Genomic DNA, 288,358 nt, shown 5'->3' with positions numbered 1-288,358 from the left:
GATCTATTTACTTCCTTTCTTTTCCTCTTTTTAGCATATAAATGAGATTATAGGGTGAGTCCAGAAGTGCCTTGAATAGGTACAATCTAAATAAATAAAATCAGGAGCAACTAGGTTACTCATGGGGGTCTAGGACATGTTCTTTCATGGCAAATTGCCTTTCTGGTGAAACTCCTTGGAAACACCACCTTTTTAGGAAATGTATATTATGTGTCGTTGTCGTTTGAGAATTTCATGCATTGACATAATATGTTTTAATCAAGTCCACCCTTATTCCCCTCCATACCAGCTCCTCCCCACCCCGCCCCCCACACTGCTATTTTCTCTCAATTTATAGTGTCCCTTTGAAAAGCTCACTGAGTCCACTTAAAGCTTCCTGCACCTGCATGGGATGTATAGGAAAAATGAGATGATTAACTACACATGGGTGTAGGACCATCTACGGGAGCCTGGATAGTCTCTCAGGGGCAAGTATGACCAAGGAAATCTGGCTGTCTCTCTTCTCAGCAGCTATCAGCCACCAAAAGCTTCTTCACTAAGGGTGGGACTTTATCTGAGTTCATCTGGTCCTGGTTTTATGCATGCAGCCACAAAGTTCATCCATGCAACTTTCCTACAGAATCTGGAAAACACATTTTTATTCTTGCCTGGTAAAAGGTTTCGACCAGACTTCAAGGTGAGGAGTTCCTTCTCTTCCCATGCCCTAATTTTCCCTGTCTTTCTATCCTGCCTCACTTTCTACAGAAACACTTACCTTTCACGTTGCATTTATTTAACTTGTTCAGTTATCACGAGTGTATCTGCGGTCAACCATTAAGGAACCTGTACAACTGTTGTGAGTTTATACTCCAACGAATGGGGACTGAAGTGAGCGGGATAGCATCCAGTAGTCTGGCTGCTGCCCTGCATGAGCAGTGGTCAGCATGCTCAGAAAGTTAACGGGGAGTGGTGGCTGGACCACAAGACATAGGTAGTCAAGATACTTTTTAATACATTGCACAAGCTACCGTGTATGACTTGAAATTTCAGTAGTGAATGCAGTGTCTATTCAACTCACGAGAGACCAGAGTTCAGGGAGAAGAAAGGACAGAGGCTGGAATAACCTGTGAATGTGTGTCCTTTTGGCCCTACATCCTCCAGTTAGGACCTACTGGTTAAAGTTTCCAAAACTTCTCAAAATAGCACCACCAGCTAGAGGACAGAGAACTAATGTATGAGCCTTGTGGGGATATTTCATACTCAAATCATAACAAGACAAAGCAGTTTTGGAAACAAAGAACAAAGTTAGGCAAAATTAGAACCATCTAATTTTGAAGCTTTTTGTTCTCTCTCTCTCTCTCTCTCTCTCTCTCTCTCTCTCTCTCTCTCTTTCTCTTCCTCTCCCTCTGTGTGTGTGTGTGTGTGCACATGTATACTTTCATGCATGTATATGTGTCTGTGTATGTGTGTGTGTGTGCTTGCATGGGTATGTGCATATGTGCACATGTATACTTTCATGCATGTATATGTGTCTGTGTATGTGTGTGTGTGTGCTTGCATGGGTATGTGCATATGTGCACATGTATACTTTCATGCATGTATATGTGTCTGTGTATGTGTGTGTGTGTGCATGTGTGTGTGTATGTGTTTGCATGGGTATGTGCATATGTGCACATGTATACTTTCATGCATGTATATGTGTCTGTGTATGTGTGTGTGCTTGCATGGGTATGTGCATATGTGCACATGTATACTTTCATGCATGTATATGTGGCTGTGTGTGTGTGTGTGTGTGTGTGTGTGTGTGTGCACTAGGCTCATTTATATAGGGTTTTGCTAAGTACTTCAGACTAGCCTTGAAATCTCTCCATAATTGAAGTTGGCACTAAAGTCCAGACCCTCAGACCTCAATTCCTGAATGTGCTGGATAACGGGCTATGTGCACCATGCTTATAAGGCTACAATATCAATAGAGTTTTAGTGGCATAAGAACAGACATATAAACCAAACGAAAATTGTACATAGAAGTAAGCACTTATATCTAAGGTCACCAACTTTCCACAGACAGGAAGATTCGATGAGATAAAGTCTGACATTGTTTTCAATAAGGGCCATGGCTACAATCGTATAAGTATGGGGGGAAATGGAGAAACATGAGTCGATTCTTATCTGAATGCCAAGACTAGACTATAACAGCTAAAGAAAAAGAAACTTCCTGAAACAAGAAAAGTCCTTGTTATCTTAGGTTAGACCAAGCATGTCTCAGATAGGACACTGGCAGAGTGATCATTCAGTGAAGTGTCCAGGCAAGTCACTCCATATTTCAAGGTTCATGAATTACACATTTAATGACAAAAGAAGTTCTCAAGGCTAGCTATTCACTTCTGTTTTAAATTAGTTACATATTTATTATTGTATGTGTGTGTGTGCTTGCGTGTTTCTGTGTGTATGCGCACATGCGTGTTTGTGCTTGGTATACATGGGTTCATGATGTAGTGAGAAGTTCTTCCTAAAAATTAAAAGCAAAGGTGGTAGACATCCATATTTCTCATCTACATGTGCACACAAGGGTGTGTTCAACTGCATGCATTTACATACATATACATAGATTAGAGAGGTATTGACCACAATGTGAAGAAATTGATGTTTCACCATGCTGGTGAGGTTGCAAATACAGAGAAGATATCATTGACATGAATCCATCCATCCCACCACTGAGTGTTTACCTCAAAGACTTAGCACTGGGTCTCAGAAACATAGTAACCTTTCTGCCCTCATCCCTGTACTATTCACAGTAGCCAAGGTAAGGAAACATTAAGTGTTCAGCCACAGATTAAGGGAAAAAGAAAACCCAGCAGGTATACGCAATAGTATAGAATCCAAACTTAACAAATGATAGATAGCGGATGGCCTGTGAGGTCATGCCAAGAGAAATAAGCTTAGCACAGAATAAAATGTGTGAGTCTATCTGCAGAGAGACATAAAATAATGACACTCGGGGAAGCCATGAATAGGTGGTCTCCAGAGATGTAGAGGAGAGGGAGCTGGCAGGCTTCTAATAGAGCTTCATGTACAGAAGAGAAATAAATTCTAGGTAATTAGTGTACAACATGGTACTTCAAGATAACAACATTGTAATTTATACTTAACAGTACTTGTATAAAATACATGAAACATTCTGAAAAGAAATTAGTATTCTCTTCGTCAAAAACAATTTGAAGCTGAATGATCTGAGTGAACGAAGTGTTTTGTTGAGTTGGGGAGAAGTCTGAAAGTACTTGCTGCACAGGTATGAAGACAGAATTGGCATCACCAGTACAAACCTAAGAGGCAGGTGTGGATGCCCACGCTTGTAAACTCAGCCCTGGATTGGTGTGGGGGAGGAGCCAGGAGCATCACAGGAGCAGCCAGCCTAACCCTGAACAGCTAGCTGCAGGTTCCCAGGGCCTCCGTCTAAAGGGTAAGAAAAAGTGATAGTTCAGGATGATGTCTGATTCCTCTTCTCTCTCTCTCTCTCTCTCTCTCTCTCTCTCTCTCTCTCTCTCTCTCTCTCTCTCTCTGCATTGGTTCATTAAAAAAAATAGTGAATGGAGATTAGCTGAGTACTAGTCAGCAGCTAGTAAGATTTTTAGAGATGAGTAAGACATGAATTTGTCTTCTGAAATTTTAAATTTTCATAATTAAAAATGTCAAAGGAAAATTTCATATTGTTTGCTTACAAGTATGGTATGATGCAATGAGTGTAATGTTAGAACGTATATATAGGGTGTATATGTAGGATGTATATATAGGATACAGACACTTGTGTAGCTAAGGCTAATCTCTCATAGGGCGAGGAAGACATGGGGAAATTTTCCGAGAGTTATCAATAAAAGGCTTTCTAAAAGTCCCCACCTTGTATATAAAGGGGTAGGAAACACATTGCTGGCTGGGTTGGGGCCATAAAGTTCTGTGTTGTGTGATAATCATATTCAGAGCAAACAATGACAGAGGCTACAACTATCACCAGAAGGCAGGGTCTCAGATAAAGATGTCTGGAAATCTCCTCTGAGATTTTAAGAAGGAGATTCACACAGCCAGTCTGATCTAGTCTATGCACTGAGGAGTTTATCGGCAAGAAAATGTTCTGGCTAAGTTCTCTCCTTTAGACTGAGTGAGAGGAGAGAAAAAAATGGCCAGAACTGGTCTTCCTAAAAGGACTCTTTCCTTCAACACAATAATGAAGTCATTTACCATTCTGTGTCTACACTTAAACTTGCACACGGATGTCAGTGGCAAGACCTGTTCACTCTACCTTTTGATTATTGCTCTCAGAGGCTATTTTTGTGGTGATTTTCCTTTGCAGTGGCCCACATTTAGAACGCCCACATAGTGTTTGTACTCAGGAAAGAGTCCAGTCGTGTGGAATCTCAATAGGTTCCGATGTCAAATCCCGGTGCTGAGTTCTAATCTCCTGCATGGAAACCTGGGGCCTCGACAGCAAGGGGGGAAGTCAGGTTTCCTTCATCATTGTATCTCCACACAGTAGGTATTCATTATAGTTAAAACTAAAACCTGTCTTCCTAAAGACTTACGGAGGGTTTCCAGAGTATTAGAAGCTGGCGTCTGGGGTACAACGGTCCATAGACACAGTCCATGCCAGTGTTCCCGTCATTATCAGACACAAGCATTACTCTAACACTCAGGTGATAAATGAAATAGTTACTATGGCCACCTACCCCTAACCTGGAAGACAGAAACATTTCCCAGAGAAGATGACATATTGAGTTTTAAAAGAATGGGGTACAGTCAAAATACAAGCAAACATGATGACGACCTCGTCAAAAACAAAGCAGGGTGCTGAGAGTTACTGAGTGGGGCTGTGGTTTTATGTGTAATTATGATATAATTACAGAATGAAACGGTCACTTGGAACATGGTCCCTGCTTTACTGGTCCATCTCTGGAAATTTCCAACTGATTCTCTCTCTCTCTCTCTCTCTCTCTCTCTCTCTCTCTCTCTCTCTCTCTCTCTCTCTCTCTTTCTCTGTTTCTGTCTCTCACCCTAATGTTATGGGACTCTTAACTGACCATAAAGAAATTACTGTTGTTGATAAGATTTATTAGGAAAGTTAAACTCATATAAAACAAGTGAGGGAACCGGCCTGCACAGGGCCTCTCTTCGGTGCCCTCCTCCTCCATGGCTTCACAGAAGACAGAGTTGCTCTGGATCAAAGAATCAAAGAATCCTGGAGCAACCAAGGAAAAAGTTCCTTTTGTTTTTGTTCAAAACAGTTCTGGTAAAGCAGCCCCAGGCTGCAAATCTCCCAGTCATTAATAATTACTGTTGTGTGCAGGGAGATGCTAGTGCCTGGGGCAGTCACTAAAGTCAGAGCAGAAGACCAGACTCGTGCAAAAAGTGGGAAGATAAACTTTACAGATCCGAAAAGTTTGTTGGGGATACCTCATGGAGAGAGGAGGTCTGATCCCAGGGAAGGGGGGAGGGGGAACTGTGAGGTCAAGCTGAGCTGATCCTGCCTTCCTCACAAAAAACTGTGCAGGATAGGACGGTGAAAACCACTCAACCTTGAACATCGTGGTCTACATATGCAAAGTAGGAAGGAATAATAGAACTGTGCTTCTGTGGACATTCTGAAACTTAGTGATTTCCCAGCCTCTAATACAGTACCTCATAAAGGAGTTCTTTAACCCTTGGTTCTGTATTGTCCTTAACTACCATTCAGTCTAATTGACTCCATGGTTTTCTCTACAGAATTAAATTCAATGCACTTAGATTTGAGGAGGAAGGTAGCAATCCCAGAATCTCCTTCTTGGGCTCACCATTATATACCATCTTGTTATATAGAGATTAACAAAACATCCACATAGATAGATGATAGATAGATAGATAGATAGATAGATAGATAGATAGATAGATAGATAGATAGATAGATAGATGATAGAGAGAAAGAAAGAAAGAGAGAAAGAGAGAGAAGGATGGATAGATAGATAGATAGATAGATAGATAGATAGATAGATAGATAGATAGATAGATAGATAAAGAGAGAAGGATGGATGGATGGATGGATGGATGGATGGATGGATGGATGGATGGATCGATGGATCGATGGATTGATAGATAGACAGACAGATTGTGTGTGTGTGTGTGTGTGTGTGTGTGTGTGTGTGTGTGTGTGTTTTGTGCTAGGACTTAACTCAGGGCCCAGAAAGGGCTAGGTATCTATCATCAAGTTCCAGACAGACACCTTACACTAACACACTCTGCTCCCACTCCATTTGTTTTCCTAAGTGTGGTATGGGTCTTCCTTGGACTTTTCTCTTTGATCAGGCTTACTGCTTTAGCCATCAGAGTATTCATAGTAACGACAGCAAGTCAATCTATCAGAAGAAAGAAAGTTTGGTGATAATAAATAAACTAAGAAAGGGCACTTTAAATAAAAAGCTCATTTTCAATGGTTGCCCTGGCCCTGTGTGTGCTTTTATTTCACAGAATATAGAATTAATAGAGCTAGGGCATCTTCATGGTGCTGTGCTAGAAGAAGACTAAACACATTTAAGGTTACAAGTCCTTTTTTGGAAAAGTAGCTCCAATATTTACGTCAGCCCATCTCTTGCCCATTAAACACTTGCACATTTCTAACATACCGTGTGCTAAGGAATATATGTTTATCTTTGAGCAATATTTTCTGTAACTTGATATATCACCTAGACTCTCTTTCTACACCATAGTCTATTTCCATGAACCGAACCCCACACCATTAAATAAATGCCCAGGTAAATCTCCTGAGCTATTAAGATTTTTTTTTTGCATCGAAAATATAAATTAACTAAAACTTTGTTTCTTCCCATCACTTAGAAACAAGGTGGGGGGGATGAAAGAAAGTGGGGGAAGGGGCGCGTTCTTATTGTACTTATGAAATATAAACAAAGTAGGAGTTTGCTTTTCCTTTTCTATTTTAGATTAAGTTAAATAATTTAGTCTATGTTGGGTCTGTGTGGTCTCCACCACACCATGTAGGTAATTGTGAGACCTCACCATCACTTTGTATACTGGAAGCAATCTAAACACTGTGCTTCCCAAGTCAAACTCTCACCGCTCCTGTAAGATACGTACCCTGTTCCTGAGAACAAAACCTGGCATCAAAAGTTTACTTTTCAAAGCAACGGATTTTTGATGATTACATTAACATTTCTTTTGTCCCTTGGAAACATTTCACAATGCTGCGGGTTGTGACAGAGAGGGCTTAGCTGTTCTCCAAAGTTCTTCGTTCTCCTTCCCTCCTGTGGAGTTACTGCTGAGAAGTGGCTGCCCTGCCAGAGACTGTGCTTCTTAATCCTCTCCTTTCATCTGCATATGGGCATGGAACTGACTTGCCCTGGTTGAAACTGAGGAAGAAAAATAACCGTCCCTTCTTTGAGGATAGTGAAGAAGTTGGTGAGCTTCCCTATCCACATGAAATCTCCCTCCCTTTTGCAGTGATAAACACTGACCAAAAGCAGCCTCGGAGGGAGGGAAAGGGGTCAGTTGGAACATCTGAGGAAAGTCAGAGCAGAAACTCAAAAGCAAGAGCTTGAAGCAAAACCCATGAAGGAACATGGCTACCTTCCCTTCCTTGGCTCATACAGCACAGGCCCACCTGCCTAGGGATGGGACCGCCCACAGTGGGCTGGGCCCTACCACATCAATCCACAATCAAGAAAATGCCCCCATTGACAAGCCCATGGGTGAAGATGATGGGGGCAAAGCCTCAGCTGACATTCTCTCTTCCCAGAGATGTTTAGGCTTGAGTTATGATGACAAGGATTACCCAAAACAAATCTCAAAGATAGCAATGAGCCATTCCCCCCGGGAGTTTGGACACCACTTTGCAAAGCATCCGCTACTCCTACTCCATGGAAAGAATCTGCATTTGTTGATTTGTTCTCTGTTCTATTTACTGACTGAAGTTTGAGGGTTGATTCTTACAGTGGTTAGTGTTATCAAGACTGATGCACAGTGGTCTCCCAGGTAAATTAAGTACAGAATCTATTGATAGGAGACTGAGGAAATGCTAACAAAAATAAATAATAAGGTCAGAGAAGCTGCCTGGAGCCCCAGGTGGAGAGGGCTTGTGTTTGCTTGATTATTTTGTTGCTTTTGTTTTGAGGGACATTTTTGAGACAGCATTTTGATATAAATCTCATATAAATAAACTATACAGCCTGGGCTTAGCTCAAAATTACAGCTGTCCTGCTTCGGCCTCCAGGTGTGCTACATCTGTGGGCATCAACTGCATTTGCTGCTTAGAGCACCCAGGGCAATTACTCTTTAAAGAGATGTCTATTAACCTTTGCTGTGGAGAGTGTCTTTCTCCCACTAGATACTAAGTATCTACCATTCTGCTTACATGATTATTTAAATAGTCAAGTTAAAGCACAAATGAGTACATAAACCTTATAGCCCTTTTGGTGCGTGTGTGTGTGCATTTGTGTGTCAGTGTGTGTGTGTGTGCATACATGCGCTTGTGTGTGTATATGTGTGTGTATTGTGTGGTGTGTGTACATGTGAGTATGGGTGTATGTGTGTATGTGTGTGGTGTGTGTGTATGTGTGTGGTGTATGTATATATATGTGTATGTGTGTGTATTGTGTGTATGCATATGTGTATATGTGGTGTGTGTATATGTGTAGTGTATATATGTGTGTGTATATCTGTGTGTGGTGTGTGTATGTGTGTGTGGTATGTGTGTATATGTGTGTATATATGTGTATGTATGTGTGTATGTATGTGTATATGTGTGTATGGTGTGTGTATGTGTGTGGATGTATGTATGTATGTGTATGTGTGTGTATGTATGTGTGTGTGGTATGTGTGTGTATGTGTATGTGTGTGTATGTATGTGTGTGTGGTGTGTATATGTGTGTGTGTATGTGTATATGTATGTGTGTGTATAGACAAGTGAAATATTATATTCAGTGTTTATTATATATCTGTGAGACAGAGCCTCTCACTGAGGTCAGAGGCTGACTCTAGTGATCCTCCTGTGTCTACCTCCTGAGGTTAGTATTACACACACACACACACACACACACCACACTGACTCAGTCTTTACACGAGAGTTGGAGCTGTGAACTCCAGTCCTAATGCTTGCTTGGGAATAATTTGACTAAGCCATCGCTCCAGTCCTGTTATGCCTCGTCACTCTTAAGAATATACCTAGAAACTTTCGATAATTCCACAAACAACTGCCCAGCCTGACTGTCTGCCGATATCTGTTGGATTTACTGTGGATTCGTGATCTTTCCCACTCTTCTGGAGCTACTTGAGTTTGCTGAAAATCAGTACCAATGAGCCAATGTCTTAGAAAGAACGAAGTGAGAATAAAGCGATGGATAGTTAGGGGGTGAGAGTCCTGAGGGGAGGATGTCTCCTGGATGTTAGTGTCCATGTTGCTAGCCAAGAGCCTGGGGTGGTTGAATTATTTACAGGATACTGTGCTTCTGTTCGTGAGCTATAAACACACTGTTGGTCATCCTGCAAGGCTGAAGTAAAAAGCTTGGAATGTGTTTCCGAAACATCTACTTCCTACACTTTACTCAGAGAAGGCCCCATAAAAATGTCTCCTGGAAAAGTAAAATGCACTACAGTGGGTGGTTACAAGTCCAGGAGCAAGTGAATGTGTTTTGCAGGATAGAAAAACCCTCTAATCCCTTAGCTTCTTGTTAGGCTATCCCTGGAGAATATAACTCCTGTATAACTGAGAAATTAAGGTCTGCATGGTGGTCACTCAGCGAATACCTATTGACATAATGAACATGGGATTATCAACTATAAAGATGATTAGTTCAAGTGATTCCTGTATGTTGGGGATTATCATAGGCATACTACAATAACGTATGTGCTAGAATACCCAAAAAGCAAGCACGCATCTCTGTAAACTGTCATGAGTGGCAAAAATAACTTTTCCATATATTCTAACAACTAACCTAACACACATCTGAGGAGTGCTAGATGCATATAATTAAACAGACATAGTCATATCAAGCATCTAACATAGGATTACCCCTGAGTTTAATATATGTGTGAAGGAGATCATGACTGACAAAGTACAAACATAAGGGACCCATATGTTTTGAAATAGCATGAGGTACAAAAGAAATATCTGGCACATGTTTAGATTCTTTTTCCCCCACCTTTAAGAACATTCACATGGTGTAGTTACTCACATGACCAGACATCTGGTTGGATACATCATGATGTTGTAATGGATGTTGTGTCTCTCAAAGCAGTGTTTCTCCCAAATTCAATCCCCATTTAAACAAAGATGACCTCTCTCCGTATTAAAATTAAAAGCCAAAGAGAGAGAGGCTGGGATGTTATAAATCGTTACCATCATTGCCAGTGTCAGCAAGAAAGAAGCTTTTGCAAGAACTGAGCCACAAGACAGATGATTGCTAAACAGGGTCCATTTCTCTAGAGAGTACAACGAGAAAGCATGTGGTTGATTTGATTAACTTGGAAGGCAAAGAAGCAGCAATCTACTAAGCAAAGTCTATTCCACCCACACCAGACACCAACAAGACTCTTGCCTTTCTTGGCTGATAAAACCTGCCGGAAATGGTTCCTGCTGAGAGGGATGAGCGGAGGGGGACATTTAAATGCGTCTTCCTGTCCTCTGGCATATTAAGTGTAAGAACAACCACCAATAAACTCTCCATGACCCCAGGAGATTCTCTTTAGGATCCTATTTTATTTAGATTTCTGCATCAATAACTAAATGCATCATGATAGAATCTATATAAAGTAATTAAGAGTCAATCCATTAATTTAAAGGCATGCATTAGTTTTAAAAAAAAACCCTCAGTTTTCAAAAGTGTAAGCGTACCATATCAATATATCCCAATGAATTCTATGTGGGAAAATATAAAACAATATAGTGTGTGACTGATGGACATAAAGTTGTCCGGAAGACGCTTCAGTTTATTTTGTCTTAGACTCCCAGTCACAAGTAAGCACAAACCTCTAGTAATCTGGCAACATAGTCTTGAAGAAAGAAAAAAAATGGAAGCCAGCCAGCTCAGAAGCTGATTAACTATTCAGCACAGAATTTTTTGTGGCTGTGTCAAAAAAGCCCTGTCAGTGCATTTAACTCCCAGGACAAAAGGTTGTTGAAATCACACAAAGGATTTTCCCAATTCAAATGCTACAGATGTAATGATATTCACCGAGAAGTGCGCCAGGTCTTCAAAGTGGGACAAAGGCACTACCTATGCATCGGGCAAGAAACTACCTTGCAAGCTGGGCAAGAAACGGATACAAAGCAATACAAAGCAAGCATCGAGAAATCACTTTAGGAATGAAACTACTACTCTTTTACTTCGCATGCTTATTTCAAGGCACACATTCAGGAGGAGGGCAAACGTTAGGTCAGACAGAAAAGACACAAGCTGATTATTTCAGCCCACTGTAAGAATGGCACCATTTTTATGTGGCGTAAAAAGCCTCACTCTGTGAACAGGAGGCAAACACTTTTGTGTCAGATTGTTTATAAAGAGAGATTGGCAGTTTTGGAGAACATCTGAAAGCTTGCATTCAGTGATGCCAGATATTCAAATTTCTGCAAAGCCAAAGAAGTTGACTTTATGTATTTAATGAACTTTTTTTTTAATTTTCATGGACCAATGAGTACAATGTCTTCTCCGGTCAGTATTTCGTGGGTAACAGAGGTGGGTGAGGGGAAGTAACAGGCCAGTTCTTCCTCATGGATATGAAGTCTATGACCTATCATCTTCCTGCTCACATTCTGTGTACTGCCTATAGTGAGACTACCTAAAGTTCTCATTAGAAATAACTTGACTACATTTAAAAGGGATGTTTCCAAGCCATATTCCACAGAACCACAATTCCATGGGAACTGGTAGAAGAGGGTTAAAGAGGAAGCCACAGCCAGACTCATCCTGGCCTCTGCAGGAGCAGACACATCATGTACAGTCCTAAACCCTGGGTTCTGCAAAATTTAAGCCACTAACACAAGGAGGAGGAGAAGAAGAAGGGAGTATTTTCATTAATTTTTCTTAAAACACAAATTTGCTCTCATGTTTTAGAGGAATAAATAGAACTTGAGGAAGCTATTTTCTCAAAGTCACAAAGGCAGGTGGAGAAGCTAAAGCCTGATCCTGGGACCTTTGTCAAAGGTTCATCTGACATAGAGAAAACATCTATTAAAGGCATCATGCCTTACAAAAATCACCACCGGTACACTGTGGGGGAGGTCAGCTGATCCAACTGCCAAGTAATAGACCTGTCCTCTACGGCATCCATGATGAATGCTTTCACTTAGGTGTCCAGAAAGATTGCACCTCACACAAGGCTATACTCCTCAGAATTCATGTGAATGTCTAATCTAAAGGCCTTTCTGCATGCTGGAAACAACTCTACTACTTGAAACTTGTCTCTTTTCTGCCAAAAAATAAATAAACAGACAAATAAATAAATAAACAAACAATGTAAATCCATCACAATGTGGCTCTTAGAAACATTTTCGGCAAAGCCTTTTAAGCTTCCAGATACTATTGGGAATGCTTCTAGTTACTAGGTATAGAAATTTTAAATATAATTGCATAAACCATTTATAATATTCTGTTCTCTTACTGAGTATTTAGGAGATTAAACCGTGTCACAGCACATGGCTCATTGGCTCGACATTATGCTTTCTAAGTACCCTCTCAGCGCCTTTGCTCTGCCATTTTCAGAGTGTAATCAATAGTTATTTTCATCTAGCTCTATGTCCTGTTTAAAGGACAACAAACTTATGAAATGGGGGAGGCCAAAAGGGAAGCAGTTTTTCAAGGATACTAAATATTACACAAGGGAAAGGCTATTCTAACTTACTCAGTTAAAAACTCAATTCCCTTGGTAGATCTGGGCCTCTGATAGGGAGGAAAAATTAATCCAGATGAACTGCTCAATTACAGTAGCTTGGTGACAAAGCGTTCAGCTCACTTCTCTCTGATTTGAAGATTCTACTTAAAAATACAACTTTCAGTGGTGATTTTCCTGTAGGGAAACAAGGCAGTTAGTGGCCCAGAAGCCTGTAATCCAATGCAGTAAGGATAAATGAATCAACCGGCAGTAGTTTTGAAGCGACAGAGAACTCAATTCATAGGTAGGCTCTTCCACACATGAGCTGTGTGAACCTTCATGATTTATTCAACACTCGCTAATGTCTGTCCTTCATTCATAAAATGGAAACGTTCATGAGGAAGAGAAATTACGTGACAGATTGATTAAAGTAGGTTTAGAAAGTAACAAAGGAGGAAGGACATGTATGTTTCTACTACGATATTCTGACTAGTATATTGTTTATGAGCTTGGTTACAGTAAATCCATTACAACGCCATCTGATATTGTGCACGTTTTTCTTGTCTCCCATATGACTGTCAAATCAAGAGTATCTGCTCAAGCAGTCATGAGCATTTCAAATTGTAGCTGAAATTTCAAGATAATATATAGAATATATAGAATATATGTTTAATAGTTAAAAGTACATTGATAAGTGCTTCCTTCATTGTTTCTGGGTATTCAAAGAATAACACCTCACAGGTTCTTGGTTTCTAGCAAATATACTTTGAGATACACACTATAGGCACCTTCAGGAAACATGGAGATAATAAAATAAAACTAAGACTCAAGCCAGGCTGCACACTGGGTAAAGTCAGATGGGAAATTTTCTGACACTCCCTCCTCAATGAATTTTATTTTTCCTTCTGAAGTTAAATACAGACTGAGAGGCTACCTCCGTGCATTCAACGACTGACCATGGTCACAAAGAAACAAAGTTTGGAAGTTCTTGCATGGGATGAAAGTGACTGAGGCATGTAAGGGTAGTTATCAAGCGTAACAGAGCACACAACATTTCTTTCTTGTGCTAACGGGCTTCGACAGATGTCATTCACAGAGAACGGCAATACATATCTGTTCTAGAATGAAAAGGGGACTTAAAAGTGGCAATAGAAATTCACAAATAAAATTAGGGAGTTTGGGGTAGTTTACATGAACATCTTATTTGACTTGTATATCAGAAGCCATTGCTCTACATTTCTAAGACAAATAGCATGTCTGTTTAGGCATACTTAGTAAAAATATTCAGTATATTGGAGTAGAGTTAGAGCCAGATGCCTCTCTGACTTGGAAGACTGCCTCTTATTTATGCACGTTTACTTGCTTCTCCTCTCCTGCCTCATTTAAGCATTTGATGCATCTCTACTCCAAGGTGCTATGCCAACTTAGTAGGGTGGTTTCTTCTTCAATCTCACCCAAAAGAGAAAGGGTTTGCTACACACATCTTCGTGTTTTCGCTCCGAAGACATACGACCTCCATAGAGCAGAGGCGCTGGGAGATCCAACTAGTCCAGACTGCATGACAGTTTGATCAGGTCTAAACTACACCGGGATGTGCGAAAGGTGGATGAAGGGTGAACGATTTGGGGCGAGTGCTTTGGGGATGCCACCTGCTAAACACTGGAACTTACGGAAACATCGCTCATGTGGAGAATGAGGAAGGGTAGCCGGGGAGAAGAATTAAGAAATGTAGATGAGCCCACTGGATAGAGGCGGATAACACAGGGAATACACCAGAGTTCCCAAACTGAGGACAACTGTCTTGTTAGTACTTAATTAGGATGATAGGTCTATCCCTGGTACCCTATCAGGCCTCTTTCTTACTTTTAAATTGTAAGAGTTGGGTTATTAGGCCTGGTCTCTTTAATTACCTTTATAGTCGCTTGTCCAATAAAACTGATAACAGTCATAGTGTCCTTCAGACTCCAAACATTAACTCTAGCAGCGGTGCAAATGAGTAAGAGGAGGAAGACCTCATTCACCTCTAATAGGGCTTCACCACCAGCCCTCTCATCAGCTCTGCATCCTGCCTATTGCTGTGAGCCTTGAAGATTGGTAACAATTACATGAATACGAGGGAGGAGGACTTTACTTTTCGCCTCTTGTGCCTATTAGAAAGCCCAGCCTCACCCAGTCCTTGTGTAATCCACTCAAGATACTTCTGGGGAAAGAAAGCTTGTCTAGACCAGGATTCAGATTTCAACATGAGGTCTACTTTATGCAGAGAGCTTAAATCAAAGTCATTAGTTCATTTGGCAATTGGCGTTGTAGAGCCAATCTCAGAAATTGCCTCTTAGATCTAGAATACGAGGGCCACAAAAGATCTTATTGAACAATCTAAACTTCATCTCAAGGCAAATGTAGTTCTTTTAGGATCACATAAAATGCAAGGTGTTGCACGTTCGACAAGAAAGGGATTTCATGTGTCTAGTTCCGCATTAGTGACTGTGGCTTAATCTTGACTTGACTGCAAGTCAATTACAAATGACCTAACCACTAAGCTTCCCATAGGGAGTTGTGAGGAATTAAATGAGTCATATCTCTGCCCTCAGTCTACCGTGGGATGACAGACAGGGTAAACACAGAAAGCCAGGCATGGCTACTGGCGAAAAAAACTTGTGACTCTTTGTGCTGAACTTCTTGCTCTGATGTGGTAGGCCATCCTCTCCTGTGGCTAGGTTGCTAGATTCAAGTTTCTTTGCCCGGCTGCTGTTGATTGATAGTTTCTATGGGCTCATCTCTCAGGCTGTCACGCAGGGCACTTCCTGCCCCACCTCGTAACATCCTGGCCCAGAGGAGTTGTTGAGACAAATAATTCTAATGGATTTATTAAAGGTGCTTTAGGCAGGAAACATCGCCGTCAAAGGGTCAGAAAGTAACTGAGATGAGCAAATGTTTCCAATCTCATCTTTTTCCTTAGAAATGAGTAAATATCACCTGTCCCTTCATGATGTTTGTGTTAACCTGAGTCTCCCCATTCACTTACTGCTGTCCCAAATTCACAAAGGAAAAATAAAAAAAAAGATTCCAGAAAGTTCTTCCCAATATTCTAGCATTGTTATATATCTCTATGCATCTTCCTCACAACTCTAAAGAAGGAACAAGACGCTTACAGCACAGAAACAAAGCCCCAGCTCTTGAGTGCCAAAGACTCACTGAGTGGAATCACTTATGTAAACGGTAGCACACCCATCGGCCACTCCACTTCCTGTAGTTCTATAATTGGTTGGGAGACTATTATCTTCTTGGACAAGATACACACTTCATATCCAGCCACCATAATGGAAAAACACTAAGTTGATGCTTAGTTAGAAACATAAAACTTCAGTTCAAGCCTGTTAGAGCATCATTAAGAGTAAGGGTGTTAACCATTTCCCATGTTAACTCACTATAAAGAATGTCAGGGGAGAGGAATTTCAGATACTTCACCATCCTCTGTGGTGATGAGTATGAAGTGGCTTTCTTTGTCAATTAAGCCTCCTTCTGTTATAAATAACCTAGGCAATGGTCTTGGAACACAGAGGATACTCAGAGGTCTCCTTACTCCCCAAGTAAGAAATATAACAGTAGGATATCTGGACACGGTGCATGACCTGAGGACCAAACCCAGGGCCTTGTGCTTGCTAGTCCCTGGTTTGATCTCACAATCTTATAACAGGTTAAAAGTCTTTACTTGGGGTAAGGGATGCTAAGACTAGTATACATTCTCAAGACAGCTCTAAGAATCAGGGTCCCTAAAAGGAATCAAAGTCATCACTGTGGAAATGAAGAGACTTTGATACTGGGAATAATTACAGAGCCACGAGCAGGACTAAAGGAGCGGGAGAGGCACTGATTAGCAACCAAAGGAAGTCATTACTGTTACTATGGTTAAGAAAGCAAAGGAAGGGGATAATGTTATCAGAACCCAGGGAAAACCAGAGCCACTAATGAACGTCTTTCAGGCCAGGGTCATATTTTAGCTACACCAAGTTGAACCAAAGCAGGGATGGAACGGAGTCGAAGCCCTTGATTGTATCTTCCCCTACCCTTTGATCTCTTGCCAGAGTCTCTCATTAACCAAACCAAATCTGGAGGCCATTTCAGGCTAAAATCATCCCTCTGGGCCCAAAACAGGAAAAAGAATACAACAGAGCCCAGAGAAAGACAGAATGACCAGGCAAACCCCCAGAGACAGCAGAAGTTACTGAGGCTCCCAGGCTGACTTCTCCAATCTCCCAGAAATCTGATAGTAAATTATCAAGAGAATTTTCTATTCCTTTAATTCTCTCTAAGTACTTATGTTGCTATTCTGAATTGTTCGGGTCTATATTGTTTGGGAGAAAACAGCCCCACACTATCCCAAGAAATAACTCAAAGGATTCGGTCAGGACCAACAGAAACAGACACAGCCCACCAGTCTAGTCTATTGGTGACCAAATAAAGAGCGCAGAATCCTAGAGAACACTGACCAAGCACAGACCCAGACGAAGGTGTGACACAGGGACGACTGAAACCAGAGCAACAACTTTGTGCCTGTCTCTAGCTTCTGAGTACCAACCCAGACTGAGCTGTCAGCATTTAAAATAACATGCACCAAAAAGCAAATTTAATCTTTCTCTCTTTGCCTAGACTCTTCCACCCTGAAACTTAGATATCCACCACCAGCTAAAACCATATTGCTCTTTCTGTCTTCCTTATTTCTACTATGGACACAATAACTCTAAGATCTAACGTTAAAGCGGTGTCTTTTGTTTTATTTTTATTTTTTGTTTCCTGAAGCAAGGTCCCACTATGTAGCCTAGGCTAGCCCAGAAATGAAGATCATCCTGCTGAAGCCTCCTAAATGCTGGGATTGAAGGTCTGAGCCACATGGCCAGCTCCTACCTTACCATGGACTTTATTGCTACCTCAAGACTGATAATTTCCAAAGCCAGGTTTGCTTTGTTTTGTTTTTATAATTCCCCACCAGTACCTGTCATGTGTCACTGTGCTTCACTAGACTCATTGTCCTGAAAAATTTTAGCTCCCTCTTTCTACAAAGTTGCCCATGCAATTTCTGGGTCTCCTGACCCACGCTGCATATTTTTAATGTACTACTTTGGAGTCGAGCGCATCGTTCTCACTGCTACCTGGAGCGGTCTTTGTTTAAGCATCTCCATGGTAACGCCCACCCTGCTTGCTTATTCTTAAATCCTGGTATGGTGACCAAAACTGAAGACGGGAGTTCTTCATTTTAGTTTTCTCTTCCATAGTTTCCACAAGCACACACTCCAATTTAATGTAATTTTAAAAGAAAGACTTTTCTTAATATTTTAATTGGTTCTCTGGGACTTTCCCATAATGCAACCGGACCACACTCATTTCACAATCTTTCCATGACCGTTCCACCACCCTTGTGACCCTGCATCCCCCCCACCCCCGGCAAAATATAGTAAAACTGAAAATAAAAATACTAATAAAAAAAGTAAAAGCAAGTCCAAGTTGTGTTGTCTATATATTCGCTGCATCATGGTCAAACTTTGTGGCCTACCCAGTAAATAGGTCTGAGTTCCTCCCCTCCTGTACCCCTTCTAGAAGTCGTCAATTGTGGAGAACTACACTTCAGCACTCGCATCACACTTAAGAGTTTTCTTGGGTGGCTTCCTGTCTAGGCTGTTATTTTTTGGTGGCGGCAGTTTGTGGTAGGGGTTGTCCCAGAAGCCTTCCATGACGTTCCCTCACACCAGTGCAACTGTAGTCATCTGTATCACAGCAAAAGTAGCCATCTTCCTCTTTGCAAGCAGAGACCATGGGCCTCTCTCTACTCGGTTTCTGTTGACAGCGCAGACCACAACCTACCCCCTGGCTGCAGTGGGACCGAGGATTCAGACAAAGCCCTCAGAGGCATCTCGAACTATCACGGTGGCAGAGCAGACCATTCGGATGAGAACGGCTCCAGCAGCCAAACTCATGGGCATCAAACGGCCTCAGGCAGCAGCACACACCGCAGACATCCACATGGCCTTTGGTGCTAAAACAGATCAAGGATATCAACCTAGACCCTGGCTGCAATAAGATCCAAAGATGATCCTCAGGAGCAGAATGAACGCAAACATCACCATGGCCTCAGACGGCAGTGTAGTCCACCCACATCAATATGGCTCCCAGGGGCAGCTCAGCCTGGTGACATCGAAATAGGTCCAGGCTGCAGCACAGACCACAGAGATCTACATGGCCTTTGGTGGTAACATGGACCATGCTCATCAACGCAGACCCCAGCTGCAGTAGGACCAGGTACCCAGACATGGCTCTCAGCGCCAGTCAACATGGGCCCCTGCACAACCCATGGATGTCAACGTGGCCTCGGGCTGTAACACAGGCCAGCGACTTCCTGCATGGCATTTGGTGGTAACAGGGGCCATGGACATCAACACTGATCCCAGCTGACGTAGGATCACAGACCCAGCATGGCCTGCAGACATCAATGTAGCTTCAGGATGCAGCAGACTCCAGACGTCTCCATGGCTATTGTTGGTAACATGGGCTACAGACATCAATGAGACCTTCCCCGGCTGGTGACTTCTTCACCACCAGCCCAGCTAGCCAAGAGGAAGTTTTATGCACTTCTTTTTTCTGGTCTTAGTGTGTCAAAAGAATAGTCCAGGGCTGGAGAGATGGCTCAGCGGTTAAGAGCACCCGACTGCTCTTCCAGAGGTCATGAGTTCAATTCCCAGCAACCACATGGTGGCTCACAACCATCTGTAAAGAGATCCGATGCCCTCTTCTGGTGTATCTGAAGACAGCTACAGTGTACTTATATATAATAAATAAATAAATAAATCTTTAAGAAAAAAATTAAAAAAAAAGAATAGTCCATACACTTACCTTTTAATTGAAACTGACTTTGCTTTTAGAATTGTTTCCAAACTTCCCTCTGTGAAGTAGGTGTATGGGGACCTCAGGCATTCCCCCAGGGCGGAGTTTTTAACTTAGCTTGATCACTGGCACCACCTGAGAAGAATTATTTAAAAAAAAAAATCTGTGAGTTTTATTTACATAATCCCCTAGATTCTAATTGCATGACACTGTTTGTGTTCTAGGCAGAGGTTTTTAGAAGCTCCATGCTCCTTTCCCTCCAGGGTATTGTAATCTACATTCAAGGTTGATAACTACTGTTCCCTTAGTTCCCTTAAAAAGAATCTCTACCGTTCTGAAATGGGCATGGGACATTGTAAGAATACAGGAACTTTTGAAGGCCAGTGACTTGCACAGTCCTGGGATGTGATAGGTGTGTTCGTAGAGGTTTTCTTGGGTTCTGCATTCTTGAGATCTTTCTCTGAATGCCCCTGAGGATTTGCAAGGTGGAGAACACTCTTTTTAGGTTTTACCTACATTAATAAATAATACCAAGGGGGGCACAACAAAGGCAAATTCTTTCAAAATAATCCTGGTTTTTTTTTTCTTTCCTCTCTCTCTTTCTCTCTACCCCTCCCTCTTCTCTCTCTCTTTCTCTCTCTCTCCCCCCTCTTTCTTTTTCTTCCTGCCTGCACACTTACCCATCTAGATCTTCCAAGAAATCGTCTTAGATCTTGTAGTGTAGAACTGCATTCTTCCCTCCTAACTCCTTAACTTAGGAGAGCAGTATGAGTTGTGTTATTTTCGAAGTTCTATAAAACCACTGTAGAGTTTAGAGACTACATTTCACACCTGTAATTGATGGGTGCGTTCTTATCCAGTAGGTGCACAATGCCACACAAACTATGAGCCACGGGACACATGGGAAATATTCGTTACTCATGAAAACAAGAAAGGAACGAACATAGTGAAAACATCCGTGGAGTCATGTCCGCCATACGTAGTTAAATAAATACTGCAGCAAACAAAGCGTGTTACTGGAAAACGTGCTGACATTTGCCCACAGAAGTGAGTGTCTGAGAGTCATTGTGAAGGTTTTCTTCCTGGGAGAGAAAGTTGCCTTAACAGATGTGGAGTATTACTGGTCTCGCAACACAGCCAATGACGTAAGAGCTGGTAGACATGTGAGGTATGTGGGGTGATCTTTGTGTATTCCTGCGCTGCCAGAGCCAGCTGGGTGTGGTTGGCCATGTTTACCTCGGGTTTCTAACATGAAGTTTCGTGTAAACAAATGTGCACTTCACGTCAGGCTTGGACTGTTTATCAGCTATGCTGGAACACACTCCTCCTATCCTCATCATCGTGAGTGCTGGAGCAGAGGTGACTGACCGGGCTGTGTGTGCAGAGTGAAGTAGTCTTGGTCTATATCTTAAAATATTGAATTTTCATCAAAGTACACTCTTGGTTTTTAATGCCTGTAAAAAGGGCTATGGGAAAAGTCACAGCACGGGGTTGCAAGCCAAGAACGGGGACTTTTGTCCGCTTTCAGAGTGTAATTACCATGAGCAAATTACTTAGGCTTCCTCCATCATCCGTTATATTCTCTAAATGAGGATGCACGTGCTCTCCTCATGAGGCTAGAACAGGAGAAAGAACAGATAACGTTCCTCAGACCCCTGAGATGAGGTCACTGTAGTTAGCTTTAAGGAACGACTCTATAAATTTATAGCAAAGTTGTGTTCTTACATATCAAAGACAGGGCTAGGTCAACATATCTATGTGTAATATCTTGAAAATCATAATTTTTCATGAAAGTCGACATTCCTATATAAAACACCCAGCCCAGTGGTTTACATCAGCCATTCCTAGTGAATGTGCTAATGACCAACTGTTCATTCAGTGTAGTCCCCAGCTTTCTCCTAATGGAGAAAATAAGAAAGAAAATGATGTTACATATTGCTGGTAATTGTTTATGGGATAGCCTGTTGCTGACAAAATGTTCCCGAAACAGCTTCTGCTGTCCTGAGCTTCTAGTACTTATAGCTTCAATTTTAAAGGATATTTTAAAAACCAACATGCTTGACAGAAGAGCAAACATAAAGATGTTGTAAAGGGGACACATGGAAGCATGCTTTCAGGAGACACCTGAAATCTAATAGCAAATGCATCCATCTCCGGGAACACTAATCAACAAACACTAAGAAGTTTTACCTGCTTTGAGATGAAACCTAGCTCCCTCTCTCTCTCCAAGTTCACTTTTCTTGAGACAGATTTTCTCCTGGTGCTCCATACTGCGGGACCTGGATGTCAGAATTCAGCAGCTTCACTCCCATCTGACTGGAGTTCCTACTTCCTGCAATGCCTTCCTGTTCTTTTCCAAGTAATGAGACTTAGAGGTAACAGCCCCTTCCACACCTCATCCCTGTTTCCATTCACTAATTCCACTTTAAATCCAGGTGTTCTCCTATGCCAGGCACAATCTCACAGGCTTTAACCCTAGGAGGCAGAGGTAAGTGGATTACCAGGGCTACACAGCAAGACCTGTCTCAATGCAAACAAATATTCTCCATTTTCAGCTTCTCTACTGTGCAAAGTAATTTGCACACACAGGTAGAGGCAGTCCATTCGAACCACTGTCTTAAAACCCCAAATGGGGGGTTGGGATTTAGCTCAGTGGTAGAGCGCTTGCCTAGCAAGTGCAAGGCCCTGGGTTCGGTCCCCAGCTCCAAACAAAAAAACAAAACAAAAAAACAAAAAAACAAAAAAGCAAAAAACAAATGGATCTAGATTTCAGTACAACTCGAGTGAATGGCTAACCCCAGTAGTTATGAAACCCCTAACTTCACCATTCAACTCCTTACTCGTTGCACGTGGCTGACAATATGTTCCTGGAACATAAAGGGTTTCCTGAACAGATCCAGGTTCAAAATCAGCTTCATTTGCTCTTTTCAGTACTTCTTGGCATTTGTAAACAGAGACCCAACACTGAATAAGATCCTGGAAAGCCTGTACTCCTTAATTTAGGGCTGAGTACTCACCCACCTTCAACTCTCGCAGGGTACCATGTTCAAATCCCAGTCTGTTGGCCTCCCTGTCAAATCTCCCCCTGCCTTTCTCTTATAAGAACGTTTGTGGCTGCATTAAGCCGTCCGTCCGAGTAACCCAGGGTTAATGCCCCATATAAAGATTCTGCAAAGGCTTTGTTTCTGCCTGGGCACCATCCGCAGGCTCCAGGAACAGGATGCAGGCGTCGTTTAGGGACCACTTCCAGCTGACCACAGATTCTGTCCCAGATTCTGGCTGCATCTTTCACCCTTTAAGCTTTCCCAAGACTGTGTCACCAAGACATTCTGTTTCCCCCTTCTTCGTCATCCCTGTCCTGAACCCTTCATACTAACCCAGGAGCAACCAGACTCCCACTCTTTATAACTAATAGAATTGTTCCTTCTTTAGTTTTGTCTGTTTATGAAACCCAAAGCCCCAGTCTTAGGTATAATCCTTTTCATTTCACCTTCTAGACAAATCCCATGCAACTTTGCGAGTCCACATATCAAGTGTCACTATCAACTGAAGTCTAAATATTGTTCAATATTGTGTTCTATGTGTGGTCAACACTCTTTCTAAGTCTCCTGATTTGGAGACGTAGCTCAGTGGCAGAGCATTTGTCTACCCTAAGCAATGCTCTGACCTCAGTACCCAGCACTGCAAACAAGCGAATGACATAACATTTCTTGCTCTCACCAAGCACTCAGGAATGTTTTCCTGTCTGCACTAGAGTTTCCTCCTTCTCATCTATGTTCTGCAAACAAAAAGTAAGCAATAGGGCACACCCTTTTCTGACGCCTCAGAAAATCCTCCATCCATTCATTGACTGTATTCATTCTCACAGCTCCAGCTGATCCTTCTCCCTTATCTATGAATATATATAATCTCTCACTCTTTCTCTCTCTCTCTCCCTCCCCCTCTCCTTCCCCCTCCCCTCCCCCTCCCTGCTTTCTTATTCTTTAATCTTTTTTTACAGTCCAGTCATTACATTATCCCCCTCCCAATCTGCCCTCTGACTGTTCCACATCCCATACCTTCCCCCACCCCTTTCTCCAAGAGGTTGTCCCCACCCCACCAGACTTCCCTACTCCCTGGGGTGTCAAATCTCTTGAGGGTTAGATATATCTTTTCTCACTGAGGCCAGGCCAAGCAGTCCTCTGATAGATAGATAGACAGACAGACAGACAGACAGATAATAGGTAGATGATAGATAGATAGATAGATAGATAGATAGATAGATAGATAGATCTTCATCTTCTTTATCCCCCATGATGCTGTCTCCTGCTTCATATAACTACATCCTGCTCGCACTTAGAATCCAAGATCTTTAAGACATATTCTGTATTCCTTGCTTTGACTTTAGAATTCAAGTTCCCTTCTAACTTTGCCAGAATCTGATTTCCACTCTCATCACTGCTGTGCCAAGTTCACCAAGCTCTCTCACATTTTTAAATGTGGTTTAAGCTCTTTCTGCACCACTGTATTTGTGACGTGTGATGCTACTGGCCATCCAGGTTGGAACTCCTCCTTCATTCCATGTCAGTACTCTCCCACCCTGGCTCTGCGACCCGTTCTCTCCAGGAATCCGCCGATGTTTTCTCTTCTTTCTTTCCTTAAATGTGTGTGTGGTCCCAATTTTGGAATTCAGCATGCTAGTCACTTTTCTCGTTCCTGTTCCCCAAAATACAAAAGCAGCTTAAGACAGAAGGGCTTGTTGTGTCTCACAGTTTGAGGCCATTGTCCACCGTGATTAGAAAAGCCAGACAGCAGGAATGCCAGTCTTGAGACAACTGGCTATATTGCACCCACAGTGAGGAAGGTGAGTGATGAATGCCCCGTCCCTCTGCCTTTCTCTGTGTCTGTCTTCCCATCTCCATTAAAGTCTCTGGACCAGTTTTGATAGTCGTGGCCAGAGGTTTGTTTCCTAGGTGACTCTAAAACCAATCCAACTGGCACAAAGAGTAGCCATCATGTGTACCTTCCTTGGATTGGGAGACCTTAGCTAGTCAGTTCGATGACCGCCAGGTCCAAACATCCCTGTTTGATCTTCAGTCTTCAGGAGTCTGCCTTTGAGTACGCTACTGAGGACTTCCACTAGCCTTTTGAATTCATCTTGTTCCCAAATCATCTTTCCTTCCTCCGTAGACACAGGGCTTCGCATGCACTTCTGCGAGGTACACACAGATCTTATCCTGCCTCCTCATTTTCTGTTACAATGACTGGTACAACCAACCACTCACTCCACAATCCAGTCTGGAATCCAGACTTCCCATGATCCTCCACTCATCCGTCTACACACTCAGTGGTTATTCGTATGTCACCGTTACACCTCAAATCATTTCATCTCTCTTCCTGTTGCAGTGTGAGCAAAGAGGTTCCACCACTTTTACTTCCCAATAAGAATTTTCGACTTGCTATCCCTACAAATAAGCAACAGTTCAGCCAGACTGAGGCCCCTAAGGATTAATAAAGTCATCATATGCTTTTGCAGCCCCTACTCCTTTACCCATTTTGACCACTTAATCTGGAATATTCTATGTATGACCTATTCATCAAATTGGCTCTTTTATCTATCATACAGATCGTCTTCTCTATAAAATAACCTGTAACATAAACACACACACACACACACACACACACACACACACACACTTTATTCTTTTCTTGATCCCATGTAGAACCAAACACAAGTTTATCTCAGCTCTAATCACACAGATAATTTTTAAATACTCAAATACTAAACATGATTATATTTGAGAGCAAACAAAAAGAAAAAGAGGAAATTGTAAAATCATCCAGAAGCCTGCAAATAAAAATTATCCCAATCTCCTGCATCACAGAGGATGCATGCAGCAACATTCGTGGACTGCATTGAACTTTTCCAAGTAATTTCTGAAGCCCTCCCTATTGATAAAATATTTCTGATTTTCAAAGAAATATCACATGTTAGCCTACTTAGTGAGTTACAGTCTAATGTTTTGTAAAATTACAAAACAAATATTGTTTTGGCCCGAAAACAAATATTCAGGCCAAGTACTCAAGCCATGGTATCTCTTCCATGAACTTTTTTTCACAACATGTAGAGAAAAGTATTTTTCATGTGTACTGTATCAATGGAATGCCATCCAGTTTATCCTTTTATCTTGTTTAAGATGTGCTGAAGTGATGAAAACCTACTCTGAACTCTTAGTTAATGCATAGCACAATGTAAATCAACCTCTGACTTGAGGATCCTTACATTTCTAAAACATGTTATGCTATCTGTTATTCCCATCCTGGTGACAGAATGCCCCGCATTTGGCCCTAGGCTTCAGCTGCTTCAGCCCATCCTAGCAGGAGGCGTGTTGGGAAGAAGGTGGCTGTAGAGAGACAGAGAGAGAGAGAGAGAGAGAGAGAGAGAGAGAGAGAGAGAGAGAGAGAGCTGGCCTGTGCCTGGGGGTTCTTTGAATTTGTCCCATCAGAGCCTCAGACACCAAGACCCTCCCATATCCATGGAGGCTCTCCCACTCCCAGCTAATCCTCTTCCTAAATGCTTCCCCAGAAACACCCCAGTAGTGGACTTGACAGATTTCTTATGTGCTTCTCAAACCAGTCAAGTTAACAATCAATATTAATCATTATACATGGTTTCCATAGTCACCACAAAACAAAACAGTAACAAGAATGTGAGTTATTATGCAGGAAGGATTATGGGCCACACATAGTCACCATGTGACGGTAACACGTACAACAAAGGCTCAGAAATATAGACTTCCCGAGGATCTAGGAAAAGTAAATGATCAAGAACTGGGGACCATCTAGCCTTCTGGTATGCACATCCTCAGTTCAACCACCCCCCCCTACATTATAGATTCATCACAACCACTTCCTGGGTTCTCATGTTACAGAGATTATTATATACAATTTGTGGGACCACCAAAGCTGCAGTGACCAAGAGCTCCACCTTAGCAAACATCAGTTATGCACTGGTTCCCTCTCTACTTGATAAGATTGCATGACAATTGACAATAAGGACCAAAAGTACTGTGGTGCCTTTCATATGAAGCATCTACAAGTCTTAAGATATAATTATTCTGCATTACTGGTTATCAATTATTCACACTAATTGTTTGCACTAAGGACCATCCTCAATTTATTTGTAAATAACAAAACAGAAAACATTTTCTGAGGTGATGATTTGTATCTATAGCTATGTATCTACTTCCATAGAGATATATAGATGTATTTTTAGGAAGAGTAGTATAAATTTCTTCTTCGTTTAGCTTTACCAATTACCTCATGACAATAGCTGGTCACGTGGTGGGCAGTGTTGCGGAATAACCGAAGGGCCCTGAAGCAATTTGCTCTCCACTAATTAAGAGAATGTTTCTGTTACTGAACTATAATTTAACACTGAATTATGGTTTTAACAGAAGTGTCAGGCAGGCAACGTCATTTTCTTTTACTATGCTGAGGAAATGATCCAATGTCCCTCAAAAAGGACTAGAGGCGAGAGTCATGAATGGCCTTCTATTCTCAGGGGGAAGGAAGTAGAGACACGTGAATACCACGTGAGACCAAGAACTCATGCCCTGAGTCTCCAGTTGGAATTCACAGTACTAAAGTAGGGGATTTCTGCTTTCTTTATTAGCTACGATAAAGGTATTTGCATGATACAATAATTTGAATGAGTCTACCATCTACCAACTAGTCACCTCTTGCCGTGACTTATGGAGGACCAAGTGTTTAACCAGTTATGTAGTCATTTCCTCTTCCCAAAGGAAGTTCTGAGTTCTATATTAACTCCTTCAATCTCCTCCTTTTCAGAAGCCATTGAATTACACTTGAATCCCTAAATCCAGAAGTACACTTTAATTACTACCTACTCTATTTTTCATACGACCACCTGATTTACAGAGAACTACGGTATCACAGCGTCTAGTTGTGTTATTACTAGCACTTTCTGATCGTCACACCTATTTTCTATAGTCTGTTCTTGCTGATGGGTTATGCAGTTGTTTCTGAGGAAGCTAAATAAAAGTCGTTCAGTAATTTGTCCAGAGCCAATGAATTAGAACCCTAAGAAATGGCATTGGGAGCTAGTCGATCTCACAGCCTATACTTTAAATCACTGAAACACTGCCTATTCTGATACTGTATAATATTGTATTCAAATATTCAAGGAAACACAAGGCTGTTTGTTGACAACTAGGTCCTGGTTCCAAACCTGCTCGAGTCACTGCTTTCCTCAAAACCTACCTCTCCTCACCCCTTCTCGAAAATGCCCTAATTTCCCAGTTATTGTGTTCCCTGCACTTGAGTTGATTTTGGTGATTAAAGCGAACTGCTCATCTACAACAAAAGCAAACCGTTTCTGCCGATAGCGAGAAAATGACAGCTGAAACAGCATTTAGACTACGTCTCGAATAAATGTTCAAAAGCATGGCCCAAGGACAATTTCCTGTTTTACTGGAAAACCTACTTTGCTAGTGTCTGATAAAATTGTATGAACAGTGGAAGCTTAATTCTCCAAGGCATGTTCTATGAAGCATTTGACAGCTTATCTGATGAAATCCACTTTACTCTACCAGTTCAGAGAGACCGTGCGCCCCTCATGAAGGAAGCCTCTTCTGAACGGCTCTGGTAGCCTTGGGGCTGACGTTATTAGTTCCTAAATGAACTGATTGGTGTTCTGTTGACTTATTTCCCAGGAACTGAGCTCACGGTTGACGTGCTAAGGGTTTTCCATCTTGTATAATCAATCTACTGTTGAGAACGGCTCGCTAGACCAAGAAGATATTATTAGAGCTATTCAGTACTTGGACCCATCCAGGTGATTCAATAAAATCAGACAATATTAATTGATTATCCAAATGAAATTGGATGAAGTGTCAGTTTAGGCTCACAATAAAATGCTCTACTGTGTGTAAACTAGAGGAGGAATAAGCCTTCATGTATGTAAATTTAGTCAGGCAGCCCACATGTTCATGTTGTAAAGCAGAAGAAAAGACTATGGTTTTCAGTGGGATATTAAAACTCCCCACTGTACAGGTTAAGGACTACTGAAGTTCAGCTATAACCAGCAGACTTCCTACTCAACATCTAACAATTCATGCCAGACCTCCTAGACTGTTTGAAGCTTTACTGAACTCAAGGCTCTGGGCACACAGGTAGACATTATCACACTCAACATTTCCAACAGGTACCCGAGATTGCAAGCGAGTGCCTGGAGGCGTGGGAAGGAATGTGTGTACCAATCTCTATGCATCCTGGTGACAAATCTCGTATTTTTTCGAAAAGCACAATTTTTATAAGGCGCTATAAATACAAGCCTCCCAAAATAAATTTAAAACACCCCTCTTTTGGTTGAGAAGCAACAATCAGAAAACTTAATGGCATCATGTTGGGGTCTCCACACAAGTCTTGGGGATTGCCTCAGAATGGGTTTTTGATGCTGCCCTTGATTTAGGCTCTTGTTCATCCATGCCTTGGAAGGCTTGCCGGATCTTTTCCCATACCATTCATGCTAATGTGTTACAGCATTTAAAGCAAAGATCATAAAATAGAGACTGTCCTGCTGTGTCTACCACTCTCAGAAGGAGAAAGGGTTAGAAATCCCTCTTACTTCTGCCATGAGACAAAAACATATGACAGACAGGAAGAAAATGGGATTTACTGAAGAGGCAGCCAGGTTTTGTTCTCTGTACAAGGGTGGGAAGCAAGGCATTGATTGACGCCCGTCCCAGTGGGTGACATCACACTACAAAGCCCCTCCCTCACAAGCAACCAGAGTCCTGAGCTGAAGTGGTTTCCTCAGTCTCACTCCTCCAGCAGGATCACCTGCGGACCAAGCTTTGTTCCTCATCCTGAGAAGGTAAAGACAGAGAACTATTGTTTAGCCTCTCTTCTGGTACAGGTAACTTCCAGGCAGACATGGTATGTGCACCGAAAAGACTAATGAGTTTTCACCGTGCAGTGGACATAACCACCACACACCACGCACTGCATTAGCCATGGTCCATGAGGTGACCCTATCAGCCTGATCTGGATGTGTACAGAAAAACAATCTGAAAGTCACTGTGTAGAACAGTTGTTTAAGAAGACAGTGACAATTTTTTATTTTAACCAACCAACTGTAAAGAAATGTCGAAACATATAGGCTTGTAAACATTTTTAGTCAGTTAAGTAATGCTGTCCTAAACAACTTCACGCACTCAAGTAATGTTGATTTAATGAGAAAAGCCTGATGGTCAAACCCCTTGGCTGAACTGTCAGAAACACCTGAAAGAATGAGGTTATCATCCGTGGGGTAACCTGGTCTCATGTCTTAGCTGGGGTTTGGGTGTTGTGAACAGACACCATGACCAAGGCAACTCTTATAAGGACAACATTTAATTGGGGCTGGCTTACAGGTTCAGAGGTTCAGTCCATTATCATCAAGGCAGGAACATGGCAGCCTCCAGACAGACACAGTGCAGGAGGAGCTGAGAGCTTTACATCTTCATCTGAAGAGTGTTAGAAGACTGGCTTCCAGGCAGCTAGGATAAGAGAGTCTTAAGCCCATGCCCACAGTGACACACCCATCCCAACAGGACCACACCTCCTAATAGTACCACTCCCTGGGCCAAGCATATACAAACCATCACACATGTACATAAATGCTCTGTGTTAAAAGTGATCTCACCACAGAGGGGGAAAAAACAGAGATTCTAATCATTCTGTTTTAATTGGCACATAATCATGTACCTATGGGCATGATTTTCTCAGGGTTTGAGAATTTGCATGCATTAGGTAATAATCAAATCAGGGTATTCCATACATCCACCAACTCAGACATTTGTCTTTCATTTGTAGTGATAGTGTCCTAAAGCTCCTCTCCGAGGAAGCCTGGGGTTTACTCTGTAACTTTGTCCTTCATGAGTGATGTCTCTGTACCGCCTTCCCCTTTAGCCTCACGCGTTTCTGATAACCAGCTTTCTACTCTTTACTTTCAGAAGATCAACTCCTCTCAGTTATGCCTGCGAGTGAGAGCGACTGCCCCTTGTCTTTCTGTGCTGGGCGTATTACATTCAATCGAGAGTCCTCTAGAGTCATTCAGGTTGGGACCAACGGCAGGGCTTCATTCTTCCCATGGACTGAACGGCACACCATCTCTTGCATTTTCTCTATTCATCTATGGCTGCATGCTTAGGTCATGCCTTGGTTACTTTGCTGTGAAGAGATAGCATGCCCAAGGCAACTTATGATAAAGCATTTAATTTGGGGCTCATAGTTGCAGGGAGTTAGAGTCCCTGACAGTCACAGCAGGGAGCATGCGGGCAGGCAGGGCACCGGAGCAGTGTCTGTAGACTACTGTCTGAATCACAAGCAGACGCTGTGAGACTAGCTGGGAACGGCCTGGGCTTTGGAAACCTCAAATCCTGCCCACAGTTACATACCCTCCTCCAACAAGGTCACATCCCCTCATACTTCCCAAACAATTCCCCAAACTGGGGACTGAGTGCTTATTGAAATACATGGGTCTATGCGGTTCATTCTTATTCAAACCACCACAGGTTGGCTCTATAGCTTTGCTCTGGGGAGCAGACAAATTAGTCTGTGGCGTGTATGCCTCAGGCTACAAAATCTCACACATCCCTGAATTTCTCAGGAATTTCATAGTAGAGCAGGGATCTAATGTAGTTCCTCTTATGTCATTACAGGGACCTCAAAAGCATTTGCCAAGTGTTTGAGTAGACAGACTTCAGTGCTCTACAACCAGTTTCTTGTCAGCAGCCACCACAGCCCACCATCTCACTAGAGAAGGGGACAGCTTTACCCACAAGGCCTAGAACAGATAGACGTGTGGAAGGAAGGGGCTTATACATTTCCCATTCTGGGGATAACCACAGTGTAGATAATAAGTGTCAGAGACAGGACATAGGTCTCTGTGTGACTTCTTCATTTTTGTGTGGGATTTCCAGGTAAGAACCACTGGCATGGGAGCCATTCCTCTGGGATACGGGGCTTGTTTCTCTGTGGTCAATGTCGCTTTTTCACATCCTCTAAAACCTTAACGTTTTAAGAGGATATAACACTGATTTATTAAGGATTCAGCAAACAAAACCCTTATTGATTAGCAGTCTGCAGTGAATAAATTGGACTGAGCTTGCTTTATTTGCTTTGATTGTTAAAAATTATTAATACTACCAAAAACCACATTTCTCACACATTCATCATGTAGGACAAGGTATATATGTGGTTCATTATGCCAATGGCTAAAACCTTATACTCAAACTATGTCGTTATTTTTAACTATGGCACAGAGTTTTGTAAATATCCTATGCTTTATAATGATGAGTTGTTCAGTTTTTTGTTTGTTTTTGTTTGTTTTTTGAGACAGGGATCATGTATCTATCTCTAACTGGCTTTAACTCACAGTAGAGTTTATGCTGGCTCTGAACTCTTGACTCTCCTGCCTCTGCCCCCCAGTGCAGGGATGACAAGTGTGAGCATGCCCAGACAGATGAGCATCTAATTGGACTGCACTGAGATCTAGTTCCAACAACTGCCACTTGGATTTCCCCTGCAACTCAACCGGGTGAGTTTCAGGATTCACACAGAAGGGATCCCGTGGTATTTACTATAACTCCTACTTTTCAAGGGACAGATCTCAGAGTTCTGAGTTCCTCACATCCACTCTGCGCCTTATCCAAGAACATGAGTGTAGCCTCTGAGTGTGTATGTGTTTCTCAGGCCTCAAACTTCCTTCACTGAGCTCAACTCAAAATATTTGTACTTCACTTTACACCACTCCGTTTCCCAGAAGTCTTCTGTGATTAAATTCAAAGTATCCCTTTTAGACCAAACCAAAACTTTGCTGCACAAACTTTGGACACATTCAAATTATAAATCACAGGTGCTTGGGAGATCACACAAGCACATGAAGACTACCCAGAGAACTCATGCACAGAAAATCTGTCTGGTTCCAGTTATGAAACAATAGCTAAATAGCGGTCTGTGTGCAAGTCATGCTTCTTTCTGTGCCATGTAGACCTGCTCCTTCCTTTCCACAGAGCAGCAGCAGAGTGTGGCAAAAACAACTGAAGTGAAAATAGAGGCTGTAACATTGTGCAAAGGACACCTCAAACCGAGTGTGCATGCCTTTAACCACAGGCACCTGAATTCAAGGCTAGCCTAGGCTGCAAAGTGAGTTCAAAGCTAACCAGGGCTACACAACACAACTCTGTTTCAGAGAGAGAGAGAGAGAGAGAGAGAGAGAGAGAGAGAGAGAGAGAGAGAGGAAGAAAGGGAGGGAGGGGGAAAGGGAGATAGACACAGAGAGAGAGATAGAGAGAGAGATAGAGAAAGACAGAGAGAGACAGAGAGAGAGACAGAGTGACAGAGACAGAGAGACAGAGAGAGAACAGGGACACACAGAGAAAGACCAAACAGGCCTATTGGGTTTAGTAGCAAACACCTTTAATGCCAGCATTTGGAAGGCAAAGAAAGCAGGCATCAGTGAGGTCAAGAGCAGCCTGGTCTACACAGCGAGTCCCAGGCCACCAGCCAGAGCTATAGAGATCTGTCTTGGGAGGGGCTGGGAGTGGGGAAGAAGAATGCCTTGGAGCGTGGGTTCTCTCTAGGCAGCCTCACCCACAATGCTCCCTTCTGGGAGCCTGCTTTCCCAAATACCCAGAATACAGTCATTTGTCACTGTGTACAGCCATCCTCACCAGGTCTGTGCAAAAGGGACAACTGCAGCAAAGCATCTCAGAGCTGGGCATGAAGAATTATCAGGGTTCAGTCACATCTGGAGAGGGGCGGCAGGTGTCTTAAGTTCAAACGTTCCAGGTAAAAAGATTTTAATGCAGATGAAGTGAGGAATTTGAGAGAGATTACAAAGTTAAATTTCTACAACATTTTTGTTTGTTTGTCATTTGTTTTACATTTATTCTGTCTGCAGGAGGTTCCTGCAGTCAACAGGAAGGCAGACAACTCAGGTGAGACAAGAAGTTGCCTGATAGAAAATTCCTATCAAATCATCTGTCGTGGCTATCATTGGTTTTAGCTTTCTCCTAAGAGCTAAAAATATCTAACTCCTCCATTGGGGACCCTGTTCTCACTCAGTCCAATGGTTGGCTGTGAGCATCCACCTCTGTATTTGTCAGGCTCCTATCAGCATGCACTTCTTGGCATCCACAATAGTGTCTGGGATTGGGGGCTGAATATGGGATGGATCCCCAGGTGGGATAGTCTCTGGATGGCCTTTCAGTCTCTGCTCCACACTTTGTCTCCATATTTCCTCCTGTGAATATTTTTGTTAACCCTTCTAAGAAGGACTGAAGCATCCACACTTTGGTCTTCCTTCTTCTTGAGCTTCATGTGGTCTGTGAGTTGTATCTTGGTCTCAAAATTGTATTCTGAGCTTTTGGGCTAATATCCATTTATGCATACCATGTGTATTCTTTTGTGATTGGGTTACCTCACTCAGGATGTTATTTCAAGTTCCATCCATTTGCCTAAGAATTTCATAAAATCATTGTTTTTAATGGCTGAGTAATCTCCACATTTGCAACCCCATAGAAAGAACATCAATATCAACCAACCAGAACCCCCAGAGCTCCCAGTGACAAAACGACCATCCCAAGAGTGCACAGGGATGGATTCATGATTCCATCTGCATGTGTAGCAGAGGATGGCCTTGTTGCACATCAATAAGAAGAGAAGCCCCTGGTCCTGTGAAGGCTTCATGCCCCAGTGTAGGGAAATATCAGGGCGGTGAGGTGGGAGGGAGTAGATGGGTGGGAAAGGGAGCACCTCATTGAAGCAGGGGGTAGGGTGGGATAGAGGGTTTCTGGAGGGGAAACCAGAAAATGGGATAACATTTAAAATGTAAATAAAAAGACACAACTAAAAGCATCACGTCAATAAAAAAAAAAAAACTAAAATGTCTCCTTCCCCCTTAAAACAAGCAAGTGTGATTTGTAAAATTTAAGGAGAAAAAAGGTTAATAACGATGAGAAGGAAGAATGGAAAAGGGGATTCAGAAAGTATTGGAGGATATAAATAGGAAAACAGAATAGCCGTCTGCAGGAATGGAGCCGAAACACATAGACAATGAGGTAAAACCATGTTTGGAGGAAGCAGCTGAAGCTGTTGTGTGGTTCTGCACCAGCTCCCTGAGGCCTATCTGTGAAAGGCTTTTTCTCCGGGGCAGCCTAGGGATGACTAGGTTATCACCATAGTAGGGTCCAGTAGAGGTTTCAGACGGGATATGGCTCCAAAGGGATCCTGGGATCCTGTTTGTTCTTCTTCTATCCCCTGTGCACTCAGGCCTTGAGGCAAACAGCTTTCTGTCATGGTGTAACCAACCCAGATCCTCCCGGGCAGTCAGCGGAAGGCTCACAACCAGTGAGCTGAAATGAAGCTGTGTCCTTCACGGGCTTCACACACCCAGCATTTGTTACAGAAGCACACAGCTCCCTGTGGTCAGTGGCATTCTAAGGCTGAACTACTTTTATAAATAAGACAAGGAAATAGAGTTTCCCTCTCTAGGCTGAGAGTGTTCAGGGACATAGATGGGGTCTGTTTACCTTCTCAGTAACAACTTAGGGGGCGAAGTGGTTGAGCTACTAACCAGTTAAGCAATTCAACTGTGTACTGGTCGGTTTCCACAGATCATTTCGGAATCAAAATCTTGACACAGTCATTAATATCTGTTCACTATACATAAACAAGCCTAACTCGAGAGATTTAGACAATGTAGGGTAAAGGGGAACAAAGCTGAACTGGGGACACATTGCCCTGCAGACTGTGTGCTGCGTCTGTACTTCATGCTCTGTAGGCCTGGGCACTTCTAAAATTCCTCACAAGTGCCTAAGTGAGCTCTCTTGCTCACATCATCTCGCACCCTTCCCCCCACTCCCTCTCTTGTTCCTTTCTAGCAAAACAATCTCTTCTTGTTGTCTCTCAGATTCATGAAGTCGTTTCTCCTTCAAGGTCTTTTCCCTGTCTAATTCTGACTGTATAGACTGCTTTCCCACTGCTCTCCAGTTCTGACTGTGTAGACTACTCTCCCACTGCTCTGTAATTCTGACTGTGTAGACTGCTCTCCCACTGCTCTGTAATTCTGACTGTGTAGACTGCTTTCCCACTGCTCTGTAATTCTGACTGTGTAGACTGCTCTCCCATCACTCTCATTACCCTGTCCTCTCCCTTACTTGAGCCTTGCGAGGATGGTTCATCCATCTTTGCTTTTGCTGTACCTCACACTTGGTTTCACTGGTTTTAGGGTTAAAGTATTATATAGGAATTTATTCTTCCCTTAGCCACGCCCGGGATATAAGATATTTGTAGACAGGATCTTGGCTGACTTTCATCTCAGTGATATTGAAAATTAAGTGGATGTTTACTGAGTTCTCCCAAAATACTTGTCTACTGAGTAGACAACTAGGTAAGATACATGTAGGAAAAGGACATCAGCGCGGGCTAACACTGACGTGGGGCAAGGTGAGCAACACTGGGCCTTCCATGTTAGCGCGAGTGGTTTGCCTTCTATTCCAAATGTAACAGGATTTGTTTTAGGAATCTTAGGCACTCGATAGGTGCCTGATTAGGAGATGGAGGTATGTGAGGTCAGGGGGGTATGGAGTGGTGGGGAGCAGCCTGGAGTAAGAGTGGGACTGAGGCATGTCCAAGCCCCAGCAATCTAGAGCCCTGTGCCCCCAACTTTACCTAACTGGAGTTATATTCCTCTCCCCTATAAAGTCATGCCCTTAAGTATCTGGGATTCCTCCTTATGCAAATGAGGCAGCCCCAGCACCTTGGCCCCATTAATGATGTACAGTCACCTGCATAGCTGCTAACAACCGTCTGTAACTCCAGTTCTGATACCCACTTTTGCCCTGCACAGGCACTGCACACACATGGTAGGCATGTATACCTACAGGCAAAACATCCAAACATAATTTTTTTAATTCGTTTTTAATTTTTTTTAAAAGCTATATTTTTGGCTATGTGTATGAGCTCAATTGATTTCTTGCAAACCAGTATAGAAATCAAATTTTGGAGTCTTGGGGTTGGGGATTTAGCTCATTGGTAGAGTGCTTGCCTAGGGAGGGCAAGGTCTGGAGTTCGATCCTCAGCTCTGGGGTGGGGGGGTAAGGGGGGCCCCAGAGACCAAAATGTTGGTGTCTCGAATAATAATTTTGAGGCATGGCAGTGACCCTTAACTTTACAAAGATATGAATACATAAGCCACTGAATTTCCATTTATTTTATTGGAACAGATTTTTCTTCTTAAGTGTGATAATAGCCAAAATAATTCTATAAGCTAAGTAAACTTAAAACAGTTATTTGTTCATGTGTTCATTTGTTTGTTTGTGGATAACTACATAGCTCAGGCTGGCCTCAATCTTATAGAGATTTATCTGCCTGTGCCTCCCCTGTCCTGGGACTAAAGGCATATATCACCACACCACAGAAATTCTTTACATAAAAGAAAAACCTGTAAAATTAAGGATTTGGCTGTTTTTATGCATGCTATAAATAGAAAAAAAAAGAAAAAACTTAACTCATTTTCAGATATTTTTAAAAAAAGTTATTGCCACTTTAAGCAGGAAGAAACAATGTGTCTGTGGGAGACTTCACACAACCAGGCCAAGAGAAGGAGTTATAGGCCAAAAGATGTCCTCCTTCAAGCTGGAGTCATTTAAACTTTTTCTGCCTGGTCAGACAATGCGATGTCCCTCTTTCCAATGTAACAGTGAAAATATGTCACTGATTAGTTAATCTAAAACAGACACCAAGCCACACTGCAGAAACACAAACGTTATAAGTCTTGCCTTCGACTGAGCATAGGCAACCGCATTTTGCAACATTTTAATGTGTAATTAAAACATTTAAAGCAATGATGGAGAGGTCGTTTCTTACTAACAGCATCTAGGAAATCTGTAGGGCCAATAGAGGTAACAACAGGGGAAACTGAGGCAAAGGTATGCTTGAACGTCATGGGGCATTTAAAAATCAATAAAATAGAGTCCTCAGAGACTCCCGATCCTCGTCTGGGCTGGTGCAGTTGACATTTCTTTTGGGAATGTTTACATGTAGAGGAAGGATTTAATTAAGATCTGGAAGAATGCAACTCCAGCCTCCTTAGTCCCCCACACCCCACGTGGAAATGTGAAACAGATGAGTTCATTTGTTGCCAGTTGCATTTCAGGAGAAAGGATGGGTGGGTTTGAGGCTGACTTCCTAATTAAGGCTGATTAGCCCGTTGCGAGGAAGATGACACATCCCTGTGTGAGGAAGAACAGAGAAAGAGAATTGAGCAAATGTGGGTGGCATATGAGTTGAAAAAAAAAATGATGAATTTGATGATGACGGTGTTTCTTCTCAGAAACAAATGAAGGCCTAGCAGAGGAAAATCTGATTGTCATATATATTGTGTATGTTTTCCTCTTTAACTGAGTGATAATCTCAATATCAACAGTCCCTGCAATGACAATAATCAGCCACTTAAAAAGAAAAAAAAAAAACTGCTGGCAAGCTCAGCAGTAAAGGCTTTTGCTTATCGAGCCTGAGGGCTCCTGGTGGAGACAGAGAAGCCACTCTGAAAAGTCATTGTCCTGTGACCATCACAGGAGTGTGTGTGTACTCATGGACACACACCACTGCACTTACTGTATTTTGATTTCTTTACTTTAAAATGTTAAAGTTTCTAGTTGCAAGAATCCGTTGCATGTTCAATGGCAGTAATTGAGAGGGAAGTAGCAGGAGAGATGGGGACCAACCCACGGAAGGCAGACGGTGAGAGCTGTCATCAGAGGCCTTCTCTCTGTCAACAGTCACAGACAGATTCACAGAATTTGGGAACTTTCTTCACTCACGAATTTGGCCGTGAGTCCCAAGTCCACACCACTCTCCTTCTAACTAAGACAGCTGCCCCAATCGAAGCGCAAGTTGTGAGCCACCATATGCAGCTGGGAATTGAACTCAGGACCTCTAGAAGAACAGTCAGGGTGCTTAAACCACTGAGCCATCTCGCCCCAGCCCCACAAGTTGTAAAGTACACAATTAGAAGTGCTGGCTTGCAAGTTGGGTCACAGAGCCCGTGGGAGCACGACGTAGAATGCAGGTGGGTGCGGGTAAAGGTAGGAACTGGGGTTCTATGAAATTTCCCATCTTCCAGTGCCTGTCTCTCCCCTTCCTGCCCCCCTTAGGCTGTGTCCACCCTCACTGGAAGTTTTCACACCTCTAAGTATGAGTTACGTAGCACTGGAAAAGCAACCAGACAGAATCGCTGATCCTTGTAGGGAAAGCAAACCCCTCGCACTGGACCAGCCAGTGACCTTAGCTACAGGGTTGGGCTCTGTGGAGTTAGGACAGCTTTCAAAAACAGGCTAAGTGCAATGTCCTACTGGATGCCCCACGGTGTTAATGGTAATAGGCACGAATGATCCTTCCAGTTAAGCCAAATTAACAATGCTACCCATTGGAGCATTACCCAAGTCAGGGGAGATCACAAAACTATACAAGTGCATGTCTGTCTCTGTATAGGGCCTCACAGATACTACAAGTCCAGGCAGGCATGGCCCAAGACAAACAGAGGACAAAAGGGAGGGTGGGGGAAGGGAGCACATCTGAAGTGAGAGCTGAGGGGGCGGGGGGGGGGAGCAGGCTGCCGCCAACCTGAGCTGACTTCCTCAAGCAAGGACTTCCAGCTAGTGGTTTAGATCATACAAACCCATACCTCTCCCACACTTTCACACTCCCAAATTCAAAACGAATACTCAAAATGATAGCCCTTTAATAGGAACAGAAGAAATCATGGCTGAGATGACAGGAGACAACATGTCAACATCATTTTAGAAATCGGGAATTCTAAGAACTATTTATCACGGCCTGGTAAAGCCCTGGAATACATCTGTTCAATCACGCAATGTAATTGTTTCTCAAAAAAAAAAAAAAAAGTGTCTTCTGAAGAACCGGCAAGACCAATTGTACCGAAATCAACTCATGTATGGTTGAGACGTGTGCGTGTGTAATATGGATTTACATCATGCAAACTTTTCATTAGCCTGCTTGATGAATGAAAATGAGGGCACAAGCCTTCCAAGGTATGGTTGAAGAGAAGGTTTTTATTGTAGATACGAGGGCAAACACAGCCAGAAGCATCTGGAGGAGCCCAGAGCAGAGAGAAAGAAGTACTGTACACATAATCTGCAGGTCATGAGAGGAGACAGGAAGAACAAGAGAGGAAGGGAGGGACAAGAGACGGGATCAAGAGCCAAGAGACCAAGAGGCCAAGAGAGCAAAGAGAACCAAGAAAAGATCAGAGAGAGGGGAGTGTTGTGAGTGTCTGTGTATGTGTGGGGGGGGTGATGAGGAGAGGGGAACAAGATAGCACAAGGCCTAAATGGCTGGGTTATGTGAGTCAGAAGCTGAGGAGAAGGAAATGGAGCCCCTGTAGGAGAGATTTAGGGTAGGGTGCTCTGCTTGGAAAAAATGCTTCTGAACTCCATGAACTGCATTTCACACTGCCCTGCATGAACAGAATGAAACCCAACGGAACTGCATGACCTCAACTGAACTCAACAATAACCCCATCTCTCTTGCTACACTGCCTTTAAGGAGCCTCTCTTTCCTGTCTGCTCTCCTGAGAGTTGGTGTATCCTATCTCCGACTCACTCTGTCAAATCTTTCTCTGATTGGCCACTTTATCTGCCACTCAATAAATGTCATTTTGGGGGATTGATGGTGTGTCATTCCAGTCAGATCACACAGACCTAGAAGGAAGGTCTCCTTTAGATGTGATCCCTTGCCTATCGCTATAGTAAAATATCCCAAACTAGTAACTTCTAAGAGAAAAGGTTCGCATTGTTTCCTGTCTTGGAAGTTCCCATCCCTGACGCAGTGGCGCCACTGCTGTGAGCTTCTGACGAGATAGCACGTCAAGGGGGTAGCATGTGGTGGAACAAAACCATTCACCTTGTCAGTCAGGAGCAAAGGAGCTGAGACCAGTGCCCCACAGTCCCAGTTGAGGCCACGCCCCCACAGACCTGGCAACCTCCCCCTTGTCTTTGCCTCTGATGGTTCCAAGCACCCGCAACGATTACCATTCATTCTAGGGAACAAACTACCAACACATCCAATTCAAGCAATAGCACTTTGTTTACAAGACCTTTTACCGGGGGAGTAATATAAAACAACCAACGTCAGTCTGGCATGAGAGCTGAGGAGAATGTTTAAGACCAGGTTTAAAAAAAAAAATCAGCCATTTTCTCGAAAGCATCCACCTAATACATTGACTCCTTTACAAGAAGTAGGAAGCACTAAGTCTCTGGGAGTTTCTCGTATTCATGGTTGGTTTTTCTCTTGGGATTTTTCCAAGCAGAAATGAAGCAACATTCTGCAGACTGTGACTAAGCAGGGCTGCGAGTTCAGCCCCAGCTTCACGTAACACTGGACAGTGAGAGGTCCGTGCTCTTTCAGCAAACTGACTGGGAAGTGAAAATCCCTTGCTTGGTGACTAAGAATCCTGATGAGAACTTGTGCTTGGCAGGTGAGCTCACTGTAAGAACAAGGTCTCCGGTGGGCTGTGAAATCACAGGGTGAAGAGAGCCAGACTCTCCACACAGGAGAATCCAACTCCTCTGTTCCCAGGGAGGCTGGGCGCTGTCAAGAGCTCACGTGAGTGTGGGTCAACAGGGAAGATGTTCGTTCCCCACAGATATATACCTCAGGTATGACTGGTTCATCTCACGAAGGCTAATTCTATTATCTGTTGGCTTCAAGTATCTGAAGCTCACATTTAACAACTCTGACACTACACGCAAAAGACGAAGCTCTGTGGTCGCAGAGCGTGCTGGACCTTCAAAACTGGGCTCTGGAGGAAAAGACTGAATCTTCAGAAAATAGGCTAAGGAGGCTATGCTGTACGTACAGTATCGTTGGAATGACCAATGGCCTTAATCACAGTGTTTGAAGGCAAGAAATGCTTTTGATTCAGGCTGCTGGAGCTGACCAAAGGGCAGAGCATGGGTTTTTGCCTGAGAGCAACCAGGGACATAGTGATCTAGGTTTTAATAAAAGCTAAGAAGAGGTCTGAACCACTCAGCTTCTGTCATGGCAGAATCCTGACAGGAGTTCTAGGGAAGAGGAAAAACATACAGGGATCATGGTTTTAGAAGGCATTAAAGACGGGTCAAGATCAAAGGGAGTTACAGCTCTAGTCCTAGGGATTTGGTTGAGGTATTATTCCCCAAAGGACAAAGGGAAACAAACCTGGCTCAGAAGCATATCAAATCCTAGAGTTGCTTCAGAAACCAACTGGCTGTGAGGTGTGGATAGGGCGGATTTGCTCAAGGTTGTCTACAGACCCAGACATGGTAGACCTGACCACTAAACTCCATAGTCCTTCACCTCGTATAAGCTTAGAAGTAGTATCCTGAAGGGCCACACTTCAGAACGGTAGGTTAAGACTGGCTTTTGTAGAAAGTACCCTTATGAGTCCATTCTTACATTTCCCTTTCTACTTTTGGTTAACCCTTTTGCCAAACCATCAAGTGGATACAGAAAATGTTGGTAAGTGACGTAAGATTTTAGGCAACGCCATACGGAACACTAATTTAGAAGCTGACTTAGCAATCAGGGGGATGAGATGTTGGCCTCTGTGTCTCGCTGCTATCGGTGATAAACACCACCTTGTGCTTCAGTCTTTATATTGTCTACTTCAGCTTCATGGTTCCAGTGAAGAGGCAGCTAACTTTTTGTTGAAAAGTGCCACATGCAAATATTGAAGTTTAAAACATATTTTTATTTTTTAATTATAGTATAATTGCAGGTTTGGGCCCTTGCCTTTCCTCCCATGAACACCCTCCTTGATCTCGTCCGAACTCCTTTTCTTTAACTGTGGTCATGTGTACACATTCCCAGTAAACAATGCATCAGTCAGGGCCTTGTTACCTGTATGTATATTTTCAGGGCTGACCATTAGTGTTGGATAACCCTTTGGTGGGCTCCTCCCTGAAGAAGGCTGTTTCTCCCTCTCTCAGCGTTCCTCGGTTGCTTGGAGTTCTTTGTGTACGGTCGAGCCTCCTGAGCTTTCCGTCTTCCACATAAGCATAGATATTTTAGGTTATAGACGTGCATTGTTCTTCTCAGCCGTAGAATGTACGTGAACAAGCAAATGAGAGCATTGCCACTTTATTTTCAAAATCAGATCTGGTTCATCGGTTACCGTTTGCCGGTAGCTCCCACGTCACAATTTTCTGTCTATAATCAACGACAGCAACCAAGAGTACCCGATGGGCTTTTAACATCGCTACATTCTTTACACTTTTCATGATGAGATTTGATTTCCAAGCTCACAATAGAACCCTCGACTACCTAACCATCACTCACTGTCCCAAGAAGCTCTGATGTCTGCATTAGAATGTGCAGGGAGTTTTCCGAACCATTTGGAAGCAAGCAATATGTATCAGAAATTAAGATGTTAATGAGAAAGGGGCCTCTGAAAAGTAAGGGAAATGTTCCATGAGCGTCGTGCCCCTGCCTCCCCGCTGAACCAGCTAACTGGCTGTCAATCATCAACCGTGGTGGGACAACACGAAGCGCGCATGCTCGCCTCCTTTTACCTACAGAAGATGACAACATCGATTCTGTGACTTCAGACGGAAGAGAATGTGAGACCAATTTCCAGTTCTCTGTATCATACTGGCATAATTCTCACTGCTCAGAAAATAGCAAGACTCTGATTTATGCATAGAAGCAATGAAACCTTCAGAAATGTGCAGGGGTATCCGGAGAAAATACGCAAACGCTTCCTCAGTTCAAAGTAGTAAATCCAAACTCCCCTCAGTGACAATCATAGTGTTCCCAAGCTCCGTGTTTGCCAATCAGTAATGAGCCCGATGCAGTCCTCCCCCAACCCCCACCCCAAGCCAGATGCAACCCTCCCCCAACCCCTCCCCCAAACCAGATCCAACCTGACCAAACCTATCTACACAGGACTCCTCAGGTCACATCTCCTAGAACAAAGCCCTTCCAGTTCCATACTGAAAGGGACAAGACTTTAGCAGTGGCACAAGTAATGTGACCTGAGTGGGAATCCCGGGACCCCGCGTGCAGCTTCACCGGGGTCCTGGGAATGTACTTTTGAGTCATTCAGACGAACAAGTGAAGGTCTTGTTACTGCTGTCTCTTGTCTGCCTTTCTGTTTCTGGCACTGGGCTGGAGGCACTAGACTAGAACACAAAGACCACAGGCTCTTTTTCCCTTTGAGAGCCCCCAGTGTGTAACAAAATAGAAAGCTCTTGGTATCCAAATGCACGTGTTTCCTCTTCCTGCAGCCTCTCCCTCCAGTGATGTCATGGAAGGGCTACATTTAAAAGGCCCACAACAGGTGAGTCCAGACCACAGCTATTCTTATTTGAGGCATAATGTTTATCTTTGCTTCAAGAAAAAAAAAAAAAAGACAACAATGCAATCATCTGTCTGTGGTAAAAATATAATGTGTTTAACATTTTACTATGTGAGCTTCAGAATTTTACCTTTTAAAAAAATGCTGTTTTAATTAATTACTAAAATCTTTCCCACTGCCTTGTGCATTAACCTTCCTCTTGCCTGGATGATCCTTCTCCTGATTTTAGCTTTATGCTTCTTGGAGGTGTTTGTAAGTTTTAGCATAGTTTCATATGATTGTATGTAATTTATAATCTTGTTTCCATAGTAAAATTTAACCAATGCCTGTCACCTGGAGAAGACATTTTGTCGTGAGCTTTCCTCATTTAGCACCATGCTTTCAAGGTTTCGTCATTTTGTCCTTTATAACTTTACCACAGGATGGTTTCTCTAGTCCTATTTTTATTTGTGGCTCAATCATATTACTTTGTATTTTTTATGATAATAAAGGAAGAGATCCTAGAGACTCTCTCACTATATATATATATTAAATAATATATACGTTAAATAATACGTAAACATACATATATACATTATATAATATATAATATATACATATGTATGTAACATATATGTATATACATATACATGTATATACATATATAACATATGTATATATTATAAGTATATAAAATACATATAAATATATATTATATAATTATATAATAAGCATATAATTTATAATAACTATACTCATATATAATACTTATTATTTATATAATGCTCATTATATAATAAATATACTTATAATATACTTAAATATACTTGTACCAAATGCACATATATAAAACAGTTGGGAATGATGATGTGTCCTTTTTGTCTCAGCATTTGACAGCACGAGGCAGGAGGATTACAAATTCAAGGCCATCTTAGACTACCTAGCAAGTTTCTGTCTCAAAAGATTAAAAATAACACAAACAAAAATCTTCTTCTCATCAAGTATTCCTGTACTTTCTTCTCAGACATTAATAATATACTTGGTTTTTAGACATTTATCACTGTCTTCCTTTTAGAAATGGTAGAGCTGGCCATGCCTCTGACCTGGGCACCCCAAGGACCTTGCCCTACCTCTCACCTGGGCACCCTGGGAGAGCTGGCCTACTACTTGTGGCCCATTCCCATGTAGTAGTGTGGATGAGGGAGAGATACCCTTCTCTTCACTTCCCTCTTCATTACCTGGGGTAGGAAAGAGACCTGGCCCTGGAGTCTTGGGAGCAAGAGAGCTGGCTCTGCCTCTCACCTGCTCTAGCTCTCAGGAGAGCATCACCTGACAGCACAGAATAGGTGACTCAGGATGCGGGGGTTACACATGAGCCAGCCCTAAGGCTGTGAGAGTGGGAGAGTCCGTGGGCTGACCAGCTCCGATACCTCTCAGGTCCAGATCCAGGAGTTTGAATTGGCCTAACTCAACATCTACTCCAACAATAAACATGAAGAAGGCTGGCTGTTCTTACAGATCCAAAGCTGCAGGATCTCCATGACACAGGACAACAACAGGATATCAGAGTGGAGTCCCAGTGAGGGTCCAGTATTGATAGAGTTGCAGAAGCCAGAGGCTTCAAACCAGACCAACAAGCCATTGTGATCAACACTTGCAAGCAAAGAGGTGTGGGCAAAGGGTGTGCTGTGGGAAACGTTGACACACTACATTTCCTCGAGGAGATGTTTTACCTGCTGTGGGAGGTTGCAAGGGTGGAGGGCAGGTATGAGCAGAGGGGAACAGGAAAGAGGTACATGAGGTGAAATTCACAAAGAACCAATAGTTTTTTTTTTTTTTGTTGTTTTTTTTTTTAAGAAATGGTAACGAAAACAAAATTAAAAAGTAGAATCAAGAGATGTTCAAGTCACTTCTCTTTCTAATGTTGGTGTGTCAGCAGTGAACACCACCTGTGTTTTCCTAAGCTGGAGAAGCCATAGGGTGCATCTGTCAACTACAGTGTCTGCTTGGACACCAGTGAAAGCCAGTGTTCATGGGCTTACTTTCCAAGAATTCTGATTTTCTAAGGATCCCATGATGCACAGTAAAAACATGTGTACCGTATCAAACCAATCAGTCAAATTCTATAATATGGGTTGTTCCCGAACCTTAGAAATGGCACTTTGGCCCATGTGATCTTTATACTGTGGTTTCAAACAGTTTCGGCTGTAACCTTCCATGCTGAACCCTGTGTCACACTCTCTGGTCCTCGCCTGGGAGCTGCTTCCTCTAAATATACAACCATGTCCTGTACAAGCACTGAAATAACAGTGTGGTCCCTGGGGATGGTCAGACACTGCGCCGTGGCAACCCCTGTGGCCCTGGTCACTTCTGGGAAAGGCGATGACAGTGGATCCTGTCTCTGAGCATCTGTGAGTCGTCTCTGCCTGGGGTGGGACCTGGGAGCCTGTGCATTAGAAGAGGGATAAATAATCTTCCAAAACAAGATATTTAATTTTTACAATTTTAGGGGGGAGAGAAGCCGCCTGTATTTTGACATAAAATCAAGACATGTGGCTCTGAGATGTCCTTCTGGGTTCCTCCATCGGAGGATGTTGTTTTCTCTCTCCTCCAGAGCTTGAGGCTAATCCCTTTCACGCACCCCTCAGGAACCTGGCCCTACCATGACCCAAAGCAGAGCCCCCTGCCACCCTTGTGAGTTTACACTTTCTTCTACAAAGCAGCCTGCAGGCAAACTGGACCTGTCTGCAAGTCCTGGCATCCAGCAAGAAAAGATTCCAGGCCGAAAGTCTGTCACCGACCCTTCCCTCAGGCAGAGTATTCCGCCGTGCCCCCAGAGCTCTCCTAACTCTGAAAGTGCCCGTCATCACCTGAGAACTCCTTTTGTATGTTTCTTGACCCCACCTTGCCCTCAGTGAGGGTCAGGAACGTAGGCACACTTCAATCCAAGCTCATCTAACCACCCTTGCTTTGTCCCTAAGACTCTAGCTCCAACAGCAGGAATCGCATCTGTCAGCTCAAAATCATTAACTGCACCAGCCGCTACCGCGGTTTGGCTCATTCAGAAAGCGTGGCTGTGTGTCTCCCGCAGAGAGGCAGCATGACAGGGCTTAGGAGAACACAGTCCTGATCTTAGCACAGTCCTCCACACATGGAGGCAACGTGTATAATGCTTAGAACAGTGCAGATGGGCCAAGCTTCCTAAGCAGGTCTCAGTGATGACCAGCGCACAGAAGGGAGGTTCAGAGAGAGTGGTGGGAGCTGCTGATCAGAGCAAGATATACATACAGAGGAGCAAGGACAAGAGAGGGCAGGGAAACGCTGTGTAGCATACAGATCAGAAGAAATAACAGAATATTCTCATACGTAATAGACCAAATACACCTTGGATCTTCAAAATTATAGGGACATTATTAAGCTGACATCACCCAAGAGAGAATTCCTTGTAACAAATAGACTCTCAGGGCCAGAGCTCCAACCTGTGACAGTAGACACCCAAATAAAACAAAGGGCAGGAAATTTGTTCCAAATCCGACAAGACTGAGTGGACCCATTTCCTATTTCCTGCGGAGTGAGTCACAGGGCAATGTTAACTCAGCCTCTGATTTTAAGGTTGAGACAGTGCTGTGTCTACAATAATGGGAAAGAAAGGAATTCAAAATAGTATTTTTCATTCCTACAGTCATCTCGGTTTAAGCTGAAATGGCTGCCGGCTTAGGAAGAGTCTCTCCAAGCACCTGGAAGGCAAAGTCTTCAGATTCCAGCTCCTCCACAAGGCAGCATTTCCTCATCAACACCGGTCACAAGATTCATCGCTGTGCACAGAGGCAGCACAGCGCAAAGCAGGCATGGCGATGGGGCCGGTGGCGCGGGCCCCATGGTTGCAATGTCTCTTGGGACTCACAGTTATTAGGGCCTGCCTGGGTTCCCTAAACAGGACCAGGCAGAGAGGACGAACACAAAAGGGAAGAAAGAAGCTAGGAACAAAGGGCGTGCTTGACTACATATTTTGGATTAAACAAAAGTATCATACTTCTTTGGTTTTGAAAAGATTAGTTCTTGACTGCCAAGCCGAAGGCACCTTTTGCTTTTCTGAAGACACTATAGAGTAATGAATTCACTTACCAGAATTTCGGCTCAGAAAAGAATGGCTTAAGCCTCACTATACCTTGGGTAGATGCTGCCCTCCTGTGGACGGTACTGGAAATACACTTCTGCATATCGTGCTACTCTTTAACCGTGTGTACTTAGAATTAAATCCCTACTAAACCATCCAGAAGCAATCATTTTCACACAAACATAACTTACGATTGCTTAGGAATAAATGTATCCAGATTACTCATTAATAAAGTAATTGTCCCCTAAAACTAATTTTCAAATCATGGGTCATGAAATCTATGTACAGTGGTGATCTGCTTTTAACAGAAATGATACAAAATAGAAAATATTAGGCAAAAAAATAATTAAACTGGATTACTAGGACCCTTTGAAGGCCCCAGCAAATAAGAAATGGTCATTGTAAACTACGGATGGTGTGAGATGGGATACAATGAATCCTTTAGTGGGGAAAAGTCAGTTGATCTTTCTGTTAATTTGACCATTAGCAAATGAGGTACCGTAGGGGAGCAGCACAATCATTGCCTTCCGTGAGCACTTCCTGTAATCCCTCAAGTACACGACAAATGCACATCTGACAGAATTCATGACTCCTGGGTTCAGGCTACTTACCTGATTTAATTTTTTTATTGGATATTTTATGCATTTACATTCCAAATGTTATCCCCTTTCCTATCTCATTCCCCTACCCCTGCTTCTGTGAGGGTGTTTCCCCCTCCCACCCACCCACTCCCACCTTCCGGCCCTGGCATTCCCCTCCATTGGAGCATTCAGCCTTCACAGGACCAAGGGCCTCTCCTCCCATTGATGGCAGACAATGCCATCCTCTGTTTCATATGCAACTGGAGCCATGGGTCCCTCCATGTGGATTCTTAGGTTGGTGGTTTAGTCCCTGGGAGCACTGGGGTGGGGGGTCTGGTTGGTTGATATTGTTGTTCTTCTTATGGGGTTGCAAACCCCTTCAGCTCCTTCAGTCCTTTCTCTAACTCCTCCATTGGGGATCATGTTCTCAGTCCAATGGTTGGCTTCAAGCATCTACCTCTGTATTGATCAGGCTCTGGCAGAGCCTCTCAGGGGTCAGCCATGCCAGGTTAGGGTCAGCAAGCGCTTCTTGGAATCCACAATAGTGACTGGGTTTGGTTTCTGTATATGGGATGGATCCCTAAGTGGGGCAGTCTCTGGATGGCTTTTCCTTCAGTCTCTGCTCTACTCTTTGTCTTCATATTTCCTTTAGACGGGAGCCATTCTGGATTAAAAATTTGGAGATGAGTAGGTGACCCCATTCCCCAACTGGCAGCCTTGCCTAACCTATGGATATGGTCTCTACAAGTTCTCCCTCCCCTTTGTTGGGCATTTCAACAAATCTCATTCCCCTTGGGTACTGGGAGCCTCCCTCTTGCTTTCCTGGCATCTGAGACTTGCTGGTGGCTACCCCCCAGCTCCCCATCCCCCATTGATACACACATCTGTTCAAATTTCTGACCCTGAATGTCATCCCCATCTCCTCCCATACCTGATCCTGCCCCCCAACCCCTTTTCCCACCAACACTGAAACTAATAGAGAAAAAGTGGGAAAGGGCCTCAAACACATTTGCACTGGGGAAAATTTCCTGAACAGAACACCAATGGCTTATACTCTAAGATCAACAGTCAACAGATGGGACCTCATAAAATTACAAAGTTTCTGAAAGGCAAGGGACACTGTCATTAGAACAAAATGGCAACCAACAGATTGGGAAAAGATCTTTACCAATCCTATATCTGAGAGAGGGAACCCAAGAAGTTAGACTCCCAGAGAACCAAATAACCCTATTTAAAAATGGGATACAGAGCTGAACAAAGAATTCTCAGCTGAGGAATACAGAATGGCTGAGAAGCACCTAAAGAAACATTCAACATCCTTAGTCATCAGGGAAATGCAAATCAAAACAACCCTGAGATTCCACCTCACACCAGTCACAATGGCTAAGATCAAAAACTCAGATGACAGTAAATGCTGGAGAGGATGTGGAGAAAGAGGAACACTCCTCCATTGTTGGTGGGATTGCCGACTGGTACAACCACTCTGGAAATCAGTCTGGAGGTTCCTCAGAAAATTGGACATTGCACTACCTGAGGACCCAGCTATACCACTCCTGGGCATATACCCAAAGATGCTCCAACATAAAACAAAGACACGTGCTCCACTATGTTCATAGCAGCCTTATTTATAATAGCCAGAAACTGGAAAGAATGCAAATGCTCTTCAACAGAGGAATGGGAAGAGAAAATGTGGTACATCTACACAATGGAATACTACTTGACTATTAAAGACAATGACTTCATGAAATTCTTAGGCAAATGGTTGGAACTAGAAAATATCATCCTGAGTGAAGTAACAGAATCAAAAAAGAACATGGTATGTACTCACTTATTAGCCCAAAAGCTCAAATTACCAAGGATACAATTCACAGACTACATGAAGCTCAAGAAGAAGGAAGGCCAAAGAGCAGTTGCTTAAGGAAGGCCAAAGAGCGGTTGCTTCAGTCCTTCTTAGAAGGGGGAACAAAACATTCAAGGGAGGTAAGAGGTGGGAGGGACTTGAGTTAGTTCTTTAAGAGAACCTGGATCTCTTCAGAAAGATGCTTGAAGCCAAGGCAATAAGGAAAGGGCAGCAGAACAAGATACCACTACATCCCCACCTCCACCTCCCCTCCTCCACCCCCAACCCCCTCCCAGATAAACAGAACTAGCACAACAAGTGTCTGGTTCCCACAGCTCTGTGCTTGGATCTTAAAAGACGTTGGTTATTAAAAGGGAAAGGAAAGCAGTCACCCAGACACCCTAGAGCTGGCTTTGTAGCAGGCTAATTCAGCTCAGCCTGGTGTGGACTAAGGTGTCACGAGCCATTCCACATATATGCTGGGACCTAACTCCAATCCTAGCAAAATCAGTGCTCATCTGTAACCCCAGAACCATCTTTCCCAAATGGTCTAATTAGTCTGGGTATCATTAAAAAATTAAACTACTGTAATTATTTCTTGGCTGTCACACAACTTTACGAAATGTTCATTAAAAAGAGATTAAGAAATTGCCTTATTTTTGACTTGGGGAGCTAGGAGGGTGTCTTTTACAGAACCAGGTACAATGATAAATAAATGATGGTCTTGAAGAAGTGTTTCAATTAACTTACATGCTATATGTTCTAGTGTAGGAAAGTAAGTTTCATTAATGAATGTTTGGATCAAATGCCAATTATACTAGGAAGATGGAGGGAGAATATGAAGCCTTATATGGGACGTGAACGTCAGGATCCCAGCTTTCTTCCCTCCCTGGACATAGAATGCTGTCACCTGCTCCTTTTGCTGGGGAGGGAGGCCCTGTAACAGGCAGGTGGCATGTATCTTTGTCAGGAAAGCACCACGGAGTTAGCGCCCCAAACTTAATTTTCTCTTCTGCCTTGAACTCTGGCGCCCCCTACTGGTTTTATAAAGTGATGCAGGGCCCCACTTCACCATAGATACAAGTCAGAGGACAAGAGATTGTTTTGAACCAGAGACTTTGGGGATGACTGTGATAAAATCATTTAGAGCCCTTTCTGTACAGTCGCATTAGCGACTACTTCAGGCTTTGGATGCCACATAGTTTCCACACCTATTTAAAAAAAACTAACTAAAATCATCCTTTGCCTATAAACTGTAAAAGAAGGCTGGAAGCAGGATTGGATCTGTGAGCCACAGCTGGACAGCCCTGATTGAAAGCAGAGTGGATGGCTTCCCTAGTGGCTGACAACTTCTTCCAAAGCTAGAGCTGTTCTACACTCGAGCATGAACCTGCTGGAGGAACCCGTTAACACTCCTAGAAGGCACGCTTCAACTGACTGCTACCCGTTGAGATGTTGTGCCGTTTGATTTTCCGTTGCTATGATAAACACCAGGGCCATAGCAATTCGAGGAGGACAGGGTTCCATTGGCTTGCGTGTCCCCACCACGGTCCATGGAAGAGCATCACTGAGAGAAGCCAAGGCAAGAACTCAACCTGGAGGCAGTCAGCAGAACTATGATGAAATCCTGCTCTCTGGCTTGCTGGTCAACCTCGCCGTCATTTCTTACCCCTTTCAGAACCAACAGTAGGCTGATGTCGGGAGGGCTGATGTCGGGAGCATGGCATGAAGGTTTGTGAGCCCCCAGATTTCCAGAGTAACCAGGAATGCTGAGTACGCAGGACTATTCTCTAAAAGAATGGACAGAAAACCTGTTCTTCTACCCCCAAAACTGGGGACTAGAATGATTAGTAACCTGGCGATCTGTGTTATCTGTTGGGACAGGCTGGATCTAGCTCCCACAAACAGAACTGGGGATGGTAAGTGATCCAAATGACCCTCAAAGTCACCTGCTCCTCTGAGCTCCCACAACCAGGACCAGAGATACCTAACGTCTAATTGGCCCTTACTTTATCTATATAGCCAGAGGCTCCCCCAAGCTCGACCAATGAGGATTAGAGGTGGATAACCGCCCCAATGGCCTCTGTGCTATCTTATGACAAAAGCCAGGCCTTCCTCAGGCCCTTTCAGTTATCACAGGCATCCAATCTCTAGAACCTATCTTCTTGGAAGAAATGGCACGTACCCGGAGTTGTGATGTTCTTGTGATGAGTCCTGATACTTCCTTGTGCACCAGGGATTCCATTACAGCAGGAGACTTTTCCCCAAATTATACTGTTTAAATTTGTCAGGAACAAACAGGCTGACATCAGACTCCCTGAAGTTTTGATCCAGGTTGATGATGTCAATCTGAACCAGGTTTTCATTCTCACCACTTCACAGTTTGCTCCCCTACCCCCACCTGCCATGACCACCTGCAGGGCAGGTCCCCCCTCAAGCTGGGCCTTCCCACATCAAGAATTATTCAAGAAACAGCCCCCACAGACTCTCTATGGGCCAGGCTTCTGGATGTATTTTCTCAGTTGAGGTTCCCTTTCCCCATGAACGTAGCTTGTGTCAAACAAACAAATAAACAAAACTACCCAACAGATAAGTTATAAAAAACAAAAAACAAAAAACAGCTCAGCTCTTGAGATGACAGACCTGGTACCTTTGTAATATCCTCAAATGTTCTTGAAGGGCTTAACTATTTGCCCACAGTGGCATCCTTAGCTTAACCAGTCCTTTTGCTACTTTGGTTCTTGCACCTCACAAACTAAACTACTTACTGTTTCAGGATCTGCTTTGGATCTGACATGGTATTGGTCTTTAATACAAAGAACTAGTTCCAGAAGTGGGGTGCTTCTGCTTAATGCTTAAGGCATGTTACCAGTCTAGCAGTCAAGCAGTGAGATTGGGAAAATGGCTTGGAGATGATTCAGAGCTGGAAGAAAAGTCGTCCACAGCACGCAGTGCCCAGATACGTGCTAAAGCTGTTGCCTGTGATAACATCTGCAAGATTCTGGGGTGGCAGACCACTGCTCTTACTTGCCTCTAATGCTTGGATGAGAAGAAGCTGTCAAACACAAGTCCCCTTATTGACTTGGCTCTGTTGGAACCAAATCTCCCACCAAATCTACCTTATTCCCTGGCAGATACCCTGGCAGGCTCGGTCTATGCTACTACATGGACAGCCATCCTCAGAGGCATACCTAACCTGGTCCATGGTCTGTCCAGTGATCTGGAGGCACTACATACCTCTTAACAAATTCTTCCCTGTTTTACTTAATGGAATTTCTTTCAAGTTCAACAAGATTGTTACAAATTTTCTTTTGCTAGATCTGAATAGGACCCTATCATGTGTATAAATACACACACACACACACACACACACACACACACACACACACTCTAAGGCTGTCTCTCATTTAGGCTATTTCTTTATCTTGGTCATTGTAAATCATGCTGCAATGATCATGGAGAGCGGGCATCTTTTGGGTGTACTTGTTTCTTAGGCACATGCTGGCATTGAAATTGCTGGTGCAGAGAGACAAATGGTGTACGATCTCATTTACGTCCAGAATAAAAATAATAAACTCATATACGTTGACAGCGAGAATACTGTTCCTAGAGGTAGAGCATGGAAGAAAATGGAGGTGCTGGGACAGAAGCTCGGTGACAGGTAGACAGGAGGGTAAGTTCTGGTGTTAGATTGCATGGTATATTCTAGTGACTGATGATGTACATTTACAGTAGTTAAGAGACTGTCCTAAATGTTTAGCCAGGAATAATAACAAAGAGTTGACCTGATGGGGAGGTTGCCTTAAAGCCCGCTGCTGCCCATCTCACCACCTACTTTGCATGGGCACAGTCCTTCTGAATTTACCTCCTGCCTATCCCTTCAGCTTTTCTTTATGGTACTTTCCCACCCTACAATGTAAGTAGTTCAACTCATCCAGAGTTGAATTTTTATTCTTTGCAGACATTTCTCTTGTATACCCTAATGCCTGGACGGTGAACAGCAATGAATATGTTGTCCCTGCTTCCACCCTGATCTTCCTTCAACCATTATCATAGAAGGGTGAAGTGGGTTGACAAATTCATGTTTGCTCAAACCAGTGCCCCCTCATCAAAAAAAAAAAAGCCTGACTTTGAATTCAGCCCCCATCACTAAACAACTCTGTTACCTGGGACAAGCTGTTTAACCTTTCTTTCCCTGAACTTTCTCATTTTACAAACAGGGTGCTGACATTTCACTCCCCAAGGCTGTGTGTGGATTGCATCAGCGATGTTTCTGAAGAACTAAGCAGCGGCCTGAGCATGTGCTTGTACAATACCAGCTTCCCATCTCACATCGAATAAAACAGGAAGTCCTGAACACGGACCTGAGGTTTGAAGGGACCTTGCCCTGCCCCTTCCTCCAACTCAGTTCTTATCACTTTTCTACCGCTCGGAGCTCACACTATGGACACACACAGGAGACCAGGAGCTCACTCTGAACACACACAGAACAGAAGTTCACTTCACGAACATACAGAAAAGGAACCCATGCCTGGTTTGATGCTCATCTTTTTCCACTTTGAAATTCTGAATGTTTTCAATGATGTGACTGCACTTCCTCCTGAGCCGGTCCCACAAACCAAGCATCTAGTCTGACACAAGCACACACGTCCAGGTGTACCTATCGTCTTTTGGCCCATCCAACACCTCAAATCATTCCTCATCTCTCTGGATAATCAGTCCCCTCTCACAACCCCCACATAGGCTCAGATTCCTCTCTGGGGTCATGTCTGTTATAGCTTTAGTGTCTAACACAAACCTTGCCTCTCAACAAATATTTGTTCAGTGAATGGACTCAGGACCTCATTTACAGTAAAGTAACTGTGCTCTGAGTTGGTGGTGCACATCTCTAGTCCTAGGTACTGGAGAGGCTCAGGCAGGGCAAGGACAATTCACCATAGACTCATATAGAACGACAGAAGTTAGGCCATTACACTGAAGCAGCCTGAGAATCTTGCTGTTTCTTCCCCTGTCCCCATCACAACACTGTGGACCTTCCTCAAATGTCTATCCTAAATATTGAATCCTTTCACTTTTCTCTGAGTTTCCAAGATGCCCCTGATAAACAAATGATTGCTCTCCTATTTGCCACTCAAAACTTGACTTGCATGCACAAAGATTAGATAAGAAAGAAGACTAGAGAGACTCACATTGCCTCAAAGGAAGATAGAGATGAGTGACCTTTAATGGCATTGCTTGGTCATTGTCATGGCTATTCCTGGTTGTCAATTTGATTACATCTGGAAAGAACTACAATCCTGACGTGGAGGCCACACCTGTGATCCAGATCTCGAAGCTGGAAGACAGGTTTCTGACCTGGACCTTGGCATGGAGATCTGGAGGCAATGAGGCAATGAGAATCTTAGGCTCGGGCAAGGCAGTGCACACCTTTAATCCCAGGAGACTGAAGGAAGGAGATCTCTGGGTTCAAGGTCAGTCTGGGACAAAGCACATCTAGGCGAGGTGGTACACAATATAGGAGACTATGTAATGGTCATAAGACATGTTCCTTTAAGACACAGGGACTAACCTTCAAAAACAACATGGCAGGGCTGGGAGACAGATCAATATTTATGTACTCTTACAGAGTACCCAGCATCCATGTCAGCCAACTGCTCATAAAGTACTCTGGTATCTCCAGACTTCACAGGAACCTACTGGAACATTCCCTCCCTTCCTTTCTTTTCCGTTCTCTTCCTAGCCCCCCCATCCCTCCTTCCTTCCCTCTCCCTCCCCCTTCTCTGTCTGTCTGTCTCTGTCTGTCTGTCTGTCTGTCTGTCTGTCTCTCTCTCTCTCTCTCTCTCACACACACACACACACACACACACAAACACACATACACACACACACACAAGAAAACAGACAACTCTTTTTTTAAATTGTAAAAACCCAAGCAAACAAAAATCCCAATTGCACGGCTTACCGGACAATATTAAAAAATAATTATGCTCATCAAAATACCTAGGAGAATTAAAAGAAAACATATATAAATGAAAAGGGCTTTTAGGAAAAAATTAACATTATGGACCAATAAAAGAAACTCTCATAGAAAAGAAATGAATCTGAACAAGGATCTATAAGTATACAAGCATCAAGCATTCAATAAATGAACAAAAATGAAAGGATATTTAATCGCACTAGCACCGCAGAAGGTGGGAATGAAAACCAGAGACACCAGCACGCCTACAATTTAAACATTAAAGACCAGCAATGCCAACACCTTGGGACAACTGGACTTCTCACGTGCTGCTGGAAAAATGCAGGGTTGTACCACCTTTGGACATTAGAATGGGATCGAATCTGGCGGAGGTAACAGAAATGTTTTACATTTTCTACAGGGCCCTTCGCAATTCTTATCTCTACATACTTAGGTTCTTGTGTAACGTCTTCCTCTTGAAGATTGGACCTACCGACAAGCTTTTCATGAACTGGCTGCGTGGTGACAGGCCACTCTGCAGACATGGTCTGAAGGCTCTCTACTTTCGCCTTGCTGGTATCCACGGTTGGCTCTTACTGTCAATTCTCCACCAGGGCCAGTCAGGGTACGTCGAGTGAGAGACTGCTTCTCAAAACCAGGAGACAGCCTTCTTCAGAGTAAAACCCAAGTCCTCGCTGTGGCCTATTGTGTCCTCCCTGGGCTTGCCTGTCACCTCCCTGATTTCATCCCCATGACTTTCATCCCTGTTCTCCAAATCCCCCCAGACACCTCAGCTGCTGGTGTGGGAACCGCTATGCTGAGCACCCACTTATCCACCGCACATTACATTTTAAGTTGTTATCATGTACATCCTACAGTAAACTGTGAAGACAGACATCATGATATTCTGTTCCATAGAATGTCCAGGCTAAAAATATCATGAAGACTCTTTAGAACCGAGTCTCTCCGTTTCCATTCAGTGCAGCTTGTTAATGACATCTGCCCGGTGTCGGTCTGCACAGACAATTTTTATGATGTCCTGTGTTCTCTCAACTCTCCTTACCTGAGCTTTCGACCTGCACAGCTCTCAGCATGGAGCACAGTGTGGTTTACTAACTTGTTTAAGGTTTTACACACTCTCTCTAGAATAAGAATATAAAATCCAAGATGAAGATACCTTTACTTCTAACCCGCAAAGGGAATTACAACTTTTAAAAATGTAAGTTAAATAGCCACGCTGAAAAATCAATTAAATCCTTTAATCTCTTCTGAATAAAAGATATCAACTGATATATATCATGTGATATATGCTAAATTAACTACACGTGTTCCCAGAAAGAACATGGTAGTAAAGAAAAAGGGTTTTGGGGCTGGAGAGATGGCTCAGTGGTTAAGAGAACTGACTGCTCTTCCCGAGGTCCTGAGTTCAATTCCCAGCAACACATGATGGCTCACAACTATCTGTAATGGGATCTGATGCCCTCTTCTGGTGTGTCTGAAGACAGGAACAGTGCACTCATATAAATAAAAATAAATGAATCTTTAAAAAAAAGAAAAAAGAAAAAAGACTTCTGAGTCAGTCGGATGAAAAGCACCTTCACAGATTCCCAGCCAAATGCTTTCCAAGGCTGACGTCGCTGAGACCCAGGGTCTTCGTCTTTAAAGGGGGATTAACAGCATGTGACTGATAGATATAAAAGTCAATTCATGTAGATGAAATGCTTAGCACGGATGTCATCACTAAAGACGTGTTTGGTAACTACTCTTTCCTCGTTCATATCCATTTCCATGTACTTACAACTTCATTTTCAATAAACGTTACTCCTACAAGTCGTTTTAGCTCTGTAGAGAACTATGTACAAGAGAAAGTTAAAAGTTAACGAATATCTACAGACACCCCTTTAAAGCTTTGGTAAAACTATGATGCCTTCAGAGAAGGTCACATACAGAACAGTGGTAGCGTTTTGCTGTTTTGCCAACACAGAATTTTCCAATTCAACATCCAAAGGCTATTCAGGTCCCCAGTGACACTGTGTCCATTCACAACTGTGTCCTGAACAGAATACGTTCTAGTGGCCTTCTTGAGACCAAATCTTGTCACCCAATTGAAACCTCGTATTTCTTATCAAATTTTAGAGAAAGAGAAAACGTAATCGTTATTGTTGTGGCTGCAGCATTCTTGTCCTCGGACATCACAGCAGGAATGAAACACGGGTGTGGGATTCTCACTTCTGGTGCTGCGTGCACATTCACGCGTGACCTGACATTGCCGAAATAGAGTCTTTATTTCCGAACATTCGAAAACAGCAGTGCACACAGTTACAAACAGTAAAGTCACAGACCATAAGAAAGCATCCATTAGTGCAAATGGGTTTTTGTAAAAGGTCTATCAAAAAGATTTATTTGCTTTAAAATGCGTTCGTTTCCAGAAGCATTGTTAATAAAACATTACAGTTTCGTCCTTTGTAATAAAGTATTGAAAATCAATTGTGGTTGAGTAGCAAACATTGCGGGTCTTAAGTGCAACGGGTCTGTGATGCCATCATAAATATGAAACTCATGTAAGACAATAAATTAACAATGAAAAAAGACAAGACCGCTTAACTCTGCCGTCTGGCTGTCTCCTTTGCGACGCTTTAGACTAAATTGTGCTCGTTCAACGTAAAGTTATGTCTCAAATCGTATGGTATGGTTTTTTTTTTTCTTTTTGCTGATATAATCCCTAGAGCTAAAAAAATAGTACCTTACCACAAAAATACTTTTATGGCACAAAATTTAAGTTGTTCCATAGTGGTTCACATAGGCATAAAAAGAAATAGGCACAAAAAAATAAAATTCCTGTAAACTATAAAAAAAAAATTAAAATCCAAACCATGTTATAGAACCTAGTTGTAAATATGCAGTGTATTAAAATGCAGAACACGTAATGGAAAGGTGTTTAGAACACGTAGGTAAAATGAACAAAGGTACTTTAAAAACCCCATATGGCAAAGCATTATTGATACGCCTCAATCTCTCTCAAAAAGTATTCAGGTACAGAGCAGTTCTACAAAAACTTCCTAGATCTAAGGTAACAATACCGTGGCCATGGGTTTGGGGTTGCCACAGTATTTCAGGCAGAGAGTAAGTGCGATCGTTAGTCTCTGGTGATTGGTCCACTGAAAACGATGCCGTGCGCACGTGTTAGGGTGAAGGGGAGAGCATCCCAGCATCCACGGTTACCCAGCCAGCTAGGTAACACACCCTCATTTTCGATTCTTCCCATTCTACAAGGGTCCATAAAACTGCATCAGTAGCAACCGTCTCTCCAATTTCCATCCCTCAGTGTGCTGAGTGAAGATAGAGGCTTGGGGGGCTGCAGGAAACTGTTAAGGAGACGAAGAAGGCAGACGGGCTGTTAGTAATCCCGCCCCTGACATCACTCACTCTGGTCCCCTCCCTCTCCCATCAGGGCTGGTTCATCCCCTAATGACAAGCTGTTGTCACTGTCACAAGTGTGTATCAAGTTACATCCTTCGGGGTTCTCATAGTGTCTGCCCATCTGCCGGAGCGGAGGCCAGAGCACAGAGCCACATACGCATGCGCACAAGGTAATTTTCGCCCGGCCAAAAACAAATTTAAGATAGAAAGTAAAAGGTAAGATCCTCAATGGGGAAAATAGCTAAAAACATAAACCGACTTTATTGAACACATGCATAAATTCTTGGCATTTATTTAAATAAATGTTTCTACCATACTAACGAAGAACTGAAAAGTAATCTTGAAATATTTTCAGTATTTCAAAAATTAATTTCGAAAAAAACCCGAAAAACTTTTCTCAAGTTTGAAGAAAAAAGATCCTCTCATATTCTCTAGGGATACAAATCCAACCCTCCTCCTTCAAGAAATAGAGGGCCCCAATAATGGACACATATATGTCATGTAATTCTGTTCAGCCATGAGATGTCACATCTCTGCATTTAGCAAGGAAAATAAGCCAGGATTACCGCCACTACCTTTGTCTAAAATGTACCCTATACAGAACTTGGCATTTTTAGGCCAAGAAAAAAGCTTGCTTGGGCCATCTGGAACTTACAATACAAACTGGTTCCTGCTGAGTAAAACTAAGATGTTTTCAAACCTTGAGCGGAGGTGTGCAGACCTGAAGGAGGGAGGAAATTTGCTACACAAGTAACCTGGGGCAGGGTGGAGCGCGAGCTCCACAGATGGGCCAAGGAATCAGAGTGAAGGGAGAGAGAGCGGAATCTGACTGCGCAGAGACATCCACCATCTGACCGAGAAAGAGGGGCCCGGAGAGTGTCGTAAGGACAATGACCTGTGGTTAACCTGAGCCAGAGAAGAGTGAGGGTGAGCTGGAGAAATTTCCAAGCAGCGATACAGTCACAGGGATGAAGTTCTCACCTCCTGACAGGCTGTGCAATCTTGCTTCGAGGCAGGTTACTCCCATTTATTGCCAAGGAAGGTCGCGGAAGGGCGCTGCGGCCCATAATCCCGGAAGCCGCAGCTTTGTTTGGGGTAGGGATGCCGGTGTTGGAATATAACTGTGTGCCATTGGACAAAGGCATGCTGCTGCTGCTGCCCTGAACAGTCGGACTGACGTAGGCTGTGGCCTTCAGGGGCTGCCGGATGGGCACTGGGAAATGCCCCACGCTGTGGACTCTGTGCTGAATCTGTCCTGGTGACGGGACTGCCGGGGAAAAATAAAGTCAGTGTGAGGGACTTGCACTGCCTTCAATTAGAAGTGTTACATTCAGAGGCGCCTATGTTTCTGAAAGCAAGAGGTAAGTGATGTACGGGTGCTAAGCACCCTTCAGTGGGAGAGAATCCCCAACAGGGCTCTCCTATTCTGTCTGTCTGCAGTCCTATGCCTGAATACAGTTGATCTATGAACAGCATGAAGGTCAAAAATCAGATTATAATTCACGACTTCCCCAAACTTCAGTCAGTACCCTCCTTGACTCAAAGCCTTATCAATTAACGTTGTCATATTATACTTAAAATAATCAGGGTTTATGCGGTATCTTTGTGTTTATATTTCTCTGGCATATGAGTGGGGACATGGATGGTCTCTAAGTGCAAGCGTAAATTATAACAGATTTGTATATACGTATGGTATTAAATAATAAAAATAGCATACCAAGTATCTTTATTTTATGTATTAATTACATATTCTTTTCTCAACTTCCTTGAGATTTCTAAGTTGCAAGATTTACCTACAAGTTTTTTCAAAATAAAACTTTTCAAATCTCAAGAGAAACCAGTAGAGATATAAGCAGACCTGCTCAGATCATATCTGTGTTGCTCAAAGGCCACTGAATATTCAGAAGACGACTCTAAAATTTAAGAATCTCTGAATTGTTCTGAGGCAAATTATGTCCAAGACAAATTTGTTTTACCTTAAAAGATATTAGAATTTCTTTTAAGATCTATTTTCATTTACTTATTTTACTTACATATGTGTACATGTGTATGTGCATGCAGTGTGTGTGTGTATGTGTGTGTGTGTGTGTGTGTGTGTGTGTGTGTGTGTGTGTGTGTGCATCAGATGGTTGCAAGCCACCTGATGTGGATGCTGGGAACTCAACTGGAGTCCTCTACCAGAGCAGCAAGTACTCTCAAATACTGAGTCATCTCTCCAGCCCCCACGGAATCTCTTGATGGTTTTTCTAACAATGGCCTAATGAAAACAAACCATGGGGATGATCTGACGGTTATAATTACAGACAGGAAGTCAGGAACAGTCTCTGTAGGCACAAACATATTCCTTAGGTAGCATGCACTGTGATATTGTCTCGGGGTTTATTTGAGAAGCTAATTAATCTACTTAAAGCCTTAGCGCTTAAACCGTCAGCAACCACTCAATTAAAAAGCACCACTCTGACCCTTGTAACAGCGACAAAATCTATAAAACGAAGGGAGCGATCTGAGTAAGAATCCTTAAAATTTTACCAATGCTGAACATTATTTTGTAGTCTGCAGTAGTAAACAGGCAGGAGCGTTTAGTTGGTACCCCTTTCCCTGAAGACAAAAACACTAACTTAACAGCAACTATGGCATGCTTTTGCCTTGGTGCCAAAGTTTTTTAGCTCACTGTTTTTAAATTAAAAGAAATCTGTTAATTAAAAGACAGTGCAGTCTGTGAATCTGGCTTAGCTTCTGGTTTAACTGGTGACTTTCTTTAGTGAACACGTCTGTGTATTCCCCATCTCAAGACCACCATGCTCCACCCACCAGGGAGAACATCTCCCAAGAGAACAAGTTTCCTCTCTGTCACCACACACTGGCCATCCCTACACTGGAATCACAAGCCATGTCCTTTTTTTATGTGGAGCTTCATTTTGCCCAATATTTTGTGTATGAGAGCCCTCCGTGCTGTGGTGTAACTGCAGTATTCCAGCATGAATGTCATAACTGATCTGTGACAATGGAAGACTGCACTGTTTCAGTTGCAATTTTAGGAACACTCTTTGACATGCTTTGTTGAGAATGTGAGCCTACTAGGTTGGGTACATAAAGAACCCCCTCAACTGTTAGGATAAGTGGATTCAGCAAAACCCCGTCATAGCAAATGAAAACACAAAGAACAAGTATATTCTAACAAGCACCTGTAACTATTACTCTTCACTGTCACATTTGACCAGACTAGAATCACCAGAGAAACACAGGTCCTGGTCAAGGAAGGTTTTCCAGGAGAAGTTTAGTTGAGGAGGAAAGACCTATCCTGCATGTGGGTAGCACCGTGCTGTGGGCTGGGCTCTAGACTGCATAGAAAGAGAAGAGTCCACTGAGCCCCTATGCAGATGTAACGTGACCAGCCACCTGCTCTAAGCCTTCCTGGCATGACAGACTGCAGTGAAGGATTGCAGTCTCAGGTCCTGAGCCTTCCTCAATGGCTTTTGTTGGCTGTTTTATTATAGAAAGAAGAAAATTAATATATCATAAAACTAGCAGAAGCTAAATTTGAAAAAAAAAACACTATAAAAATACTTTGAAATAAGCTTAATTCTAGAGATATAAAACCTCTCAACAAGAGACTATAAAACACTGCTGAGACACATTAACTAAGACTCAAATCAACAACAACCTACCACATACAGTATAGGACAGTAAGACCTGCTGCTGATCCACCCAAAAGCGACCTGCAGACTCGATGCAAACCCAATTAATTTGAAATACAATGGTGAAGTTTCCGGGAAGAGACCAACTGATGAACCAATATATGTAAGGGACACACATTAGTAAGAAATCATTAGCAGGAGAAACTAGCAAAAACAGACATCATTTGAGTTTTATAAGTAAGAAGTTAAAATAAAAATCAGAATGACTATAATGCCTGAATTACATGACTAAAATCCCAAGGTCCAGTCTGACGACACAGTCCTTGGTCAATGCAGTTTTCTCCCTGGTCTCTGCAGAATCCTAAGCCCTAAACTGGATTTATGACCATCTGAGTCACTGTTCGAATGCTATGAGGAGACACCACGGTCAGAGCACTGTTATAAGAAAAAGCATTTAACTGCTGGCTTGCTTAGTTTCAGAGGCTTAGTCTATTATCATCATGACAGAAGCATGATGACATACAGGCAGGCGCTGGAGCTAAGAACCGCATTCATAAGCTCAGAGAGAGTGGAAGAGATGTGTCTGGCGTGGGCTTTTGAAACCTCAAGGCCCACCCACGGAGATGCACTTTCTCTAATAAGGCCCACCCTCCAGTGACGCACTTCCCCTAAGAAGCCCCCTCAGTGACGCACTTCCCCTAAGAAGGCCCACCCCCAGTGATGCACTTCTTCTAAGAAGGCCCACCCCCAGTGACGCACTTCCCCTAACAAGGCCCAACCCCAGTGATGTACTTCCTCTAACAAGGCCATACCTTCTACTCCTTCTAATCCTATTGAACAGTCCTGCTCCCCGGTGACCAAGCATCCAAATGATTGAGCTGACAGGGGCCATTCTCATCCAAACCACCAGAGTGACTGACCTAATGCGCAGTCACACCTCTTGTTTGTTGCTCTGCTCTTTCCTGTGAGTGACTTTCTTACTTTCTTCAATTCTTTACATATACTAAACAGAATCCCACTATAGAGAATCCACCCCATCACTTCTCAGCCTTTAGGCTAAGATCAAGTGTGAATAATCTACCCATCCATCCCTTGTGTTTTGCTTGGTTAAACATGAACCCAGAGATATTTATACAGCACTATCAATTATAATCTATTATTATTATTATTATTATTATTATTATTATTATTATTATTATTATATTTACTCTGTGGTTCGAATGGTCTGAGCTCTGGCCACAGGCCATTTCCTATTTCCTTCCAACATGTCCACATCAGTGTTTTAGTATTTCAAAGCTAGAAATTCTAAATCATCCTGTTTTGTGTTGTATTAATCTTTATGGCACTTGAAAATGCTGTTGTCTACACTGAGTTCCAACCAACAAATTCCTAATGGGTCCCACATTGGCTAAAGTCAAAACATTTTTTCTATCACTCCACATTTACACTGCTGACCTTCATTAACTCAGACCTAGAATTTATATTTTTCCTCAGCTAAATGTCTTCATGATATAATTAGCCTGCTGTCTAAGAATAAATGACACCAGGAAACTATCTAACAGGCACGTATTCATTCATTATTTCATCCTTATTTTGCTCACCCATTCACAATGCGTTCATTGCGCTCAAGCAACATGTCAGGTACCGGGAACAGAAAAGCGAATGAATGAAGGTTCAGGTCCAGAAGAGCTCCTAACCCGGTAAAACACATTAACAGTGAACCGTGACACAGGGTGAGCACTCTGTACCCAAAATGCTGGGAAACAAACGGGTCTTGGATTAAGATCCGGGATGTCTTCAAACTTGAGAAATTATCAACCTACTTATCATCTATCATCTAGCTAGCTAGCTATCTTCTATCTACCCATCTATATCTTAGTATCTATCTACCTATATTTATCTTGTCCTATCTATATTTACCTTTTACTGTCTACCTTCTATCATCTATCTACCTACCTATCTATATCTTGTATATATTTATCTCGTTCTATCTATCTTGTACTATATTTATCTTGTACTGTCTATCTACCTACTATCATCTATCTACCTATCTATCTACCCATCTATATCTTGTGTATATTTATCTTGTTCTATTTATCTATCTATCTATCTATCTATAACTATATTTACCTTGTACTGTCTACCTACCTACTATCATCTATCTATCTACCTATCTATATCTTGTATATATTTATCTCGTTCTATCTATCTATCTTGTACTATATTTATCTTGTACTGTCTATCTACCTACTATCATCTATCTATCTACCTATCTATCTACCCATCTATATCTTGTATATATTTATCTTGTTCTATCTATCTATCTATCTATCTATCTATCTTGTACTGTCTATCTACCTACCTGCCTGCCTACCTTATCAATCACGTGCGTGTTTTGACTGAATGTATGTCTATGTATACCTAGTGTCTTGAGTCCAAAGAGGGGATCACATCCTCTAGAACTACAGCTGCAGAGGGTTGTGACTTACAGTGTGGCTGCTAGGAATCAAACCGGGGTCCTCTGAAAGAACAGCCAGTTAATCGCTTAGCCATCTCTTGGGCACCTCATGTTCAAGAACATTTACACACACATAGACATATCTCCTGTGTTAGTGGTTTGACCATAAAATGTCACCTACGGGCAGGCTCCTGTATTAAAGCCTTAGCTCCTGGCTGGTGGCCTTTTTCTGAGAGGTACTGGAAACAGTGGAAGATGGGGCCCATCTGGATGAAGCAGGTCATTGGTCATATCCCAGAAAGACATACCTTGTCCCTAAGCCCTTCCTGTTTCCATTTGGGCCACCAGGCAGTCAATACCCCCCTCCTCTACCTGTTCCCACATGATGATATTTGCTGTGCCTCAGACCCAGGACAATCCAGTCAGTCATGGCCTGACACATCCATCACTGAACCAAAATGAACTTTATTTCCCTTCAGATGGCTTCTCTTCATTATGTGTCACAGTGATCGAACACCTAACAAAATACTGAAAGCTGGATGGCTGCTCTGACCCTATGACATTGTGTTTCCCAAGCCTCTGCTATTGGTTTGCAAGGAGGAATTCGTGAATTTGGAAGGTGTTTAGAGAAGGGCAAACAAAACAAAACAACAACAAAAACTTGGCATGTAATGACTCTCACAGTAGCTCAGAAGACCAAAGCTCCAGTTAGACATGACAGCGACAAAGACTGTACTCTTGGTACAGATGGGAACGAGGACTCTTCTGAGACTCAGACCTGTGTAGCCACAGTTCATGAGAACTAAGCTAGAGGACTCTGAAGTCGCTCACATGTTCTGGTTCTGCAGGTATGACAGAGCGACAGGTGCACAGGGCCTCCACCTAAGCACTCCAAGGGCAGTGAAGGAGACAGATTGGCAGCATGGGGAGATCCAGGAGCCTTGCGCTAAGACTTCAGGAATTTCAGATCTGATAAACATGGGGCATTTGCCAAGGAAAAGCTGCAGGGAATGAGAGGGGCTGGCACAGGGAGAGGCCGTATGGTCTGCAGGCGGCAGAACCATAGGTGTAGGGCTAACCAAGAGCCTTTGCACTCGTGCATCACGTGTCAGAATGTGTAACCCCGTGGCCTAACTCTGTCTCTGGAGTTGCTAATTTTGCTGGGATTGGGCTTTGCCTTTCTATCCCCTCTTCTTTCCTCCCTGCTGTGATGGAAATGTTCACTCAGCATCGTTTTACCCTGGAAGCATGTAAGGCTTTCTTGATTTCATAGTTTACTGCCGAGACACAGCTTAGGGCTCAGGGGAACCTTGTGGGTGTTTTGAGCACTTTGGGAAGTATCAAGACCTTGTGAATTCTTGGAGATAGATTAAATATCTTTGGGATCATCAGATGAACAAGAGCTAGGCAGAGGCAAAATGATTTTCATTATGAAAGGTCACCCACAGGTACGGGTATTGAAGCCTTGGTCACTATTCTGAAGGGGGCAGACATTTAAGGACCCAAGGCTGGAGGAGCAGAGCATGTGATCGATCTCTGAAGGAGTTGTCTGATATGCTTTGTCCCTGGCCCCCTCCCTGTTTATCTCCTGTGGCCTTGCCACTGCGTGTCCAGCCTACTCCTCCACACGTTCCAGGAGGTTCCCCTATCTCAGGCCCAAAGCAATAGCACCAGCCTTGGGTCAAAAAGCTCCTCTGAAAATAGGAAGGAGACGCGTCTTTCTGCTTTCTAAGTTCTCCCTTAGGAACAGCAAGAGAGGTTCCCACACACTGTGGTTCAACGAAAGCCCAAATACAAAGTCCACTTACGTGTGCATAACTCAATGGTTAACTCATAGAACACTGTAAATACTTTTAATATGAAAGCAAGTTTCACAGAATAGTGAAACATAAGTGTATTTCCCACTGTAAGTATCACACAGCCTTCGAGTTTCAGATCGGGAAGAGTTTCTTTATTTTTGATTTCTAGGTTGCAGAAGCTCAACCTGTACACTCAGTAGCATGTGCTAGGGTCACCAGGAAAGCAATAAGACTTTCCAAAAGATGAAATATTTAGGTTCGGCTGTGAAGAGAAACAGAAGAAATAAAGAGAAGAGGACGGCAGCCCACGGGAGCACAGGGTTGGAGTCAAGGTAGTTGAAAAGAGAAACTGCAGCAGGAGACAGACCTGGTTTGTCTCTGCACTTGGGACCTGGCCTCCATTGACTAAATTGTTACTTTACCCATTTGAAACTGTTTCTCATCAACAAAATGATAATAGAAACAATGTCACAGAGTTGTTGGTGGACCGCATAAGACAATGCCCACAAACCAGCTAGAACAGCTCCTTATTCAGAATAAATGCAGTCATTTTGTTGTTAGGAACCAGGACATAAAGAAATAAAAGACAACCGCATGTTGGGAAATAAACTGGGATCCAAACCTAGGCTCGAGGAAGGAGAATTTAAAAACTACTAACTAGAGATGCAAGCTCTTAGCCAGCATTCTGCATTTCTGTGGAGCTCTTACGGTATGTGAATATCGGCCTAGGGTCTTTTAAGACTCAACCCCAGCAGACCTCACACGCAGGGATGGGATGAGTAGCCAGAACTACTGTGTCCCTACAGGAGATATGGGTACAAGTGAATGAAGGATAGAAAACTACCTTATACACACTAACATACATCTTCATCTTAAAAATGACCAAACTGGCGTGCCTCTCTTGAATGAAAATGGCAGACTCCCAAAAGGAAAGGAAAGGCTTGGTATGGGAAACGGTATGCATCTGGGCACGCTGATTACTCAGTGTGTGTGTCTGCTATCCTTGAGTTAAAGGCCCCCTATAATTTATAAGTTGTAGCAGTTGGAAACACGGACACTGGAAGAAATACTGCTCGATCATAGTGAAAACTAAGTTACAAGACTACATTACAAGACAGTGAACGTCTCCTCTAGTGTACGGAGGGGAGAAAGAAATGTTGGAAAAATAAGCCCCTTCCCCCTGGGGTTCCGACTAACTAGAATGTCTAGAGCCTTTGCTCTGTCATACTTACTGCAGGACGGTACCCGAGAAACCCCACTTCCAGCTCCGTGCAAGCTTGAGTCAAAACTCTGACTGCTCCTCACTGTCACGGGAGAGCTGAGGTTGCTACTGACTGCAGTGGTGCTTGGCATCCGGGCCAGATTAGGCATACTTCTTCGTAGTTTATCTACAAGGAGAAAGGGTTTCCCTAAATTAAAAACCACAAATAAACTGCATAAAATAAAGAAACATTTACTTTCGAAGTAAATAAACAAAAATGCCATTTTGATCAATGACACAGAAAAAAAACAGCACGTCCATTACAAACAGACTAAGGGAGAACCAATCTCTTAGATGGGCAATGTGCACTCTAGAATATTCTAACTGATGATACATTGTTGAAAAAGACACATATTCTATAAAATAGAAAAAAGCCATCTGGCTTTTTCCTTACTGCTCAGTAAATGAATTAACACTCCCATCAAATACGGTTAGAAAATAACCCTGCAGCTCTTTAGAAATAAAATCACTAAAAAAATAAGAAACTCAAAACCAAAACTTACTTTGGTAACAGGTCAAAATGGAATAAATAAAATTCCAATTCGAACTGTATTAGGATAGCTGCCAGTCACTATCATTAACTTCTTCAAAGCACTAACCCTCCTCATATGCAAGCTTGTTTGCTCATTCAAAAAAGATCAAAAGACCGAATGACCTGATTATTTTTGTTTCTCTCCTGCTAGGTGCTCCTTCTGCCACCAGGAGGCAGCAGAGAGTTACAAACAGCTCAGCTTTGAAAGCAAGGAGAATCAGTTCAAGGTAATTAGTTCTTTCTAGCATGACCCTCTCCTCCTTTATCACACAGGTCATAACACTCAGAAAACAAAGCTTACGTCTGAACTGGAGCAAGCACCAAACTGGACTTCGTTTCTTTTCCCTTTAAGTGTACACCATGTAGGGCCACGCCCTTGCCCAGATTCGCTCCCCACTGCACTCTAGATTCCAAATCTAGTCAGTTCTAATATTCCTTCCAGCATCATAGTTCACAGCTCATTTATGACACCCAGTCCACTAAACCCACTTAGCTGGTTTCCACAAACCCTGCCACACTCTTCAAAAACACAGGGACACATCCGGAAGCCCTAGTTCTGCTCTGTCGGTTCCCAGCCTTCTCACCTCCACCCCAAAGCCCCAACTCTGAACGTGGGTCAGATTAAGCTACAGGCTACAGGCTCAACACACACCACTAGGCGTGTCTCCTGATGCCCCATTCCTGCCATTCACCCGTTCCCAATGACACGGGATACTCCCTTAACTGGATGCAGCAGTTCCCCATTGAACACATCTCTTCATTCCATGGGAGGAATGAACAGAGAAATACCTATGGTGTATATGTTAAAGGCCAAACACTCTATGTTGGGGATGCCCTAGTGTGTGAGACTACCACAGTTTCCAATTCTCTTGAGTTCATATCTTCAGTTCCAACATCCTAGAGGGAAAACTAAGATAAATTCAGTTTCCCCAAAATGAAAAAAATTAAATATTAAATAACATTTTCAAACACAGGGCTGAATTTTTGGGAGATTGCAAACACGGTAATGTCTAAATTTGTTTTTCTTGTTTTTAATGTGTTTTTTTTTTGCTCGAATCTGTTAATAATTATCTTTATTTATACCCCAATACACCAGAGTGTGGATCTGGGCATACAGTCTGACGGTCATAATTTTTTGCAAGCTAAGTCAGAAGCCAGAGATGTATTTGACTCCTCGTGATACAAATCAACCCAGATCCCTCTATCTTCTCTCTTACACACGGCGTCCCCTTCATTGCTCCTGTTCTTGAACTGTACCTCTGTCCAACAGCCTTTTGCTCTCTGGTGTAGTCTAGGGAATACAGAACACCAAACGAGTACAACGGGCATAGTACAGTAAGAAATGTTAGAGCGTGCAATGATGGAAGGCCAGTGTATCTACACCTTGTAGACTCTTGCTGATCCGTTATGAGCATGTACAACTTCTCCTTTAGAGAGGAGCAATTCTATACACGCACTGGCTGCCACTCCCATTTTCCCCGTCAGTGATGCCCCTGCCACAGATTCCTCTATTTCTATTTTCTCCATTACAGTTCTTTCCCCTTGCTCTCAGGGGATTCCTTCCAAAACCTCAAAGGTCTAAAACCATACAGAGTACCAGAACGTACATACGCTGTTTCTCTTGAACATTTAAACCTATGATAAGGGATTAGTAAAAGTTTACAAGCAAGTCAATAATAAAAGCTATTTAAAATCGATTGTTTATATCTTAGGGTTTCTGTTGCTGTGATGAAACGCCATGGCCAAAAGCAAGCTGTGGAGGGAAAGGGTTGATTTTTGGCTCATACTTTCATATCACTATTCATCATGGAAGGAAGCCAGGACAAGAACTCAGACAGAGCAGGAACTTGGAGGCAGGAGCTGATGCAGAAGTCACAGAGGGATGCATGCATCTTACTGGCTTGTTCCCCATGGCTTGCTCAGCCTGCTTTCTTATAGAACCACACAGAACATGCCTAAGGATGGTATGACCCACAATGGGCTGGGCCCTCCCACATCCATCGCCTGCTTGTAGCCCAATCTATCAAGGCTCCCTCTGCACCAGTTACACTACCTTGTATCAAGTTGACACAAAACTAGCAGCATGGTTGATTTCTAATATTTTCCATTTCATATCCTTTGACTTGAGAAAATGGGTAACAAAGCCAGAAAACAGACCATCAGATGAAGGAAAGACTATCTCCTCGAGGCTCCCCTGGACTCCTAATACTGGAGAGTAAGCCCAGCTCCACCAATGATCCAAGCCCTAAGCCAATGTGCTCACTGCATTCCTACCCCCACTTGAGGCTGACTTTCAATAGTACATCTCCCAATACTAAAGTCCACAGCCCCTTACAGCAGGCAATGTAATATACTCCACAGTGTGTGTGCGTGTTTGTGTGTGTGCGCGCGCGCGTGTGTGTGTGTGCGTGCGTGTGTGTGTGTGCGTGTGTGTGTGCCTGTGTGTGCGTGTGCGCGTGGGTGTGTGTGCGTGTGTGTATGCATGCGTGTGTGTGCGTGTGTGTGCGTGTGTGTGTGTGTGTGTGTGTGTGTGTGTGTGTGTGTGTGTGTGTGTCAAGAGAAGGTATAAACTCTCAGAACCCACAGCTAGGTCTCTTGACATCACAAACTTGATGTGGTGACGAAGGACCTGGGTTTATATGACACCGAACCATTCTCACTATTTGTATTTTTAGGTGGCATAGAGACACAGGGAAACAATCACTCTCTGCTAATTAGAAGATTGAGCTTCTACAGTTTGACATTTTAATTCCAGGGGCTGATAGTGTGTGGTTCAATGGTAAAACAGTTTGCCTAACCCAGATTAGTCCCTAGGTAAGTCCCCAGTGCTATAAATTAATTAATTCAAATTCAAAGTAGTTTTTTTTTAAATCTACCATGTTTTTAATGTAGCAAAATTAAAAACCGCCATGAGCCCAGGTGTGTTTTCTTCCTAGAGTGACCCACCGTTTCATCCTGCCAGTTAGCACACAAATGGCTGTGTTAAGATGAACTTCCAACAGTATAACGCCTTCAGATTCTTGATACCTTAACCCCAAATGCGTATGCTCTAAGATGAAGAGACCGGTATAGAATCACAATGCTTTTATCACATCTAAGCACAGTCTCATAGCTCATAAGCAACATTTCCCAAATATCCCAAGAATATCGTTTGTTACAGTTCCCCCCTCAAACCATAATCTAGGTGAACACGTAAATCATGTGTGGTTAATCTCCATTAATCCAGACACACTGGTCTTTAAAAGCAGCCTTAACATGTACTTGGGTACCAAGTCAATTTCCTAACACCATCACCCTGAAATACGCCCTTCCTGATAAGCTGTCCGAGTGTAAATACTCGGACACTTCCAAGTGAGCTGTGGTCTCCGGTTGAATCAGACCATCTGGAAACATGGTTCACTTCCCGGGCAAACCATCTGGAATATATTCATAAGAGCACATACTTTCAGGTCCAAGAACTGAAAAGCTATGTCCTAATTCCATTTTCCTAAGAAATCAGAAATTTCATCTTCAAGGAGCAATATACAACAGAAAGGTGGAAGAAACCGTGAGAAGAGTTGAGATGTTCAGTCAGTGGGGACAGCGAGACTCAGCCTTCTGTGGAACAAAGACAGCTCAGAAACCAAGGTGACACCACAAGGAGGCCCCAGTTTCACCTGCCATCAATACAGCATGAACCCCTGGAAGGGGTCTGTGCATCACACAACCAAACCCTGAGGAATACAGGATGGTAGAAAAGAATGTGCAAAACTTAGTTACTTCTGTTATTCTCTGTCTGACAAATATACTCCCAATTCAAAGATTACCGAAACCTGTCAAGAACTTTCACAGGCAGTCTTCTTTCAAAACTAGACAGTGTAGGAGTCACAAAAAAAAATTAATAAATTAAAAAAATCTATTTCTAGCCTTTTAAGTTGCTGCTGTTTTATTTAGATTGTGGTTTTGGTTGTTTGAGCAGAGTCTCACTATGTAGGCTTGGCTGACCTAGACTCACCATGTAGACCAGGTACATCTCAAACTTAGAGATCCCCGATCCCCCTGCCCCCTGCCCCCTGCCCCCTGCCCCCTGCCCCCTGCCCCCTGCCCCCGCCCCCTGCCCCTGTCTCTGCCTCTCCAGTGCTGGGATTAAAAGTGTGTTCCATATTGCCAGTTTGGTTTATGGTCCCAGCAATTATATAAAATTCAGTATATATTTAAAATAATATTTTATTTATTCTTAAAACGTTTCATACACAAATGCAATGTTTCTTTATCATATCTACTCTTTGCTTCTAGGCCCCGATTTACCCCAGGATTCCTCCAACAACCCCCCTGCAACATTATGTACCGCATTAAATGTCTCATTATCATTTTAAAAAATGATTGAAGAGCTAATAATTAATCTCCTCCCATCTATATTATTTTAGTAGCAGAAAAACGTTGGTTACTCTCAAAGTTACCATTTTCTTCCGTAAGTTGGTTCAAACAACATTGAAAGCTCAGATATCTAAGCCATATGTTCAAAAATGTTCAAAAAGTGTAGGTGGAGTGGGAGAGAAGTTCTATTCAGCACATCTACTCCAGGCACGGCAGTGTTCATTATTTAATTCATTCCTTATAACATATTTAAATTGGGAAAAATACACCAGATGGTTCGATGTAAATCACAGTGATGTTTTCTGAAAGTTAGATGCTATCTTTTCTTCATTTTTACAGTTAAGAAAACCAAAGCTAAAGGACCCCAGGAACTTTCAGCCTGAAAGGGTTGAGTGGGAGGGCGGGACCGGAACTCAGGGCCTGCTGACGTCAGAGCCTGTGCTAACAGCGACGAAGCTGATTACTCAGAGGCACGTCCTGGAAATTACCTGTGTGTTCTATGTCCCTTCATGTCAGGAAAGACTTAGGAAAAATAAAATGGCCGCAGTCAGATCCTGGTCTGCAGTGTGCATCCACTTTCCTATGAGCAGCATCAGAGCGTGAACTTCAGGGAAACCCAGTCCTTTTAAACGGCGTCTCATGAACGCGTTAACACTTTTCCAGGGCAGAAACAGCAGCACAGAGGAGCGCAGTCCACTGACAACGGCAACCAAGATGTAGAGCTTGCAGGACAAACCCCACTGTGGTGCCTGGTGTCATCCTCCAGCTGCCACATGGTGTCACGCCATCCAGTAGCACGGAGAATGCAGCACCATCTGCCTGCAGTGGGAGCTTTAAGGTCTTAGCTGCTGGGACTTTCTTTAGCCAATGCTCTCAAGTTTAAAATCTGAGCGGATTAACAGAAATATTGGACTACAAAGCTTTCAGCACTTCCAAAATGAACTTTTTTAGTTTGCAGTGGTAACTCAAGTACAGAGAAAGGAAAGGAGAAAACTAAGACTGTTTGATCGCTAACCCAATTTGTATTCACCTAATGACACTTGAAAGAGAATTATAACTCACTACACTGACATTACTGGTCAATTTCTCATTAAAACACGGAACGGCTACATCACTCATCCAACTGCTTTATGCCTATTAATTTGAAGTTAGGAATTTGATTCATACTTCCCCAAACCCCCCTAAATCTGAGGGTGCAAGAGCAGCAGGCTCCCAAATCTTCATGGTTGATTCTAGCCCAAATCCACAGTAAATGGCTATTGATACTGTTAATGCAATAGGGGGGCCTTTACCACACAGAGCTCAGCCATGAAGCCTTCAGCCTGCCCAACACTGCACCTCACAGTGGACAGACAGACAGCAACATAAAGATCTCCACTCTCGGGGGCTGGAGAGATGGTTCAGTCAGTACAGTGCATGCAACACCGGCGTGAGGCCTGAGATCAGATGTCCCAGCACCCACATTAAAAAGGAGAAACACCCCTGCAGCTCTGGGAAAGCAGACAGAACAAACCCTGAGGCTTGCTAGCCAGCCCATATAGCCAGATTCCGTGGGAAACGTTTATTCATGGGGAGGGGAGCTGAGAGGGCAGTAGAGACAGAGAAAGGCAGAGAGAAAGAGAGTAGAGAAGTGGAGAAGTAGAGGCCAGCCATGAGCATGTGGGGGGGGGGGTGGAGAGAGATGGGGAGAGAACAAAGAGAGAGAACAGAGCGCAAGAGCAGGAGCAAGAAGGCAAGAGAGCAAGAACAGTGGATATTAAGGCCATTTTGACCTCTAACCTCTGCCTCTGTGTACGTGTGCGTGCGTGCGTGCATGTATACATGTGTGTGAGGTGTGAGTGTGTATGGTGTGAGTGTAATGTTTTTACGTGTGTGCATGTGTGTACATGTGTGTGTGAGGTGAGTCTGTGTGGTATATCTGTGTACACATGTGTGCACACGTGTGGTATGTGTGTGGTATGTATACATGTGTGTACACCTGTGTGGTGTTTGGTGTGTGTACACATGTGTGTGGTGTATGTATATACACGTGTATGTACTGTGTATGTGTGGGGTGTGTGTGTTTGGGGTGTGTGTGTGGTGTATGTGTGTGGTGTGTGTGTGGTACGTATATATGTGTGTGTGTGGTGTGTAAGTGTGTGGTGTGTACATGTGGTTTGTGTGTGGTATGTATGTGTGTGATGTGTGTGGTATGTGTGTGTGGTATATGTGTGTGTACAATGTGTGTGTGTGTGTTTGGTGTGTGTGTGTGGTGTGTATGTGTGTGTGGTGTGTATGTGTGTGTGGTGTGTGAGTGTGTGTGTTTGCGGTACATAAACAAATACACAAAAGATACATGAATATCATTCTGAGACAGGAACATCGTGATGGTTTTCCTGAAGTCAGAAATCTGTGAACTGAGCCATAGCTAGAAGGTAGTCAACTTTAGATGAAGTTGATAAGGTCATGAGCGTAAACTTAGACCTGAGAAGCACCCGCCAAGGATTTACTGGCTGGAGACATAACCTACCTCCATTGGTCCTATTTGGTTGCTGATCTGGAGTTTGGGCTTGAGGTGAATAATACTGTGGCTGCTGGAAATTATTTGAAGGGAAATACTGGGAACTGGGGCTCCTCCTGCAATCCCGAATGCTGGAGAAAGTCTGTGAGTGGGGGATGCCTCTTTGGAAGGGTGAACACCTCGGAAGTCGGGGCTGAGGTGGTGGCAAATGGTCGAATTCTTCCTCGTCCTCCAGGCTATACCGATCGTACTCTTGATCACTGCACGTCCCCTTTTTCCCTGAGCTCAGGGAAATGGTGGAGCTGTTCCTGGACACAGATCCTGAAGTGGAAGCACAGTCTTGCCTGAGGCCTAGGGAGACAGACAGTACTTCATGAGGCAGTTCACAGTGACCAGCATTAAACCGCAATTCCTGTTTTTATTTTAAAATGACAATAAGTTACCCATACAAGGATACATTTTGTTTAAGGTCATTAACGGCCCCCCATACACAAACAAAAATTATTTATCTATCAATCACAAAGCCAATGTTAGGTCAGTCAGTGTTGAAAAAATTATCTCCCCGTGGCTGTGAAGATCAGATCTACCTGCTTCGGCTCCAGAAACCATTACCTGTAAAATCGTCCCAATTATCCCTTTTCAAGTTGGAAGACAGTTAGGAAGGCAGAGTTTAGGATGAAACAATCATCATAACCACAAATTCCTGTGAGCTAGAAGAATTACACCAACCAATTCCCTGACACAGTAAGGTTCCTGCTCCCTCTACCAACGCTCAGGGCTAAGAAGAAAGTTTAAAGCCTGAGGAGCAAATATTTCCTAACAAAGTCATCTCTCACCTTCTTTTATATTACTAGCTATGATTTCTTCAGAGCATGATTGATGTTTCAACACCTCAGTAGTTTTAGGCCATCCTAGAGAGCAACCACCCCAAAGATAGACACGCTGTCTTTGTTTTTCGCTATTATGAGTTATCATAATGCAGCTTTTCATTACTAACATTGCCCGTAGCCAATTTTTAAAGTAGTCTCTTCATGGCTACTTAATGTATAAAAATGACATCAATCTTCCCTCACATTTTAGACTAAGCACTAATCAATTCACCATCAATGATACTAAGTAACCGCCTTACTCTTAGACATGCATCTAATTCTCAGATCTCCTCTAAGTATCACTGAGTGTTTCATAGTACTCTTGACTGATTGTAAAATGAGGAAGCTGGTGTGTTTAACAGTTCCTGCTGTGCTGGTCTGAAAGAGAATCCCCAAACAAGCTGGTTCCTGTTTACTGATGAGTAATGCTTTCTCACGTGACATCACACGCTTCTTTAAGCATTCATTACTGAAGGGCATCTAAACACATTCCAGCTGGAAACTGGTGATCTAAATGAGAACTGCCCTCCTCCAAAGGCTTCCCCATTTGAGCACTTGTTCTCCGGTGGAGAGTGAGCCGTGAGTCCTGCTGAAGAAGTACCACTAGCTACCAGCCTTGAGAGTTCACAGCCTTGCCCTACTTCCAGTTCACTCTCCTGCTTCCAGTTTGCTGTGAAAGGTGTGATCTCTTGGCTTCCTTCTCCTGACACCATGCCCGCTGCTTGCTGCCATACCTGCACCATGCCACGGTGGACTCTCACCCCTCTTTAACCGTAAGGGAAATAAACTCTTTCTTGCTTAAGCAGCCTGTGCTTATGGTGTTTAACCACAACAGCAGAAAAGTAACCGATAGAAGCCATTGCAAATAAAGACGCAGAGAACGTTTGCGTGTTCATTTTTACCTATTGCTATGAGAGGAATGTTCGAGAATGCCTACAGTCTCCACAGATCAATGTGATGCTGAGAGTTCCCCTAACACCTACAACCTTCTTCAGCACTTAAGGAACATTGTAACTCTTCTTCTACAAAGGAAGCTGATACAAAACAAAGAATCCACTTGTCTGCCCACTCCCTGGGAAAAGTGCATGACTCTCCACCACTTTATTGACCATGTGGGGGCCTTGTGTCTCCCAATTAAGAAGAACATACTCTCTTCTTGCAGACGAGCCATGATCTGGACGTCAGTAAGGTCCTGTAACTTGTAGCCCATGGATATAGAATCATCCTCCAACTCTGAGGTACTCAGCTCACTGTCGATAGATGACTGTGGACTAAGTGGGGAGCCCCTGGAGGTATAACCTAAAACATAAAGGGAACATGTTATTGTTTATGGAAATCCTTAAGTGTACGTGTGTTATAACTCATATACAAGTAGCATTTTTCTTGTTCACATGTCACAAGAAGACTGACATATCACCGTTTGACAAGCAAAAAATATATCTTTACATGTTTACAAATTAGAAGCATAAAACTATTTATTTACTTTTTTTAAAATCCAACCTCTAGAATGAAAGCAAAATCATTCTAATATAGTCTACTAGAAAATTAGTGCCATAATCCAAGGGAGTGGTTTTTGAGGATACACACACATATGCTAAGAAAAAAAAGATCATATATAAATATTTATGTATATAAATGCATACATGCATACATAATTAATATGAATATATGTACTTTTAATGAATAATCAGATGACTATCTCTGTCAACAAGTTTAATTTCACAATTAAATCTAACCTACTCCATTTTTAATGGGCAGACACAGTAGTGCCATAAATGGAAAACACCATGCATAAAAGACACTTTGTGCAAAATCATATATACAACTTCATAATTTAGACCAGTGAGCAATCACAGGAGACTTGATACCCAGGGGAAAATAATCAATGAGCTAAAGAAAGGAGCCTGATTAAAGTATTATTGTGATGCGTTCACACCAATGCCGGGATGAAAAAAAGCAATGGTGGGACTCTAATCTGATAAAAATCCAACACCACCATTCCTTCTGCTGAGGCCTGGATTCAAACACCTAACAGAAAACAAACTCTAGAAAATGACATGAAGTCATGCAATCTTGAAATCAGTAAAGAAGTACCTAAACTCATACCGCATCCATGCCAAGCACTTAGAAACGCGAACCTACACGTGTGCTTTCGCTAAAGAGGGCAAGCGATCAACCAAACACGACCTAGCCAAGCGGTAAACAAGCACATGGACGCATGCGCTTTCCGTACTCAGAGGAAGCGTGCGGCATAACCTCCAAGATACTGGGTCACCCTCGGGCTTTCCCGCGGCAGATGGACGCGTGCGTCCTGTTTCACCGCTAAGTAGCAAAGCAAGCAGCTAGTCAGGAACTGAAACATTACCTGTTCTTTCGGGTGTTAGTATTGCTTTGTTGGAGGTTTTAGAGGAGCTGGGAGTACTAATGCCATTGCTATAAGGGCTGAGTCTTGCAACAGGGCTATAAGGGAAAGCCAGGGAGGCAGGTGAAGAGAAGAGACTCCGCCATCGGCTCGCTGTCACGGAAGCAAAAACAGCAGCAGTTAGCACTACACAGACAGACGCTGGTTCATCAGAGGGTAAAAAGGAGGAGAGTTGTTTTGGGGTATTTTTTGTTTTTGTTTTTGTCTTGTTTTCTTTTGTTTTTAAGAAAATTAAACAAAGCAACTTTTCATATGTTAACTGACTTCCATTAAACATGTAAAAACAAGCCATTTATGAGTTAGGCACCATTCATGCAACTACTGAGAAATAGCAAATCTGCCTCGTTCTGATTAAATTCAATATAAAAATGGAAAATTGAAGCTTCTACGTTAGAAGTATTTTCCACTTCTGAATAAAAATGTAGTGTTTTGTGGTCACATAAAACCAACAATATTGAAGGGGATAAAAAAAACTTGACGTTTCTAAAAGTTTGAGGACATGTTCTTATTATTAAACGTCCAGAGCCCTAAAAATTGTTTGGTCTACTTTCAATGCAGTTAATTTCGGAACATACTGATCAAAAACTCTTATACAGATAAATCTAAAGAGACAGAAGCAGTCAGGAGTGCCTGCTGCTCTGGCAGAGGCCCTGTGCTTGCTTCCACATGGTGGCTCACAACCCTTCATAAAGCCGGTTCTTCTGGAAGAGGTTCGGAGCTCCACGAGCATCAGGCATGCGTGTGGAATGCATGCAGACACACAGGGAAAAATATTCACACAAATTAAACAAGTCGGTCCTTAAATTCTGATGTAGAAATTTGGCTTTGGATTGCAAGACAAACTCAGAAGGACTACTGTGTTTCCAGGGGCCCTGGGTCAAAGACAAGCTTTGGGGGAAATGTTTCTGCACCATGGAAAGCTCTCTGCATGAACACGTCAAGACAGCGAATTTAGACCGTATTGGTAGAGACCACTAATGATTGCCTTTCTTTTATAAGAATCTGTAGACTTTCTGCAAAGAACAGATATTGTGCATGTGAGTTTTAAAGGCAGATTATCAGATTAATTTCTTCATAATACTACTTTGATACAGAACTGAAGAGAACACAAAGGAAATGTGCCTACAGTCACCACGTAATCTAATTCTTCAGCTACTGCACATATACTGATCGGCCTACATCCCCCTCCTCCTCCTCCTTGTTAATTTTACATTTTAAATAAAAAAGACGGGGTGAGGATCTTTAGTGGATCACAAACATCATTTCCTCTGTCTTCACAGCAGACAAATCACTTTAGTGGTCAAAGTGTACGTCTGCCAAAGGCAGACCCTAGACAACACCGTAAGCAGAAAGAAGAAAGCAGTTCGTCAGTCAGTTTTAGATTTCGCTTTGAAAAAATAATGTAGTTTACACATTCTAAATGTTCTGATATAACTTAAAGTGAGAAGAAAGAGGAAGAGGAGGAGGAGGAAGAGGAGGAGAGGAGGAGGAGGACAGGAGGAGGAAGAAGAAGAAGAGAAGAAGAAGAAGAAGAAGAAGAAGAAGAAGAAGAAGAAGAAGAAGAAGATGACGACGAAGAGGAAGAGGAAGAGGAAGAGGAAGAAGAAGAGGAAGAGGAAGAAGAAGAAGAAGAAGAAGAAGAAGAAGAAGAAGAAGAAGAAGAAGAAGAAGAAGAAGAAGAAGAAGAAGAAGAAGAAGAAACAGCAGCAGCAGCACCCCTCTCCTAAACCCCAAACTCAAAACAAAAAGACCAACCCTACAAAGCACCCAGGGCCTTTCTTTGGTGCCTGATAAAGAGCATCCACCCAACACTGAGAAGGGCTTGAAGTGGCCCCTGGGATGCCGGGGAGATGGTGGATGGGGACAGTCAAGCAAACAGTAAGCTGGAGGAGTGGGATGCTGCAGCTCCTTGAAAATCCCATTAAGGTCACTTAAAGGAGCAGAGCCTTAAGAGATGAGCACTGCTTCAATTATGTAAATATGACTTTACTCCATATATAAGTGAGGAAAGCCACTCTATTCAGAATCCACAGGTTGCCTGAGAGATGGCGTCATAAGGTCTGGTTCCTAACTGACACAGGCGCTGTGAGTCTCATATTTAACTTGTATGTCTGTGCTTCAGCAGTTCTTACTGAGCCAGAGCAGGCACAGACTCTCAGAACTTGACCCCCCACACCCCAATATACCACAAAATTGCAGCTAGCACACATACCACGTGGCTGTTCTTACCACCTTCAGTCTCAATCACAGGGTCTCTGGCTGCCATTACAAATTCTGTGTATAAACAACAAAGTCAATAGTTCTTTGTGACTGCTAACTTGGTTGACAGACAATGATATTTTATAGGAGTTTGATCGTACGCCAGGCAAATTACAATGGCTCCGTGTTCTCACCCACAGATGCAGGGGGACAACACATCACAAGTGAACAGCACTCATTATTCTGCACAATGAGTACAGTGACCCAGCCTTCTTGCACAATGGCACAGTTATTGTGGCCATGACAGCCAGATCACAGCTAGATACAGAGAACATCTATTGCAAGAAAGAGCATTCTATATTGCCTTTCAGAAAGGAGCTAGGCATTTAGGGAGAGGGAGGAGAATTATTATAGAGGCCATCTCACAAAACAATGTTGCTCTATCAGTGCCCACAGTTACGATGTGGGGGAGAAGGGAAGGGAGCAAGAGGCGGAAGGGTTGTTTCCTCTTTGGTCCTCTTTGTGGAGCTAACAATCCGCAACAGAAACAACTTTCTAAGTAACAAACAACGCAGAACATTTCAAGGGGCAGTTTAATGTGGCCAGTTTGGTTACTTCGGGATTTGCTGTGTTTGTTTTTTCTCAGAACACACACGGGCTTCAAACTCCCTATGTAACTGAGGCTGGCCTTGAACTCCTGGCCCTACTTCTATGGGCAGAGTGCTGGAATTACAAGTCTATGCCATCACACCCAGCTAACAGAGTGGACTTTCTTTTTTTTTTTGGTTCTTTTTTTCGGAGCTGGGGACTGAACCCAGGGCCTTGCGCTTCCTAGGTAAGCGCTCTACCACTGAGCTAAATCCCCAGCCCCCAGAGTGGACTTTCTTAATACAAAGATGTTAAATTGTTAGGTACTCAGAGATGCCCAAAATGACCCTAAGAAGAGGAAGACAATCTTCCCCAAAACAGGCGATTGGCTCCTCCATGATGATTTTCCTTCTCTCCTATTCTATAAACAGGGTTAGCTGTAGGAAACGCTGGACATGACACGAACTGTGCTTCTTCCAACCCCTTCCGGGAGAAAAAGTCGAATGTGCTTATTTTCTGGGCACCTTCAAGTTTTCAAATTTAAAATAAACAGTAACGAAATTATTTTTATACTTCTTGTCCATAACTACAACAAAAAGAAGTCCTACACAAGTCCTCCAGTGATTACACTAAGACAATCATGGGAAGATATCAGACAGTTGTTGCTTTCGGAAAGAACTTACAGGTTCTGCACCCCGCTGCAAACCTTACTGTGTGGATGGAGGACGGAGAAGACCTCAGAAGCACTGACAGACCTACAACCAGTGTTGCCTAGACTCACAAAAAATAGAGGGAATATTCAGATTTCACTGTCTCTGCACATTATCAAGCTCAAACTGAAGAATCAACATGATCTAATTCACACGTAAGAAAAACGTGATCTAATTAAAATCTCAGTGATCATCCTCAGAGATCAGTTCTACATTAAACAGAGTTCAAAAACCAAGAAACATGGGGCTAGGGAGATGGTGCAGGGCCACCCTTCCTGGGACCTGAGCTGCGTTCCCAACCCCTATACCGGGTGGCTCACAACCACCGACTCAGCTCCAGAGGATTTAATGCCCCCTTATGGCTTCCACAGCTTAGTGCACATGGTATACAATCACAGACACCCACACGTCATATAAATAAAGAAAACAACCAGTGCATTCAGTTATTCCATAAGCCACTATTTTCATATTGTGCACTCAGTGGAGAGAAGCTCCCTCCTGGATGCTTTAAGTCATTTGGGATCTGGTTGAAGGTAGTACACACAACTTAAACCAGATAAACTAGTACCTACCTACTTTAAAACCAGCCCACCGTTCCCAACTTGGCAGCTACATTATTTTATCCAATACCTGAAACTTAAAATAGCAGTGTTCAGTATAATGTCTTTGAAGACAAAGTTGAGTATAATTAGACATTTCAAGTCAGTAATACATTCAGTGGAAGAAACACTTCCCCACACTCATAACTAATTCTCTGAGCTTAATCAGTATTAACCTTGTGATCCCCCTCCCCCAGCAATTTTTATATTGGTGAAGATGTGTGACTGGGAAAACCAACCTGTAAAAATTAGCTAAGGGGAGGGGGTCATTGTTTAATGTGTACAGTTAAAATGAAAACACCAGCCAGTTGGCAGTGAACCGCACAAAAAACCCAAGCAGTCGTCCTCAGTCTAGGAAAGCAAACATCTAAAATCTTCAAGAGAGCCTAGACCTTCAGTCCCTATGCGTACGCTGTGTCGGTCACACAGCATCTGTGCTGTTTAATCGGGCGGGGTGTCCTCGGAGGGCAAAGCCTTGATCTTTCTAGGAACATCTATCTATCTCACAGTACTCTTCTCATTTCTAATCTCCACTTTACCCTTCCCCCTTCTTACTACACTCTCATGTACAAGGCAACACTGCAGCACACAGACACTACGTCAAGTCCTAACCCACCAGTTTCCTAACCACCCTCAGAGAAACCGTGTGACCTAGAGTCAGTGTCACCCCAGAAGGGCAGAGTGATCCTGCTCAAACAGGCTTTCTAAAGGAGCCTAGCACTGGCTCCTCCAAGTTTACACACACCCACTTTTAAAATAGGTCATGATTTTGTGACTTTTTGCTCATGGCTTCTCTTCTTGACTAGCTAAAATATATTCTCCATCCTTTCCTATAGTAGCCTTGTGGAGCTGGCCAACTGTCATTTCAATATTTGTGTGCAAAGTCTAGTGCAACTCTGGCCAGAGAGAGAGAGACAGACAGACAGGGGGTGGTGGGGAAGAAGGGAAAGAAAAGAAAGAAAAGCTGCAGAATGATTCAGACCATCACTATTTACAAAAGGCAACCAGAGCCATTCAGTATTTGCCAAGAGATACAGAAAGCACTGAAGGTCAGTCTCTGGTGGCGACTGACTCTTCCTCATAGAAACACACTGGAGATCCTCCTGCTCCCGGGGGCTCACGCTGGGAAGCATGCTGGGCTCTTATGCTCCCACCTGCCTTTGAAAATTCATTTCTCCCTCCACTTGGGCAGGCACCCACTATCACACTGTAAAGTACCAGATGCCACAGACACTGAGATGAATAAAATATGGGGATGTTCACCCTCCTTCCCACTCCAATTTCTAAAGAGCAGCTATTGCAGAAGGGAAGCAGGCAGCAGGGAAACAGGAAGTACAGTGAAGCACAGGGAGAATGGGAGTGAAGCACACGCAGAATGAAGCTCGCACAGTGAGGAGAGTTTCCAACAGAAGACATGACGTTTCAAAGGGCCCTTGGCAGCGGAGGAGGAAGCTTTGTGTGGCAAAATGCCCTCCTGGGATGGAGAGCACCAGCAGAGGTGCAGAGGCATGGAAGGGCAGTATCCAGCCTTGAGTTGCAAGTGTTCATTTAGGCCATGGCTGAGGGCACACGTGAGATGGGCTGGCTCTAGACGCATTGGTAGGACTGGGGAAGTCACGAACTCGGGATACGGACATGGTTGCAGTCTGACTTTGACAGGGAGAGAGGCGAACTAGATCTGTATTTTATGATGATTGGCATGCAGATGAGCTAAAAGCACACAGACTGACGACTGGGAGGCTTCCCCAGCAGATTTAGGGAGACGCTGTCCTCACTAAAGCATGCTCAGAACACCCGGTCAGATGGGCACAATAAGCTATCACCTGAGCTGTGGTGGAGCTGTCTACTACCCAGGGAACATGGGAGTGGAGGAAGGAAGAACACGTCGTCACACCACCCACTGAGACGAAGGCAAGACATACATGTGAAACTGAACTGAGCTCAGCTGAGGTGGCTGCAGGACAGGCCCACATGTTAGGTACCTAGTACAGACTTAGCACTCAGGAGTGGACAGCAGACAGATGCAGAAAAGTCCAATAAGCAGGTGCTGGATGGAGGGGGACACGGCCATGACTAAACACTCGTGAGAAGACAATGGATTTAAGATAAGACTAATTAAGAATGGATATTTGGAGCCAAGATCCTTAACCCAAGAACTCGAGAGACTGAGGCAAAGGAATTCACATGAATTCCATGAAAACTAATGGGAAAAGAAGTTAAAGAAAAGATATATGGAGAATCAGTCAAGGAACCTGAGAAAAGCCACCTTGAAGGACAAAGGGCTCAAAGAAAAGATGAGTATGAGACAAAAACACAATAAAGCAAGACAAAAGAATAGTAGGGAGGGGTCAGTGTGGGAGCCACAGCCACTGTCAGAGGGATGTGGCAGAGGAGAACTAAGGGAGAGGCCAGGGCAACTCAGACCTAGTGAATACAAATCACAAAGCAATTCGGGGACACAAGTGCGAACAGATGGAGCAGATGGGGGACGGAGAAGGTCTTTAAAGAGAGCTTGATTACAAAGAGCGAGGAGAAAGGTGGCTGGAGCTAGGAAGGGCTCATGGATAAGGGGAAAGGGGGTAGTGTGTAGGAGCAAGGGCATGCATGAGTTCACAGAGTGAAGAGAACAGACCGTGGGGGTGAGGGAGCACGTGAAAAGGGAAGGCAAGTCTGCTAATCAGGAATGGCAGAGAGGGAGGGAAGGGGGGCAGCTTTGGAGTGGAGCCTTGGAAAGTAGGAAAGGAGCTCACAGGAAATGGATGTAGGTCATAAGGACCTGTCAGGTATAAACTAGGGAGCAATAAATATTGTGAGGAGCAGAGGCTGGCATAAAGGGTTTCCCATAGCAATGGTGCTAGTTTCAGTGCTGATTCAAGGACTTTACACACTCTAAACAAGCCCTCTACACTGACTCCTCCCCTAACACACTGTAACAACAGTCTGAAATGACTGCCATGGATGACTACACCCCTGACCTGATACACTGTAACAACAGTCTGAAAGGACTGCCATGGATGACTACACCCCTGACCTGATACACTGTAACAACAGTCTGAAAGACTGCCATGGATGACTACACCCCTGACCTGATACACTGTAACAACAGTCTGAAATGACTGCCATGGATGACTACACCCCTGACCTGATACACTGTAACAACAGTCTGAAATGACTGCCATGGATGACTACACCCCTGACCTGATACACTGTAACAACAGTCTGAAATGACTGCCATGGAAAATTTAAAAAAAAAAAAAAAAAACAGCAACAACAACAACAAGAAAAAAAAACAGCTAACCATGGAAAAGCAAAGAGATTTGTTTAGAAAATGTTTTTTAGCATATCTCTAGAAAAATATTTTTATAAGTATCAATAAGACATCTGAAGATGTTATCAAGTATCTGTCTTTTGATTCTCTTCAAGATTTTTATCTGATGGGCTCAGGTTTCTATGGTTGATATTTGGTAGACACCCTGTTAATGGGAGTTGTCAAAATCCATAAGGGAAATAAAGCAAACACAAGGGACCGAAGATAACCCTACTATGATTTCAGATGCCTTGGGTAAAAGTAAAGACAGTCACACAGGAGTCTAGAAGACAACTGTCCATCACAGATGACAACAAACAGCCCGGGAGCCTTTTTTTTTAAAAATAAAGAAAGCACCAACTAATAAACAGCCCAAAAGCCCAGATAACATATAATATATATATATGCACATATACATAATATACATATACACATAATATATACATTATATATACATATACACATAAACAAGGCTATGTGAAAGAGAACCTTCACAAGCACACAATGAAAGTTGAATTTAGTAACATACTCATGGGCTATGAAGTACTCTTGATTTTCTTCAACCACGTAAAAATGTGAAGATGCTCTCTGTTTATGGCCATCTCTGCCAAAGCCAAAGACATCCGGTTTTGCTAACACCACAGTTAGCACACTAACAGCTTTACAATATCTGTTTTCTGAGCCATGCACAGGGAGGGACCACATTTCCTAGGTCAGATCCTCGGAGTAACCGGAGTAACCGTGAGGGCTGACTCCGCCCAGAAAAGCAGGTAGGCTTTTTTTTAACCTGCCTCCACGCCCAGTCCCCCAGTCTCATTCACAGCTCTGCAGCAGAATGCCTGGCATAGCTCCCCCTTCCTCCTTGCCCACTGCTCCCCTTCCTCTTTGCCCACTGATCCAGTGGACTACACAGCTCCCACCCTCCTAACGGCACTCCCGTGGGAACCTACAGGCCTTCTCCCCCTGTGGAAGAGAAGCCTGTAGGCTGAGGACAGATCTCCCCAGTCTCATCCTCAGTGTGCAGCAGACCTTCACTGGGCCCTCTCCTCACCTCCTGACCCCATTCCCAGGGAAGTAACTACACATGTCCTGGTAGAACACCCTGCTTTCCTTAATCTTGTAAAGACCCCCCCCCATAGCTCCCACTCCATTCCTAAGTCTCAGGTTCAGAAACACATTTTACCTAGAACCCACAGGGCCCAGACCTATCGGGACCCCAGAAATTTTTGCTACAGGGTACATACAGCCACCACACTCTCCTAAAAACCAGAGTGGAAACAGAAACCAACAAACAAAACCCCCACCCAACAAGGATAAGACTAGATATCAGCACCTAGAATATCAATCTTTCCGGTCCCAGATGCCTACATGCCATTGTAAAAACATAATCAATAAACAGCCAGGGCAACAGGTCTCTGCTAGAGTCCAGCAACTCTACCACAGCAGGTCCCGACTGTCCAAGGTAAGTGAAGCACAAGTAAAAGACCTTAAAAAACAGCTTCCATAACTATGACACAAGTGTTAGGAGGAAATGAATAAAAGCGCTCACAGCGGGTTGGGGATTTAGCTCAGTGGTAGAGTGCTTGCCTAGCAAATGCAAAGCCCAGGGTTTGGTCCCCAGCTCTGAAAAAAAGAAAAAGAAAAAAAGAAAAAAAAAAAAAAAAAACCGCTCACAGCCTGAAGGGGAAATAGAATCAATAAAGAAATCCCAAGCTGATGGAAATCTGGAAATAAAAGAATTAAGAGCTCAAACAGGATCCACATAAGCCAGCTCCACTGACAGAAAATAAGAGATGAAGGAGAGAATCTCAGCCATTCTAACACAATAGAAGAAATGGGCACAGCGGTTTAAAAACAAAAAGTTAAACCTTAAAAACTCCTGGCACAGAACATCCAGAAAATCTGAGACTATGAGAAGAACAAATCTAAAAAGATTATGGATAGAGAAAGGAGAAGGCGGCTCAATGGTCTGGAAAATATTTAAAAAAAATATGGAAGATTTCATTAACCCAAAGAAGTAGATCCGCCAAACAGACTGGACCGGAAAAGAAAGTTCCTTCAGTACATAATCAAAGCACTAAAAGAATATTAAAAGCTGTGAGAGAAAAAGAAAATCAAGTCCGGACATATTATAAGGGCAGACATATTAGAATTATACCTGACTTCTCAAAGTACCTGAACAAGTGTGTTGAGGACTATGAGAGGCCAACACAAATGGCCCAAACTACTTACTGTAACCAGGAAACTTTTCACTTGCAATAGATGGAGAAAATAAGACATTCCAAAATAAAACCAAAATTGAGCAATGCTTACTTACAAACCCAGCCCTACAGAAGGTGCCAAAATGTAAAGACCAGCCTACAGCAGTCAACTACACCCCAGGAAAAGTTGGGAATAACCCCAGATGAGTAGCGTCACGAGAAGACACACATTCATCAGCAGTAAGATGACAGGAATCAATCATCACTCACAGAAAACTCTCAATATCAAGGATCTCAACTCCCCAACAAAAAGACATAGACTGACAAAAGGGAATCAAAACACAGGACCCTGCTGCTGAATCCAAGAAACACACCACAACAGACATCACCTCAGGGTTAGGGTTGGAAAGGTTATTCCAAGCAAATGGACCTAAGAAGCAGGCTTTTGTAGCCATTTTAATATCTGACACAATAGATTTCTAACCAAAGTTAATCAAAAAAGATAAGGAAGAACATTATATACTTACTCAAAGGAAAAGTCCACCAAGATGGTACTTCAATTCTTAACCATCTAGAGCCCAAACACAGGGCACCCAAGTTTGTAAAAGAAACACTATTACCACATAAATCACAATTGACTGCTGTTCATAGATTGTGGGAGACAGCAAGACTCCATTCTCAGCAACAGACAGGTCATCCAGACGAAAACTAAACAGAGAAATGCTAGAGCTAACAGACATACAAAAGGACTTAGCAGGTATTCACCGAACATTTCACCCAAGTACAAAAGCACAGACCTTCTTTGCACTTCCTCCAAAACTGGAAACACACTTGGACACAAAGCAAAGCCTCAGTAGACCCAAGAAAACTGAAATAACTTCCTGCATCCTATCATGGATTAAAGTTGAAATAAGCAAATATACAAGAGAAGGCTTACAAACCCATGGAATCTGAACTGCTCTCTACTGAATGAAAAATGGGTCAAGACAGAAATTAAGAAATTATAAATTTTCTAGAGTTGAAAAATTATTATTTTCACAAAACAAAATTTAACCATTTTAACAAAATTTAATAATTCTTAAATTAATTAAACTAATTAATTTCATAAAACAATATACCCAAACTTATGAGACACTATGAAAGCACTTCTAAGAGGCAAGTTCATAGCACCAAGTACCTACATGAAAAGCTGGAGAAACCTCACACCAGCAAGTTAACAGCACACCTGAAAGCTCTAGAACAAAAAGAAGAAATACCCAAAAGGAGCAGAGAGCTAGAAATCATCAAACTCAGATGAAATCACTAATATAGAAACAAAAGAAAACATACCAAGAATCAAAAAAACAAAGAGTTAGTTCTTTGAGAAAACCAAGATGGACAAACTCCTATCCAAATTAATTAAAAGGCAGAGAAAGAATTTCCAAATTAACAAAACCAAAAATAAAAAGGGGAACTTACCAACAGACACTGAGGAAATCAAGAGAGTCATAAGGACATACTTTAAAAATCAGTACTCCATAAAATTGGAAAATCAAAAAGAAATGGATCATTTTCTCAATAGATATCTCTTACCAAATTTAAATCAAGATCAGATAAGCAATTTAAACAGAACTATGATCTCTACTGCAATAGAACCAGTCTTTAAAAGTCTCCCATTCAGGGCTGGAGAGATAACTCAGTGGTTAAAAGTACTGACTGCTCTTCCAATTGTCCTGAGTTCAATTCCCAGTGACCACATGTTGGCTCACAACCATCTGTAATGAGATCAGATGCCGTCTTTTGGTCAGTCTGGGGAAAACAAACAAACAAACAAAGAACAAAAACAGCTATAGTGTACTCACATAAAATAAATACATAAATCTCTAAAAAACAAAAAACAAAACAGTCTCCAATCCAAAAGAGCCCAGGACAGGTAGTTTTAGCACAGAATTCTACCAGACTTTCAAAGAAAAGTTAATGCCAATACTACTCAAATTATTCAAAATAGAATCAGAAAGAGTATTTCCTAATGCATTTTAGGAGTTCACAGTTAATTCTGATACTCAAACTACACAAAGACCTAGCAAAGAGTGTTACAGACTAATTTCCCTTATAAGCAAAGATCCAAAAAATACTCAATAAAATACTTGGAAGTCAAATCTAAGAACATATAAAGATCATCCACCATTATCAATCAGGGATGGTTCAACATATGTATATTGATAAATGTAACCCACCATAAAAACAAACGGAAAGATAAAGAACATATGATCATCTCCTTAGGTGCATAAAAGTCCTTGATAAGATTTAATACCCCTACATGATTAATATCTTGGAAATATTAGGAATAGATACGAGGGACATACCTCAATATAACAAAGGCGATTTACAGTAAGCTCATAGCCAACATCAACTTAAATGGAAAGAAACTCAAAGCAATTCCAAGAAAAGGATGTTTGTTCCTCAATAAGCATTCTGTATAACACTTGAAATCTTAGCAAGAGAGATAAGACACCTGAAGGAGATCAAGGAGATACAAATTGGAAAGGAAGAAATCAAAATGTCATAACTTGCATAAGGGATGAGGGTATAAAACCCTAAGAATTCATCAGGAAACACCTACAGCTGACAAACATCTTCAGCAAAGCAGCTGGGTATAAAATTACCCTCACAAAAATTAGTGACTTTCCTATATACAAAAGAATAATGGTCCGAGATAGAAATTAGGGGGGAAACATCCTTCACAACAGCGTCAAAGAACATAAAATATCTTAGTGTAGCCCTATCGAAGCAAGTGACAGATTTGTATGATAAAAATTTCAAGACATTGAAGAAAGAAAGAAAAGAAGATCTCAGAACATGGAAAGATCTCCTGTGCTTATAGATTGGTGGGATTAACATGGTAAAAATGGCCATCTTGCCAAAAAGCAATCCACAGATTCAATGCAACCCCCATAAAAGTTCCAATACAATTCTTTGCAGATCTTGAAAGGAAAATTCTCAGCTTCATATAGGAACACACACACACACACACACACACACACACACACACACACGCACACAAACTCTCACGCACACCTCAAAAACAACAGGATAGCTAAAAAAGACAAGAAATCCTGAAAAACAAACTACAGAAGTATCACCGTCCCCAACTTCAAGTCATAGTACAGAGCTCGCATAACAAACCGGCATGGTGCTGGAGCAAAAAAAGACACAAACATAAATCCACATGCCTAGGGACACCTGATTTTTGATAACAAGGCCAGAAATACACAGTGGAAAAAAGACAGTATCTTCAATACATGGTATTGGTCAAACTGAATGGCTCCATGTAGACCAGTGGTTCTCAACCTTCCTAACACTATGACCTTTAAATACAGTTCCTCGTCTTGTAGTGACCCCAGCCATAAAAGTACTTTTGTTGCTACTCCATAACAAATTTGCTGTTATGAATTGTAATGCAAATACTTTGGGAGACAGAGGTTGGCCAAAGGGGTTGTGACGTATCGGCTGAAAAACACTGATGTCGAAGAACCAAATAGATCCATATTTATCATCTTGTACAAAACACAACTCCGTATGGATCAAAGATATCAACATAAAAACCAGACACACAACAGCCTTGACCTCGTTGGCACAGGGAAGGTTTTCTGAACAGAAGAGTGTTACCACAGGCGCTAAGATCTACAATTAATAAACGGGGCCCTCATGAAACTGAGAAGCTTCTGTAAGGCAAAGGACACCATCATTCAGACAGCAGCCTACGGAATGGAAAAAGATTCTTACCAACTACATTAGTGAGAAAGGGCTAACATCCAAAATATATTAAAACAAAACAAAACAAACTCAGGAAACTAGATATCAAGAAAGCAAACGACCCAATTATGAGCACAGATCTAAAGAGGGACTTTTCAATACGTGAAACTCAAATGGCTGAGAAACACTTAAATGTTCAGCATCCTTAGCCATCAGGGAAATGTAAATTAAAACTCCTTACCCCTAACAGAATAGCTGAGATAAAACAAGTGACATTCATGCTGGAGAGGACGTAGAGTAAGAAGAACACCATCCATTGCTAGCTGTACCACTCTTGGACACGCACCCAAAAGGACACTTGCTCAACCATGTCCACTGCTGCTCTATGAATGACACCCACAAATGAGAAAGGACCTAGAGCCCCAGACAGAAGAATGAATGAATAAAAAAAAATGTGTTGCAACAGAGTATTACTCAGCCATTTAAAAAAAAAAGCACCACAAAAATTGCAGGCAAATGGATGGAAGTAGGAAAAAAAATCATCCCAAGTGAAGTAGCCCAGACCCAGAAAGATAGATATGGTATGTGTTTGCTAATGTGCAGCTATTAGTTGTAAAACCGATGGTAACCAAGCTACAGTCCACAGAAGTACGAGTGTAGGGATAGAGTAAAGGACCAGTGGGAACAGACAGGTCTTGTTAGGAAAGGGAAATAGAATAAACAGATATGGATGGAGGGACAGCATGATCACCTGGGCCATGGGAGGACTGAGAAAGGGAAGATAGGGAAAGACAGCTAATATTAATGGGCCATTGGGGGACAGTATGGAAACCGAATACAGTAGAAACTCCTGTGCTGGCTACAGTTCTATCAACTTCTAAGTAAAGGGAGCCTCCTCCTTGGTAGACTTAGCTGCAGGTCAGCCTATAGGGCATTTTCTTAATTAGCAATTCAAGGCCGAGAGCCCAGTCTATTATGGGTGCCATCTCTTGGCTGGTGGTCCTGGGTTCTATAAGAAAGCAGGCTCAGCACGTCTGAGGAGCAAGCCAATCAGCAGCACCCTCTATAGCCTCTGCATTAGCTCTTGCCTCCAGGTTCCTGCCCTGTTTCGAGTTCCTTTCCTGGTTTCCTTCAATGGTGGACTACAATGTAGAAGTGTAAGCCAAATAAACCCTTTCCTCTCCAACTTGCTTTTGTTTCACCGAAGCAACAGAAATCCAAACTGAGACACTTCCTAAAATATACACATATGCAAACGCAATCTAAGTAAAATCATCAAATAATGGGCAAGACAAAGTCCCAACTGGCCATCTCTTGTCACAAAATGAAGCTCCTTTAAAAAAAAAAAAGATTGATTTTTTATTATTATTATGTTAAGTACACTGTCGCTGTCTTCAGACACACCAGAAGAGGGCATCAGATCCCATTACAGATGGTTGTGAGCTACCATGTAGTGGCTGGGATTTGAACTCAGGACCTCTGGAAGAGCAGTCAGTGCTCTTAACCACTGAGCCATCTCTCCAGTCCCCAAAATGAAGCTTCTAATACCAGGATTGCACGACATTCAATTGAGTTGTTGGTCAAACGGGGCCCCACAGAAACCTTCAAACAACCTGGGCTGTTGACAATACTGTACAGGTTGACCTCTTACCTAACAGAAAGATCCATTGTTGAAGAGAACATCTACATAACTCAATGAACAGGGATATGTGGAACTGATATCTACATAGTGCCTTCACCCCTATATTCCAACATCTTTGGGACAAAACACCAAGCCAGCCACAAACCAACTACAATGGCATTATTACCTGCAAGATATGCTAGGGAAATACAGGCCCAAAGCTTGTGAGAGTAATCAATCCATAGATGATTTGACTCAAGACCTACTCCTCAGGATGGAAGCCATACCCAACTCTGCATGGGTGACCAAAACCCAGAGACTACATAGTCCAGGGACCCAGGGTGAAACCAAGTAATGCTGGTCCAGTACCAAGAAAACTGGCGTGATAAATGACTCCTAATCTCACTGTGCTATACTCACAGATCAGTGCCAGCTCAGCCAGCATCAGACATGCTCACTCCCCTTGCCACAGAGGGGAACAAATACAGAGACCTACAAACAGACATTACACAGAGAGTGAGAGACCTTGGAACACTTGGCCCTAAATGGGATGTGTCCATCAAATCCCTCCCCTTAGCGCTCTGGAACCCCATGAAAGAGGAGGCAGAAAGAATGTGAGAGCCAGGGCATAAAGGAGGCCAGGAGACCGAGGCCCTCTCAATCGACTGAGCAAAGCTCATAGGAACTCCCAGAGACTGACGCAGCACGCACGGGGCCTGCATGCGTCTGCACCAGGTCCTCTTATCATCCGTGTTTATAACATGGTTTCCAGTTTTGTCTTTTTATGGGATTCCTGAATATGCAAATGAATGGATCTCTGATTCTTGGGCCTTTTCTTGAGCTCTTTCTGCAGTTTTTGTCTTGTTCAACTTCAATATGATAGTATTTATTTTATTTTTAAAAATGAGTGGAATGAATGAACGAATTCCTAGCCACTAGGGTAAAGGTTAACAACTGAACTGTTCTTTATAAATCCTGGAAGTGGGAAAAATCAGTTTTCTCCAGTAGAAAGTCGCTGGGTATGCAACCATCCCAGGATAGGCTTCACATTAAGGAGCAGTTGACCAGCATTTAATAGATTCCGCAGTTTTCTGTGGCTTTTATTTGGTTACAGTTTGGTAGGTTTTTATTTCTTTGGGGGGTGGTGTTTTGTTTTCTTGGTTCTGGGAGAATTTGGTTGCTGTACTGGAGGTCTGTCTGTCTTTTTAAAAAAGAACTTAAAGTTGGATGGGTAGAGAGGGAAAGAGGGTCTGGAAGGACTTGGGCAGAGGAAAATAGGACCACAATGTATTTAAATTTAAAATTATTTAAAATAAAAAATACAATAAAAAGAGAAAAGAAAAGAAACAATGAAGGCTGATGAGAAGAAACCAAACAACAACAAAAACCATGTGTTCTGCTTCAGGGGCTCCCTAGACAATCTAGGCTCCTTTCAAACTCAGTGTGTAGCCCAAGCTGGCCTTGCATTCAAAATCCTCCCACTCCAGCCAGTGTGCTAAGATCACAGACAAACAGCACCACACCCAGCGAGAAGACGTCAATTTTCCGTAAGAGGTTGTGATAAAGGTCAACAGACTAAAGGGATGTAGGGATGAGAAGACACCTGGGTTCTAACTCCTCCCTATCACTAGTTTCTCGGCCTGAGCAAATGACACAATACCCTCAAGCTAGTAGGTTCCTGTGTGGAAAAAAGACAAGTCTGTGGGAAGGTGATAAGACCATGGTCTATACAGTATGGAAGTATACCGTGCATATGATTACCTCACTATAGTGCACTTCAGAAATGGAAAATTCCTGAGAGCTGTAACACACGCAGTCTACATCCCGAGGAAAGTGCTCTAAAAACCAGGTAAAGCAAAGGGTATCTCTGGGAATTATCTTCTTTCTCTGCTTTTTAGTGAGTTAAAACTAGAGCCTTCTTACACTGATAGGCATACATTTTACTTTATCCAGGCAATTTCATAGACGCATTGGTTTCCACAGGTGTCCATACCTTGGAAACAAGCACTGGATTGTGTCTGAGCCTCTGGCAGTTTCTACAGGGGACATGCATTGGCTCAACGCCCACTCAGGGAAATTTAGATGGTGTGAGTGAGAATGGCCACTATGGGCTCCTGTATCTGCACGCTTAGTCATCAGGGAATGGCACTACTTGAGAAGAATTGGGAACATGGCCTTGCTGGAGTAGGCATGGCCTTGTTGAAGGAAGTGTGTGACTGGTTATGGGCTTTGAGGTTTCAAAAGACCCAGCCAGTCCTAGTGTCTCTCTCTCCCTGCTGCCTGTGGATCCAGATGCACAGCTCTCAGCTACTTCTCCAATGCCATGTCTGCCTACACGCTGCCATGTTGCCTACCACAATGACAATAAAATAAACCAAACTATAAGCAAGCCCCAATTGAATGCTTTCTTTTATAACAATAGAAAGAGGACAAAGACAGAAACCAATGCTCTAAATGCTGTATTTTAAAAACAAAGATGGTTTCTTCAAAACCATAGGGTCCCCAAAGTGACTCAAACAACATTGTTCATTGTCACAGTCCTGGAAGGGAAAGGGGAAGTACGGCCAGGATTATATACTTTCAGCCCTTTCTGTTTTATTCTTTCTGCAGTGAGAAGTTGGACCTCTACTTATGCCACACAAAGGGGACCAACCACAAGGCCTTTACTAGCAGTGAGAGCCTAGTCTGAGAACAGTGAAGGCCTGAGAGGCCTTACTATTAGCTCTTAATACTTTTAGATATTATAATCTTTTTTAAAACATCTTTTTATTATGCCACAAATTACTAGAACATTTATCTAGATCATAGCATTTTGATCTACACCCATAAACCACTAGGACAGCAAGCCTTTCATCTCTGTAGACAATCCCCTCCAGTACAAAGACCTTTAGTGATCATGTGATTCCTTTACAAGCCTTCACAAATGCTCAGAGTACTCAAATATCTGGAGGACAAAAGAGTTTTAAAACCATGATGAAGGTTGTCTTTTCTTGTTTCACTCTTGTAAATTGACCACACCAAATGAAACACCAGCTCCAATATGTTGGCTCTGTTGAGCTGGTTCCTGCCTAAGGAGCCCCCTGGAGAGGCAGCATCTGGTGTGTGGTTTATCTGATCCACTCTTCTCCCTGGGGAAACCTAAGCAGCCTTTGTCCCTTCTTCACAGCACCCCTAACCTGATAAACAGACAAGGGGGAACCAGGGAGGAACAGAAAGCCCTACAACGACTTTGAGGGAGGTGTCCATGCTGTACTTTCCTTAACATGCACAAAATGAAAGAGGACCCAAGTGTCCGTGCCTGTTGATCCTGTGTAGGGAGGCAACCCAAATAACTAGTAAAGAGGTAGAAGTCATCTCAGCCTTATGTAAACAGGGCTGTCCATCATCCTACCCAGGCTTCTCAAAGTGTCTCTAGAAATACCAAGGGCTAACAAGTTCTAATTCATTTGAAGTATGACACATCTAATTATCTAAAAATCACTATGATAGGTATGCGTGAAGATTTATGAGCCCAAGACATTAAAGGACTCTGTATTCATATTGTGATTTACATGCCACCTTTTAAAAAGTCTAATAAAAGTTCATTTGCCTAGACAACTGATATGTAGAGTTAATCAAAGGAAGTTGCTTGCGATACTGAGATAAACTTTATACATATTTGGGGTGAAATTAACAATGAGCTCATAAAATATTTATTTAACATGAGCTATGAAATTCAATCAAGTTTAATAAACTTAAGGTGTATTACTTAACAGCACGACAGCATTTCACAGAGATCTTAAGATCCCTATAGCTATTCCTTAACATGGAATTTGGCAGATGGATTGTTTCCTAGGGCCTAATGGTTGTCGTAGCTGAGCGGTTGACATTCCCGGTCATACCAGTTAAATGTTAGCTCTTTTCTATTCCTCTGTCCCTGAGCATCCTCAAGGCCACGTTTGATCACTGTGTCCTTCTGGATAACTTCATCACACAGAGCTATAGTTTATAAATAAAGACAGTGGGGAGGGCTGTAGAACTCATGAACGAGGTCTCTGTGAAAGTTACAACTCAACCCCAAACCAACAGGGACGGAGGGTCTAGTGTCCTGCCACAGATCTGATGCTGTCACACAGGTACCAGGCAGCTGCTTCTCCCCTTAGCTACAGCCACAGCATGAGCCATGCAGCCAGCCGGGGAACAGCGATGACTACACACATGCAGACACCACACCACGTACGTCTCAAGGGAGAATGGGCCAGTCATCTCACCACTGAAAAGAATGGAGTCCTTTCCATTCCCAGAGGGACGTTAGCTCACAGCACTTGTAAGGTACCTCACACAAAATGAATGGTTCATGGTGCAGGGAGAAAGCCATAGAAAAGCATGGCAAAGGCCCCCAGCAAAAGAGATCCAAGGTTTTCAGTCCTCCATTCCCAGTCTCCTGGGCCAACGTGCTCGTGCACTCAGGGAGACAATGTACATGCATTCTGTTCCCGTGGCCTGCGGACCACTCGTCCCAAGAGATGACGGGAAGTGAATACACACATTCGGAGTTTCCATCAAGGGAAAGCATCTGACAGGAGTGTCTAAACTAAGCGTATTACCATATCTGCATGCAACATAGTAAGATACGCTCAAAGAGCAGAATGTGAGTCACTCTCTTTCCTCTTCTCACCTACAAGCACTTCCTATGCATTCTGATTGGAGACCGTGATAGAATTGTCCTATAAATATAAGCTGAACGGTGAGCACCGGGAACACCGGACAGAACCACCCAGTGACGGACGCTGCCAGACAGACAGCCACTCAATCGACATCTTGGTTATTTTACCTTAAGAAAGGAAAAAAAAAAAAGGTGTGCCTGACTTCTAACCCAATTCAGACAGCATCTTGTAGCTTTTCCTGGTCAGTTCCGCCCCACCTTTGCTTTGAACCCCTAAGGGCTTCCCAAGGAGGCCTCAACTGCTCTGAAAGCCCTTCCTGAATCACCCATTTATTTAGAGCCACTCAGTTCAGGGTTTCTTACTCCTGTTTCCTACCAGCACTCTAACCACAACCACTGTGCCCGGCCAATTAAGCTCACACTGCACATGTGGGCCCCATTGCTAGGCCTTCCTCTGTGCTGTTCTGACACCTAGGGTAGCCCTCCACCCTGACCTGGGCCCCTAGAATCAGCTACTGAAAGCCCCACTGATTCTCACAACTCTTCTGACAGACAAGTCACAGCCTCAGAAATGTAGTTCCTGGCAATCCCTGGGGTTCAGGTCTTCTGTTAACACCCTAGTGTTTGTTTTGTAACAATAAAACTTAATTACATTCATGTTATTGACCTGGGTGTGTGAGGAGGGCACAGGACACAGTGCACATGTGGGGCTCAGAAGGAAAGACGCAGGACCTGGGTCTCTCTTTCTGCCCCAAATCCAGGGACTGAACTCAATTCATCAGGTGCCTTTAACGCCTGCACCACCTCAGAGGCCCCATTTATGCTTGCACTGAGGAAGAAGAAGACATGGAAAGAGCTGTTGCCTCCATCATCTGTTTCGTGAAGGAGTTTGGCAAATCTGAAGGCCAGGCATAGAGCTCCTCTGGCTAGCAGCACTCAGGACCATGCCTGCAGCTAGCAACAAGTCCTCTCACCATCTCCAGTCAAGCCCTACCACCTCCTAAAAGGGGAGCACCTAGAAATTCTTCAGTGTGACTGTACATTTCAGAAGCCCCAAGAACTGGGCGAGACTATCTACCACAACTAATTTTACTGTTTTATAACCAAAGCTAACCAGCCACCATGGTATGAAAGCAGTAAAAATAATTGAGGGACCTGGAGCTGGAAACCACTACTGCAGCACAAGGTTAACATACACAGGCCTAGGCTCAACTCCCATGGCACGAGCGTGCACACACACACCCACAAACATGCACACCTCCCACACATAAATACAAAAAATGCACATGCACACATACACATGCACACACATATATATGCACAGACACACACATATAAACAGACATGCACACACATACAGACATACCATATACACATACATATACACATGCACACACACACAGATACACACATATGTACATTACACCATGCATACACACATGCACACACATAGATACACACATGTGTACAATAGATCATGCATACACACAAACATGCGTACACACACACTCGTGTATACACACACACACTGCTTTGAGGAAACTTTTTTTCTTTATGAGTAATAATACAGAAGATCAATAATAAACTCACTGCAATAACTACTTTACATTGCCGTGAGTTTCTGATTATTTTAACCTTTATTTCTCTAACCTTGGTAGAAATGCAAAGCAAAATGACTACCATATAAACACACATATAAAAAGAGGAGGATATAGGAGGGGATAGGGAGGAAAAGTTTAGAGCAGAGACTGAAGGAACGCCCATTCAGAGCCTGCCCCACATGTGGCCCATACATATACAGCCACCAAACTAGATAAGATGGATGAAGCAAAGAAGTACAGGCTGACAGGAACCGGATGTAGATCTCTCCTGAGAGACACAGCCAGAATACAGCAAATACAGAGGCGAATGCCAGCAGCAAACCACTGAACTGAGAATAGGACCCCCGTTAAAGGAATCAGAGAAAGAACTGGAAGAGCTTGAAGGGGCTCGAGACCCCTTATGAACAACAATGCCAAGCAACCAGAGCTTCCAGGGACTAAGCCACTACCTAAAGACTATACATGGACTGACCCTGGACTCTGACCTCATAGGTAGCAATGAATAGCCTAGTAAGAGCACCAGTGGAAGGGGAAGCCCTTGGTCCTGCCAAGACTGAACCCCCACTGAACGTGATTGTTGAGGGGAGGGCGGTAATGGGGGGAGGATGAGGAGGGGAACACCCATAAGGAAGGGGAGGGGGAGGGGCTAGGGGGCTAATGGACAGGAAACCGGGAAAGGGAATAACATTTGAAATGTAAACAAGAAATATCTAATTTAATAAAAATGGAAGAAAAAAGAAGAATATATTAACTGTCATAAATAGTAAACCAAAATCTAAGAATCTGGAAAATAGAATAATGAGATTTTCCCCAGATAGTAATATATTTCATTTTGTTGTATACCAATGCAGTACTATTGGTAGATTTTTTTTATAGTTGCATATATTTTATGTAATTTATTTATTAATTCTTTTTCAACTTAGGAAACATAATATACTGAATAAATATTTCATTTTTATTTGAAAAAAGGAGGAGGAAGGAAGGAAGGAAAGGAGGAAGGAAAAGAGGGAGGGATGGAGGGAGGGAGGGAAGGGAGCAGGAAGGGAGGGAGGAAAAGAAGAGCTATCTAAGGTCATTTGGCAAACATACCCAGGTTGCTGGATATAATGGATTGAAATGGCAAACTGAACAGAGACCCAGTCCCTGGGTATTTGCAACCTACTAAATCATCACCCAAAGCGGCACGCAAGCATGGAGGCTATTTTGAACAGAAGAGCAAAGCGAGCATGTGATGGAACCCCACGGCTGCGACAATGTGTCTTCAATTTCCAGCACACAGAAATATGCGCATACCAGGAGACCCTTCTCTGTACACACACACACACACACACACACACACACACACACACACATACACACACACACTTAGCATGATTCTAGATTGTTTTTTCCCAACAAGAAAGAGCATCTTTGGGGGAAGCTTACCTAAAATGACCTCTCCTTCAAAGCTTTAAATCAGTGTTCCAAATGTGGCAGAGCACCTCAGGAGTGGAAACACGATCGGGCAGGGATAGCATCTTGGGCCATGCAAGGAGACACTGGACAGGCTCCACGAGACAGATTCTTGATAAGCTCCTAATGGCTCAGCTCAATCTGTGTCGTATTTTACAAATGAAAAGGCCACCTTTCTGATCACTGGGTCACATCAAATGCTCTTGTCTGACTAAACTAGGCATGAACACAGCGTCCTAACAACTGAGAGAACAGAGGCAAGCATCACTCAAAGACATTAAAAAAAAAAAAATCAACAGAGGCCAGCCAGTGTCTGTTCACACATCTCAGCGTTCGACCCTAGTGGCCACAGCCAAACATGACTCTAAACGGTATCTGAGGGCTGTGCTGTTTGTGTAAATGACATTCGTAACCCCCAAATATGACTGTCCTGATTCAGCTGGACATCTGAGCACCTTAAGTCAGATAAGCTTTTATTAACTGGACCCAAATTAAGCGAGCCACGTATCGGGCACTTCAAATTGCTTAGAGAAGCGTTCTGATCATTATTTGGTCAACATCCCAGCCTTGTGACACGGATTTTCTTCTAGGTTATCATTACCCCAATTCAGGCTATCAAGGAGTTGATCCTAGCAAAGTCCGTTGAGGTTTTGCAATCTGCATTTCAAAAGGGCAGAAGAATTAAGACTCGTCTTTCAGAAATGGGTAGGCTAGACCTTTTCTGAAAGGCTCAGGACCTGGATATTTTTTTTTAACTCATGAAACATCTCAGAGACAGGAAGGACCCAAATCTAAACACAAAATTCATTTGTTCGTATACACTTTGTACAGAACAGACTGAAGGTCATATGCAATAATCTTGAAGGATTTTGAGCATGAAATAAAAGTTATGGCATCAAACTTTCTACTTGTAATATTTTGCTGGCTTTCAAAAGTCTCCCCCAAATTTTAGAGCATTTTATAAAAAGATTTTCAGTTTAGGGATGCCAAGCTTGCGCCTACAGTTCTAATTAAAATCAGAAGAGAAAAAACAGACTAGGGAAAGGTTTTGGATCTTCTATTTTTATACATAACTACCCTTCAAAAATATTTTAGATTATGATCCCTAACTCAAACAAGCATCTTCACCCATGTATAGAATAAACAGATCCCTCCCAAAAAAGAAAATGGCCTGAACCTTCTGTGAGAATAGGTAGCCACACAAAGAGGAATCCTATGTGTTAGGTTCATGTCCTGAAAAAATGAGGACCCGCATGGCAGAAATGTCTGTGTTTATATCACCTCATAGTTTTCAAGTTAATTCATATTCAGTATTCCTTACTCTTTCTGCTAGCCCGGTGACATCTTTCAGCGTGTTCCTTCCTACCGTGTGACGCAGTAGACTCACACAACGGAGTCACTAGTTAAAAGCACTGAGCCTAGTCACTAGTTAAAATCCCTTGCCCCAGACTCATCCATTCAGTAATTAGCATTCAACGCCTACGGTGCCATGGCAACTACTCTCTTAGTGAGGGGGCTACAGCAGTGAACAAAACAGATTTAAGCATCATCCACAGAGCTCACAGTTAATGAGCAGCACCATATGACGTGTGGGCTTTTGTCTTGATTAGTAGGATGTCGCTGACAATAACAACTGTTCAGTGGAAACTCCTCTCTCTCTCTCTCTCTCTCTCTCTCTCTCTCTCTCTCTCTCTCTGTGTGTGTGTGTGTGTGTGTGTGTGTGTGTGTGTGTACATCTAAGAAAACTAAATGCATCAAACCAGTCGACTGTAAAACCAAACGGTCAGTGTTGAAAGCGTGCTAGAAGTTGTATCAGGCATTGGTAATTCAAGATAACACTGGGGCACGGATCCTTCATCTTCTCAGAAAAGTCATAAACTTAAGAACGAACAAAACAGGTTTCCTCCTAATTAGAGAATAAGCATTCTCCATCCAGTCTTCAAACCAGGGAATCGAGTAGAGAATATTCCTTATGGCTGAACAGTGAGGTCAGCCCTCAGAAAAACAGAAATCACTCCAGGTGTTACTAAGTCACTTTATACCTGGAAACATGGGGGCTACAGACACTGGGAAAAGAGCAATTATTTTAATTTCAACATTATCTCAAATGAAATATTTAAGATGGTGACAGTGTGACTGCTATCTACTTAAAAAATATATATATATATATCACAAAACACTCTTCCTCTCTCTCTCTCTCTCTCTCTCTCTCTCTCTCTCTCTCTCATTTTCTTCAAAAAGGCTAGACTGTTAGTTTATTCTCACAGCTACACGCCTTAGCTTGGAAACTCTCTGTAAAGCTCACACCTTTTTCCAGGTTTTGTGACCTTGAGGCACAAAGTCAAGGGTGTGCTGTGGGCAGATGCTTAACCGACCTTTAAGAACTGAGAATCTGAACAGGCCCTGTAAGAGCAAACCTGAAGAGAATCCTGAAGAAAGGCGGCCAAATGTGCCTACAGAAGCCAAGCAGGGAACAGGTGTGCAGCTTAGGCGTCAGTCTCAGCATGGCTGGCTAGCACAGGGGGCCAGGTCAAGGACAGCTTGATTATGTGGGTATGTAGTGAATTCCAGGCCAACCTGGGCCACACAAAAAGAGCCATGTCTCTGAAAGGAAAAAGATGCCAAGTGAGGGGAGATGGAGACAGACCGTGACAAAGCCTTCTGGAGACACCTCCCTGCAGTGGCTTATTCCTTAGCAGGATAGCTACCTGGTCACTAATGCTGATCTGAGCTTAGGGCAAAGGAGGATATGCAGAGGAAAAGAGAAGGGCAAGAGAGGCCTGGGCCTGCACACCTGATACCCTCAGGCGACTCACGGCCATAGCCCCTCACGTAACCAGACAGAAAAGTCTACATTTTAAGCACTTTTCTTTTCAAAACCATCAAGGTCAAGACCTAGAAACCAATTATCTGAAACATCTGCTCTCTGATGAGCAGCCCCTTGTGTCCAGATAACAGGAAATAAAGTAAATACAAGCTTCCGCCTAGTGTTCCATGATGGGCATGTTACAATTGGCTTGGCAAAGCACACTAGGTCTCTATGAAAGTGCTCACTGAAACCTGTCATTCGAAATTGTTGTCTGCCCAAGGGAGAAATGACATCCACACAAAAAAGATGCTGCATTAGAGCTATTGAAACTTCTAACATGCAGAGAGCTCACATGATTCTAGTGTTTGTACTGAGGAACATATCAGCTACAATGTAATTCTCATCTCTAGCTACAATGTAATTCTCATCTCTACTAACCCTCAGGCTCACATGATTCTAGTGTTTGTACTGAGGAACATATCAGCTACAATGTAGTTCTCATCTCTACTAACCATCACTGACCAAAAAAATTTTTTAAAAAGTCCTTTAATTAGAAGTCAGTAAATTTTCAAGAGGGAAGACTAGGAAGAAATCCCTTTGTTCTTACAAAACCACATTAGGGCAAAAGTAAAGCTTTAGACCCACAGGAAGACAGCGGAAGGGTTCTCAACCTGTGGGTAGGGACCCTTTGGGGTTGAAGTCAAATGATTCCTTTACAGGGATTGTTTAAGACCATTGGAAAACAGATGTTGACATTGTGATTCATCAAAGTAGCAAAATTACACATAAGAAGTAGCTTCATATGAAAATGGTTGGAGTCACCACACCACGAGGAACTCTATTAAAGAGCCTCAGAACTAGGAAGGTTGAGAACCACTGGACTAGAGAGGGTCACAGCATCTTAAGAGTGACAGACTTGGATTTCAGCACTCTGTTTAGTGAGCCCACAACGAGGGAAATCAGTAGGAATCTGGAAGGGTCTGGAGTGGCTGGTGCAAGGTCCGTAGTGGGAAGGAAGCTCTGTGTCGAAACATGTAGGAAAACACTCGAATCCTCCAGCTGCCGCTCAGACTTCAACAGAGACAAATTTAATATCTGAATAAATTCAAACAGACTAATTAGACACAAAACACAATGACACCTTACAGAAGAGAACGTGGGAGACCGCTATGGGACCTGACACATGGGAAGTTCTTAAACACGTGGCAACAACTTGGGAGATGAGTTCTTTAAATGCCCAGGAAAAAAATATAAAAAAAGCAAGGAAATCACAGAAATTTTGAACATCATCAGTTTAGGGAAACTGAAAGCTTAGCCATCAGGAGCTCCCAGAAAGAAGAGAGAAAATAGGGGTGGGGGTAAGGAGCTTATAAATAAAGAAGGTGGCAAGAAGTGTTGGTGCGGCTAACGTTCCCAGGTTAGAAGTGACTCTCAATGAGCACCACAAAGGAATTAAAGAATAAATTCATAATGCCCCAAATACAGGACAATACTCTAAAATGCCCATGTTATTTTAAGCAGTAGAAATGTAAGTAAAATGCAAGAAAGAAGACCAACATTGCACTGGCTGCAGGATCGGGTCTAAAGGTCACACACACACTGGATATGCCTTCCACGTCCTCTGGGAAACACTATGAACTCCCTGTGCCCCCAACAACTGGGACAAGATACACAGACAGTGACACTCTCACAGTTCAGCTCCCACGTACTTTCTTGCCTTCTCCCATCCAAAGCGGCAAGTAAAGAAGGCATTTGAATAAAAGAGCAGAGTCTGGAAGAGAGGGCTGGCATCTGAAGAGCCACTGAATAGGGCTGAGGAGACCCTTCCATGACAGCTGTGGAAGGTGACAGACATCTGGTGCTAAAAGAACAGAAGAGGGTGCACAGGAACAGGACAGAACACCACACCCCTTACAAGCAGGGACGACCCAGAGAGTCTGGAGTAAACTAATGTCAGGACTGAGAAGATCACATCTTCATGCAGCAAACTAAAAACTAAGTGAGATGCAGCATATAAGATATTGCAATGCCTGTACACAAGCATTCCTATCCTAAAAATACCTATGCATCCTGTAGTTCAGAAAAGCCAAATTAGAAAGATGTGCTGAAAAAAATGTATAAGGAGTAGGATTCAAAGATTAAACCTCACAATCCAATGTCAAAAGCTTTGTGTGTGTGTGTGTGTGTGTGTGTGTGAGAGAGAGAGAGAGAGAGAGACAGACAGACAGACAGACAGAGACAGACAGACAGAGAGAGACAGAGAGACAGAGAGAGAATAATTTAAAAAGAGGCCATGAATTTGAGGAGACACAGAAAAAGTTGGGGGGGGGGGAGAGGATAACATAAGTACACTATTCATGTATGAAATTCTCAAAAGTTAATTAACTTTAAAAAGGTAATGTAACTCGACAGCCATTTAACAAATGAAAACTTAAAAGACATAAACAGAAAAACAAACAGCACCTGATCTGAGAAATAAACGGGAAAAGCACGAGACAATCAGCTGTTTTGTCCTGAAGTTCCATATGATTAATATTTTTCAAGCTGAAAAGATCATTTAATAAAGTGTATGCTTTTTGTGCAATAAACGACGTCTCTTTAGCAGAGTACAAGGACAGGAACCACGGGGTCTGATGCTTTCCAGGCAGCTACCAAGGAGCTCAAGGCTTCAGCTCCACCCCGCCAAGACCTTTAGCTCAAATCAGCAAGTTATCTTACACTAGAATTACAGATCTTTGAAACAAACGCATTTAGTCTCACGGCAAAAGTTTGCAGATTAATAAACAAATTTAATCAGTCACTGATTTTGGTTCTGAAATGTTAAGTTCTCACCTAAAATATTTTCTATTAAATTCTAATAAACTAAAGCACGAATAAAACTGTCCCGTTTCACTGCATGTCCACATGACTTCCCATCTGCCAATAAAAGCAAAACTAGATAATCAGACATCTGATCAAAACTATTAATCAGATTCATATTACATTTACTAAAAGCTCCTTCTCTGTCTCAAAAGTCAACCCTGTAGTTTACCTGTGTGCAAGTCAATCCCTGAAGCAGGGACTGCTACACTGTGGCCACGGTGGGCAGCATCCAGCCACCTCCAGTCTCCTTGATAATCTATCAGCTAAGAACGGTTGTAGGATGTCATACAGGTGAAGGTAAGTACAAGATAGAACAAGGCCTGTCATTGGACGAGAAGGAAGGAAGGGCGGGAGAAAAGTTTAAGGGAAGAGGAGGAGACTGGAATGGAATGAGGAGGGGGGAGAAGCTGGCGAGAAAACAGGGAGGTGGATGTTAAGATTCCACTCTGTACCTTTATAGGTTATGAATGTTCTTAAGGGATGGATGTGCACAGGGCTTTGCATGTTTAGGTGGGCAATTGTATCTTATGAGTTGGATCAGAGGTTATTGTGTCGCATGATCTTTTATATGGCGATTTAAATTCAAAGAGTATGTAGTGGCTGGAGACACTGGGCCGCCAGGGAATTGAGATGCATATTCCTGGCATGGTGGCAACCTGCCTTGGGAACTGGATGGGTAGAGAGATTGTTGCCAGGCTCAGAGAGAAGCCATCGGTAGTGTGATATGGGATGGAGCAGAGCAGGTGAGACGATTTGTTGACTGAGACAAAGTTATCTACCAGATATCTACAGTGCCAGATTTAGTTGGGGTAAAAGACGGCATTTTACTTTTTATAATTTTACAACAACAAATGGTTTGTATATATGGGGGGAGGGAGGTGTTTCATGACAGAAAAAAACAATCTCTTGAAACTCAAATCCGTGTCCATGAATGAGGTGGCTTTGGAACATAACTCTGTTCACTTGATCTGAAATCTGTAGTTGCCTTTGGGTGACAAGGAAGTTTCACAGTCACAACAAAGGGTGTATCGTGGAAAACCTTAAGGGATCTATTATGTGACCCTTTGCAGAAGAACGTTTATTGACGACTCAGCTAAAGTGTTGGAATCCCTGGATCTCATCCAACTTCGGTTTCGAACCATACTCAGACATCAAAATGTACACAGAGTAAGACCATAAGATCACTTGAGTCAGAAGGCAAGAGGCAGAGGACTTGCTCATTTGCTGAGAGTCACGGTGTTTGCTGAGCAGGACAGGACCGATGCTCGGGCCTCTGGACATCGGGTATCACTCCACAGCACGAGTACTCACAGCCGATGTCCTCCCAGCATATCTTCACTCCTATACCCCTCTTCAACTTGCCATCAATACATCAACTGCTAACAAAACATGTGCCTTAAATTCCACCTTCCCCAAGTACTGAAGCTAGATTTCTGTTACTATAACCTATGGCTATGCCAATCCAACAAGCAGTACAGAACCTATGTATTGCTAAGGATGCGACCCTGATGCCGGGGAGACCCCAACTCTGACCCCATCACCCAAGTATCCTCTTGCTTAGCAAAACTCTCAATCACTTAACTCTACAGGGGAAGGGAAGCCCTGCCTTGGGCCAACGTAAGGTACACGCTATGGTAGAAGTAAGAGGCAAAGAAACTCTACCCACGTCTGTCTTCCGCTCAAGTGTCTCTTAACCATCCGTTCTCCTTGAAGAGCTTGAGAAGCAGAGTCTAACCTTCCATGTGCCTCCGCAGTGCTCCTGACTACCAGTGCAGATGCCCTCTGCCCATCCTCGCACATACACATTCCTTCCCCCGGGAAAGGCGGGGCTTGTGCTCTCAAGTTCAAATGGGATTTGAGAGGCAGTGATGCACAGGCAGAAAGGGCGTTCCCGGAAAGTGAACAGACACTGAGAGGTTAAAGGACAGGGTGGAAGGCCACACGATTACAGCCTTGAAGTGCTGGGCACAGAGGGAAAGGAAGTAGCTAGGGACCACACACTCTTATAGCTGTTTCTCCCACAACTCTCTCTCTTCTCCCTCCCCACCCCGTGTCTATCTGGGTGTGTGTCTGTCTGTCTATCTATCTACCTACCTATCTATCTGTATCACTATCTCTGCCTGCCTATCTCTTTGTCTGTCTGTCTGTCTGTCTGTCTCTCTCTCTCTCTCTCTTTCTCTCTCTCTCTCTCTGTGTGTGTGTGTGTGTGTGTGTGTGTGTGTGTGTGCCTTCTGCTGACCTCTCTCAGTTAACCAATGGGACATACACTATTAGGATTAGTTTCTGGTATATAGAGGTCAGGACTTTCAGTCATACACCCATCTAAACAGGGAAGGAGCACAACAAAGTGGACCCCAGGAGACTCCCCGTTTGACTTAGAATTGAGCCACAGACCCTAATTACCAATTTAGAACAGTGAAGGCAGATCCATTTCACTTACTGACCCATTTCTGAAACAGGAGGAGAAAAAGAGATATTCCATATTGTCAGCTCAAACTCTGGCTAAAGGTGGTTCCACTGAGGCCGGTGAGCACAGCCCTCACTGAGGAACGCTGTATTCCTCAGAACAGTGGGATTGCATGCAACGACAACCTGTACCTCAGTAGAAGAGCTTATCAGCTAAAGTCTATTCCCAACCCAGACACAGAAGCCAAGAGGACAGTCGGAGGTTGAGGAGGGAGAGGACACACACTGTACCTTGCTCCAGTCTGAAGCGCAGGGAGCGTCTGGCTGCCTCCATCTCAGGCGTTGGGTTATCTAGGACATGTCTACACCACTGCAAAGGACTCGGGGACTTCTCTGACAAGGTGAATGTCTTTGAAGAGCCAATGTACAACCTTAAAAAAGAAAGAAATCTACATTTAGGTATGATACAGATTACAGAAAGTGCCTCTTTGGCACTTTGGAAGGAAAGCAGCATGTGCTGAATGTTCCCATAGAAACAGAACCACATTAGAGTCTTCAAAGTACCGAGAGAATCATTTTTAACCGGCAAATATCCCCAAATAGAATAGGTCACTTTCCAAAGCCCGCTGAAAACTACTTCAAAAACACATCTAAAAATCCCCCTCCCCTTAGCTGTTTGAGAGAAGCTTCTGCTAACTGAACTGTCGCTATCTTAAGGTATCACTCGGCATGTCTAGAAACTAATGCCACGGCTCTTGCTTGCAACAGAATCCTTCCAAGTTACTGTGATTCTAATGAGCATCCAGTCCTGAAACATCAGACTTCATTATTTACCCTCCTGCTGTCAGAAAAGACTGCCACCTGTCAGAGTGAGACCAGCAGCCCACAGAGGTGGACAATGTATTCAACTCCCTCAGATACCTTAGAGGCTGGCAACAATTTCTATGAAGGACTAGTTTGTGATCCTTGGCTCTGAAGCACAATTACTGCTATGATTACTCAGCTTACTCTTGCAGCCCACAAGCACTGCTGTCAGAATTTAACTAAAAAGGCATGACTTCATTCCTGCAAACTTTAGTCCCAGCACTGGGGAAGCAGAGGAAAGCAGATATGTGCGTTTAAGGCCAACATGATCTTTACAGATCTCCAGACTGCCGGAGCTACGTCGTGAGATCCTGTCTCAAAAAATTACACATTGTAGTTTTTAAATTATTTTGATTGATGACACTCCATTATTTAAAAGTATAAAACCTATCTTTCCACCCATACCATGCGGCCAGCACAGGTGACTTTCTCTTTTGCTGACTCCTGTTACAGATGAGGAATCTAAAATTTCTCTTTAAGTCATTTCATGGTAGCTGCATTACATCATAGTTTTCTTGGAATGTGGCCCACAGTCGTGTATCCACTAAACATCCATTAATCCAATACTCCCATGCCCAGGTGCTGCCCCTGCCCTCCTGTGACACAGGTGGGTAGTACTCCTGCCCACCTGCCTAGCCTCGAGTCTCCTGCTCTGTGCAGTGCCTGGTACTTAGTGAAGTAAAGTTCAGGCCGTTGTCCTTATCTTCAGTGCTGCAGACAGAGATTCCTTGAGCACACAGCAGCTCCCATTTCCGGATTCAACAGGTTCAGCGTAAGTTCAAAAAACCTAAATGTCTAACAAGTTCCCAAGCAATGACGGCACCTCTGGGGTCAAGAACACACTCAGGATATTCTGAGCTAAACCGATCACGGAAATCCCACTGCCCCACTTTGCTGAGAGCCTGGTTCATACCCAAGCCTTAGATACAATCCATACAAATCTAAACAAACCCAGGAGCACAATAACACAAATGGCATCTGGGTGATGTTTATAGACAAGTAACTTAAATGAACATGTACAAAAGAGTTAAAAAGTAAAATTTAAAAGAAAAGATAAAAAAAACTCCTTCACACAAAGAAAAATGTCTAACAAGTTAGCTAGGAAGGTTGATTATTGAATTTTACCAAACATCTAAACAAAAGACCAACTCTTTACAAACTCTGTCACATAGAAGGGACAACAGTCTAACATATTTCATGAGGGCAGTGTTTTGTTGAATCTATAGCCAGATACAGACATTAGGGGGAGAGGGATCTCTAGTGACCACCATCGCTCACATTAGGGGGAGGGGGATCTCTAGTGACACCATCACTCAACATTAGGGGGCAGGGGATCTCTAGTGACCACCATCACTCACATTATGGGGGAGAGGGATCTCTAGTGACCACCATCACTCACATTAGGGGGGAGAGGGATCTCTAGTGACCACCATCACTCACATTATGGGGGAGAGGGATCTCTAGTGACCACCATCACTCACATTAGGGGGAGGTGGATCTCTAGTGACCACCATCACTCACATTAGGGGGAGGTGGATCTCTAGTGACCACCATCACTCACATTAGGGGGAGGTGGATCTCTAGTGACTACCATCACTCAGGAACAGATGCAGAGTCTAAATAGTTTAGAAGTTGAATCTCACATATAAACTCTTGATGGAGTTTACTCCAAATATGAGAGCTTGCTTTAACATTACGACATCAGTGTAACTTACTACAGTAACTAAAATAGAAAGAAGATCATGTGATGAGTTCAATAGACAAAGAAAAAAGCATCTGACAGCCACACCAAAAAAAAAAAAATCTGGAAGCAGAGGAATTGTCCTCAACCCAACTGAAGACATTGAAGATATTGTAGCATTCTGACTATAACAGACTAACACTTCCCACAGAGCAAAATCAGGACACTGGGCCCATCATTTCTAGTCAACCCTTGATAGAGGTTTTCCCACCAGCAACAGGCTGAACAGACTAAGAACATTTTGACCAAAACATAGTAAATCTGCCTTTATCTATATATGACAGATATGTAGATTTCACAGAGGACATTATTCATTTAAAACTAGGTAAGTATAGTAGCAATGTCTGTAGGATGCTGGGTTTGCGCACTTGTCATGTGTCTATATATACCAGCAACAAAATGCTGACACTTTCATGTCCCCTCTTCCATTTGAAGAGTATCTTCAAAACTGTCAAACCCATGCACAAATCTAACAGGAAGGTCTACAAGATTCACACAAGAGAAAACTACAAGACCATTCTGAGAGAAATCAGAGACATAATTAATGGAGAGATAGACCAGGTTTTTGGTTCAATGACTAAAAACTGTTAAGGTGTAGGTCGTCCTGCAAATTATTTTTATAATTGAAGAAATTCCAGTAAAAATCCTAGCTGTGTGTGAGTGAGTGAGTGTGTGTGTGTGTGTGTGTGTGTGTGTTGGAGGAGTGTGAGTGTGTATGTGTGTGTGTGTTGGGGGAGTGTGAGTGTGTGTGTGTGTGTTGGGGGAGTGTGAGTGTGTGTGTATGTGTGTGTGTGTTGGGGTAGTGTGAGTGTGTGTGTATGTGTATGTGTGTGTTGCAGTAGTGTGAGTGTGTGTGTGTATGTGTATGTGTGTGTGTTGGGGGAGTGTGAGTATGTGTGTGTTGGGGGGGTGTGTGTTGGGGAGTGTGTGTGTGTGTGTTGGAGGAGTGTGTGTGTGTGTTGGGGGAGTGTGTGTGTGTGTGTGTTGGGGAAGTGTGAGTGTGTGTGTTAATGGAGAAACGGACTCTAAAATTCACATGGAAAAGGGAAAATCCTTCAATAGCCAAACAACTGTTAAAAGACAACAAAGCCAGAGTCTCGCTAACTGGTGAGCGAAGACAGCTTAGAGAGGCATGCAGGTAAATACAGCAACGGAAAAATGACAGACCCCAAAGGGAACCAAGCAAAGAACACTGAATATTTTCAGTGCAAAAAACGTCAACGAAGGGCAGTCTTCTGAACAAATGATGCAGGTGTCAAGACTACTCATGCACAAAACTGTGAGCCCTAGAACTGCATACAGTATCCAAAGCTAACTTTAAAAGAAAGAAAACTGAAAATAAAAATGTATCTTTTTTGTTCGAAACCATAGGTGAAAGTCTGTACCCCAAAATCAGCAAACACCCCTTCACCATAATCTCTATGACTGAAATCATACATGATCCAGAAGAATGAGAGGCGTCATTGGGCCTTACCAAAAATAAAACCTTTTCCCCTGGGGAACACTGCCAAGAGATTAAGAGGCAAACAGAGTGTCTGGAGGAGATGTTTGCAAACCACGGGCTGACAAGGCACCTCAATACAGACTGCAATCCTGCTGCAGCTGTTCCTTAATGCGCATAAGAAATGGTGAGGCACACTGTAAACCGTACCGTGCACATTGCATACCGCACACTGCACCATGCACACTGCACCATGCACACTGCACCATGCACACTGCACCATGGGATCCTAAGGAGAGGCCACTACTGTGGCACTCCAGGTGGAGGCACCTGTACTGCCATACAGGTTCTTGGGGTGCTCAGGAAACACTGGCAGGTGGTTTGAAACTTTTAAAGTAAAGCGTGTTGGCTACCTTTTCATCAGAAAGTATTTGAAATGTTTTCATACAAAGATAATATCTAAAATGATTTTTTAAAATCTTTAAATTAGGTGACCTTAAAATCACTCAGTGCATCTGACTAAGATTAACGATCCCCCTGTTTTCCCACCTGGGATCTCCTCCTTGCTTAAAGAAGGGACTCTAGAAACGGTGTGCCATATGTCCACGGGAACAGTTTTAAAGCAATGAGGGGTCGATTCTTATTATTGGCCCGCACATTTGATGAGTAAAGTTAAACTTCCTTCAGTTTAGATTTGCTTAAACCACATTAAAGGCTAATACGCGGATCCCGCTAAATAGCTCCTTTTAAGACTTATTTCAATGCTCCCTTGATGTTTTAAGTTAAAAGCTAGACAACAATACGCGTGGACAGTTGGGTAACTGTGGTAAACTATATTTGGCATATATGTACTATTATTAACCAGAAAAACAGCAATACCAAAACAAATCTGAAAGCCCATCATGGTGGTACACACTTGAAATCCCAGCACTCGGAAAGGTAAGGAGCAAGACATGGACTTCAGGGCCAGCCTGCGCTACAGTGGGAGAACTTCTCTCAGGAAGACAAAATAACAGTAACAACAACAATAATAATAGTGATAATGATAGATTTTTAAAATATGCCATATTGTGAAGGGATTGCTCTTTTGTGTTTCTATCAGGATTATAAACCAATTTCTTCTGTTTATATACGTCATCTAAAAAATCAAAAGCTCAACTGATCTGAAATTAGCATAAGGGCTGACAGGCATTAGTGAAACACAAAAGCCACTGCAAGGCCATTTTTCAATATTGTATACAAGCTGAACTATATTTAGGCCTTACTCTCCCCCCAAATGTGGTTTAGAAAGAATGGCATAAAGTTCTTGGAAGTTGAGCCATTAGAATCGCACAACTTAAGACAGACACCTGCACGGTTCCTAAAATCAAAGTTGGAGGGAGATGATAGACGTGCCCACAGCTAATGATCAATTAATGTTATTAATTCTCAAAATCAAAGCAATTGACAAAGTCCACAGGTAGCTGACGTGTAGGTTGCCAATGAGAAAGGAAGATTGTAGTTCCCAATACCAAACCAGTAAGATTCTCCACCTTCTGTTTCCTTTCTATGCAATCATTAACAAGATTACAAAGTGAAAAAAAAATCTGATTTTCTTAACTAAAAGCACTAAAGACAAAAGGATAAAACTCTTCCGCCTGTACTATTCCTCCATGTGAACCCTGCTCGGCTCCCCTGACACTCCATTTTATCCAACCACTCCTCAGGTATGTCTGTACCACTAGTGTACATCCAGCGACCAAGCAGGCAAACCCTAGCAGAAGGTACACAAAGGCCAAGCCTTCCATGGGCCAGCAGCAGGGAAAACACATCACGCAGGGTCTAGGCACCTGTCTCCTCTAAAAACTCCTCAGTCGCGAGCAGAAACACAGCTAACCAGATTCCCATTGAATAGATGCTTCTGGCCTCCACCAGGCATCCTGCCAATCAACCCTAAAAGTGTCTAAAATTAGATAATAAAGTTTTTCTCTCACATCACTGTTTAGGGTTACAATTGCTGTGAATAAACACCAGGATCCACACACACAGCAACTTGGGGGCGGGGGGAGTCAGGAGAGGATTTATTTGGCTTATACTTCCACATCACAGCTCATCGTTAAAAGAAGTCAGGACAGGAACTCATACAAGACAAGAACTCAAACAAGGCAGGAATCTGGATGCAGGTGCTAAATGCAGAGACCACGAAGAGATGCTAGCTACTGCTTTGCTCCCCATGGCTTGCTCAGCCTTCTACCTTGTTTAATCTCAGGACTTCCAGCCTAGGGGATGGCAACGCCCACAATGGGCTGGGTCTTCCCAAATCAATCATTAAGAAAAGGTTCTACAGGCTTACCTACGGCCTGATTTTACGGAGGCATCGTTGAGGTTCCCACCTCTCTGATGACTCTAGCCTGTGTCAAGTTGGCATAAAATTGCCCGCTTCAATACGGTTTCATTTTTAAAATTAATGAAAATTCCTCCTAAGTTCATTTAAAAATAATAATAGTGCCTCCACTGCTCCCTTCATCCCCTAACAGGCCTTCGGTTTTGACATACTAGGGTAAGCACATCTTTAATAATCAAATCAGTATTTGAAAGGTTATCAATGAAAATACAGAGAGATGACATATATAACTACACAACCCAACTGCAAGAGCAGACGTCTGAGAAGAGACCCATCACTGGGTGGCTTCAGGCGCTACCGAGAGGGGCTGCACACCAATCTTGTGCAATGTTCGTTTGTAAGAAAAGAACAGTAAGCAGTGGAGGTGGAGGGCAGAAGACAAGCATCGTCACCACACACACACACACACACACACACACACACACACACACACACACAGAGAGAGAGAGGGGGGGGGCGTGGGGGAGAGAGAGATCAGGGCTGAGCGACAAGATGACATGAGTTGTGCATTTAAGGCTAACGAGGAGCTTGGGACTCGGTAATGAGCAAAGAGCAGAGCACAAGGCAGATGGCAGGGATCAATTCCTCCCCAGTCCCCAGTCCCCCAGTCCAATAGGCATAATCACAAAACAGGTTTCTGCCTTCATTCAAAGCTTCGGCTGGGGCTTGGCACCTGCTAGGCCTCTGGGTCCCCTACCTCCCACGCCCCGCCCCCGCGTGCTGGGCCTCAGAACCCCGGGGGTAGGGGGGCGGCGGAGCTCGTCCATACCAGGTGTAGTCGTCGTCCTCGCTCCAGGCGGCCAAGCTCTCCAGGTCCAGCGGCTCCACCTCGTCCAGCAGCGTTGGAGGAGGCAACGGTGGCGTGGCGGCTTCCCCCGGCGGGGTCCCCGCGGTCCCTGGTTCCGGGCTGCCACCTCCGGCGAAAAAGCCCGCCGCCGGCTTGGAGTAGACGAAGGGCGCGTCGGCCGGCTGCAGGCTGCAGAGCAGGGACGGCGCCGGGCTGGGCAAGCAGTAGGTGCCCGGGAACGCGGGACCCAGCGCCCCCGGGCCCGGAGAGGTCGTGCTGGCCGGGGCCCTGTGCGTGGTGAGCGGGCTGCAGGCCCCGGCTGGCGGCGGTGCGGAGGGCGGCGGCGGCTGCAGCAGCAGCAGGTGCGGGGCGGCGGCCGCACTGGCCGCCCGGCTGCGCAGCTGCTCGTTCTGCTTCTCCAGCTTGCGCACCAGCTCCTGCAGCTTCTTCACCTCCAGCTCGGCGTTCACCACCGGCCCCGGGCCCGCGCCGGAGCCCGCCACCGGGGAGGCGCATTTCACCTGCTCCGCCATCATCGCGGGAGCCCAGAGCGCCGGGGCGAGGTGGTTACGCGGGCCCAGCTCGCGCAGTCTACCAGCATCAGCACCAGGGCCCAGCCTCCGGCCGAGGAAGCGGCAGCCGAGCAGCTCTGCCCTGTGCTCTTGCTCTAGCGGCTCCGGGTTTTAGCCGCGGCCCCGGGACGGGGCGGGCGCGAGGGGCGGAGCCTCCGATGATGGCTGCGTCGAGGGGGCGGGACCTGCAGCGGGGACCCGCCCTGGGCATCCGCCTGCACCCACGCCACCTAACCCCAGGTGCCTGATTGGACCTGGCCTGAACTTCGCGCCGCTCGCACTTCCTCCGCTTAGGGCGAGAGAGCCACACTTCTAGGACCACAGCCAGAGATGAGATCTAAAGAAGTAGCAGGTGTCTGCGGCAGGGAGAGACGTACCCAGGGCCAACGGCCAACCCTCTTACAGGAGCACTTTTAGACTTCATCGTATTTCCACATGCTAATGAAACCTCTTCAAAATAGAAGGTCTGGGGAGCGTGATACTGAGTCCCCCCACAAAAAGCAGATGCTTTGGGTCTGTTTGAAAAGATGCCGCTAAGGGCAGTGTTAGGTAGCACAGAAACAAAATGGTGGGATAGGGGAGGGTGAGGAAGGAAAGTGAGTGATCCCCGTCTCTATGAGGGAGAATGGCCAGCTTCTAAAAGTCAGGCGTTCACTTCACCCTATCTAATAGCCATATATGAACTGTCCCCACCGGTCTTTCACCATTAAACCAGAGTAGGGTTTTCATGCTCTTTGATATTGGACAAAAGATCTTTGAGCATCCCCTGCATGCTCCACTGTGTTCTAAAAGCTGGCTTCTCAACACTCACTGCAAATACAAGCGAACTTGGGCTCCATCTGTTAAATTATTTACACTATTGAAGTCACACATGCCTGAGCAAAAAGAGGAAAGATCTAATATTCCCCGCTTCAAAAGTTGGTTTGTTTGGGGGTGGGTGGTGGTGGGGGATTTCTTGGAAACCCTGCTTTTCATTAATTTTCAACAAAAGTGCTTTTAAGCAGGCGAACTGATCGTTTTTGTTCATTTAATGTTGGCTCAGCATTTTGTGTGTTTAACACAAAGGAAAGCCTGCCGTTATGCTGCGAGAACAATCCACACCGCTGGTTCTCATCCTCAGATGGTATCCTATCTTGTGAAGGGCCTCGCTCAGGCACTGTCCGCATAGCGCCAATGAAAACACAGCGTACATCTCTGTGGCACAGCTAGGATGTCGCCTCTAATCTTTTTTAATTTGATCCTGTGTCTTACTGCTCAGAAACACTTGTGTCTTCTCACTTGGCAAGCTACACCTCTAAACTTGGGTGTATGTGCAAGGTGGGTGTCCTGAATTTAACTTGGCTGGCAAGAGCTTCTGTAAGTTAGTGTGTGGTAACTTCCCTGAAGTTACCTTCCCCCTCAAAGCCCCGCTGGCCATCCGACCTGACCCGGAACCACCTGTATCTCCCACCACCTTTCCAAGTTTCATTCTATCTTTTTGGGTATGTTGGTTATTACTAAAACCTGGAGAAGTGGAGTGCTACTACTGAAACTCCTAAGTGAAGAATCTAGTGAAAGATTTTTCCCCCGCATGCTCAGTGGCAGATGCGGGCCGCAGTATCCCTGAAACACAAAGAAAGGGAGAGAACAGACACAATGAGAACAAAGAGCTGCCGAGTTCCACATCAGTGAAAGAAATTAGGAATCAGCACATAATAGTTAAAACAACAAGAGTTAACAAGTAAAGAGAAGCAGTTATTTTTACTACAGCATTCATAGACTCTAAAGAAGCAGAGAGGTAAACAGCCTTTCAGGTCTACAGAACACATCCCAGAAACCAGAGGTCAGGCTGTAGAGCTATATTTTAAGTAACAATTATTGTAAAAAAAAAAATTGCCATTGTTTACAAAAATAAAAAAAGCATACCTGAAAATTTAAGCCTGGAAAATGTGGGTAGCATTGTTTCAGGTGGCAGCAGACATGGTCTCTCCTTGCTTTTAAAAGGCAAAATAATTTCTGCTCTAGAGAAATGTTAAATTGTTTTTTTCTACTAAAGCTCTTTTCTTCCCTTCGGAGAACTGTGCATGTGTACCTGCTAATGGCATTCAAAATGCACACTGATTTTAAGTTGGTATCCCCAGGGTGCCGTTCTCCTTAACACCTAATTGAAGAGGTTGGTGGTGTCAAGGTTTTAATTAAGCAGTCTAATTTTTTTTATTTTGATGCAAATCTCAAGCTGTGTTCTTTGAAAGAAATTGCATACGTAGCTACTCAATATTTAAAATTTAGTATTTTAAATGAAACGATTTCGGTGTGTACAAAGAAGATATTGACCTAAAAATGCACGTCTCACTAAAACCCTTATGGGAAACACCCGTACATCACACACTCGAAACTGGATCAAGAAATTCATATTTCCCAGTAGTCCTTACTCCTTACACTTTTAAAATCACACGTCATCACTGAAGTTACTTCTAAAAACAGAAAATCAATTTAGTCACCTGTATATATCTCGAATGGCATATGTAGCTATCACTTGTCAGTTAAATCATTTTATCTGGCAACAAAATTGCACAAGCAGCAGGTGCTGGCTAGTTTATGTCAGTTTAACATAAGCTAGAGTCATTGGGGAAAATGGGAAACTTAATTGAGAAAAAAACGCCAGCATATGACCCGACTGCAGGAAAGCCTGTAGAGCGTCTTCTTAGAAACTGATATGGGAGGGCCCAGCCCATTGTGGGCGGGGTTACCCCTGGGCTGGCCTTCCAGCTTTCAGTAGGAAAGCAGGCTGAACAAACCAGAGGAAGGAAGCCAGTAAGCAGCACTCCTCCATGGCCTCCGCATCAGCTCCTGCCTCTGGGTTCCTGCCCTGTGTGAGTTCCTGTCCTGACTTCCTTTGGTGAAGAACAGTGATGCAGAAGTGCTGAATAAACCCTGGCTCCCCAAGTTGCTTTGGTCATGGTTTCATCACAGCAATAGAAACACTAACTGAAACATACCATAATATCCTCCTGAGCATATACATAGAAAGAAGTCTTTTTATGAAGTCTAGAGGCAGCCTGCCTGTTGCTATCCTAGTTTTACGGATGAGCCGGGCTAGGTCACATGGCCAGGTTTAGTATTAAAACCAACAGCAGTTCTCAACGGTTCCTGCTAGCCCAATGGCTCTCCTCTGTCTACTGCAGAAATGCATGACTGTGGCTCTACTAACCCCGAGAAATGAAAATTCGTCTAGTATGTAAAACTAAGGTCAAGGATCTCCACCTGTATTTTCAACTTCATTCAGAGGCCAGTTCTTCAGTGAGTCTGCTTCTTACTGGAAACGGCTGCTCTCTGCATCGGAGAGAGTAGAACATGCTCCAGGGCTCTCTCACTGCCTCCTGGGGTGGCAAGCACATGGCAGAGAAACATTGAAACACCTTTTATTTTTCTTTTTTTACAGAAAGATGAATAAGTAAATTCCCACGTTGTATCTGGAACTAAGATCAGATCCTAATTAGTTATTTGCATATGCTTCATTTATCTTGTCGGAGCAACATGGGAAGATAAGAAGGCTTTTTGCAGACCCATGATAATCGATTATTTCACATATGACCCAAATAGAACTAGGAAAACTCTTACTACATTGAACGCGCGACGTTTTAATGTAAGGGGGTCATACAGAGAGAAGTAAGCACATCAATGACACACCGTGTTTAGGTTGCATTTCCCAACCTCACTCAGCACCCCTACTTAGACTCATGTCAAACACCCGTGTAATTATTCCCTATAAAGTCATACAGTGGTGCTTACAGTAAGAGTAATAGTGATAATTATGTTTGTGTGGCAAGCTATACTTTTTAAAAAGCCCTTTCAATAAATGCTTATTACATGTCTATTATGTTTAAGTCACAGCACTATAATTTCTAAAAGGTGAGTAAGACACTGTCTCCTCTGAGACTTTATCTAGTGAGGAAAGAAACACATAGACTAACAATAGCTCAAAACAAGTGTGAAGATGAAAATGCACAGGAGGTGGCCAAGCGTAGAGTGACTCTAGCTCTCAGGTCAGGAAGGGCTACAGTGGCAAGAGATGACTTCATCTGATTCCTTTTACCCAACTTGAAAAGCATTCATCAAAATAATGAGGATGAAGCTCTCACATCCTAATTTGAAATCCTTGGTATTGTCACCTTTGTGGTCATTTGCTCTAAAAACAAAACAACAATGAAACCCTCAAATAGCATGACTTGCCATGAGAAAGGAATTTTATATAGTTTTTAAGAGTAGCTATTTATTAGTGCTTACTAATTATATGTGAACTCATCTAATCTCCAACACCTCTTAAAGTGGTTATTATTCCATTCCTAGATGAAGAAACTGAGGCACACCGAGGTGAATCTGCTCAGTGTATGCTTGGGCGGTCAGGGGGAATCAGAGAGAGGCAGTCTTAACCTCCAAGTCTTGTCTTAGGAATCCCCTTAGGAATCAGAGTTTCCTGATTTGGTCTCTGTCTTAGTTTGGGTTATTATTGCTATGATGAAACACCATGGCAAAATGCAAGTTCGGGAGGAAACGGTTTATTTGGCTTATGCTTCTTGGCATCCATAGTCCATCACGGAAGGAAGTTGTTAAGACAAGATCTCAAACCTAAAGATAGAATCTGGTGCAGAGGCCATTGAAGGGTGCTGCTTACTGGCTTGCTCCCCATGGCTTCCCCAGCCCCCTTTCCTTTTTTGCATTAATTAATTACTTTATTTATTCTCTTTACATCCTGATCACAGCCCGCAGCCCACACTCACAAACCCTTCCTCCCATTACCCCCTCCCTTTCTTCCGAGAGAAGGGGAATCTCCCCCTTGGGTGCCATCCTGCTGTTGGACATCAAGTCACAGCAGGGCTAAGTTCATCCTCTCCCACTGAAGCCCCACCAAGCAGTACCACTAGGGGAAGGGGATCCAAAGGCAGGTAACAGAATCAGACACAGCACCTACTCCAACTGTTAGAGACCCACATGCTGCACATCTGCTACAAATGGGTAGGGGGTCTAGGTCCAGACCATGCATGCTCTTTCGTTGGTGGTTCAGTATCTGTAAAGCCCTATGTACCCAAGTTAGTTGACTCTGTAGGTCTTCCTGTAATGTTCTTGACATGTCCAGTTTGTTCAATTCTATCTCCCACTCTTCCACAAGACTCCCTGAGTTCCATCTAACGTTTGGCTGTGGGTCTCTGCATCTGTTTCATTCACCTGTTGGATGGAGCCTCTCAGGAGACAGATATGCTAGGCTTCTGTCTGCAAGCATAGCAGAGTATCATTAACAATGTGAGGTGATGGCTCTCTCTCATGGAATAGGTCTCAAGATGGACCAGTCATTGGTTGGCCATTTCCTCAATCTCTGCTCTATCTTTATCCCTGCCCATCTTGTAAGTAGGGCAAATTTTGGGTTCAGGGCTCTGTTTGTGGGTTGATCTCCTCCTCCCTCCACTGCAAGTCCCCCCTGGCTACAGGAGATGGCCACTTCAGTCTTCATATCCCCAGCTGCTAGGGGGCTCAGCTAGGGATACCCCCATAGACTTCCAGGAGCCTCCTGTGTCCCAGGTCTTCTCCTCCTGGAGATGCCCCCAGCAATTTCAGTTCTCTCTCCCACACCTGCTCACCATCCCTGTTCTTCTCCTCTCCTCTCCTAACCTGTCCCCTCCTTCCATTTGCCTCTGAAGTCTATTTTGTTTCCCCTCCTGGGTGAGATTCTGGCATCCTCTGGTGGGCCCCCCTTGTTACTTCATTTGGCTCTGTAGATTGTAGCATTGTTATCCTGTACTTTGTCAGCCTCCTTTCTTATAAAACCCAGGACCACCAGCTCAAGGCTGGTCCTATCCACACTGGGTGGGGCTCCCCCACCTCAATCGCTAATTAAGAAAATGCTCTACAGGTTTGCCCACAGTCTAGTCTTAACCAGACAGTTTCTCAATTGAGGTTCCCTCCTCTCAGATGACTCTAGCCTGTGTCATGTTGACATCAAATTAGCCAGCGCAGTTCCCGTCAACTGTAAAGAGAAACTATCAACCAATGCAAAACTCAGTAACTGGGATGCCTTGAACAGAAGAACAAAGAAACATTACTGGAACTTTGAAGGTCACCAAGAACAGATAAGAAAACAGTCGGCTTCCAAGATCAACAAAGTTGCCAGTGGAGACACAACACTGACCCAGGACAATGGCTCTTCACTCGCTACTAAGTGCTTCTTTCTGAGCAGATGACAAGCAGAGCATAGCATCTCAGCACTATTTCCCATGTCTGGACGTTAGGATTCATTACAAGCTAATATCACTCTTAAACATGCTCCAAAGAAACAATGTTATAGCGTTTGATAAACCCAAACAGGTACCATGCTGGTTTGGGAAATGTTTTTAAATTTAAAACTATCAAAGCACAGAAGGTTTTCTTTTTTCCCCCAAATTGGAAACGTTAGAATAGCAACATACTTAAAGCATCTTTAAAATATATACATACCCAAATACCGCATGAGTTTTCTCATATGCACAATAGATTAGAATAGATAGGAGTGGAGAGCAGGGGGTCAGGAGGAGGGATCCAGGGATCCAGGGAGATAGAAATGAAAACAGAAAAGGGACCATGAGAACGTAGTAAAATGAGACGTGTTGTATATAAAAAAATGCTACACTGAAAAGCACCACTCTCTAACTCAAAAACCTAATTTAAAATAAATAAAGCGACATTGTTCACAATACTCAGGATACCCAATCAACCACAGTGACTGTCAGCAGGAGAACGGTTAAAGAAAATACGGCCCTTGTACACAATGAGGTGTTGTTCATCCGTAAGAAAATAATATCACACATTGTGAAGGGAATGACAGAAGCGCTCACCTCAGTGTTCAGGAAAGTAAGGAACAAGTCTGTAAGAACGCAATGGCATGGAAGCTAGTAAATAAATAAAAATCACTTCGATTTTTTTTCAAAGTTTAAAAATATCGGACAAGGTGACTGGTATAATTTGAGTCTTGCTGAAGAAAAACGCCATTTATACAACCGCCACAGTGGACAGTTCTAAGGTTCTAAACATGCTACTTTTAAAACGGTCTCTTTTCGTGTCTTCCTCAAGTGCTCCTCTCATCCTAAAAGACAATGCAGTGGGATTTTCATTCATTTGGAGGATTTGTTTTTGTAGCTATGGAAAAAATGATTTGGTAGGGTACTTAACAAGCAAAGTGTCTGCTGGGCACCCAGCCTCACTTGGGTACTGAGAGAGTGATTAAAGATTATTTTGCATCATCAAGGAAAAGGTTTTCTTTGCTAATTTACAGAGTTTCTATAAGAGTCCTCTGCACAACTTACCACAGTTATACACAAGTGTTACAGACTCAGGCCAGGCCCATTTAAAGTTCACTCAGTGTGGGACAAGAAGCACTGTGCGATGTGGGACAGGAATTACTGCTATGATTCTGGTTCCTGCCATTCTTCACTGGGAGATTGGCACAGCTGCCAGGGCGTCGATCTTGGAACCCAGTAAAGTTCAGAGGAGAACAGCAGAGAAACAAGGCAGCCCTGGGCCTGTCCAGTCACTGGATACCAGGAATTAGTTTCCAAACATTACACCGCGCTTGTTCAAAAGAGTGTCCGCACTCTGTGCACATAAATATTGTTCAGAAAACAATAATAAGATTGTGAAAAGATGATCTGCACTGAAGCTGTAATCTAGGAGCCACTCTGGTCTCCACAGAGAGGCTGGTGATAGTCTTGTTATAGAACGTTTGTGTCGTCATCGTGCCTATCGATGTGTCACAGTTTGAATGAGAATGCCCCTCACAGGCTCAGAGGTTTGTATGCTTGGTCCCCAGTTGGTGGTGCTATTTGGATAGGTTTAGAAAGCATGGCCCTGCTGGAGGAAGCTTGTCACTGAGGGTGAGATTTGAGATTCCAAAGCCTCTTTGTGTGCTGCTTATGATTTAGGATGTAAGCCTTGACCTGTTGCCCCAACCATCAAGTCTGGTGCTTTTTGCCATGCCTCTCCACTGCGATGGAATCTTTTCCTTCTGAAGCTCTATCCAGAAAAACCTTGCCTTCCTTCTATAAGCTTCTCTGGTCATAGTGTTTTATCACAGCAATGCAAAGAGAACTAATACACATAGCCAGTTACTACACAATGATGTTTCACATGAATTACTATAGTGGCCCCCATAAGATCATGTCATCAGGTGACATTGCCATCTCCATCAAGTGAATCTGTAGTGTCCTGTTAATGATGAAATCATCTCAGACACATTTATCAAGACAAATCCCTATTATGAAGCAATGTGTGACCGTAGGTTCTTGGTTTTTATCTTCAGAAATAACTTGCTATCAGATGGAATGAAATGTATTGATTGCTATCAGATGCTTTATGAAAAATATAGTTGCCTTTACCAAACCAGAATTCAAGCATGAAGATGATTGGTTCTGGGAAATAGTGAATAGCCAATCAGATGGGACAGGAGAGAATTCATAACAGTGGTGTTTTATAGCTTTACAACTGGCATTAAGCTTCTGTCTCTAGACTCAGGATTTAATTTGATGATATTTAGAAGCAATTTTTACTGGCACATAAAAAATATCTGAAAGGTCTCAGTTGCTACTAGAAAACAATACAGAGGTGGAAAAAAGCAATAATACACACCTGTCTTACCTGGGATTTCTATTGCTGCAACAAAATACCATGACCAGAAAGCAAATTGGGGAGGAAAGGGCTTATTTGACTTACACTTCCAGATTGTAGTCCATCACTGAAGGAAGCCGGGACAGAAACTCAAGCAGGGCAGGAAACCAGAGGCAGGAGCTGATGCAGAGGCCATGGGAGGGAGCTGCTGACTGGCTTGCTTCCCATGACTTGCTCAGCCTGCTTTCTTATAGGACCCAGGACCGCCAGTCCAGAGTTGGCTCCACCCACAATGGGCTGTGCCCTCCCCCATGAATCACTAATTAAGAAAATGCCCTGTCTCTTTCTCTTCCAGTCCCAGGCTCTGCGGGAGTCGCGGCTTACCGTGCAGACATGGCCAAGTCCAAGAACCACACCACACACAACCAGTCCCGCAAATAGCACAGAAATGGCATCAAGAAACCCCGGTCACAACTGGAAGAGCTTGAAGGGGCTCGAGACCCCATATGTACAACAATGCCAAGCAACCAGAGCTTCCAGGGACTAAGCCACTACCTAAAGACTATACATGGACTGACCCTGGACTCTGACCTCATAGGTAGCAATGAATATCCTAGTAAGAGCACCAGTGGAAGGGGAAGCCCTGGGTCCTGCTAAGACTGAACCCCCAGTGAACTAGATTGTTGGGGGGAGGGGGACAATGGGGGGAGGGTGGGGAGGGGAACACCGATAAGAAAGGGGAGGGGGGAGGGGGATGTTTGCCCGGAAACTGGGAAAGGGAATAACACTCGAAATGTATATAAGAAATACTCAAGTTAATAATAAAAAAATAAAATAAAATAAAATAAAATAAAAGTGACCAGAAGAAAAAAAAAAAAAAAAAGAAACCCCGGTCACAAAGATACGAATCTCTTAAGGGGGTCGACCCCAAGTGTCTGAGGAACATGCGCTTTGCCAAGAAGCACAACAAGAAAGACCTGAGGAAGATGCAGGCCAACAATGCCAAGGCAGTGAGTGCACGAGCAGAGGCCATCAAGGCCCTCGTGAAGCCTCAGGCCGTCAAGCCCAAGATGCCAAAGGGCTCCAGCCGCAAACCCAGCGGTCTGGCTTTCATCGCTCGCCCCAAGCTTGGGAAGAAGATTTGAAGCTACATGGCCAAGGGTCGTAGGTTCTGCCAACCAAAGCCCAAGGTTCAAACCAAGGCAGAGGCCAAAGCTCCAGCTAAGGCCCAGGCTTCAGCTCCAGCCCAGGCTCCCAAGGGTGCCCAGGCCCCTGTGATGGCCCCATAGAAAAGGCTCCTGCCAGTGTGAAGACAGATGGACTGCTGTGACACACCTACCTATATAGTTTGCAGATGACCAGTGTCCTATGCTGTTTTTACAAATAAACTTGAGACAAGAAAAAAAAAAAGCCCTATAGCCAGATCTTATGAAGACATTTTCTTGATCACGTCTCCCTCCTTTCTGATGACTCTAGCTTGTGTCAAGTTGAAAGAAAACTAGCAGGATTAATGCTTTTAAAATTTTTATTAATGAAGCTGGAGATAGTGATCAGCAGTGAGGTGTACTGAGTGTTTTTCCAGAGGAGCTGGTGGCTCACAATCATCTGAAACTCTAGTCCCAGGAATCTAATGCCCACTTCTGACCTTCCTGAGCACTGTATGCATGATGTAAATAAACACACATATATGCATACATGCATAAAGAAATGATCCCTTCATGTCAAGAGTGGTGGTGCATTCTTTTATTCCCAGAACTTGGGAGGCATACATAAGCAGGGTGATCTCTGGTGTTCAAGGTCATCCCAATAGGTATGGACAGTCTGGGGCAACCCAGAGATTTGCAGAGAGACTGTGTCTTAAAAGAAAGAAAAGAAAACAAGCAAGTAAGAAAAACTTAGCTCATTCAATGATTTTTTTTTCTAGGAGATGGCAAATACAGTATGATTAAAAAAGGTTGAAAATTAATCAGTAGAAACTTAGACAATGACTGTGCAGCCTAAGTGGGCAATGAGACAGTGGTGATAAGTTTTTGTATTTAATTTGGTTTGATCTTAAGATTTATTATCTTATATAAGAGCGTTTATCTATCTATCTATCTATGCATGAAGTACCTGCCCCTTGCTCAGAAAACCAGAAGAAAACATCAGATCTATAGGAACTGGAGTCCCAGAGAGTTGTGAGCCATCATGGGGTGCTGGGAATCAAACCCGGGTCTTCAGTAAGAGCAGCCAGTACTCTTGATCACTGAGTCATCTTTCTATCCTGCTCACATTAAGTTTGCTGATTATATAGCCAAAGAGGAGAGACAGGAGGAAAGTCAGAGGTTGCTGGAGATCCAGGACACAGTAGGCTGTCACCTTTGAACAGAGATGCTTGTCAGAGGAGGGTTAGCTGCCCACAGACTGAAAGTCCAGGATAAGGAGAGAGGACCTGTTCAACTGTGTGCTTGCTCCAAATAGTTCACATCTTCAAGTAGCAAAAGCTCATTCTATATGAAGTCCATTGAATAAAACAAGTCACACAGTCACAACTGCCCACAACTCCAAGGGGGACAGGGACTAAGCACCGCCATACCGTGTGATCGGAGGGTTGGAAACATTTGGTGTAGAACCTTGCCTATGACAAATGTCTTATAAGTAAATGTCACTTGTTTCTGAGTAAACTTACATCTAAAATTTACCTTAAATAATTTGACTGCTTCCCACACATTTTGGAATTTTCTGTTTTTGTAATTATTGGCTTTAAATGCATTTTATCTATGTCTTGACCCATGTGATATTTCAGAATATAATTCTTATTTATATAGCTTATTAATGCTAGATTAATATACAGTATTAATATACCAGCTAAATTTTATCTAGACTACTGAATTTCAAAAGCTTTCTATCATAATTTCCTATTTCTTTGGAATGATGTTAATACTATGTATAGTGTGTAGATACATTTATGTGTGTGTGTTTGATATCTCTAAACTATTCTATACTATTCTAAAAAATAACATTTAAATTTTATCTAATATTTATTTTCCTATACAAAAACTTTATTAGTACAGAATACTGTGCCAATGGATGTGTGTCTGTGAGGATTTGAACCCCACTCCTGGAACCACAATCTATATTAGTCAGGATTCTCTAGAGGAACAGAACTGACAGAATGGTAGCTCTTACTCCACTATGTTATCAGGAATAGTTAAGATTCGATGGCTTATTGGGAAAGTTTGGTCACCGAGACTATGTCCCGATGTCTTTCTTCTCTGGTACTCAATCTCCTGGGTTGTAACTCTCCACAGTGAGTGTCAGCCCTCTTCCCTGCCTTCCTGCTTTTCTTCCTGAGGAGGAGACAAAAAAAAAAAAAAAAAAAGGAAAGGAAAGACTCAGTGACCTCCTTACTACTTTGGGGGCCTAAAACTGGTATTCTTATGGCTTCTGCTGCTTCTGTTACAAAACAAGTGACCCTGGGACCCCCAGCACAAGACTCCCTGCACACATTCATGACCCATAAAAATCATCCTAGTTATTTTATTTCCTTGTTCTACTGTTTCGTGCTGGGACACACGGTCTATGAGTGTTTCACAGCATAAACGTTGACTGTCCTTCTGACAAATCTATGTTCTCTCATCATTTACTTTAAAAGGATAAACAGGGTACCATAATCCCATGACTGACACTTGACTGTGATTGAAAAGGAGTCTTCAGTGCACCACCCAGAGGATGCTGCTTCGCCCGGCATGCCTGCTCCTACCCAGAGGGGAGAATGCTCAAGGCTTTATGATTCTCCCCTTTAAATAAAAACAAAGGAAATAAATGGTATGCCATGTTTTTCTCCTAAAAACAAGTTGATGTGATAATATATCCATGTGGTAGATTAAAGTGGGCGGGATTACGATGTGTTTCTTTGCTCTTTCCGAGATTTGTGACTCTTGTCTCTACATCGTGGTCATCAGCTAGGAACAGAGGGATTTTTTTTTTTAAATGAAGAGTTGGTGTTTTTGAAAATCTGTTTAATATAAGTTGTAGTGGATTTTAAAACTTAGGATAAATGATATTTTTAAAATAAGCAGCTCAGAATCATACTTGTGATGTTTTCTCTCCTTTTGGCACAGAAAGGAATGGAGACGAGGAGGGAGGTTTACATTTGGACTTGTTTTAAATTTTTAAAAGCTGTTCTTTTAAATTTGCCATCTGTTACTTCAGTGCTTCAAAGTGGCTATGGTAACTGTTGGGGGATACCAGGCGGAACCAGGGTGTAATCGGGTATGGCTTGACCGGGACTGAACCTTTCTCGTGGAGGTACACCAACTCATTGTGAGTCTTGTCCTGTTAGGCGGGTGTTTCTCTGCAAATGTGGTATCAAATAACAGAACATACAGCCAAGATAAGAACTAGCTGAAGATGTCCTTTTAAATCATTTGAATTAAAAGGTGTTAATTCTGAAAAGAAAAACCTCCCCCATACCAGCCTTCTCCTGAGCTGGACTTCTAACGTAAAATGTAGCATTCTAACAGATTTACACAGAACTTAAATAACACAAAGGAACGATGGATAAACCATGCGATTTGCCTTTGTTTAAGAAAGGATCATCAACCCTGAGGTATGTTAACATAGACTTTAATCTCACTACTTGGGAGGTGGAGGCTGGAAGATTAGGACTTCAAGGCTGACCCTTGACTACGTACATAGTGAGTTTGAAGCTAGCCTGGGCTACTCGAGATTCTGTGTCAAAAACAAATAAAATAAGACAGAACAAAATTACCCCAACAAATCAGAACAAGGAAAGACAGATATACAGACAGATAGACAAACAGGACATAGCTATATTTCAGCCTCTCTCGCTTCCCTAGAGCTACCTGTGAGTTGAAGAAAACATACTGTCGATGTCGGTGTTGGTCTGCTTTAAGTTGTGAACCCTGCACATGGAAAATGCATTTGCATCCCTGAGAGCTGCTGTGACTAGCACAGGAGATAGATAACCACTGAGATACGTGGTTTTGACTTGGGCTCCTCACCGAAATGAGTTACGATATCAGGATAACTTGTTCTGCCTTTGTATCAGAGAAAGCATATCTTTAGCCCTGTCACTGAAACAGGCTAAGGATGTAAAGCAGCTAGGTAGCGGTGGCTAACGCTATGGGCTTGTTGAGGTCTTTAAATACCATTTACACCAAAAGAAATCTAAGTAATCCACTAAATAATCATGGAATTTTTACCAAAAAAAAAATAGTTGGGTTGTGAGAAAAAAACCCAAAAAACCAAAAAACAAAACAAAACAAAACAAAACAACAACAACAACAAAATACTAGGGAAATAATTATATGAGCTCAAACCACCAAAGACAAACTCTTTCAGTATGAACCAAAATATTAACAACCTACAGCTAATATACATCAAAACCATTTACATCTATTAGGTAAAAATGACCCTTTGACATGTAGATTCTCTAGGGGGGGAAGCATATTAGATTTGACTCATGATTCAGAAAACTAATAAAGTATAAAACATTAATTCTCTGCTTTCTATTCAAATGTATAATGGTCAAATGGATGATGATATAAAGGGTCTTTTCACAGGAATCCACTGGCCAATAAATGAAAGGGGGCACCACATCCTGCAATTTTTAATGAGTTCTTAACTTTATAAAGTGAGAGGTATGGCATTATGTGTCTCTGGTGGAAGGACTTAAGGTCACTTACTAAGAAGATGGTGGGTTTAGGAAGATAGGTGTCAGTAAATGCTTGCTTTGCAAGCGTGGGGGCCTGAGTTCAATCCCTAGAATCCACAATGAGAGGGTGAGGGGAGAAGGAGACCGAGAGGGGAAGAGAGGGAGAGAGGGAGAGAGATGGTGAAACAGACAGGTGGCTCCCTGGAGATGACTGTCCAGCCAGCTTAACCTAATTGATGAGCTCTCATATCAAACATTGCTCTCTGACTATACACATACACTTGTACAGACATGTGCATGGGGAGAGACACAGAGACACGAAGAGAGACAGAGACACAGAGACAGAGAGCTAGCTTTCACACTTTTCACTACCACCATTATCAGCACCACTATCACAGAGGTGGGAAAAAGGTGTATAAACCAAAAGTACAGAAGCCAGCAAGACAACTCAGTGTGTAAAAGTGCTTGTCACCAATCCTTACAACCTGAATCCAATTCCATGGTCCCACACACTAGAGAGAAAAGGCTCTTGTAGACTGTCCTATGCAACCCCCTCTGAGAACAAAAGTGTGAAATGTTGGGGGGAGACCCAGCTGTTGGTCTTCTCCAACAATGGAGTTGCCAAGGGAGACAGAGGAGAATTGAGGAAAGAACCTGTCTGTGTCAGCCTCCCATCCCTGCAACACTCCCCGAGCCCAGGAGAGAATAGACTGATTTGGCTTCATAGTTTAGAAGGTCCAGTCCGTGCTCAATTTGTCCCTTTGCCTTTGTATCTGTGATTCCCATCATGGTGGAAGAGAAAAAGAGATCAAGAAAGGGGCTGCAACCCTACTGTCCTCTTCATGGGCATACCTTAAAGTGACCAGAAGACTCCCACTAACCCCACCTCTCAAAGTTCCACTAAGTGCCAAAAGCCCAAACTGGGACACCAGACTATACACACATGCTCTTTTGGACACAGTCTAGATCCAAACCTTGCTGCTATGCATCAAAGGAGACAAGACCATGATTAATAAAAGGGAATATATAGAGGTTACACTTCATAATTCAAACAGAAGTAGAAAGACGTTTATAGAATATTTGACAAACTGGGAACACTATACAGATATTTAAGGAGCCTGGGAAATTATAGCTAATGATATATTTAGATGCCTTATATTCAGAAAACTAAACATAGTAATTGGAATATTGTAAAGGTATCATTGACTACCATTTCATTAGTCTTCTGATATTGAAGTAAAATGGAAGATCATAAGGCTGTAGTACGGGAGATTGAATAAAAGGGAAATGGACTCTGGGATTCCTTTTTCCTGAAGAATAAGCTCTAAAGTGCTTTCAGAGTTGGTTATAATTTCCCCAGGAGTGTGTGTCCGAACAGTTTAATGAGCAGGAGAGCTGCTACAGTTCGTGAATGGAGAGGAATCCTTGTCTCTACGTCACTTCTCTTTACTAAATATTGACATTTCGCAATGGATTCCATCTCCACACACGAGTGTTGACAGAAGTCATTGGCAGTGTTGCTTTGTTTAATTTTTGAGATAGAGTCTGGGTAAGCAGACTGGAATTTATGGTCTTCCTGTCTCTCCTTTACGAGTGCCACTGTTTTAGCCTCCATGTGCGCCCTCGCCTTTTGGAAGAGTCAAATATAGACACGTGTCTACGTTTTTATTCGTTCAAAAGTGATAGAATCTTTAGGCATTTCCCTTTTTTCCTGTGGATTAATCATTCGACGTCGAGTTCTAAAACACAGGACAGAAAGAAGCAGTGGTATAGCAGGAGGAGGAGCAGAGGGAGGATGGAGAAGGCGAGAAGAGTTGTGGTTGGAGGAGGAGTTGGAGGAGAAGTTATTGGCGAGGGAAACAGGAAGAAAACATCTTTAACATCGGATGTTTCATGTTTGCGTGCCCTCACTGTGTCAAAGTATGGAATTAAGCCCATTAGTAGTGTGTGCCTATGGTGATTCTTGGATGATATTCCCTCCACTCAATGGCCTCAAACTTCCCAGATTAATGGTATCTCTGAAAAGGTGAGATATTAGATCCTAAAACACATTTATATAAAGGCCTGGAGCACAGCTATTGTCCAGGGTGCGAAGTTATTATTGTGTCTAAATATTAATATGGATGCAGCACTTGATTTCCCATTATTTCCATTAGAGAAAACACGCACCCTCAATTTCTACCTCTCACCACCTAAAGGACGAGGGCAGCACTCGGCTGAAGTGCATCTTGAATGTGTAGTCTGGTTAGAAGGAGAAGAGAAGGCATTAGGAAAGCTGGGACATTACATCGTGTGTAGTAATAGTTTGTGCTAGGAACAAAAAGGAGAGGGGAGGAAAGAGAAGGCAAATAAAAGTGGATTGCGGCACATATCTGAGTCCCCTGGACAAACCTCCGAGAGGCACTGGACAAAGATGAAATCTGGCTTAATTATGTGTCAAAAGCTGGGCTCCCGTCTTAGTGTAACACAGCTATGGGACTATCTGGATTTATAAAGCTCCCCTGTTGGCATCGAGGCTGTGTAGAAAAGGATTAACCTCGCCCAGAGAGAGACTTGAGGGTTTTAACGTAGGCTCCAGGATGGTAACCTTGAATTATCCACCTTCTGAATAGGTCTCGGTTTCCCTGGAATCACAAGTCACACTAGATACGATGCGATAGCCAAGTGATTTACGGGGAATTTTGGACAACTCGGAATCTCTCTACTCTCAGGGGGACTGGAAACTAAAGTCAGGCATGCCGGAGGTTAGCATGCTGCCATGACTACATGAAAACCCTAGGCAGCAAAGGTAAGGGGAACTATTCTGACTGTCCTTACTCAGCAAACATGGTCATGAATCACTGCTGGGGAAAATCGGTACAGAATGCAGCGGCCCTGAGGGGAATCGCTGAAATTCAACATGGGCATTGTGATGGTTTGTATATGCTTGGGCCAGGGAGCGGCACTATCAGGAGGTATGGCCTTGTTGGAGTAGATGTGTCACACTGTGGGTGTGGGCTTAAACTGGTCACCCTAGCTGCCTGGAAGCCAGTCTTCTGCTAGCAGCCTTCAGATGAAGATGTAAAACTCTCAGCTCCCCCTGCACCGTGCCTGCCTGGATGATAATGGACTGAACCTCTGAACCTGTAAGCCAGCCCCAATTAAATGTTGTCCTTGTAAGAGTTGCCTTGGTCATGGTGTCTGTCCACAGCAGTATACCCTAACGAAGACAGGTATCTCTCAGTCGTGAGATGTCATCAGGAGTGCTGTCCTGGACTCCTACTCCCTTGGCTTCTGCCCACTGCATCCTCTCGCCTTAATTATGAAGATCGTAGTTTACCCAAGTTCTCTGAACTTCTTTGATCAGCTCTCATAATTAGCAGTGGTTTGGTGCCATCAATACCTGGATGTCCTTCTACAAGACAGGGATGTCCTGGGTCAGTAAAGAGCACAGAGATAACCATCTCTCTGGAGATGGCTTCAGGGAATAGCGTCTGCTCTATTGTACATGAGCAACCACTTATACAGAGGAAGCCATTGACTGTGATTGGTTAGCACATCACCTCAGATTGAACAGTGAGCACTAAGAACACCGGGGTCTCTGTGAGGAAGAAGCGTACTAAAGGACACATGGAGAGTGTAGGCCAGCAGCAGGCTACTCACGCTACTCCAGACGTCAGTGTTCTGACTTCTGAGGCACGCTGTACCATGGTTCTTATTTAGAAGTGCAGTGTGTCAGGTAGACTACATTTTCTCCTACAGTCTGGGGGATCTCTCTGAGCTGTGTTCCATCAGAGGTAAATGGTGGGTTTAAGCACCCCAAACCAGTGTGGATCTATTAAAAGTGAAGATGGCATTAAAGACCAACAGACTTCGCCGAAATGCATCATGGACTGTCTTTTACAGACAATTTAAGGGTGGGAATTACACGCAAAAGGGGGATCTATACTTAGGACAGTTGAATGTAATGGCTGAGGTCTGTTAAGACAGCTATTTGAAGGCCTGAGGCAAGAGAATCACAAGATCAAAGCCAGCCTGGGCTCCACAACATTGCAGACCGATAAGTAAGCTGTACTTCCAGAGGAAATGTTAGGGGAAAAAATGTAACAAACTCGTCTTTGCTAGAGCGAATCTCACAACGTAGGTCTAACATAATCATAAACTGTGGTTTGGAGGCCTGGGATGTGTATTATTCATATTAACTTCTGTTCCAGGGCTTGGTGCAATAAAGCACTTCATGCTAAGTAGGCCTGAAATGGCTCTAAATTTAACTAACTCAATACTGAAACCTGCAGGGTACAAAAAGCAGCTCAGAAAGAAGAAATCTACACACACAAAAAAATATCTCAGCTAGACAATTGACAGCCACATGTTAAGTGGGAGTCAGCGGTGTGTCACTCACTGTACCTCTAAAAGTTAAAACACCGCAGTATCCAAAATTTAAAAATGTCATGGACGGTTTAATTGGTTACACTATTCTATTCTAGCGAGGTAATTTTTAGGTTGTTGTAATCATTTTAAAACGCCCTTTATAGCCAAGGAGATGTTAGCATGTTGATGCTAACCTTAGCTTTCCCAATGATAACATGGCCCTGTTGTGGAATCCAGCATGGTTGAAGATTCCTCCTCTCTCTTCATTTTGATATCTGGCAAAACTGGGAGGCGTCAGGTCAAAATCATTAACAACCACATGCATCTTAAACATATTCTTTACAACTGAAAAACATGTTTTAGGTGATTTGGGAACTCTAGCCACAGTATCCTGTCTACAAGGCGGTGCCCAGTTAGACTGTGAGCTAGTAGCCACTGGAGAGATATCACGGCGCAGGCCCACAGCACTGTCCTATAGGGATCTGTGGCTGCCAGAATCATGGCACTTCATTTTAGTACTGAAAGACTCAACACATTTGTGGTGTTTTGAATGAAATGCTCCCATAGACTAATCTGAGTGTCTCTTGGTGGAAGGTGTTTAGGAAGGTGTGGCCTTGTTTGAGGAAGTGTGTCACTGGGGGTGGATGGATTTGATGTTTCAGAGTCACATACTAGTACCAGTCTCTCTCTCTCTCTCTCTCTCTCTCTCTCTCTCTCTCTCTCTCTCTCTCTCTCTCTCTCTCTCATCTCTTCCTCTTTCTCCAATCTCCCTGCCTCCTTTTTTCCTCTCTCTCTTTCTGTTTCCCTCCCTCCCTCTGTGTGTGTGTGTGTCTCACTGTCTGTGCCTCCCTTTGTCTCCCCCCGTCTCCCACTCCCTCCATGTGCTCCTCTCTGTCTGTCTGTCTCTTGTCTCCCCTGTGTGCATGTGTGCATATGTGCATGTGTGCATGTGTACATGTGTATGTGAACATCTGCTTACAACTTACAGACTAGATGTGAGCTCTTGGATTCTGCTCCAGTGCCAGGCCTACCTGCCTGTCTCAGCAGTAGTCCAGTAACCGGGGAATGCATCAGAAACACTTCACAGCCTCCCTTGCCATTGTTAGGTGTGGTCAGCGTTGAGTGACAGTCATGAATATGGTGATGGCGCTTCCTTTCTCTTTCTCAGTCACTGGCCAGCGTGAAGCTGCTGAGTCAGCCTTGATCACAGAGCCTGAGAACCTGACGCAGCAGCAACACGTACGCTCTGAACAGTTCTGTGTACAAAACCTACTTTTATTTGACAGTGAGAATCGATGACAGAAAAGAACTCCCGGCTGGAGGTGGCGATAGTGTTCTTTGTTATAGACACTTAGTAAAGCCATAATGTCTATAAACACTGATGCCTGAAGTCAGGTAACCTCAAATGAAATCCTAAAAGGCAGGCTTGGCTAGCTGGTTATACAGCAGAGACTGAGGAAATATAATTAAATATCAAAATATAGTATTAAATATAATATGTAATATAATGTTAATATATTAAAATAATATAATATTAATATACGAAGACTGAGGAAATGTAATATAATTAAATATTAAAATATAATATTAATTATGATATAATATAATTATAGGCTGGCAATCTGAAGAACCGGTAAATAAACATTTAAAGAGGTAAGCTCTATTCTTGTTTCTTGGAATGTGGCAAACTGTTACATGAGCCTGAAGCCTCTTACAGTACCATAAAATAGAGACGTACTCAAATAAATGTGTGAGTGTGCACACAGACGATGCTGTACACAGAGTATCTGACGCCAGTCCATGGGTCCCGTTAGAAGAAAACGAAGTCCTTCAAGTTTCTTCTGACCTCCACATGTACACCATGGCATATGCGCATGTGCACACATGCACATACATGCACCCTTACACTTGAATAGAAATGTGAAAAAATATAAAAATAAAAAATAAAATAAAGTAAGTGAGTTTTGCAGGGAAAGAGAGAAAATAAGAAGTACTTGACGACAAGAGAGGGAACCTAAAAAAAGCTACCTTCACCAGAGAATTAGAGTTAATACAGAATCACTCACTCTCAGTATGATGTTCTCATAATTCCCCTCAGTACCCACAACCACAGGATAAAAGCATCGGGGGAGGAAAATCTCTGAGTAACATGGCCGTGAAAGCCAGCAGAGCCTGAGAAACCATCCCAAGCAAGAACTGAGGGAGGCATGAGGAGGAAAAGTGATGGAGTCCGAGGCTGGGCTGCTGTAGCAGAAAGAAGATACGAGGAGATCCAAAGCCATGCAGACGCGAGTTCTTCACAGGCCCCTCAGTTGCGGCAAACGCACCATGTCGATGGGACAGCTTGTGTGTTCTAGCCTTGTGTGCTAGCGGCTGTGGTGGCTCTTGATGCTTGACATGCACTTCCCTAAGGACAAACCTTGCCAAGCGACCTTCATATGCCCTGTGCCATTTACGTATCCTCTGAGAAATGTCTGTGTGGATCCTTTGTCCATCCCTAATGGAGATGTTCCTCACTTTATTGTTGTGTTTTAAGAGCCGCTTGAGCACATTGCGGACAAGTTCCTTGAGAGCAATGTTTTGAAAATATTTTCTCACTGTCTGTGTCTTATCTTTTTGTTCTCTTAACAGTTTCTCTACACGCAGCAGAAGTTTTTTTTATTTTAATTGTTCCCACGTCATTAAAATTTTGTTCTATAAATAATGCTTCTTAGTATCCTATCTAAAACCTCACCAAGATTCAGAGAGTCTGGGTTTTTTCCTACAAGTTTGTTGTTGTTGTTGTTGTTGGTGGTGGTGGTGGTGGTGGTGGTGGGTTTTTTGTTTGTTTTGTTTTGTTTTGTTTTTCAGCTTTTGAGTTAGGGCTTCTCTGTGTAACAGCGCCCCAGCTGACCTGGATTCCCTTTACAAACCAGTAAACTCAGAGATCTCTCTGCTTCTGCCTACCGAGCGCTGGGATTAAAGGTGGTGCCACCTCGCCTGGCTCTTCTACCAGCTTTACAGTTTTCCATTTTCACATTTAGGTCAACGAGTCAGTCTCTGAACATTTGTAAAATGTGTGAACATGAGACAGTTGGCCATACTTGTCTCGGCATGGTAGAAGCCTGTTCCCAAATGCAATTAACATTTCAATGGCACAAGCTGGGAAGGTATAAATGTAATATCAAAACACAACATTACAACACATTTAAAAGATTTTATTAATATTATTTGTGACTATAGGAACCGCCCATGCCTTTTCCTATCAAAAGGAGGAGTGTCCTATGAAGTGATCAGAGATTAGCTTTGGAAGCAGAAAGGGCTTAAAGGGCAAAAGCATAGTACAAAATGAATCATGCTGCTTCAAAATTGCATTCTTTGTGACCTCTAAAGCAGAAAGGACCTCCATAGGACCACCATAGTATGCTGTCTGAAGATGACCTCACTTGTCTGTTATCTCCTGTTTTTATTACAAATCAATTGAATACTTTAGTTTCAGCATGGTAGCATGGAAACTCAGCAAGTGTAATTCTATTTGGGTTCGTTGTGTTGACCCAAGCTTAGGCCAAAGCAATGGCCAAAACTGTAAATTGTATTTAATATAACCTGAAACTTAGGGCATATTTCAAGAACTCATTAGCGGGGAACCATGATCTGTGTCTGGCCTACTTCTTCAACCCCATCTTTCCATGCTCACTAATCCCAGGTTCCTGGCAATCTTTCCTCTGTGGAGTTACACCAAAGGTTACCCTGGATGTGTTGGCTTGGGTACTTTACAAAGGGGAATCTTAATTCTGGTTTGTCAGTGAGGGCAAGAAAGACCCCGGCCGTAGAGTTTTCCCATTTCTCTTGGGGAACAAAAATAATAAACGGTGATTGTCAAAAGAGGTATACCAAATTCTAGATGTTTCTTTTCCAAGTTTTGATTTCCCATTGCAACAAAAGGAACAAGTGCGGTTGATAAAACTCCAGGGGCGTCTCTCCTTGATTAGATACAATGTTGCTTTATTGTCTTAGATGCCTCATGATGCTTGTGCCTCAAATGAGTTGAGGCAACACCTCGTTGTCCTTTGTTTCCATTGCAGGTGGGGTACAGGCCGTAATAGCCAATCACCTGGCTGCCACTCAAACTCGCTGGGGGCTCCTCTGTCGGAATCACACTCACCTATCAGTTCCTCCCACTTGGCTTTGTGGGCTCCTCTGCCTAGCGAGAAACTTCATCCTTAGTTTAGTCACGTAGCAGAACACAGAAAGCTGGTCTGAGTCATATCTGAAGATTGTTTTACATAGGGACTAACAGAAAGTTCAGAATCATTTGACTTCCTGTCTTTCAGCATTTGAATTTCTGTCTCGTGGTGTTGAAAAGAAGCAAAGTTAGGCTTACTTAGAATGTGATCTGTTTATTGCCAAATCCAAAAAAGTCTTATTTCTAAGTTGCTTCTCCCCCTCTTGACAAATTATGTCCAAAACCACCCCATGTACTCAGGTGGCATGCTTCATTTCCTGAGTGGGTTTATTACTATGTGGTTTTTTTTTAACTCTCTTTCAAATTTCTCTTCCACTTCCTTTCTTCCTGTAGAACCTAAGTTCCCTTTAGAGATATCAGGAATGGTGAGTACTGTTTTGTTCATCAGGGAGGCCAATGAGTAACTATTTCCTCCAAATAAAACTGAGATGGGGGTAGGGAGACACGGGACACAGCTACACTCAGAAAGTTACAGGAGTCACCAGAGGCCTCTCCAAGGTTCTACAAACAATAAACAATGTCAGGGACAGAGGCTTCCCAGTCAGCTGAGCAAGTCCTGCAGGGAACCCTAGGAGACAATCGTCCACACTGGCTGGGCTTCTCAGTGACACACCGGTCATTGAGTTGCTCAAACTCAATGTATCCAAAATTCCTGTTGGTTCGCCCAGCTTGATCTATGTGGGACTAGCTGTGCCTAGGGTTGTAAAAGAGAGGTACTTTTTCTTCTATTAGTTTGAGTGTATCTGGTTTGATGTGGAGGTCCTTGATCCACATGGACCTAAGCTTTGTACAGGGTGATAAGCATGGATCGATCTGCATTCTTCTACATGTTGCCCTCCAGTTGAACCAGCACCATTTGCTAAAAATGCTATCTTTTTTCCATTGGATGGTTTTGGCTCCTTTGTCAAAAATCAAGTGACCATAGGTGTGTGGGTTCGTTTCTGGGTCTTCAATTCTATTCCATTGGTCTATCTGTCTGTCTCTGTACCAATACCACGCAGTTTTTATCACTATTGCTCTGTAATACTGCTTGATAGGGAATAACAATTGAAATGTAAACAAGAAATACCCAATTTAATAAAGATGGAGGGAAAAAAAAGAGAGACACCTGTGTCCCTCTGTTTGCCTTTCAGATTATTGAAACAATGGTCCCCAGGAAATTGGAATCTCCAAAAATGCTAATGCCTGAGGCCAGCCAGAAGCATAATTTGCTGTTGGGGAAGAGCTTTCACACAGTGCTTACACTCTCTGAACTCCTTGTTAGTGTGGACTGGGGGAAGATGGACTAGGAGAGGAGGTTACTAGATATCTCTGCCCATTACTCTTTCCAGTAGAGCCACATTGTTTAAGTAACTTCACGTTGCCATTCCTTCTGTCTTCAATGAGCCAAGTAAGTGATCCTAACTTGTTAAGGTTGTTACACGCCCAGATTTAACCCTAGGAATTAGAGCCAGGGAGAATAAATGTTTGTTCATGTCTCCCTGAGAAATATCACACAATACAGACTGTCAAGGAAAAGGTCAGAGTTGTTTAGTAACTGAGTGAATGAGCAGTGATAGATTATAAACCATGGATTCTTTTTTACACATTGAAAAGTGTAAACCTGTTCCTTGCCTTGTGCACTTTACTACTCCAGAGCCATTTCTCAGAAGCCACACCAGACCTCGGGTCAAAGATCCAAGGAATCATGCCTGCTCTATTGCTTCTCCTTTGAAAAAGGGTCTTACTATGTCACCCCCGGCTGTCTTTAAATTTGACAGCCTCCTGCCCAGTTGCACAAGTGCTGGCATTGCATACCTGTGACGCAACCATAGCTGGTGACCAACTTTTGCATTGTGAAGAATTCAAATAAAATTCTAAGTACAAATAAAACATTCGGTGGACCACGGGGGTGTCACAAGATAGATCATATGCAAATAAGGAGAGCAGGAGAAACAAACTCATAATGTCTGCAATGCTTGAACTCCTGGTACATTAGAGAGCCAACATTCTAAGTCTGCATGTTAAACAAGAAGGAATCAAGACAGGAGGAAAGTAGCCTACCAATTTAAGAATGATATTTATGGGTACCTCTAAGGAAATACCTAGGAAATAGGTAAAACTCTTAAACTGTGCAAATATTTACATTGCGCCAAAACAAAATAATTCCACTGGCAACTACGAGTCAGTCTCATTGGTAGCTTGTCCTTTTCCTTTTCCCCAGAGCTGAGGATCAAATCCAGGGCCTTGCACTTGCTAGGCCACTGAGCTAAATCCCCAACCCCGATAGCTTGTCATGATATAGATTATTCATTTGTTTTGGAGCTCTGAATCCAGCTGAACTGGCCATTGTTCCAAATGCTCACAACTTTCCAGTAAGCAAATCAGTGAGGCCCCAGCAGTGGGAGCTGGACCACCTTGTCACTCAGGTCCAATGAGCAAATGTAGTCAAACAGCTGAGGATATATCCCTCCTGAATCAGTTCTTCTTTCTTGACCTGCCTTTAAAAGTGCATGCTCTGTTAACAAATTCTGTTTCGGAAGTAATGGATTTCTTTTACTTTGCTTCCCTGTTGTGGGTTTGAGCGCATGGCTTTGTCAGTTTAGATTTGATGGTGGAATGGTTGGGCGATGGTAGGGTTCACCACACAGAAATGAGAATCCAAGTGTGGTACCCAGCACCTCGCATGAAATGGAGGCATGGTGTTTATGTTTGTAAAGTCTGTGCTGAGGAAGCAGAGATGGGACCACCCCTGAAGGTGGCTGGATAGTTAAGAAGAACCAGGAAGCTCCCGGTTCACTGAAAGATCGTGACTCAAAGAGGAGGAAAGTCACTGGAGCAAGTCACTTGGAGACATCCCAAGTCAACCACCTCTGACTCCACACACATATACACACATGTGCACCTGCACACACATCATGCATGCACACACAAAGAAAGCTGCCTTGATAGAACTATTACATCTCTTATGAGGAGATTTTTACAAATTTACATCAGAATTCAGGACCTGGTATTGGTGATTTGGTAATCTTGTTCAGGAGCAGGATGCCAGTCATATCACGATTATTTGATGGTAAAAATAGCAAAAGCTTCCAAATTTTTTTTTAAAAGAGTCTGTCATGCAGACAGAGAGAAAATCCTCCGTCATAATGGAGTCGTCTTAGTGAATCAGAAACCTTTGTCTCTCTGATAATGTGTATACTTTGTTTCTCCAACAGCTTTTGGCTTGGTTTGATACATTATTGTGCAAAAAGTGTCCATAAAACTGCTACAGAAAAAGTGAGAAATGTATTCTCTTCAGAGTTTTATATTTTTAAATGATATTCAGATGATTTTTAATTACTACCAAGGCATTGAAATGTTAATGTATTTTATACGATAGAGGAGGGTGATTTAATCCTTGCTTTCTGCCGTCAATTTCAACTCTAAGAAAATTATTTCTTTTGATCCACTCTGATAGCATATAATAAAAGAACAATAAAACATATGGCTCAATTACCACTGCTTCTCATCAAGTGTGAATTAATGAATATCAAATTATTATTAATTGTTTTTTTTTGCTGGCTCCCTCCCCACAGGACAATTATACACTGCTGAATTTTGATAAGCACTTTGTGTTTAACACTTTGTGGACCAGAGTCTAAGAGGAACAGATGCATAAAATTATTACACAGGAGAATAATTATTTAAATTTATCACTTTGCTAATCATGCAGTCATATTTAATTTCCCTAGTTTGTTTGCTCACAACTGCTTACAAGTGCCCAGGAATTCTATGTCCCAGCCCAACCTAGTCAGTCTTCCTTCAAGAAATAGTTGCTATGGGACTATTACATGCTTTACATGTTCAACTTTTTTTATGTTAGCAATTGTTATTAATTATTTCTTGTATGATTGTTGAATTTCCAACTTCTTAACAAAAGAATTCTTTCAAAATAAAAGTTATATTTTAGGCAGCTAAAAAAAATAAGTTTACTCTCGGAGCAGAATACAACTTGTGCTCAGGATAATTGACAAAAATCAGTGCTAATGAATGATATGCAAACATTGCAGAAATTGACAGTTCATTTTATTGTGGTGAGCCTTCTGTAAACATAGGCTGTTTATAACACGAACATACATAACATGTTTGTAATACATAGCTATCACTTCTCAGATTATTTGATCACCCAGATTTTGAAACACATGCAAATAAAATTTAACAAATTACACATTATCTGATTTTACCTATCACCCATAGAGCTATTTATTTCAGTTGTAAGAATAGTTCTCAAAAGCTATGCCTGGGATAAATTGAAGGATGACACTTAGATGAAATTATTTATATTTTTCCAATATAGCTAACAAATATACCAGCAAGTTTCTAAATAGGAAACTCAAGTTTCTTTTAGATTTGGAGGATAGGAAAAGCAATGGGGGGGGGGGGACTTAGAAATCAGTTGTCGAAGATCTATGGTGTCACAGATAATGTCACAGAAAGCCTGGAAGCTTGAAGTGATTTCCTAAGGTTCAAACGACTTGGAACAATGACATCTTGAAGCAAATTTTTATAAGAAGATTTCTATGTGCATTTTCTTTTGTAGAAAAAGAAGTATATCTTACTTCTATCAGCCTATTTGTCAGGGTGTCAATAATACTGATACAAATTATTAGGAGGCTATAGGCAAGAAGATGAGGAACTCGGTTATAATGCAAACCAGGATGGGCAGCCAAATGTGGAGCACGGATGACCCGCTGAGGGTTGAGAATGCTCACGGCCATTGACTTAGGTAACTAGAACTATGTAGATTTTTTTTTAATCACTTAACCTTGCCAGATGCCAGATGGTTCTTTTCACACATGTGACCTTCTTCAAAGTCATTAGATTATTTGTTCAACAACAGAATTGTTATTTTGAAACAAGAGCTGATGCTCAGTGTAAATATTTTGAGATTACATATTCTTAAAATGTAGCTTTAAATTCCTCAGTGAAGGTGTTTGTCTTCGCTTCTCCATGTCAGCATTATTGAATCCACTTCGCTGAAAATTCGGAAATAACATTAGTCACGTAAATCAATACGAAAACAAACTCACGATTAAAATTATGAAAGAACACATCACTCTCCCAGGGGATAGAGCTGAATTAAGCACCCCATCATTCCGTCTAGTCCTAAATTCTTCACTCTGACTTCCGTCAAATATGAAGCGTCACACACTGGGTGTGCATAACTAGTTAGAGCCACAGCTTTGTGAATGTGATTTTTTTAAAATGTATTACTGTGGAGGGCACAGAGAGGAAGACACGCAGACTTGTGAGTCTTTGCGAAGCACACCCCGGACATCATGTTAGGGATTCTCTGGGGTGAAAGTTTGGAAGGACCCTATGTGGTCAGGTGGAATATTAGATTGGTTAGGGCTGCAAAATCAGCAAGAAGAGTGGATGTGAGAAACAATCTGGGGAAAGCAGAGAAGGAGGCGAAGTACAAATATAATTAGGCTTATTCTTGTAATTGGTTCTGAAGCCCGATGGACTGGGGATTCCGCATATTTTTCCAGATGTAGCCTCCCAGTAGCCCATTAAGCTCATGAGTTTGTCATTAGCTTCTGTGCTTTTGATCCTGTGGAGGAATCCCAATTCCATCCACTACACCAACACTGACAGGAATAAAGGCCCTCTAAACACTGAGACTCTGGACCATCCCTTCAATAGCAATTTGTTTCTCTTGTTCTACATATTGCCCACTCTAGAAATGAATTGAATGTATTCTCTTGTAACAGTCAATTACATTTTAAAATATTTTATTTTCCAGACATATTCTGCATGTGTTTTAGATCAGCACTGAAATTTCTCATGCTTAGTCGAAAATGCATACCCAGAACATCTTGCTTTCTCCTTACTAAGAGTCTAAGCTGTAGTAACATTTGGTCGTGTAATGTTTTTAAAAATACTATATTTAACATAAAAATTAACATTTCAGGTAAAGTATCATTAAAAGGCATTGATATGACTAAAGGTAATTATGACTATATTTAAATGTATTTTCACAAAAGGGCATCCACAGAAACGATTCAACTTAAATAACCATATAATCAGAAAAATATTTGTTTCACAAACTGGAAAATTTTTATAAATTAAGTGCTCCTTTTGTTTACACTGCTTTCTAACTGATACAAAAAAAACAGTACAAATATTGACGAATTTGTATCATTAAACAAAAGACTACCACAGTTTTAATTATCTGTTGCTTACTTTCTCATTAGCTGTAGTTAATAAAGGGTTGGATTTTATTGAAATACTTCATATTTAGCAATACTACATAGCTGCCAGTGTTAGGATGATTGCTGCTCATAGCCCAACACTTACCCATCACTTTAGAGTAGCAAGGCTCACAGTGTATTGTCTGTCTGTAAATCCAAATACTGTCTCCTGCTTGTAAGTTTTCCAGAGGCCGTTTGCAGATTTCACACTAAGGAAAGCAACACAAGTTTATATTACAGACTGAGAATGTAGCCTCAAGGGAGTAAGGACAGAAAAACCTTTCAGTTCCGAGACCACCCTTCTTAGAACTTTCTACAGCTTCCTGCTACATGCAGGTCTAGGCCAGGGAGTCTTTACCAGTGAGGGTTTCTACGCAACTCACAAAGGAGCGGACAGAGTGTTTCACAGATTGGCTATGTCAAGGACAAGATAAACATCCAAAGTCTCAAACAAAACGACAGATTTGAGTTTATCCTTTGCTTCCACGAGGGAGAGCTGTGGGACTCAGGCACAACAACCTGCTGAACCAAACAAACTGATGATCACACAGGGACAGGGAGGGGTGTTATGAGTTGTACCAGTTACAGAAGCAGGGAAAGGTCGGCCTCCATTTTTCTTAGACATGGCTGCTGATTGGCAGGATTTAAAAATACCGGTTGGTTTTTCAAGATGAACCACTAAAGCAAATTGTCTTTAATTCTTTTATTAAACATTTAAACTAGTTTAAGGGGTTCTCTGTTACACTGTCTTCTTCTCTGAGCAAAAGGAATGTTTTTGTCTGCTATAGTCTCTAACACTTTAAATGGAAATGAATCACATAAAATACAATAAATAAAAATTATTCCTACTTACCAAAAGCAGTAACCAGGAGAATTTCCATTTTAGAAAAGTTAGGCATATTAATTTAAAATTTTAAAAGTACGTACTTTTATTTAATAGAGTATATTTTGCAACTAGAAAGACTTTCATCTTATAATCAAACAATTGCTTTATTTTCAGATTATACTTTTTTTTTTCTTTTCTTTTTTTTCGGAGCTGGGGACCGAACCCAGGGCCTTGTGCTTGCTAGGCAAGCGCTCTACCACTGAACTAAATCCCCAACCCCAGATTATACTGTTATAATCCTATATTGGGGTTTCACTTCCTTCCTTCCTTCCTTCCTTCCTTCCTCCCTTTCTTTCTTTCTTTCTTTCTTTCTTCCTTCCTTTCTTTCTTTCTTTCTTTCTTTCTTTCTTTCTTTCTTTCTTTCTTTCTTGGATGCACATGTGCTGTGAGACTCAAGAGACAGTCAGTCAGCAAATGACTTGTGGCAATTCATTTTTCCTTCAAGGATGCAGCTTGTAAGGATCACGCTTAGGTCATCAGATTGACTACAGGTGATACAGTCAATCCTGTATCCTGCCATCCTGCCATCCTGCCAGCCTGGATATATGATTCTATATTAAAACACTGCGCCACATTTTTAATCACTAGGTAATTGGTGGATAAGCAACCAATGGACACAGTAGTACATCTGTTTGGCTAAAATAAATAATTTGCATCGAACACAGAATATGACCACTAGAAAGAATTTAGGCAAGTGCTTTTCAAATTGGATGTGTATAAGATAAATCTAAGGAGCCTCTAAAACAAGCAATGTCCAAAAATAATCTCTGAAATCTTAAATTTTTTGTCCGAGTATTCTAAGGCTTTTTTCCCCCTTAATCAGTCTTTATGATTATATCTTGCAACCAGTGTTGAGAACCACAACCTGGTCAACGATCTATTTTCTAGGTAAGGGAACCAAGGCCGATGTCATTTGATTACCCAAATCCACTGGCCACCTTACTGAAGGGCAGAGGCAAAGCTGAGATCTTCAGACACCCAGAGCAGAGCAACCACACTGAGACATACGTGGACAGACATGACACACACCCGAGGTGAGAAGAAGGAGCTGAGCGAAATGAAACTTGGAACTGTTCGCTATTGGACATTTCTGCTCGTTCAGCCACAGTTGATCATGGTCTCACCAGCAGACTGAGCTTAAAAGTCCATCATGAAGGCCTGACCTCATGACAAGAGAGCTGCTAGCTTTATGCTCAACAGTCGACTGTCTGTATATGACTTCATTACATACATGATGCAATGCACTGTTTATTAAAATATTATAGAGACTTAAGAATGATAAATGTTTATCTCTTCCACAGACTTAAGTCTCCTAAGAGATGTGCAAGGAACACATTCCAAGCCTAAAGCCAAGAGAGTAACTATGGCCCTTAGAGGGCGAAGCTGCAGAACACGTAGGAAACTCAAGTAGAGTGTTATCGGTGTGGATTACAGAGTGTTTAAAGCTTTGGCTTCATTCTAAGCAATTCGACAGATGCATTTTTCTTGTCCTGCAACCTTCCTTCCTAACACCTGGTGACACGAAATGAGCACGTGTTTACCTTAAAGCAGGTGGAGTGGCAGCAGATCTGTAATTCATCTAAAATCATTTTGGTTTCTACCCCCAAGGGCTTGCGGCAGTAAGTGCACATGTCTCTTTCAATGACAGACCTGTGGTGACAATAGAATTAAAGACCGTTTAGAATTTGCCATCTTGTAGGGACAGGTGTGTCTCCTCTGAAGTCACATGAGAGCGTGTTGATCCCGATGGACCTTTAGGAGTCATCCCAACACCACAAGACATGCCTTTTCCTCATCCTCATAATAGGGTCAATTCTGGAACAATGTCAAGGAAACAAGTCGCAGGAAGAGCCTTATTAATAATGTTAATAAATGTTATTAATTTACCAACAATCGAGCATATGTGGGCAGAAAAAGATGCTCAGTTTCCCAGTTGAACTAGACCAGGAGCATTTCTTGAAGCTAGAAGAACATTTTAATGATTTTACACATATCTCTTTATGCATTGCAATAACCAATATCCTTGACATATATTCCTTTCTTACTTTAGAAACTTAATCAACAATGAATGACCTATAGACATGATTAGCAGAGTCAAAAATTTTAAATCATGCCAGCACCTCAACTAAAGACCCCTTTCCTTTGGAAAGGTCTTATAATTGTCTTAAACAGATCCCGGTGGATTCTACTGCTTTGGAGGTACTATTAGCATGAAGGACCAAAGTTTCCAGAGTAGCATACATGGAAGGATAATGAAATGAAAATGGGTAATACTTACACAGTAAATGCGTACATAAGTTTTGTTGTGATCTGCATCCCTGTATTATCATGCCACTCAGAGAACTGTTTGGATGACTCTGGCTATGCATGTAAACAATACACATATACAACATACTCATGTACCGTGTGATGGGTCCAGGGGCTTTACTATAAAAACTCAGTTCATCCTGAGGAGCCAGGATTTCGATATGCATGTCACTTTGTAGAAAAGCAAACAGGGACGCAGAACAGCAAGTGAGCTGCTGCTCGCACGCATCCAGCGAGTAGATCTGAACAGTGTGATGCAGCGTTGGGTCTCAGAGCTGGAGAGATCTAGGCTTGCCCAGGCACTGCTTTTCTACCACCCAGTTAGGGACAAGCAGAGCAAAGGGAGTTGGGGGAAGAGAGAGCATAGAGGAAAGGCCTTAAGAGTAGATAAAGCAATGAATATCCTAGTAAGAGCACCAGTGGAAGGGGAAGCCCTGGGTCCTGCTAAGACTGAACCCCCAGTGAACTAGATTGTTGGGGGGAGGGCGGCAATGGGGGGAGGATGGGGAGGGGAACACCCATAAAGAAGGGGAGGGGGAGGGATTAGGGGGATGTTTGCCCGGAAACCGGGAAAGGGAATAACACTCGAAATGTAAATAAGAAATACTCAAGTTAATAAAAAAAAAAGAGTAGATAAAGCTTGCATGCTTTGATGCTCTCAGCTATTCTAATTACATCATCCTAGTCACTACATAAGCACATATAGGTATATAGAGGTTTAAATCTATGTAAATTACACAGTGATTAGCGTATATATACATGTGTGTGTGCGCGCACGCAAATTGCATAGTGATATATATATATATCATTTAATTTATTCTACAATTACCTATACATCATATATGCCTGGCAAATATTTCCCCTTATATTGTCCATATGTTTGTATGCATGAGTGTGTGCACGTGTACGTGTGTGTATGCATATTCATATGTGTAGATGTATATAACGAAACCTCTCATTTAAGACCAGAAGCGCAGAGAATAGCATTTCTACATCATCACTGTATTCTGCAAGCACTGACAAAGGGCCAGAAATACAAGCAAGGAAGAAGTGTCCCCTTCCCATGAGATGCTCTTTGCACTGGAAAAGCCAGGGACATGGAATGCCATGAGACAAATGACAGCTCTAACTGTATTTCTCTTAGCAAGTTCGACGGGAGTTCATGCTTTCAAGTATCATTTGCTGGGTGCCTGTGAGATGCTAAGCACTGCACTAGGAGCTGAAGCTACACTTAAGAAGGAGGTAGGTCCTGACTCCTGACAGTCACGTTTGCAGACCCTGCTAGAAACCATAGCAGTGGAAGAACAGCCTGTTTCTAGAAGTTGGGGATTGCTTACTTCCCTGGAGATGGGCAAGCCCTCCTGACGATTACTTGAGGGCCCCATGAACCTGAAACAATGAGGAGGGGCACTAGACGAAAAGGTCTGGGAAGGGACCAGATCTCCACAAAGATATATGCTCTTCCTAATCCTTCTAGGAACTGAGTTGAGTCTAGAATGTGTTGGGCCGGTAAATCCATGCACCTTTGGGAAAACCATGAGAGGGAAGGGTTCAGGGCAGTCTAGGGAAGCAACAAAGCATAGGTGTTTATCACAATGTTGCAAGCCAGGGACTCCAGAGAGAAAAAGGGCTGGCCAAGGAAGCAGTTGGGGGGGCACGGAAAGGTCTTCTATAATAGCATACACAAAACCCAGACAGCAGCTAGGAAGCAGGTTTCCAAATAGAGAACTGTGTGCTGATCCCTTTGTGTCTACTCCTAACAGTTTCCTACCTGTCTACCAAATAAAACCATCACCAAAAAAAGGAAGAAAAGAGAAATACGCATACATGTTTGATCACATTAAAGTGTGTGTGCGTGTGTGTGTGTATACATGTGTGTGTGCGTGTGTGTGTGTGCGTGTGTGTCTGTGTATCCACTTTATGTCTAAATTGGAGTTACAAGCATACTCACCTATCTGAAGTTGAATAAACAGTTTGTATATATTTTCCTGAGATATTTTCCTGATATCCATCCTTTGGTGATTTACTAAAAATGGACATAGAGGGACACGTGAGAATCATAACATTTTTTTCTCTATTGATATAATTACCTCCTCACAGCTAAGAAAACACATATTCCCTTATACACTATTATTATATTATTTTTAATACCACAAACCCAGATGGTATCCTTACTCCTTCAATTTTTTTTATCTGTAGAAGTGATGACACAGAAGCCCCAGCAAGTCAACGTGTCACCACAGGGGACAGAACAGGCCGAGACAGAGTCTGAGTAAAAGCAATAGGGACGCCATCATTTCTCATGATCCGCACTTGTACCTCACTTAGTTACTAAAGCAAAGCCTGCTGGTCTAGACGCACAGGCCTGCAAGCCCACTGCTTTGGAGGATGTGTCAGGAAAATCACAAGTTCAAGGTCTGCCTAGACTACAGAGTGTGCCCAAAGCCAACCTGGACAAACTAGCAAGACCCTGTCTCAAAACGAGCACTAAATAGGAGGGCTGGAGAGACAGTTCAGTGGTAAAGAATTTGCTTGATATGTGTAAAGCCCTAAATTCAATTCTCAGCACTACATGAATAAAATTCCAGCGCACCCACACACGTGCACACGTGTGCGCACACACTTGAGTACCTTGCCAAGGCTATCAGGTTAGTCAATGGCAAACAATAACTCAGTCCTGAACCTAACTCCAGAGACTTCACACTATAACTGTCCTGTCAGTGTAGATTTTAAGAAAGCTGGAGATATTTGAGGGCCAACACAGTCACGTTAGATTAACTAACAATTGCAAATCTATCTTTGCAGAATATTCTACCCTACAGATTATTGGTATGGCATGATACAATATTATCTCTTATAGTCACAGCTTTCAAACACACATTTGCATCAAAAACATGTTGAGTGTGTTAGAATAGAGATAGCCAGAACCCCAGTGGCAGAGTTTCTGGTTCTTTTGGTATAGGTTGGGGCCAAGTAAGTTTCAGTTGTGACAGTTCTGATGTGATACTGTTGAAGCCAACCCAGAAACCATATGTGAGAGTTGCTGCCTGTATACACATACACAAATGTTCTATATATACAGTAGTCTATAAAAGTAAACCATAGTCAACATGGTTAAATAATTCAAATATGGTTTAGTCAATGATTTTAAGTCAACTATTTAATAAGTAAAAAATCTGGAAATAGTGTTTAGTAGACTACGCTTAATTCTAGAAATTAACGGTTTCTTAAAGGTTGACATCACGGTTGGTGGCCTTTGTTTCAATGAGACACTTCTTCAGACAGGAAAATGTATGGATGTGCTGCCCCACAGGGTTACCAACATGTGAAAAGAGAGTGATATGTAAGTATAAACGCTTGTTCCTTGTATCCCGCTTGCCAACATTCTATTTCTTGACTTTACTCCCACTCCCATGCTGTTTATCTATGTGTCAGTTTCTTTCAGATTCAATAACTACTTATTGATTTAATTTTTCTCTTAAATACTTTATTTTTTAGTTTAATTAAAATATAGTAGGAATCACTATCATGGAGCCACTATAGCGTGATATTGAAATTAGGAGAAAAGTTACTTTAGGAATTGGATGTGTAAGTTAGACATGATTTGAGCCAAAGAGGCATTGAGTTGCCTGTGGGAACTGTCATGCACACAGAAGATTTCCCTGAACTGCTGTTCTGGGTTTTGTTAATGTGGATTTAACACATGTCATGTATGTCTATGTCATGTATGTCTATGTCATGTATGTCTATGTCATGTATGTCTACCTTTGTGTGCTTTGCTACTCTATTACCCTATAATGAGGCCAGTTCTCATTTTTTGACTCCTTGACAACTAAATGTTGTGAATCCATGACCTTTGTGGACAGTTTGGTCAATATCCATCGTTCTAAGCAGACAGTTTCATGGGACATTGGCACTCTGTAAATCAGGCCATGGTATGTCAACCTAAAGATATACTTTCTGTTTCAGATTGGAAGTACCTAGTAGATAAAGCCTCTGAATTAAGGTCACTCAAAAAAATTGTTATACCAAATAGTCATACACTTTATGTGAGAACATTTGATTAATAATCCTATTACTTACTCATTAGTTATCTTAAATACTTTTGAGTCCATACAATAACCATGAGTTGCCCATCCCCCTAATTATTGGGAACAACATATTATATGTGTAGAACTTACAATAATTCTATCTTCTCTATAAGACCACACCCGGAAATGGTAGGACCTCTTGTGTGGCACAGACCATTCAGGGCTATAAAAGGAAGTAAACTTTCCTGTTACCTGTTCTCCACATATGTCCTTGTGTAAACAACAGTGTCCTTGGGCCCAGCATTCCTGGTTCCAGAATTGGAGCTGCAATAAAACCATTTAGCTTCGTGTTAAAATGTTACTTGTGAGGATGATAAAAACAAAACTATATATTCCATGTATACGTAACATAAATACAATATATATAGAGAGATATATCAGAGAGCATGAAGGCCATCTTAACTATCCATGTATTGTACGTTAGTGTATGTTTCCCTAATGCTCTGTTTATTTCTATGCCATACATGTTCCCCAATAACTCTTGAGTTAAAAGTGGACTTTGACTATTGAAAACTCAGATTTAATGCTATATACTCAGACAGATCCAGTTCAAGAATGTGAATATTGTCAAGTTTGAGAAATAGTTCAATGGGTAAGAACATTTCTTCTTGCAGGGGACCCAGGTTCAGTTTCCAGCACCCACATATAGTGGTTCCCAATCACCTGTAATTCTAGTTCCAGGGGATCTGATAATTTGTGGACTCTGGACACCAGTACATATGTGGTGCATCTACATAGACTCATGTACGTAACATGCATACAAAATAAAATAAATAAATCTCTAAAAGAAGTTGTCAGCATCACTGTCACAATCATATTCTGTGTAATTGTAGACTTTAAAGCAAGGACTACATTTCATATCTGTCTACATTTGTTCCAGCAATCAATGAGCTGCTGACTCAGCACTCTGATATAAGGGTAGTTACATATAGCAAGTCCTAGGCATCAAAGATGTGGTTAGCTCACTTATAAACAAATGCAGGGACAGTGTGGTCATTGGTTTTGTAACGATCTGTACCTGAGGCTGGTTTTGGTTTCATGAGAATAGACTGATGTTCTTGGGGATTCCTTGCGCAGACTGTTAGTGACTCCGTTGGCTTGGCCATCTACCCTGCAAGAGCAAACGTGTGTGTTTGACATTCAAAATCAAGATCACTTACAGGTGTTTTTGCTCTATTAAAATGTTACTTGGCGGACAGTGTTTCTTTACCTCTACCTGGTTTCTGCACAGCTACATACAGAATACATAGTCTTTACTGGTTCCCCTGGCTCCGCAGAACTCACTGTCTTACTTTCACAAATAATCTACAGACAAAAGCCATATTATTCAATGCCATGGCAGAGTGTATTTTCATCAAGGAGAAAATCCACTGAAAATTGGTTCCTCGATTGCTTCCACAACAGCGATGCTGTTTAGAAAACTTCCCTTGTAGCACATATCTAAGGATTCATCACCTTAATGAACGACCCAAGGGTTGGTTTGAGCTGTTTCACTTCCCATTTTGCCTTAATGAAAGGTAATACTTTGAAGACTGCAGAAGTCTGACCTAGATTTCTGCTGATCTAAAAATGTCATCCTGTTTAACAGAGCACAAACACATTCAATTTCTCCCAAGGAATGGAGGAAACTCTCAATGAAAAAAATAGTGAAAATTATAGCAATTTCTCTCCTCTTCTGTGTTGGTAAGCTTCAAGAGTAAAGACATGGAAACCTACAGTTCGGATGTTCTTTAAGCCTTATTTTCAAACACACTGTCTGTGGGTGGCTTTGTGCATTTGAGTGCTTGCACCCACAGAAGCCAGAGACAGGAATCACTTGGGAGCTGGAATAATAGGCGGTTGTGAGCCTATGTGGGTGCTGGGACTTGAACTCTGGTCCTCTGAAAGAACAGTACATGCTATGAACTACTGAGCTATCTCTCCCACCTTGTCCCATATAACTTTTAAAGAGGAAGATGTATTAATGGCTCATCTCTGACACACACAAAAAATGAAACTAATGAGATAAAAATATTAGAGGAAGGTACCTTACATTTTAAACTATAAAAAAATTAGCCTTGGCTAAATATACACTAAAATTTACAAGTATGAAGCTATGAATTGAGGCTAGCATGACTTTTCTCTCCATTTTGTTCAAGACTTTACGAAGATGTGGGATGCATTGATTTTAAATGTATCAGGCCATAACATCATACATTTAAAGTTATCACATTCATGTGATTCTAAACACGTGTACACATTTCTACGTCAATGAAAGTTTGTGGGGACTTGTGCTTGTAATGAACATATCTAGAATAAGTTACTTTTCATTTGCTTATCTTTAAAGAGCATCTTGCTTTAATGGAGATGTTTGTGAGTAAATTTTCAAGTTATAGCACATAGTGAAAAGGTGGGATCAAAACTATCACAGGTTTTCTCATGGGTTTTATTAGGCTATGTCATCCCAAGAAAAATAAACTAGCTTAGAACTGTTGAAGAATAATCAAACTTAGTGCTTCCTTAGAATTCATAAGACTCTGGTTTCAAACTCTGGCAGCAGTAAGTAGGTAAATATTAATTCTACACAAATGACATGATACACACTATAAAGTTCAACTTAAGAAATGCATACTCGCAGGAGGAAATACGGAGACAAAGTGTGGAGCAGAGACTGAAGTTTCCACCTGGGGATCCATCCCACATACAGTCACCAAACCCAGCCAGGAGCTTGATATAGCTGTCTCCTGAGAGGCTTTGCCGGAGCATGACAAATACAGAGGCAGATGCTCTAAGCCAATCATTAGAATGAAAATGGGGTCCCCAATGGAGGAGTTAGAAAAATATCTGAAGGAGCTGAAGGGATTTACAACTCATAGGAAGAACAACAATATCAACCAACCAGACCCCCCCAGAGTTCCCAGGGACTAAACCACCAACCAAAGGCTACACATGGAGGGACCCATGACTCCAGCTGCATGTGTAGCAGAGGATGGTCTTGTGGGGCATCCGTGGGAGGAGAGGCCCTTGGTCCTGTGAAGGTTTGATGCCCCCAGTGTAGGGGAATGCCAAGGCAGGGAGGTGAGAGAGAGTGGGCGGGTGGGTAGGGGAGCACCCTCATAGAAGCAAGGGGAGGGGTGATGGGATAGGGGGTTTCCGGAGGGGAAACCAAGAAAGGGGATAGCATTTGAAATGTAAATAAAGTATCCAATAAAAAAAAAGAAATGCACAGCTTCAAAGAAGAAGGCTATGAGTGGTATTCGAATGCATTTGCATTGTCTTTATCTATGAAAACTTAAATATCATCAGTTTGTAAAATGTGCAAACAGGAGTGGTCAATAATATGTAAACAGTATTATCCTCAAATGAATTTGCATTCTCTAAAATTCATACATCAGAGCTCCAATCTTGAGCCAATCCTTCCTGCAAAACCTCGTTTCAAGGACAAAAAATGGAACCGCTCTTAAATCAACTTAAATGGAAAGTTTCTTAACTGCTTTGAGCCTCTCAGATTGTTTTTAATAACACTGACCACTTCTAAATAATGTTTGAATGAGGTTGGTCAAGCGTTAGTCCTGCGCAATTCCCACACATGAGTGTGTTTCTGGGAGCCTCAGATCCTACTAAACATTTCCCACTCTCATTCAGACAGAGACTCTGATGGGGTCACACGAAAGAACAAATGATCCGGAGGACCAGAGCAGCTCAAACTCTGTCAGACTCAAGGGCGTTTTCCACACAGTTTGGGGAAAGTGAGCCAGCTTGTCTTTCCCTAGCCAGTCCATCCTCTGCAAAAATACCGACAATATTATTTCTTACAAAATCACAGGAGCTTAAAAAAAAGGCAGAGGCACAGTGGGAAAGTTAAAAAAAAAAAAGGAAATGAGTATTTTTTGAGGCCTTCATACATGGCTAAGAGTATTGTTACACATGAAGAAGTGTACACAATTCCTCCCTAACTTAAGTTGTGTGTAGTAATGAGGTAAAGTTTATAACCTAATATTATTCTTAATGCCAAGCCCTTATATTCTGTTTTACAACGAAATTTCAAAACGAGACTTTTGCATGGTAGCTCTGAGACATCTGTGTGTGCTTTTGAACAGGTTTTATCCAAGGAAGTGAGTCCAGGTCCTTCCTTCACTACTGAAAACCTACCAGGCGACAGGGAGTAAAAATAAACCCTCGCCACCCAAGTAAAGGGCTTTGAATTTTCATGACACCTTTTATACCAAGTAACAGGCCTGAGCAACAGGGATGAGAAATTCTAACACAATTAGAACATTGTTAATTTTTTCTGTGTTAGATATTAAGCGTATGGTGCTGGAATTTTGCTTATTTGGACAGTGTGTATATTTAAAAGTCATAAAGCAACTCAACTCCCCGGAAAAATCTTCTAAGCAATTACTCAGGTATAGATGGAATTCCTAAGAAAGAAATCGAATTACAGTCACTCTTACCTTTCATTCTTATCTTCAGACACACGAGAATTTACTTCAGTTAAACCTTTTAGGTCCTGGTCTCTAATGAAAATAAAAATAAATAAAAACAAAACACAGTATATTTGTGTAGGATATTTACAATACAATTGTAGACAATAAAAAATATTACAATGAATAAAAAACCAGTACATCATCTTAGACATGTAGTTTATCAGTGTTTAGGAGACCGGAAGTTGGACACTGAGCTACTCACACTATAAGCTTGTGGATAAATATGAATGTGTGGCTGGAAGGGTAGAGAGAATCTTCCTTAGCAATCCTGGGTTTGATTCTCCTAACATCTAAATGAGCACGGATTTTATAAGTGAGAGAGAAATCACTCTTTAGAACGCTTGGGAAATCCGGTCTTAAAAAGGTTCAGCGGCACATCTGCTACCCATGTGCGGGAGCCTCCGGGTCCCCCAACAACGGGTCTCCCAACAACTGGAGCCGGGGGCTATCCCTAAAGCTGTGGGTATCCATTCCCCCAACTAGACTTCAGTGGGAGAGAGCACACCTTGCCCTTCAGAGACTTGCTGTGTCAGGGTTGGGGGATACTGAGGGGGATACCCCACCCTCTCAGAGGAGAAGGGAAGAAGGGGATAGGTGGAAGGACTTAGAGGGGTGGCGACAGGGAGGGGAGTCAGTGATCCGGGTGTAAAGTGACTATTATTTTTTTTTTTATTAACTTGAGTATTTCTTATATACATTTCGAGTGTTATTCCCTTTCCCGGTTTCCGGGCAAACATCCTCCTAATCCCTCCCCCCTCCCCTTCTTTATGGGTGTTCCCCTCCCCATTCTCCCCCCATTGCCGCCCTCCCCACAACAGTCTAGTTCACTGGGGGTTCAGTCTTAGCAGGACCCAGGGCTTCCCCTTCCACTGGTGCTCTTACTAGGATATTCATTGCTACCTATGAGGTCAGAGTCCAGGGTCAGTCCATGTATAGTCTTTAGGTAGTGGCTTAGTCCCTGGAAGCTCTGGTTGCTTGGCATTGTTGTACATATGGGGTCTCGAGCCCCTTCAAGCTCTTCCAGTTCTTTCTCTGATTCCTTCAACGGGGGTCCTATTCTCAGTTCAGTGGTTTGCTGCTGGCATTCGCCTCTGTATTTGCTGTATTCTGGCTGTGTCTCTCAGGAGCGATCTACATCCGGCTCCTGTCGGTCTGCACTTCTTTGCTTCATCCATCTTGTCTAATTGGATGGCTGTATATGTATGGGCCACATGTGGGGCAGGCTCTGAATGGGTGTTCCTTCAGTCTCTGTTTTAATCTTTGCCTCTCTATTCCCTGCCAAGGGTATTCTTGTTCCCCTTTTAAAGAAGGAGTGAAGCATTCACATTTGATCATCCGTCTTGAGTTTCATTCGTTCTAGGCATCTAGGGTAATTCAAGCATTTGGGCTAATAGCCACTTATCAATGAGTGCATACCATGTGTGTTTTTCTGTGATTGGGTTACCTCACTCAGGATATTTTCCAGTTCCAACCATTTGCCTACGAATTTCATAAAGTCATTGTTTTTGATAGCTGAGTAACATTCCATTGTGAAGATGTACCACATTTTCTGTATCCATTCCTCTGTTGAAGGGCATCTGGGTTCTTTCCAGCTTCTGGCTATTATAAATAAGGCTGCGATGAACATAGTGGAGCATGTGTCTTTTTATATTTTGGGGCATCTTTTGGGTATATGCCCAAGAGAAGTATAGCTGGATCCTCAGGCAGTTCAATGTCCAATTTTCTGAGGAACCTCCAGACTGATTTCCAGAATGGTTGTACCAGTCTGCAATCCCACCAACAATGGAGGAGTGTTCCTCTTTCTCCACATCCTCGCCAGCATCTGCTGTCATCTGAGTTTTTGATCTTAGCCATTCTCACTGGTGTGAGGTGAAATCTCAGGGTTGTTTTGATTTGCATTTCCCTTATGACTAAAGATGTTGAACATTTCTTTAGGTGTTTCTCAGCCATTCGGCAATCCTCAGCTGTGAATTCTTTGTTTAGCTCTGAACCCCATTTTTAATAGGGTTATTTGTCTCCCTGCAGTCTAACTTCTTGAGTTCTTTGTATTTTGGATATAAGGCCTCTATCTGTTGTAGGATTGGTAAAGATCTTTTCCCAATCTGTTGGTTGCCGTTTGTGACTATTATTTTTAAAAGCGTTCAGCTCACACTGAATGAACACTAGGCGTGCCCTGAAGCACTAACCACACTTTCTTGTGGACTAGCTTATTCCGATCTCAGGAGATCTTGCAGGACCAGCATCTGGAGCTTGGAAAGACAGAGGGAATCTCCCAAAGCCAGTGAACTAAGTTACAGAAGAACCAAGAGTTGAAATCGCACTACCTGCCAATATGAAACCAGTGCTCAGAGGCTTTAGCCAGAGACTTAACTCGCACTACTGCGTTACAGAAATATAAATGTTCTGCCCTGCAGCGGAGTAAGAAATTCACAAGGTGTAGGATAAGGGTATCGACAAGATGCTTCAATCGTAGCTTGTCTCGGGATAGTACACCTTCGATGAATTACAGGGCCCTCTGGAATGTTATGATAGGTTAGTCATTTGCCTATCAACATGCCATTAAAAGATCCTGTTTGCTGCTTTCAGGAATTTGAAAAAGCCTTTGTCCCGAAGCCTACAGAGGAGCTTTGCTTCAGAATCAGAACAAGTGAAGCCGGTTTTCTCTCTTACTACTTTGAGAATGTAAATCCTTAGATATCATTTTGTAAATGAGGTTCCCAATGTCCAAGGTTTTGGTGAAGAAAACACAGGTCATGCACCATGATTAAGCCGTGAATGAAACCAGTAAAAATGGGAAAATGAGAAATAGTTAATAGAATGTGGTGATGTAAGGATGAGAGTTATTGATTCCACAGTCTCAAGGGACTTCTTCATCTTTATTTCAAGCCCAAGATTTCATGTCTTTGGAATAACTCCAATTCCTAAAATTCTCCCTTCTCCTGCTTCAAAATGTTGGATTCAAATACTATTTACCCTTCAAAAAAAATGAACGTATGGATTCTCACTCGCAAAACTAACGTTAGGATGCAAAACACAATAAAATATCCTTATGTTTATGTGGAAAGGGATTTAATACTTCCCATACAATATTCAAGCCATTAATAACTTATGTAAACTATGTAAATTAGAGAGCACACTATAGCCGCTTAAACTTCATACTCAAATTCCTATTTGTGTCCATTTAAAAATCTAGAAATTTGTTTAAATATTTTTAATGTGAGTTGAAATATTCTAATGAAACTATATAAAATGTACAGTATTTCAGGAATATTAATTGATGTTTTAATCTGAGTGATGACATAATATTCATAACTGAACTCCTCCACATTATCAGATAGAGCTGTGTGAGGTCGATCCTGCACATTAATAACGCACAGAAGTCTTTGAATTGGCCTAAGCCCTGATGGTTTCCACGACTTATTATGAAAGCTATCTTTGTGGCACCAGAGGCCACCATGTTATCTTAACAGCCTTCACAAGTAAGTGATGCTTTCCTGGTTTAAAGCTTGAGAAATGGGATATCACAGTAATGATTCAAACAGGCAGTGGGAAAGGGTACAAGCTCCCAGGATATGGGAAGGTTGGGAAATCAGAATTTTGTACCAGGTAGTTACATGTTCCCCACTGGGATAACCTTGAAGTAACCAAATGTTCCATTGAGGAGAGCTGTGGCTTTTAGTTACTGTGAAAGAGGGCCCAATAAGGACTGTGTTGGCAAGCATGTGTTGCATAAACACAGGAAGATAAAGTCACGAAGAAAAGTCTGGAAGAGATCTTCCTTTCTTAGCCTAAGAGGGAACCAACCCTGTCAAGACAACTTGATCTCAGACTTCTCACCTCTAGAATTATGAGAAAATATATGTTTGTGTTTAAACAATATAGTACATGGGTTTTCTTGGGGATCCCTCACAGGCCTGTCCTGACGTAAGTTTCTCAGCCTAAGGGTAGATATCTTTAATTCCTCAAGAATATTCCAGTTGTGACTGCTACAGATGTTGACCACATCTCTGTCTACACAACTCACTCCTGCTCTTTGGGGTGTAGTTTTGGAGAAAAGGAAAAGAGCTCCACTGGAGGAGGCAGAGGAAGTCAGATCCTTGCAGATTCAGCAACTACAGTAGGTAACTCAAAAGCTGAGCCTATGCATGCCTTCAAGGAAGATACTTTCAAAGAAATAACATCATCTGAGGTTTCATATAATTTTTCTCATTTTGTTAGCTGTTGGCACATACCAAGGTTGGTTGGCTAAGCTATCGGATTGTTTTTATTTGAATAACCTGTACCCATATGTAAAGGAAGGAAGAAGCTATGTGATGAAGAGCACGTGATTTGCATTTTCTTGAGTCCTGCACATTGATGGGGTAGCATTAGCTCGACCGGCAGATCCAGTAAAAGTTTAGACTACCCAAGCTAAAGGATGCAAAAATAAGTGCTCTGTAATTAAGATCACATGTATTGCCTGGTGTCTTTTACACTGTGGCAGAAGATGAAAAGCTGTGAGTCAAAGTGTGAGCGATAGAGTTTTTTTTTTAGAAGTGCAAGCCAAATGTTACAAGGTTGAGCCAGTGCTCGAAGTCTTTCTGTGTCTTTTATTTTTGTATTGGCGCTAGGAACCCAGCCTGGCCCTTGCACATTCTAGACTTGACTTCTGCTTGGCTACATCATATGTCTAAGAATGCCATTAAAGTATAGTTTTCAAGCCATTTTAAAATGACAGAACATGAGTTATCTAAGATATGAAGGCACATCCATATTTTTCAGCATAAGAATTTCCATGTTGTAATAGCATAACGTCTTCTCCACTGTGTGGAGGAATATGGGCCTTCCTTGCAGTGCCAATTAAGGGAAAATGTGGAGAGGCTTAGCAGTCAGCTTTTCCTAGGATAAATTCTGATGCAAGAAAGTTCTGAGCTCAGTTCTAGTGACTCTTCCTCTCTAGTGTGCATGTAGGAGGCTTTTATTAATAGGGTACAATATGTTTCTCTCTAAATTGCTAACTTAATCTGCTTTGTATACTGTCCAACACATTTACAAAATTAAATAGCTTCCACACCAAAAAAATTAACTGTTTTTTTTCTTTTCTGTCAGAAATTGATTTTAGACATCAGATCTTCAGCTCAAAGTGAATCTTCTTGAGAAGAAGAGTGCATCTAGTGAAACGGCTCACATAATTCCTTAACTTACTGACATAGACAGGCGGTATGACATCAGCATGCTTTTTCAATGAGTATTTTATATTCTTCAAGATTTTATCTTCAAAAATAGATTTGTGTATGATTTAAATATTTTAACTATAACACATAAATAATAATTTTAGTGTTCCTGGGTCACTGGGATTCCTTGAGGTTGTCATAAGCAGGAAATAGTCACTGGCCCAAGTAAATAAATAAACCATAACAAAGTATATTTATTCTATTTAGTTTCAGTGACAGGAGCTGAGAATGTTGGAGGTGCAAGACAATAGATTTCACCTAGGTGGACTGTCATAAAGCACTGGCTGTTCTGAGTTTAGCCTTTCATTCACATTAAATTTGAGAAACACTTAATATGTATCGGGCATGTTGCCATTATGTTGCTATGCTATATAAAGAAAGAAACAAGGTAATTCCATCCACACCTCTAAGGACCTTGTAGATAGAAAGAGTTTGAGAAATACTGAGGTTGGTGCCCAAGGATACATAGTACCTTCTCTGGCCTGGCAATGAGAGGGAATAAAGTATACAGGTCAGAGAGGATGGGTGGGATGGGTGGGAAAGGGTATTATGAGAAGCAACCACAGTGATGACTGATAGATTGATTGGTTACAGGAAGTGAAGCGATAGAGTGATATACACCGTGTTTGTCTTGAGCAGAAATATGAGAAACACGCAGCAGGGAGATAGGAGGAAACTATCCTCATATTACAGGGCTAAAATCCTGGAAGGTTTACGTCAACAAACAGGAAAGATACTGACAAATGGAACTCTGACTACAAATAAAGATTATTTTTTGCTGTACGTGAATGATGCCCCTTTTTACTAGGGAGTCTTTAGTATCATTAGCAACATGAGGTATTCTTCGATACCTATTTGGAAGCAGAAGTTTAGAACATTAATAATTAATCTAACGTCAGCTTATCAGCTACAGAAAATGGCATCTCTCTTCAGTATTGGTTTACATTACTACTAAATGCCATGCTATTTCTCATTGAGTAAATGGAAATTCTCTGCACATCTGCATTCATTCTGGTTGCTGTGTTCTTGGGATCTCGGGGATGCCTATATATATTTCTGATGGATGCGTGAGGTCTATGCAGTCTCCAACTGTGAATGAAATATGCAGCTGCTGGAAATGTCAGCAGGGTCACAAACAAGCACTGATTTTCTGCTGTCCTGCTTCTAACTGATCAGTGTCGGTGTCTCACACACTGATGTAAAGGGCTTTGCAAGGGCTCATCCCACTAGGGTGTGTTTAAAAGTTCCCTTTCTTGACCTATGCTGAAATCATGGTCACATGGTAGATACAGGTGACTGAATCAATCTATAAACTCACTCTTTTAAAACGGCTGTCTTTTCTGTTCGTCTGCTGTGTGATAATTCTTGGCTGTTTATCTTCGAATCTAGGTAACTGCTAAAGAGGAGTCAGGCAGGTTAGCTAAGACAACCAAGCTGCCATCATAGAATTCTATGATACCTTGAATTAAAAAAAAAAAGAATTCCTTTTTTAAAAAAAAGTATTTATTATATTTGCTTTAGAAAAATGTTCTCTTTCTGTGGCTTTCTGGAAAAGAAGTTGCTAAAGTAAAAGCTACCCTTTGTAAAATTTCCCTCTTGTAGCAAAACCAGAGGCAAGACTCTTGTAAGGGTTACCATTGCCGATACAACACATTTGACGGAAATAGGGGTGAAGTGGGGGGTCAGAAGGCATGTTCCTCGATCAGTTATTATATAACATGGCTGCTAGACCTATTACTAACATGACTGGTAACCTCCCCAAATAGATACCGATAGGAAAAAAATCCATCCAAATAATTGGACTTAAAGCCCACGCTATTGATAAGGCCCGTTCTGTAATTTCTGGAACTAGAAACCTAGACGTCTCCCTGGGGCTAGGGTGACCGTGGGCTTTAGAAAATAATCTACTACCTGACTTTGCTGGACCAGAATAATCCCTTCCTACATTCTAAATCTTATCCTTGTACCCACAGATAAACGTAGCCCCCTCACCCATCAAAGTGGCTTCTCATACAGCAAATGGCAACTATCACAGAGAACCATAACTAGACATAATGCAGAAATCAACAAATTGCGGGGCTCCTAGTAGACAGATCTCTATTGATTCCTTCATCTGTGGCTTATGAAAGGTCATGGAAGAGGTTATATAGAGTGATTGTAAGAGGAAGTATTCTGTGAGACAGTCTGTCCCAGAAATGGCTACATAAATAAGACTAGAACATTGGCAATGCAAACAGATGTGCTAGCTCGAGAAGGAGAAATCTCATGGGGCTGTACCATTAGACCAGAACTATAGCAAACCAATGCCTGATGGGAAAGGGAGGGTTCTCCCTTCTCCTGGGGATTAGCTAGCTTATTGAGCATCCAAAGTGATCAGCCTAGAACTATATACATGCGAACAATGAAAGTAGACTCCTGCAGGTTATATTTACATAGGTGTACATACAAGTTCATATGTGTACATAACAATAGTAAAGGGAAAGAAACAGCCACAGAGCATTAAAGGGGCTGTGCAGGAAAGGTGTCTTGGAGGGGATAGACAGAAGAAAGGAAAGAGGAAAATTAATATAATTTTGCTTTAATAGCACATTAGGGGGTGGCTTCAAAACTCAAGATGTAAGCTTGAACTTACAATGTGCTGAAATATTTTGAGAGACAGACAAGCTGAGGCTCTGGGATTTTTTTTTTTTTGGAAGAACCACATCACCCTTTCCATGTTGCTTTAATTTCCTCAAAATATTTTTTCCTGTTAGTTGTATTTATTTTTCTCCAGGGAATAAGTCTTAGATTTTATTATCTGTCTCGGTACACATAAGCCCAGAACTCACTCTGGTTCTACCCCCCACCCCCCAGAGCTGGGGACCAAACCCAGGGCCTTGCACTTCCTAGGCAAGCGCTCTACCACTGAGCTAAATCCCCAACCCAGAACTCACTCTGAAACCAAGCCATTGGCTCAAGAAGAATACAGTATGTTTCCTTGTTGACAGGAGACACACAGGTTATAAATGGGTCCTTTGAAAACTAAAGAAAACCAGAAGCCTTCTTCAAAAAGCAAAGAAAGAAAACTCCTACCCTGGGGTCTTGAGAATACATCAAAATCAGTCAGGTAGGGTCACCTACCCATTTGTGTTTCGGAGAGCAGAAGGCTTCACTTTGATAAGATTGTCCAAGTCATGGCTGTTTAAAATTGTAAAAGGGGGTGGGTTAGTAATGGTAATTTGGTCATGCTAGATCAATACAGCAATAGCAAATACTTCCCACAAGGAAAACAGCTGAAATGTGAATTAATGGCTCTAGTTTTACTACCTTTGGTCGCATCTGTTCACTGTAGGATTCCCTCTGATGCTGTTGTCTGAATCATGGTTCCTGTTGGTGGAATAATAGAAAAGTAAAGAAGAAAGTTACTAATAAAGCTATTTTAGAAAGGATGGGGCTTCAACTTTACTTGAAATAATGAAACAGAATATTCTTCCCAACCAAAATTCATTAAAAAATATTTTCTTACCTTTGGTTGTTTGTAAGAACATCAGCATTGACTTTGATGAACTTATCAAGATCTTGGTGTCTTTGGCAGGGGAAACAGAAGCATTAAGGGTTAGAGGCAGTAGGGTTTGGGGCTATCGTAAATGACCCTTAAAGGAGGAAATGGTTATAGTATGTGATGTACTGTTGTGATCAAGAACAGCAATGGTGTTTCCCACCTAACCCCAGGGCAGGAAGAATCATGCTCAGAACTTGCCCTGAGTCTGCACACTTCATTACCAGAACAATCTACCAGGGTGTACACCTTCAGCCCTCCACAGAGAGTTTTCTAAGACCTGACATTTGCACATTAGTGTTTTAACAGTATGAAGACAAAACTGATCCTCAAGCCTTTGCCATTTTAAAGATCATATCAATATTAAAATTAGGAGCCCCAAAGCAGAGATATCCTGAATGTAAGCCTAGCAAATAGATGTCCAGCAAGCCATCAAAACCCTGATTTTATGACTGAAGAACTGAGGGGGGGCCAGTTCTTTGTTGTTAGATGTACACTTTATAAAGCACCATCCTCCTAAGGATCCATGGTGTGACTGTCATCTCACCTACAAACCAGTCTTCACCACTCTGGACTTACATCCTCAAGCTCCTTGTCTTGAGGTCTAGGGAGTGGGCACTTAAAGTATCCATCTAAGCCTTGTCAATTATGATTATTAGTATGCACTGTCATATAAATCAATGAATGTCCTTGAGACTTCTCATACCTTCTTTTACCATGTTCTGATCACATCTCCCTTTCCTCTACCTGCTCTTAATGTGCTCCCCCTCTCTCTTCTTCCTGAATCCCCCTTCCCTTCCCTATTAGCCCCCTTCTACTGACAGTGACTTTTTCTTTTGTTTTGAAGGGTTTTGTTTCTATATGAGACAAAATGCATGACTTTTCCTTCTTCGTTTGTGATGCTTTACTTAACATGATACTTTCTAGTTCTAGCCAGTTTCCTAGAAGCGATATAATTTGATCTTCTACATGACTGAATAATACACACACACACACACACACACACACACACACACACATATATATATATATATATATATATATATATGATCTATTTTCTTTATCCATTCATTTGTTGATGGGCAGCTAGGCTGTATTTTAGCTGCTGGGAACAATGTCATAGTAAACATGAGTGTGGCAGTTAGGAGCTAAGTGAGGGAGGCAGCACCCTTAGGGACAAGGGGACAAGTGTCTATATTTATATACCTTCAGTCATGGTTTGTATATGCTTGGGCCAGGGAGTGGCACTATTAGAAGTTTTGGCCCTGTTGGAGTAGGTGTGTCACTGTGGGTGTGGGCTTTAAGACCCTAGTCCTTGCTACCTGGAAGTCAATATCTGCTATAAGCCTTCAGATGAAGATGTAGAACTCTCAGCTCCTCCTGCACCATGCTTGTCTGGATGCTGCCATGCTCCCACCTTGATGATAATGGACTGAACCTCTGAACCTGTAAGCCAGCCCTGATTAAATGTTGGCCTTATAAGAATTGCCTTGGTCACGGTGTCTGTTCACAGTAGTAAAACCCTAACTAAGACACCTTCTGTGTATCATTTTCGTTGACCTTTGCTAAAACATTTGGGGAAATAAGGTAAGTGTGCACAGAAGACTCTCCATCCATGTCTCTCTTAAGTTCTATGACCTGAAACCGAGACTGCTCAACAATGCTCCGGTTGTACTGAGCACGCTTGGCAAAGTGTCTGCCCTCAGTGTGATCCTCTATGTGAATATGCAGATGCTTTCTAAACAACATGGTTCTTCATTTAAGGAAACAATTGCTTTGGAAATGACTCCCACATTTTCCTTACCTACCTCAAGGTATAAATCTTCCTACACTCTCCTATTTTTTTTTTGTCTTGGCTTTTTTCTCTTTTTTTGACCTCTTCAGACATCATAATACAAATCTCACTGCACTTAAGTGTCCTTTTTGAAGGCTTCATTTCCTCCCATGTGTATGCACAAGAGTGGAACAACTGGCTCATATGGTAGCTCTGATTTAGTTCTTTGAAGGAAGAGCATGACTTCCATAATGTCTGGACTAATTTCCATTCCCACAAATAGTGTCTAATGGTTGTTCTTGCCCCTTATGCTTACAAGCACTTGGGTATTTTGCTTGTTTGTTTGCTTATGATTTTGGTTTAGTGACTCAATTTATTTTACTTTTCATAATAGCCATTTTGACTACAGTAGAATCCAAAAGTAGTGTTAGTTTGCATTTTACTTATAATTTTCTTTGTTGTGTTATTGGGCATTCATACTTCATTTCAGAAGTATCTATCCAGTTCATTTGCCTACTTTAATTGGATTATTTGTTCTTAACATTTTATAAATATATACTTAGAGAAACACATGTCACATGCCATGGCAAAAGATTCCAAGAGCGACGGACAGTATCTTTTTGCCGTACCATCTGGGGCAGCAGCTTGCTTGGCTCCCCTTTCCCCTAACACTGATCTAAAGGAGTGTTTTACTATCAAGATGATTTCGACAGAGCTAAACAGAGAGCCGCTTAGCGGTGAGTCACCAACAAAGTCTAAAGGAAGGAAACATTCCCCTCCCCCTCCTCTCCATGTGTGTCCATCACGGTTTCCACCACTGGAAACCATCTTCCCAGAGTTCTCAGATCTCCCTGTGCGATGGGAAATCTCAACCTGAATTTTTAATGTGTTGAGTTACCCTCAATAATAATATTTTCAATTTAAAAAAAATCTATCAATATATTAGAAAGAATGGTTGGCAAATGAGCACAACTAAAAACATAATTCAAGATAAATTAATTGAAACCATTTAGTTACAAAATGGTTGCTACGAAGATTAAGTGAGAAAGGCTGGAAGACGTCTGTTAAGTCTAAACAATGACAAATATGGAAGCATTTAAAACCACGTGAACTTAATATATTAAGAGGAAAATGGAACAACAAGGGGTAAAACCTTGTAGAGGGAAGCGTGCATTTAAAAGTCACAGCTTGTTTACGTTTAAGATCAATCAAAATGGATTTCGGCGTGACTGCATACACTGTCCGAAAACATAATTTAGAATAAAGACAGGAAGTGCAAAAACTAATGTCAAAGCTTCTTTTTCTACATATTCCACTGAGCACAAAACAGTCTTGTTTGTCTAAAAGCCTAAAACCATGATATTCTATTAGAACCAGTATTATATGAAGCCCAGTGTAAACACACACACACACACACACACACACACACACACACACACACACACAAAGCGGGAGAGGGAGAGGGAGAGGGAGAGGAAGAAGTAGAGGGAGAGGGAGAGGGAGAGGGAGAAGTAGAGGGAGGGAGGGAGAGGGAGGGAAAGGGAGAGGGAGAGGGAGAGGGAGGGAAAGGGAGAGGGAGAGAGAGAGAGGAATGCCCTGACAACATTAGAACTTGAATATTTTCTATTTGATTCATTCTTCTGCTGTTTGCTACTTGTTAAATTGGGTATAAACCCTTTAATAAGGAGCATACCCAAAGTCTGAGAAACAAAAGCCCAGCAGACAAAGACATGCCATGTGCTACCAGTACTTTTAAAAAGGCAACACTGTGTGAAATCATCGCCACAGCTAGGATCTAAGCGATGGCGCTAGAGTCTCTCAATGCTTGGCAGAGGCAGTTTATCTCAGCTAATAGAAATAGGAACTGGAAACACTGCCCAGGCCCAAATCCTTCAAACAAAGGAATTCAATGTTTAAGTTTTATCCTGGGAAAATGTAACATCTTTCCTACTCAAGTCCATGATTTGTGTTACCAATGGGTGGAGCACCAGGTCTTCATGTTTTATTTCTGTGGAGGGTGAGGCTCTGGAGTGTATTGTGTTGCACACTTGTGGTAATGTCATCCATATGCGATCCTACAAGTGACTCTGTCAGACCACTGAGGGGCACTTCCCATTGTCCCACAACAGAAACCATGATCCTATCTTTGTCCCCTCCTGGATTTCCTGAGGCATTTAGTGAACCCTCCTTTACCTGAAGATTAAAGTCTGTGTGCTACGGAGTAAAGAACAGACTTGAGCAGGCAACCACAGGACCTTATTTATAGAGGACAGAATTTTCTGAGATCAACCCTCAGTGATGTGTCAGCGACGAGCTTGGACCAGACACTGCCTACGGCTCTGTCCTCTCTAACATCGTCCCCAGGAATACAAATGGTACTGGGTGTAATGTTATTACAAGAGCATTTTCCTTTCATTTTTCCTTTTAAATGAAACTCAGTGACAGTACATTCTACGATCAGTCACCAGTATATGGGGGCTCCTAAATGTAATCTGTTAAACTGACAACCTATTATTGTCTTAAAGTAACATCTCTGTGCCCCTGGTACATAATTAGCTTTAATCTATGCTAATTGCCTGCTCTTTATAAGATCGAGTATGACGACCGAATTCTCTTTTTGGTGTCCACGGCCTGTAATTATACCGAACATGCAAGCAAATGAGACCTAGTGATAGCTGTGAACCCAGGAGGTGCTCGGTAATTATTCACTGCCTCAGAAATCAGGGAAACGCTATCTGTCTCCCCTTAGTTTTCTCTGTGACCCTGGCTAAACTGCTTAACCTTTCCGAGTCCTTCTTCTCCCTTCTACAAAACAGCATCCTGGTACTGAGCTCTTCAAAATCGTTCCCATCGACTGGGCTAAGATTTTCTGGGGTTCCTCCACTCCATCTCTAAGGCTTTACGGTTTTTAGAGGCACCAACACAACCTGAAAACGGAAGTTTTGTAGATAGTCCTAAGATTTTATACAAAAAAAATACATATGTAATGAGAACTGTACATAATCAGAGACAAATGCATTTAACCATCTTAGAGGCACTACTAGAAGAATTATTAAATTTAATTCACATCCCTTTTGTAAGCCTAAGCCCTCTAAAGACCAATAAGCCACATCAAATCTCTACACCTCCCCCCCAAAAAAACACTTTCCCACAAAGAAGTAAGTGCATCACTTACGAGGGGTTGAATGAGCCTTCTGGGTATATTTCCAGTTATCATTAATACATTTTATCATGAGGAAAAATAGCACTAATGCTTTACAAGCCGAATAGTGTTAGTCTCTGCCCAGCCATCACCCCACCTCCCTTCTTCATTGTTCCCACCTATTGCTTTTCTTAAGACTAAGAGAAGGCCCATTATATACAATTTTCATCTCTCTGTATCTTGCTATGTCTAAATACTGAAATTAACTTGTAAGTGTCTTGGTACATATAAAAATAATGATGGTATTTAAGAACTCATCCAATTTTCTCATAAAATGATTATGGTATTCATATTTGTGATGTTTAGTTAAGAAGAAAAACAAAAAAAAGTAATTTTGCTTACCCAGCAGTAGTTTTGACAGCTTTGGGGCTTGTGTTAATAAGTTCATCAAGACTGTGTTGATTGCTAAAACAAAACAAAAGGTCAAAGACAGTAAGAAATCAGTGTGTATGAGTGTGTGTATGTGTTGGAATGTATGTGTGTGTGAGTTTATGGATGTCTGTGTGTGAGTGTGCAAGAGTGTATGAGACATGTATGTGAGTATGAGTGTGTGAGATGAGTGTGTGTATGTGTATGTGTGTGTATGTGAGATATGTGTATGTATATTTGTGTGAGTGTGTGTGTGAGATGTTTGTGTTTGTGTGTGTGTGTGTATGTGTGTGTGTGTGTAATAATACAGTTTCTACCTCAGATCATTAATTACTTTGGCTTTTGTTTTGTTTTTCAGATAGGGTCTCCCTACTTCCTTTGAAGAGAAATAGGCTGGTCTTCAACTCTAACCTCTGCTGAACCCTTCAGTTCTCAGAGTACAGGGATGGATAGGACCATCCTTCATAAAGAAGAGTTTTATAAAGATTAAAACACACCCTGGAACCAAATCGCCAAGAAAAATGGGATCATACTTGATCACACAGCCCCCAAGCCGCACGCTCGCTCATTCCTTCCCCTGGTGTCCTTCAGGTGGAGCTCAGGACAGCTGCCCGGGAGCTCTGTGCACTTCCCTGAACTTCCTCCCTCTTCCTCTTGTTTGCAGGAGCCCCTTTCATGCACCAACATGGTTCTCACAGGAGCTTTTTGAGTGAGAAGTCGGAGTGTCTCCCACATGCTTTTGTCAGCTATTGCTCCAGTATGTAAACGGACTTCATTTCTCACAACCAGAAGTAAACTCAGCGCCACGTAAAAACACTCTAACTTAAGTATAAACCTGCTACGCTGCCAGTGTTCTCACAAGAAATATTAATTTCTTATATATTTAAATATTACTCCTTGTGATTGTGAGCCAGCAGCAAATGGATATTCTTCAGTTTATTCATTTTTATACACTTACAATTTATTAACTAAGAATTTGCAGTATTGGGCTGGAGAGATGGCTCAGTGGTTAAGAGCACTGACTGCTCTTCCAAAGGACCTGAGTTCAATTCCCAGCAACCACACGGTGGCTCACAACCATCTGTAATGGGATCCAATGCCCTCTTCTGGTCTGTCCAATGACAGTGACAGTGTACTCACATACATGGAAAAAATAAATAAATAAATAAATCTTTAAAGAAAAAAAAGAATTTGCAGTATTAACCGACTTCTGTGATTATGGTGTCACAAGAAATTTCTCAAGCAGTAATTACACAGAATTAGCATCAGGATTTTCATCTTAAACAATATTATAGTGAAATAAATGGAAACAATAGTAAAAAAAAAAAAAAAAAAACAAACCCAGTCTAGCAGTTTAAGATCAACAAATCATCTAAGTTTTTTATCCCCTCCTTTGAAACATCTTTACCCAAATAATCCTACTCCTTTTACGTTAACTGGAGAATATATCAGTCAATAATCTCCCAAAACTCACCTTTTGTTTGCTGAGGGGGTCACCTTCATAAGACTGTCCAGGCCTTGGCTCCTGAAAATACATTGCAATATCTAACAAGGCCATCGAAGAACAATGGTATTATAATTTTCCCTCTGAATATCGAATCAAACTGATATTTAGTAACTGAAAACTCCAGCATGACTTGAGTCCCCTTCTGAAAAATAAACTTTATTATATAAAATTTGCAAATAAACACACACACACACACACACACACACACACACACACACACGACTAGCCAGACACAAAGTCAACAGACCACAGTGAGTTTTCTACAGTTAGCATGCTAATAGTTAGAACAGTCATTCTGAGCAGAGGCTGTGGGGCTCTGTAGGAGATTTTCTACTTCCAATGTAAAGTATTTATTCAGTCTCTGAATTCAGTGTCTGACAATAAGGTTTTATCCGTAGTGGCGTTGTGAAATCTCAGCACAACTTAGCACTAAAGATTCAGATTCACGATGGCGACATCTTCAGTTCAGCCTCACTACGATGACATCATTTATGCAGCTGAATTTAAGAAGTTGCTTCACTGCATTCTGGGTTGATTCCCCTCTCCCTTCCAATACTGTCTAGGCTAGGGATCTCCACTGACTAAGCCACGCCCCCTGGGTTAAATTGCTCCTGCGTGCTAATTTTCTTTTTTTTTTTTTAAATTTAGAGAATACTTTATTAGTTTTTGCAATCAAACCCACGTAGATAAGACCTTACATATTTAATACAGTGTGTTACCCCTGTACAAATGGAAAAAACTTACGTTCAACATTTCTAGACCAATATGGCTGTTAATTTCTGTACAGTGCCAACTCAACACAGTAAACGGGGATACTTTTTTCCAAAGTTGACAGCACAGCTAAAGTTTCAAAAAATTCAAATTATATATCTATATATATATATATATATATTTATATAAAAAGACCAATAATAGCAGTGTGTTATGCATCAACAGCAGCAACAGCTTTTCCAGGTTCTGCAGTCATCTGAACAAAACTGTAGAGACATCCAGCACACTCCATTAAAAAAAAAAAAAGTAAAAAAACAAAACCCGAGAAAACAGCACAGTTCTGTTACTCTTGTGGTACCTGGCACCATTTTTTTTTAAATTAGCTTCTCAATCATCATCTGGAAAGAAAACATTCTGAGCAACATCATTAAAAACATCTCTGATAAAGCACGGTCACTACTACGTATCATAAAGCAGGTACAAGCTATTTTACATCCACAGAGGTATGATACAGTACTGTCCTACATCTATAATACTAGAGGATACAATTTAAAAGGCATTATTTGAGACTTGATTCTACTTTTCCAGCAGAGGGCCCAAAGGATGGTGTGACACAGCTTTGTAAAGAAACATACTCTAGACAGGATTTCCTTTCACTAGTGGCACAGTTCTAAGGATTCATTCTCTCCATGAATGTCAGCTAAAACTGTTATTAAAAAAATGAAATATCCCTAAAACAAAACCGTATAACCACCGGATTCACATGAAGATGACCTAGTGGAGACAAGCTGGACCTCACCTTACCAACAAGCTATCAAATCTGTTATGTTTAAACAGTGAGACCTCCAAGGAAGGAGATGCCAAGTAGTGCTTCAAAGCTTCGGACCACAATCAAACACAGCATCCTTTTCAACAGAAGCAGAAGCTCATCTGAATATGCTCAAGGATGCTGACATCAACATTTAATCATCTCCTCACTCATCCAGGAAGAAGGGGAGATCAAACTTTATTGTGTTCAACCAAATCACCATGTTACAAAAATAGCAAGCTGCCATAATAAAAAATAAGGCTCCTCTATCCAGCACCAGATAGCATCATTTTACTTTCAAGCCTAGAAATTGCACACTTGTATATAAACCAACCGAAGATGAGGATTGAGAGTTCATCTTGGTGGATTTTTCCTTTGATGAATATGAAGTGTCCTTCCTTATCTTTTTTGATGACTTTTAGTTGGAAATTGATTTTATTTGATATTAGAATGGCTACTCCAGCTTGCTTCTTCTGACCATTTGCTTGGAAAGTTGTTTTCCAGCCTTTCACTCTGAGGTAGTGTCTGTCTTTGTCTCTGAGGTGTGTTTCCTGTAGGCAGCAGAATGCAGGGTCCTCGTTGCGTATCCAGTTTGTTAATCTATGTCTTTTTATTGGGGAGTTGAGGCCATTGATGTTGAGAGATATTAAGGAATAGTGATTATTGCTTCCCGTTATATTCATATTTGGATGTGAGGTTATGTTTGTGTGCTTTCATTCTCTTTGTTTTGTTGCCAAGACGATTAGTTTCTTGCTTCTTCTAGGGTATAGCTTGCCTCCTTATGTTGGGCTTTACCATTTATTATCCTTTGTAGTGCTGGATTTGTAGAAAGATATTGTGTAAATTTGGTTTTGTCATGGAATATCTTGGTTTCTCCATCTATGTTAATTGAGAGTTTTGCAGGATACAGTAACCTGGGCTGGCATTTGTGTTCTCTTAGGGTCTGTATGACATCAGTCCAGGATCTTCTGGCCTTCATAGTTTCTGGCGAGAAGTCTGGTGTGATTCTGATAGGTCTGCCTTTATATGTTACTTGACCTTTTTCCCTTACTGCTTTTAATATTCTTTCTTTATTTTGTGCGTTTGGTGTTTTGACTATTATGTGACGGGAGGTGTTTCTTTTCTGGTCCAATCTATTTGGAGTTCTGTAGGCTTCTTGTATGCCTATGGGTATCTCTTTTTTTAGGTTAGGGAAGTTTTCTTCTATGATTTTGTTGAAGATATTTACTGGTCCTTTGAGCTGGGAGTCTTCACTCTCTTCTATACCTATTATCCTTAGGTTTGATCTTCTCATTGAGTCCTGGATTTCCTGTATGTTTTGGACCAGTAGCTTTTTCCGTTTTACATTATCTTTGATAGTTGAGTCAATGATTTCTATGGAATCTTCTGCTCCTGAGATTCTCTCTTCCATCTCTTGTATTCTGTTGGTGAAGCTTGTATCTACAGCTCCTTGTCTCTTCTTTTGGTTTTCTATATCCAGGGTTGTTTCCATGTGTTCTTTCTTGATTGCTTCTATTTCCATTTTTAATTCCTTCAACTGTTTGATTGTGTTTTCCTGGAATTCTTTCAGGGATTTTTGTGTCTCCTCTCTACGGGTTTCTACTTGTTTATTTATGTTTTCCTGGAATTCTTTCAGGCATTTTTGCGATTCCTCTCTGTAGGCTTCTACTTGTTCTCTAAGGGAGTTCTCCACGTCTTTCTTGAAGTCCTCCAGCATCATGATCAAATACGATTTTGAAACTAGATCTTGTTTTTCTGGTGTGTTTGGATATTCCATGTTTATTTTGGTGGGAGAATTGGGCTCCGATGATGCCATGTAGTCTTGGTTTCTGTTGCTTGGGTTCCTGCGCTTGCCTCTCGCCATCAGATTATCTCTAGTGTTACTTTGTTCTGCTATTTCTGACCGTGGCTAGACTGTCCTATAAGCCTGTGTGTCAGGAGTGCTGTAGACCTGTTTTCCTGTTTTCTTTCAGCCAGTTATGGGGACAGTGTTCTGCATTCGGACGTGTAGTTTTTCCTCTCTACAGGTCTTCAGCTGTTCCTGTGGGCCTGTGTCTTGAGTTCACCAGGCAGGTTTCTTGCAGGGGAAAAGTTGGTCCTACCTGTGGTTCCAAGCTCAAGTTTGCTCGTGGGGTACTGCCTAAGTCCTCTCCGCTGTGGCAGCAACCGGGAAGATCTGTGCCGCTCTTTCCGGGAGCCTCCGTGCACCAGGGTTCCAGATGGCGTTTGGTGTTTTCCTCTGGCGTCTGGATGTGCACAGAGTGCAGTCTCTTCTGGTTTCCCAGGCGTGTCTGCCTCTCTGAAGGTTTAGCTCTCCCTCCCACGGGATTTGGGTGCAGAGAACTGTTTATCCGGTCTGTTTCCTTCAGGTTCCGGCAGTGTCTCATGCGCAGGGGTCCTGCTGCTCCTGGGCCCTCCCTTACGGGAACCCAGAGGCCTTATACAGTTGCCTCTTGGGCCAGGGATGTGGGCAGGGGTGGGCAGTGTTGGTGGTCTCCTCCGCTCTGCAGCCTCAGGAGTGCCCACCTGATCAGGCGGTGAGGTCTCTCTCCCACGGGGTTTGGGAGCAGAGAGCTGCTGTGGGCCGGGATCCGCGGGGCGCTAATTTTCTAATACATATTTATTGGGACACAGACACTCGGATTCATTTACTAGGTATTTTCTATTTGCTCTCACAGTAGTAGCAGGATTGTGTGGTTAAATGGAGATTGCTTGGGCTTCTCAGACCTGATTACTTGTTCTTTAGACCTTTGAGAAAAGCTGCCGGCTTCTGGTCTGGTCTATACAAACTTTATTGTACAGCTACACACTCTAAAACAGCATCCCTATTCAGAGACCCAGGAAATGGTCACAAAGAAGGCATGTATCTATAAACCATTCATATTAATACAATCCAACTGACATAGCCATGTATATTTATGGTCTGGTTATATTCCTTTGTTTACTTGACATGGTATGTCACAGGGAAAGTTCTTTCTATATGAAAGATAAATAACATATTAAAAAATTTTTTTCAATGAACCAAATGTGATTTTTTTTAATGGTCTCCTTGAATAGGACATAGGTCATTGGGAAACATTTGGGACACAATGGTAAAGACTGTAACTTGGATTTTTAGCATTTGTGTAATTCAGATCTGGAGAGGACAGAAGATCCCCCCACAGCTGGCTAACTAGGTAAGCTGAACTCTAGCTAGACTAGTCTAATCAAGAAACGTTGGTTTCAAGTGAGAGGCTTTGCTCCAATAATTTAAGGTGAGAGCTTCTGGGGAAGACTCATTGTCAACCCTTGACTTCTACATACAGACAATACATGTAGGAGCCCCACACATAGATCCATATACATGAGACAGATATACGCATGTGCACACCATTCACCCCCATGCACACGCATGTGTGCATGTGTGCGCACACACACACATACACACACACATACACATACACACACATACACACACATACACACACACATACACACATACACACACATATACACACATACACACACATACACACATACACACATACACACACATACACATACACACACATACACACACACACACATACACACACACATACACACACATATACACACATACACACACATACACATACATACACACATACACACATACACACACATACACACACACATACACACACATACACACACACATACACACACAGACACACACAGACACATACACAGACACATACACACACATACACACACATACACAGACACATACACACACATACACACATACACACATACACACACATACACACACACATACACACACATACACACACACAGACACACACAGACATATACACACACACATACACACACACATACACACACACAACTTCCTAACTTCAGAACTGGTTGGGTTTTAGACGAAGAGATGAACGAGAATAATGGGAGACTGAAGAACCTTTTGTCGTCTCCAGACTTCTACATCAGCTACCTGGTTTTGGAAGATCTTTTTAGGATGCTGCCTTATCCCATGGACATTTCCATTAGTGTGGAATACAAATGTTGCACTGGAATGAGTTCATCACTCTATCTTGAGGAAGTCCTGTTTCTACCACAGTCCCTATGCAGGGGCCCTGGGCAGGGGTCTCAGTACCAGCCTATGGCTGGGGGACACACCTGCTTCTCACTTTGCATCCCTTCTAGCAGATGTCTGTAGGACAGTATAAAGCATTTCTCTGATTTTTAAGAGTGAGTCAGAAAGAGAGAGAGATACATTTTTGAAAGCCTTACCCTTGATTAGCTCTGTCCGTTGCAGGAACCGCTTTGATGAAATTGTCAAGACTTTGACCCCTTAAGAATATAGAAGGAATAACCATATCAATTACATCAGATGGTTGAAATGATTTGTTAAAACAGATATACATTTTATTATAAAATATTTACTAAAACCTTGACACCAGCCATTTTGCTGAAATTTAGTGATAGTACCGTCTAGAACAGGCAGCCCCAGTTCTTCAGTTTGATGAAAAGCTCAAACAGACTGACTAGTCTGAAGGGAGATCTAGACTCATGTCTCTGGGTTCAAGCCTACCATGCTTGCTCCATTCTTCCACTAAAAGGACCCAACCAATAACAATGTTTTCAGTATTTATTAAGGAACAACTTAGACCTAAGTGGTCAAAGGTACCCTCACTGCACTAGAAATTAACAGGCAAAGCTCTCTACTCTCTCAATAATGGCACTTTCTCATAATTATCACTTTCACTTTCGATCAGCCAACTTATAAACACTGATTACCATAAGGCTACACAGAAGAGCATGTTAACTCTTACTCTCCAAGTCTTTTTCCTGCTATTGTATTCACCTTGATGAAATTACTAAGATCTTTGGAACTTTAAACAAACTGACCAAACAAAAACCCACTCACTAAAAATGGAATGAAATCAACTGGCCATTTTGCTTTGAATCCTATGAATCTGCATGTCCACAAGATTAATTTTACTATTAAGTTTTTACAGAAATCAATACTAGTCTAAATCTTCAGCTTATGGGAATTAAACTTTAACCTTTTTACAAATCATCAGTAAACTGGCTTGATTCTCAATTTCTTCTCAAAACAAACCCTAATATTGGGGCGCGATTGAGATTTTTCTTTCATTAGCTTATTTTGGAACAAGGCAATTGTTTACCCAAAAAGTTAGTCTTCCTCCAGAAGCATTCATAGTGATCCTGTAGCTGCAAACTAAGTGGCATTTTGATAATAATTTCCATTTGCAGCACTTTTGTTTCAAAGAGGCCTTATGACCATTGTTGCACTTGATCCTTCTTGCTTCCTGCTACCAAGGATAGGAAAAGCACGTGACCTTCACACTGTGACTGGTGAGCTGCTCATGGGCCTTGCTCAGAATCCCACCTAGTAAGCAACGAGCTTCATGTTTACCCAGCCTGAGTGTCCCAGCCATTCCTTTTGTAAGAGCTACATATTAACACAGGAAAGAAGAGAGGTAAGACATAATTCTCTTACCCTTTGCTACTTCTGTTTACTTCCAGAGTGACTTTGATAAGATTTTCAAGGCTCTGGCCCCTTTAAAACATTGAAGAAATGAAGTGGTTAATGATAGACCTTCAGTAGAATGAAACTATTATTTAAGGCTCAAAAACAGAATAAACACTCATTGAGATCACAATGAGTTAAAGGTGACTGTTCATGAATGGAAGGATTTACACACCACACACACACACACACACACACACACACACACATATATCTCAGAACTCATTGAGTGAGACTTATGCAGACATTTGATACTAGAGAATTTTCACTAGAGCTCTCTGTATTCTGGTGCATTTAATGGTATCCTGTTAACCACTGCCAAGTACATGAAACAGTTTTTAATTAGCTCATATATTCATCTCTTAGAACATTCTCTCTTGGTAGCAACCTCCAACATGTGTGAAACAAACTTTCTTAAATCCTTATTTTGTTAACACTTATTGGTAAGTTTTCTATTACAAAACTCCATTAAGACAAATGTACCAGTTTGTTTGAAATGTGCTATAAAGAAGTGGTATCTACCTCTGGTCCTTATACCTCATTAGAACGAGACACATTGTACCTGATTGTTTTAGGAACGAACAATAAGAAAGCGAAAGCCTATGGATTTCTGAAACATACAGAATGTATGCCATTTTAGCTGGACCGTGAACTCCATAGCTACCAAAAACACGTGCACACTTTGCTCTTGGCCTTGACTGGGTGCCTGCTTCTGATCTAAATGGAGTGATGCCTCTCTTATTGCATATGCATTTGTTTCTCACATAAGTCTCACTAGCAAACACTCCTCTGATCTACAGAGAATGCCACATAGGGAGAAGAACCTCCTCAGGAGGAAGCTTTAACCCTCTCTCCTCACGTGATGACCCCACGAAGCCGGCTCTGAGGTTTCATTCACACAACATCAAAGGTACAGTATTCAGAAACAGCCAGATGTTGACCCAAGGTGTTTGCTTCATCTAGAAGTCTCAGGATGTGACACTCAGACTAAAGATGCAAAGACAACATGCACACCACACCGTCACTATGACAACCATGGAACAATTGACCCCACAGGAGCAACCGCTCTACTCCAGATTAGCCCTTGTTTTTCACCTAAACGGAGCCTATGGAATTTGAGTCACATGGTCTTAGGGGAAAAAAAAAGTCTCAGGATACAATTGCAAACTTTTAGTGTTTGACTAAGTAACAGATCAACAAGATCAACTTGGAGAGTGTTGGTTGAGGAGTTTGCTCATGAAGACTTCAGCCTCTTCAAACACTGAACAAATCCCATAATGTACTAAGATTCTTAAATTCTTAATGCATAAGCTCAATAAAGACAAGCAAACTAAATTATGTGGTAATCTAATTATAGTGATATACTATTTGAAGTTTAACTGATTGAGTCATTGCCTCATAGTGTATATATCATCAGTATTTATACATTCTTGCAGTCCACACATAGCAAAGACCAATGAACTAGGCTCTGCCAAGTGGTGGGATGGTTATGTGCAAAACAGACACAGAAGTAGCCTACTTGAAGCTTCCATTCCAAACTGAGGAAAGGCGAGACACAAACATCTAAGTGAATGTTATAATTTGTCAGTTAACTAATGTATGCTGAGCTTTAAAAAGAGTATTTGTGTTTGTAGTACCGAAGACAAGTGAGGGTGTGTAATTTAATTACATCCAGTAGTCAAAAAAAAAATGACTTGAAAAGAAGTCAAGAATGAACTTGAACTATGTAAGGTTTATTTGATAGAATTTTATTGAAAAAGTTTAAAAGGCTGTCTCTAAGCATTAAAGTTCTATTCCACCTGAGATGGAAACAGTGAAAGCTTTTTAATGAAGAAGGAAATGTTGCTGTAAAATTATAAAAAATAAAATGCTGTCTTTTACCCCCCACTAGGTCCAGCACTGTAGTGCCCCAAGGTATCAGGTAGATACCTTCATCTCAGTCAGCAAAGCGTCTCACCCACTCTGCTCCATCCCATATCACACTGCTGATGGCTTCTCTCTGAGCCTGGCAACAATCTCTCTACCCATCTAGTTCCCAAGGCAGGTTGCCACCATACCAGACACACACATCCCAACTCTGTGGCGGCCCAGTGTCTCCAGCCACCACACACTCTCTTGAACTTAAATCTCCACATGAAAGAACACACAACACAATAACCTCTGATCCAATTGGTAAGATATAATTGCCCACCTAGACATACAAAGCCCTTTACACATCCATCCCTTAAGGACATTCATAACAACCTGTAAATGTGCAGAGAGGAATCTTAACATCTGCCTCCATGTTCTCTTGGCTGCTCCTTTCCTGCTCTCCTCCTCTCTCTAAAATTTTTCTCCCGCCCGTCCTTCCTTCTTGACAGGATGACAGGCCTCGTTCTATCTTGTACCTGCCTTCACCTGTGTGACATCATCCTACAAGGAAGCTTTCTCTCTCTCTCTCTCTCTCTCTCTCTCTCTCTCTCTCTCTCTCTCTCTCTCTCTCTCTCTCTCTGTGTGTGTGTGTGTGTGTGTGTGAGAGCATGCATGAATGTGTAAATGTGCACACCAGAAGTTGATGTCTATATCATTTTGTGTTGGTTTCTTGTTTGCGACAAGGACATTTTACTGAGTGCAGAGCTCACTAATTTGGTAAGACTAGCAGGGTAGCTATTCCCAGGTAGCTCCTATCTCTACCTTATTAGGACTGGAATTACAGGACTGTACTGTGTGCAAGCCTGAATTTTGCAAGGTACTGAGACTTAAACTCATGCTTATTACTGACTGAGCCCCTACCTTTATATTTAAAATATCTATAAAGTACTATTATATAAAACATAAATTAAAAGTACTATCCTTAAAAGTTCATAGAAAGCTCATACATACAAATATGAACACATATATCACATGTGTTCACACATGTACATATGTCCATGTATATATACAGGATGTACATACATGAACACACAACCATTATTTATATATGCAATAATTCACTTGTAAAAATATATACATGCACAAATTCATGTATATGTCTACCTGCATACATACACAGGCATATATCTCCATGTGCGCACACACACACAAACACACACGCACATACACACACAAACATGCACGTAGACGCTCACGCAAGCATACATGTGTGCTTAAACAGAGATGTACACATGTAAGCAAGTATTCAAAACATACACATATGTATACCTAGTCATGTACATGCATATCCATTTTCAATATATAAAGAATAATAGGTCACAATTTGAAGTGTTCTAGTAAATATTAAATAAGAATATGATTTTGGATGTCAAGATAAACTAAAATATATGTAGACTGCCTAGCCCAGTATAAACAATAGTTAATCTGAATGTTTTTCTAACACTGACTTCTGGCTCATTGTTTGTGTCTAGTATGGGCTGAGTACAAGTGTACTATGATTCCTCTTTGGCAGATGAGTGTGCTAGCTAGTTTTATGTCAACTTGACACATACTAGAGTCCTTTGGACTTAATTGAGAAAATGCCCCCAGCAGATTTGCCTGTGATCAAACCTTTGTTGCATTTTCTTGACTGATGATTGATGTGAATACCCTTACCCCAAAGCAAAAGGTACCACCCCTGGGTGGGTGGTCCTGGGTGGTTTAAGAAAGTGGGCTGAGCAAGACACAAGGAGCAAAACAGTAAGCAGCACTCGGTCATGGCCTCTGTACCAGTTTCTACCTCAGGTTCCTGTCCAGACTTCCCTTAGAGATGGACTGTCATATAAAATTGTAAGGTGAAATAACCACTTTCTTCCCCAAGTTGCTTTTGGTCCTGGTCTTTATCACAACGGTACAAAAGTAACTAAGACGTTGGGTAAGCAGGGCCAGTGACACAGTTAGCCAGAGGCTGAATTTGAATTGGGGGGCGGGGCGTCCAGATTCCCTGTTCACACCAATACCTCAGTCATCCTCCTGCACCACATACGGACCCAAAGAGGCCAGTGCTTTCCTCTCAGCCAGTGTGCAAGATTTGCTTGTTTTGCCTTATTTACTGGGTGGTTGTGCCCCTGACTGTGCACGCGCGTTTGGCAGCGCATGCAACAATCTTTGCGCTGCCAGCTTAGCCTCTGGGGCATTGCTGACACATCTCAGAACCAATAAACAGTATCAGATACTGAGTTAACCCAGGGGAAAGATTACATGCAATTGTTTGATACACCATCTTCAGCTACACAGCCACAAGTCCACGAGTTCAAATACAATTCACATGCACACTCTCTAGTATACACACACATACATACAACACACATACATACGCATTCGTACACATTTTACACTTATATACACATATGTTCTTTTATGTATGCCTCTACTAATATAACCACTCACACTTTTATGGGTAAAATACTCACACATGCACACATGCGCTAATACAAAGAGAAATGATATAGCTGAAAAACAGTTACAACTGTCTCACAATTTCTTTAAATTACCAGATAGCGAATGTCACCAAAGAACAAAATTTGAAGGATGTTGTGCATCGCTGATATCAGACTACTTAATAAAACATGCTTGAGAGGATAAATGAGCGGCTTGAGCCTGAACGTCAACTCACAGTCCCAAACATAAACATTAGCTTTCAGGCGTGCACACAGACTTCAGGCGTCTTACCTCTTCATACTTTTATTTGTTTCCAGGTTCACGTTAATCAGTCCACCGAGGTCTTGTTTTCTTTGGAAAAGAAAACGAGTTCTAATCAACGTCATGGAAATAAAACACCAATCAAGTGACTAGTAGCTCAGATATTACGGAGTGATCAATGTAGAAGTTCTCTACCACAGGGTGAACATTTAAAGTTCTAAGTGTAAAGGACAGTTCTCATATCTCACGCCGAAGCTATGTACGGCTGTTATATGCTAACAGCACACACACATGTAGTGTCTGTTCTGTTCCCTGAATGTGAGTAGTCGTGAGACTTCTCACTAAACAAAACCAGCCCTGTCTTCAGGTCCATCCAGTTAGATGGCTTCTAATGGGCCACAGTGATGTCAGGTGAGTTAGATGAAGTTTTCCACTAGGAACAGACTGAATGCAAATTGCTACCGAACAAATTGGTACGATCTCTGTTTAGTTTGTTTGTTTTACTAATGAGAAAATATTGATAACACATAATAATTTAACAATATTGGAAATACTAAAAAAGCATGCATGCCCTTATATAAACATCTTGATCATGCTCACATTCTAACCTTTTAAATATCTTCTGCCTCCGAGTAGGAAACATAGTAACTCACTTAGTGGATCTATTGCTGTCCCATTAAAACCCAGGGGAGCTATGCTCAAAGCAGGCAGTTGGGGGGGGGGTTAGTAGAAGTAGAGATTGGGTAAGATGGCTGCATCATAGCCCAGGACAGGTGAAGCAGAAGTGGATCCTTATTCCCTTCCAGGCACTGGCCCAGCCTCTCCCTGCATGGCCAGCTAAAACCACCATCTGTCCTCAGAAGAGATTACTTAGGGAGCCCTAGCCACAGTTGGCTTGGCTTTCTCTGTCATCCTGGAAATGTACTTCAGAAACTATGTCAAGGCTGCATTCTTTAGATAAATTATTTCTCATCAATCCTTCAAAAGAAATCAATACCTCAAATCAGACAGAAGAGTAACTCAGTATTAGACACTGAGATAATTAATTTAAAATAAATAATGTATGGGAGATAATCATGAGTGGCCGTATCTCCCACCTTCATTCACTAATTCCATACTTTAAAATGTGGTTGTAAAACTAAAAAGTCAAATGCTTTGCCTTCTGGTTAGTATGTAGAAATCAGAATTGGAGACATTAGTGAGACATACCCAGTGGCACTTTCATGTCCTTTGGGGCTGATCTTCATGACACTATCAAGGTCTTTACCTCTATGAAAAGAACGTTTGGATTAGTTTCATGACATTGCCATAGACTATATCATCCATTCTATATTTTTAATGATTAGCTCATTAAACCTTTATTAAATTATTATTTCCTTGGGGAAAAGTATTATTCTGATATAAATTTTATTTTAGTATAAGATTGACTAAGTGATATAGTTAAAGTAAACCTCCAAGATTTTGTTGTGCTATGTATAAATATGTCTAGATACAATCACAATACATTCTTCAAACTGACTAACAGGGCTGCAGAAGTGAGACATTGTAAAACAGAAGACTGGTTCGAAGCTGTGACTCCCTCCACATCACTGAGGTCACCAGTTAGTCAGCAGAAGAGCCTGAGACTCAGAGACATCAGTGATAGACATTCTCACCTTCTGCTGCTTCTCTCTGCCATGGCATTTGTTCTGATAATCGATCTCTGATCTTGGCTTCTTTAGGAGAAAAAAAAGTCATCAAAATTTATGTCGACACCAAAGAGATAGTGTCTTTCACATGGGAACACTCACACACATATGAATTCACACAGACTGCGGCTGAGTGCTCAGAGCCAACCCATTGGGGTCCCAGCACAGAGGGGGAAGTGAATAACTATACCCCATCTCTAAACAAGAAGCTACCTCTGATCTACAACTGCTTGCAAAGGGGAAAATTAGTTTTCTCCAACAGAGTGTCACTGGGTATATAAACCATACTTAAGGGTGGGCTCCATGCGCAGTGGCAAACGGCCAACACAAAATGAACTCCATGTTTTTGTAGAATTTTTTTGTTTTTGTTTATGTCTTATATTGAGCGTTTTTTAAATCTTATTGGTCGTTTACTTGTATATTATAGTTTTTGATTTTGTATTTTCATAGGGTACGTGCATGTGTGTGTGTGTTTTCTTGTGCTTTTTGGTCATTATTTTTGGTCATTATTTTCCTTTTATTAAATTTTACCTATTAGTTTTGAAACGAAGAAAGAGAAAGAAAGTAAGAAAGAAGTTAAAAAACAAAGAAATGAAAAAGAAGAAGGAAAGGTATTTAGGAGGTGTGTGTGTGGGGGGGGAAATCTGTGAAGAAAAGGGAGAGAGGAAACGGTGATCAGAACCTATTACATGGATTTTCAATTTAAAAACTCGCTTCCATTAAATTCCGTGCAATACCTGCAGTGTCCTCTGAAAACCATTGTGTGGGTTTGTTTTCTGTCAACCTGACACAGGCTACGTTCACCTTCGAGGGGGAGCCTCAACTGAGAAAATGCCTCTAGACTGCAGGCAAGCCTGTTGACCCTTTTCCTAATTTGGGATTCATGCAGGAGGCCCCAGGCCACTATGGGTGGCGCCATCCCTAGGCTGCTGGTCCTAGGTTCTATAGAAAGCAGGCTGAGCAAGCCAGTGAGTAGCTGCATCACCTCCTGACCTCAAGGCTCTTCCTTTGTTTGAGTTCCTGCCCTGACTTCCTTGGATGGTGAATCTTGCAGAGGAAGTGTATGTTGAATAAACCCGTTCTTTAGTCCCTCCGGTGCCTTAGCTATGAATAAACCTAATTGTGTAAGTGAGAATATGCCTGAATGTGGTGTTGGATATTTTTAGAAACAACCAACCAGAACTGGCATAAACTTGGATTAGCTTCGCTTGTTCATGCGATGTGTCTATGTGTGTATGTCATGCGTACATGTGGGTGTATGTGCACAAGTGTGTGCAGGTGAACCCCAGAGAACAGCATGAAGTTTCTTACTTTATTGCTCTCCAGCTTACATTTGGGGACAGGGTTTCTCAGTGAACCTGGAGGTCACAGATTCAGTTATAGTGGCTGGTCAGCAAACTCCTGACATCCCCACACACCTCCCCTCCTGTCTCCCTCTCCCAAAGTACTAGGGTTTCAGGTTCCACACTGACCAGGTTTTTGCATGGGTGCAGAGGATCTAAACTTACATCCTACTGTTGGAGTAAGCATGTACACTGTAGGCATGCTTACAAAACAGGTGTGTTAGTCACTGAGCCATCTATCTCCCTACCCCATTTTCTAGCTTTATAACTTCATTAATTTCCACAGTGGTACTTGATTTAAACATGTTTACATCCTGTCTCTCATTTTTCAATTTTTCCCTTACATTTCTTGATTCAAGTTAAAAGTTGAGACATGTACTAATTATTTAATAGAAAGATTTGGTGGTAGAGGAGTATGGCCATTCTTTAGAGATAGCCTGGATTGTGTCCCCTTGACCCACTATCTCTGATGCATCTAAAGAGTTCATCTGTGGCAGAAAACAAGAATAAAACTGAGTTCTGATGAGGCGTGAGAGGCTAGAGAAAGACTCCCACTAATGAAGTTGTGCACTTACCCTCTCTCGGTGTCAGCCCTTTGGTTGATTTTCTTAAGGCTCCAGAAGGCTTGATTTCTTTACAGCATTGGGATTGAGGGGGGAAAAAATGTTTGAGAGAAATTCAGTGGCATGACCAGAATCTCTTCGGAGAACTGCAGATTTCTCCCAGCAGGAAGGAGATACAATCAGGGACTAAAGCATTGGAAATTCTTAGAAATGCCTAATCCAAGTGGCAACATGTTGATATCAAGGTATCAAGCACTTCTCAGCTACAACTCAATTCAAAAGCAAATTTAAAAGCAAAAGAAAGGCCTCAGCCTTTTCTTTCTAGGGGATAGATTAGATGGAGGATAAGTTCAATTTGATGATGAAGATTTTTGTCCTATTTAAGCATAAAAACTCATTGATGCTAGGTAGAAACCAATTACTTTAAATGGAAATATTTTGAGGACTTGAAGGAGTTGTTTCCTATTAAAGTCTCCAAAGTGTCCTTAAATGGTCTAACCCCGCCTTGGAGAGTGGAAATAACCATGCACTGACTGCAATACTTTATGTGAACTGATCACATAGAATGGGTCTTTCATGTACCAGAAGCAAGAGGTTGGTGGTTGGCCATACCTGTAATTCAAGCACCTGAAAGGATGAGGCAGGAGGATCATGTGTTTGAGGAGGATCATGTGACTAACTGGGGCTAAATGTCAAGCCCCTCGTGTAGAACAAAGAATTGAAAGCTAATCTAAGACTACACAGCCAACCAAGTGCTGTACATCGGCCTTTTCGTCTCTGATTGGTTTCAGTGTGATAAAATGATTGGCATATTAAGAACGTTCACGGGGCTGGGGATTTAGCTCAGTGGTAGAGCACTTGCCTAGGAAGTGCAAGGCCCTGGGTTCGGTCCCCAGCTCCGAAAAAAAGAACCAAAAAAAAAAAAAAGAGAGAGAGAGAGAGAACGTTCACTATATCAGAGGGAAGAAGGGAATAAGGACAAGAAATGAGGACACTCTCTGTGATGGTTTGTACATGCTTAGCCCAGGGAATGGCGTGATTAGAAGGTGTGGCCCTGTTGGAGTAGGCGTGTCACTGTGGGCATGGGCTATAGGACTCTTATCCTGGCTGTCTGGAAGCTAGTCTTCTGCTAGCAGCCTTCAGATGAAGATGTAGAACTCTCAGCTCCTCCTGTGTTGTGCCTGCCTGGATGCTGCCGTGTTCCCATCCTGATGATAATGGACTGAACCTCTGAACCTGTGAGCCAGCCCCAATTAAATGTTGTCCTTTATAAGACTTGCCTTGGTCATGGTACCTGTTCACAGCAGTAAAACCCTAACCAAGACACTCTCCCTCCTATACCTACAAGGTCACTTCCTCCTGAATCATTCAGGTGTCATTGTTTGACTTTACAAGTCACCGCTCTTCCTCCTTCACAGTCAACGCCATGACAGGTAAGACTCACCCTAGTGTTTGTCTTTTCCATTCACTTGGAGCTCTCAAAGCTCCTCCTCTGGAGTCTCACTTTCTCCTCTAAAACACAAATGGACACCGTAGAACTGCTGACTGCATTCCACCCATGTTCTCCATTTGGAGGAAGTCACCTATAATGAACCTGCATGCCTGCGTTCCTCCCACTGAGAACACTTCCAATCATTCTGACTCTGCTGTGTGTTCTAGATCAGAAAGCTAGACATGACAGGGTTGACTTGGAAAACTAGGGTAGCATTCCATGCACACACTGGCACAGACAAATGGTTTTTAAAAATAAATGTGACATCAGAGATAATTGTCATCTTAGAAAAGAAAGTATAATACACATACAAAGTAAGTGGAGTCTGGGGATAAATGGTAGAAGTCTCGTAAATCCTTAACCTTTATCTTTCTTCACTGCTCAGAAATTTTATTTAATGAGACTGCTTGGAATTTGATTTCTTTCAATATTAAGAAATTATCAATAACGAAGAGCTGATTTTCTCATTTGTCATTATCAGTCTAAAATCGTAAATTTGTCTCTTAAAAGCTAGCTTAGTTATTTACTATCAAATTAACCTACTACAAAAATTTTCAACATTCCATAGGAACAACAATACCAACCCACCAGAGCTCCCAGGGACTAAACCACCATCCAAAGTCTACATGGACAGACCCATAGCTCCAGCTGCATATGTAGCAGATGATGGCCTTGTTGGGCACCAATGGGAGGAGAAGCCCTTGGTCCTGCCAAGGTTGCACACCCCAATGCAGGGGAATGTCAGGGCAGGGAGGCGGGAAGGGGTGGGTGGTTGAGTAGGGGAACACCCTCATAGAAGAAGGGGGAGGGAGGAGGAGATAGGGGGTTTATAGATGGGAAATTGGAAAAGGGGATAATACTTGAAATGTAAATAAAAATATCCAATTTTTAAAAAGATGCCTATGCAAAGATAAACATATGAAATGTGACCAAGATTCCAAGAAGTGTCTTCTGTCATCCAAGGATGACAGTGGCCCATGGTTCCATTCTCAGAAACAAAGTACCTGTGGCCAATATACTTAGTCCGTACACTTCCTATGTAACTAGGTTGGGTCTCTTTCATTTCTATCTGTGAAGGTGGAGGCCACCTACCTCACACACTTCTCCTTATGGCATGAGGAAACAAGTTCCCAGAGGTTAAGCCAGTTGACTAGGTCACTGACATCATGATGGTGGCAGAGCCAATATTGAGGTACCAGTCTTCCCTGACCCTTACCCAGAGCTTGGCTCCGACCCTGGTGGAGAAAGGGGCTTCCTGATTAACAACAGAGGGAGTCAAACGATTCTAAGTGACCTGACTTGACGGAATCTTACCCTTTGCCATCTCTGTCCATCTGAGTGTTCATATAGATTAGACTTTCAAGACTCTGGGCTCTGGAGACAAAAAGAATTGCAATAAAACTGTGAGGATTGTGGGGTATCATGAAAGGTCACCTATAATAAACATTTTCCATGAATCGCTCATTTTCTCTCATTGAATGGAAGAGCAGAGATCATTCCCTGCAATTATGTCTGAACTAAGTATGCAGTGCCAGGAGAGCTCGCCCATCTGCTAGTGTGCTGGCCTGCCAGAGGCTGCGGCTCCCTTCCCACCCCCGTCACCATCTGAAGGATCAAGGCAGGAAGTCTGGGACACAGGCTGTCCAGCGCAACAGGGCCTCTTACCTTTTGTCTAACTGCTGTGCCTTCAGGTTTGCTCGGAAGAGGCCATCGAGACCTTGGTTTCTTTAAATATATGGATTTAAAAACCCTCATCAGTAACAATGACAGACATTTAACTATAAAAAACATATACCAGTTTACATGTAAAATAGAAGCTGCCCAGGAAAGATGAGCTTCTGGAAATTACTTTATTCCACACGAGCATTTTCCTGAATTCCAATTTAAATTACAGTAAGCCTGAGAGAAAATGCAACCAAAGGGGCGAGATGAGGAGGTGCAGGCCAGGATAAGTCTGCAGATACGCTGTTCAGACACATGAAATGTTTTCCTTTTTTCATTTCATTTTGTATTCTTTTTACACAATTTTGGTTTTGTATGTCTTTGTGTGTCAGAGCGCTCTGTCTGCCGGCATGTCTGTGTATCATGCGCACCCCTTGATTGCTGAAAATGTCAGAAGCCATGATGTGGGTGCTAGGAACCAAACCCAGGTCTGTTGAAGGAACAGCAAGTGCTCTTAACCACGGAGCCATTTCCACACTTCCTGTCTTCTTTCTTTATATTATTGGAATTAAAATACAATCACATATCATTTTCCTTTTACTCTCTGCAATCCCTCCCAGGTTCATGTCCTCCCACCCCTCTCTTGGATTCATGGCCTTTTTCTCAGATTCACCTTTTTTTGTCTCTTTCACTGCTGACATATATCTCAACATGAACGTGAGCTGGTATTTATAGAGCTATCTGTGATGCAGGATCATGATGTTTCAGGATCTCCTGAAAATGCCCCGCAACACTGGCTTCACCTCCCCGTGTGGCTTGTCGATCAATGTTGTGATGCCGTTGACCAGACATTTTCTGTTGTTCCCCTGGTTGCTCCACAGCTTATGCTCTCTGAGGTCGCCATATCCGTTCGCTCCCACCTGCCTCTATGACTCGAGGTAAAGGTGAGGAGCCTGAAGAGCAGCAAATCTAGGTGACTTGCTGTTCCCAAAGCAGTATATGAGGACCTTGTTTCATAGCCTTAGAGGAAGGAAACCAGTGGGCACATCCTCTCTGGTATCTGCTGACCCTTTCTATCTCTGTCACTCATTTGTTTCTCCTAGACTATTTTGTTTTGCAATTGCAAGTGATTCAAAACGGGAGATGATAATAATAACAAAGAGGTTAGTGGGTTTTTAAGTGGCTAAAAAAGTATTCATCAATCAAGTCAAAGTGTATATGTGTATGTGTGCATGCGTGCGTGTGTGTGTGTGTGTGTGTGTGTGTGTGTTAAGATACCAGAAATGTGGTATCTGTATAAACACACAACTACCTTAAATTTCATGGAATATGAAAATCAAAGATACTTAGTTATTAGTACTTCAAGACTTTCATAACTTCAGTTATTTATCTGCAAACCTTTTATCCAAGATTGGCGAGATACTAATGACTAATCAGATAAGTCCGTCCTCCTACCCTAAAACCAGAACATTGTTTTTAATTCTAAAAGATGATGCAAGAAGTCACAATGCTCAATTTAACAATAAAAAACGAGCAGCAGACCTTTATAAACCTCACCTGTTCAAGCTTTTGTTCATTCTGATGAGATTATCCAGTTCTTCACTTTGGGAAGGGAAGACAGAATCTAACATTAGTCGGAAAGCATTCTCAGATTCACCTTAAAATAACTGCGAGTACTCAGAAATAGAATGCATGCCTCCACGTTATCTGTGGAACTCTACTCATCCTTCAAGGCGTTGCTGACACCAGGCGGCCAAGACACCTTTCCTGACTGTCAGCTGAAGCCTCCCCTACGGTAGGACCTCTTGCAGTACGTGGGCTTCGTGTCTGCTCTGTGGGACTCTCCTACACAGTATATTAAATGATAGCAACTGTCTGCTTGCTGGCTGTTAAGCTTCCTTCCCACACACATTACTTAAAATTCTACAATGCATCCTGCCCATCTTTAACACATTGCCCTTAGGTAGCTATTAATACTCACTTTTAACTGAATCAACAAGTACGGGTCCGCTGGCTAATTATAGATCCTATTCTCACACAACGAAGCTGCCCAGAAAGTAACTGTTCCTCCACTCTACTACAAGTTCATAGTAGGTCAAGTAAACTTGCAAGCCTGCTTCCATATTTGAGAACTGCAAAGCCCCTTTCTGGCAGCCTTCTCTGGAGCGACCTATTTAAGTTAAGCTTATGGGTTAGTGAATTTCTCTTAAACCATGGACTCAGCTTTCCTCAGAGGGGTGCTCCCTGGGAGCGTCCTCTGTTGCTTCCTCCCATGTGCTCACCACAGCATGCCTTCTCCCAGGTGTTCTTTCCTCCTTCCCTTCCTCTCTGTCTTTCCCATACACTGGTTCCGTCCATGTATCTTGGTTCTCTCTTCTTGATGCTCTAAATCATATGTGTCTCCAGCTTTTTTCTTAACATCTTGTTGAGTTGAGTGTCCTGGTGTTGACTAGGACGCCAGTCTTTACACCCTCCAGCTTCTAAGGCTACGACATCTACCCTGCCACTTAAAGAGCTCCATGACTCATTGGCGACCTGAGTGAATTTCTGCAGCTCATGTTGACCCAATTGCCCCATAGGCAAAATAATAAGAATATTCATGCTCGTCATTGAAAAGAACCGATAAGTTAATAGACACTTCAGAGCATAATGCCTAAAATGTAAATCCTCACCTGGTCTTCACCATGATACCAAACAGCCTTGCCAATATCTTTCATGGAGCGCACGCTCTCTCTGTTTACCTTTTTCGATTGAATTTATTAATATCAAGGCACTGTCTCCACGTCAGAGAGATACAGTGGATGAGTCCGTTCTGTGCAGTGAAGATGCCAGGCGAACCACTATTGCCAGAAGCACTGTCTCTAGGACAGGCCTCTCAGAAACCCTGTGTGTTCAGATCATCTCCAATACATAGATGACTCATTTAAAGAAACATTATACATTTAATGATAGAACTGAAGGTTGAGAATAAACACTGAAATGTTCACAAAACAGTTCCTGGCCCCTACTGAAAAGGAAAAGGAATAATGTTCTACCATAATGGGGAAAAAAAAAAAAACCAACAGCCCAGTGTTCAAACATGCTGTGCTGTTGCTGTCTCTTGTTTAAAATGCTACCTGATATGCAGAGGCTGGTTAAAAATTTGTTTCCACCCCAGGGGAAAAAGCAATTGTAAGAATCCTGTACATTTTAATCCCAGACCTTAGTGACTGGCATGAGACACAATGATGAGATTTTTTTTCAGGACTCAAGTTCCCCGTTGTTTATCACAAGAAAATTAGCATAAACCACGAGAAAGATGCTCTGTGCTAAATTAAACACCGGGGAGATGGCGTTCTGAATAAAAAACCCGAGCTCTGAAAATGGCTGTAAATTGATAAAAAGCTTCAGATATTAAGTTTCACCATTTTCTTTGCAACAAATTAAGTGCCCTGAATCAGATAGCAATCCCACTCTATTCCACAAGGAGCAGCTGGGAGAAGGAGGCTCTTTCTTTCAATCTCCCTTTAGACAGCCTGGAAAACATTACTCTGGTCCACGAGAAAGCAGCAACTCTCTCTGATGTGTTTGTCTCAGTGAGCTCTGTGCCTATGGCTGGGGATCAGGAGCAGGAAAGCCAGCCAGCTTTCTGGGCTCCCTGTGTGGAGTGACTCACACAATGTCATTGCTCCTCATCGTCCTTCACATGGCTTTCCTTCAAGTATCCCAATCTCCAACTGAAAACTTGTTCCCCTGTCATTAAAAACAAACTACTACCCTGGGCATGGCTGAGCAAGCCAGTGACCCAGGTATTCAGAAAGTTAATACTAAAAAGGATCACAGAGTGAGTTCAAGTCACGACTGGGAAACTTAAAGAGGCTCTGTCTTGAAAACAAAATGGAAAAAGAAGCTGAGGAAACCTCCATGAAGGATCACTTTCTTGTCAAGTCTGAGGCCTAGGCTTAAGCCCCAGTTCTGAAGAGCGTACCTCGAAGTAAATTCATAGTGTCAGAAATACAGGATCTTACATGGGAGAAAAAAATCAAACTTGAACATGAAACATGAAGATCCTCTCTAGTCTCCTTCTAAGTCAAAGCCCTTATGACCTACACAGAAAACAGAGTCATTTCTTCATCTGGTCAAGTAATGGTATTTGTTGAGAGAGGGTCTCACTCTGTAGTCCAAGCTGGCCTTGTTTCTGAGCCTCTCAAGTGTTGGCAAGTATGTGCAGCTTGTCCAACCTCTTATTCTTTGTTTGCTTTGGTTTTTAGTGAGATGCACTCTAGTAAATTCTTAGAATTGCTTAATTACATTAAACAAGGAAAAACTTTCCAGGTTTGGGATTAAAACAATGAAATATCTGTACCCAGGATTTTGACATATTACCCCTTTGGACAAAGCTGTTTGTTAATTTATAGATGATCTCTGGTGACTAAGTCAAAGTATCTGCCCTGAAGATGACGATGACAGGGATGAGGGTGAGATTGAAGAGAAGATGGCATGTTTATACAGACAACAAAAGTGTGATTAGGCACTGGGCAGTAGAAATAGCTAGGCTCTGGTCACTGAGGCAGGAAGAGTGGTACTTCACTGGGTCATACAAGGAAGACCTCACAGGGCATGGTTTGTGACCTGGATCTTGAAAAATGGTAGATGGGTATGGTGGCACCAGGACTGGTAAAGACCTCTGTGCAGAAGGGATGGCAGACACAAGTGTATCTAGAAACCACTACTCAAAGACTACACACGGACAGACCCATGGCTCCAGCTGCATATGTAGCAGAGGATGACCTTCTTGGGCACCAATGGGAGGAGAAGCCTTTGGTCCTACCAAGGCTGGAACCCCCAATGTAGGGGAATATCAGGACAGAAGGAGGTGGTTAGGGAGGGGAACACCCTTATAGAAGAAGGGAAGGAGGATAGGATAGGGGGCTTATGGCTGGGAAACCAGGAAAGGGAATAACATTTGAGATGTAAATAAAAAATATCCAATAAAAAATCCAATTAAAAAAATAAATCATAGAAAGGAAAAGGTCTATGCTGGTGTCAAATATGGGATAAATATGTGGGTGGAGTTGGAAACGATTCTGGAACCAAATTGTTCTTGATCTAGGTTAGCAAACAGTCATATGTAACTATAGCATGTATTTACACGTGGGAGCCGTGGCTGGTATTTACAGGAAACTATGTGGCATCCAGCGGCATAAATGGGTCAATAGAACAGGAGACTAATGAAGTGTAAGTATAGGCATGCTAGTCTCTCATCCTGGACTCAGTGAGGCCTTGAATAGGCCCTTGTGTGCAGGAGACGTTGTAGACTTTTAGGTTACACATACCTATGCGACATAGAGGGGAAAGGGATGGAGGAGCCATGAATGCGTTTAGAAGGTCAAGCCTGCAGGGGTGGAAGGACAGACGTAGAAAATAGCACATCTGTGAAGAAAGGTGAACATGGTCCCAGGACATTTGAAATGGAGTTGCTAAGGGCAAAAATCAGTGGATATCTAGGCTACCCATGAAAACACAGAACTGGAGGGATGGTTGAGATCTGAGGTCACAGGGATGAATAGACTCAGAGGAAGGTCAAGAAGGGCGTCAGTCCATGCCAGCACCACCCACTCAGCGTGGTACTTACAGAGAGACGCTGAGAGGTCTTTCTTCTTAGTGGTATACCAAACAGCACTGGATTTTGGCTCATATTTAGAAATTACAGAGGCACTGACTAGCTTTTAGACCACAAAGAAGACGGTGAAAAACTAGGCTGAGAGCTCTTGAAACCTCACCCCTTGTCAGTTTTCTGAAGTGCAGCTGCCACCCTGATGATGTCATCAAGATCCTCGGTCCTTCAGTGAACAGAAAGAGAAGCAGGTCAGTGGGCTGAAGCTTGACTGCTGGGCTAAACTTCCTAGAATTTAATAAGTTGACCCCATTGTCTCCATGCATGGTGAACACAGACACTAGCATCCTTCCTTACCCCTGAGGTCTCCATGCACACAGGCACTAGCACCCTTCTCTGCCACTGCCACATGCAGCACAATGTGAGAGGTGACAAGTTTTATAAAAATTTGTAAGGACAGGGGAGTCAGACTCCCTCCAAGTGTAAGGTATGTGTGTCATCTATGCCTCAACCCAGGACTCTTCTGAAAGTCAAAGGGATGACACAAGAGAAATTGGATTCTTTGGAATAGCTCTTTTTTTTCCACTGAAAATTGGCTTGTTATAGTGATGAAACTATAAAACTCTGAAATACCAATGTTATATTTTTTTGGGCTTTTTTTAAAAGTAAAACAGTTTCTGGGCTGTAGAAATGGCTCAGCCATTAAAGGCTAGACAGTAATACCAGCAGCATTAGAACAGTTTCTTAAATTTTTTGGAGATCATAATATAATGACACCATCTCCCCTCTTCTTCCTTCCCCCCAAACCATACACACACACACACACACACACACACACACACACACACTTTTTCAGATTCATGACCTCTTTCATTAATTGTACATTAAGCACGAACGACTCAGTCTTTATAATGTCGCTTGCATGCATACCTTTAAGGCTGACTGTTTAGATAACCAATTAGAATGCTCTTCCCCATGGAAGACTAGTTCTACACTCAGCATTCCATACGTAGCCCTGACTGTCCTAAAAATCACGATGTTCAGCAGAATAGCCTCAAAATTGCAATAATCCTCTTGTTTCTGCCTCCTAAGGCCTGGGGTTACAGGCGTGTGCCACCATGCATGGCTTTTAAAAGTATTTCTAAAAGCTATTATTTTTCCTAAATGATGAAGGAGAAACACAAACATATCCGGAATGAATGCTAAACTAGGTAAGATGTACAAAACAGATGTGAATCAGGACCGTGGTGGGGAGAGCAGAGACTTAGGAAATGCTTCCTTCCCCGGATTAATCAGCTGGGTATGTGAACCTTTCCTGATGCTGCAGGAGAGGCTGAGCGTCTTCTACAGCTGGAACCGATAGAAAGCTTCTGAGTCATAAGCTCAGCTAAGCAAAATACCTCCCCTCACTCACTCTCACTCACACAGCGGTAGTGTCCTAGATTTTGAGGCAATTACAGGGAACACAGAGATAAGCAAGCTTCCTCTCTTCAAGGCTTTCCTCCCAGACTGTCCGTGTGTTCAGACAATTCTGGATTTGCGATGAAAATCTTGTGCAAATTTAAAGAGCAAGAACCTACAGAAACACGTGTTACCAAGCCGGGCATGGGGCCTCACTTGAATACCAGTGCTCTGAGGGCAGAGGCTGATGGATCTCTTTAGAACTGATGCTGGCCCTGTGTACAGAGCAAGTTCTAGGCCAGCTAGGGCAAGACAGTGAAAGCTTGCCTCACAAATGAACAAACGAAGAAACACACAAACAAACTGTCTAGTCATTAAAGCTAAAGTTGGCGAGAAAACTGGTGTTATCTAATTTATCATTTTAAAGCACTCCGACAAAGCACGTTTTAGCGTTGGCACAACCGTGTGCACGCAGACAGAGGTCTGTACCTTATATTCCTCGCAGCATGTCTGTCAGCTTCTCCGCATGCCCCTGCTGTGGCCATGTGCATCTGCCTAGTTTTTAAACATAATGCCTGTTAGGTAAGAAACTCCTCCATGTCAAATTCATATGTATGAGATGACATTTGTGTTTAGAACTATATATTATATTGTTTGACAAAAACCCAACCTTAGCTTCTTGTATTGGCTAAAATTCAACCATTCCCCCTTTTCGAAGGTCTAAAAAGTACAAGGTGCAAATTTTACAATATCAACTTCTCTTCCCGAGTTTTAAACCTCAAGGTGCATCTAGTCATATCTGATCTAGACACTGTTCGCTCTGTTTCCACCCATCAGAATATTTGTCCTCACCTCTATCAGATAACAATGTAGCATCTTAAATAGCAAGAATATTTTTTGTCATTTTCAGGCACGAGCATAACATTTTTTTAGAGACTTATTTCATATGAATACTTCCAAGAAATGCATTTACTCGAGGAAGACCAGCCATAGTCTACATTTCAAATACTTCTACCATACCAAGAAGGGCCGTGTTAGAGTGGAAGCAGCAAATTGTACTGTGCTGGGTTGTAAGAATTTGTAAGACTTCTTCCTTCCTCAGACTGCGGTTGACCTACTTAGACATTCTTGCTTATTCTCACGAGCTATATTCAACCATTTTTGTTCTCCTGAGGACATGTGTTAATTACATAGGAAACACTTCCCTTTCATATCTGTTCATTAAAATCACCATGCTGTGATTAAAGCAATCAGGGTTTTTAAAACAGGCAAGTTATCCCAATTTTATTTTTTGGATCATTAGTGGAAGAAAGAAATGAGAATAGTAAAAACTGACTTGACCAGTTCCTGTGGAATTCAGCTTTTTCTGAACATAATCATGTGCAGCCCTCTAGTGTCAATGGTTTTGGATGAGAGTTTAAGTGATACAAGGACATCTTATTTTAGTTTCTGTTTTTTTTTTTAAAAAATCTATTCTAATTATGACTTTATGCTGTAAGACCGAGAGGACAGTCAGGTAAGACAGGAAGCTTGAGAGATTGCTCTTATGAGACAATTATAATCATTGCAGAAATGAAAAGTTATAAAACTAATCCATATCATTAATTAGTTCAGTGAAAAACTATTCTCCCGACTCATTAAAGCAATATCCTAAGGACAAATTTTCAGAAATCCGGGATCTTACGGGTAGAAGTTCAGCTCTGGAGTTTTACCTCCAAAGGAAGAATGAACACACAGTGCCACACATCCATGTCCCTTGGTCAGGCTCTCTAGCAGCCCATCCTCTCTTTAAAAAAAATGCTTTTATAATTGTGACTTATGGATAATAGTTCTGTATTTACAAAATAATAGTTCTGTGTCATACATAGTATCAAAAATCCCTCTCGAGAGGCAACAATACAAAAGAACCAAAGTAGGCATTCAAGCAGATCCCAATGTCTCAGTCTCCACTGAGACACGGGGTCTTAATCTCTCAATACTGATGAAAAAAATGGGACGTCCATCTCTGACAAATGGTTCAAGGGACACAGAGTAAGACTGTCACACTTCTGAATTGGCTTTTAAGCATTAATTATAAAGTTTCAGAAGTTCAAGGTAGAAAAGAAAGCGTGTCTTTCTTGACATAGAGGTAAGTTATTTGGAATAGTCTTTAAAATTTTTTGATAGTTTTGAAATAAATAAAAAATACTTATTTAAAAAAAAGTCAAGAATGCGCCTAAAGGTGTTTCTAGTATAACTGAGGACTTGACTGGTAATACAAAATTGTAAGACTATCCCTTATTAAAATATGTAGCTCTCAATGGGAAACTTAATTACAAGGAAACGGAGAGGAAATACATCCTTATATGTAGATTTAATAGACACAAAATATATTTAAAATACATTCTTATATGTAGATTTAATAGACATAAAATATGTAGAATATATGCATTTATATCGAGTGCTAATATATAAGAAACCCTCACATAAACACTTCCAGCTCTACTTGTCTATGACTATTTCAGAGGTAAAGCTGCAAAAGGCATGGAACAGCCATCTATTCTAAAGCAAAAGTAATTTATACATGTGCACTGACAGAGCTGTAAGTTCTTTAGTCTCGTATTAGTGAACGCACAGAGAGTATAGCCACGCTTTCCTCAAAGCTGGTCACAATCTTTTACTCCCGTTTCCCTTCGACATCCTGGCAAGACATTCAGAAGGGCAAGTTCTTACCTATGACTCTGCCTCAGTTGTTTGGGAGAAGCAATGGGAGAACAGGGCTTTGGAGGTAGTGGAGGGTGAAGAGGCGGGTCCCTTTGAAACAGAAAACAGCAGCTCATTAAACTGTGGAAACTGCATGCATTGTAATATCTAGGAACCAAAGCACGTTTATCATGGGAATGTCTCTGGGCTCATGACCCCCGTGTGTGTGGAACCTGACAGTCAGAGGCCACAGAGCACAGACTCTAAAGAAGTCTTATTTTGCAAGTGGGTGTTTTAAAAGTCCATTTGCCCGGGCTGTGAGAACCCTTGCCATCTGTAACTACAGCACGCCCTTTGGTCGGCTCAGCACTTTACCAGTACGTTCGGCCAGATGTGGCACTTTGAGTCATCACACGAGCACCATGAAGGGTTCCCTGGCATTACATATAGCTTCTTTAGGGATGATGCCAACTCACGGGCTGCTGTAGAAGCAGCAAGAAGGTTTCTCAAATTTCAGTTCTCAAAGAAACGTTGGTCTAGAGGCTACTAACTAGTGCTTGACTTAAATATTATCAGCACGTAACACCTCAGTGCTGGCAAAATATGAAATATGACATTAGCCAACTTTCAATGAGGCACCAAGGTCAGCCCCAAAGAGCAACATGATTAAGTGACAAGGGAACTGGAAATGGGCAAGTATGTTTATGTGTGAATAAAGTCAGCTCTTCCTGAAGTCATATCACTCTCTGGCTTTCCCGCCTCCCACCATTGCCACTTCAGTTTTCCCAATGCTACCGACTCTGAGCTCTGTACCTAGAGAAAAGCTCTTCGCAATCTGATCCCCTAATCTCTGCAGCCTGCTAAGTAGATATGCACTCAGGATAAGACTCTCTGCATAGACAACCTTATCCCGCGTCTTCATCTGTAAGCCCTCTAACAAGATTGATGGGGATTTCCAGGACTGAATGAGATCATAGTTTTAGCCAGCGAACACCACTTGGTAGCTTTCTATGTGTGATGCACTCTATGAAGTAGATAATGCCTTTTGTTTCCAATAGATTTTAAATATACAAATAAGTGATATTGTACAAAAAAAAGAAAGACAAACAGAAAAGGAAGAACGGAGTGAAGGATAGAAGAAAAGAACGAAAGAAAAAATGAAGGAAGGAAAGAAGGGAGGAAGGAAAAAATCATGATTTTATTAGCAGGGCCCCAGGAAAGCCTCTGTGTAAGGGGACATTAGAGCTGAGACTTGCAGGAAGTGATAAATACCGAGGACAGCTGGAACACCAGCTTAAAGATGACATTTGACACTTGAAACTTTATGAGGTAAGCAAAGGAATTATTGTAAAGAGAGACACAAACTGGGAACCGAGGGTTCCAGCCTCACATACCAATAGTATTTAAGAGTCAAACATATGAGAAGTTAGAGCAAAGGAGCCCGAGGGAGGGTGGTCAAGGGAAAGAGAGTAAAAGTGAAGAGGTGGTTTCCTGGAAGCCAGCCGAGCAAAGCCTTGCCCAGCGGTCAAGCAAAGGAGGATGGAGACTATGAAGTTAGCATACCTATGGTCATAGTTGTGCTATGACCATATATATCATGGTTATACATAGTGGTCAGGGCATTGGTAACCCTGACAGAACCAGTTCTGACAGAACACTGAGCATTTTGGGGTGGGGCTGCACACACATAGGAGAGGATTTAGGAGAAAATGTGAAAGAAGGAAGATGAATTAAAGACGCTGTTTTTGGGATGTACAAGGAAGGGCACATGACTGTGTGCATGTGTGCGTGTATGCGTGTATGCGTGTATGCGTGTATGTATGTGTGTGTATGTGCTCATGTGTGTCTGCCTCTGTGTGTGTTTGGTCTTTGGTAAGCACAGACTCACTTACTGTATCTGCTGAGGCACCTCAGTTAATTTGGGGCAGAGAAAGTTGTCTTTTGTCTATTTCTATTTTCTAAGAAAAAAAGGAAAACCAAAGCCACTGATTCAAAATAAGGAAAGGAAGCAGGAGTTGGAAAGGGAGCGAGACAAGGTAACATAAGAAATCTTCCCCAAGAGAGCAGGAAAGTGAGCAGACCAAGGTAACAACATGCTATTTTAAGAGATTATGATATGTCAAGAACTCTTCTAAGTGCTTCTGGTTGATTAATTAACTCAATCAATCCTTACTATAATCCAAGAGCCAGCTATTATCTTTCCTTCCCATTATACAGATAAAAAGACTGAGCCAGAAACAGTGAAAATAAATATTTCAGTTACACAAATTATGCAAATGGCTGAGTGGGGAATCCGAGTACCGAGCTTTGGCTCCACAACCCTCCTCCTGCCTGGCTGCCTCTCAGGAGATCGGAGACACCTGCAGTGGTACAGAGGCGGTTAGAGGAGGGCTTAGGTTTCTGAATGTCGTTTTCTCTTGCCAGAGTTAGCCATTTGGAAACAAACTAATCAGAAGCTTAGGGGTGACTAAGTTCCCAGTTCACTCCAGAGTGCAGCAGAATGTGACAGCCCAGGACGGGTGGGAGTGAAACGGAGGATTACAACAAACACTGTGGCGTCTACAATGGAAGAAAAACAAGATCCGAGAATGTGGCGCTATGGAAAAGATGGCGGAGCCCACGCGCGGGTGTTTAATGTGAGACTGGGGAATTTAGATCAGATCGAAAGTGATGCTACAGAGCAGTGAAAGAAAACCTTAGAAAGTGACATTTCGTCCAGAAGAGACTGCTCTCTGCACACACATCTCAGACGCCAGAGGAAAAAGCCAAAGGCCATCTGGAACCCTGGTGCACTGAAGCTCCCGGAAACGGCGGCACAGGTCTTCCTGGTTGCTGCCGCTGCAGAGAGCCTGTGGGAAGCACCCCACTAGCGAACTTGAGCCTCGGGACCACAGGTAAGACCAACTTTACTGCTGCAAGAAAGCTGCCTGGTGAGCTTGGGACACACGGAAGCAGAATTCCTCTAGGACTGGGCACGTTCTGTGTTTACCGGAAGTCCCACACCCGCAGATCCCGGCCCGCAGCAGCTCTCTGCTCCCAGACCCGGTGAGAGAGAGACCCAACCGCCTGGTCAGGTGGGCACTCCTGAGGCTGCAGAGCGGAAGAGACCACCAACACTGCTCACCCCTGCCCACATCCCTGGCCCAAGAGGAAACTATATAAGGCCTCTGGGCTCCCGTGGGGGAGGGCCCAGGAGCGGCAGGACCCCTGCCAGAGACACCGCCGGAACCTGAAGGAAACAGACCGGATAAACAGTTCTCTGCACCCAAATCCCGTGGGAGGGAGAGCTAAACCTTCAGAGAGGCAGACAAGCCTGGGAAACCAGAAGAGACTGCTCTCTGCACACACATCTCGGACGCCAGAGGAAAAAGCCAAAGACCATCTGGAACCCTGGTGCACTGAAGCTCCCGGAAACGGCGGCACAGGTCTTCCTGGTTGCTGCCGCTGCAGAGAGCCCGTGGGCAGCACCCCACTAGCGAACTTGAGCCTCGGGACCACAGCTAAGACCAAATTTTCTGCTGCAAGAAAGCTGCCTGGTGAACTCAAGACACAGGCCCACAGGAACAGCTGAACACCTGTAGAGAGGAAAAACTACATGCCCGAAAGCAGAACACTCTGTCCCCATAACTGACTGAAAGAGAGGAAAACAGGTCTACAGCACTCCTGACACACAGGCTTATAGGACAGTCTAGCCACTGTCAGAAATAGCAGAACAAAGTAACACTAGAGATAATCTGATGGCGAGAGGCAAGCACAGGAACCCAAGCAACAGAAACCAAGACTACATGGCACCATCGGAGCCCAATTCTCCCATCAAAACAAACATGGAATATCCAAACACACCAGAAAAGCAAGATCTAGTTTCAAAATCATTTTTGATCATGATGCTGGAGGACTTCAAGAAAGACGTGAAGAACTCCCTTAGAGAACAAGTAGAAGCCTACAGAGAGGAATCGCAAAAATGCCTGAAAGAATTCCAGGAAAACATAAATAAACAAGTAGAAGCCCATAGAGAGGAGACACAAAAATCCCTGAAAGAATTCCAGGAAAACATAAATAAACAAGTAGAAGCCCATAGAGAGGAGACACAAAAATCCCTGAAAGAATTCCAGGAAAACACAATCAAACAGTTGAAGGAATTAAAAATGGAAATCGAAGCAATCAAGAAAGAACACATGGAAACAACCCTGGATATAGAAAACCAAAAGAAGAGACAAGGAGCTGTAGATACAAGCTTCACCAACAGAATACAAGAGATGGAAGAGAGAATCTCAGGAGCAGAAGATTCCATAGAAATCATTGACTCAACTGTCAAAGATAATGTAAAACGGAAAAAGCTACTGGTCCAAAACATACAGGAAATCCAGGACTCAATGAGAAGATCAAACCTAAGGATAATAGGTATAGAAGAGAGTGAAGACTCCCAGCTCAAAGGACCAGTAAATATCTTCAACAAAATCATAGAAGAAAACTTCCCTAACCTAAAAAAAGAGATACCCATAGGCATACAAGAAGCCTACAGAACTCCAAATAGATTGGACCAGAAAAGAAACACCTCCCGTCACATAATAGTCAAAACACCAAACGCACAAAATAAAGAAAGAATATTAAAAGCAGTAAGGGAAAAAGGTCAAGTAACATATAAAGGCAGACCTATCAGAATCACACCAGACTTCTCGCCAGAAACTATGAAGGCCAGAAGATCCTGGACTGATGTCATACAGACCCTAAGAGAACACAGATGCCAGCCCAGGTTACTGTATCCAGCAAAACTCTCAATTAACATAGATGGAGAAACCAAGATATTCCATGACAAAACCAAATTTACACAATATCTTTCTACAAATCCAGCACTACAAAGGATAATAAATGGTAAAGCCCAACATAAGGAGGCAAGCTATACCCTAGAAGAAGCAAGAAACTAATCGTCTTGGCAACAAAACAAAGAGAATGAAAGCACACAAACATAACCTCACAACCAAATATAAATATAACGGGAAGCAATAATCACTATTCCTTAATATCTCTCAATATCAATGGCCTCAACTCCCCAATAAAAAGACATAGATTAACAAACTGGATACGCAACGAGGACCCTGCATTCTGCTGCCTACAGGAAACACACCTCAGAGACAAAGACAGACACTACCTCAGAGTGAAAGGCTGGAAAACAACTTTCCAAGCAAATGGTCAGAAGAAGCAAGCTGGAGTAGCCATTCTAATATCAAATAAAATCAATTTCCAACTAAAAGTCATCAAAAAAGATAAGGAAGGACACTTCATATTCATCAAAGGAAAAAATCCACCAAGATGAACTCTCAATCCTAAATATCTATGCCCCAAATACAAGGGCACCTACATATGTAAAAGAAACCTTACTAAAGCTCAAAACACACATTGCACCTCACACAATAATAGTGGGAGATTTCAACACCCCACTCTCATCAATGGACAGATCATGGAAACAGAAATTAAACGGTGATGTCGACAGATTAAGAGAAGTCATGAGCCAAATGGACTTAACGGATATTTATAGAACATTCTATCCTAAAGCAAAAGGATATACCTTCTTCTCAGCTCCTCATGGTACTTTCTCCAAAATTGACCATATAATTGGTCAAAAAACGGGCCTCAACAGGTACAGAAAGATAGAAATAATCCCATGCGTGCTATCGGACCACCACGGCCTAAAACTGGTCTTCAATAACAATAAGGGAAGAATGCCCCCATATACGTGGAAATTGAACAATGCTCTCCTCAATGATAACCTGGTCAAGGAAGAAATAAAGAAAGAAATTAAAAACTTTTTAGAATTTAATGAAAATGAAGGTACAACATACCCAAACTTATGGGACACAATGAAAGCTGTGCTAAGAGGAAAACTCATAGCGCTGAGTGCCTGCAGAAAGAAACAGGAAAGAGCATATGTCAGCAGCTTGACAGCACACCTAAAAGCTCTAGAACAAAAAGAAGCAAATACACCCTGGAGGAGGAGAAGGCAGGAAATAATCAAACTCCGAGCTGAAATCAACCAAGTAGAGACAAATGGACCATAGAAAGAATCAACAGAACCAAAAGTTGGTTCTTTGAGAAAATCAACAAGATAGATAAACCCTTAGCCAGACTAACGAGAGGACACAGAGAGTGCGTCCAAATTAACAAAATCAGAAATGAAAAGGGAGACATAACTACAGATTCAGAGGAAATTCAAAAAATCATCAGATCTTACTATAAAAACCTATATTCAACAAAACTTGAAAATCTTCAGGAAATGGACAATTTCCTAGACAGATACCAGGTATCGAAGTTAAATCAGGAAGAGATAAACCAGTTAAACAACCACATAACTCCTAAGGAAATAGAAGCAGTCATTAAAGGTATCCCAACCAAAAAGAGCCCAGGTCCAGATGGGTTTAGTGCAGAATTCTATCAAACCTTCATAGAAGACCTAATACCAATATTATCCAAACTATTCCACAAAATTGAAACAGATGGAGCACTACCGAATTCCTTCTACGAAGCCACAATTACTCTTATACCTAAACCACACAAAGACACAACAAAGAAAGAGAACTTCAGACCAATTTCCCTTATGAATATCGACGCAAAAATACTCAATAAAATTCTGGCAAACCGAATTCAAGAGCACATCAAAACAATCATCCACCATGATCAAGTAGGCTTCATCCCAGGCATGCAGGGATGGTTTAATATACGGAAAACCATCAACGTGATCCATTATATAAACAAACTGAAAGAACAGAACCACATGATCATTTCATTAGATGCTGAGAAAGCATTTGACAAAATTCAATACCCCTCTATGATAAAAGTCCTGGAAAGAATAGGAATTCAAGGCCCATACCTAAACATAGTAAGAGCCATATACAGCAAACCAGTTGCTAACATTAAAGTAAATGGAGAGAAACTTGAAGCAATCCCACTAAAATCAGGGACTAGACAAGGCTGCCCACTCTCTCCCTACTTATTCAATATAGTTCTTGAAGTTCTAGCCAGAGCAATCAGACAACAAAAGGAGATCAAGGTGATACAGATTGGAAAAGAAGAAGTCAAAATATCACTATTTGCAGACGGTAAGGTAGTATATTTAAGTGACCCCAAAAGTACTACCAGAGAAGTACTAATCCTGGTAAACACCTTCAGCAAAGTGGTTGGGTATAAAATTAACTCAAATAAATCAGTAGCCTTCCTCTACACAAAAGAGAAACAGGCTGAGACAGAAATTAGGGAAACAACACCCTTCATAATAGTCCCAAACAATATAAAATACCTCGGTGTGACTTTAACCAAGCAAGTGAAAGATCTGTACAATAAGAACTTCAAGTCTTTGAAGAAAGAAATTGAGTATCTTAGAAGATGGAAAGATCTCCCATGCTTATGGATTGGCAGGATTAATATAGTAAAAATGGCCATTTTACCAAAAGTGATCTACAGATTCAGTGCAATCCCCATCAAAATTCCAATTCATTTCCTTATAGAGTTAGACAGAACAATTTGCAAATTCATCTGGAATAACAAAAAACCCAGGATAGCTAAAGCTATCCTCAACAATAAAAGGACTTCAGGGGGAATCACTATCCCTGAACTCAAGCAGTATTACAGAGCAATAGTGATAAAAACTGCATGGTATTGGTACAGAGACAGACAGATAGACCAATGGAATAGAATTGAAGACCCAGAAATGAACCCACACACCTATGGTCACTTGATTTGTGACAAAGGAGCCAAAACCATCCAATGGAAAAAAGATAGCATTTTCAGCAAATGGTGCTGGTTCAACTGGAGGGCAACATGTAGAAGAATGCAGATCGATCCATCCTTATCACCCTGTACAAAGCTTAAGTCCAAGTGGATCAAGGACCTCCACATCAAACCAGACACACTCAAACTAATAGAAGAAAAACTAGGGAAGCATCTGGAACACATGGGCACTGGAAAAAATTTCCTGAACAAAACACCAATGGCTTATGCTCTAAGATCAAAAATTGACAAATGGGATCTCATAAAACTGCAAAGCTTCTGTAAGGCAAAGGACACTGTGGTTAGGACAAAACGGCAACCAACAGATTGGGAAAAGATCTTTACCAATCCTACAACAGATAGAGGCCTTATATCCAAAATATACAAAGAACTCAAGAAGTTAGACCGCAGGGAAACAAATAACCCTATTAAAAATGGGGTTCAGAGCTAAACAAAGAATTCACAGCTGAGGAATGCCGAATGGCTGAGAAACACCTAAAGAAATGTTCAACATCTTTAGTCATAAGGGAAATGCAAATCAAAACAACCCTGAAATTTCACCTCCCACCAGTGAGAATGGCTAAGATCAAAAACTCAGGTGACAGCAGATGCTGGCGAGGATGTGGAGAAAGAGGAACACTCCTCCATTGTTGGTAGGATTGCAGACTGGTAAAACCATTCTGGAAATCAGTCTGGAGGTTCCTCAGAAAATTGGCCATTGAACTGCCTGAGGATCCAGCTATACCTCTCTTGGGCATATACCCAAAAGATGCCTCAACATATAAAAGAGACACGTGCTCCACTATGTTCATTGCAGCCTTATTTATAATAGCCAGAAACTGGAAAGAACCCAGATGCCCTTCAACAGAGGAATGGATACAGAAAATGTGGTACATCTACACAATGGAATATTACTCAGCTATCAAAAACAACGAGTTTATGAAATTCGTAGGCAAATGGTTGGAACTGGAAAATATCATCCTGAGTGAGCTAACCCAATCACAGAAAGACATACATGGTATGCACTCATTGATAAGCGGCTATTAGCCCAAATGCTTGAATTACCCTAGATGCCTAGAAGAAATGAAACTCAAGACGGATGATCAAAATGTGAATGCTTCACTCCTTCTTTAAATGAGGAAAAAGAATACCCTTGGCAGGGAAGGGAGAGGCAAAGATTAAAACAGAGACTGAAGGAACACCCATTCAGAGCCTGCTCCACATGTGGCCCATACATATAGAGCCACCCAATTAGACAAGATGGATGAAGCAAAGAAGTGCAGACCGACAGGAGCCGGATGTAGATTGCTCCTGAGAGACACAGCCAGAATACAGCAAATACAGAGGCAAATGCCAGCAGCAAACCACTGAACTGAGAATAGGACCCCCGTTGAAGGAATCAGAGAAAGAACTGGAAGAGCATGAAGGGGCTCGAGTCCTCATATGTACAACAATGCCAAGCAACCAGAGCTTCCAGGGACTAAGCCACTACCTAAAGACTATACATAGACTGACCCTGGACTCTGACCCCATAGGTAGCAATGAATATCCTAGTAAGAGCACCAGTGGAAGGGGAAGCCCTGGGTCCTGCTAAGATTGAACCCCTAGTGAACTAGACTATGGGGGGAGGGCGGCAATGGGGGGAGGGTTGGGAGGGGAACACCCATAAGGAAGGGGAGGGGGGAGGGGGATGTTTGCCCGGAAACCGGGAAAGGGAATAACACTTGAAATGTATATAAGAAATACTCAAGTTAATAATAAAAAAAAAAAAAAAGAAAGAAAGAAAGTGACATTTCCGGGGCCCTGACGTCATTTACAAGGAAGGACCCAGCCTGTGGACAGATAAGCTATAGTAAAGATCTTTGGAAAGGAGGTATAGAACGTGAAAGTTTAGGGGGGAGGGGCTTCCTCCACATAGATATAAAAATCGCCAAATATTGTAACAGGGTCTATAGGTGTTTATGAAAAACAGAGTGTGATGTCAAAGTCTTCAAAAACGGAAGTCGAACGACTCAGAGACCTTCAGAGGAAGCCCACGAAGAAGAAAGGCCCCTGACAACATGGCTTCCAAGGAGAGGTAGGGGGTTAAAAAGGGAGGAGCTAAACTCAAAATGGAGGAGAAAGAGGACCAAACAAGATGGCAGCCTTTCCTCAATCCTTCTGATATGTAGGCACAGGGAAAAGTCCTCACTTAATGAGGAGAGGATGAGTAATGACTGAGTAAGGATGAGGAGTTTGAGGATAATGGATATTTGCCAGAGTGAAGGAATTGATGCAGGATGAAATCAGCTGGGGTGAGATCAAGGATAAGAATCTGTGATGATGGTCCAAGTGGTTGAACATGACCTGACTGGATTTCTTATGGGGTTAATGGCGACACGATAGATTTTTTTTTTTTTACTGAGGCTCCTGGGGTACACAAGGGCATACGAATTTCCTGGCTTTTGGCTCGGTACCAGTAGGCAGGAGCCACTAGAACAATTTGCAAGGAAATACTCTCCCCATCTTGATTCAGTGTCTGATTGTACATGCTGGGATTATTCCATTTCTATTGAAACTATCATCTTCTCTCAAAAAGTCTCCAAGTGTTGGATTACGTACATCAACTGATAACTGGTAGTGTGTCTGTGAGGATTTGCTGATCAAACCCTTTCCTTCTAAAAGTAGACGGGAGATATGGAAGGATCAATGCCAGACAAGACTAAGACTGCGCAGGGCACTGGATACGCAGGCAGAGAGGGGAACAGTAATCACACAGACTGGACGGTTATAAAAAGGAGACGTGGGTCTATGTCAAGCTTTGCTTATACCAGATCGGCATCAACAGAACGTGAGATTTCTTCTATCTTAGAATGGCTAATGCGTCAAAGAGTAAATGCTTGTTGCGTGAGTCCGGGAGGTAGACGTCAGCAGAGAAAAAATAGATCTGGGATGGTGGGGTCCTGAAAGCCAAGATCTGAGGTGGATATGGGGGGTCAGGAAAGCCAAGAACAATGGAGCATGCGCAGTTCACTGGGTGGTAGGTTTGCACCCTGCTGGGTCAGCTACAGGGCAATGTCCCATTTGTGGGCTTCAGTTCACCTCAGAGGAGCTTCCATTTGCATCTTTGCATTGACAGCCACAGATGACAGAACCCAAGCCCTGGGTGAGGGGAGGATGAGAAAAGTCATTCACAGTGTGCCAGGAACATTATGTGATCCAAGCAGGGGGATTAAAAATGAAAGCCGGGCAGGAAGCTGTGGCCTGGAGTGTTGGGAAGGGACAGAAACAAAGGACATTTATTGGAGTGATCTTAATGGAATTCTGCTTCGAGACGTGATGTTTGAGCTTAGATAGCCCCCTCTCTCTCTGATGCCCTTCCTGGTACCCTACAAGCTTTCACAGGATCTATGCCACGACGTCAGTGGATGTAATAGGAAAGTGCTGCTTCAAGGAATACAGAGGCAGTTTTCAAGAGAAACATGAAAACTTTCAAACTATAACACAAAGACCAGATTGGGGTCGGGGAATCCTCTTGTAGAACTGGCTTTTTATGTTGCCCGTTTTTTCAGATCACTTCTGCTCCTAGTGCTGTTCTGGGGCAACGTGCTTGGCTCCTGGACTTGAATTCCAGTCTGAGTTGGAGGTCATTTCTCTTAGTGCAGCACAGCCCTGGGTTCCGTCAAGGACAACCGACCCACACGTTTGTGATCTTTGCTCTCACAGTTCATCGTGCGTCTTTCTGTTCCGCACAAATAGAGTTTCCATTCCAGCAACAGCAAAGGAGCTTGTGTGGACCTAGAAGAGAGCTGTCCGCTCTTCCTGCGACCACGACTGCTGACTGCTGCTATGTTACCCTGCAAGGAGAGACTCTGATTCCTTTGAAACCATAACCTTAAATATCCCCTTGCAGGCTGGAGAGATGGCTCAGCGGTTAAGAGCACTGACTGCTCTTCCAGAGGTCATGAGTTCAATTCCCAGCAACCACATGGTGGCTCACAACCATCTGCAATGGAATCTGATGCCCTCTCCTGGTGTGTCTGAAGACAGCTACAGTGTACTCACTTAAATATAATAAAGACATCTTTAAAATATATATATATCTTCTTTCTTCTCTAAGTACCTAGGTCTTGGTCTTCTATGGCAGCAATAGGAAGGACATTAATACAGTCACCTTACCAATTTAGAATTCTAAATTGATTAGGATGGGTGAGGACACCATGCCCCAAACTGCAGTTCCAAATGTTGAAATCTTCAAATGTCAAAATCTCTAATCCTTTAAGTTCAAAATCTGAAATATAGTTCTAGAAAAATAAAATTAAAACTACTTTAGGAATGAGTGTGTTTAGGTATTGGCAGGCTCTCATATACATAATTTTATTAGTTTCATAAGCACAACACATGGGTGCATTTCTGCCCCCCACCCCGGAGGGTTAGGGAGCCGTGTAAGTTTGCTCCCACCTCATTGCTGGTGAGTATCTCAGCCAAGGCTTTTGGTACAGGCCTTCTGATGTCAATCACATGTTTCCTCTTTACCGAACTACATCTAATCAAGTGTTTTAAATGCAAATTCATTTTTCAAAGGCTGCCAAGTCAGTCCTGGTGGTTTATACCCCAAACCCCCAGGAGGTTAACTCAGGAGGCTTTCAAGTTCAAAGCCAGAGAAGCAGCCATGATCAGTTCCACAAGAACTTGTTCCCACAGCCACCCGAGTTTTAATGTTAGGATAGATACCAGTGTTTGGGTCTAGAAAAAGCATAGCCCACCCTTACAAAGAGCTTACAAGGCACATGGCCATGTTCAAAGGGAAATTATGTAATGATGTGACTTTCTAGAGGCTAGGGATCACTTTACTAAACCCCAAGCCCTGAGTCAGAATTTCAGGGTTTCTGCTCCAGCCCAGCCTTTGGCCTGCATTGTATGAACCTGGAAAGCATGCTAGTTCTTCTAGAATCTCAGCTTCTTACCTAAGAGACAGGTTGGTCTAGATGGTCACTCAAGAAGATAGAGACTGCAGAGAATTCCCCATCCCTGGAGATCCTGGCTATTTTATTTTCTTTATAGACCAAGTAACTTGACATTTGAGCGCTGGATTTTTTCAAACATATGTGGATACATTGTACCTAGAGCATAAGTCCACAACAGTCAGTTCTGTAGAGTAGATGTGGCTTCCCAAAGGCTGTTCTGTCAGAAAGATTGGTTCAGGTTATGGCAATGAGTGGTCTAGACTCTTCTGGTAATGGGGTGTAGAGTAAAAAGGCCAACAAATCATAATGTGTGGGCCCTTCCTGAGTTCCCATGAGACTGAATTAGTAAGAAAAGAATTAGCTTAATGTAATCGTCTCTGATACCTTCTCTCACAATACGCTCTGCTCTCTCAGACACACTCAGGATAAGATCCTTGCTGGGTACTGAACAAAGGAGGCTGCCTGACCAGTCCAGGAATTATCCTGGTGGAAAACATATCATCACTTAAATGGATCTACTCAAATGGATCTACTTAGAAGGGATGTACTCAGAATGGGTCATAGACCTATATGTAAAACATGAAACTAAAAGGTATTTAAAAGATATTTAAAAGATAGTAAAAGAAGAAACACTTTGTGACCATTGGTTAGGCACGATACCAAAGGCATAATTCATTTAATGAAACCTGAAAAATCAGATTTCAGCATAATTTTTTACAAAATATTTTCTGACAAATACATGATTAAAAGATTGAAAATGTCAGCGACACCTTCGAGAATTATAAATTATATATCTGATAAAAGATGTATGCTTTTAAAACTCTTTTTAAAGATGTGCACTTGACGGACAAATTTACAAAAGGCCACACTGCACAGTGGTCCCTAGAAAAGCAGATCCCTAAACAGTATTGAGATAAAGTACGTATTAGAATAGCTAAAGTTCTTAAACTGAAAATACTAAACAATATTAAGGGGATGTAGCAAGCAGAGCTCTTATCCTTTGACCGTGTGCATCAAAAGCAACAGACATTTTGACCAAAACTGGTGAGGTCTTTACAAAGTTAAGCATGTGCTTATCACGTGACCTAGCACTTCTTGGCGCTTGCTTAAGAGAATCGTTTACATATGCTCACACAAACCACAGGGATTTTTTGAAGCCCTGATGCCTTTTCCTTCAGCGAGTGGATAACTAAACTGTGTTCTTCTCTACAGTAGAACACCACTAGGTAATAAAACGGCAAGAGCACGGAGGGACGGCGCATGCGCTCTATACATTCAAAGGACTCCATCATCCGAGAATCTGCGGCGTGACTTTCTTTTAGAGCTGAGAGCTGAGAGCTGAGAGCTGAGAAGAAGATAAAAAGGTACACTGCCCCATTCCCTAAATGCAAAGGCAGTCTTAGGAAAATGACAGTCTTTACATGCTCCTCCTCCCACTGTCCTCGGAAGACACCTGATTGACACCCCCATCACCCACAGAGCACCACACCCAGGGTTCCCTGCTGGAAACTTTGTTCGTAAGTCTTCTTCCCGTGCTTACACACAAGGCAAATCTCCCTTGCCTTACTGTGCTCTACCTCTGCTGTATCAGTAGGAAAGATATCTGCTTTAAAAGTAACTCCCGCTATAGTATATATAGCCAAAGACAGCCCTTTAGACGCACCGGAGCGTTTGCTCTTGAGAGAACTAAGTAGCAATCTCTGATAGAGATCGAGACATTGCCGCTAAATGGCAAAGCCGTTCCTTTCTTGTCCAAGCTGTCTGGCTTTTGTGGTTTTGTGTGATAAGTCCTATGTATCCCGACTCGCCCAGGTTTTTTGTCTCCTCTCTGCTTTGGACCTGGAGCACCTCAGCAACCTCAATTGGTCTTTGGCAGAGAGAGGAACAATAGGGACCCAAGGTGGGGAAGGGCCACAGAAATCAGTGTTGGGGAAAGTACTGGTTTCACTTGTCTTAAACCTGATGTGGGGAGGTGCCCGGTCGGTCCGAGTTGACCTTAAACAACTGAAGAAAAAAAGCAAGTCCTTGTTCAAGGTCAAGGCCTTTACTTGCTCATGCTAAACTAGCTTTCTCATTGTACTCAAAAGCCATTTGAACGAAAGGACAAACCTTGACCCAGGTTAATGTCTTAACTATTTCGGATGTTTAAAATATGCAGTCTGGACACAGAGGCATTTTTTTTTAAGTTTTCAATACTACAGCATGTTACTAAGTGCAGACAACATTAATATTTATAAGAGATTCTAATTAATGTAAAGATTTGTGTTGAGTTGAAGATGAAATCCGTTGCTTTGTGTGTGTGTGTGTGTGTGTGTGTGTGTGTGTGTGTGTGAGCGTGTATGGGGGGGGAATCAAACTCTGTAAAGGGTTTGGTACCGATAGAGTTAAAAATGTTACAGCATAATTAGAAAGGTTACATTTTACCATTTATAGTTGCAGTCAGAAAAAATATAACTACAGTGCAAGGTTGCTATGACAACTTGCTTCTCAATCAGGGTCTTTTTTTTTCTCCCCTAATTCTACCAATCCGCTAACTGGAAGTCAAAACCCATAAAAGAGGAGGTTGTAGCGGAGTAAGGGTGAGATGATGTGGGGGCGCACAGGAAATAGTTCCTTTCTCCTCTTGCTAGGCACGTGTCCACTATCTCACTTTTGGCCCACGATTATTTTCTCCCTTGTGTTTGAAAATGACTCCAGAAGAAAACGTACTGGCTTTATTAGTACTGGAAATAGAGACAGTGGCTTCATTGTTCTCTCTCTCTCTCTCTCTCTCTCTCTCTCTCTCTGCATTCTGGCTAGCATTTATGAATATTTATACTGTCTGTTAAGCAAGTGCTTTAATATGGCTAAACAAATCGCTTGCTTAGCTTTTCAACACGGCCTCGCTGTGTGGCTCAGGCTGGCCTTGAACTCATGGGCCACCTGCATCCTCCTCCCATGTTGGGATTGTGCTAGAGTACCTGGCTAGCAAGGTTCATGACCTCAAAGTCCTCAAAATACACAGAAGCACCTGCATTCGTTAAGATCGGTTGGCTCAGAAGGCGGAAGGCGGCTGGTGACCACCCTCCTTCATCTGTTCTCTCATTGGCTCCAGCCTGGCAAATGCTATCACCCTTGCAAAAGAATCACTTAAGATGGCCAAATGGGGGTGAGAGGTTTAAAAGCCAAATAAAAATATAAAGATAAGGTTAATGATAGTTGGCTTTGGAGTCTCCTGGAGTAGAGAGGGGGCCTAACACCAATGCATTTCTGGAGTCTCCGTCCAAGTGCTTTCTTACACATAGACAGAGATCAACAGCTGTGCTTTGGAGTGAGACAGACAATGGAAGGGAAGGAGGGTGGTAGGGAGTCAGTCCTCAAACTCTGAGCTCGCACAACAAGGCCCAGTTAACTACAAAGTCACATGGGAGTGACAAGCTGAGGAAATGCGTTGCTTTGCACACATTAGGGATCAGAATCAAGGGTGGCTATGTTTATTAATAGAGAACTATGGATACATTTACTTAACACTGCAAAGGATTACAAGATGACTCCATGTACTTAATGAATAGGCTATATTAATAAAAGTAATGCACTATTAGTTGCCCAATGAGGATTATTAACAATACTTTTTCTGAGTCCAGATTTCAGAAAAAAACAAACAAACAAACAAACCCTTGGGCAGCATTCCATATTCATCCCCCTTCTTATTTGATATTGTCTCCTCAGTAACTTCATTCTAAATTTGCCTCATTTAAAGTCCATCCCGAAGTCAGGATTCCTTTAGCTCTTACCTGAGCTCCTCCCTGACCCCAACCTACCTCCAAGCATTTCCTCTCGCTTCAGAATCGCCTCCACAAGAAATATTCTTCAAGAATCCTCAAGTCTACCTGCTCAATGCTAAGCATGTTAGCAGTGTCTTTGGTCCCACCGCATATGCCCCGAGCAATCATTTGACACGGAGTGGTTATATCACTATACTTAAAACCACTTTGGGCTCAAAAGCCCTTCGTTGTGTAATTTCTCTCCTCTTCTTCCAAGACCTGTCCCCTAAGTCCACATCACAAGCTTGTCGCGCCATATCAGCTCTCCCACAGGATATGGATGCTTTTTGTGTGACCCTTTGTGTGCCGGTAGGTAAACTGGTTATTCATGCCTGCAGCTTTAGCTACCATAAAGAACTCCAAGCTGCAGTGGCCCTCAGAGTTCTGGTACAGGGATTCCCCACCGCACTCCCAAAGGGCACCTCCCGGACACTTTATGATCTACCTTCTCCCGGGAGTCCCCTTCCATTGTCCCCAGTGCGTGGGGCTCGCAATTAGTGGCCCTTGGAGAATCTCCTCACTGCCCTGAACAGGCAAACCTGGTGAAGCACCAGCCAAACTAAGCTTAGTGTGCTACTGCCACCTACTGGCGACGTTTTCTTGGCCCACGCTAATCTCAAACACTCCCCTTAAAGATGGAAAGAGAAGGAAGACTCTGAGGTTATTGTAGAATTTGTCAGAGTGGGCGGCAGGAACTGTTGGTACGGTTTTGACTTGAAAGAATAGTTTGTGTTGTAAAAGGTAGCACGGAAAACCCCCTTCAAAACTGGATGTCCAGAATGCGGATCAATGAATCCTCCCGTTGGATTCGAGGATGAGCTCTTCCCGTATTTCCGGGTCGAGGAAAGGCAGAACTAAACTATGTGGCATAAATAGTGAGGGAATTTTCTGAGAGGATGAAAGAAAGAGTTGGAGAAACAAGGAGTATAAGGCAGTTGAGCGGAGCATCAGTGGGGATGGCTTGTAAGAAATTCCAGTCAATGAGAAACACCTGACCGAAGAACTCAGAGACTTCTGACGGTTCGTACACAGTGCAGACACAGCTTCTTCAGTAGAAACCAACGTCCCTCAATTTACATCTCTATTAAACCTTTATGCAGGTAGCATTTTAATAATATGAGAAAACTTTCTTAGCGAACATGGAGCTAAGAGAACAGAATGGGTGTAAATCAGAAATGAAAATGGTGAAGAGAAATCAGATGAAAACAAGGCATGAGAACTTCAGTGTCTCAGATAGTATTCAAGGAGAAGATAGTAATCGAGGCAGAAGGGCCGGGTATCCTGTAGCTCGTTAGAATGGAGAGAGTAGAATAAGCAGCAGATAAAGTAACGGAACCAAACAAGGGGGAAAGCAGCTAGGAGTAGTCCTAAGAGCCTGGCTCGTTTTTCTAGAGTAATTTAAAATTATCGTAACTGTCCTTAGGAAGGTGAGACGGTCTGATTGCTATTGTTTCTATAAATATAACCTTGTCATTTATATAGAGGAGTAAAGGGTGGATATAAGGGTGAGGGAAGGAGACTCTAAAGAAGTTTCCTATTGTCATAGTCCAGGTAAGAAAGGATTCAAGGTAATATCAATATTAGGAGGTGACCGGATTCAAAATTCACTTGGAAGGCAGGATGCCACATCTGCTTATGCGCCAGGAACCCATAGTTAAGTAGGAAAATGTGGGGTACCTTCAACTTCTATCATGGTAAACTGAAACTGTCAACACAAACTAGAATTCCCCGAGAAGAAAATCTCAATGAGGGATTTTCTACATACAATTGGCCAGTGGGCATATCTTCTGGAAACTGTCTTAATTAAGTTAATTAATGTAGGAAGCCCCAGCCCACTGTGGGTGGCACCATCCCCTAGATAAGGAATCCTGAGCTGCATAAGTGCAGAGAAGTCAAGGCAAGCAGGCAGATAAACGTCTGCATTCACTTCTCCCTGGTCTTTACTGTGGATGAAGTATGACTAGATGTTTGAAGTTTCTGCCTTGACTTCTCCATGGAGAAGTAACCGAATGTAAGGTGAAATAAAACTCCTTCACTCCTCCATTGATTTTTTTTGTCAAGGTTATTTTATCACAGCAACAGAAAGAAACTAGAAGGCGTTCTAGGGTGTGGAATGGCTGGAAATGTTGGTGGTATTGACTAAGGTGAAAGGTCAGGACTCAGTGAATCACAATTATCATGGATGAGCTGCGTTTCCAATTATTCTGAGACGCTTAAGAGATGTCTAAGCAAAAGTGCCAAGCACGCAGGTGACTCTCCAGTGAAAACCGGAGATGTCTGAAGGAACAAGTGACCTTTGGCGTCCTAGCCTTGCGCTGTGGCTGAAGGTGGGAGCCTAGGACACCATGGGAGGAGGAGGAGATAGCTTTGGGCTTTAGGCACACCTCCACATAATGACTGGGAAGAAAAAGAAGAAAAGGTGGCTAAAGGAGAATTATTCAAAATAAAATAAAATCTAGGAACATGTGCTGGGGGCGGTTAATGTGGTCACGAAGCAGCAGTGTAGCTCTGCAGTGTGACAGGGTCAGTTCGCAGGACCTGCTGGATCAGCAGAGCGTTATCACCAAGGCCACCCATGACCTGTGGGAGAGCTGTCCCCAGAGCTGAAGATAATGGACACCAGTACAATGAGCAAGAGAGCCACTGAATGGATTTGGATGATCTGCCCAGAAAATGTCAAAGACGATATTTTTTTTAAGATGAAAGATTTGAATAAAGAGAAAACAGTGAAGCTTGATCCCGGAGAGGGGGGTGAGGGGAGGGGCAGAACAGACAGACAAACGCAATGAAGAATGGCTAATTAAGCTGAACTTTTTATTCAGTCCTGATAAAAATGAAAGAAAAATATTTGTGCTGAGGGCATCAGATAAAACTTCAGAGAACATAAACCTGTTGACATTTCTTGATAATTCAAAACATGAGGCTGGTTACTTGCGTTTCAAAACAACATTTACTATCCAGCGAGCAGCACACTGACCGGGAGCGATCTCAGAAGTCAGTTGGGAAGAGGAAGTGGGTTTGCTTAAGCAGAGTCAACACACTGTGTTCTGCTGCCATGAACTACATCATCCCATATGAAAAGCCTTCACAGCTCTCCATTATGCCCTCTCTTTTGTTTAATCATTCATGTCTGAACCCTTCATTTCAGGACTAATGGATGTGGAATGGAAAATTATCATTTTCTTGGGAAATTTTATGTTATTTAGTCTCGGAAATTTTAGTTAAGAAGTTATTGAAACTAAAGCAAAGCTATTAGCAACAGCCACATGACTCGAACAATTAATTTATCGCAATTTATTTTCAAGTGTGAGAGCATTTGATTTCTTTTCACTGATAAGAGTAAAGCCGTACCGAATCAAATCTTTTACCACATTCTATTCTTGAGCCTTAAAAACTCCCTAAAGCATTTCAGGGTAGTATTTCAAAACTTTAGTCTTTGTGCTATACGTATTTTCTTCTATAAAAGACATTTTGCTTGATTGTCTATAATGGCTCATTATCGGTTTTCAGGGCTTTGCACATAGCTCAGGAAAACAGTCCAGACTTAGTTGTGGGGAATGTTTAACTCACATGGCTGTGCAAACCTCAGAGCATGCAAGGGGTTTGGGGTTGGTTTGTGTGGATTGATGTTTATATGCAGGTGAGGGCAGGCACGAGATAAGGCGCTGCCTGTGATTGTGCAGTGAAAATGCAAAGCAGGCACAGAGTTTTGGAGAGGGGAGAGAGGGGAAAGCGGAAGAGGAAGCAAGATGGAGGCAGAGAAGGATGACCCAGATCTGTGTGGCTTTAAGTGGCCACAGGTAGCTATGACTATTTCATAAGGGAAGGACTTTTACAGGACAATTTGTCTTATCCAAGTGGGCAGGTTATATCAATATCAATTGGCTGAGTTTATCGTGCGGACGTTTGGTGGATTGAGAATTTAAGATATAAATCTGATTGATAAATTACAAGCTTATTGAGTTTTGATTTTAATGGGATACTGGGAATTGTGACTATAACCACAGAGGGTGGATGACTGCATGGGGCTGGCGTGGCGGCAACCCTCACCATGGGAACTAGAAGGGTGATGGCTTCTAGGGCTAGCCATGGTGGCAAGATGGCCACAGAGCTCAGAGAGTAGCTGGCAGCAACGTGGGATGGAAATTGGAAACTTAGAGAGACGAGTTGAGACATTTTGCTGATTAAGATGAAAATACCTGACAGATGCCATGTGGCCCACCGGTATGGGCAACAGAGTGGGGGGGGGGGGTGCGTTTCTATTTAATATTTACCCCTGCCAGTTTGTTGTTGTTGCTTGTTTATGGTTTGGTTTTTACTTTCCTCTTTTTTTCTTTTGGAAATATGTGAGTTTGGTATTTAACTATAAATGTGATTTGTTGCATAGTTTATTTTGTTTGAGACAGGGTCCTGCCTGTCCTTGGTTAGCCTGGAACTCTCTATGCAGACCAGGCTAGGCTTAACCTCATATTCACCTGCCTTTGCCTCCCAAGTGCTCGGATTAAAGGCATGTATCACCATGCCTGGATTAAATATGATTTTTTTAAACCTTATTTTAAATGCCCTTTCAGGCTGGTAGGTGATCATTTAAAGTATAGCTAATCTTGCTGGCCTTTTAAAATTAAATATATAGATACAGATACAGTTAGAGACGTAGATATAAAAGCTAGCACGTTCATACCGATAAACTCACAATTGTAGGCATAAGCATCTATGCAGAGAAAGATGTTAGACAGACAATAAAAGTACGAAGTCATGACCTTCATTAGGAAAACAAACCATTTTGTTCCAGTTTATGCAGGCCAGCACAAGTATTCAATCTAAACACAACTCGCTTGGATTTCCTGGTTAGCACAGGCTAGCCCATCGAGTTAAAGGGGGAACTAACAAGAAAGGGTATGATCGGCGATGTCAAAGACTGCAGAGGTCTAGGGGGAAAGGCGTTCTGAGAAAGGCTGTCTCTTGGAGTGGCGGATGTCTGGAGGACGTGTAACCATACAACACAGAAGATGAACAACATTTCAGGGACAGATGGCGCCATGAATGCGTGCCTATGCAATGGGCAGACACGTGGCGAGGCAGCCGGACAGTGCTCTGAGAGAAGAGGCCAGGGAGGAGAAAGGGAGAGGATCCCAGTGTATCGTGAAAGATAAAGAGAAGTAACTTCAGCTCGTAACTGGTGTTAAATCGCCATCCCCCGGTTTTATCTGTCTCTGACCTACTTTCATTCACTTTGGTTCCTATGGGGACAGAGATCTGTTTTTGTAGCGTTCCCTCCCTTTCGTCATTAATAATTGCTCCTTTTTTTTTTCTTGGCATTTACTACAAAGTCTACTTATCAACCCCGGGAAGGCACTGGCATTGAAGACATTAAAGAAGATGCTGTACCTAACTCCAGAGCACTTACTCTTTTAGAGTCAAGCCCTTACACTGGGTGTGGCTGTATCGTCTCGCCTCAGCAAGAAGCCTTTCTGTTTGGGCATTATGTAAATCCCTGTGACCCTAAAACAGGAACCGAGAGTCCCATTGAGCAATGAAATCTGCAATCCCATTTCCTTGGTTCTACTGATATGAATCTAAGCCAGATTTATTTTTTTAACAGAGCATTGTTACTCATTTCCTTGTAAAAAACACATCCAGCCAATCGCTGGATCGCTGTGGATGAGGGCCGGGGCTGCCCGCTCTCAGCAAAGCCACACCCACAGGCTCAACTGGCCTAGAATAAATGGGATTTTGACTCATGACCAATTCTTGCACACTTTACAAAGTTATATAATCATTTGCCCATTGTGATGATAATTTATATTAATACTAGAATCAGGAAGAATGGACCAAAATTAAAAGTTATTTTGGAATTATCTAGTAAATACTTCTGGCAAAAATATCATTTGCTGCCTATCAAAGAAAGATCGAATGGCTCTCCTGATACTTGGAGGTGGGGGTGGGAGGGCACTTTAACCGACAAAGAGAAATGTGAGCAGGTATTGGGCAATTATCTGGTAGTACCCTGAGGAAAAGGGGTGCTTTACGCTGGAAATACAGGTATTCACAGAACAGTAAGTCACCCGGAGATGTGCATGTTAAGGAATAAAACATTTTAAGAGAAAGCGGATGTTATTCCATATTACTGTTATTTAATGTGTTCTACAACTTTTTTTGACATATCAATATCTATATATAAATATATAGAAAAATGTGGAAAGATAACAATTTCTTTGACCAACTGCAGTTCATATATTTACAGATCCAATGCTGTTAAAGGACATATTAAAGGATATATTAAAGGACATTTATTTCTACAAATTTCTATCATTTGGAGATAAAGGAGACACTGGAAGTGTGTGTGTCAGATGAACATTTAGGAAATATGCCAATATTATATTACACACATATACAGTTTCACAGTTATAAGCAGGACAAGAACCCGTTGAAATATGGAAATATTTCAGTGAAGATATTTTGGCTTCTGACATGAAGAAATTTTGGATATCAGAATGCAAATAAAATCAGCCAGAGGCCACACCTCCCTCCTGTTTCAGTGGTGACGTACACCATAGGACTTTGGCACCTATAGAAGACACTTCTCGGGGGTTTGGGGATTTAGCTCAGTGGTAGAGCACTTGCCTAGCAAGCGCAAGGCCCTGGGTTCAGTCCCCAGCTCCGAAAAAAAGAAAAAAAAAAAGAAAAAAAAAACCAAAACAGAAGACACTTCTCTAAAATCCAAGACAGAGGCTCTGTTCACCAAGAGAGCCTAATAATCCAGAGTGGCATTTGACACATTGATTGATCCATTAAATGTTTATTGAATTATTCGTATGCCCTGCATGGTTATTGAAGAATGAGGCCTATGATTTTAGCTATATTTCTTCTCAAAAGAACAAGTTAAAGAGAAAACACTCGCTCATCACTTCTTGTTTATCACGCCGTGCTTACGAGGAATTTGTCACACATATCCCCACTTGTCAACTGGGCCTGAAGTAGATGGACCCACAATGGTGCCCCAGCCTGAAATTTGGCTTAGTTCCCTCCCTGACACCGTTAGGAGTTGAGCTATGTCCCCTGAGATTCTCATGTGGACGTTTTGACTTGTTCTCCCTGAGAATGTGGCATTTTGGGGGAGCGAGGTCTTTTCAGGTATTGTAAATTAATACGAGGTCATACTGGCATAAGTTGGAGCCCTGAGCCAACAGGTCTGGTGTTCTTTAAAGCAAAAGAAACTTGTGCTCAGCCATTTGCACAGAAAGGATGCCATGTGGAGGTGGCAGTTGGCAGGGAAAGTCAGACTGTGCAGACTGGGGGGTGTCAGTGATTGCCAGGAGGCCAGCATCTACTTAGGAGAGCAGGACTCTCTCACAGTTCTCAGGAGGAGCCGGTCCTGCTCTCATCTTGATCTGTCACAGTGAGGAGATAAGTTTCCACTGTTTATTCTACTACATCTGTAGCACGTTGTCACGGAAAACATGACAAACTAATATAGGCACCCCCTCACTTCTCACAGCTTGCCAGATTTCTCACCAAGGGCACTGCTAAGCCTGACCCCACTCCCACTGGGCACTGTCTTCTTCAGGGTTCACAAAACTGCTGTCAATTTATTCAAAAACAATTACATGCTGTCAAAGGCTAACAGGCACGTCCATCAGCAGCATAGCAATTACCTTGACACCTCTCTTACCTTCTGCTGGCTCCGGTGCTTGGAGGGGCGTTGTGACCAGGAGGGGGTGGTGGGAACCAGGACTGTCTGTTAAGAAATGACATCAATCAAAACCACGGTGCTTGAATGGCCAATCCCACCCCATGTCTTGGAGTGGGAAGACAGTTGATAGCTAAAAAGGCAGCAAGATATAAGAAATAAAATAAATGGTATTTCATGAATGGAGTAGGAAGAAAGGACCCCTGTACTTCAGGCGGCTTTTTCCCAAGTGAACTGCCTTTTCATTTCCTTTGACACCAAACACATGGACATTTCCTTAAAATTGTAAAAAATTGAAAGAATAACAGCTGTTAGTCTGACTGCAGGTCTGTGTGATACCACACCCTTCTTCCTCTTCGTCTGTCTTCCCGAAATAGTTCATAATGAAGTAACGACTAGTTAAAATACGATTCCCAAACTGTATGCTAGGACACTCTGATGAGGATATTGACACAGAAACGAATGCCACAGCAATGCCAACCTCAGCTTCAACATCTGCTAGAAAGATGACCTTACAGTGTGGGGATATAATTCATAAAGCCCCCACTGTGGTGGAGGGCCCTGCTGAGAAGGCAAGACAAGAAAGACAAAATAAAAGACAGGAAGAGAGGGAGAAAGGGAGAGGGGAGGGGGAGAGGGGGAGAGGGGGAGAGGGAGAGGGGAGGGGGGGAAGGGGAGAGAGAGAGAGAGAGAGAGAGAGAGAGAGAGAGAGAGATGGGCTGAGGAAGGAATGATGAGCTAGGAAGTCTGGCCAACATTTCTCAAGTAAACTGGCTTGAATTGCTTAATGCAAGCATCTCCAGTTGACATAGCTTTTTGGCAAGAAAAAGGAAGAGGAGGAGGAGAAGAAGAAGAAGAAGAAGAAGAAGAAGAAGAAGAAGAAGGAGGAGGAGGAGGAGGAGGAGGAGGAGGAGGAGGAGGAAGAAGAAGAAGAAGAAGAAGAAGAAGAAGAAGAAGAAGAAGAAGAAGAAGAAGAAGAAGAAGAAGAAGAAGAAGAAAGAGAAAAAAGAAATCCCATCCTTGTGTTATATGCCACATTTTCTTCATCCATCCCTCCACTATTAGATACCTAGAATGGTTTCCATAGCTCAGTTCTTGTGAGTTTATGCTGGAATGAACTCTGGTGTATTTGATTGTCTTTATTTTGATTTTAAGAAACTAATTGTTTTCCCACAGGTATCTACTGTCCATTGAGAATATCCCCTTGCCTTCATTACCCTCTCTCTATTAACCCCTTCCTCTCCCATTTGTCTGGGATATGCTGGCTTAGACTCCTTTGGGTAAGTTCTTAGGAGTATACTGTGCCACATAGATTTATTTTTAGTCTTATGAGGGACATAAAACCATATGTATATAATGAAAATAAAAATGAAATTGTCTAGACTTTACCTGTAAAGGAACAAAGGAAACAGAGTGAAGCCCCAGAAAGGGTCTTTAGTCTGCTTTAATGTAGAATTAGCCTGATGTATAGAGAAAGGGGGGAAGCTGCAGGTGCATGGTAAGGTGTGGGTATTCACCAATCACGATTTTGAGTTAAGCCACTCCCTGTAGCAGGACTCTATGAAAGCTTACTTAAAGTAGATTAGCTCTAGGCATGTAGGCTCACCATCAAAGTCACCCAGAGGAGCTTGGAATAGAGCTCAGGTGTAGAGTGCTCTCTTAGGGTACACGAGCTATGGCTTCAGTACCAACTACTATAAAAACTAAAGGTAACAGAATCGTAAAATCATGACCTATGGTTTCAAAGCCCTAAGGATACTGTGATGTTTGATAAAACAGTTCCAGCCACACCTTCAAAACTCAGGGTGGGGGTGGGGGCCATCTGGCAGCCAATGAAGAGAAGTCTTCTGTGGAACGTTAGCAAGAGGCAGCACAGGGCTCCATCTTACCTCTTTTTCTTCACAGGAGTGGTAGCGGGGGTTGAAGGGGCAGTGGTGTTTGCACTGAAGGAGCTGCCAGCTGGCCTGTTTAATGAGCAGAGCAACAGGTTATCGCCACCCTCCAGCTCCCTACACACACACACACACACACACACACACACACACAGAGAGAGAGAGAGAGAGAGAGAGAGAGAGAGAGAGAGAGAGAGAGAGAGAAGGAGCTACCTTCATGCATTTTGCCTGCATGTATTTCTGAGCACCACTACACCACTTACATGCATGGTGTCAGAGGAGGCCAGAAGAAGGCATCAGATCCCCTAGAACTGGAATCACAGAGGGTTGCGGGCTGCCATGTAGGTGCTAGTAATCGAACCGGCATCCTCGGAAAGACCAGCCAGGACTCTTAACCACTAAGCCGTCTTTCCAGCCCTGAGTCCATTCTTAAATATAAAACTAAAGGCATTGGTCTAGACTTTAGTGATTGGCTACAGAGATGGTAGGTAAGCTCTTAGAGTGCAAGTACAACCAGAAAGGACTTGACTCTTTGAAGCCTATTTTGGTTCTTCTCTGCTACTAACTCTGTCAACAGCACAGGGCTGTGGCTCTATTTCAATGACACAATGCCTGAAGGTTGTGAGCCTTGCTTGTTTTGAAATGCATACAAGGAAACACACCAGTTAAGAAAGTACTTACTGAGAACGGGACCCCCGTTGAAGGAATCAGAGAAAGGACTGGAAGAGCTTGAAGGGGCTTGAGACCCCATATGAACAACAATGCCAAGCAACCAGAGCTTCCAGGGACTAAGTCACTACCTAAAGACTATACATGGACTGACCCTGAGCTCCAACCACATAGGTAGCAATGAATAGCCTAGTAAGAGCACCAGTGGAAGGGGAAGCCCTTGGCCCTGCCAAGACTGAACCCCCAATGAACGTGATTGTTGGGGGGAGGGCGGTAGTGGGGAGAGGATGGGGAGGGGAACACCCAGATAGAAGGGGGGAGGGGTTAGGGGGATGTTGGCCCAGAAACCAGGAAGGGGAATAACAATCGAAATGTAAATAAGAAATACTCAAGTTAATAAAGATGAAAAAAAAAAAGAATATAAAACCACGGGGGGAGGGGAAGTACTTACGTCTTGGTTGATTCTGGTGTTCTAAACGTGGACAGCGATCTAGAAGAAAGAAACAGCAGTTTGAGCAATGGTCAAAACCGTCGATGCTTCCTTTCTTTCTGCTTGTCCATGACTTTAAAGCTAAATGCTAGGAAAAGCTGAGGGTTACCTGAGAGGAAGAAAACCTATGACTATTTGAATAAATTGGGTAAGATGCTTTCAAGATGCTTAAAATTTCCTTAAAATATCTCAAGATATTTTTTCTTCAGAAAATTCATTTTTAAGGCCAATGTCTTAAGATGCTAGACTCCATAGTTTTCTTAGCAATACAAATGTAAAATCAATAGCCTTAGCACTTAGGACATGCCCGAGGTAAGATGAAGGGCCCGCAGCAATGGAGTCTCTGGGTTTGTAAGCCAGGCCACACTCTATTCTATCATGAGTAAGATCAACGGTTTTTACTTGAGAAATGTTGTTCTAAAACTGTAGAAGGTGATGTGGCCTGCCCAAGGCTGCACCAGATCAAGCCAGTCAACATTCCGGAATGTAACAAATAGGAGATCCAAACCCTCACCCCCAGCCTAAGAGGTATGGACAGTCAATGGCTTCTAGAGAGTCAAAAGCTTTTTTTTTAAGAGAGTAGAGGACTCCCGGATCTGGGCTCAGTCAGAGAAGATGCACCTAACCCTCAAGAGACTGGAGGCCCCAGGAAGTTTAGAGGTCTGGTGGGATAGGTGGAGTGGGGACATTCTGGGGATAGGAGGGGGAGTGCGGGGCGGGGGAGAGGATGGAGGGGAGGCGGGGAGGAGGTATGGGATGTGGAATCCTGGTGAGGGGGCTAGGGAGGTGGACCGGGAGGGGTATAAAATCTGGAGTGTTAAAATTAATTAATTAATCAATTGATTAATTAATTAATTAATAAGAGTGCTCCGTCTTAGCGCCATCTTCCTTGAAGACCCTGCACCACCAGAGTAGATCTGGCTTTTAGTGGCGGAAGAAGAGAATGCGCAGGCGGAAGAAGAGAATGCGCAGGCGGAAGCGCAAGAGAAGAGAAGAAGAGGCACAGCTCCAAGTAAACCAGCCTGTGCACCCACGAAGCCTGCAGGAGCAGAAGTAAGGGTTGCTGAAGGCCTGGACACCCGAACAAGTTGTACCGTGTGCTGCTGTCAGTATTAAGTCTCAGTGGACCTGGAAAGTCACCTCGCGAGGTCACCTGGGAAAATGCCTGCCTTTCTTACTACCAAAGAGTCCGGCTGGCCCTCTGCCCTGGACCCTTGGAACTCTGGACTAGTTCTGTTCTCTCTTGTGGCCAACTGTTACTCTTGTGCAGTAAATAAATCCTCTTGCTCTCAGCTGAAGAATCAAAAACAAAACAAAACAACAAAACAAAACAAAAAGAGAGTGCTGTTCCTTGTAGGCTGGCCATGTTCCAATAGATGGCGCCACACTCATAGCTACAAGGGCAGAACAAATTTGATTTGGACTATAGAAAAAACAATAAGGGTTGGGGATTTAGCTCAGTGGTAGAGCGCTTGCCTAGGAAGCGCAAGGCCCTGGGTTCGGTCCCCAGCTCCGAAAAAAAAGAACCAAAAAAAAAAAAAAAAGAAAGAAAGAAAAAGAAAAAACAATAAACACATAGGGGTCAGCAGTTAAGAGCACTGGTTCTTCCTAAGGATCTAGGTTTAATTCCAAGCACCTACACAGCAGCTCACGCCCTCATCTGGCCTCCTCCCCATGCACCTGGTGCAGGTAAAACATCCATGGGTATAAAATAAATAAGTAAAAATTTTAAAAGGACATTGAGGACAAGAGATGGATCTAGAAGGCGTTACAGGTAGGTGTGGCAGCGAATATGATCAAAACATATTGTATGTATATATGGAAGAAATGTTCACAGAATTCATTGTTGTTAAATATAAAGAGGGCAAGAATTTACAAAGAAGGATTAAGCATGATTGTGAGTTGTTAAGTAAAATAAATAACACTTAGAAAAGATTACACTTGAGACCTTTCCAAATTTCGTGTTTGCTGGTACCTGTTGGTTAGTTGGCTTCTAAGATTTGGTTCTAAGTTGGCCTGGTCTGTTTTGGTGACAGCACTTCTGTCCAACACCCCTCAGACACAACACAGAAGTCTACATGAACAACTTGTCAGACTTCTTACAGATTCTCTCTCATGCCTGAACAATTTTATATATAATCATTTTTTAGTAAAAGAACTGTTTTCTATGCGTAACATTTTACAATATTTGAAAGTAAAAAAAAAAGGCTGGTAAGGCCACCTTGATATCACTTGGGATTCTGAGTGTATATTATTAACCTTCCTGACTCATTGGGATTTAAACTCACCTGTGATTATTTGTATTTTTATAGTCAGTCGTGTGTGTGTGTGTGTGTGTGTGTGTGTGTGTGTGTGTGTGTGACGATTACACATCCTACATTGGTAAAAGGTATCAGTGAAATACTTCATAGTGTTTTTAAAGAAAACTCTGTCGCATAATGATCTGTGTTTGCCAAAATTATTTTTTTTTCTCCTGAGCAAACGGAAACTACCTTTACCAACTTACGTTGGTCATTAAGTTGGGATCATCAATTGGGTTTTCAAAAGTGTGGGTAGAAATGCCACCACATCCTGATCCGCTGTACAGCTGCCTGAATACACTTTATGCTCTTTCCCCTGCCATGGCAGGTTTGGTGCCATGGATTTCTATGCATTAGTGCATAGAAAGAGCTTAGCCGCCTGAATCACTCCCTCCCTGGATACTGAACTCTCATCAGTCGAGCCATTAACTATTGTATTAAACCATTCAGGCTTTGGGATAAAGGAGGGATAGATTAAAAACATCTTATCTCAATAAATTAGTTTATTTCAACAAATCTACTTAGGTTGGGTCCTAGAAGAGAACCTATTGTTCTGCTTAGATGGGCGGGTCATTAAATCTACTCGGCATAGCCATACGTTAACGCGTCTGAGAAGCTACTTTTGCAGGAGATGATGACTAACACAGCGACCCACAACTGGCAAAGGTGCAGAGAATAAGAAACTGCAAAATGCTCAGCCCCATTCATTCCATGTGTGTGTGTGTGTGTGTGTGTGTGTGTGTGTGTGTGTGTGTGTGTACGTACTCCATCCTCCCAGAGCTCAAGGGTCTATCTCATGGCAGAGGAGGGGGCAGAAAGAGTGTAAGAGACAAAAGAGCAGCGGATAGCCACAAGGGAACTGTGTGTTCTGGACACAGCAGGGCAGGTACACATACACCTTCACAGAAGCTGTGATAACATGCATAAGTCCTGTGCCAGCCCAAGCCAGACCAGACCCCTGCATCCGAGGACGGAAAATGCACCAACGTCTCACTCCTAGCCATGGAGTTACTGGTGACTGTTAGCTTCTGGGAGAGAGACAGTTTTCTCTAAAACTATCCCCTGATAAGTTGACCTCACTCTAGCAGGAGACTCCACATCAACATGAATTAGTCTTGATAGGTTAAAACACACACACACACACACACACACACACACACACACACACACACACAAATAAAGTTGAGTAGGTGTGGTGGTTTGAATGGGGACATCCCCCATGATTCATCTGTTTGAACAATTGGTCCCCAGTTGGTGGATCTGTTGGGAAGGATTAGGAGGTGAGGCCTTGTTAAAGAAGGTGAGTTCACCCAAAAGTTTGGAATACAAGATACAATTCACAGATCACATGAAGCTCAAGAAGAAGGAAGACCAAAGTGCAGATGCTTCAGTCCTTCTTAAGAGAGGGAACAAAATACTCACAGGAGAAAATATGAAGTGTGGAGCAGAGACTGCCTCACCTAGGGGATCCATCCCATGTACAGACACCAAACCCAGACACTATTGCTGATGCCAAGAAGTGTGTGCTGACAGGAGCCTGATATAGATGTCACCAGAGAGGCTCTGCCAGAGCATGACCAATACAGAGGTGGATGCTCACAGCCAACCATTGAACTGAAAATGGGGTTCCCAATGGAGTAGTTAGAGAAAGGATTGAAGGAGCTGAAAGGGTTTGCAACGCCATAAAAACAATAATACCAATCAACCAGGGTTCCCAGGTTAAACCACCATCCAAAGAGTACACATGGAGGGACCCCTGGCTCCAGCTGTATATGTAGCAGAGGATGGCCTTGTTGGGCACCAATGGGAGAAGAGGCCCTTGGCCCTGTGAAGACTCAATGCCCCTGTGTAGGGGAATGCCAGACCATGATGGAGAAAAGGGGTGAGTGGGTAGGCAGGTAGGAAACATCCTCACAGAAGCAGTGGGGTGGGCATGGGATGGGGTTTTCCGGGGAGGAAACCAGGAAAGGTGATAATATTTGAAATGTAAATAAATATCCAATAAAAGAAAAAATAACAAACAAACAAAAACGGTGAGTCACCAGAGCTCAGCACAACACCACCTCTAGTTTGTTCTCCCTTCTTCATCCCCATGGTTATAACTGAGAGGTGAGCTCTCAGCTGTCCCTTCACTACGCCATCATGGACTTTAAGCTTCCAAAACCAGAAGCCCATTAAATGTGTTCCTTTATAAGCTGCCTCTGTCATACCGTTTTATCAAAGTCACAAAGAAAGAGTCAGCAACAGTGCGTGTGGAAGGATGGATCTGGGCGTGGAGTGACGGAGAACACCACCAAAATAGGTTGCGTGCAGCATTTATTTCAGAGTTTCTTTTAAGGTTCGAGGGAAGGCGTTACTTCCACAACAGAACACTAGGGGGCTCCCTAACCTAGTCTTTTTAATATTAATCTCTAGTGTCAGGATCTTCAGTTTTCAGGCCACAGATTATTTAAAATTCTTTAGCACGATTCACGTTTCTAACAACAATGTGTATATTTACAAATATTTTCCCAGAAGCTGCTGTTTCTCCAGCATCAGAGTGGAGGAACCCCGATTGGAGTAAGGACTGATATTCTTCAGTTTAAACTGAGCTAACAGATTCCATGCGGTGTCTGTCTATCCTGCCCATACACAAGTCATAATCTTCTAAATTAATCTACTTTTCCCAAAATATAGACCTCTGGAAGATGGTCTATACATATAGCTAAGGTTCTGTGCATTGAGGCTTCTGCTTTTTGAGATAAGATAGCACCGGTGCAAAGATCACGTCGTAAGGACTCCCACCCCTCACTACATTGTAAGAATGGGACACGATGCTAGCACATCGTGGTTTTAAGCACTGACGTGGCTCATAAGCCCCTCACCTGTCCAGCATGTCCTCAGATCTGTACCGGCTAATTGTGGCTTTGGGCTCATCTCTCTCCGTTATTTTCCTGTAGAAAACATAATTACCAAGAGATAAAAATTACAAAAATAGCTTATAAAACCTATCAGAAATTTGAAAACATGTGGACCTATTTGTCTAGGAAGGGCACATGTTACCAGTGGAAGACAAAGTGAGCATACAGAAGTCTTACAAAATTTTACTTGGATAGAACTAATGAGGGAAAACTCAACTCTCACTGCTAATAAACGATACTTCATTAGTTCCGATGATTTTTCCATAACTTCATAAAGCATCAAAGTGTAATATATGCACACTGAAATTAATGATATACAAAACAAATGCTAATGGTGGTCAATTAACATATGCTCTTTCAGTGTTGGTTCCCGCGAAATAGGAACCCTACTTAATGCTTTTGGAATCCCGCGACCTACAGAGTACAGGCTTTGTGGGACATTATGGGGTGATTTACTGTATTTGCAAGTCTTGGTTTACTTTTGAACTCAAAGTAGTATATTTATTTTCAATGCAAATATTTGGAAGTAGGCAGTATACAGACATTTTGCTAGCTAAAAATGCATCTTGTTTACCCAGAGGGAGAAATCACAGACATATATCCAAAGGCAAAAAGTGTTTGACGTTATAAAAAAGGAAGCGAAATTCAGGAAAATTATGTTAAAAACAAGCTTTAAATGTAAAATCAGAGGATTTCCTGATAAGGTGCAGTTTGACCTGGGCCTTGGAGGATAAGCAGATGTGAACATTTATAAGTGGGCTGATGGAATATTACAGAGAAGGCAGAAGAAGGAAATGGAACTTCTCCTACATTTCTCAAGTCTTACAGAAAACTTCCAGGTGCAGTCAGAAGTTTTGCTGTGGTTCTGTCTTGGGTATTGCACAAATGCAGTGAGCGGGGTAGCCTCTGAGGACTCCACCAAGAGGCCCCCTGCAAATGGTTTGTAGCAAAATGGATGAGTGCCGTCTATACTGTGGAAAGGACTGGATTCTACTACTTTCATTGCCTCAAAACAAACAAGCAAATGAACAAACAAATTTACAACAACAGAAACAAAAAACAGCCCATTGATAAAGGCTCTAGGCTCTGCCTGGATTTGTTCTTCTCTTAGCATGAAGTAATGCTTCCTGAAGTCACATGACCTACAGAGAGCAAACTTTGTGGGGACATAGCAATGTCTATTGTTATTTGTATTCATCCTTCACCTCTCAACTGGAATGAAGATTCAGTGGAAGCTGGAGCTGTTTTGGATCCAGTTTTGAGCTCAATGTCTGGGACCCAAGGATACTCTACAGATGATACCAACTTGATTTGACCTGATTAAATGATCTGCCCAAGGAACTACACAGGGAGATTTTCTAGTTTCAGATAATATGATGCTGCTATCTGAGGAGATGAGAATATGTTAATTCAGTCTCTGCTCTTCCAACTCTTTGTGCACACTCTCGCCTCTTTTGGAAAGCCCTCTCCTGTGCCAGCCAACCAGCCTCACTTAAACCTTCCTCCTCACTCTCCGGGCTGTAGCATCTACCAAAGACCACTTCCTTGATTATTCAGGCCAAGGCAATCTCTTCTTTTTCTCTATCTCCAAAACAGCTTCATCTGTACAATAGCTACTTCTTGTGGTGAACTGCAGTATTGTAGCTCATAATCTCCTCCATTTGTGTAAGAGCTTGTTCCTGGCTAAGTTTACTTCATGCGTGCATCTTTGTGCTCCCAGAACCCAACAGATGCTCCAAAATGGCTTTGTGACTGCCTCAGGAAACCCTGGGTCTGGGTAGGGAAGTGACAAGCAGAGTCATTTGAGGTAGTTTCAGGAGAGGCTGCCATACTTCTTGAGGAGATTCATTTTGAGACATTAGTTATAAGTCATCTCTAGGCTGACCAACTGCTTTTAGCCAAAATGCTGGCCACTAGGAAGAGTTCAGGAAACCAATATGATCTCAAATGTAAAGTAAGTAGGGATGGCGTCAAGATCCTTTTATACTAAGCTGTACTGTGGGTACGCTGAGAAGACAAGACTTAGTTTTCACTGCCACAGTTAACAAGAGTGTGTGGTGTGTGTTCTCTAGTGTTCCACAGAAAGGCTTCTTAAATACACGGAATGATTTTTATTCATTGTTTGACTCAAGTAATCGGTGTCTCTTTACTTGGTGAAATGAGAGCCCATATAAACCAGGTCCCACTCTCTGAAACAATAAAGAGGAAGTCAGAGGCGCTGGTGGTAAATCCCTAGACCCCAGAAGAGCAAATTAAAGTTCCTACAGAAAAATAATCAAACTCCATTGAAAAAATAGGTCATCATACTGATGGACCAATATTTTATTTTATAAAATAGAATTGTTTTCAAAGTACTTTTATAGAGCAAATCAGGAAGTAGGAGCATGGGACAAATTTAGAACAAGATATAGGGCATGAATGTATAAAATGTCACAATGAAACTGATCTTTTTATACTAACTTTAAACAAGAATTAAAACCAACACTGAGTCCATTGAGCTAAAAACTGGCATTGAGGACAGAAAATCGAAAGTTAGGCACCTTTAGAACAGGTCAAATTTATGAAGAGGTTTAAAATGGTTAAGAAAATTTCTCAAGTATAAGTTTCAAAAGTAGATACATTTCAAGGTGTGTGTGTGTGTGTGTGTGTGTGTATGTGTGTGTGTGGGTCTGTGTGTGTGTTCACGTTCATTTACCACAGACTTCCTGCTGCTACACAAATGCACAAATGCAAGGCACTGCACCAGATGAAACTAGACTGTGGTAAATATTCAGGTTCTTCCAACAGGCGTGGGTGTTCCTCAACGTGCGAGCACAAGCATGAACCAATGAGAATACTATCTGTGCGATTAATCTGAGATTATTCACACGATTGTGATTCCACATTTTATCTCAATTTTCCTGTTGATCTGTTGGTCTACTTAATACCACGGTGTTTTGCCACAAACCCTCATCCCTCATTAAGAAAACATGCTGCTCCGTATAGCGTAGGAGCTCTAGAGCAACTTCTATATCAGAGCCTTCCTTTCTCTAAGCATCAATCTCTTTATACGAGAGTCAGTGGAACAGACTGAGAGGATGTGTGAGTCTCCTCAGAGCCATAGTTCTGAGACCTGACATGGGACAGTTTTCTGGCATAAACCCCTGATGATATTCCAGATGTTCTTTTGCATGTACACACGTTGAAGAAAGCCCAAGCCCACCTACAAATACACATCTGGCTTGCACGACCTCCATCTTTGTGTTTTGAATTATTTAACTGTTGTAGGCACTCACCTGTCCAAGGCATCATGGGAGTTATGCCGGCTGAGCACCACCCTGCCGTAGTTTTCGTCTCTGCAGAGAGAGACCAAAATTAAGTCACATCCAAAGCTACCACGCTGTTTGCCAAGCACTAAATAAGAGAGACAGAGAGAGAGAGAGAGAGAGAGAGAGAGAGAGAGAGAGAGAGAGCGACAGCTTCGAGCAAGGCTAATTTGTTTTACTCCATGCCTAGGAGCACAGCCATAAATCTAAATTAACCAGTCACAACTTGCAGGAGCAGAATGGAGTAGAACTAGTTTGACGGTACCAGTCTATTTGTCCCACGAGATTTCCACGATGAGTCAGTGCTTAGTTTATTGTGATTTTTTTTTAAATCAGAGTATGGGAACATAAGGGCATCGGCTTTGTGTTTATTAGTTTTTTTTTTCCCACAAGAAGAAAAGACAAAAGTTTTCTATAAGCATTCTTCAGCTTTAATTAAGCCTACGATGTCTGCACATTTTGATCCATTTGACCATTTGCCTTGGGAATGCAAGTGCTAAGTTTCAAATGAGGGAGATTAATCATTCATAGGAGATTAAGCCCATTTTTTTAAAGCATTAGAATGCATGGGCCTTCAAATGCCTCTTAAATGAGGCGGGGAAGACACTGTTTGTGCTAGTCAGTAGATGCAGCCATTCATCAAAGGTTTTGTGGCTTTTCTAGAATCAGATGATTAGCAAGTGACAAAGGTGGCTTAGGACCCACATCTTTGTCTCCTCTCCTCTCTTCACTAGTCAACCCTGTGATAGAATGGTACACCTACGTTGCCAAAGCTATGCCATTCTGACTTTGTCGAGTGGGCCCGGAAGTGCAGGCAACATTAGGAAGTGACCCGGAAGCTCTGCAGAAGGGAAGTAACTGAAGTTCTCCCTGCCAACTCCCCAAACCTGAAACACCGCATTCACTCTCGATGGACTCCATTAACATCATTCGACATTTTGGAACTATGTTTAACAACGCTATAAAAGAAACTATACTGGATAATTAAAGAGAAAAGTGAGCAGGGGAGCTGAAAACAGCCTAGTGAGGCTGCACGCTCAGACGGCCATGAGGAAAAGTCTCCCTCTTCCTTGGACCTTTCCTTAAAACCCAGGAGAGCACAGCAGGGGCCAGGCACATGTCTTACCAGAAAACAAATGACAGCACACAGCCCAGAGCTAGGAAAGCATCTGCATCAACTTCCCCTTCACTCAACACCTGCCATGCCACCCAAGCCGGCTTCCCCGGGCCTGCTGAGGGAGTCTGGCTTGGCATCGAACCTGCATTCCCGCCAACCATGACTTACTGGCGTTTCTACCTTCACCCATCGATATAAACACTTAAAAGCTAAAGCCTGCTCTCACAGAAGAGCTAAGTGCAGACTTGTGGGAGGGGGTGACAGTGCTCAGTCTGATGGTGACAAAGACTCTGCACATCACCATATGTCAGTAGCTAAATAGGATACAATGACAGAAGCTAAAAGATTTTTTTTTAACCTGTCACTGCCAGTTTTAAGTATGCTCCTCAAATACGCATGTCCGGATAGTGTGTAGAAATTTAGAATAAGAACCCTTAAATGCGGGGTTGGGGATTTAGCTCAGTGGTAGAGCGCTTGCCTAGCAAGCACAAGGCCCTGGGCTCAGTCCCCAGCTCTGGAAAAAAAAAAAAAAGAAAAGAAAAGAAAAGAAAAAAGAACCCTTAAATGCAGTTTCCCAACTTGTGGCTGTTAACATTGTGGGTTTGAAAGTGCTTCACCGTGAGGTCTACTCTGCACATTTCGGGATGTTTATCAGTCCTTTGGATTTCTATTCACTACATGTTAGATATATTTCCCAATATCACGACCTAAAATACCTCCCAACATTGCCAAATACCCTCTGGGGTAAATTAGCTCTGGTTAAAAACGTGACTACAGTAGAAAGACAATGGATCATGTTAAAATATCAGTTCAGCCACATAAAAGCTATGTGGCCATTTGGACAAATTACATAGCTTCTCAGGGCTATAGATTTCTCTCCTATAAAACGAGATTATAATACCTACCTTACATGTTTATGAGAATTAGTGATGCTTCAGCAACCAGATGCCCAACATTAAGCTTAACGCACAAAGAAATCAGAAAACGAATCCATAGCTATGCATAACTTATAATACGTAACTAATTGATAGTAAAGATGTAACCAGGCTAGATGGATATCTCTCATAGATCTGTTACCAATAGGCTGGAAGCCTACGGTCATAGTTTCAGTTCTTTAAATGTACGGCGAGCAGAGGCAATGCTCAAAGCCAGTGACATTTTGCCCTTGTGTAAGGCCACACTCTTCCAGCCACCTGGAGGTAGATAGTGAGGTGGGACCAAAATGGAATGTGTTTGTAAAAGTGCAGATTGCTTACTAGATCTTACAAAACTTAGACCATGTAGTATTGGGTCCCCCAAATTACGTAAGAATCTGCACCTAAGACACTGAGGGTTCCTGCCCCACATTGGTTTTGATTGGTAATGAAGTTGCCTGTAGCCAATGGCTGGGTAGAAAGACAGAGGTGGGATCTTTAGGGTTCATGGGCAAGGGACTGAAGGAGGAGGAAGGAGAGAGCCTCCATGCCGGGAGAGGAGTAAAGACCAGGCCTGAGAGGTGCAGAAGGAAGAGCATAGCCCGCATCTACGATCATGGCCGAGGAGGGCTGCAGGGCTGGGTCCAAGGCAGCCAAAATGGATTGTAGGTTTTAGTAAGGGTGAGTCAGGAATATCAGGGAGGAGTGTGCTAGCCATGTGGATGTTAAGAAGTAGCCCAGACATTGAGCTGTTTAAGGCATATTAAAATATAAGGCTATGTATGTGTGTGTCTGTGCGCGTGCTTATGCGTGTGTGTCTTTCACTCAGGAGCCAGAACACTGGGGTGGTAGCGAGTAACATGGGCTGCTACTCCTGCCACCGCTGCCAGGTCCATGTGAGCAGAGATTAATTAGCCACTCCAGCAGTATAACCAAGTGCTTTAGCAGGAAAGGACTGCATTTTAGATGGCCATGTCTTCCAAACACAGATGCCTCTCATTCACCGATCCATCCTCCTCCGTGCTTACTTTTCTTCCTCTGGGAGCTTCTTTATCCAGCTGTTATCCTGTAAGAAAGCCCTTCTTTTGTTCACATCATGAAAACCCTGTTGTCTCAGCGCAGCTCCCTGGGTGCTCTTCGGATCTATAAGAGAAACACAAAGAGCCTCAGAGTGAAGCCGAGGGCGGGGCGTTAACCAGAAGGTCTTCAGAGACATATCTTGTTGGCCTCATCTGCACTGGCAAGCCTCGTAGCATTTAGAAGCAGGGTGCCCCAGCAAGAAAGAACAAATCCCACACCCCATCACCAAAGATAACAACTAAAGGCGCTCAGGTGCCAACTGAAACTGCCGCGGTTGCAGCTCAGCAGGCCCCATCTGAGGCCCTGAGAGCGCAGGAGCGTCTGCCTCGGTTTGTAGCTGGCCATTCCGCTCAATGTGAACATACCTCAGAAAGATACCATGAATTACAGTGAATTGTATTACTCATGGCTTAATTCATGGATCTCACAGGAACCAGGGCGCAGACTGCCCTTCAATAAAAATATTTTATATTGATTTAATGTGCTTTTTTAATTTATAAGGACATAAGTGGTAACTACAGCATTAAAAATATTTTAGGATTTTAAAGGATTTCACATGAGTAGTAAATTTACATCACACCCCTTTCCCACCCCTTATTCTTACTAAAAAGTAAAAAGATGCCTAACTTAAGCAAAGCTAATATATAGCCATTGTTTCCAAATAACATTATCCATAGTAAAAACATGATATATGAGTTGTTTTGCTTATATTTTAAAGGGATTTTTTTTGTAATTTTTGAGTAAACATTATCTACATTACCATTTCCAACAGGAGACTTTTTTCTTGAGGAAAAATTTGACATGCTGGATTTTAGTGAGGATCTAAAAGAAAGATGGAGAATAGGGGAAATGAGAAAATATAACCATGATATTAAGAACACTCAAGGGACAATTTAATTGCTAAGATATACTTTTCATCGATATTTACAGAGCCTATAAGGAAGTCACAAATATGACACAAAGTGCCCTCCAAGAATCTGAGGGTGTATCTGGTCCACGGAATGCATTTTTTTTTCTTATTTTACACACGGAAAAAAATGAGGCCCAACCTGTTTAAAATCCCTGGGGCTATACAATAAGCAACTAATTAAATCCAGTTTTCAATCGATTCTTTTACTCAGTCAATAAATATGCACTATGTATGTACATTGTGCCTGGCCCTGAGCTAGGGGAGAGTCAGACAAGTGTTTGGTTGGGGTGAATGAACAGAAAGAGACATTGTGCTGGACTCACGGCACAAGGACAGAGGGCCTTAAGATGGGCTTACCAGTTCCTTCTGGGAAACCAAAGTCAACCAGGCAAGTGGTATGTCATGAAAGATGAAGCAACAGGACACAAAGAAACTCCAGATCTGACTAAACACTGGTGATTTTAAACAACTACCCAATAGGAAAGCTCCAAGGTCCTTATCCATGACCAGCCTCCATTATTACAGCGTGAAGGGTTTAATATGACCCCAGTCCCAGTTCTCTCAGAACTGACACAGTTCCTCAGAAGCGTGTTATGCATCTATGTTACTCATGGATACTAAAAGCCCCTTCTTACATAGACACATGTGTTAAAAATTATAATTGTCGGGGGTCAACATAATGGCTCATCAGATAAAAGCAACTGCCACCAAGCCTGATGTCGTGAGTCCAATTCACATACGTTTACAATCAAAATGGGCGGAAGGAGAGAACTGACTTCTAGAAGCTGTCTTCTGGCCTCCACACATGTCCTCGTGCATGCACGGACACACATAGGAAACAAATAAATGAAAACATCCCTAATGCCTATATTAGCATGAACACAGTTAGAGCTGCTACAGTATTGTGTTTGTCCTTTCTGTTGCATTTTTTCTCCTGTTGTTTGAGGAGTTAAACTGAGAACACTTCCATGAATCTTAGAAGCACTGCAGACCTTAGGACTGTGCCTAGCCGATCCTACTTACCCTGAAAGCAGAACTTACATCTCTAAAACCAGAAACGACCCAGGTAAATGGGAACAACTAGTCGTTCTCCTTGGACGATTGTGTCCTTTGTGGTATCTACCCCACCAGATGACATACGGAACTCAAAGGCCCATTCAATCCTAACTAAGAAGTAAACTGTAGGTCCAATTCATCACATTCAAGTTCTGCAATCTTATCGCTTAACTCACTCCACTAAACGAGGCTAATGGAGCTTGTCACCGACCTCAAAAGGTTATTGTGACAATAATGATCTAATGAATAATGTTCACACACACACACACACACACACACACACACACACACACACACACTGTTAAACTCTAAATGCTGCTCAGCACCATATTATTAGCTGTAGTTTAACCTGGACATTCTGAAGGCCTTCCACCTCCTTCTTTTGTCCCTTTGGTATCATCATAGCCATGAGGACACACCCAGGTAACCTGGAAATGACTGACTCGGATAAAAATGCCAGCTCCATGTCCCAAGACAGAGGTGATTGTAGAGGATAATGTGCACTTTGGAGTTTACTGTGGTGATGTGAAAAACCTCTGGGTTTTTTTGGAAGTTCAGTTACATCGAATGATGGTTTGCTGGGGCACACAGGTGAAAGGTTGTTTTTCTAAAGCAGACACAGGTGAAAGGGTGTTTTGCTATAGCAAACACGTGAGTGCAAGATGCTTAGAAAAAATATAAATATGTCCTACAGTCAGTGGGAGCGCCAGCATCGGCTCCCCTTGCTCTGTGTCCTTAGTCTTCACTGATGACATGCGTGTACTGGTTCGCCTTACAATGCATTGCTAAGCCCCTCTTGTGGTGACACCATAAAGAGAAACTTGCTAAAGAACTTCTCATGAGGCTCCTGTGGCTTTCCTGCTGCTTCCACAGACTTAGGCAGGTTGGTGAGCCTCTCAGCTTCTTCTAGATTGAACTTGCTGGTTCATGTGTGGTGTCTGCCAAATGGACTGGACTATAGCTGCTGGTTTATGTTTGGTGTTTGCTAGTGGGCTGGACTGAGAACAACAAAGATTGGAATTACCCTAGAGAACTATTTTTAAGCAGGTCCACTTCCCTGTATCCTAAGAACCTTCCTTTTCCATTACCTCTGGAGGACCACAGGCTAGAGGGGAGGTTGAGCCTTCATTAAAGTAGCCTAGACTATGGAATCTGGCTGAAGATCAGTTGTCACAGAGCACGTCCTTGTTTCTTCTGCCTTCCCATCTTTTACTTCCCACTCCTGAGACTACACCCTCAATGTCTGATACCCAACTTTCCTCTCGTGCACTGAGTCTAGAGAGAGACAAGTACAAGACAAAGTCTAGCAGCAACAACCATGGTCACTGCCTTCCTAAGCCTAGAGTCACCTTGGGTATGCTCCTAGCTCGGGTCCCTCATCTACAAATGAGGCAAAGTCAAGCTGTTGTGAGAAACAAATGAGAACCTCTGTAAAATGTCAAATCATTGCCCAACTCCCGTAGTTACTCCATGCCTTTATTGTATTTCTTTGGAAAACAGAGAGCAAACCAGGAAAGGGGCTGGGGGTAGGGAAGGGTTAGGGCAGATTTGAACTTTGGCAAATGGATGTTCAGTGAATGTGGGACAGCCCCTGGCTGTTAAGAAAATGGAGTAAAGAGAACCCTAAAAACATAGATTTCCTCAGCATAGGTTTACTGAGATGGCTCAGGGGACAGGTGCTTGCCACCACTCCTGGTGATCTGAACTCAGCCCTCGGGATCTACATGGTTGAAAGAGAGAGAGATGCCTACAGGGATTATCCTCTGACTTCCACATGCAAGTGGTGACATGTTTAGCAAGCATGTGCAACACACACACACACACACACACACACACATACACACACACACACAGAGAGAGAGAGAGAGAGAGAGAGAGAGAGAGAGAGAGAGAACAAATAAATAGAGGCACGTATCTCAATTGTTCACTAATTGTGTCTCAATTGGAACCTACTTCTTAGGATTCCTAGCTTATTCATTTTTTGTTTCCAAATGTAACCTGATATTTTCTTCTTTCCTTCTTAGCTATACCAACAAGGCACATGCCTGCTGACTGAACTATGATTTTGATTATGATGACTATGAGACATCATATTAAATATATTTTTGATAATACATTTGCAAATATTGCAAGTTTAGTTGTGAGACAGGGTAACTAGAGACAAAACATTGTATAATTATCTGTTGATTGTGCCATCTCTTCCAAGAAGGTGGGCTTCAGTGAGTAAGCCATGGGCTTTCTCTTTTGTTCCCAGTGTAAGATAATGCAGACACTGCCTACCTATATCCGAGACTGAATCCTGGCCCCCAAATTCACACGTTAAACTCTAACATTAAAGCACATCAGACTATGATGCTATTTGGAGATAGTGAAATTAAAGAGGGGGAAATTAAAACAAGGCCTTTGGAGTAACAAGGATTGCTCACCTGTAAGCCAAAAAAAGCTCAAGAGAACCTGAACACATTGACACCCTTCACCCTTGCTCTTGACACCCAGCTTCCAAAACTGCCAGACAACATATTTCTTCTCTCTAGCTCGCCACGTGTCTGTGTGGTGGTTTGTTATGGCACCCCTAGAAAACCTCTCCAGTTCTTAGGAAGGAAATGATCAAGCTTTCCTAAAGTAGTGAAGCCTTCCAAAGAGCTTTGTGCCACGCCCTCCTGATCTGTGCCCTTAATATCTTCAGCTGTCATATTGCACAGAGCAATTCCCAATATCTTAAACATGTGTTAGTTGAGCCCCTACTTTGAGATCATAATGTATGTCATAGGCATTATCTCTCACCATCAAGTGAACTTTGTAGGGTGCTTATTATTATTGCCAACGCTCCGATAAAACATATGACATTCAGTGACAGAATAACTTGTCCAAGATGCTAAGTGTCAATGGCAGACTTCTCAAACAAAGACAGCCTCTTTTCTGAGCACCCAACAATCATGTTCTTCATGAGTCACTGAAAGACTAGACAGGCTCACTGGAGATAGAGTGCTCACTGGGGACCATGATGTCTCACAAGTCCCATAAGTTCTACCCACAATGCACCAGGGCAACCAAGGCATCCTTTCAAGGTATCACTGCAGCAAACCATCAGTGAAGAGCCTTCTTTGTGTATTCTTTTTTTTTTAATTTAGAGAATACTTTATTAGTTTTTGTAATCAAACCCACGTTGATAAGACCTTACATATTTAATACAGTGTGTTACCTCTGTACAAATGGAAAAAACTTAAGTTCAACATTTCTAGACCAATATGGCTGTTAATTTCTGTACAGTGCCAACTCAACACAGTAAACGGGGATACTTTTTTCCAAAGTTGACAGCACAGCTAAAGTTTCAAAAAATTCAAATTATATATCTGTATATATATATTTATATTTATATAAAAAGACCAATAATAGCAGTGTGTTATGCATCAACAGCAGCAACAGCTTTTCCAGGTTCTGCAGTCATCTGAACAAAACTGTAGAGACATCCAGCACACTCCATTAAAAAAAGAAAAAAAAAAGTAAAAAAACAAAACCCGAGAAAACAGCACAGTTCTGTTACTCTTGTGGTACCTGGCACCATTTTTTTTTTAAATTAGCTTCTCAATCATCATCTGGAAAGAAAACATTCTGAGCAACATCATTAAAAACAGCTCTGTCACTACTACTAGCACGGTCACTACTACGTATCATAAAGCAGGTACAAGCTATTTTACATCCACAGAGGTATGATACAGTACTGTCCTACATCTATAATACTAGAGGATACAATTTAAAAGGCATTATTTGAGACTTGATTCTACTTTTCCAGCAGAGGGCCCAAAGGATGGTGTGACACAGCTTTGTAAAGAAACATACTCTAGACAGGATTTCCTTTCACTAGTGGCACACTTCTAGGGATTCATTCTCTCCATGAATGTCAGCTAAAACCGTTATTAAAAAAATGAAATATCCCTAGAACAAAACCGTATAACCACCGGATTCACATGAAGATGACCTAGTGGAGACAAGCTGGACCTCACCTTACCAACAAGCTATCAAATCTGTTATTTTTAAACAGTGAGACCTCCAAGGAAGGAAATGCCAAGTAGTGCTTCAAAGCTTCGGACCACAATCAAACACAGCATCCTTTTCAACAGAAGCAGAAGCTCATCTGAATATGCTCAAGGATGCTGACATCAACATTTAATCATCTCCTCACTCATCCAGGAAGAAGGGGAGATCAGTTACTACTGTACTTTATTGTGTTCAACCAAATCACCATGTTACAAAAATAGCAAGCTGCCATAATAAAAAATAAGGCTCCTCTATCCAGCACCAGATAGCATCATTTTACTTTCAAGCCTAGAAATTGCACACTTGTATATAAACCAACCGAAGATGAGGATTGAGAGTTCATCCTGGTGGATTTTTCCTTTGATGAATATGAAGTGTCCTTCCTTATCTTTTTTGATGACTTTTAATTGAAAATTGATTTTATTTGATATTAGAATGGCTACTCCAGCTTGCTTCTTCTGACCATTTGCTTGGAAAGTTGTTTTCCAGCCTTTCACTCTGAGGTAGTGTCTGTCTTTGTCTCTGAGGTGTGTTTCCTGTAGGCAGCAGAATGCAGGGTCCTCGTTGCGTATCCAGTTTGTTAATCTATGTCTTTTTATTGGGGAGTTGAGGCCATTGATGTTGAGAGATGTTAAGGAATAGTGATTATTGCTTCCTGTTATATTCATATTTGGACGAGAGGTTATGTTTGTGTGCTTTTCTTCTCTTTGTTTTGTTGCCAAGATGATTAGTTTCTTGCTTCTTCTAGGGTATAGCTTGCCTCCTTATGTTGGGCTTTACCCTTTATTATCCTTTGTAGTGCTGGATTTGTAGAAAGATATTGTGTAAATTTGGTTTTGTCATAGAATATCTTGGTTTCTCCATCTATGGTAATTGAGAGTTTTGCAGGATACAGTAACCTGGGCTGGCATTTGTGTTCTCTTGGGGTCTGTATGACATCTGTCCAGGATCTTCTGGCCTTCATAGTTTCTGGCGAAAAGTCTGGTGTGATTCTGATAGGTCTGCCTTTATATGTTACTTGACCTTTTTCCCTTACTGCTTTTAATATTCTTTCTTTATTTTTGTGCGTTTGGTGTTTTGACTATTATGTGACAGGAGGTGTTTCTTTTCTGGTCCAATCTATTTGGAGTTCTGTAGGCTTCTTGTATGCCTATGGGTATCTCTTTTTTTAGGTTAGGGAAGTTTTCTTCTATGATTTTGTTGAAGATATTTACTGGTCCTTTGAGCTGGGAGTCTTCACTCTCTTCTATACCTATTATCCTTAGGTTTGATCTTCTCATTGAGTCCTGGATTTCCTGTATGTTTTGGACCAGTAGCTTTTTCTGCTTTACATTATCTTTGACAGTTGAGTCAATGATTTCTATGGAATCTTCTGCTCCTGAGATTCTCTCTTCCATCTCTTGTATTCTGTTGGTGAAGCTTGTATCTACAGCTCCTTGTCTTTTCTTCTGATTTTCTATGTCCAGGGTTGTTTCCATGTGTTCTTTCTTGATTGCTTCTATTTCCATTTTTAATTCCTTCAACTGTTTGATTGTGTTTTCCTGGAATTCTTTCAGGGATTTTTGCGATTCCTCTCTGTAGGCTTCTACTTGTTCTCTAAGGGAGCTCTTTATGTCTTTCTTGAAGTCCTCCAGCATCATGATCAAATATGATTTTGAAACTAGATCTTGCTTTTCTGGTGTGTTTGGATATTCCGTGTTTGTTTTGGTGGGAGAATTGGGCTCCGATGATGCCATGTAGTCTTGGTTTCTGTTGCTTGGGTTCCTGCGCTTGCCTCTCGCCATCAGATTATCTCTAGTGTTACTTTGTTCTGCTATTTCTGACAGTGGCTAGACTGTCCTATAAGCCTGTGTGTCAGGAGTGCTGTAGACCTGTTTTCCTGTTTTCTTTCAGCCAGTTATGGGGACAGAGTGTTCTGCTTTCGGGCGTGTAGTTTTTCCTCTCTACAGGTCTTCAGCTGTTCCTGTGGGCCTGTGTCTTGAGTTCACCAGGCAGGTTTCCTGCAGGGGAAAAGTTGTTCCCACCTGTGGATCCAAGGCTCAAGTTTGCTCGTAGGGTACTGCTCGTGGGGTCCTCTCCGCTGTGGCAGCAACCGGGAAGATCTGCGCCGCTCTTTCCGGGAGCCTCCGCACACCAGGGCTCCAGATGACGCCTGGTGTTCTCCTCTGGCGTCTGGACGTGCACAGAGTGCAGCCTCCCCTGGTCTCCCAGGCGTGTCTGCCTCTCTGAAGGTTCAGCTCTCCCTCCCACGGGATCTGGGTGCAGAAACTGTTTATCCGGTCTGTTTCCTTCTGGTTCCGGGGGTGTCTCAGGCGCAGGGGTCCTGCCGCTCCTGGGCCCTCCCCTACGGGAACCCAGAGGCCTTACGCAGCTGCCTCTTGGGCCAGGGACGTGGGCAGGGGTGGGCAGTGTTGGTGGTCTCCTCCACTCTGCAGCCTCAGGAGTGCCCACCTGATCAGGCGGTGAGGTCTCTCTCCCACGGGGTTTGGGAGCAGAGAGCTGCTGTGGGCCGGGATCCGCGGGTGTGGGACTTCCGGTCTTCTTTGTGTATTCTTGAATACTATCTTGGTTATAAAACATATCTCAACACAAAAACCTACACAGGACTAGTCATAGCAACATTATTCATAATACTAAAAAAAAAAAAAAAAGAAACAGTAGAAATAACCCAAATAGCCACCAAACAATGAATGGATACACAGTTTGGCATATCCACACAACGGACCACTGCTCAGGAATACACAGGACTCAAGAACTCATTCACACTAGAAGATGGATGAAAAATGAAACAGGCAAAGTGAACAGAGCCAGACAGTGACGATGTGTTATCTATGAAATCCGAACAATATTCAGGCTCTTGGAAAAAAGATTAGATTGTGGTTTTTAGAAGCAAGGGGAAAGGAAGATGCTGCTAATGGGAATGAGGCTTCTTTTGGGGTGAAAATGTTCTGGAATTGCAAAGTGATGATGGATTACAAATTCATGAATTAAAAAACATTGAATCTTATACTTTCAATTAGATAAACGTTATGAAATATGAATTAGCTTTCAACTAAAAAAAAAAACCCAAACCATACACTGTCAGCAGATGGGGTTCATATGAGTGCTCAAGGGACAGCCTTATTGTGTTCCCATAATTATGCCAGAATAAAATGAATAAACTTTATATCACAGGATTACATCAGCTCCATCAGGACTTTTATCATTTCACATGCTGATAATATGCACATTATTGAGAACCCTCAATGCTTAAATATTTCTGGCTCCTGACCAGATCCTGACTTCTATTTTTGGTTTGGAAACAGAGTCACCCTCTTTTACAAGAAAGCAAGAATGGGAGTCAAGAGGAAAAATGTCAATCTCATTCAAGATCATGTTTCATCTGAATTAACAAGGTGACACAGCAGATTGTATGACATTAAGAGAAGGCAATATTCTACCATGTTGCATAAACATGTAGCTATTGGGTACTAGGTTTTCTGATATTTCACTTGGTATGCTATAGAACAACATATCAAACACACTATTTATAGTGCACATTGGATAGATAAAATATTTAGCACATCCATAGTAAATACATGTTATATGCAGTTCATTTACAAAACAAATCAAATAGTGTGAATGGCTATTCTGAAGCATTGAACTTAAAATTCATTGTAGAAAAGGCACACGTGTGCCCATCTAAAACACATAAATCTCATATTGTATGCACCATGCTTTCTCCATATACTTCTAGTCTTCAGAACAAATGGCTTCTGCATGATGTTATTTGTCTTATCATCGACTGCAGTGCCAGTTCTGCCTGTGGAGCTTTGTACAGACATCCAGCCATTTTTATGTCAAGCCTCCCTCCCTGTTGTGTCCCATCTTTAGCTTCCTGTTAGGCCCCCACAACTTTCTGTTTTTCTCAAAGTATCGCAATGCACTTGACGAACATCATCTTTCCATCTTCATGACTGCTAGCTAGTTTAAAGTAAAGCCTGCCTATGCAGGGAAACATTAAGGCTGAGTGGTGGCTCCAGGGGGAAGTGGTGAGCTGTGAGTTAGCCTCAGGCTGAGTCCCAGCTGTGGTACTCATTAGCCACGTGGAGCAAGCCATTACTCTGTCTCGGCAAAGTGGGCGTTATATCAAGCTTAAACGGCTACTGTGAAAACTAAGATAACGTTCTATAAATTATAAATTACTATAAATCGTCCAAGCTGTTATTATTATTGTCTAAACTCTCCCCTTCCCTCACCAGAGCCTACAAAGACAACAGATTCCTAGGTTGAGAAGGATATCGCATGGGACATGGGTGAGAGTCCATGGAGAACTGAAAACACAATGCTTGTATGGGCTTGGAGCCAGAGAGCTGCACAGAGAGAACAAGGCTTCCCTTAACTACTTATTCCTAGACACATCCAGAGACTCCAGTGTGGAGTCTGTGGGTATTTACGTGAGATTCAAGACCAGTCATTAATGGGGAGGAAGAGGTTAAGGCGTGGAAACTGGATCAGAAGCCTACCTTCTTTAATCAGGCCTTCTGAAGAACATCTAGCTTTCAATGTCACACCTTCCAGGAGGGTGTCATGCCTGTCTTGTGGGAGTTAGTCCTAAACTTAACACGAAGAGGCAAGTTCTCGTTTTGCTTGTTGGTTTCTGTTTTGTATGCAACACTCTGTAAAAGGCTGACAGTAGGACAGTTTGGAAGTCCCTCGAGATCTTACCCAACCCCGCCTAGAATCTAGACCCCAGTTTGCAAACCTCTGGGTCAGTGGTTCCCAACCTGTGGGTGGTGACCCCTCTGGGAGTCATGCCTAAAATTGTCTAAAAACAACCATATTTACATTATAATTCATAAGAGTAGAACATTACAGTTATGAGTAGCAACAAAATAATTGTATGGTTGGGGGTCACCACGTCATGATAAAGAGTAGAGGTGTTAGGAAGGTTGAGAATCACTGCTGTAGGTGAATAGGGTATGCAGAGGATGGGCAAGATGAAAGCACTAGTGTAGAAAGTATACTACAATGCCTATACTCGGTGTGCAAGCATTTCTGTTAGTTGAATGCAAATGACTATATGTCCATCATGTCTTTTTTGTCAGCTGGTAAGTGACCAAGTATGAAATTGGTCTCATATGTGAGACCATATAATTTTTAAAATTAATTTTCATGATCAAACAGGTCAATGATCATCACTCTGATTTTCATATTTAGAATGCCCCAGAATTCAGGCCTGGTGGAACAGATCCATGACTGCAGCTACTGGGGGACACAGGATGCTCAAGACCCGTCTGTGAGAGTGAGGGAAACCTGGTCTCACATTTTAAGGCAAAACCAAAAGGAGGACAGGCATCCCACTGAGATGGTAGAGTACTCTCACAGAATGAGAAAAAAAAAACATTCTAAAGATACAACAGCTTCTCATTTTTAACTAAAATTCACTCATGCTGGGCAGCGGTGGCACACGCCTTTAATCCCAGCATTTAGGAGATAGGGGCAGGCAGACCTCTGTGATTTTGAGAGCAGCCTGATCTACAGAGAGAATTCCAGGGCAGCCAGGGCTACACAAAGAAATCCTATCTCAAAAACCATATGATTGAATACAATTAAAATGGTTTTTTTTCTTTTTTTTTTTCTTTTTTTTTTCTTTTTTTTTTTTTCGGAGCTGGGGACCGAACCCAGGGCCTTGCACTCGCTAGCAAGCGCTCTACCGCTGAGCTAAATCCCCAACCCTAAAATGGTTTTTTTTTAACTGTCTGTTTCATATTAAATTTTAGGAACCATCAAAGTAGCCCTTGACGCAGTAGGAACGGATGACAAGGAAAAGACCAGACACAACTCATCAGGGTGTTGTGACACAGAACAGTGACCTCTCTAGTCCCCGTTCTTCACCTCCTCCTTACTTGTACGTAGAACCACACTTTTCAGTCTCTGTCGAAGCCACAGGTGGGCACAGTTTAGGCTATCGAGTTTGAGGAAAAAGTTCCCCTTTGCTTAGTCTTTTTGCTTCCAGCCGCTCTGCTCTGAATTAAGATTCTATGCAGAAGGTAGGAGTGGCCATTTTTACAGCAATCATAGAGCTGCCCCAATTATCCTGAATTATCTGCCATCAAACTTTTCCTTTTAGGAGAACAGTGAAGCTCCTGTTATTAAAAGTTAAGTTGCATCTGAGTTTATTACTCAATCCTAATGCTCTTTCCCCATGTTTCTAAGCTTTTATGGAACAAATAGATTTAACATCTGGCCAGGAGTCAACAAAACAGTCATGGTTCTTTGATGAGTAAACAGAACATATGACAACATGCCTGTGACCAAGACTTTTAGCAATAGGGGCCACTTGTTGGGTCACTACAATTCTTATGCTCAGGCATATGATCTTATATCAATCTTTTCAGTGGATGCTATTCTCTTTACTTGCAGGGGCCCACGATGTAACCTGCACAGATCACAGCAGGTGGTAGAAACAGGGGCTGTAATGAAGTATGTATGACTGCAACGCAGTAAATGGTTCTATGCACAGCTCCAAACGTTACACGATAGAGCCAATAGAAGGCTGGCAGAGAATCACTCTGGTAGACCAACAGTGGGCAACAGTGGAAGTGTGGTTGGGTGTAGCAACAGTCGGGAAGGGCAGTGCCAACATCTCCTGACAGCTCAGCCTGGAACTTCTCAGTTCCCACCACACTGAAGACAAGCCCTGAGAGTACTGCTTCCCTGGGGCCATCTTGCTGCCAAGCCGAGCAAGGCTTCCACTTGGCTTCCAAAACTCACGTTGTCCGTTGAGGCAATCTAGATAATAAAGGAAGTTGTATTGTGTGCAATTTGGTAATAATACTTCATTGAGATTTCTGCATTTCTCAAATGAACTAAAAATAACTGATACTACAGATTATCATCATCATTATCATCATCATCATCATTAATTATTGGATTTAAGAGATGCCAAAATAATGGTCCCCTAACTGATGGTTCAAGGTGGGCAGGGTCTGCTCTGTGGACTCTTTCTATCTCTCCTACATAATTTTCCTCAGCTAACCATCATCTACCTTGCCTTCTTTCATCAGCCCGTTTGGTGGTCCAGAGCCATTACTTGGGGCTTCTAAAGCATCTGTGAGGCAAGCCCCTCCTTTATTCAATTCCACTTTCCCAGACATTTTCCTGCAATGAAAATATGGAACATATTCCACTCAGGACAGAAAGCAATCTTTCTAACGTACAGATACTTCTTATGTAGTTATTAGAAAGGGATCAAAAACATATATCTTATGAAGAATATCCTTGTTTTAAAAAATACTTTTTTGGAATTGAGCTGTCAGTCACAAGCCTCTCAGATTGAATGCTAAAAATTAAATGCAGGGAAAGCTTGTTTTTTTTTTATGAAATTCTTTAGTGCAATTGCTGTTTTAGGGACTGGAATTACCTGGATCTTAAATCAGGTCAGCATCTAAGCAAATGAGACCACGTTAGCAGCCTCAGTTCAGCTAATTGGGCTTTCAGTCTCGCTGCAGTAAAGTTTATAGCTTCTCAGGAGACAGATGAAATCTTCAAAAAGCTGCTGCCTGAATCTGTGTGGAACAGTGGCATACGTCAGCAATGAGCCTCTCTGTTTCCATTTTCTTACCATGTAGCCCAGGCTAGACTCCAAGAGCTGCCTCAGCTTCCTAGGGCTGGGATTATAGCAGAGTTATATTTTACACTTATGTTTTAAATGTAGAAATTCACGAGAGAATGATGTTCCAGTTCTCTGTTGCTTTGGGAACTACAAAGATCACCATTTGTTTGTGTTTTTAAAGTCCCTGCAAGAACTTTGTGATATGTCATACTGTATCTAAGAACATCGTGATATGTCACATTATACCTACGGTTTATAATCAGAGACAAAATCCCAGAGAAGGGGTCCACAGTCTTTCAGCCAACTAGTGTTGGATTAAATTAGAAATTCTCATATTAAATCTTGTCTTCTCACCCCAGTGTTAGTACGGACCTGTGCCCATAACAAGCTATAGTTTAGATGATCATATATCCAATTTTCAACCTTCAAGTTTAAATATTCCTGAACTTTCTAAGTACTAAATGTTTAAGTTGAAATTCTAATCAGGAAGCTAAAATTCTCAAGGACCTTGACGTAAACAGAGCCAAAGGAAGCAAAGAAAACACAAATAACTGTCAACCACCAGCCAACCTTTCACTTCCTCTTTGAGGTTCAACCCCAGAAGGTGACCCGTAGTATTCACTGTTTGCACACTTTGCCAAAGGACAACTGTCCTCCGGTTTAAGGCAAAACTACTCTCTCGAGCTCAGAATCAAGAAATCAACCAACTGTCTTAGTTCTTGGATGCATAAGAAACCATCCACATCCCCTGCTTCTGAAATGCTCACCTTTTTGTCCCCAGGCTTTCTACATGGTGGGCAAGCACTCCAGCACTGAGCTGCATTCCCAGTGCTTTCTGTTTTTAAGAGTGGCATTTCTGGGGTTAGCTTTCCTGTCTAACAGTTAACTGTTCCCCTGGCCACCCCTAACTACCTCAGCTTTTGGAATTTCCTAGACTGCCTCGCAGTTCATTTACAATTTTCTTTTTCTTCTTTGGGTTATCTCTACAATGATAGACATTTAAAAGTCTGGCCCAAGGAGAAGCTTGGCTGAGGTAACAACACCGTTAGCTCTTTCTGCCGCCTTTCTCTTTCAGAAGGATTGTGAGAACAAAATTTAGACTGGACGGGGGGAGGGGCCCAGAGAGTGAAAGGTAGGAAAGCGAAACAGAAAAGAAAAAAGCCAAGAACTGAAGGTAGATCAACAAGACCGAGATACAGGAAGAAAATGGAAAAGGCAAGGAAGAAAGCAAAAGACCTGGGTCATAGGGTGACATGTTTATGCTTTATGCACATCAGCTCATTTAAGACTCGCACAACATTTCTAGGTCATCAGTTTACAACGACTGTCCTCACTTCGTAGCTCCGTGAAATGCCGTGACCCGATGGAGCCATGTTTGGAATGGGGTCTTCTGAATGAAAGCGTTCCCTATGGGGACATGTTGTTGGATACTTGGTCCCCAGCTGGGCTGTTTGGGAAAGGTTAGATCATTCAATGTTTCTGGAGGAAGTACATCCTTCAGATGAATATGGAGATTAAAAGTCTTCCCCTGCTCAGCCCAGTTTGCTCTCTTTCATTCATACTTAACTTTGAAGAGATGAACAGTCAGCCTCCTACCCCTTGGCCACGCCTCCGCCACGCCTCTGAACCCTTTTAAGGTAAACGCTATCTTCTCTAAGTGGCCCTGGTCACCGCGTTCCATCGGAGCAACAAAAAGTAGCTAAGGCAATTGATGTGATTAAAATAACGCCCCAGTCATGTTCCAGAAAGCTAGGACAGGAGCTCGAAATAGAGGCCTGTTTATCCTGGGTAGGAATCTCAGGGTGGATGGTTTGCCTGGGGTTACATAGCTGGTGAATTACACTGCGGAGGTTCAAACTCAGACCAACCTAACACCAAAGTTCCTGCCTTAGGAATATAGCAAGCGAAGGGGCGTGGGCAGTGAGTGGAAAGCTCCGGGACTAGAGGGAATGGGACTGGAATAAGAGTCTCTTTGCTGCAGAGCATTGTGCGGGGTCAACCAGATGCCTGAGCCAGAGCTGATTTTCACAGTTCATTTTACCAAGAGTACGAGGTCAATGGAGGGTGGCCCTTGGATAGACTCACTACCTCAGAATCTTTTTCCACTTTTAAGACATTTAGGGAATGGTTGGCTTTTTGGAAAGCAATGAAAATACTTGCCTAGGACAAATATCTACAGACTAGAAGCAGGAAGAGAGAAGAGCAAATGCCTCTAGGAAAAACAATGGTATAAACAGAAGGGGCCTGGAAAACACACCTGATTTATAAGGAAGTCCTGGGTGTTCTGTTCCTCAGAAATTACTGTGGCAGATGGAATCCCTAATCAGGGAGAGGGCTGTGAAACTATTTTTAAAAGAAGGTTGAGAGAGATAGTCTCAGACTTGTAAATAATCGATAACCAATAGCCACAGACCTGCAAAAAGATGTTCTAGCCAATAAATAAGACAAGCCATCAAAGAACCATTATCACCCCAAGCCATGAAATGTTAGGAAGTGGAAAACAAACAGATGTTTCTAAGTATCTTAGTTACGTGTTTCCTTTTGGACCAGGTCCATGGATTAATTTATAAATTAATTACAGTGTTACAGTTATCACAGTAAACATCTCTGGTGAGTCTCTACCCAATGAAAGAAATGTAAACCTCTCAGGCCGCCCCGGACTTCCTTAGCCTCTTAAGGTGGTTACAAATGGCCACCTGCTTTTCTCTCATGGGCTTAGAGCCAAAGCTTAGCAGTGGTAATCTTGCTTACTGGTGAGGAAAAGAACCCAAAATTTAGCACAGTGAAGTCTTTTTCTGTCCAGATCTCTGAATGCACCAGTTTTCTACATCTTTATAGACCCCTAACATTGACTCTCTGACGGTTCCTGGTTTTAATACTTGAAACCTTCCTGATCCCTGCTGGGGGATAATTCTACGTTTTACCTGATTCCGGGGACACATGTCCACTTGATCCTACAGAGGCACTGACTTAATACTCAGCATCGAATATTCAAGCATCAAAAATCATCAGAGCCCTATCATGGACCATTTCTAATTCATTGGCTCAAGGTCAAGCCCATTAGGGAGACAGCCCTTGGATTTCCTGCATACAGCATCCTGATGATGAACAGGAAGAGAGAAGGCAGGAGAGGGTCGTTTCCTGCAGATTTTTTTAACTAGAATTAGTCTTTCATGCACAGACATGCTCTGCTCACCATTTAATCCTTATGTATTTCTTTTGGAAGTCTGCTATGGTCTCCTGGGACAAGCAGTTCCGGGTGTTCTAAGGGAACAACCACATAAAGGAGATTTACTAACATCATCTTAGAGCCAAGGACCTTAGGATTGGAGACAATTTGTGCTGTGTAACTTAGATTTCTAGAGCTCTTGAGTATTGAGCATTGCGTAGGCTGGACTGCAGGTTTTCTTGGCTAGATGTAAGCCTGTCAGCCTTTAGCATGAAGCTGTAAAATTCCCTCCTCTAACTAATGATCACGGTCAGCGATCCACATCTTCAAAGAATTTGGCAACTGACATGAAAGACAAGCCAAATAAACGAAGCTGTCATCTGCAAAGCATGCGTCTAAGGAAGAGCCTCGCTCCAATCAGAAAATCGTGATAGGCGTACACCATGTCAAACAGAATGCTGGGCAGCTACAGGAAGCTGTATTGAAGCCAATACATAGCAACTTTTCATTTTTTTCCAACGTTCTTGAGATGAGAAAACAGAATAAGATCTACGAATGGCCGAGAAGCAGCATAACGGCAGGAAGGAAGCTATTCGGAAACAACTAAGATTTCTCTTTGAGTGCTGGGCTAAGGATTTGATCCCCTTGCTCTTATGGAGTGCTTAGAGCTAATGCACCCACCACAGCAGATGCTATGTGAGATCACGTTCCCTTGAGGCGACAGTCCGGGGGACTATGCACAGTTCATTCCACCGTACCAACTCAGTCATTTAAAGCGCACTTCTGCTTGGCTTACAAAGGTCCCAGGAATGGAACTCTCTCTGAGAACAGTGGTCAGAATTCTAACCGTCAGGGAAGACAGCCCGGTGAACAGAACCTAAGGAATGGCAGTGGGAGGGAAGATGATGCTGACTGTGGGGACCAGACCACAGCCTTCACATATGTACCACATATAAGATCACACCAAGGGGCTGATGGCTCCCACTATTTAGCCCTACAAATATACAAACTAAAAAGACCAAGTCCAAAAGCCACAGATTAAAAATGCCTTTCTATGTCAAGCACACGTCCCATGCGTTCTATACAATAGCACTGCTGGCAAGGACACTGTTGCTTACATGCCACCCGTAGTCCTTATATAAAGATACAAATTAGTTCGTTTAGTTACTGCTTGTTATGTGTAAGAACTCTGAAAACTCGCTGAGAAAATCTAGCGAGACAAATGGCAGACATACGTACGACTTCACTTCTGGTTCTGCCACTCTCGGCCTGGAAAGTTGCCTAATCTTTTCCTTTGCTTTCCTCGTCTAGAAAATTCAAAGGGTAGGGCCTGAAGACCTGCTTTGAGAACCAAGTTAAAAAGCCAAACGTGGTAGCACGTATTCGTAACCTCAGCCCCGCTGCGGTAAGATGGGAGGAAGAGACTAGATAATCACCTTCAAGCCCAGGGGCCAGTGAGACTGTAAGACACCACACAGCAGAAACAAAAGAGAGATGCTACCTCAGTATGGTAGAAGGTTCCTGAAAATTGTCCTCTGATCTCCACATGCTTGCTATGGTACGCACACTCCCATACTCATATATTCATCTCTCTCTCTTCCTCTCTCTCATATTTTCTCTCATATTGTCTTTCTCTCTCTTTCTCCCTCTCTCTCTCTCCCCCCTCTCTGCCCTCTCTCTCATATTGTCTCATATTCTCTCTCTCTCTCCCTCTCTCTCTCTCTCTCTCTCTCTCTCTCTCTCAGACACCACAATACACACTCCCATACTCATATGTTCATTCCTCTCTCTCTCTCCCTCTCTCTCATATTTTCTCTCATATTGTCTCTCTCTCTTTCTCCCTCTCTCTCTCCCTCTCTCTGCCCTCTCTCTCACATTCTCTCATATTCTCTCTCTCTCTCTCTCTCTCTCTCTCTCTCTCTCTCTCACACACACACACACACACACACCCCACAATACACACTCATATACTCACACCCCCTTTCAGTTGAAAAATTATATTCATGAGTTCTAAGATTTACATGTGCCTACATTTCTATAAAATTCTGACCTGTTTCCATGTAGTCTCTATATATCTTGACATTTAAAAACCATCCAACTGTCTTCATAAACTCTTAGTTTTTTTCTGTATCATTAGCTACAGAAGTGAAAGCCAGTTTTCAATTTCATGAATAATGAAACAATGCTGTCCTTGGGCTTTGTTGGCTGTTCATATTGGAAAACAAAGTAATGGGGCTCTTCAGTAAACCTTTGGGCACTGACACATCTCAGCTACTCTGAGATTTCGGGTAGCTTAGTCAGTCCTGGGGAGCAAGGAAAACCCCGGTTCTTCAGTAGAGCCAGGTCTGCAGGAGTTAAGATTGCTAACAAGCTGCGTTTGATTCCTGCTACTCTGTATCATAAACAGAAATGATAAAAAAAATAGAGTCAGACAACCACAACTAATTCAAACCAGAACATAGCGAAGCCAGTCACATGCACACAAACCCCTGTGAAGAATCACACATCTCTACACGCCCCCTCCTTACTCCATCCCATGAATCTACTATGTAAACAAGGGAGATTTTCTTATACGAGGATAATATGGTCGGACCGGTTTGCAGTTTTTGTCACAGTTGAGAAAAAATATATGAAGCTATTTGTAAAGTCGATACAGTTTAATATTTCACTAGAAGCATCACTTATGAAAAATAGAAAGCTCTCTTTTTATAAAACAGTTTTATAGTCACTGAAGAACACAGACCCGTGAGTGCTGATTCCTTGATTTAAAAGTTGCCAGCTCCTGTGGGAAAAGCAAAAGCCTCTCCGTGTTTGTGATGCTGTGATGCAGACTGTGGAAACTAAAAGCGTAGCGCTATTGGCGCACGGGATACTCGTCGTAAACTGTCAAATTTAGAAAGAAGTCAAAGATAATACAGACGGCCCTGATCTGAATCACGTGGAGGGAAAAACAGAAAAGTTTGCACAAACTACGAAGCAGTTGTCTTTTTCTCTGCAAATAGAATTCAGCTCACCTTTCCTGCGCAGAAACCCGGGACTCTTGGCTAACTGGCCCGCAGTGATTCCCCAAGTGGATCCTGCTGGAACAAATGGGCACCTGGAGCTTCCTGGGTGCACTTCCCACCTCCGCTTGACTGTTAATGAACAGCTTAGAGGCTTCTCTCTCAACACTGAGTCACACAGGGAGGAGGTAGGCGGTGTGAAAGAGGGTGTCACCCTGTACAAATACCAGCTCAACAAAAAACAGTCTCATTCACGGGACTCTCTGTAGGGAAGTTCTTCAAATAACTCCTGGCCTTGCTGTGCCCCAAAATGCAAAATGTTCAATCTCGCTGTTTTAGCTGATCTCTACAACATACAACACTGTCCGGCTGGCAGCCTAGACAACCACTTGGGAATAAGCTTTTTAAAAAGCAAAACAAAACTGGAGGTAGAGGGAATCTCTCCTCCTCCCTCTCTCCCTCTCTCCCTCCCTCCCTCCCTTCCTTCTTTTCTCCCTCCTTCCCTCTACTACTTGGGATGTGAAGTCACAGACATGTGTCCCCAGGAGTGCACTGCTCAGTTGGGAAAGGAACATTTACATGAACTCTGGGACCAGAAGATGTAGACAGAATCCATTATAGAAATTCCACATGCAGAACATTACATACAGACATCAGAGGAATATCACACCCCAAATGTAAGAATCTTCACCCTTAAATTATTTCACAATTTGTTAGAAAGAAGGAAGGAAGGAAGGAAGGAAGGAAGGAAGGAAGAAAGAAATTTAGAAGATGGTCAGCAGGTCTGCTGCGTGGGTAAAGGACCTTGCCCTCAAGCCTGATGATCTAAGTTTCATCCTCAGTGGAGGGAGCAAACTGATTCCTGAAGTTTATCCTCTGACCACATGCAGACCCTAACATGCATATCCAGACACATACCACAAATAATTAAATAGAATTTTAATCAAGTTTTCAAGTGGTGAGGATGGTTGGAACATCTTTTACAGCTGATGATGGCATAGATTCCTGCATCAAGGCTGCTTCTGCTGTGAAGAAGAGAGAAAGGACAGGACAGGAAGAACATCCTGGGAGGGAGCTCCTCTCAGAGACTAGGAAGCGAACCTTTCACAACAGCAAGAAGGACTTAAGGAAGCTTAGCATTCAGAGCTTTGTTCAAGGGGACTGGATCATCTTCCCTGGGTCATCTTAATTCATCAGCACACCAACAATTAAAACTGGTGAGGCTTGTCTGTGCCTATGACAAGAATAGCAAGAAGTAGAAACATTCAGGTGAGAAGGCCAGGCCAACTGCAGGACGGATCGAAGCTGGGAGATCACTTCCTGGATGTTCCTTAATTCTAGGCTGAGAGGTTTGAAGCTCCAAAGTGAAGATTATTTTCACAGTGAAACATACAATTCTGACTCGTGATGTATATAATGTCTATACATGATTGTGGGGGGGCTGTTTGCACATATACATACTTATACATGCATCTGTGTACGTGTCTCACGTGCTGGAAGTTCACCTCAGGTGCTCTCCACCTTATTTTGTGAGATGGGTTCCTTTCATCAGATCTCATTCTGGGTAACCAAGAGCCCCAAGGACCCACATGTCATTGTCTCCACTACCACAGGCCTGAGGCATAGGGCACACCCCCGATGTGTCCATCTTTATGTGGGTTCTGGGGACCTGAACTCAGGTCTCCAGACTTGAACTGCAAGGACTCTCTCTATTTACTGAGCCTCCCTTCAGTCCCCGAAAAAACTTTAAAATAAAATTTAAATTTTTGTCATAGTGATAAAGGTTGGTTAGAGTAAGGTTAGATATGACTGGTGTCCGTGAGAAAATTTGAAAAGAAGATGCGACCCATCTTATACAAGATCCAGCCAATAAAAACCATGCACGGATGGGGTAGGTGGTCTCCAGACCTCACGCAATGCTGAAGAGCTGTTGGGGTCAGAGAGTACCTGGGGAGGGAGAGTCATTGTTTATTAAGAACAGGGAAGCTGGGAGGTTTTCCATGCTCCAGAGGACGGTTCCACTCCCGTGCACATATGAACAGTATTAAGTGGACTTAATATATTATCAAAAAACAAAAGGTAGAATAGACAAAATTGGAAGGGGACATGGTGGGAGAGTTGAAGGAGACAGGAGGGATAGAACGATCATATTTCATTGTGTACAAGATTGAGGTTCTCAGAAACAAAGAAAAGCTTTTAAAAATAAAAAGTAAAGTTGTAGTCAGTGTTAGAACTTGGTTAAAATTACAGGGATAAACAGTTCCAAGCTATCTTGTATGGACAAGTACTAACTAACTTCCGGAATGTTTAAACATATGGCTTTGTCCCTCATAAGATACAGAAACAGAAAAAGGGGGTTTTACCTCGTATTGAGATTAAAGAAAACTGTCCAAGACACATTTGAGGGATTTGAGTTTACGAATAACTATTTCTTTGTGTAATTGGCATTTCTTCTCCCCTGTGGGTCAGGACACCCAGTTTGCTAACCAAAACCAAAATCTTTTTAACTCTGATTCAAAAGAGGACTCATTCTAAACACGTAAGCAAAGCCCAGACATCTTCATACGAAATAGGCATTCTTCAGTACGACTGTCTCGAATTCCAAGGAGTGTACAGAGGGCAAACTCAACGTGTGTGGGGTGTGGCGGTGGCCCAGGGAGGTGTGACCTCAGTTTCACTCCAACCTGACCTGTTCTAGGCCCTGAGAATTCTTAGAATAACTGGGCTTGGTCAGGCCCATTGGACAGTGAGTTCCTGGGGACTCCTCGGAAGGTGAGCTCAGAAGCTTCGATGGCCAGGTTTGATGTTGGGTGCCTATGCCAAATGATTGGTGGTAGCTGGAAAAATAGAATGAGGTTTATAAGAAAAATCTGGCCTCACCAAGATGAACCATGTTACTGTCCACCGCGCTGCTCTTGTACCCTGTCTTAGACACTGGGGTGCCATGTTGCTTTGTGTGTGTGTTATGTCTAAGGAAACCACTAGTTCCCAATCCTACCTAATATAGGAAGGAGAAAACATGCCTATTGTGCTTCCGACTGCTCTAAGAAGCGTCCCATATCATTTTAATAATTGTTATTAAACGATTGTTACCTCCATATCTCAGGGATGCTCCAAAAGTGATAAAGACAAGTCATCACTGGTCTGTTTCTCCTGGACTTTGAGGATTTTTTTTCTTTAATAGAGGACTGCTCATCTTCCTTCCGGGTAAAAGAAATAAATGTTATATGTCTGTTAAACAAAGACATCATGAGGATGGTAATTACAGAGCCAATTCCTTCTGCCTATGAGTAGATAGATGTCATAATTAATGACTTGCTGCCAGCACTGCAGGAGCTGGGGCTTTGCTTAATGTATTTCATGGCGCCATCATGTCATAGAGCAAGGGAGAACTCACCACAGACCCATGCAAGGCTGGGTTTGATTTCCTGTGGACTCAGGATCCACCTTGAGCAAGTCATTCAGCCCTTGCGCCTTAGTTCTCCTTGATACGGTGATCCAATCGAGATGTTGCCTTTAGCACAGTATCTTCCACAGGAATCTGGAGAACTCAGCCCTAAATTCTTGCTGCTTTCTGCGTCTTCTTCAAACTCAAAACAAGTGATATCTTCTCTACAGGGAAGGTAGCTCTGGTTTGGGCAATCCATGGAAAGAGGAATTGGTACAACTGGACAAGGGAATCGCAGCAGCCATTCTCTCTCTTCATTGGCACTAAAGTCGGAAACTGCTATTGCAAAGTTTTAATCTCCCCCTTCTATTCCTGTGTCTACCAGTAATAAACCCACATGAGAAAGATACAGGCAACTATGTTGACTAAGCCAATTAAGAGAATATGTGCCCTTTAATTTTGACTGGTGACCAAGAGTAGTCTCATGCCTCAAAATCTCTTGGTGCCAACCTCAGGGTTACAGCATTTTTAAAAGTGCCCACAGTTGCATCGATGTTAGAGGAGAGTCCGAGTAACCTGGAGACATTTGTTTAGACAGAACAGAGTCATTTCAGACATAACATGACACTAACTTTGACTTATACCGTCTTCAGTTTTTTAGCTTAGGTTTATATAAACATTAATTATGCTTGTTAATACATCTGGGCCATGGTGAGGGTCATGGAAATTCCAAATGTGTTCCCAAGCAGACATGACTATTGGGGGGTGGAGTAGACAGAGTAGAAGGCTAAGAACTGTCAAAGCATCCACAAAATGGAGTCAGGACGATGTAGCCTTAGTCAGACCAAACTCGTCAGAAGTCCCTGTCTTAGTCTTAGTCTCAGAGTCTGTTCATATCTGCATATACCCAAGTCTCGTGACCTCTGTGGACAGTCATGTGCTATCATGTAAATATGGTTCGTCCATTCTGACTTCATCGTCCATTCTGACTTCAGGCTGAAGAAAAGGACTGCATACCGACTAGAAGAAAGGACTACTTTTCTTCCACTGAAAGGTGTAGAATGGCAAATTATTTGTATAATTAAGTCTTATCTTAAAGCTGGGGTCATTATCAACAGAGTCAACTAACCTGGACTGAACCGCCAACCCATGAGCAAGCATCAAATTTGACTGTATGATCTTTAGCCCTTAAGAACATGTCTGGGGAGGAATTTGGGAACACTCAGAGCTTCAGACTCCAAATGTTCTATAAGGAATGCTATAAGCAGAACATAATGATGACAAAGATGAAATCTAGATACAAGAATGCTGATAGGATGTAGATAATACACCAGGCACCATAGTGCAGACACTTAATCTCAGCACTAAAGAGGCAGAGGTAGACAGATCTCTGTGAGCTTGACACCAACTCGATTTACATCATGAGTTACAGGACAGCCAGGACTATGTAAAGAGACAAAAAAATAGCAACAAAATGTTGTTTTCCAATGAGAAGAAAGACTCTACTGGAAATAGGACTAGAGGCCATTCCTATAGGATTCCAGTAAAATATCACATGTTGTGCTTATGCCCTGACATCTTGAATGAGACTAAGTCAGTAAAGAAAAAATACCATACTGATTTATATGATAGAGGAAAATTTAAGACAATATGGCAGTGGGGCTGTGTGCATGGTTAATGTTGGCAGCTTTTATCAGGGTTTACTGTGATAATCAAAAGTAAAAGGAGGGACAGGGAAATAGAAAATATATGCAGTTTTACAGATAAAAAAATATGTAACATGTGGACAAATAAAATTTTCTCAGAGGCCAAAGTTATAAAACAGGCCATGTGGAATGGAAAGATAGGTCAGAATCTAAGATCACTTGTTTTTGAAGGGGACTTGGGTTCAGTTCCCAGCACACACTTGACTGTTACTGGAGACCTGACACCCTCTTATGACCTCCATGGGTACCATGCATGAATATGTGAAAGGCATTTATACAGATAAATTAAAACAAATCAAGTTTTTAAAAGAAGGACGGAGGGGGTTGGGGATTTAGCTCAGCAAGGCCCTGGCTTCGGTCCCCAGCTCCGAAAGAAAAAAAAAAGAAGGACGGAGGAGCAGGAGAAGGGAGGAGGAAGAAAAGGAGGAAGAAGAGGAGGAGGAGGAAGAGGAGGATGGAGAAGAAGAAAAAGGAGGAGGATGAAGAAGAAGAGGAGGAGGAAGAGGATGGAGAAGAAGAGGAGGAGGAGGAAGAGGAAGAAGAAGAGGAGGAGGAAGAGGAAGAGGAAGAGGAAGAGGAAGAAGAAGAAGAAGATTCCCACAGTCAAGTTCCTTCTCTCAGGTTTCATACTCACAGCAATGCACAAGTAACTGGTACAGACACCTACTCTACATCAATAATCTGTGGCCAAAGCTATAACACAGCATGGTTCAATACAATTCCCTCACCTTGGTTTTGCTAAGGAGTGAGCAGTAGGGATGGCATACATCCAGTTGCTAGTTCCTTACTAGGCAAAACATGCTATTCCTAACATTTTACCAAAATACAGGTGGCACCATGCCACTCCCTTCTCATTATTAAAACACTCCCACTTCCCCATTAAGTCTAATTACTTTCAATTCATACACAACTGAGCTTGGAATAGCATCCACTTGTCATGTGGTTTCAATGTCCAACACACACACACACACACACACACACACACACACACACACATACACACACACACAAATTAATTCATGTACAATTGTAGTTTACAGCAATAGCCACTAACCTTGTTACTATTTAAACTTTAATTGATAAAATTAACTAAAGTTAATTTTTTTTAAGTTGGAGCAGCCACATTTCAGCCAATAAAGAGGCAAGGGAGGTAGGAAATGCATAAAGTTAGTCTTCTGCCTTTTAGAAGGCCTTTCCTTCTATTACAGAATCATACTTTCCATGCACCCTAAGCTCTAGCCATATCACATACTTGCTGATGTCCCAATGCATCCTGCTACCTTAGTCTTCAATATCCATTCTTATGGCATTCGTGTGACTGTAAATATTTGTTTATTGTGCAACTGGTGATCCCTATTCATCCCTACCTACCAGCCAGTGAGCACATAACCTGGTTCCTTTCTCTGTGTCAAGGGAATTTGTCTATATTCTTCTGCTACAGTCCTTAACCATCTTAAATAACAATCCCGACAGAGCACTCCACATTAGGAGTTCTTAACAGTGGAGACAACATAGCTGGTTTCGAAGCAACGGTGTCAGCCTCAGACAATGGCTACTTGAGTTAACTTACGTAGTTGTTAAACGCCTCTTCTCTTGGTGTTCTCATCTGTGAACCAGTAATAAATAATAAAGTACTCCTTTCCTCCTTTGAATCATTCTGGGTGTCAACTATGTTAACATAGAAAAACACAAAGTCTGGGCGTGGTCGTGCAAGCCTTCGTTCTCAGGATCCAGTCCCAGCACTTGGGAAGCAGAGGCAAGCAGATCTCTGTGAGTTTGAAGCCAGCCTATTCCACACTGTGAGTTCTGGGGTAGCCAAAAGGACATAGTGAGACTATCTCAATCAATCTATATCAATCAATCAATAAGGGGAAACAGTTTAGATAGATGCCATCTAAAAATTAACTCTTAGTGAACTACTAATGTACTCTATTCATGCATGGGAAGAACATGAGAAGCTCAAGAACATACGAACATTCTTTTCCTACAACACTGTTTGTAAATTGAGTAAGTCACCTATGCTATTACTAAATTCAGATTTTCAAAGGTGCAAGGACATCATTTCAAGAGTCAGTCTCTGGAGCACACCGATAGCATTATAAAGAACTAATAAAGACCTTTGATTGAAAGGGGATTATAAGAAAATAAAGTAAGGGGCTGGGGATTTAGCTCAGTGGTAGAGCGCTTGCCTAGGAAGCGCAAGGCCCTGGGTTCGGTCCCCAGCTCCGAAAAAAAGAACCAAAAAAAAAAAAAAAAAGAAAGAAAATAAAGTAAATCTGCTTGGAGTGCACCACTCACTAAAATATTGCATAATTGATTTCTCTTAGAAACAACTGGGTATTTAAAATTGTCTCAGCATTCCTCTCTACTTAGAATTATATTTTCTTTTCCTTCTCCAGTGTTCCAATACCATAACAGCAGTTGCATTTCCTCTTTGAAATCTATTTTACCTCCTCTCTCATAATTTACCATTGCTTTGGTTCCCCCACCATTCTCATAGTAAATAACCACAAATTCATAGCAATACGCGTTATTCTCCTACAATTTGGAGGCCAAATGTCTAAACACTTAGTTTCATGAGCTAATGGTCAGATGTTAGACAGGGTAGATTCTTCTGAAGGCACCAGGGGAAGATCTGCCTGTGTCTTTTCCCATTCCTGGAGACCACCTACATTCCTTTGTCAACGATCTCTTCCAGGTATCATCCGCCCTCTGGCTCTCCTTTCGTAACTCTTGCTACTGACTTGGTCCTCTTGTCTCCCTCTGAGGAGGATGCTTTGGATAAAGGCAGTCCATCAGGACAATCCAGAATGCTCTCCTCTTCTCATTCTCACTGATTCAATCACATCCAAAAGGTTTCTTTTGCCAATCAAAATAGCACATTTACAAATTCAGATGTGGACATCTTCTAGGGAGACACTATCCAGTTTACAAACTGGATCTTGTTTTCATGTATTTCCAGGTTCTCTAAAACTCTTCAATTTTTGTAAGTTAATAATATAAACAATTTAAATAAATAAAAGTACAAAATCCATGTAATAATTTTAGTAAGCCAAATCAATATAAAACAGAACATATTCTTCTGGCTTTTAAGTTAAAATAGATGGCATAATTAATGGTTGCTTCTAAAACTTTATACTCAAAACAGTGTAAGAGGCTATGAGGGTAGTTTGGGAATCCAGGAGACACATACTACCTAAGCTATGATAAATTGGATGCATTACAAAAGCACATACATGTGCGTACTTTCATTTATATGTACAAGTTCTATTTACACATTCTTAACACAAGTGGTATATAAAGACTTTACCAGTACCACCTGAACTCACACACAGACACACACACACACACAGACACACACACACACACACACACACAGACACTCACCACACAGGCACACTCACACACTCACACACACACAGGCACACTCACACACAGGCACACTCACACACACACACATGCACACACACGCTCTCTCTCTCTCTCACACACACACACACACACACACAGACACTCACCACACAGGCACACTCACACACTCACACACACACACACTCACACAGGCACACTCACACACACACACATGCACACACACGCTCTCTCTCTCTCTCTCTCTCTCTCTCACACACACACACACACACACACACACTCTCACACACACACAATGTCGAGAATGTTCTTTGAACCTGTCTTTCCTATCGGAATGGAAGCAACTTGAAGTGGATCTGAGTTTATTTATCTTTGAGTCCTCCCTATCCCTCCCTAGTGAGTTCTCAGAGACTGGTTTCATTTAGTGTGGTTGTTGCTGTTGCTGTTGCTGTTGCTGTTGCTGTTGCTGTTGCTGTTGCTGTTGCTGTTGCTGTTGCTGTTGCTGTTGTTGTTGCTGTTGCTGTTGCTGTTGCTGTTGTTGCTGCTTCTGCTGTTGTTGCTGCTGCTGTTGTTGCTGTTGCTGTTGCTGTTGCTGTTGCTGTTGTTGTTGCTGTTGTTGTTGCTGCTGCTGCTGTTGTTGTTTTAGGTTTTGGTTTTGGTTCTTCCTTTCTTTTTGTTGCTGTTGTTGAACACATTTGGTTTTATTACCGAGGGCAAATGAGGAAAAAGCAAAGACGCCACTAGAAAGGACACTGAAGCCAAGGACCATGACTTTCCTAGAGTTCCAGGCTCCACTGACTAGAGAAATGTGGCTCCCGTAGTCCCCTTGTCTCCTGCTGTGTTCCTGTTGCAATTTTCCTTTGCATCACACACTTTCTCTCAAACCACCTGAGTCACCTGAGGTCTGAGACCTGTGACCCGGCTCCCTCCCACACAGTGTCTGAAGCCCTCTGCTCACCACGCCTGCCCTCTCCTGCCCACTTCCTCCTTTAGCCACAATCCTCCTCACAACTCGTCTGCAAAGTGTCTCCCAGGTCCTAGGCTTTATATAACCAAATGAGTGAACCCAGTTTTACATTCCAGATATTTCTGGACTTTTTCAAATCTCCAAGTATTATTGTAAAATAGTGAACCATCCTTTATAACAAAAGGATCAGATTTGTGATGGTTTCAATTCTCCAATTCTGTGATTTTTAGATGTTTTGATATTGGCACACCTTGTCATCCTTTTTTTATACCATTTCTCCCAACCAATAGTGTAACCATTCTTACTGGACTAGTTATATCTAAAGGCTATTAAAAAATAGTTGCATTCAAGGATTTGAAAGTTGTAGTGTGTGTGTGTCTCTCTCTCTCTCTCTCTCTCTCTCTCTCTCTGTGTGTGTGTGTCTCTGTGTGTGTGTCTGTCTGTCTCTCTGTGTGTGTGTGTGTGTGTGTGTGTGCGCGCGCGCGCGCGCGTGCGCACTCTCGAGCCTGCCTCTGTATGACTGTGGAAATGAGAAACATGTTTTCCAGTTGCTTCTCACTTTCCAGCTTGCTGAGGCAGAGCGATTTCTACGGCCGTGGCTTGTGCTCCACACTAGCTAGCCAGCAGAAAGCCAAGCTCCTCTCCTGTCTGTGCCTCCTCACTCCCCAAGGAATGCTGGGATTATAGATGGCGTCATCACATCCAGAGTTTAATGTGGACTCCAGGGCCCTAACTCTAGCCCTCAGGCTTATGTAGCCTGTGTCTTCATCTATGCAACCATCTTCCCAGCATCAACTCGCTTGTTAAATTTCATATATCCCATGCTCCTTTAAAATCTTCTTATGCTTTCAATGTCTTCGCCGTTGATTTCCATGTTGTCTTCTGTCTACTTAATAGATAAAGTTATTTGGGAAGATCACATATGCTTACATTCCCATGTCTTTCATAAAAATAACACTTAATTTTATCTGTTCTACTACGATTACCAGATCTAGAGAAGGCGAAGTCAGACTAAAACAAGACTCAAGGATTCTTATCCACACTAGCTAGCTGCAAGACGCCAGGCTCCTCTCCTGTCTATGCCTCCCAATTCTCCAAGGAATGCTGGGATTATAGATGATGCCATCACATCCAGAGTTTAATGTGGAGTCCAGGGTCCCAATTCCAGGGGCACGAGTATTGCTCGAATGGCATAACAACTTGGGATTCCAAAACCCTCATCTGTTTAAAACATGATAGTTATTTTTAAAAATTCTTGTAGAATATTTCCTCCCCATCAGTGGAAATTCCTCCCAACAATTTAAGAAACCTTCACATCTAACATTGGAGAGTAAAACATACCACACCTTGGTTTTTAGCACAGATGAGGCACTAGTTACTATGGCAGCATCAGACAAGAAGCACGTGATGTCTCACGGGCAGCTCAGCCAGAGATCTGAAATGCTTTTCTTACAGGCTAGAGAGAGAATACGTTATAGTCCATGCTGGCTATGCTGGCCTAATGCAAAAGGCACCTCCGCTCTGCCACTGCTTTCTGGAGCAGCGGTGGACAACAGGGAACCCAGCGAGGGTGGCAGAATGCCCTGAAGCCACAGGTACCCATGCTCAACCAACTCTTGATCTGTGCCAAGCAGTCCTGTTAGAAAGATTCGTCTCTTGCTTTTCTCTCCCTCCTTGTTCAAGGAGAATGTTAACGAAGAAAAAGGGGCATAAGGATTTAGCAAATATTCTATTTTATGAACAATAATACTGAGCTTCTGAGTGATCCAGGAGACTTGAACAAGATTCATTAACTTAGTTTGTGTGGAAGTGAAATTGCCGTCCATTCAAAATTATGGTATACATTTATACTGTGCACTATGTCAGTGGGCTTCTAGATATTAATCCTTATCTGGTTTCATCTCTCAACTTTTGTCTTCTCTCCTTCCCTCCCTCCCTTCCTATTTTTTAGGAAGGGTTTCCCTGTGTAGTCTAGGTTTCAAATTTGCTATGCTCCTGCCTCATCCTCCTCTTTGCCAGGATAACAGACTCATGGCATCTCATATCAACACTATAAAATACTATCATCTTTTTCTGTTCCCAGGAGTCAAAGAAAACCTGAGCCTTTAGAAACTCTAATAAATGCAGCTAGATTTTCAGAGCAGGCAAACATCCAAGGGAGGAGCTCTCGACATGTCTCCTGCTCCTCCTCCTGCTGTTTGAATTTCTCTACCTCCCTCTGGCACAGTGCTCTACAGTGCTCGTGAGAAGCCTTTTCTGTCAGGCATCCATACTCTCTGTGTTGAAGAGTCAACCCTCAGGTTCCCACCCGTGCTCGGATCTCCCTCCTGCTTGGATGCGGTCACATCACCTGACTCGTTTGTCCAGTCTAACCATGATTCTGCAACACAGAAACAGGGAGTGAATCTACACACACCCATGGCCAACCCTGTGGAGAAAGGCCAGGGAATGTAGATGTTTGATCTCTGTTTATGCAACAACCTGAGTCTGAAGAACCTGGTAACCACAAACATGAGGCCTACTAAGCAAAGCCAATGGACTCTACTTCTCTGCTCTGGGACTCTAGGTGAAGTTCAGTGGCTCAAATCGATGTGCACAGCCACTGAGAGATAGAGCGTGTACCCAGGAAAGTAGATTGAATTCCCTTCCATTCACAGCCGAACGTCTGATGATTAGGAAAAGCACCCCAGTATTACATGAGTGTCTACCCACTTCATTCCACTTGTTTTCCCAGAATTCCTGACCATCGTCAACTAGATAAAGGTGCATACAGAGGATTAGAATTCAATGCATACTTCTTCACTCTATAAATGATTTCCTAATGGGCTTTTGATAAGTGTTGTAACTAGGCTCCGTCATTAAAACACAAGTCTGAATGGCAAGCAATGAACTATGGGAAAGTTTTAAACTACTCTGCTCATGTTACAGGATCGAGTATTGTCTTCATACATTCTCTGGGTGAGTGTAAGTCACCTCTCCTGACCCATGAACTCACAGAAACAGTCTATACACTATACATGCTGGTTCTCATCTCAGATTCTGGAATAAGGCACATATAAAATGTGTGTTTACCTCAGACAACTAATGCCTAAAAGTGTGAGTTTCTTCCCTGCCCTTCCTTGCCCATTTTGAATCTGTTGAAGTGAATTCTGTGACGGTTAAAATTATAGAGAAAACGCCTCTCTTACAGTAAAAATAATTCCCTTTAGGTTCCAATAAAGACACTTTGTCCTGCTATAGTTAAGAAATAGCATAGAGTCTGCTGGGTGAGGCAGCTCATAAAAAATATAATATTTGATGGTAATGAAATAATATTGTGGAATCCAAAATGGAGCTTGACACATGCCCTTTTCTTTGTCCTCTCAACAGAGCCCTGGGGAAACTGTGAGCTTTTATGGGTGTTCCTCTAGTGCCCCGGAGAGCAGAAGAGAGGAGTACCATTGCCCTTCCCAGAACTGTGGTCGGCAACATTTAACAGCATTTCAATACCGATATTCCGAAACACTGGAAGTGAGTTTTCAATGCTCCCAACACAAAGAAATTGTAAGTATTTGAGGTTATAAATTATACCAAGTCCCCCGGTGTGGTCACCATACGTGAAATGTCACTCCACGTGCCTGTAAATATATCAAATTACTATGTGAGAACTTCAAGATATTACAGTAAAAGAACCATCAGTAAAGACGTGTGATTGCAAAGGGGTCATTTTCTAATGGTAAAGGAGCGTATTTTAAAATAATAACAAACTACCATTTACATACATAAAGAGAGAGGGAGAGAGAGAGAGAGAGAGAGAGAGAGAGAGATGGAGGGAGGGAGGGAAGGGAGGGAGGGTGGGAGAAACAAAGGGAGGGAGGGAGGAAGAGAAAATTCCTCCAGGCAAATTCCTAACCCCAGTAAACAAATTCTCATGTTCCACCTGAGGTCCCCAAGGTCTGCCCTTTGCTTGGCAGAGCACTTCCGGGGTCTCCCCAAAGGTATGCTGCTTGCCCTGTGTGCTGACCCCGCCCTCCACAGCCAAACATGACGAGGCCTAGCAAACACACTCTCAAAGGCAGAGTCATTCTTTGGGGATGTGTGTAAAGGAACTTGGCAGCGGCCTCTTCCCCATGAGGCATGACGCAAAGAACAAGTCCCTCAGCCAGACGCACAGGATCATCTAGAGTTCCTTGAAAGGAAATTACTATTAAAGGGCACTTACCCAGAAGTCCACCTTTATATTGAGATGTTTACAGACTTCCTCTCCTACTGATACTTTTAAAATTAAAAGGAAGGAAGGAGGGAGGGAGGGAGGGAGGGAGGGAGGGAGGGGGGAGGGAGGGAGGGAGGGAGGGAGGGAGGGAGGGAGGGAGGGAGGGAGGGAGGGAAAGAAGAAATCGTACTGGTAAATGAGTTTAGAGTCACCCAGTAAAGGACGGATTAGCACTGGGCCCTTTATATGGATACCCCCTGCCTTCCCCTTTGCTCACAGGCTTCTCTCTGCAGATGCCAGTGTCCTTCTGCAGGACCTATCAGTCACTGGAAAAACAAGGACTTGGTTCCAATCTCAACTATCTATCTCTAGTCCTACTGGATTCGGGCTGAAGTCACTACCTGTCTGTCTGTCTTGTGGTCTGCTTGTTTGTCCAAGCTGCTGCTCTACTGATCCCCTCCGCTGGCTCCGAGGAATGTCATGCTGGGTGAGTGACCCGTGGAATCTGCAGACTGCGAACTGTGCCACCATCCCGGGCCTTGCTGACTCTCAGAAGGAGTCAGCTCTCAGGGTCTGTGAGTCATTTGTGAGCCACGCGTGACCCTCCTGGAAGCCGGAATGGGATGGGTGGAACATTGAAAAGTGTTTTTCTTTTCGATGGCTGCTATTTCGAGTTTATAACAAGGAAGACCGAGTCAGGCATCCACGGGGAGAGGCAAATGACATAAATCAGCCACTTCGTATAAGCCAGAGTGAGCAGCTGTACAGCTGTACAGCAAGAAAGATACAGGAAGACGCAGTTCTATAAAATGTTTGGGACATTAGCACAGAGGCCCTACCCCAGTTACCTGTAGACACTGTCCGTGGTCATCCTGACTCTGTGCTGGGGCGAGGGGTACTAGTGGGTAATGCTGTACAGCCTTCCTTTCCCTCCAGCCCACTCCAGTGAAAAGCTTTTGAGGGCTGGCCTCTCGGCTTCACCCTCTAATCAATATCACGTAATGGTTCTGTTCTCCACAAGGATACTCAGAGACAAGGACTCATTAAGAGAGGCTCCATGCAGTGTTTCCTGCACAAGACAGAGGAGGAAACTGTTGTCTCTGAAAAGTCTGTCCCTCAGACGGTGTCAGAGAGAAGCAGGCAAGATGGCAGAGAGGGTAACACCTTAGACATCACAACCGTGAGGGACAAGCAGGAAGGAACTACTTTCCAAAACACACTGGGTGGCACAGTCCCACCAGCATAAAAATATTCTGATCACAGAGGGTCTGTAGATGTATTTGTGTTTTCTTCTGAGAACTATAGCTTTTGTGTTATGCAGATTGTGTAAGCACTGTCCTCAAATACACCAAGCAATGGTGCCAGGTTTTTAAAAAATACATAAAAGAAACCATCTAAAAATAATCTACATGCTTACCCTCTATAAGCCACACAGAAAATTAAATAGAGTGCATAGAATATGAAACTCAAAGGAAAGAATACATCTAAGAAAAAGCACGTATGACTCCATGAGGGGAAATTAAATTTATTGAAAACTGTAGAGAAGTGCTAAATAAGCAGTGAGCTATGAAATAATTTATGAGTTAAAAAACTATGATGATGATAATGTAATGGACTTCCCTCCCAATTTATTTCTTCTTTCTTCTATGATAACAGAATTGTGAATGAGCCCATGGCTGTCTAGCTACAGTGGGGGTGTCTCAGGCCTGTTTGGCATGGTGGACTAATCTACTTGACCTCCGTCCCACAGAAGGTCAATTGAGACATTGAGCCCTGCATTTAACAGGCACTTTCTCTTCCCACTGACCAACACCAGGTACTGCAACAGGGCCACACAGGACGTTTCTGGGTTTTTGGAGGTCTTCACTACACCGATGTGATTTAAATAGCAATTACAGTGTATAAAAATGTAAATTTGCGTTGGGCTATATAATTAAAGTCTGATTATTTTATTGATTTTATTGATTGTCTTTATTTTATTTGTTGTTGTTGTTTAGGGGGTTGTTTGTTTTGTTTTGCTTCACCTAATGCTCCCCTCTTTTTTCTTCACTTTTCACTCTCAGGTCACAGAAATCCCATTTTAGTGAAGACATTTAGGAGGGTGGTGCCACATTTTCAAGCAAGAGATTTCACTACTCTGAAGGAGGGTGGGGGTTGTGGAGATGAAAACCGGAAAATGCATTGAGAATGTCAAGTAGTAAGACGCACAGGCTGTGGCAGGTGGTGATGTGGATGTGAGCTCTGAGACAGAAGGATTAGGAAAGAGTTCTAGTCTTTTCAGACAAGCTAACACCGGCGGGGCGGACCCTGAGTGGGCGCAGAGCGGGCGCTGGGCAGGCACAGAGCCTGAACCCTCTGGTCTGAGCTGGAAAGGGCATCTCCCACTGCTCTCCCTTGTTTGTTTGGAAAACAAGCCTGAGAGTCCCCAGCCAGGATTCCTAAGGACCACACCTTTATCTGTGTTTCCCGGTTCGACAGGGCCTACGAGAACTCCTATGTAGCTTCTTGGCATCGTTTGCGGAAAACACTAAACGGACAAACGTTAGTTTCTCATTTCTTTCCTACAAATAATTGCTTGATTTTATAACTGCTGCTGACATGTGATTTAATCTTGGGTTTTACTCTTTTGTGGTGGTTTTTGCATATGCATTATTTTTTTTGTAGATGCTCATCAGCGCCATGCAGAATACTTTCACTGCCCCCAAAATCCAGCTACACATATTCATCCCCACGGCCCCCTTGCCTGAGCCCTAGAATCTACAGTTTTATCTTACCATTCCTATAATTATTGTTCCTATAATTCTGCCTCCTCCCAAAGGTTGGAAGTAGTCAATGTGTACCCTTTGCAGACTGTTTTTTTTGTTTTGTTTTGTTTTGTTTTGTTTTGTTTGTTTGTTTTACACTTACAACTGGCTGAGTATTGAAAGCGGGAAAAGTGTGATAAGAGTAAGTCAACTTTCAACACACACTTTTACTTACCACTGTCTAGCACACATATGCATGCATGTAGACATGCACACACACACACACACACACACACACACACACACACACTCTTGTCCACACATATGTCAGTCACTTAAAATTTACATTGAGCAATATCAATCTGCCAACATATTAAGAGACACTGAATTTTGGAGTAAGCCCACTTTTAGTAATTATCAACCTACGCTTATACCCTTAGGCCAACTGAAAAGACAGAAGTGAGCACTGATGGCTTTGAAACACACGTTCTTAAAATAATATTTGCGGGTTGAAAATAGGGTGGGTGTACGGCTAAAAGAACTATTTTTATTGTAATTTAAGGTTTATTTTGTTTTATTTATGTGTTTCTGTGTGTGTGTGTGTGTGTGTGTGTGTGTGTGTGTGTGTGTGTGTGTGTGTGCAGGTGTCCATGGAGACCAAAAGATCACTTGGAGCTAGAGTTAGAGACATTTGCCAATGGCATGACATAGATGCCTAGATCTAAACTCTGATATAATAAGAGGAGTAAGTGCCATCTCTCCAGTCCCTTAAAATTCCTTTTAAAATAGCTTTACTTATTGTGGCAGTAAGAGGGAGTAATTCTGAAAGAATTCAGATGTGTTACAGAATTGAGCAGTGAATTAGTGAGTTTACATTGTTAAGAGCCAGAGCCTTGCTAAGGAAGGTTTACACGCATATGATTTCTAAATTAAAAAAGGAATGCATTATAACTAGAGGGAAGGGGAGGAAGAGGACAGAGAAGAAGGGGAGAAAGAAAGAGGAGAGGAGGGTAGGGAAGAGGAGAGGAGAAAGGGAGAGGAGTATATGTCAGGGATAGGGAGAGATAGAAAAATGATTTTACACCATCACAGCATCATAAAGAAGACTGGAGCAGACAAGAAACACATTGACAGATGCTAAATCTAAAAAGAGATTTTGATGAAGACCAGAAACTTGGCACGAACTTAAAGGGTCTTACCACACACGCTGCTAATTAATTTCAAGTTAAAAACAAAGCAATTATGCAGGGTGGAAACTAAGCAACACTTTCACCATCTCCTTAACATCAGCGTAAGGAGCAGATGACCTCTGCCTGACCCCACACTCTATACGTTGAGAAAGGCACAATGTCACTGGTAAGCGTCTGGTTCAGAATGTATGCGTGACCTTAACCAAGAGAGAACAGAAGACAGTGAGGACTGTGAGTAAAGAGGAGGGCCATGGGTAGTCTCACACTGAAACAGGTTTAGAGGACAGGTGCTCCAGGAATAGAGGACCGTGGTGTATACGGCTTAATATTCACTTAATCATTAATTCATGGTCAAGAAAACAAACCATCAAAGAAATAGAGTGAAATGGGGGCATTAGTTGAATTCCGCGGAATGGTAGTGATGTGTTCCTAATACTATTTTTGTTGGTTTTAAGTACGAAATTATTGTCAAATCAAAAACCACAAGAAAATAATATCCAATAAAGTAATACACATTTTCCCATAGATACTTTATCTTCTAAAGCTAGGACAATTCCTCCTGGAAGGGCCCAACGTGAGGGTCCTGACCCCTTCAGCAAACCCCTATCTCCAAAAATATTTACATTACAATTCATACAGTAGCACAATTACAGTTATGAAGTCTCGAGAAATAGTTTTATGGTTGGGGTCACCACAACCTGGATCTATATTGAAGGGTTGCAACATTAGGTCGGTTGAGGACCATGGCTTAAAATAATCTTTCAAGACATTCTTCTCTTTAATCATCTTCCCAGCATCTTTATTTCTAAACTAGCCATGCCCTTAGCATCTGAAATTACACGTAGACTAAAGTCACAGAGTAAGAAAAAAATCAACGTAAGGCAGACACAGATTTCTACATCCAAGGTAAGGGAGCGTCAATCTTTGAATAATGTCTGTGTTCATATCAAGATTGTAACTATAACATACACAATTTTGGGATCTGAAATATCTCTACTCATTTTCGAATGAATGCTCAGGGCTGGCATTACTTATGAAGGTAATTACTCATGAAGGTTGGTGAAATTCGGTGACATTCATAACCACTGATAGGCAGCCACCAGACGTGATCCAGGTTAAATTCCGTGAGTATTCCACACAGACACCCTTCGGTAATGGAAAGCCCTTGAGAAATTATTTCTCAAAAGTTTAATTTGATTATGAAATACAACTTTAATTTTGGCACTGGTGAAATTTATTGATGGTTGCAGGTCACAGAATATGAAAGATATTAATCAACTGAAAACTTTAGCAACAACAAAGTCTAGTTCCAGAGAGATGGCTCAGCGGGTAAAGGCCTCTGCCACCCAAGCCGGATGACCTGAGTTCAATTGACGTCTTCATCACACCCCTCCCCTCAAGGCTCAGGGATCCATCTAGAAGAGAAGACAAAAAGGAGCGTAAGAACCAGAAGTGGTGGGTGATACAAGGAAACTGTCTTCAAGGCATAACTGGACCGATGTCACACATATGGACTCACAGAGTCTGTGGTACCACCCATAGGACCTTGCACAAGTTCCTTTCTGATGGAGCCCCAGCACTGAGGAGAGAGGTGAACACAAAGTCCCGCCCCTAGCCAAGAAGTTATCTGCAATGGATTCCTGATGGTAAAGGGGAAATCGCTTTTTCCCCAGTAGAGTGTGACAGTCTGTATCAACCGTACTCCAGGGTCAGCCACCACGTCTGAGTAGTTAGCCAACACAGAACAAACTCCATGCCCCACCCCCAGGCTTTTTACTTCACTTAAGTGTCTCCTGGCCCCATGTGTGTGTGGTAACACGTGAGCATCTCCCTCAACACACGCATTAATAACAGTAACAACAACAAAACAAAAGAATATAATGACCCTCCCCCTTCCCTTTTCAGCTCTGAATACTGAGAATTCTTTTATGGCAATACTAAAATATTTAATACTAGATATACTTCTGGTCTCATTTTTATCATTAATTAAGGAAATCATTTCATAAATGATTTCACTGAAAATTGTGAGCAAGGCAATGGGAGCAGGAAGTCAAGCATGCTGGAGTTCTGAAGAATGTCTTGTCTCTCCTGCACACCTTAGCCTGCAGAGCCTAACTGTCCTTCAAAAAGCCACTGCCTCTTTTTGTGTGAAAACACTAGCTGAAAAAGAAAATCCATGCACAGAAAGAAAAAACAAAAACAAGCAAACGCTCCTATAGTTTCGTTTTAATAATATGTCAGGCAATTTGAAGGCATACGTACAAGGGCATAGATCAAAGATCCTTGGCCTTATGAAGTCTCCAATCCCAGAGAGATCTCGGTCAAAGAGACCTTTGTATAAATCTTCCCGGAAGCCCGTGCATCTGGCCACTGTATTTGGGCCCTACACAAAAATTTCTATCTTAAAATGTGGGTCTACAAATAAAAACACAAGGCCTTGAAGCATACCTTTAGTATTTATGGTTTCTGTTAGAAAGTAAAGTTGCTATTAACGACTAATGAAAATACAACACTTTCAGTAAAGTAAAAATGTCCATTGACAGTTTATCTATGTTTTTAATTATTTAAACCTTTTCATACAATTTATGTTCATCACATTTTTCTTCTCAATGTGCTCCCTGGTTCTTCCCACCTCTTTTCCCACACAGTTTTGTGTTCTTCTTCTTTCTCAAAAAGAAAAACAAATAAAACAACCAATTAGATAAAAATAATGCTAAAATGAAATTTAAAACCCTGAAAAAATATGGAGTTTGTTCTGTGTTGGCTAACTACTCTGGATATGGGACCCGCCCTGGAGTGTGGTTGATATAGACCACCACACTCCATTGGAAAAGCGGTTTTTCCTTTGCCATCAGGAATCAAGCACAGATAACTTCTCGATTAAGAATGGAACTTTGTGTTAGTGAGGACTCCCCTCCTCAGTGCTGGGGCTCCATCAGACATGAATTTGTGCAAGGTCCTATGTGTGCTACCACAGACTCTGTGAGTTCATATGTGTGACATCAGTCAGTTATGATTGAAGACAGTTTCCTTGTAGTCATCCACCACTTCTGGCTTTTACACCCTTTTTGCCATTTCTTCTAGATGGACCCCTGCCTCTCAAGGAGAAGGACTGGATAAAGACACCTGAATTGGACGTTTTTGTTTTGTTTGAAGACTCAGATGTATCACGCAATTTTTTTCTGGAAACTGTCTTAGGAGAGGACTTTTTTTGCCAAAGCAGGCACGTGACGTGGGAGGATGTTTTGCTGAGAACAGGCACACGGTGTTTTTCTGGAAGCAGCCTGAAAAAAATGGCCTGGCCTGTGATGTTTTGCTTGAGAGAGCATGCGGTTTGCAAAAGATACGAGTATAACCCAACAGACAGCGGACGATGTTGTGTGGCATTGGCTCGCCTTACCCTTCGTTGCTGGCCATCGCTTGTCATAACTTCGCAGAGAAAAACACGCTGAACAACCTTCTGGTGGCTTCTTGCCACTTCTCAGACTCAGGCCAATTGTCAGAGCTTCAAGGTTTCTTCTGGATCGACCCACCATTGCCAAATCCTGAATAGTGTTTGCGAGTGGATTGAACCCCACTGAAGACTCATGTGAACTTAACTGCTGATATCCTGACAACACTGATTAATTTTGCTCCAAAAAAATATTTCTACACAGGTCCTCATCTTCTTTTGTTTTATTAACCTTTCTTTTCCACTACCTATGGTAGGCCAGAAGGGAGCATTTAAAAACCCTTATTAAAAGTGGATTTTTAAAAGAATCTAAGCCTACAGATACCCCCTTAGGACGGCGTAAATATGTTTTTTTAAATGGCAGTTTTCTTTTTCCCTGGCTAGTTCCCAGATGAATGAAACAGAGACTGTGAGATTTATTTGATAAACATTATGACTCAGTCACTGGGTGGTTAATAATCTATTCTAATCCTCTAATCTTGGTTACCTCAGCAAAAATCCCTGAGATATTTGCATTTTATTATTGGTCTGGCTTTCTGGGCTTCAGGTGTTTTTCCATGATGTTTTTCTCTGGACTTCTTACTCATGGCAAATCCCCTCTTTCTCTGTCCCCTCCCCCTGGCTGGTGGAAGGCGGGTCCTATTCCCTTCTGCCCAGCCATTGGCTGATAGGCTTTTGTCCGCAAGTCAACGAATAAATGGGAGCAGTGTTTACACAAACTTGAAACGGGAGAAACGTAAACTAAGCGTTACGATGATTTCTCGTCTGGATTGTAACCAGATACAGGGGTAGAGAAATCGGCATTATTAATACACGGATATTCGTTACACAGTGCACACAGAACATTACGCCTGCAGGGCTGAGTGCTTCAAATTCTCTGAGGTCTCTGCACCTTGTCCAGCTGTGGACCTTTGTGTCAGTTTCCGTCTCTTGCAAGAAGAAGCTTTTGTGCTGCAGCTTGGACGATGCATTGATCTACGGATACAGCAGTCTGTCAGCAGGAGTCTGTACATTGTTACGTTTCTTTAGCAGAATAACAGTAATAGATTTCCCCCTAGGCCCATGACCTGTCTAGTATCGAATTCTTGGCCACTTTAGCAATACCGGGTATGAATCCCATCTCATGGAGCAGGTCTTACATTCCATCTAAAAGTGGTTGGTTACTCCTACGTTTGTGCCACCAGTACACCGGCATACAGCCAGTCACTGTTGCAGGTCGCAGGGTTTGTAGATGGGTGACATTGATGACCTTTCTCCTCCGGCAGAGTACCTTCTAGTACTAAGAATGCTAGTTACTAGGGGTGAAGCTTCTAGTTGGACACCAGCTTGACCTGTCTATATTTGATGACAAGTAGGTGTTGTCCCCCCAGCAAAATGGCATTATCATCAAATTATGAAGAGCAACAAATCGCCCTGGGGCTTATAGTTTTGTAGTGAATTATCACAACTTTGGAGCACTCAAATTGTTAAGGCTTGCCTCGGCATATCAACCAGCACTGTATTGCCAGGCAATCCTTTGGCTATTATTTTTCTCCTTGATGGAAGAACAACCAGACTTAACTTGCTTCTGACTTGGCCGGAGAGTTTGGCGCTGTGGGAAGTTTCAGCTCAGTTGCCCAGCATACTGAAGAAAACGCTACCCCCAGTAAAAGGTGGGGCTCTAAGACAAGTAAACAAGAGCCATGCCAAGAAAGATAGACACGTCTCCTTTGAAGACTACTGCCAAATATCTCTAAAACAATGCCAAGGAAAGCATCTCACCCGGGCTTGCTTCCTCCCTACCTTAGCTCTCCCCTTCTTAACACCAGGGATGTCATTTGCAGCCCATCAGTTCTCACTTAAGTTTCAAAAAGACATTAAGGCTCCACAGGTAGATAGGGAAGGTGAACATGGTCAAATATATTGCATGTACGTATGAAATTATCAAAGAATTAATAAAATGACATGTATCATTTCTTTTAAAAGTAATCTTTAATTCCTAGAAATAAAAAATAGAGAACTGGCTGACTAAAATCAGAGGGTTTGGGGTTTTTTTGGTTTTGGTTTTGGTTTTGTCTTTTTTTTGTTTGGTTGGTTTTTTTTTTGTTGTTGTTGTTGTTTTTGGTTTTTTTTGTTTTTGTTTTTGTTTTTGTTTTTTTTGGGGGGCTGTCACCTAGGTTACTTTCCAATGGGCAGCAGGCAGAGATGGCATATTCAGTGTCTCGTGGTGCTGCCGACAACACAAGGGATTCAAGTCATCGTGCATCTTCTTGTTTGAGAAAAGGCAGAGGCATCACTTACTGACGATCACACCTAAGATTCTCTGATTAATACATCTGTCGCAGGGTAGAGCCATCCAACTTGAAAGGTGAGACATGAAACCTTGGGAATGTGTTTGGTGATGTATTACCTCCCTTCCAACAAAGGGGACTTTAAGTGGTTCTGAATCACAGTGCCGATGCACCGGGCCAGAGAGACCATAAAGCACAGTGAGTCTCATTTAGGGAATTAACCAGGGAGCAATGCTTGCCCAGTAACAGCTCCTGCAGTGGAATTGGCTTTGAACATCATTTTCCTTTTCTTCAAGACTAAGGACAAAAACCAACCAACCAACCAAGAAACAAAACTGAAAATTAAACAAACAAACAAACAAACAAACAAACAGATGACAGGCATTAGCAGAAGTAGGGCAAGGATGTTGACTGAGACAAAAATGGAGTGCAAAACACATGATATCTAAATATTAATAGATTTCCCCCTCTCTTTAAAACTGCTGCGTGATAAAGTCAATACTTCGATATAGTAAATTATTCACCTATAAAGTACAAGTTGAGTTTGATATCTGAATACTTTTATGATCTCTAGTATTATTAGGTTCAAACAAAGGCGAGGGGAGGGGCCAGAACCAGACATTCTTTAGGGAAAAACACATGATCAATCATGCTCTTGGTCCTTAGAAATCCGTGTATTTCTAGGAAAAGCTATTCTGTGGTGTTGGTAAGTTAGGAAGGCAGAGGGATTTCAAATTCTAACAAGGACAAGAGGGAATCTCTACAACTCTTCCTCTTCCTTCTTCCTTCCTTCCTTCCTTCCTTCCTTCCTTTTTTCTTTTCCTCGATTTATTTATTATCCACTTTACATCCCAATCACAGCCCTGTTCCCTCCTCTCCTCCCAGTCTCTCCCTCACACTCTCCTCCCCCACCCCTTTCCCTTTCTTCCCTGAGAAGGGAAGCCCCGCCCCCGTGGGTACCGCCCACTCTGGCACGTCAGAACTAGGTGAATCCTTTCCCACTGAGACCAGCAAGGTAGCCCAGTTAGGGGAGAGGGATCCAAAGGCAGTCAACAGTCAGAGACAGCCCCACCATAATTGCTTTGGGGACCCACATGGGGTACAGAGCCAGATAGCCAAAATTCTCAACAGAGGAATCTCTAATGGCTAAGAAGCATTTAAAGAAATAAATGTTCTACATCCTTAGTCATTAGGGAAACACAAATCAAAATGACTCTGAATTCCATCTAACCCCGGTCAGAAGGGCTAAGATCAAAAACTCAAGTGACCGTTTATGCCGAGGAGGAGGATCTGGAGCAAGGGGGACACTCCATCATTACTGATGGGAGTGCAAACTTACACAACCACTTTGGAAATCAATTTGGCTATTTCTTAGAAAATTGGGACTAGTTCTAACTCAACACTCAACCATACCACTCCTGGGCATAGAGCCCGAAAATGCTCCACAAAACCACAGGGACTCGTGGTCAACTATGGCCATAGCCGCTTTATTTGTAATAGGAGGAAACTGGATACAACTTCTTTCTGATGAGCAAATTCACGAGCAGGATGGGCCCCTGTGTGAAATGTCCATGCACGGTTCGCTTTGAGACACTAGAGGGAGGCAAAGTAAGAAAAACAATGTGGCACCGGTAAAAGAAAACCATTGTTTTCATTCTAACTATTCTGTTACTCTGTTGGGTGGAAAGAGTTTAAACCGTTTCAAAACATGCGAGCTTGAATTTGATTCCCCAAAACACTAAATTCATTTTCCAAAAGCGAACTTACAGATGGAGTCTCAGACGAGGCACTGTGACTGTTGGACTTGGGAAAAACAGTAAAACCACAAGTCAGCTTCGAGAGAGGAAGGCTTCGCTTACACAAGCCTGTTATTCAAAGTTTACTCTAATTCTCTTCATGGAACTGTTCTCCATGTTGCTTGTGGCTATACATTAAGAACAGGAGAACAGCTCCTTCTGACATTTTCCTTTTCAGTGAGCCAGTGTTTTCAGAAATGGGGAAAAAAGACATAGGAGTGCAGCTCTTTAATTCCTGTCTTTGGGTTTTTGCAATTAGCAGACTCAGCTAAGAATTAGAGAATACAGCAATCCCAGGCTCTACAAATATCTTACCTAGACACAAAGGCAAAGTCTGCTGTGTACCACAGGCTTACTGTGTGTGCAAGGGTTTCTTCAACAACAGTCCCATGGGAGAAGCATCTTCTCTTTACAAGAACCTTGTCTCTTGAACTAGAACACAGCCAAGCACAGCCAACTTGAGGAATAGAAACTGAGAAATGCTTCCTCATTCTGAAAATAAGTCTCCAAAAAAAAAAAAAAAGCTGCACAACATTGAGTTGCATGAATTCTGAATATTATGATTCACTGAGAGGCTGCCTGAAGACAGCCACCCAGAGAACTTTGGAAAATGAGCTGCCCACCCAGAAGCACATGTGTTGTACATTGGAAGATCCACTGGAAGATTAAACATGAAAATAGTATTAACATTATCTATCCCCGTTTTACAAATGATTGAACTGGTTAATTCTAGTTTTCAGTGAGGGAACTGGAAGACTTGGAACAGAGCCTCCCTGTCTCTGAGCCCAAAGGGTGTAATGTAAGCCCATGAGTACTTGGTCACAGGTAAAGAAGTAAGATTTGGGTTGACGATGGTAAAAGAGACGGTCTTTGCTCACACTAAAACATGGCCAAAGGTTACAATCAATAAACTAGAATTAGGAAACATCCAACGACAGGACCCGCATGCCTTTGGGACTGACCTACTGGGCCAATGGAAATTGAAGAAATGACAAACACAACAGAAAAGCAGAAGTTGGGCAATGTGGGAGTGAACAGTGTGGGGGCAGGCATAGTGGAGCAGGCATTGTCGGGGCAGGCATCTTTGGGGTGAGCATCATCAGGGCGGGCATCTTGAGGGCTGGCATCGTCGGAGCAAACAGTGGGGGTGGGCAGTGTGTTCTGATGGTGCACCAGCAGCCCAGGAACTCCACGCATCTGCTGTATGAAGGAGGCAGACTAGCTAATTTTGGTGGAGGGTTTGTGGTGGAGCAGTCTCATACTGAAGTGATCTGGAAGGAAGGAACTGTGGTTGATACACATTATCATCTGTAGAACAAGGGGAAGGTCTTGCCATCCCCCAGGGTCTGAGGCATTGTCTCCTTGACATGGCTTCGCTAACGTCAACAATATACTTCACTTAGCTTCATCTGTTCCCACAACATCATTTTTATTACATTGGATGAAGCAATGAAGTCCATCACCCTACCTCACCTAAGGGCATCTCTGGGGGTCTTGACATTAATCAGATTCTGATCCAGCTAGAATTGGGGTGAGACCCACGTTTTGTCATTTTTGACAGATTGGCATCATTCTGCTACACACTGATGGGTGAGTGGCAAAGTTTACCCAATGTCTCTTTGTCCTACCGGGTTAGATTTCTATCTTTTGATCAAATGAAAGGTTAACGCCCAAGTTTTCAGGTTTCACTAGGTTGGAACTGATATGGTGCAGCCAGCTGTACCAAGAGGAAAATGTATCACAGCAGGCTCAAAGTGAGGTTTTGGAGATTAGAATGGCATTTAGGCGGAGTAACGTTGCGCAATCT

The 288,358-nt window shown here is 42.5% G+C and overlaps 3 protein-coding genes across 8 annotated transcripts; 1 reads left to right on the top strand and 2 right to left on the bottom strand.

Annotated features, from left to right (window-relative positions):
• Positions 1-58,840: 58,840 nt before the first annotated feature.
• On the bottom strand, positions 58,841-118,502 carry Slain1 (SLAIN motif family, member 1). 3 transcript variants are annotated; one of them, NM_001393854.1, is given in 8 exon segments: positions 58,841-59,939; positions 60,976-61,261; positions 69,122-69,277; positions 76,548-76,889; positions 78,557-78,706; positions 79,773-79,922; positions 110,856-110,995; positions 117,763-118,502. In NM_001393854.1, coding segments are annotated over 8 exon segments (1,854 nt in total). In that variant the 5' UTR covers positions 118,317-118,502; the 3' UTR covers positions 58,841-59,863.
• Positions 118,503-145,223: 26,721 nt separating this feature from the next.
• On the bottom strand, positions 145,224-261,618 carry Scel (sciellin). 4 transcript variants are annotated; one of them, NM_001431587.1, is given in 32 exon segments: positions 145,224-146,193; positions 147,518-147,620; positions 149,839-149,947; positions 152,556-152,630; positions 154,888-154,959; positions 155,714-155,806; positions 159,129-159,191; positions 167,495-167,551; positions 167,681-167,740; positions 167,880-167,939; positions 173,231-173,293; positions 174,732-174,782; positions 180,556-180,615; positions 181,790-181,849; positions 186,443-186,502; positions 187,622-187,681; positions 188,068-188,127; positions 190,019-190,075; positions 192,813-192,872; positions 193,164-193,223; positions 194,718-194,762; positions 198,923-198,982; positions 200,647-200,712; positions 202,870-202,950; positions 227,022-227,087; positions 228,929-229,003; positions 230,052-230,090; positions 235,255-235,323; positions 238,566-238,625; positions 241,655-241,769; positions 242,467-242,528; positions 261,491-261,618. In NM_001431587.1, coding segments are annotated over 31 exon segments (2,019 nt in total). In that variant the 5' UTR covers positions 242,510-242,528; positions 261,491-261,618; the 3' UTR covers positions 145,224-146,176.
• Positions 261,619-270,708: 9,090 nt separating this feature from the next.
• Positions 270,709-277,050, top strand: LOC148001114 (uncharacterized). The gene is made up of 5 exons (XM_087586892.1): positions 270,709-270,758; positions 272,419-272,503; positions 273,837-273,866; positions 274,278-274,451; positions 275,394-277,050. Exons 1-5 carry the CDS (start codon positions 270,709-270,711, stop codon positions 275,490-275,492), a joined length of 438 nt encoding a protein of 145 aa, XP_087443018.1. The 3' UTR covers positions 275,493-277,050.
• Positions 277,051-288,358: the final 11,308 nt, after the last annotated feature.

Source organism: Rattus norvegicus, chromosome 15 (assembly GCF_021556685.1).
Source record: "Rattus norvegicus strain SHRSP/BbbUtx chromosome 15, alternate assembly SHRSP_T2T, whole genome shotgun sequence".
In the NCBI taxonomy this organism is placed as follows: domain Eukaryota; kingdom Metazoa; phylum Chordata; class Mammalia; order Rodentia; family Muridae; genus Rattus; species Rattus norvegicus.
This window is presented reverse-complemented; position numbering and strand designations above follow the sequence as displayed.

Bases quoted from the DNA above. Each gene is read 5' to 3' on its own strand.
- LOC148001114 (XM_087586892.1), top strand. From the start codon at position 270,709: ATGACTTTCCTAGAGTTCCAGGCTCCACTGACTAGAGAAATGTGGCTC. The intron at 270,759-272,418 runs GTAGTCCCCTTG...CTAATGCAAAAG, and splicing joins ACTAGAGAAATGTGGCTCCC to GCACCTCCGCTCTGCCACTG. The intron at 274,452-275,393 runs GTAAGTATTTGA...TTCTCTCTGCAG, and splicing joins GCTCCCAACACAAAGAAATT to ATGCCAGTGTCCTTCTGCAG.
- Scel (XM_087586272.1), bottom strand. From the start codon at position 242,509: ATGTCAAATTTTTCCTCAAGAAAAAAGTCTCCTGTTGGAAATG. The intron at 238,626-241,654 runs GTAAGCACGGAG...CTCTCTCTGCAG, and splicing joins AAGCTCCCAGAGGAAGAAAA to AGACGAAAACTACGGCAGGG. The intron at 147,621-149,838 runs GTAAACACGTGC...TGCTTTCCTTAG, and splicing joins GCCACTCCACCTGCTTTAAG to TGTGAAATCTGCAAACGGCC.